At 41.3% G+C, this 257,140-nt stretch overlaps 3 protein-coding genes and 1 pseudogene across 11 annotated transcripts; 2 read left to right on the top strand and 2 right to left on the bottom strand.

Moving 5' to 3' along the window:
- Positions 1–22,648: 22,648 nt before the first annotated feature.
- Nr6a1 (nuclear receptor subfamily 6 group A member 1) lies at positions 22,649–211,300 on the top strand. 7 transcript variants are annotated; one of them, XM_051185376.1, is made up of 11 exons: positions 22,649–22,964; positions 69,548–69,589; positions 76,496–76,540; positions 179,617–179,859; positions 186,795–186,850; positions 196,759–196,913; positions 198,809–199,036; positions 200,439–200,693; positions 206,700–206,821; positions 206,963–207,059; positions 208,511–208,652. In XM_051185376.1, the coding sequence occupies exons 1-10, from the start codon at positions 22,859–22,861 to the stop codon at positions 207,031–207,033; spliced, it is 1,323 nt and encodes a 440-aa protein (XP_051041333.1). In that variant the 5' UTR covers positions 22,649–22,858; the 3' UTR covers positions 207,034–207,059; positions 208,511–208,652. The 7 variants fall into 7 exon arrangements, with proteins under 7 accessions (XP_051041333.1, XP_051041335.1, XP_051041331.1 ...); XM_051185374.1 differs by lacking the exon at positions 206,963–207,059 and adding an exon at positions 210,355–211,300 and having other exon boundaries at positions 22,651–22,964; positions 179,629–179,859; positions 208,511–208,663; XM_051185373.1 differs by lacking the exon at positions 206,963–207,059 and adding an exon at positions 210,355–211,300 and having other exon boundaries at positions 22,651–22,964; positions 198,812–199,036; positions 208,511–208,663.
- Positions 32,712–33,336, bottom strand: LOC127222870 (mitochondrial import receptor subunit TOM20 homolog; annotated as a pseudogene).
- LOC127222865 (40S ribosomal protein S2-like) lies at positions 147,676–148,583 on the bottom strand. The gene has a single exon (XM_051185387.1). The coding sequence runs from the start codon at positions 148,561–148,563 to the stop codon at positions 147,700–147,702; it is 864 nt and encodes a 287-aa protein (XP_051041344.1). The 5' UTR covers positions 148,564–148,583; the 3' UTR covers positions 147,676–147,699.
- An 11,845-nt stretch (positions 211,301–223,145) lies between the features above and the next one.
- On the top strand, positions 223,146–242,370 carry Nr5a1 (nuclear receptor subfamily 5 group A member 1). Of its 3 annotated transcripts, none has more exons than XM_051185379.1 (7): positions 223,146–223,343; positions 226,641–226,757; positions 226,863–227,004; positions 229,094–229,722; positions 234,184–234,303; positions 235,906–236,053; positions 241,834–242,370. In XM_051185379.1, exons 2-7 carry the CDS (start codon positions 226,656–226,658, stop codon positions 242,079–242,081), a joined length of 1,389 nt encoding a protein of 462 aa, XP_051041336.1. In that variant the 5' UTR covers positions 223,146–223,343; positions 226,641–226,655; the 3' UTR covers positions 242,082–242,370. The 3 variants fall into 3 exon arrangements, with proteins under 3 accessions (XP_051041336.1, XP_051041337.1, XP_051041338.1); XM_051185380.1 differs by lacking the exon at positions 223,146–223,343 and adding an exon at positions 225,291–225,344; XM_051185381.1 differs by lacking the exon at positions 223,146–223,343 and adding an exon at positions 225,675–225,708.
- Positions 242,371–257,140: the final 14,770 nt, after the last annotated feature.

Raw genomic sequence — 257,140 nt, 5'->3', positions numbered from 1 at the left:
TACGTGCACCCATCTTTTCTTCATGTTCTGCTTCTGACATGCTTTCTTGAAAATCTGATAATGGTCTAGTGCCTGCTTTTAGTTGCCTATCATGTGCTTCCCCAAGACAAAACAAATACAGTAAAAACAAGCAGGCAACCAAACGCACAATAATCAACCCTTCAATGGCAGGATCAAGCCCAAACAGTAGCATGTCTATCAGAACTTACCTTATTTTGTTACCTTTGTGCCACAGTTCTGAATCCTCTCCAGTCTCCTGAAGGGTCCCCCGTGTGCCGTTGACGTCAGGTTCCTGGGTTTTGGCACCACTTGTCGATGCTCAACAACAGGATTCTTCTGCAGCTATGTTTATTGCACGACTCATTACAGCAAGTTGAGGGAAGACCCTGAGGAGGAAAAAGGGCTCTGCTTATATAGAGGAGCTGTGTCGGTTACTGACAGTTGCAGAGGAGCTGTGTCCATTACTGACAGGTGCAGCGGAGCTGTGTCTATTACTGACAGGTGCAGCCCGCAACGCTCTTAATGGTCACCCCATGACGTGGATCGCACATCCGTGCCTTGCTGGCTTATGGACAGGAAACCGGTGCCATCTTCGGGAATGGCACCGGTGGCTCTCTACAAATATGCAAAAGTCCAATCCAATGTGAAATATTTAAAACTAGTAGTTGCTTTTTAAGAGTAGATTCAATAATCTCCCCATTTTTTTTCTTTATCTGCGTTTCTCTTTTTTTTTTTCAAAATAAAAACCTTGAATCTAATCCCCTTTGTCCAAATTTCTTCCTGACTGTGACCAACAACACTTTGTAACCAATCCTCCTAAACAATGACAAATATCCATAATCCAATGAGTGACCGAAAAACAGTCCACCCACCTCTTGGGAATGTTGATGTCATGTTCTTAAAGTTACTTCCTGCTGTCTGGGGGCAATGGCATCTTTGAAAATAAAATTTTGGGTTAATTGTCTGGTCCTGAAAGAGGTAGCTGTATTATTTTTGTCCAGTCTCTGCATAATGGGAAAGTGTAGGCTCAAGTCCTGGCTAGAGTAATCTGTGGGGCTGGATCATCTCAGCTAGCCACCTCAAATTTGTTCTGAGCAGTCTGTAGTCCAAAGTTGATCAGCTTAATAGTGTTGTCATAGTACTGGTGAAATAAACATTGTGGGGCCCCTAAGAGTGACTTCAAATGTCACTCTTAGGCATGGTCATAGTTCACTGTAGAAAACTGATAGACTCAAACCCAAAATCATGTATGGAAGATAGATGAATCTTTTTTTCTAGAATTGTTTAGTTAATATCATGACAAAAATTATGGGATTAGTAGCAATACAATAGTCCTAAATATTTGTTTTTCTTCTGTTCCAGTTTCAGCAAGGAATGGGGACTCAAGGGCCTCTTTTTCTAGGTGACTTCTACAGAACTGTTTTCCTATGCCCTGGGTAGAGGTGGCCTTTAACATGTTCTAACCCCATTTCTTCAATGGTACAATGACAGAATGGAGGACTTTCAGTAACCAGCCTTCTCAAAGAGATCATATGAAACAACATGACCTCAAGCCAATGGTTTACTTTGCCTCCCCACCCCATACCCCATGACCAGATGTGGCCACTTGTTTCTGGGACATCACCAGCTCTGTGTCCTCATATACCAGCCCAATGAGATGTGAGGCAGGTGGCTTGCATAGATACACCTGGCTTACATGTTGGGCTTCAGATGCTTAATGTACAGCTAGTCCCAGCCCAGTCCACAAAAACTTACTCTACATCTATGGCTGCTCAGCTATCACTGATAAGAAACCATAAGGACACAGATGAGCTTGTGGCATCCTGGGCCTCTGCCAAGCCCCAAAGTCCTAAGGAAAGGGACTTAGATTTCCATTTCCTCTTTAGATCCTCAGATACCGGTTTGAGCCCCTGGTTTCTTCCAGGGCCTGAGTGGGTGACATATAGAGGTGCAGGAGAAATAGATCAGGGAACATTGTTCATTTTTTTTGTTTTTTGTTTTTTTGTTTTGTTTTGTTTTTTTGAGACAGGGTTTCTCTGTGTAGCCCTGGCTATTCTGGAACTCATTCTATAAGACAGGCTGGTCTTGAACTCAGAGATCCACCTGCCTCTGCCTCCCGAGTGTTGGTACTAAGGTGTGCTCAAAGGCTACTGAAGGTAGCCAGGAGAAGGGTATTGGTGGGAAAATTAGACAGGCAAAAGAAAGGTCAGTCTTGCTTTACAGGAGGCCTGGGGGTGTGTGGGTGAGGTTACTCTGGCTGGTGCTTTCAGGGGTGCAGGGTGGCAGGAGGTGAGGCTATGAACATGGCAGAGCCCAGTCTTGGAGGGTCCTAGGGTTGGCTGAGGATCTTGGCTTTCTGCTTGAATCTGAAATGTTTCCCAAAATTTTTGAGCTAAAGGCTCAGCTGTGTATTGCTGGGCCACAGAGATGGGATCACAAAGACTCTGAGCTCATCTGTAGCTTACTTAATTCACTGATGGATTCATAATTGGATGGCATGGGGCTGGAGAGATGACTCAGAGGTTAAGAGCATTTGCTGCTCTTCCAGAGGTCCTGAGTTCAATTCCCAGTAACCACATGGTGGCTCACAACCATTTATAATGAGATCTGATGCCCTCTTCTGGCCTGAGGGCATACATGCAGACAGAACACTGTATACATGATAAATCAATCTTTAAAAAAATAATTGGATGACATTTTTGGGAGGTGATGCAACCCTAGAGGGGGCTTAGTTGGGGGAAGTAGGTCACTGAGGGTGTGCCCCTGAAGAGTGGGTCTTATTCTCAGCCCATTCTTCTGCCTTCCTTTGCCTCCCAACTCCTTTCATTTTTCACTGTAAATTGCACCCATAGTTTCAGAAGAAACACAGGAAGTCCACACAGCCTGGGCCTCACCCTCTCCAGTGTGCAAGTTTTGTTTTGTTTTGTTGAGACAGTTTCTCTGTGTAGTCTTGGCTGCCCTGGAACTCACTTTGTAGACTAGGCTTGGCTTCAAACTCACAAGAGATCCACCTGCCTCTGCATAGCCAACTAAGTTAGCCTTGGGCTGACAGCTATGAACACAGATCCCGGCTGCTTGTCCCACCAAGGACACAGGTGGGCTGAGAGGTGGAGTGCCAGCCCCACACTCAGACAGGGCAGGAACATGAAGAGCTGTAGGCTATCTTTTTCTGTGTGGGTGCACTGGTCTACTTTTTTCTATTGGTAGCAATATCCTACAGATGAGGAAACAACCCCTATAAAATGTCAGGTTGGAGAGGATAAGCCTAGGCAGTATGGATTTCCTCTGCTTGCTTCCTTCCTTGCTTCCTTGCTTCCTTGCTTCCTTGCTTCCTTGCTTCCTTGCTTCCTTGCTTCCTTCCTTCCTTGCTTCCTTCCTTCCTTCCTTCCTTCCTTCCTTCCTTTATGCAGCTGTGCAGGATCCATGGAACAGTGGGTAGAGAGGAAAGTTAAAAAAGAGGCTGTGGTTCCGTTCTCTGTCCTGGTCCTGTGGGTGGAGTGCAATCTGGGTGCTGCAGGCTAATGTTCCCCTGCTTTCAAACGGACAGTCAGCCTCACCAGAACCCCACCAGAGAGGTACTCAAGATCTCTCTCAGCTCTGCCAAAACTCCATGACACTGTATTACTTCCCAATCAGGGTCAAAAGCCCAGCAGGTGTGTGTGTGTGTTCTGTGTGGCCAAAGCACAGTGGGGTCTCTTGGAGCCTCCCCATCTATTGAATCTAATCTTGCCTATCCAGCAGCTGTCTCCACATTATACTGCTATATTCCTTCCTCCTTAGATGAGGTGCTATGTCCCAACATGGTGGCCAAGGCTCTCACACTACTAGGAGCTGGAAAAAGGCCCCTGATCCCAGATCTAGTTGCTGATAATGCAGCAGGGTCCTCCCTCCAGTAGGGTAAAGCATGGTGAAAAGCAATAATTTTGGCACTTTTATCTCCTTCCTCCATGGTTTTGTCCCTTTGGAACTTCAGCTTCCTCTTCCATAAAATGGGGTGGCTATCAATCCCTTCTTGTGGTTACATGTTACCCTTCCTTTGAACACCACACCAAGACTTCTATCCTAGCAACTGCGCTAGGACCTACAGGTCTGCACAGGAGGAGGTCATGGGATCTGGTGCTACCTCCTGGGTCTGTTCCTTGGCATCAAGGCTGAAAGTTGCTGTCAAATATGAAAGTCCCTGTCTCAGCCCTATCTTTCCCTGAAGCTGTGCACAGCACACATCCCTGCAAAAGCTCCCAAATGTGTCAGTGGTGGTGGTTAGTGCTTAGAAGGTCTCTAGGTATTTGCACGGAAAGCTCATAGATGGCTAGAGGGCAGGTAGCTTGAGTTGTTTTTGGAGAGAGTCAGGTAAAGAGAAAGGCTGGTGTAAGAGAGTGTTCTTGTAATGCTTGGGCAGGCTCATATGAGGTTGCTTGAAGTTGGTGCTGCTTTCTTCTTCATGGCTATCCCACCTCACCTGAGGCAGTTTCCCTGCAAAGCCGTTAATTGAAGTCCACTGTCATCTGGATACCTCTTTCTGGAGGCCCCAAATTCAATTCAGTAAGCTCTGCACAGCATCTTCTCCTACCCTAAGTCTACCTTCTCTCTTACCCAGGCAAGGTCTCTGTACCTCCTTTGCACCCTGGACAGTGTATTAGTAATTGTTTCCTGAGGTGTTACCCTAAATATTTCCCACCTTGCTACCAATTCCCTGACCATAGCCCAGTGTCAGTATGAATTTCTCTCTGCTGAATTAATCTTTCAAAATCACTGTCTTCGATTATCTGTTACTCTTTGGCTCCACAGATATTAGCTCCATGCTTCCTCTATAAGTTCTGGGCTGGGAAGGGGACCATGCCTCAGAATTACCTGGGGTTACACTTGAAAGTGCAGACAACTCAGTGTCCCAGAGTGATTATTATTGTTTCTTTGAGAGACAGAGTTTCTCTGTATAGCCTTGGCTGTCCTGGAACTATCTGTATAGACCAGGCTGGTCTCGAACTCATAGATATCTGCTTCCCAAATGTTGTGATAAAAGGTGTGCTCCACTACCACTCAGCCCCAGCGTGATTCTTTAGGATGTTCAAATCTGTTCCCTGGGGAGGGACCACTAACCCTTGGCAGCATTGATAGGAGCATTGATAGGACAGTTGTATGTGATGCTGAATATAAAATGCTGGGCATAAACCTTGGTTCTGGTATTCTGTGCTCTCAAAGGAGAGTTTAGGCAGGTCCATTTTTTATGAAGAGATGATGAGATGTGGCTTGGCCTGACACTGTACTAGAAAGAGGACTCTATTACCCTGTCATCCTGCTTTTTCAGCTCAGGGGACTGCTTCCAATTACTCCCACATGCAGAAACTCCGGGTGTAAATGTGAAACAACACTTAAGCCACTGGGACTGGCCTGCCTGGGACTGGCCTGCCTGGGACATCTAATATGGCCCAGGAAACCATGGACTGCTGGGCTGATTGTGGTCTGGTCTCTTGCTCTGGCTCCCACAGGCATCAGTCTTCTTTGCTCAGGCCCCTTTCCACCCCTGCATGTGAGCAGAGTAAGGTCCCAGCAGTTATTTCTCAGATGGAGTGTCAGTGCCCATAAAGATGGCTGCACTCCATCTTGGCTTAAGGGCAGAGTTTAAAACTGTCCTCAGCAAGTCATAAGACCTAAAGGTCAAAGGTGTGACTACAGTAGGGTGTTTGGCTGTCTTATTCTAAATAACAACAGACCTGCATCTGAAGTGTGGCTACTCCTGACCCTCAAGGCTAGAAAACAAGAAGTTGGAGCTAAGGTGTGGTTACTGAACCCTTAGAATAAGTGAAGAAAAGTCTGTATACATGGTACCATGTTCCCCTTTTGGGATATAAGAGTGGTGAAAAATAAACTCCCTGGCATTTCAGTATTGACTAATCTGCTCCTGACTTTTATTTTGTGTCTCTGTCTTTTCTTTATCATCTATACCTAGTCTTTCCCTTACCACCCCCTCCCCCCTCTCAGGTACAAACCTAGGGCTGCTTGGCTGGTTCCGATTGCAACCCCACAAAGAAAGCTTCCAACAATGGAGAGACCAGTAAATTATCACTTCTCAGGAGTGTCTTCTGTGATGCCTGGATGTCATAGGGCATGACCTTCCTGTCCACCCCAACCTCAATGTTGGGTACCCATGCAAAAATAGCAAGGCAATTGAGTTTTCTCTTACTTCAGTCCAGATAAAGTACTTCCTTACATGGAAAACTCCAAATCCTGTTTAGGAAAGCCTCAATATAAACATCAATTTAAAATGCAATGGGCAGGAGCCTGCCTGTAGAGGGGCAAATGTAAAGCTCTAGAATCCTCAATTCACTTCAAGTTCTAAGGCGGTCTGTAGCACCTGCGATACAATCTGTTCCACAAATCGGGCGAAGGCCTAGAGATTGAAATAAAGACAAGACAGCGGGTCATTCGTTCAATGGCAAAGTTGGAACACCAAATGCCGAATGCTGTTTATTGAAAGGGAAGAACGGGCTTAAATACCGACTTATAGCACAGTGGAAAATTACAGGAATTGTTTGGCTTAGCTTCTCCCTGTGTTGTCACGAGATGTGTGTCACAAATGTGTTGTCACCGGAAGAGTACCAACAAAAGCCTTGGGGCAAGGAGTTCCCGCCAACAGTTTCAGGCTAGCTCAAGGTGCCTTGGGGTCCTACAGGTCCCCCTTTCTTTTAATATAAACTAACACCTGTCTTAGGTGACAGAGGACGTCAGCATAATTCCTTACCCGTCATTGGAGAGATCACCCAGGCCCGTAACCTTCCTGGCTTAGGTTGGATATTTGCCCCCTCTGTTGTACCCGTCACTGGTGAATAGTTTGTCAGCCATACGTGGGCAGAGGCATTTTCTCTTGAGCCAAAGACAGTATCTGTCTTGTTAGAAAGTTGGCCTGGACCTGTTTAATGCTGTGGCAAAGTAGCACCAAGTGCAAGGGCTACAAACCCCAATGTTCTGCTCACAAGTTGAAATCCTTGTAAAAGGCCTTCTGCATTGGCAAGTGGCACTCAGGTCTCATAGATGTTAATGATCTGCATGGCTAAAGCATGTGTATAACTTAAAAACTCATCATTCCAGGATTTCTGGAGAAAAATGATGCATTAACACAGATATGTGTAAAAGATAGATAACAAGAAGCCATATGAGCTTCTCACAAAAATTCAAGTGTTCCTATAGGAGGTTAGTTTGTAAATTTAGTTTAAAAATGCCAATTTGTACTAGATAATTAAGTGTGCTTTGGGTAGCTAAGGCTTAAGCCAAATTACCTGCTAGTTGATCCACTGTGCTTGCAGTATTTACAGATTGGGAGAGGGCTATGGTAGAAACTGTTGCTTCAGTGGTGAAGGCGGCACTGGCAGCCGTGATCCTGGAATCTTCTTTCCTCTCTGCTGCACACCTGGGGTACATGACCCACGACAGCTGTTACAGCCAGCAGACCTGCTGAGAACAATTGAAACTTTCCCCAAAATTAGTAGCATTGGCTACAACAAAAAGAATGGAACAGTGCCTAAGATGAAGGTGAAATTCTTGTCCTTTAGAACAAAGTGTAAATTTATATAGCCGCTTGATCAAAACTATAATTAGTGGTCAGGAAAAAAGGCCACATATGGCTACTCAGATGCACAGGCATCAGGATGGGTAGATTCTGGAAGACCCATCGGACCTTCTTTCTGGCTGTTAAAATCACCATCCCTCCGCATATGGCGAATCAGCCGCTCAGGAACCCAAACAGGGTTATCTGCGTCTTGTGGAAAGACACAAACTGACCCTCGGGCCCATTCTAGAACTGGGTTGGGGCCGCACCATTTTCCAGTAGTGACATTCTTCCGCATAACTGAGCCATAGTCAGATGACCGAGGGCGCCAATGCCTGTCAGCCGCAGATAGAGCAGCACCATCAATAGTTAAAAAATTTAAAATGTATAGGACAAGCGAAAGGTGATTATGAGGAGGCCCTGTAAACTCCCCCTTTTTTGTTTTATGAAGATAGGCTTTAATTGTGCAATGTGCATGTTCCACCATGGCCTGACCCTGAGGATTATAAGGGATACCCATCTTATGTTAGATAAAAAAATTTTTTGCAAAAAGAATTAAAACCCTGACTAGTATAAGCAGGGCCATTATCAGTTTTTAATTGTCTGGGCATTCCCATGTAAGCAAAGGCTTGTAAACAATGGCTCTTAACATCCTTAAGCCTTTCTCCAGTATGAGCAGAGGCAAATATGAGATGAGAATGGGTATCCACAGATACATGAACAAATTGTAGTCGACCAAAGGAAGTAACATGAGTAACATCCATCTGCCAGATATCATTAGGTGTGACACCATGGGGGTTAACTCCAAGGTGTGGAACAGGTAAGAACTTTGCACATAGGGGACAATTCTTAACTATATCAATAGCTTGGTCTCTAGTAATTTTAAAATGGAATTTGAGTGACCCTGCAATTAAGGTGGAAGGTTGTATGAGCTTTGCATGCTGCTTCATACTCAGACTCTCTCATCATCATGATGGCACTATCTGTTTTAGTATTAAAATCAGCAATGGCATTTCCTTCACTTAAAGGGCCGGGCAAATCAGAATGCGCTCAGAGATGTCCTACAAAAATTGGATGAGAGGACCTCCATAGTAGGCTTTGTATGGCTAGTAAATGTTCTTGTACACGAGACACTGGAGCTATATAAGCAGCAGTTTCCAAGGGAGCCAATATATGATACACATATTTACTATCCGTGTATAAGTTAAATGGCTCATCAGAAAAATGTTGAAGGGCTAATTGTACTGCAGCTAGTTCTGCAAATTGTGCAGACTTCACTTTAACTATAGAGCGTTTGATAATGGGAAAAGAAACAACTACTGCACAACCATTTGAAGAGCCATCTGTAAATACATTACGGGCCCCCTTCAGAGGATTTTGGGAAATAACCTTGGGAAAACACACAGGGTGATTTTTTTAAAAAAATGAGCTAACTTACTGGAAGGAAAATGACTATCAAAGCGGCAGGGTGTGGAACACAAGAAATGTGCCCACTCCTCATCAAACTGTTGAAGCCATTGTATCTGTTGTTGAGTATAGGGAGTAACAATTACATCCGGCATCTTGCCAAAAACTGGAATACTCATTTTGTATGCCTTTTGAATAATAGAAAGCATTGCCTGAGGATAAGCTCTAACTGTCTTTCTTGGGGATGCATGTTCATGCACCCATAATATAGGACCAGTTTGCCAAAATACCGCAGTAGGGGAATATGCTGAAGCAAAGACTAATAACATCAAGTTCTGAGAATAGTCAATATAATTTAAATGTGCAGATTGGAGACATTTTTGCACAAGCTGTATACATTCTCGCGCATCAGGCGTTAAGGTGCGAGGAGAAGTGGGATCAGAATCTCCTTGTAAAATATCAAATAATGGTCTAAGCTGCCCAGTGGTTAGGGCCAAACTAGATCGAACCCAATTTATGTCTCCCAATAATTTTTGAAAATCATTAAGGGTGGTCAGATTATCCAGCCTTAAAGTAATCTTTTGAGAATGGATACCAGAAAATAACAATTGATGACCCAGGTATTGATAGGGAAATTCTTGTTACACCTTTTCTGGGGCTAATCTTAAGCCCGCTAGTTGAAGATTATGTTGCAATTCCCCAAAAGCCTCATTCACTTCCTTAAAATCCGGGCCGGCTAAAAGAATATCATCCATATAATGTATAATATACAGGAATTGAAATTTCTCTCTAATGGGGGCAATGGCCAATGACACATAAATTTAACAAATGGGACTATTGGCCATTCCTTGAGGCAACACCACCCATTGATATCTCTTATAGGGCTCTTTAAAGTTAACAGAAGGAATGCTAAATGCAAATCGCTCACTATCCTGAGGATGCAAAGGAATGCTAAAAAATCAATCTTTTAGGTCTATAACTAATAAATGATAGCCTTGAGGAATACCCACAGGGGAAGGCAAGCCAGGTTGTGTTACTCCCATAATTTGCATACAATCATTAACAGCTTGGAGATCTTGTAGGAGTCTCCATTTTCCAGATTTTTTCTTTATAACAAAGATTGGGGTATTCCATGGGGAAGTAGAAGGAACAATATGTCCTGCCTCTAATTGTTCCTTTACAAGTTGATGTGCAGCCTGTAACTTCTCAATAGATAAGGGCCATTGCTCCACCCATACTGGGTTATCAGTTTTCCAGATAATAGGAATGGGAACAGGCTGCATAGCAATAGCCCCTAGGGAAAATTTCCCAGCCCAGAGCGATCTCCGGCTCTTTTGATAATTAAATCTTTGGATGCAACAGACTGAGGGTCACCTTGTAGGAATTTACCCAGTCTTTTTCCTTGTACATAACCTTGGTCAGCCAGCATATTTTTAACAGGCTCAGTAGTAAGGACTGCTCCCATGGCCTGAAGCACATCTCTCCCCCAAAGATTAACAGGTATATGACTTAACGCAAAAGGCTGAAAAATTCCTGTATGTCCTTCATCATCTGACCATTTAAGAAACTGAGTACTACATTCTGGAGCCACAACAGTTCCCACTCCTTGTAAATGAGTGGAGGCTGGCTGAAGAGGCCATGCTTGTGGCCAATGTTTTTTGCTATTACTGAGGAGTCCGCTCCCATGTCCCCAAGTCCAGAAAATCGTCTACCTTGTATGGTAAGAACATGGGGCGCTGTTCAAGAGTTGATACCCAAAAGGCACCCATGGAGCCTGTGGACCCAAAACCAGCAGATCCCCTGATGTCCTTTAAATAGGGATTGTTGGTTTTGAACATAGGGAGAAGAACCAATTGCGCTATCCGAGTACCCTGTGGTATCATTAATACCCCCATTTCTGCCCTAACCATGATTTTTATTTCTCCTTGAAAGTCTGAATCTACTACTCCTGGAATAACTCTAATTCCTTTCAACAAGGTACTACTGCATCCTATCAATAGCCCTATTGCTCCTGGGGGAAGAGGCCCAAAGACTCCAGTTCTCAAGGCTTGAGTGCCAATTGTGGTGTTAATATTGCTCGGGTGGCAGAACAGAGGTCCAATCCTGCGCTTCCTGGGGTACCTCTGATAAGGTCCTGGACATAAAGGGGTTTCTCTGAGGGATCATCTGTATTGGATGGGTTACAGGCGTATCCATTGCCCCGTACACCTGGGCTTGAGGGGCCCGAGGCTGGCCCCGCTTCCAGTTTCCCTGAGCCGGTAAAGGATTACCAAGGGCATCTGTCTTTGACCTACATTCCTTGCTCCAATGATGACCCTTACTGCAACGTGGGCAAAGCCCTGGCCTAGGGCTCAATTGCGTTGCCACACCCTGGGGGCAGTTCCTTTTGAAATGTCCTAGCTGTCCACATCCAAAGCAACTCTTTGGTCTGGCTCCTCCATTGTTCTCCCCTCTTTTCACAACTGAAGCTATAACCTGGCCCATAATGTGATGACCATCTATGTCCCGACATATGCATATATAGTCATTAAGACTTTTGGACTTATGGGACATAAAGCCTCTTTACAATACTTATTTGCATTTTTGAATGCCAATTGTTTAACTTTGGGCATGGCATTTTCTACATCACCAAAAATGCGGCCTGCCAGCTGTAGGAGGCAGTCTGCAAATTCTGAATAGGGCTCAGACGGTCCCTGCAATACCTTAGATATTTGATCTCCTGCAGCCTCATTAGGCAGGGCTTTCCAAGCTCTAGTAGCAGCAACAGCAATTTGTGCATAGACCTCTAGGTCAAAAAGAATTTGAGCTGCAATGGTAGCATATTGACTTCTACTTGTAGCACTCGTGAGCATATCTAAATTCCTAGCAGGAAATCCGGCAACAGCATTACTTTGCAAGTTTCCTTGCAAAATTCTTGAAATTCACCTCTCCAGAGCAAATAGTCACCCCAACTCAGCCCGGCTCTACAGAGCTGCATACAATCACTAGGGGTACAATTTAACGCTGTGAAAGACTCAAAAATTGTCTGAGTAAAAGGAGCATGGGCCCATAAGCAGTGACAGCCTCTTTAAGCTGTTTTATATCCTTAAAATTTAATGGGCTGTGCTCCCTAACCCTGTTATCTGAGGATCCACTGTCTCCATCACTGGAAACACCTGTCTTTCCTTTTCTAAGGCTTCTACCTTGTTCTAAATCTTGTACTTCCTTAAAAGTCCTATTCATCTATGCCATTTCTTTTACTTTATGGCAATGAATTCTTTAGCTGTCTTTTTTTTAATCCTGGTGCCCTGCCTTTTCAATAGGGCCACTAATTGCCCACTGAGCTTTTCCTTACAGTTACTGGCACCCATCCTTCAATACACCCTCATTCACTTACTTTTGCCGGCCGGCCTTCGAGGGCGATCTCTTAGATGATCCTTTCTTTCCCGTTCTCGGCAGGACCTCCACTTGTAGCGCCCACGCTACAATCTGTTCCACGAATCGGGCGAAGGCCTAGAGATTGAAATAAAGGCAAGACAGTGGGTCATTCGTTCAATGGCAAAGTTGGAACACCAAATGCCGAATGCCATTTATTGAAAGGGAAGAACGGGCTTAAATACCGACTTATAGCACAGTGGAAAATTACAAGAATTGTTTGGCTTAGCTCCTCCCTGTGTTGTCACGAGGTGCATGTCACAAGATGTGTTGTCACGAGATGTGTGTCACAAATGTGTTGTCACCGGAAGAGTACCAACAAAAGCCTTGGGGCAAGGAGTTCCTGCCAACAGCTTCAGGCTAGCTCAAGGTGCCTTGGGGTCCTACAGTGGTCCTCTAACCTCCCCATCTTACTGTAACAAAAAGACCAGGTTTGGAGGGGAAAAAGTTGGGTTATTATTGTGGAGAGAGGGTGATAATTAAAACAGCTCTGCAGAGCCATCAGGAGTCTGGCTGAGCAGGAATACAGAGTAAATTCACCCATCACTTGATTTTTATTTTTCCCAGCTGGCTGAAATGGAGCAGGAATGGGAAATGTCTAGGGGAGGGTTGTTCTGGGTCCCCAGCTGCTTTATCCTCCCTATTCTACCAGCTCCAGCTTGCCCTGGACCAAGTAAATATTCCCCCTTCCCAACCTAGCAAGTGTTTGGCTGACTCACTATATAAACAGGGTGTTGTGTTTTCTTTGTCTTGGCTTTATTTTTGGATGTAAGCCCTCCACCTCTGTAGCCCTTTGCAAAGATAAGAGATGCTCAAGTCCAAAAGCCCTTCCCAGCCACAGAGGACAACCAGTCAGGGTGTTGATCAGGTCACCTGGGTCTGTGTTCACTAAGCCAGAGGGGACTGAAGCCCAGACACAGGCAGTCATATTTTCAAGTTTGCATAGGAAAAGAATAGTTTATCCTTCTGTATATATGTTTCTCTTATGTATATATGTTTCCTGACCATTAATTATAGTTTGGATCAAGTGGCTATAAATTTACACTTTGATCCAAAGGACACGAATTTCACCTTCATCTCAGGCACTGTATTCTGGTTCCATTCTTTTTGTTGTAACCAATGCTACTAATTTTGGAGAAAGTTTCAATTGTTCTCAGCAGGTCTGCCAACTGCAACAGCTGTCATGGGCCACGTACCCCAGGTGTGCAGCAGGTGTGGTCAGTTTATCCAGCCTTAAAGCAATCTTTTGAGGATGGATACCAGAATATAACAATTGATGACCCAGGTATTGATAGGGAAATTCTTGTTACACCTTTTCTGGGGGCTATTCTTAAGCCCCAGAAAAGTTGAAGAAAATTTGAAGATTATGTTGCAATTCCCCAAAAGCCTCATTCACTTCCTTAGGATCTGGGCCGGCTAAAAGAATATCATCCATATAATGTATAATATACAGGAATTGAAATTTCTCTCTAATGGGGGCAATGGCCAATGATACATAAATTTAACAAATGGGACTATTGGCCATTCCTTGAGGCAACACCACCCATTGATATCTCTTATAGGGCTCTTTAAAAGTAATGGAAGGAATGCTAAATGCAAATCGCTCACTATCCTGAGGATGCAAGGGAATGATAAAAAAAAAAAAATCTTTTTGGTCTATAACTAATAAATGATAGCCTTGAGGAATACCTACAGGGGGAAGGTAAGCCAGGTTGTGTGGCTCTCATAATTTGCATACAATCATTAACAGCTCGGAGATCTTGTAGGAGTCTTCATTTTCCAGATTTTTTCTTTATAACAAAGATTGGAGTATTCCATGGGGAAGTGGAAGGAACAATATGTCCTGCCTCTAATTGTTCCTTTACAAATTGATGTGCAGCCTATAATTTCTCAATAGATAAGGGCCATTGCTCCACCCATACTGGGTTTTCCAGATAATAGGAATGGGAACAGGCTGCATACCAATAGCCCCTAGAGAAAATTTCCCAGAGAGATTTCTGGCTCTTTTGATAATTAAATTTTTAGATACAACAGACTGAGGGTCACCTTGTAGGAATTTACCCAGTCCTTTTCCTTGTACATAACTTTGGTCAGCCAACATATTTTTAACAGGCTCAGTAGTAAGGACTGCTCCCATGGCCTGAAGCACATCTCTCCCCCAAAGATTAACAGGGATATGACTTAACACAAAAGGCTGAAAAAGACCTGTATGTCCATCATCTGACCATTTCAGAAACTGAGTACTACATTCTGGAGCCATAGCAGTTCCTTTTGAAATGTCCTGGTTGTCTACACCAAAGCAAGTCTTTGGCCTGGCTCCTCCATTGTTCTCCCCTCTTTAAATAATTGAAGCTATAACCTGGACCATAATGTGATGACCATCTATGTCCCGACACATTCATATATAGTCATTACGACTTTTGGCCTTATGGGGACATAAAGCCTCTTTACAATACTTATTTGCATTTTTGAATGTCAATTGTTTAACTTTGGGCATGGCATTTTCTACATCATCAAAAATGCGGCCTGCCAGCTGTAGGAGGCAGTCTGCAAATTCTGAATAGGGCTCAGACGGTCCCTGCAATTCCTTAGATAGTTGATCTCCTGCAGCCTTTCCAAGCTCTAGTAGCAGCAGCAGCAATTTGTATATAGACCGCTGGGTCAAAAAGAATTTGAGCTGCAATGGTAGCCTATTGTCCTCCACTTGTAGCGCTTGTGAGCATATCTAAATTCCTAGCAGGAAATCCGGCAACAGCATTACTTTGCAAGTTTCCTTGCAAAATTCTTGAAATTCACCTCTCCAGAGCAAATAGTCACCCCAACTCAGCCCGGCTCTACAGAGCTGCATACAATCACTAGGGGTACAATTTAACGCTGTGAAAGACTCAAAAATTGTCTGAGTAAAAGGAGCATGGGCCCATAAGCAGTGACAGCCTCTTTAAGCTGTTTTATATCCTTAAAATTTAATGGGCTGTGCTCCCTAACCCTGTTATCTGAGGATCCACTGTCTCCATCACTGGAAACACCTGTCTTTCCTTTTCTAAGGCTTCTACCTTGTTCTAAATCTTGTACTTCCTCAAAAGTCCTATTCATCTACGCCATTTCTTTTACTTTATGGCAATGAATTCTTTAGCTGTCTTGTTTTAATCCTGGTGCCCTGCCTTTTCAATAGGGCCACTAATTGCCCACTGAGCTTTTCCTTATAGTTACTGGCACCCATTCTTCAATACACCCTCATTTACTTACTTTTGCCGGCCGGCCTTCGAGGGCGATCTCTTAGGTGATCCTTTCTTTCCTGATTTTGGTGGGACCTCCACTTGTAGCGCCCGCGCTACAATCTGTTCCACGAATCGGGCGAAGGCTTAGAGATTGAAATAAAGGCAAGACAGCAGGTCATTCGTTCAATGGCAATGTCAGAATGCCAAATGCCGAATGCCGTTTATTGAGGGGAAAGAACGGGCTTAAATATTGACAGTGGAAAATTACAGGAATTTTAGGCTTAGCTCCTCCCTACGAGGTGTGTGTTATCAATATAGGAAGAGTACCAACAACAGCCTTGGGGCAAGGCGCCTCGGGGGTCCATGCAGGGCCCTACAGACTATCTGGGGAGAGGAAAGAGAGAGAAGCCAAGAGTGAGACATCATGTATCTGTTGAAGGAGCAAGAGGCCTGAGCATTCTCCCATTAAGATAAGACCATGTGGAAACACTTAGATTAATAAAAAATGGGTTAATAGTTAAGAGAGCTAGCCAATAAGAAGCATGAGTCATCGGCCAAAACGTTTATAATTAATATAGCTTCAATGTGTTTATTTGGGACCAAATGGCTGTGGTACTAGGTGGGAAAGAAATTTCAACTATACTTTTACCTTTTGCCTGCTTACAGGCAGGCTCAGATTCTACTAGGAAAAAAAAGTAGTGACATCAAGAGAAGTCACTTAAGCCCTTATCCTCTGTGAGCAGTTTCCCTTTAGCCTAGTGATCTCCAACCAAAAATAATAATTTCATTGCTACTTGATAACTATTATGAATTATAAACATATAAAACGGTCTTTCAACTTCACAGTGATCAAGGCCTGCAGGATGAAAAATACTGCTCTAGGCCCATCTTCATCAGGTCATTTCTAGATTATCCTTATGGGGTTCTTGGTCTGTCTCAGAAGATTGCTTCCTCTATGTTCTGGATCTGATATCTGGTTTTGGGATTCTTGAGGTAGCATAGTGTCATTTATTGGGCACCTATTAGGTGTGGTCCTAAACATTCTACATAATTGCATTGTTTTTAGAAACCATCAACAGTAGGATATGGCTACAACAACCCCTCACTATGCCTAATAGGTGAAGAAATGGCAAATGTCTTTAATCCCAGCACTTGGGAGACAAGTACAGTAGGATCTCTGAAAGTTTGAGGTCAGCCTGATCTACATATTGAGCTCCAGGACAGCCAGAATTTTTTTGTTTCCAAGACAGGGTTGCTCTGTGTAACATCCCTAGCTGTCCTGGAACTCACTTTGCAGATCAGGATGGCCTCGAAATTAATGAAGATCTGCCTGCCACTGCGTCTTGGGTGTAAAAGTGTGCACCTCTACCCCTTGGCAAGCAAGAATCACACAGTGAGACCCTGCTTCAACAAAAGAAGAGAAGGTAGGAAAGAAGAAAGGAAGGAAGGGAGAGAGGGAGGGAGGGAGGGAAGGAAGGGAGGAAGGTAAAGTGGCTAAGAAAGGCAAAAGCACCAGACAGGTGAATACAGTGTGTGAATTCAGGTCTCAGAAGTCAAGGCAAGTGTCCAGCCCAGAAAGTCACTAGGGAAAGAACTCTGGGTTCCCCAGCCTCTCCAGTAAGTCTTGGTGTAAGGCCACTAGCCCCTGGATAACAACTGCCCCCGTGTCTACACCCATGTGGTCAGCCAGTTGCTCACTCTTATTGACCACTTTTCCCTGCCCACCCCAAAGCACCTGCTTGATCCTGGGTTTGAGGACTAATCTCTGAGCATAACAAGGTACACAGTGCCTCTTCCTCAGGCTGCAGGACCCAACACCCTATTATTACCAGCGCTCCTTTCCGCACATGTTCCTTTCTTAAGGGTTTTGATTCCAGCAGAGTCCAGACTAAGTCCCAAGTCTGATCTGTCTTTCCTAGTCCCCCTAGTCCCCATCTCCCTCCTTGACGTGCACCCTCAGCCATAGCGCCCCCTCTCGCCTGCTGCACCAGATTCCAGCAGCACCCGCATGTACCGAACTCTCGGGCTGCACAGGACCGGCCTGAAGCAAGAGCAGCAGCAGCAGCTTCAATTGGGGCCACCAAAGCAGGAGGGCTGCCGCTGCCAAGGTTTGATGAACACAGACGTCTCAGTGAGTACGCCGAGGAGCATCGGCAACACCGCGAGAGCGAGGCTGCAGCCGGGCTCTGCTGTTGGGTAGGACCCTCTGCAGGGTGAACCTGCAGCGAGAGAGAGCGAGAGAGAGCGAGAGAGAGCGAGAGAGAGCGAGAGAGCGAGAGAGCGAGAGAGCGAGAGAGAGAGAGAGAGAGAGAGAGAGAGAGAGAGAGAGAGAGAGAGAGAGAGAGAGAGAGAGAGAGAGAGAGAGAGATACAGTACAGCCAGGTAGTAAGAGAAGGCTCAAGAGAAGGCTCTAAAGGGACCAAAGTCCCGTTTTGTGAAATGAAGAACCTAAGAACCTTGGACGTGTCCCTTTCTTTGCCTTTTTGAGTCCCAGTTTCCTCACCGATACAAGGGAGAAAATAGCCAGGTGGTGGCAGCACATGGCTTTAATCCCAACACTCTGGAGGTAAAGTCAGGAGGATCTTTGAGTTTCAGGACATCCAGGGGCACACAGAGAAACCATGTCTCAAAAACAAGACAAAACGAAAAAACCCGAAGAAAATAAAAATAGTCAAATAGTCTTTTTGGAATGGTTACAAAGTTCGAGTGAGTGGGACTTCCAGCTCACCCCTTGCTCTGACAAAGCCATCTCTCCCGGTTCTAGTCTATTCAAGGCTCAGCCCCTGCTCTTTTATATCTTCCATTTTCTCTCTGTGTTGTGCCAATAACTACTACTTTTTAGCAGCCCTCTCCTTTCCATGCTCAGCTGAGCGTCTGATTCCTTAATTTCCAGGCAACGATTGCTTGTTGCAGGGGTCGAAGGTCAGGATGTCTTCTTCCTCTATTGTTTCTTATTGGGGGGCGAGGATGGGGGAACGACAGAGTCTCTCACCGAACCTGGAGCGCTTTCTTTTGGCTACACTGGTTGGCCAGGAACCGTCTTTCTCCCTCTCCTCTTTCTGCCTGTTATACACACACCACCTTTTATGCAGATGCTGGGCGATCCTGATTCAGGTTCTTATGTTTCAGAGCAAGGACTGCTGAGTCAGTCATTCATTTCCTCAGCCTAAGTTCTGGGTCACACTCTTTTAAACTGCCTCCCACCTCAGGTTCCCCTTTTTAGTTCAACAGGGGGTCCTTCCCAGACTTTCTTGCCTGCCCTTCCAACTCCCTGCACACTCCAAAGACTGGACTCCCTTTCTCTTCTACACTCTGTAGGTGACCCCTCTTCTGATCACTTGTACATTTACTGGCTTACTGAGCCTCCATTGCACAAGCAAGGAACACTGACTTGTGCCCTAAATGCTGCCAAAAGCATTTGCTCCTCACTTCTGCTCTCAAGCACTTCCCCCAGCACTTGTTTGCAGCTCCCTGCTGGAGGGAAATAGGTTGCCAGTGCACTCCTGCTTTGCCTCCCCATGCTCTCAGTGGCTCTCAGCCTGTGTTCCCCCAGCTAACAGCCTCAGCATCACTAGGGAACTTGTTAGCAAAACAAATGCTCAGGCTTTAGCCCAGTTACTGCAGAAGACATTCACCAGGATGTGGGGGTTCAGCAACTTAGTTCTCAGGAGTCCTCAGGGGCTCTAGAGTTAGAGAACCTCTGAGCCTGACCTCTAATTACTACTGTATGACTCTCAGCTGACTTGTTAAACTGTCACATGTTAAACTCTGGTAGAGCAGCCAGTGCTCTTAACCTCTGAGCCATCTCTCTAGCTAACCCACCCCCCCTTGCACTTTTTTTAATTGTGAGTTTTGCAACATTCCTCCTATGTTTTCAAAATATAGACAAAGTATACTTATTTTTCCAGACAGGGTTTCTCTGTGTAACCCTGGCTGTCCTGGAACTCACAGAGATTTGCCTGCCTCTGCCTCCCAAGTGCTGGCATGTGTCACCACTACCGGGGCGATAATGTATACTTAAAACAAATCTAACAGGGCAGGAATTTTCTTTCCTATGGTTCTCATGGATACAGGCAGGCTGGTTGTCTCTTTAAGACATCCTGCTAGAGAAAGGATGAGACAGACCACCAGATGAACTCTGTCCCCTTCTGGACAACTTCTGGCATCCTCCTACAGTCATCTCTGTTACCATGAATCATGGAGTAAGGACTCCATGATGAGGCCCACATTTTGCTTGTTTGTAGCTGTAGTCCTGCCTGCCTCTGGTCTCCTCAGGATGGGTCTCCTACAGATTCACTCTCGTCCCTAGAGATATTCCTTTCCATTTCTGTCTTCCCTGTAAATGCTCAGTCCTTTAAATCTGTTTTTGGAACCTGTCTCCTCACCTGCACACTCAGCAAAGGGCACTCACTTTTCAGGGTTGTGGGGAAAATGTCAAAACACAACACAACAAAAGACCCGGTCCAGTGTGGGTGCTGGGCTCTTAGTGGATGCCTATTTAGTGAGTATCTACTGCATGTTGCTCAGTAGCAGAGGAAATAATGGCAAGAGAGTAAACGAATTGGTTGGCAAGGATATCTGGGAAGGAGGAAGCATGGAGCCGAAAAGGAGCTGAGCATGTGTTTAAACTCATCTTTGGTTTGACTTAGCCTTCATCTACCAGTCAATCCTGCAGGGCCACTTGGCATTCCAGGGAAGAAGAACATTCCAGGGAAGGATCCTGTGATAGAATGAAATTCTGGCTCTGGGAAGATCATGGGATCCTGTCACATTTTAAAAAGCAGAGCTGAAGAATTCCTTTCCTACAACAAGAAGGACTCTCCTGTTGCAGGGGCTTGCTAACAGAGTACAGCTCCTTGACCTTGAGGAGCTCAGAAACAGTGGCATGGAAGTAACCACTTCAAGACCATTTCTTTCTTTTTTCCCCCTCTCTCTCTGAGAGGGAGTTTCTCTGTGTAGCTTTGGAGCCTGTCCTGGAACTCACTCTGTAGATCAGGCTGCCTCTGCCTCCCCAGTGCTGGGATTAAAGTCTTGTGCCACCCCTGCAAGACCGGTGGCATCAAGACCATTTCTTACATGCCACCTAGATAGATAAGGCATGTGGGAACACGCCGGGCCCTAGCAAGCCCTTGACCAAAGGTATTAAGGAAGGTGCTACTGAAGAATTGGAACAGGATCTAAAAAGGTGAGTTTACAGTGGTCAGGCCAAGGGCATTGCAGCTTTCTTTTTCTTCTTTTGGGGTGGAGTGGGGTAAGGGTTTCTTTGTGTAGCTTTGGCTGTCCTGGAACTAGCTCTGTAGACCAGGCTGGTCTCAAAACTCACAGAGATCAGCCTGCCTCTGCCTTTTCAGTGCTGAGATTAAAGGCCACTGTTGCCCAGGAGGCATTTCAGTTTTCTGATCCCACGGAGTTCATAATGGTAATCACCATTTCATTTGCATGTGAGAGCAACAATATCTGAGATACCTCGTTGAATAGGTGTGGGAGTACCTTGTTGGATAGGGGTGGGAGGTTTGGATTACACACAATTAGTATAAATTTCTCATATATATATATATGAGATATATATTTATCATAGATTAAGGATGACATACAGGTTCACTAATTTGGTAATGGACAGCTATTGGAAAATGCAGGAAGGCTTGGCAAAGTTTCCTGAATAGTAGATGAGGGGAGAGGGCTGGAGAGCAATGTGGGAAGGAATCAGAACAGGCTAGATTGCATATGCCAGGATAAAGACTTTTAAACAATAAGTAAGGAATGACACACAGGAACCAAAGGACTGCCGAGGCAGGTGGGGCAGAATGAGGTGGGGCAGAATGAGGCACAGGACAAACAAGCAAAGCACTAGGGTTCTTTGTCTTCTAGTGGGATACATAGCACTTATGCCCTGAGCAGTAACCTACTACAATAGTGTTTTCCTAAAGAGGGGAGGACACTGAAAAAACAGCCACCACAGCTGGTCTTTAGTTTCGTGGCCGCACGCCACCCTGTGGCCGCCAGAGGTGCGCCCTGGTGGAGGCAGGGGTTCTCCCTGATTTTGTTTGGTAGAAACAGAGGCGGTGTGTGAGGTGTGTGTGTGTGTGTGTGTGTGTGTGTGTGTTGGCATCTTACCATTGGACGCGGTTCTTGTTACAACTCCCATTTTTTAGACTGAGCAAGGATGGGAAGAACAGGCAGGAAAAGGGGAGACTTTGTGTGTGTGTGTGTGTGTGTGTGTGTGTGTGTGTGTGTGTGTGTGTGAAAAATCCTGCATTTTGTTTGGTAGAAACAGAGGCGATGTGTGTGTGTGTGTGTGTGTGTGTGTGTGTTGGCATCTTACCATTGGACGCGGTTCTTGTTACAACTCCCATTTTTCAGACTGAGCAAGGATAGAAAGAACAGGCGGGAAAAGGGCAGACTTTTAAAACAGCTCTTTAGGACACCCGTAGTCAAGAGTTTCAAAATTTCTTTGATGGAATCAATGGCCCTGATCTTAGTTTGCCCATCTGTTCTATGGGCAGGGTACGGAAAATGAAAGAGAAGGAAGAGAAACTTTATTCCTTTCCGCTCACCCGGAGGTAAAAGGCTTTAAACACTTCTCCGGAAAGCAGAGTTGTATAGATTCCATTTGCATACGAACTCAGTCACCTCGGGGTAAACTCGGGTCCTTTAATCTCTGGTCCAATTTGTCGCGCGGCCCCAGAGGAAAACCCTCACGAGCAACACGCACCCCGCCCCTTGGGGCCTTCCCAACAGGGCTGGGCTTGGTTGCACGTGCTCTCCGGGCTCCTGGTGGATCCGCCTCCTTGGAAAGACTCATTATTGGCGCGGGAAGTCGGAATTACAGGGAACTCTGGATACGGAAAAGTTACAACAGAGAGGATCATGACGTAACCATTATTCTCTATATATACATTATATATATAATATACATATCAGAGGTTCTAATAGAGTTCGGAATAATGATATGTTTTTGTTTTCTTTCTCACACCCCTTCAATTGGTAGCGTCCCGTGTGGCCAGCCTCGCCCTGGAGGACTACAATTCCTAGCACGCCCCGCGGGTACTTACGTGGCACCAGCGCGTGACGTCGGAGGAGGGAGCTGGCCAGTGCTGAGGGGGCGCGGCGCGGAGGGGCGCGGAGCCGGGAGGCTCGCGGGCCCAAAGCGCGCGGCGGCCGGGAGCCCGCCGGCCCCTGACAGCCCCGTCGCCCCGGTGGACGACGACGAGGACGACTACGAGGGCGCGAGTCATGGAGGAGCAGCGAAGCCTGCGGGGGCCCTGAGCGCCGCCGCATGGAGCTGGAGCGGGACGAACGACCGCTTAGCGGAGGGGGAGGCGGCGGGGGCTCGGCGGGGTTCCTGGAGCCGCCCGCCGCGCTCCCTCCGCCGCCGCGCAACGGTGGGTGAAGGGCCTTCGGAGCCCCAGCGGTACCGACGCCTGCGATCCCCCTTTCCCTCAGCCTACTCTGGTTCCGGGACTCCGGGCCGCCCCTCAGTGTGGACTCCACCCCGAGCTGGCACTCTACGCAAAGTCCCCTCAGCGCGGACCCTACCCCCCACCCCCTCCACGCCAGTCCTTGCTCCTCCCCTAGGGGGCCCTGGTGTTTGGAGCACCACGTTCCTTTACCTGGGGTCTAGCAGATGCCACACCTTGGCACCCTGCACCTATCCTGGGGCGTTTTCCTCAGGAAAACTCCGCGAGCCTCCGCCTCTACGCAGACCCTCCTCGGACCTCGGTGCCCACTCCTGTCCCCTGGCTTCCTTTTTGTACAGGCCCCCTCTCCTAGGCTACGACTTTATGCTGGCTCGTCTCCAGCGGATTGCCGGGGCTCGAGGTACACCTGCCTTTTCTCGGCGTTTCGCAGACGCTTTCCTTCAGGGTGCAGAGAATTCCTCACCTGGCCCCTTGTCCCTACCCTGTCCTCAGGTTCCTCCGGGTTGGCTCCCCCCCCCACCCCCCAGTGTTTTATTTGTTTCTGTTTGATATTTTCCCCTTCGGTGTTTGTGGCGGAATGTTTTTATTGGTAACGTGTAAGGAGCTTTTGTGAGGTCGTAAAAGGTGAACTTTTGAACTTGGAAAGCGTCCTGGAGCAATTAGCGAAGGCGATAGCCCCTGGAGGCCTGCATTACAAAGGGTGCTCCTTACGGCAGGCAAACGCTCCCGCGGCAAACCCGATTTATTTATTTATTTGCCCTGCCTTGCACCTCTCACATCTCATTTCCGAGTAAAGGGCAGGCTCTCAGAGATCCGTGCCTCCTCCCCTCTCTGCGCCATAAACGTGCAATTCTCTGGAAGATCTAGGACCGAACAGTGTCTAACAAGTAACAGATTTCAGATTGCATGCAAACACCGGGGACAGTTAGGAGGCCCTAAAAATTAATTGCTTTAGTACGAAGTTTTTCAAATCAGGACTGACCTGGCAGGTGTGGGGAAAGTAACTCGAAAGTAGGTCACCGAGGCATTTGGTTGTGGAATGAATGAATGGAGAGCCACAGGAAAGAAATATTGAGTTGAATTTGTTTCTTCATAAGTTTACTAATTCATGAAATATTGTTAATTCAGTAGATTGTTAGTTTCTTTTTTTAATCAGCTAAGAGGAAAACTGTTTAGAAGAAAGCCTGGTTAATTTGATATGATGATGTTTTCAAAGCTCTTAAGTTTTAAAGATGTGTATGATGTGTGGGATATCCCGATATCCGGTGGGGGACTGATTCTGAATGTTTGGGATCAATAAAATCCCACGTCACAAAGGGGAAGGAATAAATATAGTTAGGGTAGAAAGGGACAGTGCCTAGAAGAACAAAGATGATTTCTTTTATGTTTTTGACGTTTTTAAAAGTTAACTTATGCAAAGATTTGGTTTGGTATTAACCTGTGATTGTTTCATATATATATATATATATATATATATATATATATATATTTATATTTAACCTAAAATTTGCCTTGCCGGTTTTTAAGCTCAGTCTCCAGATCTGTCAGATATCCCTGTTAGTGTATTTTCGAAATGCCTTCCTGTTTGCAAATAGTTCCTGTTCCCACCTGTCCTTACTATTAGATGACAGATTTTATTGCAACCACCACTTTCAGTTCACTTGAGAATATTATTGTAAGGGAAGCCATAGAACAAAGCAGTTTTTTAATTAATTATTCATTGGAACATTAAAAGAACTGAGTGGCAATTTTTATCTCAATCAGATTACTTGTTAATACTCATCTTTTCCTTAACTGATCAGAACCACTTAAAAGAAACTTAAACAGTATGTTAAGCTAAAAGTGTCTTTAATATTTTGTTGAAAATATGATGGAACATTTCGCAGCTTAATTGGTTCAAAGGGAAATAGGAAATTTTTGTAGTGTAGCTTGCTTTTCAGTACAAAAATTAGTATTGTGTTTGTAGTGTTTTACAGCTTATGTTAGCGAGTACTCAAATGCTCAGGAGAATTTTCAAAATATAAAATAAAGTTTGCCTTTGGAATAGTGGACTTTATTTTTCTTCCTTACTATTTTTCTCCAAAGATAAATGAGATTGATTTCTGAGGAGAAAAGCACTCCTTTAACTTTTCATCCTGGTGACATTTCCATTTTTCCTGAAGTTGTTATCTAGAGAGGAGGTCTTTAGTTTGTGTTAAGAAATCCATTGATGCTGAATTTACAGTTCTCGAGATGTTTTTATGATTCCATTAGAACAGTAGTTAGCCTTTTGATGCACCCTCACCCTTCCCGGAATCCCTTGTGCTGACTCTGCTATATTCAGCTGTTGGCTTGTGGTTTTCATAACAAACAAACTCATTTAGTTGTAATAGTGATTGCTCCCTTTTGGGATTTCAAAGGGAGATGAATGCTTTGAGGGAACATTTGTTCATTTTATTTTCAAGAGAGTGAGGGAATAGATTTTTTAAATATTTAAAGCAAAGAGACTATAAGCCATTATAAGGAATTAAGAGCATAATTTCACATTATTACCCTTCAGAGGAAATGAGCTCACTAAGTACTTGTGGATGCTCCTCCATATGACTTTAGCCAACAAAATGCTTAACAGTGCTTCTCTGTGTAGCCTGGCTGTCCTGGAACTCTTAATTTGTAGATCAGGGTAACCTTGAATTCATAGAGATCTACCTCCCCAGGGTTGGGACAGAAAAGGTGTGCCACCAAACCTGGCTTAAAATGCTTACTTCTTAAATTACCAAGTACTTTACATCACATATTTAACTTTTTACTTCTGTGATTTGAAAACTTAATTCTGAATCAACCGAGAATGTTCTAGTTTTCTTAAGGAGAAATCTGAGATGTTAAGTAACCAAATTTCTCATCTCTGATGTACTGTTCACTGAATGCTCAGCACTCTTTATTCTTAGAGTTTAAGTATAACATGTCTAATATGAAATTTATTCTACCTTTTGTAGCAGAAGTTATATGCTTGCACAAGTACATGAAAAGGTGTTATAAGGGAAGCTAATGAAAAGAAATGCAGATTTTCAAAACTGGACTCATACATATTAATATTTCTTGATTTCTCATTTCCCTTTTCTCCCTGGCATTGTGTGGTCAAGGTAGAAATTCTAGGTTAAAACACATAACTTTAGGACAGTGGTAAAATATCTCTTAAACAGAAGAAGAAAATGATTTATTTTGTGTGTGAAAACCATATTATAGTTGTCGTATTTACGAAAAGAGATCAGAATCAGAGAAGGCTCTGTCTATAGATAAACAGGCTTCCATTTCAAGGAAGCAGTTTTAAACAGTAAATAGCTTTCTAATGTGCCCATGTGGGTAGTGGAATAACATAACCAATTCTTTGTAATACCCTGAACACTTTTCCAAACAGATAAATTGTGAAGGAAAGTGCTTTCAAACTTTTGTATTCTTGAGGTCAACTTACAAATTAAAAACAAAAAAAAATTTTCTTACTAAATGTTTTCCTGGTTTAGGTAATCCCTTGAACATTTGTGGACATCTCTGTTTGATAAATGAGAATCAGAGATCCTGAGATTATTAAATTTGTAAGGTGGCTTAGTACTGACTGAGCCAGAGAATTCTGTTTTGGATATTGAGGTTTTTGTAGCTGAATTTTTGGATTCATCTTTATCTTAGTTGTATATTTTAGAAATATCTCTGGATGTAACTTTGCTGTACAATATTCCTAAAAATCAACCCCAGTCTTTCTGTTTTCCAGTGTTTACAGCATAGTTCATTGTGTTAGACTGTAAGTTACGGGAAATTAAGAAAAAACTTTACCCAAACCTGTAACTTTGTGAGATAGCCATTGTTTAGAAACAAGTAGGCATAATTTGTTTAAATGAAATATTTTATTCTGGTCTTATGGCCTGTTAAACAGCATTCTTTCAAGAGTCATTTCTGAAGAGAACAGATTAGTTTTCCTGTGAGTTACAATTTAAATTATTTTAATCAGCCTTTTTTTTTTTTTTTAAGAGTACTCAGCAACTCTAATTAACAGTGATTTAGCTTCAGGAAGGACAAGGATTGCCTCAACTGGCTGCTGGGGATCTGAATTGCGCTTTTCCCCACCCCCAGCTGCACAGAATCCTTTGATCCCCATGCTAGCATGGTTGTCATTTGAAAAAGCAAATTGAGAGAAAATAAGTTGGGAATATAGAATACTTTGAGCTTCGTTTGCATTCTTGAACTTTTGTTCTTAAATTACGGGAATAATTGGATTTTAAACTTTTATCATGTTGGAAAACAAGCTGGAAAAACTCCCTGATTTCCTTAAAAATACAGGTTTTAAGATGTTCAAAAGTTAGCCTTTGTGCAATGGAAACATTTTTATTCAAGGTAGGTAGTTTGTGGTTTTTCTGTATCATTATATAGTTCCAGATTAAGAAATTATGAATTTTTAAATTTCATATAAGTAAATGCTATGATTTTGTTGTATTACAAATTAACTTTGAAAAGTTTCTTCGAAAGTGATATCTTTGCATACTAAAAAAATGGTATCTTTGTATTCTAATTGCAAACTCTGAATCCTTAAATTTGTTTACAGCAGAGAAGCTGTTCATCATCTGTTCAAACCATAGATGGCAGTAGAGGTGTATTATTACTGTTTTCTAAACTGATTTTTGCTTTTTAATTGGTGTCAATTCTATGGACACTGTTAGTAAGTCAGCTGGCAGGTGTAGTGTTTCCAAAACCAGTTCCCTGGACAGCACCATGTAATGTACTCCAGAAAACCAATCCCAGCATTTGATTTAGAGATACACTCTACTGGAATAGTGACTTACTTCTCACTTTCAAAACAAGCTTGCTTTTTTTTTTTTTTTTTTTAAAGTTTGTGATGGTAATCAAAAGAGTTGTTAGAATAATAAGCTGTAGTACATTGGATCTGTGCTTGCAATGTGTTAGTGACAAACGTGTGTAACAGATGCTTGAACTACTATTTTCATTGGAAACAATTCATTAAATTTGAGGGAGAGACACACAATTAAGTTCCTCATGTGTAATCCCTTAACTCTTAATTTTGGACTGCTTTCATTTGATAAAACCATGGAATTTTAGATCTCTTTAAAGAGCATTTCAGAGGTTTTTCCATGTGTTCTCTTTGAGCTAACTTTTGAAAATCTTAAAACTTATATTTTTAAGGAAATCTGGTAGTTTTTCTCTTAGACATAATAATAAATCCAGCTTGTTTCCAACATGATAAAAGATTGAAATCCAATTGCTCCTATAATTTAAAAACAAAAATTTTAAAATGCAAATGAAGCTCAAAGTAGGTTCAACAGTTCCTTGTTGTAGTGATAAGATTTCCATGTTCTTTATTTTTCTTCAAAAGACGAATTAGATAAAGAGATAGTTGAACTTCCCTTGATATTTTGCCTGTTTCCTTGATTTATGAAAGATCATTAATATGTATTATAAAATAAAGGAAAGATTGGTTCAATGTGGAGAACTAGTTTCACCAGTTTTCATTTAAAAGCCTCTAATTGATGTGTTCATTTCAGTCTCGAAGCATATCACCCTGGAAGAATTAAAAGATTCAGTTTGACTATTTTTGATAATAATATATATTCTACTGGATCAGATATAGTTGTCTTCTACAGTTTGAGAGAAGAAAAGTCTTGAACACTACTGTGTAACTTTAAATGTATACTAATACTAAATAATGTTAAAAATTCTTGGTCATTCTTGATCATTTATTACTAAATTGTTTTAGACTTAATCTCTTCCAGCATACTGAGTCTTTAAATTTAGTTTGCATCCAAACCAGTGGTTTTCAAAATGAAGTTCACAAACTTCTGGGGGTTCCTGAAGTCCTTTCAGGATATTTTCCAGGTGGAAACTTGCCCATCTATACCTATCTAATGTTTTTCAAGGGTTTCTCTGTGTAGTCCTGGCTGCCCTGGAATTTGCTCTGTAGACCAGGCTGGCCTCCAACTCAGAGATCTGCTTGCCTGTGCCTCCTGAGTGCTGGGATTAAAGGCTTGTTCCTGGTTTAATGGAATTTTTAAAATCTTGGACCTGCTACTATGAACTTTACAGCTTCTCAATACTAAAAATTTTCTGATGAGATACATGATGATATGAAAAATATGCTTTTTGGTATCATAAAATGAAGTATGCTTATCATTTAGAAGATCTATGTAACTAAGTGACATATTATTTTCCAAAACATTTATAGGTGTGCTATTTGAAAATAACTGCCTGGCTGGGCGTAGTTCTTGTCATGATAACACTCAGGAGGTTGAAGCAAGAGGATTATGACTTACAAGTCTCATTGTTAGACTTTATCACAAGAAAATGAGTCCTTTGTGGATTAAAAGATCTATTCAAAATGCAATTTAATGTACCTGAGTGCACATATTTTACTGAAATGTTTTTAATTTTTGCAGTGCGAGGAATTAGAACCAGGGCCATTTTGTACTTGGCTAGGCAAGCACTCTACAGACCAGACCAGTGATAAGGTTTTAGATTCTACCTTGAACTAAATGAAACCACCACTTCCTGAATTTTGGTATGACATCAAAGAAAAATGCTTTTTTTTTTTTTAAAAGCAAGTATTGTTTTTCAAGTTAAAATTGTGAAGCCAGATATTCTGCCTACACATTAGTCTACCTAAATGTGTGTCACAACATACTGAGTGGTGAAGTAGGAGAATTTAGCTAAGCCAAATATCAAAAAGTTTTGTAAAATGCTACCATTCTTTCAATTTTATATTTTGTTGGAAATGTACTTGTTAATATATAACATGTAATGAGTTACTAATTACTTTTAAGTGAGTAATAGTTTAAAAATTTCAAGTTATTTTCTAGAATGGTATCAATAGATAAATTCATATAATACCAGCTCTCTGGGGTCTCCAGAGTGTAAAAAGGGTTTTTAGAGCATACAGACTAAAATATGGGAGACCCCTGATAAAAGTGAACATACAAAAAGAAAATGGTGACATAAGAAAATGGTGACTTTACCACTATTACTAGTACTTGACTATTTGTGTGTGTGGTCTTTTTTTTCCTCCTTTCTCCTTCCCCATCATCTCCCCTCCCATTTTTTTCTGAGATAGTCTTGCCTAGGGTTTGAAGGCCTAGGGTGCCTTCAAACACTGTCTCCTTTCCTTAGGTTCCCAGGTACTAAAGTACTGACAAGCACCCACTAAGCATCACCCTCCTCACACCTGACTTAGATTCTTCTTTTTCTGTAATTATTACTTTTACTGGGAATGAGTACATAGCATTTTGTTTTCTCTGTTTGAAGCTAAATGAAATGTGTCAATTTGCTCTCATTGAGCCCTGATAAGCCTTTTGTTGCTGCCATATGAAGCCTATTGTGTGGCTGCTGTATTGGGCAGCAGCTTTCTAACAGCTTGATTTTTCTGCAAGAAGTTGTGGAACCAAATCTAGTAACAAATCAAAGCATGATAAAGTGGTACAAATTACATTAAAAAAAAAAAAAAAAGAATAGCATCACTGCTTAGGAGCCCACAGACCAAGCTTGATTTATATAACTCTTACTGAACTTTTCTTCCAATGTTATATGGTCAACTTGACTATGAAAACTAACAATCCTATGGGGCTAGTAAGATGGTTCAGCAGTTAAGAGCAATTGCTGCTCTTCCAGAGGATCAGAGTTTATTTAGTTCCTGGTACAAATTGGAGCTTCTCACAGTTGTCATTAATTCCAGCTCCAGGGGGTTCAAATTTTTTCTGACCATGGACATCTGCACCCCCACACATACATACACATGAACATAATTACGAGTAAAATTAACAATTTATCAAAGAGCTTGTCTTATTTACTTTCCTTAGGCAAATCTGTCTTTAGGGGCCCTTTTTAAAGTTGTGATTTGGCTATCCCATTTTGTAGATTGGTTTGTTTTCAACCTGGTTTTTACTAAGATAGTAATGAAGTGTGGATAGGAGAAGCACATCCTCCTGGTACCTAGGAATACACTTTCTTAGTGTGAATATCATTTTAGTATAAGTCAGTTACTGTGTTGTTAAAAGTTAGGGATTTAGCTGGGCTGTGGCGGTGCATGCCTTTAATCCCAGCACTCAGGCAGACAGGTTCCTGTAAATTCGAAGCCAGCCTGGTCTACGTAGCTAGTTCAGGACAGCTAGTGCTACACAGAGAAACCCTGTCTTGAAAAAAAGAGTTAGGAATTTACTCTTTACCCTTGGGTAGCTGCTAGCTAGAACTCATTCTGTAGAGCTTTGTTGGCTGAAGAAATGTCACACAATGATGTGAATAACAATTGGGAATTACTACATCAAAACCTAGTTTGAGTGTATAAGAATAGGTTATTTACGTATTAGGGGTTCATTCCTAAGAGCTCCATAATTATCTTGGGGTTTGAGAGTTCACATCTGTTACAAATGTGTTTCATTAGATTTACAGTTTAGTAATAAGAAAATTATATGCTTATCTTTTAATCTTTGTGTCTGCATTTCATGTTTCTGACAGTCTTTGAACAAATTTTGTAGCTGAGTTAAATGATTTTAGCCCAGTTGTTGAAGCCTATTCTTTTCCTCCGTGTTGATATGTATCCTTAAATCTGACTTGTCCTTTCAGTCCTTCCACCAAGAAGCCTTTTCAACAGGATAATAAACCACCTGGGGGAACCCCCTACTGACATCCATTTAGAGGGCTTTGTTTTTTGGAAATGCTGAGTTGTGCCAGCCAGGGAGGAAGGTTTTTGGTTAACTGGTGTTGAGAGGCAAAGATTGTAGCAGTGGCTCTCAACCTTCCTAATGCTGCTGTAATACTTTTAAACAATCTTTACGTTGTGGTGACCCCCCAATCTTAAAATTACTTTCGTTGTTACTTCATTATGAATCAGAATGTAGATTCTGTGTTTCCTGATGGACTTCTGTAAAAAGGTCCTTCAAGCCCCAGAGGGGTTGTGACCCAGAGGTCACATCCTATAGATGAGAGTCACAAAGATTACTCTGATTTGCAAGCAACTGTTTTTTCTTCTTTGCATGATAGATTTCATAAGTGTTTTGACTAGAAGATAATATTGCCACTGAAGGAACAATCCTGCTGAGTCAGAGGGGGGAGCACTTAGGAAAGAAGGAATTTTTGAGCTGTTGATGTTCCTGTACAACATACTTGAAATAGCTGTTCATGAATGTTGAATGAATGAAAGACCTAGTTGGAAATTTCAGTCTTTTGCTGTTATCAGTCCTTTGCTGATAGTTAGAAACAGTCTAAACAATAGAAGAGAGGGAAATTGAGAAATTTTGGGTTAGCAGTGTTTTTATTCTTTTTTTGTTTTGTTTTTGTTTCTGCAAGATCTTAATGCTCAGTTTTCACAAACAAGTTTATCCGATTTTATGATGTACAGTAAAATGTACTAGTGTTTAAAAATGGGCACTATTAGCTATTCTTCATACTCTCTTCAATCTTTTAAAGTTCATCACTGGGAGTTTTTACCTAAGTGGTAACTGCTATATTTACATCTGAATTGCATGTCTTAAGAATACATGAAATGCATGATATTTTGGTTAACTCAGTGTATTGATAAAGTGAAAAGTTCTGTCAAAATACTTTTTACTATAAAAAATAGAACAGACAATGGGTCTACTCAAAATACACATCCACTTTGGTAGACTTTAGTGTAGGACAGTTCATGACAAGCATATTTGCCCTTATTCCCCCAGAGCTGATAAGCTTCTAAGCTAATGGTCGAATCATTTTTAAGTGAGATTTTATCATGTCGATATCTGACTCATTCCCCATCATCTTCAGCCAAGCTCTGAGCACTCACAGTTCTCTGACTAATGGTTGGAAGTTTGGTCAGATGCATCTGGAGCACTGGAACACTGGTGGTAGAAGAGTGCCGCAACACTTGCAGCTGTCCACACAGCAAATGCATTTGTCAGGTGGTCTACATCCTTCTCATATTCACCTTGTGCTAATAACTCTTCACCAAACTGTATCTCTTCAAGGAAGAATGTGTGAACAGCTTCAGCATTTTTTTTTTTTTTTTTTTAACCCTATAGCCTTGGAGCCTGTCCTGGAACTAGCTGTGTAGACCAGGATAGCCTCGAACTCACAAGAGATCCCAAGAGATCTTGTCTGCCTCTGCCTCTTGAGTGCTGGGATTAAAGGCATGGGCTAGCTTCAGCATCCTTTTAAGTCAGGTAACTGGGAAAGCCTAGGTCTTTCCTTAGCAAGCTTCTGTTTCTGTCTTCTTTATAGAAGCCTGTTCTTGAAGTTGGGGTCACTCCGCCTTTTGCGGTCAAAGTAGATGCAGTACCCAATGAAGAGGGCACTGCGCACACGCCATGGTGATGGCACTGTTTCTGCCCACCATCTTCACTCGGCTGGGGCGTGTTCTGGAGGCCTGCCAAGCAATGTTAGCTCCCACAGATTGGAGCACACTGGCTGCTCGCACACAGCCCAGACCTAAAAGGCGAGCACCAGCCTGATCAGCAGTGCTTTAACAAGTGTATTAAAGCTAAATCCAAAGTTCTATGAGCCCTCCTGAAACTAGAACAAAATTTCTTATAATTTAAAAAAGACTAGATATCCCAGATAAAGGCGAAAATGGCCAATAAGCTTCTGACTGTCCTCTTAACTGAATTTGAGGATGCAAATTCAACTATCTTTCTCATTTCTGGTATACAAAAGCTGGTTATAATGAAAAGGGAGATCCAGTGCAAGGAGATTGTTCTGGACCTTTGCAAATGGAAATATAAAAGCTAGTTGCTTAAGCAACTTGTAGAATACAGAGGGTGATTTCCTAGTAAAGAGAAATATTGTTCAAAAAATGATAGGCATTGTGGATCATAGATTACAAAAGCAATGTATTTTGAGCAGGAAAATGACTCTAGAGAAGACCAACCATATCCAAGGTGGTGTGAGAGAGGGTTCTGATTCTCGATTTGTCTCAGGTATGTATGTATGTATGTTTCTATGGGCACACCTATAAAATGAGACTCAATTCACTAATCCAGGAATGACTTTCCAGCTTTTTGGTGGCAATGAATTGGATAGAATAGGAAGCTGAGATTTAGGAAGAGCTGCCAAAATCAAGTCCTCAGAGTCTCAGAGGATAGGATTTCAGATACTGTTTAATCATTCTTAGATTTACATTGTTTATGTTTTTGTGTCATGTGATTTATGTGTAAATTCATTTGTAAGTCAATTTTCTGTTTACAATTAAAGTGCTAATGTTAGGATAATTTGCAGTGAGTGTAAATTTGAGAAATTCAAGTTTTTTTTTCTTTCCATTTTAAATCTGTTTCTGCCATGCTTCTCTTTTGTGAATTTCATTTACTAAGCCAAGTCCATAGTTAATTTCAGAGTTTTCCCTCATAAGTTTTAAAGGGATTTTTACTGTGAAACTCATTAAGAGTGTGCCACCTTCTGAAGATCAAATGCCTTGCATTTGAGAACAACGATTCAATTAAGGAAAATTGCAAAACAAAAGGGAAACCTTAAATGCTGCAGAAGTGTGAAAGGGGAGCCCAGCAGGAAAGGTCGGCTGTGTCATGGGGGAGGGGCAGGCTGGGGAGTGCGGCCCAGAGCTGCATTAGAAGTACTCATCATTTTACTGTCACTAGAAAGCCAATCAGCCTTTAGAGAAGAGAGGTTAATAAAAGTACAATTGTTTTACCCCAAATATCCCAAATATTTATCTTGCTGATAAATTAAATCTCAAAGATAGTTGGGTTGGGTGTTATTCAGGATTCAGTTGATTCCATTGTGATGAAGTTCATTTAGCATTTGAAGGTAAAATGTTCTCTCTGCTGTAAGCCTTTTCGAAAATATTTCATTTTGCTTTTCACACAACATTTCCATTAATTAAAAACTTGGAATTTGTGGGTTATCTGTAAAGTATTGTAAATTTATTCTCAGACTTCTGGATGGAGAAAACCTAGTTTTGTAAAATGTCTATGAGGCATGTTCTGGAAATGCTTCCATATAAACACAAGTAGGAGGGCTCTGGTAGCTTGTATTTCGGCTTTAAATAGTGATTTCTGAACTTGTGTCTTAAATTACCGATGACTCTTTGTGTTTTAGGCATGGACTCCTTGACAGCTGTTTTTAAGATTGAAAATACATAGCCACTGTTGAAACTGCAGAGGGAATTGCCAATAATCCTACTTCCAAGCAACTTTTTCTTCAACTTCTAGGGTTTTTGTTTTGTTTTGCCTCTTGTGATCAAATGGTAAAACTGTTCTGCTTTTTATTTTATATTGTCTTAGTGTTATAAATTTCATTCAGCATGAGTTTTATTTGAAAGCTTTTTTTTTTTCTGGCGGTATGATATTTAGATAGTTAATAGCTTTTTACTCTTAAAACAATATCACCTATAATATGTGTGCTTTGTTTTATCTTGTCTTTTGATTGCAGGCAATTCTTAAATTAGGAAGATTGACCTCATTGTTCTTTCACCAGTAATTGACTTAATTTATTCTGCGTACTAATTCTTTAAAAAGAAATACTCATACCAAAGATAGTGTTGAGACATTGGTAGGCTATTTGCTTTGTTCTTATTTTTAATTTTTTGACAGATGAAGTAATTTCTAATGTCTCTATCTCATAATTTTGTTTTTTCTTTTGAGAGAGAGAGAGGTATGCATACATGTTTGTATGTGTGTGGTGCAGGTGTGTGCCTGGAGGTCAGAGGTTGATTCCTAAATAAATCTCCACTTTATTTACTGAGGCAGGGTCGTCTTTCATTCAGAGATTTAGTCTAACTAGGCAGCTGGGATTACAGAAGGGCTGGCCTTGGGTATTGTGTTCTGTATTTTGGTTCTCACATATGCATGGCAAATGCTCTCTCTACTGAGCCATCTCCCCTGCCCTACTTTATTTTTTTTTAATCTTCCAGATTCTGGCATTGGTTTTCTCTTTTGTTTCCAACTCCCACCCCAGTGTTTCCATCATGGGTAGAGTAGTGCTTTTAGATCCTTCTGCTGTTGTGGTCTTTCTTCTCAGGATCATTGTTGAATGGAAGACAAAAAATACTTTTCTAGTTGTTTTTCACTCTTTTTAAAGGTTGGTGTGTGTTTGAATACAGTTATATCAGCTTTCACAGTGTCCTCAGCATGTCTTGAGACCTACAGTTGAGTAGGACTGGAAAATTAGGCACATGAAGGGAGAAATTAAATTAGTTTCTTTAGAAATAAGCATATTTCTTTTGTAGGTTGCTGAATAACTTGCTGATCCTGCCTGGAGTTTTATGGTGAGAGGGCCTAAATTATTTCCAAATAATTTGAAAGGTACTCAACCTTTTTTTGTTTTGGGTCAGGGTAGCTGGCTTCAAATCCAAATGCTGGGATTTAAGGGGTGTACTACCACTCCTAATGCACTCAGAAATTTTTATAGGGATGGTTTCAGAATCCTAGCTATCTATATATTTTTAATCAGAGGTAAATTGAAGTCAAGGAGTCTTGTCACTTCTAAAGTTTTTATTGGTTGAAAGTGAGCACCAATGCTTGAAGAACATTGCTTGGCTTCTTTTTGCTTGTTACTGGTTAGCAGAACTTAAAGTTTGTCAGTAGTTTAAAAAAAATTTTTTTTTATAATAGTGGGTGTTTGCTCTTCAAAATCTCTTTTAGTAATTAAAAGCCTTGGAACAACCCTGAATCTAACTGAACTATAAAAGCTGTCCAGTTAATTTTATAGGTTTTGTTGATTTTAAAAGAGATTAAGTAGAATCTCTTCTGTTTGTTACAACATTAATTGTAGCCCAGGATGGACACTGAAATAATTACTAAGACATACTCAACGTGCAAGAGAGAAGCTTACAATAGGCTACAGAAATGTCATTTATTTGTTGAACATTTAAAATGTGAACTTGAAAGGACTTAAGGTATGGTGACATTTTACAGTGTCACTTTGTGTTACTCAGATTTGCTGAAAAGATCTATCTTTGCCATCTTAATATCAAAGACTTTTTTTTTTTTTTAACTCAGTGGGGAATTAGAAGAAATATTTCAACATATTTTAGAAGTAACAAGTATCATAGGAAAGAGCAGGAACTTCATGACTATATTTAGGCAGTGTAAAACATTAATTTTTACAGAGCTTTAGGAGCTGAGATGTGCAAGCTCAGTGACTGAGCATGTGATTAATGTTTATGAAGCCAGCATCAACATCCATACCCTCCCATACTTCCTAAGGTCTATGAATAAATAACTTTTTCTTGATAGGCATGGTAGCACATTCCTGTAATCCCACTACCAAGAAGGCAAGAGTTCTATCTAGTCATGCTTGGGTTACATAGTGACACCTTGTCTCAAAAGACAGAACAGAACAAAATGAATGTATCTGCTTGACTAAAGTATTGAGCTACAATCATGATAGAAAAAAGTATGAAGTTTTCTAAGAAAAGTCAGGTTGTATTTGTCACTAGGGGAGATAAGACATATCTCCAGCATAATATGTGTGACAAACTTCTAAGGTGTCTGGTAGTAGAGCAAATGATTTAATCACTCATGTCTTGTACACATACACACACACTCTCTCTTAAAAGATTTTAGGGTTATTTTAGTTTTTACTTTTGTTGTTGTTTTGAGACAGGATCTTGCTATAAAGCCCAGAGTGGCTTCTGACTTTTTGTTGTTTTCTTATTTTTGTTTGTTTTGTTTTGTTTTTTGAGACAGGGTTTCTCTGTATGTAGTTTTGGAGCCTGTCCTGGAATTCACATTGTAAACCAGGCTGGCCTATGAGTGAAACTTGTTAATACAGTTGTTACGATAAAGCTCTAGGGGGACCTTGATGGATTCCATGGCAGGCCAGGGTGACCAAGGCAGAGGAACAAACATGCCTGACAGACAGAGCTTAAGAGAGAAGTTTTATTAGGATGGGGAGGAAGAGGGAAGGAAAGAGAAAAGAGGTAAAGAGACAGGGAGGACAGAAGGAGAGAAGAGGGAGACAGGAAAAGTTCTGTCTGTCCCAGGGGAACCTCAGGGAAGAGAGTTGGAAAAGAGAGTGGGAAGAGGAAGTCTGTCTTTTAAAGGTATCCTTTGCACCTGTGTGCAGACTAGTTCCCATGGAACCCTGGGCTGACCAGGGTACTACCTAAGTGCATTCTGCCAGGTAACAGGGGCAGGCCAGTTATAATGCCTGGATCCTCACAACAGGAAATCTATAAATTACTATACTGGAGATCTGGCCCTTTGATGAATTAGCTTGGAATTACCTTGTGGATGGGTTTGAGAGAAATGAAGCCATATATGGGAAGTGCCTATTACCCTACAGTGGTAGGACTATAGTAAGTACTCAGTGTTCTTTTTGTCTCTTCCCCTTCTCTTTTCTGTCCTGTTACTGTCCCATCCCCCCCTCTACCTTTCCCTTCCTCCTCCTTTGTGCTCTTCCTTTCCTACTCTTTTTTCAGGTTTTCTTGAAGCACTTCTTCTCAAGGTTCAACTCCCCACAAGGGTTTTCTCACTGTGATCAAGACTGGTTTGTGGATCATCCAGATTAGCAGTTCTGAACCTGTGGGTATCAACCCCTTTGTGTGTGGGGGGGTCTCATGACCCTTTCACAGGGGACACATGAGACCATCAGAAAACACAGATATTTACATTAGATTCATAATAGTAACAAAATTACAGTTATGAAATACCAACAAAAATAATTTTATAGTTGGAGGTCACCACAACATGAGGAGCTGTATAAAGGGTTACAGCTTTAAGAAGGTTGAGAACCACTGAGCTATACTCCTTTATTGAATTTTCCCAAATGAAATGATTAGTGTGTGTGTGTGTGTGTGTGTTGGGTGCCAGGGCATGTGTGTGGAAGTTGGAGGACAGATTATGGAGTCCATCTCTCCTTCCACTATGTGGTTCCTGAGAGTCTGAGCTCAGATGCCCTTGTCCATTGAAGAAATCTCCAGCTCTAAAGCATCTTCTAGTCTGGACTTTTGCTGTAGAAGTGCCTTTCCTTCCTACCCTCACCTTTGGGACCAGATATCTCTATGATTTAAGATATATACTACTTTATCTGCAGTAGCTTGTGTGTAACTAGAATTATGAGTCTTAGGAGATCAGGCTATAGTTTTAGCAGCAAAGTAAGGTCTCTAGAGGTTCCTAATGAAACCTCAATTAAAACATGCTCCTCCTTTTAATACACAGTAAGCCTGGCTTCCCCAGCCCCACTTAAAACTTTTCACTGGAGTTTCTGTAAGTGCTTTCTGACCATATCATTAATAAAGGGAAGGAATAGATAGGTGTTGTATACTGAGGACCCAGGCGTTGAACTATATTAACTCATGTAATCCTTTCTACATTTTCCTTTGAAAGATGATACAAACCCATATTATAGATGAGTGAACTGAGACTTAGAATTGAAAATAACATTTCTCATAAAACTATTTCAGTATATCAGCTCCTTCCCAGTTCTGGGGGATTGATTGAATCCTGCATGCTAAGCATGTACTCTAAGCCTTATTTTTTCAAACTTCAGTCTTTCTTGTATCAGTATCATATTTTTTATAATTGTATAATATATTCTTTTAATATATGACAAGGGTTTCTCTGTCATTTTTCTTCAAGACAGGGAGCCTGTCCTGGAACTCATGTTCTGATCTGGAACTCACAGATCCACCTGCCCCTGCCTCCTGAATGCAGTTTGCCACCACTATTTGGCTTAAATATTGAATAGTAATCATACCACACCTTTTTTTTCTTAACATTTATCTACTTGTTTTCTCTTTTTTATTATTTTATTTTTATGTGTTTTGCTTGTGTGTATTCCTGTGTAAAGGTGTCAGGTACCCTGGAACTGTAGTTACAGACAGTTGTGAGCTGCAATGTGGGTGCTGGGAATTGAACCCAGGTTCTCCTGAAGAGCAGTTAGTGCTCTTAATCACTGAGCCATCTCTCCAGCCAAAATATAGAACCTTAAAATTAAATGTAATAAAAATAAAATTGTGTTAAATTCTAGTTATATGGGGGGGGGTTGCTTTACCAAAATTTCTGATTAAACCTTTACTCTAAAGAGTGATTAGTAAGCATTAGAGAGGCAGCACAAACAAGACCAAACTGAATTTCTGTTTTTGATGATGTTATCAGAAAGATTGAAAGAGAGCTGGGTGTTGGTAGCACATGCCTTTAATTCCAACACTCAGGAGGCAGAGGCAGGTGGATCTTTGTGAGTTTGAGACCAGCCTGGTCCACAAGAGCTAGTTCCAGGACAAGCTCCAAAGCTACAGAGAAACCCTGTCTTGAAAAACAAAAAACAAAACAAAAAATTTTAAAAGGCTAGAGAGATGCCTCATTTTTTTTTTTTTTCCCCTGAGGCAGGGTTTCCCTGTGGCTTTGGAGGCTTGCCTCTGCCTTACGAGTGCTGGGACTAAAGGTGTGCACCACCAATGCCCAGCTCATCTTATTTAATGTGTATGGGTCTTATGTGTCTGGTACCTGTAAAGGCCACAAGGCATTGGATATGGAAGGTTGTTAGATGCCATATATGGATTCTGGAATTCGAAGGTGATTGCTTGTATTTTTTATTTTAACTGGTATTTTAGTACACATTGTTGCTTTAAATTCAGCATAGTGGCTGTGCCTTAATCTAATGCTATTTCAGCCAGCAATTGCAGCTCCACAGTTACCTGCCTGCTTCTTTGGCAGCAGCCTGGCCACTCAAGCTGAAGACTGTGGGAATTCTGTTCCTGCAGGCACAAGCTGTGTTGCTACTACTAAAGGTAGTTTTAACTAAATCTCTATCTTTCTATTCATAAATAAGACTCAAGATTCAAAGGTTGGGGTGAAAACCTGCTAGCTTAGAGAAGCTGGGTTGCAACTAGCTAACCCCCTTTTTGACACACCCAAAGAGAGCATCCTGCCACTCTGCTTCAAGAAAAGACATCATGCCAGGGCTGAGAGATGGCTCAGAGGTGAAGAGAACTGATTGCTCTTCCAGAGGTCCTGAGTTCAATTCCCAGCAACCACATGGTGGCTCAAAACCATCTGTAATGAGATCTGGAGCCCTCTCCTGGCATGCAGGCATACATGCAGACAGAACACTTTATAGATAATAAAATAAGAATAATAAAAAAATGCCACTTAAATCCCTCCCTGCTAATTTTGGTGGGTCTCTTTCTTCCAGATGCCCTCTGTAGCTTTCTGTCAACTAGTTGCTAACTCAGCCTCCTGATCCAAGGTCAATTTTATTTAATTAATGCAAATGCAAACTTGGAGAGTTCACAGTTCTATTGAAATATTCCCCAACAACAAATTCTCTGATAAATGGAATATCCCAAATATACAATTCATTTTTCCAGAGCTAGTGTAAGATAAGAATTGCGAGGATATCTTAGTATTGCGGTTTAATAAGGACCAGGATAAACAATTAGGCCGAACAGATGTTTATTCAGGGAGAAATAACTCACAACATAGACAGATGAACACAAGTAGGTTCCTGGTCCCAAGGATGCCTCTGGAAGTGCTCCTGTCCCCGTGCTGCAAGCAAGAGAGCATTCCCAGGCTCCTCTTCAGACCTAGTTCCACAGGTCACTTCTGCCCCTGGCTCAGTGCCACAGAAGGAGACAAAGTGAATATCCCACTACATCTTAGTTTAAATAAGCAAGTTTAACCTAAGAGCTGGAAGTCTTATAACATCAACTGTATATACTATCTAGAGAATTTTTGTCACATTACAAATCACATACAAAACCGTTAGTTTCTCTTTTCTCAAGAAGTATACATTGAGTTGTTCCTTATTAACAAGAAAGGTTTTAAAGTAGGTAGTGGTGGAGCACACCCCTAATCCCAGTACTCCGGAGGCAGAGGCAGGGGGAATCATGGCCAGCATAGTCTACAAAGAGAGTTCCAGGACAGCCAGGGCTACACAGAAAAACCCTGTCTTAAAAAACAAACAAAAAACAAAACTATTTTAGTTATGCTTTCTCTATTTTTAATGATGGGCAGATATACTCTGAAAATTATTGTTTTTAAGTTTGACTTTATTTTTCTTGGTCTTTTTGGATACTTTATGTAACTTGAAAGTTTATAGGTTCTGGTGTTGGAAGATGTGAAATTTAGGACAGTTGCTTGCCAGTTGGGGAGGCAAAGAAATTAAAGAGTCCTTGCTTAAATAGCTGGCTTTGGGTATGTGACACACAGAGGCAGATCTCTTTGAGTGCAATGGAAGAAATTAGATACCTCATGCCTTTTAGGAAATACAGCAGGATAGCATTAGTTGTAGCACCAGCACTATCTGTTCCACGAATTGGGCGAAGGCCTAGAGATTGAAATAAAGACAAGTCAGCCGGTCATTCGTTCAGTGGCAATGTCGGAACGCCAAATGCTGAATGCCATTTATTGAGGGGATAGAACAGGTTTAAATACTGACTTATAGCACAGTGGAAAATTACAGGAATTTTAGGCTTAGCTCCTCCCCACGAGGTGTGTGTTGTCATGAGGTATGTTTTATCAAAACAGGAAGAGTACCAACAACAGCCTTGGGGCAAGGAGTTTCAGCCAACAGCTTCAGACTTGCTCAAGGTGCCTGGGTGGGTGGGTGTGTGTGTGTGTGTGTGTGTGTGTGTGTGTGTGTGTGTGTCTGTGTGTCTGTGTGTCCGTGTCCGTCCGTCCGTCCGTCCGTCCGTCCATACAGGGGCCTACACTAAGTACCCGTGGAAACAAGATGAGGAATGAATGATAGAAACTAAAATCATGAGAGATACAATGTGGTAGGTTTTGTAAGTAATTAATATGTCTATATAGTTTTAATTTTGAGGTTGTTTTGTATTTTAGTCTGTCTTGTTGATATTACAGTATTTTATTTATTTAGGTTCCTCAAGGCAGGGTTTCTCTGTGTAGCCCTGACTGTCCTGGAACTCCCTCTGTAAACCAGTCTGGCCTCAAACTCAGAGATCCACCTGCCCCTGCCTCCTGTGTGCTGGGATTAAAGGATTGTGCCATCACCACTAGTCTTAATTTTACAGTATTTGCTATACTTCACTTTGATTTACTCAGGACTGTGAGTCATGTTCAGAGGATTGCTAAGGTCAGATCAGAGCAGTTGTCTTCCAAATAATCTTTTACCCAGGAATCCTGTTGCTTCTGGTATTTCACTTGATTTTGAGGCACAGGGAAGTAAAGATACAATTCTCATAATGTGTTTCTTTGTACTACTGCTATACACAGTGCACCTTCCAAGTGCACTGAGCTTAGAAGAGACATGGAAAGGTATCATGCATGTAGATTTCTGAGAGTATCTGACAATTATTTCATTAGTTGGATTGAGATCTGAGGTTGATGCAGAAGTTATTTCTCCTGTCAAGGAGCTGTAGCCCAGTGCGTGCGGGAATTAAAGGCTTGTGCCACCAGTCTTGGCAAATGCTTATCTCTTAAACTCAGGTTCCTCGCATGTTAGTATTAACTTAAGTAGGTTTCTGTTGGCTGTGATAAAGACTGTAACCAAAAGCAGCTTAGGGAGAAAGGCATTTATTTCATGGTAGACTTCCAGGTAATAAACAGAAGGTAGGGAAGTCAGACAGGAACTCAAGGAGAATTGGAACTGAAGAAGCAATGGAAGAATACTGCTTCTTAGCTCTCTCCTCTTGATCTGCTTTCTTACGGTGCCCAGGACTACCTTCTTAAAAGCTAGCACCACCCACAGGCCATTCTGGTGGAATATTTTCCTTAGTTGAAGTTTCATCTTCCTAAATGAGTGTACCTGGTGTCACGATGACAAAACTAACTAGCAAAGTGATCTGTACGTCTGTATACAAGACTGCAACTTTAAAATTAATTTTCCTCTGTGTGTGTGTGTATACGTGTGTACACCTGTGTACAGGAGCACATGTATGGGGATCCTAGAACAACTTTGTGGAATTGGTTCTCCGGTTCTACCTTTGTGTGGGTTCCAAAGGTTGAACTCAGATTTGCATAGTTGGGCAGCAGGCACCATTCATTACTTTGTAAGCCATCTTGCTGGCTTTAAGATTATAACTTGGAAAAAAAAAAAAAAAAGTTGGGGGCTAGAGAATTGGCTCAGCGGTTAAGAGCACTGGCTGCTCTTCCAGAGGACCCAGGTTCAACTCCCAGCACCCACATGGCAGCTTACTGTCTGTAACTCAAATTTCAGGGGACTTGATACCTTCATACCAATGCACATAAAATTAAGTTAAATTATTTTTTAAAAAATGTTATGTGCAGGAGTGTTTTGTCTACATATATGTCTTTGAACCATATCCATGTCCTGCCTCAGGAGACCAAAAGAGGGATCCCCTGAAACCAGAGTTCCAGAAGGTTATGGATGTTGGGAATGGAACCCAAGTCCTCTCTATAAGAGCAGCCAGTACTGGTAACTACTGGGCCATGTATCCAGCCACAAGACTGCAATTTTGTATTTTTTTTTTTTTTGTTTTTTTTTGTTTTTGTTTTTGTTTTTAGATGGGCTCTGCAACTTTTGGTATACTTGTAGATTCCAGAAGTGAAAGGAATGCCAAGAAAGTAAATCTCTTTTACTGAAGATGAAATGGAGGTACAGATAGTATAATTTTTGGTGCCAGAATGTGTCTAGTGTTTAGATGTCTTGTGTCACTGGTATGTCACTTTATTGATATTTCATATAGTATTGCTTTAACATTAAAAAGTTGGTATTTTTAAATCTGTGTGAATTATGGGGAGTTTGGAAATAGTTTACATATTGCCTTCTCAAACTTGAGGGCATTAACAAAACAAATAAGGTTGTATGAGAACATATTTTTTTGGGGGGGGTTGTGGGGTTTTGAGACAGGGTTTTTCAGTGACTTGGCTGTTCTTTTTTTTGTTTTTTTTATTTTTATTTTTATATATTTATTATTTTTCGTATTTTATGTATTGATCCCAGTCCCCTCTCCCTCCCATGGCCTCCAACCCTCTTCCCCTCCCCCTCCCCCACTCCACAGGGAGTGTGATGCCTTCCAGGAGGGATTATCTAAATTTGTCAAGTCATTTGGAGTAGGGACTAGGCCCTCCCTCCTGCCTCTAGGCTATAGGGAAGGTGCTCCCAAACTTCTTTTATGCACCAGGGACACATCCTGGTTCTGCTGTCAGAGGTCCCTTAGACTGCCCAGGCCTTCTAACTGGGACCCATGCTCAGGGGGGTCTGAGTCCATCCAATGCTGGTTTCCCAGCTATCAGTCTGGGGGTCCATGAGCTACCTCTTGTTCAGGTCAGCTGTCTCTGTGGGTTTCTGCAGCCTGGTCTTGTCCTCCCTCTCTGCATCTGGATTCCAGTTTGGCTCAGTGTTTAGCTGTGGGTGTCTGCTTCAGTTTCCATCAGCTACTAGATAAGGGCTCTATGATAGCATATAAGTTAGTTATCAATCTCATTATCAAGAAAGGACATTTAAGGTAGCCTTTCCACTGTTGCTCAGAGCTCAGATTGTTAGTTGGGTTCATCCTTGTAGGTCTCTGGAGATTTCTCTAGAGTCACTTTTCTCTTCAAACCTATAGTGGACCTATATGCTCACTCTATTTTGGTATCTCTGTCTCTCATTTTTCTTTTGCTCTGTTCATCTATTCGTCCCCTGACTCAATCTTGCTAGTCTCATATGTTTTCCTCTCCTCCCCTTCTCTTTCTCCTAACTCCCTCTCTATTCACTGCCCCCCTCACCCACTCCCAATATGCTCAGGCAATTTTGTTCCTTTCCCCTTCTGTGAGGGACCTTGTATGAATCTCTTACAATCCTCCTTGTATCTTAGTTTCTGTGTTGGTATGAATTTATATGCTGTTGCTCCTTTGCTCTATGTCTAAAATCCATATGTGAGTGAGTACATCCATGTTCCTCTTTTTGTGACTGAGTTAGCTCACTCAGGATGTTTTCTTCAAGTTCCATCCATTTGACTGTGTTCAAGTTTCCATTGTTTTTTTTTCCCACTGATTAGTATTGGGCTGTTCTAAACTCACTGTCTAAACCAGGCTGGCCTTAACTTACAGAGATTTGCCTGCCTCAGGCAATGTCTTAGAGTTCCTATTATTGTGATGAAATACTATGACAAAAAAACAATTTGGGGAGGAAAGGGTTTATGTGGGTTACACTTACATATCACTGTTCATCAACAAAGGAAGTTTTAGGATGGGGATTCAAACAAGGCTGGAATCTCGTGCAGGATCTGATGCAGAGGCCATGTAGTGGTGCTTACTAGCTTGTACTTCATAACTTGCTCAGCCTGTTTTCTTAATAGAATCCAGGACCCTGCCCACAGGTTCATCTCCCCCACCCACAATCCTCCCCTCTCAATCACTAATTAAGAAAATACCCTACAGGCCTGCCTTTAGCCTCATTTTATCAAGCCATTCTCTCAGTTTAGCTTCCTACCTCTCCATTGATTCTGGCCAGCACAGACAGAGACAACAATTTTATTATTATATGTTTTTTGAGACAGGTTTCTCTGTGTAGTCCTGACTGTCCTAGAACTTACTCCATCTAGAACAACTGCCTCTGCCTCCAAGTTCTGGGATTAAAGGCACTTGCCACTACCCTGCCGAGGAAGAACTATTTTAATGGTCTAGGAGTAGGTACAGGTTTCAGATTTGACTGAAAATGCATTTTGAATGACTAGATGTGTTAGAATGGGAATTTGGGAGAGTAGCAAAATGGCTTTAGGATTTTATGACTTTTGTTAGTTTTCTTTTTTCAGACAGAGTCTCTTATTAAGTTGCCCTGGCCATTCTGAAACTTGCTACATAGCCCATGCTGGTCTCAGACTCACAGAGATCCACTTAACTGTACCACCTGATAGCTGGGATTAAAGGCATATACCATCATACCTGTTTTGGGATTTTATTATTTAAAAAATATATACATATTTAATTTTATGTCAATGTATGTATGCCTGAGTATATGTCTGTGTACTGGCTGTGTGCAGGAGCCCATAGAAGTTAGAAGATTAATCAGATAATCCTGGAACTGGAGTTACAAATAGTGAGCTAGCATGTGGGTGCTGGGAACTTAACCTAGGTCCTTTGCAAGAGCAGTAAGTAATCCTCACTGTTGAGCCTTAGGATTTTATGGCTTAAAACATTTTTTTATGTGTACAAGTGTTTGTCCATTATGTTTGTGAACTGCCAGTGGAGGCTAGAGAGGGCGTTGGAACTTCTGGAACTGGAGTTGCCCTGAACATTTTTGGTTTGGAAGATGGAAATAGGTGGTATCTGGAACCTGGGTGGGGGGAATATAGGAGAAGCACGTTTCAAAAAGAAAATTGGCTTGGTTTGATAGCTTGTACAATCTTCTTTACCTCCCTTACTAATTTGATACTTTTACCATCAAAATGTGATTTTTCATGTATATTGGATAGCTAGCTATGAGTTCATTGTTCCTGAGAATAGTTTTGTGTTTTGTAATTTTTGTTTGAAATGGGGTCTCAGGTAGTCTTCACTTACATTGCACTTGCTATGTAGCTGAGGCTGGCTTTGAATTCCTGATCTTGCCCCCTCCTTCTGTGGAAGTGTGTATCACCACATCCAGGCTCAACCAACACTTACACATATGTAACATTCACAAAATTCTCTATAAACTAGAATGTAAGCATTCCCTTATGGTTGAATTTTTAGGGGCTTTCAATTTTGTCTTTATTATTTCTGCTCTTGGGGTTGGATTTCTAGGATCATCAGGCTTCTATATTATAGTTTTATATTAATTTTTTTTGAGATAAAGTTTCATATAGCTCAGGCTGGCACTGAACCTACTAGTATAACACAAACTGGCCTCAAACTTGATTTAGAAATTTGGCTTCTCCCCCCACCCCCTTATTTATTTTTTGTGGAGACAAGGTTTCTCTGTAGCTCTGACTGTCCTGGAATTTGCTCTGTAGACCAGGCTGGCTTTGAACTCAGAGATCTGCCTGCCTCTGCCTGGGATTAAGTACTGGGATTAAAGGCATGGGCCACCATTGCCCAATTGAAATTGGGCTACTCTGAACTAGAAGTTCTCAGTCTCTCAAATGCTGGAATTAAAGATGTGTGCCTCCATGCCTGGCAAAATGAGATACTTAGTGGGAATAAGAAGAGATCCATTTTGCTGTTTTAGGGTCAATTCTTTAGTTGCAGCTCTCTTCAGTAAATTTTTTCTCCTAAAGATCTGGCTTTTGCTGTTCCATCAAGCCATCTGTTGAGGTTGATGTGAAACACTTTTTGAAGTAACCTCTAGAGCTCTCTGAGCATGGTCAGATTCTGTGGTCTGTAAGACAATTTCCCCACCAGTTAGTCTTTCATTAATTGAAGGTGAAAATACCTCTCTTCCTTGTCCCAGTTCCTCCTGGAACCAAATTTACTACCACTCTTTCAGAAGGAACAGCTTGTAAATGGTCTCAATTGTGGACTAATAGTTATTTCCTTTTTTTAAAAGTTGTTTTATGTGTATGAGTGTTTTGCCTGAATATATGTATGTGGACTAGGTTGTGTGACTGATGCCCACATAGGTCAGATAAGAGAGATGAATCCTCTGGAACTGGAGGTAAAGATGGTTGTGAACCACAGTGTGGTATGCTGGGAACTGATGTTAGCTCTTTTACTAGAGCAACACATGCTCTTAACAGCTGAGCCATCTTTCCCCTCTGTAAGAATGTCATAATTTGTTCTTTGAAATTATGCTACATTTCCATTTACTGGCAGAGGTTGTATGTGTGTTTAGAAATGTATTTTTTTAGGGGTTGGAGAGATGGCTCACTGATTAAGAGCACTGGCTGCTCTTCTGAGAACCCAGGTTCAGTTTCCAGTACCCACAAGCAGCTCACAACTGTCTGTAACTAGAATTCCAGGGGATCCAATACCCTCACACAGACATAAGTGCAGACAAAACACTAATGCACATAGAATAAAATTAAATAAAATCAGCAGTGCATGATGGCACACACCTTTAATCCCAACATTTGGGAAGCAGAGGCAGGCTAATCTCTGAGTTCAAGCCCAGCCTGCTCTACAAAGTGAGTTCCAGAATTGCTGGGGCTACACAGAGACCCTGTTTGGGGGTAGGGTTTCTCTGTGGTGTTGGAGGCTGTCTAGGAATTAACTCTTGTATACCAGGCTGGTCTGGAACTCACAGAGATCCACCTGCCTCTGCCTCCCAAGTGCTGGGACTAAAGGCATGTGCCACCAACGCCCCGCTGAAAACAAGATCTTAACAAACTTATTTTTAATTCTGTGCATATGTGGTTCTATGTATGTGAGTGCAGATGGCCATGGATGGTGTTAAATCACCTGGAGTTGAAGTTATAGGCAGCTGTGAGATGTCTGCTTTGGGTGCTGGGAACTGAGTTGGAATCTTTTTTCATATTGTTCTCAGACTACCTCAGTTTCACAAGCTCTAAGAGTATAGGAGTAGAGAGAGAGGTTACTGGGCCGTGGTCCCCTGATATAGCCTTGAGGTTGGAGGGGCATGGCACAACTGAGCTTGTGACAGTTGTATTGAGTGCAATCAGACTTTTTATACTTTTATCAGAAACAGAATATAATGGCAATTGCCAGGATACAGTTGTAGTTGTCAGGATACAGTGAAGTTTGTAAGCCAATTGTTGTCAAGTTTCCATGCTTGACTACTAAGAGAAGACACTGAAATACAAGGCTGCCTGATACTTCAATGCCTGAGGGGGGAGTGCATCAGACTCTCAGGAACTAGAAGGGAGCCTGAGAAACTGTTATGCATGCCTCTCAAGGCAGCTAGGCCAAGCCAATGCCATGGTTTCCTGTACTCTTCCTCCTTCTGTCTTCCTCTCCCCATTTTTTACTTTTATTACTCTTTGTCCACTATCCAGCTCCCAAATAAATCACACATGGAGTTTTATTACTTACAAATGCCTGATCTTAGCTTGGCTATTTCTTTCCAGCTTTTCTTAACTTGAGTTATTCAGACTACCTTTTGTCTCTGGGCTTTTTCCTTTTCTTTTGTGTATCTTTTGACTCTGACTCTGTGGCTGGCTGTGTAGCTGAGTTGTTGTGTCCTCCCCTCCTTGTTTTTTGCTCCCCCAGATTCATCCTATTTACTCTCTCTGCCTGCGAGCCCCACTAACATTTTTTTAGCTCTTAAACCACCAGGTGTTTTAGACAGGCAAAGTAACACAGCTTCACAGAGTTAAACAAATGCAGCATAAACAAAAGTCACACATCTTTACATTGTTAATAAATATTCCAGAGCATAAATAAATGTAACACACTTTAAAATAATATTCCACAATACTTCCAGTGCTGTTGATCATTAAACTTAGTGCCTCTGGAACTTCACCATTGAATTGTATATCTCTAGCCTTATGAATTGTTTTGTTTGACTTTTGTGGCTCATTTCATGTAATGCTGTGCACTAATCTATTTAAATGTGTGAGACAGAGATAGCAGTAGCTACTTGGGAAGAATTCTTACAAAGCATCAAACCAATTCCCCAGCATAACTAAAATGCAATCAATGGCATCTGGCAAATTATTTCATACCTTTTTTATGTATGCATTTTGAAGATTTCTTGACCTCCAAGCTGAATAGAGATTTATCAGTCCTCGTTCCTCCAAAGAACTAGAATTGCTAAATAAAAAATGTCATAAGCTCATCAAGACATTCCTTTCTTGGAGAAATACTTGTACTGTTTTTCCATAGAAACACTAATGTACTCTGACTCATCAGACCATTTGTGTCCTAGACTATTTCCTTTCAGGATCTGTAGCCGTAGCTTTAAAGATGTGTATTGCTTTTTTCTTTTTTAATATTTTAATTGAAATTCTGTAATCTTGATTGGGCTTTTTCACCTTTAATTTGCTTTCAAGACTATAATTACAAGCTGAGCCTTTAATCCCAGCACTCGGGAGGCAGAGCGGATCTCTGTGAGTTCAAGGCCAGCCTGGTCTACAGAGGTAGTTCCAGGACAGCCTCCCAAAGCTACACAGAGAAACCTTGTCTTAAGAAAAAACAAAAAAAGACTGTAATTACAAAGCTAGAAGCCTGAAAAATGATATGAAAGGTGATGTAGGTTGATTAGATGGACGATGTTATTAATGTTTCTGTAGAAATTCAGGCACTCCTCAAACTGCATTTACAACCAACAGATAAGTATGTAAAATAATAAGTTATATAATTAAAAACCCAAGTTTGACCCCTACACTCCTATGTGTTCAACTTCTTAGATGTCACATTAAAGAAAACGAAATGACGTTAAGAAATGGGCATTTTTGTTGTTGCAATTTTAAAATGTGACCTTGACATTTGTTAATGTAGGGAAGGCTTATTACTTGAAGCTCTACCAGCTGCCTTTTATGTGGACATGAAGTGCTATATCCTTGCATTCAAAAGTGTTACTTGTTATTTTCCTGTGTAAAACAAAAGCTATTGGCTGAAGTGACACCTCACTTGCTGAACAGAAAAGCAAGAGGGAGATGTAAATTTCACACACAGCCAATCCAAAGGAAAGTGGTCCTTAAATCTGCTACACATTACAGTATGGTGGGCTTTGGTCAAACTACCTTTCTTCCCAGCCTCTGGCCAAGTCATTCATCATACCAGAAGGAGCCTAGAAGATGGGTAGAACTCTTGGCAGGCCCTCAAAATGGGACTGTTTCTTTGAATTTCAGGGGCTGTGCATTAATTTGTAGGTTGCCCCAAGAAAGCTCTTTTTTTTTTTTTTTTTTTTTTTTTTTTTTGGTTTGTGTTTGTTTTGTTTTTTTAAGACAGGGTTTGTCTGTGTAGCTTTGGAGCCTTGCCTGAACTCACTCTGTAGACCAGGCTGGTCTTCCTCTACCTCCCAAGTACTGGGAGTAAAGTTGTGTCTCACCTAGCTGAAAGCTCTTGTTTTTTTTTTTTTTTTTTTTTTTTGTTTTTTTGTTTTTTTGTTTTTTTTTTTTTTTTTAAAAAAACTCCATATAGTTTGAATTTTCTGGTTGATATCTTAGAACTCACTATATTGAGATATATTTTGGCTGTCATTGACTGACTTCTTAGGTAAGTACTTGTATTTGTAGGGAGTTTGGTTTTTCCGCCCGCCGCCACTCTTGTCCCGCAGCCGCACCTGCCCCAATTAACACACTGAGACTCTGTATTAGATATAATTTTGTTGGCCCGGTATTAGTTTCTTATCGGCTAGCTCTGTCTTAAGTATTAACCCATTTCTGCTGATCTATGTATTTCTCTTACCAGGGGCCGGCTGGCATACTGCTTTCTCCAGACTCTCCATCTTGACTCTTTCTTTCTACTTCTTATTTCCTCCTTGTCTCCTAGTCCCTCCTATCTTCCTTTCCTATTGGCCAACAGTGCTTTATTTATTCATTAACCAGCATGAGAAACATTTACAGAATGACATCTCCCATCAATAGTTAAATAAAAATCTTTATGATATAACCCTGCATTCTCCTGTTTATTGCTTTCATATGCCATGTCCTCTGAGTTTTGTTCCTCAGATAGTCTTGTTTGGTCAGTGTCATCTTCCCCCCTGTGTCCCTATGTTTCTGATTGCCTTTTCTCTTTTCATACTAGCTATTAAGTATTTTCACTGTCATGAGTGCTCCATATCATGGTATCTTTACAGCAATCCACAGATGAAGATACAGGATTAAAGTGGTGAAGTCACTTTCTAAACAAACACAACTTATAAGTAATGGTGCCAGAATTAAAATCTGTTCTGCATGATGACTTATGGGTAGAAAGTTCTTTCTGTGTAAGCCTGAGTTTGGTTCTTGGAATGAATGTAAAGGTGGAATGAGAAAACTGGCTCTACAGAGTTCTCTGACCTCGATATGTACATGTACACACACACATACTAACAAAATAATAAAGTTTAAAAGTTTTAAAAATAAATGGGGATGGTGAGGCCTGGTGGTGATGGCACACACTTTTATCATAGCACTCAGGAGGCAGAGGCAGGTGGATCTTTGTGTAGCCTGGTCTAAAAGAGCTAGTTCCAGGACAGGCTCCAAAGCCACAGAGAAACCCTGTCTCGAAAAACAAAACAAACAGAAAAATAGGGATGGTGTGATGGTTCTGTGGGTGAAGTCACTTTCTACCAACCCTATGACCTGAATTCTGACAGGCATATATGCACATTACATACATGAACCTGTGTGAGCATACATGAAATAAAAAATATTCTCACTAATGTGTACTGTTCCAGTTGTATGTTATCTCTTGTTTTCAAAACTTTTTTTCTTTTCTTTTTTTTTTTTTTAAGACAGAATTTCTCTGTGTAGTTCTGGCTGCCCTGGAACTCTCTTTGTAGATCAGGCTGGCCTCAAATTCAGAGATCCACATGTCTCTGCCTCCCACATGCTGGGATTAGGCATCAGCAATCACCACTAGGCAGAATGTTTTACTTTTTAAAGTAGCTTTGAACCTCTGTGTGACTTTGCATGTACATGTGTGCACATTCATGTAGAGGCCAGAGGTCACTCTTGGGTGTCATCCCTCAGGATGGTGTCCACATTGTTTTGTGAGATAGGGTCTCTCATTGGCCTGGAATGCACTGATTAGAATAAGCTGCCTGGCCCCATAAATTACAGTGGATCCACTTGTCTTCTTCAGTCCTGAGATTACAATAATGTGCTACTGTGCGTGGCGGCAGCAGCAGTTGCTGTTGTTGCTGCTGCTATTTCTATTCCTGCTGTTCTCCCATCACCCCTTTTAAAACAGCCTCTCAGCCCATTCTGACCTGGAACTCTGTGTATCTCAGGTTAGCATAGAACTTTATTTTGTCCACAGGCTCTTCAATACAGAGGTTGCAGCTATGCACCACAACTAGCAACTAGATTTTTAATTTTACCCTTAATGAATTTAAATAGCTACATGAAATTGGTATGGTGTCACATGTCTCCAATCCTAGAACTCTTAATTCTAGTATTTGGGAGAAAGACAAGCGATTTTCAAGTTTGAGATCAACCTTGGACTGTTCAGTGAGACCTCAACTCAAAAAATGTATTTCATTGGGTGTGATGATGCACAGCTTTTCTTCCCAGGACTTGGGAGGCAGATTTCTGTGAGTTCAAGGCTAGGCTGGTACCAGGACAGCCAGGATACATAGTGAGACCTTGTCTTGTAAAACCAAACCAAACTCCCGCCCCCTTTCAATTCATCAGTTACTAGTCACATCCCAAGTACTCAGTAATTACATGTGTGTGTGTGACTACTGTATTGGCTACTGTAGTTACATACATAGCATATCTTTTTTTTTTTTTTTTTTTTTTTTTTTTTTTTTGTAAAAAAAGTGAGTATTTGGCTGCACTAGGGTTTTTAAAGCTGAAAATAAGGAAACTTCTATTTTCTCCTAGAAGTTATTATTCTGACAGTTGCTTCATTGTAGGGCAGTGTTATTTGCTTCTTTAATTTTTTGGAGAAGTTCTTTAGACATTTACTTAGCAACCCTATCTGTAACATGACTGTGCTAAGATTTTAAGGATAGTTAATTTGATTGAATAAAGAATACAGTTTCATTGAGGGGAAATGAATAAACTCATAATTAGGTGAGGCAAGGCAGACAATAAAGCATACCTGAGCTGGTTGGTCCAGAAAGTATTAGCAAGTGACTCCTGTATTTCAGTGAGAGTCTTTATTATTATTTTTTCTCTATACAATAGCCTAGTCTGTCCTTGAACTTGCTTTGTAGATCAGGCTGGCCTTGAAACTCAGCTCCTCTTGTCTGCCTTCCAAGTGCTACAATTAAAGACATGTGCTACTACAGCCTGATCTACAAAGAGAGTTTAAAAAACAAAAACAAAAAAACTTTATTAACTTTATTTTATGTGCTTTGGTATAAGGATACCAGATCCCCTGGAACTGGAGTTATAGACAGGTGTGAGCTTCCATGTGGGTGTTGGGAATAGAACCCAGGTCCTCTGGAAGAGCAGCCAGTGCTCTTTTAACCCTGGAGCTATCTCTCCAGCCCTTATCAGTCTATGGGTATGTCTACATGTAAGTTTTAAAACTAGCTGGGCATTGGTAGCACAGGCCTTTAATCCCAGCACTTGGGAGGCAGAGGCAGCAGGATCTCTGTGAGATCGAGGCCAGCATGGTCTACAGAGTAAGTTCAGGGCAGGCTCCAAACCCTGTGTCGAAAAACAAAACAAACAAACAAAGGATTTAGAAGAAAAACTAAGGAGTTTGAGAAAAGTTTTAAAACTAAGGATTTTGAGAAGCTCTGAAAAATATCTTCTGAACCTCAGATTCTAGTGAGTCTCATGATGTGGTGTGTATAGTAAGTACAGGAGCCTTGGGGGCCATGAAGATGGAGGGTCACAGAGCAAACTAGAGCAATATCAAGACACTTTTTTGAGATTTATTTTATGTATATATGTGAGGGCCTGAATGTACATGTAGGCAACATGTACATGCCTGGTGCCTGAGGAGGCCAGAAGAGGTTTTGGTGTTTGATCCACTGGGACTGTAGTTATGGGTAGTTGTAAATTGACGTGTGTGCTGGGAACTAAATCCAGGTTCTTTTTTAAAAGAAAAAAACATTTTATTTTTTTTTTTTTGCATCAATGTGAGGGTGTCAGATCCCCAGGAACTGAAGTTATAGACAATGGTGAGCTGTTATGTGGGTGATGGGAGTTGAACCTGGGTCCTCTGGAAGAACAGCCAGTGCTCTTAATCACTGAGCCATCTCTGCAGCCCCAAGGTCCTCTGCAAGAGCAATAAGTATTTTTTACCACTGAGCCATATCTCTGCTCAGACAGTTCTTTTGACCCTAGACTATGACACACACACACTCTCTTCCTCTTTACATCTTTATTCTCTAGCCAGGTGCACATGCCTTAAATCCAAGCACTTGGGAGACAGAGGCAGGTAGATCTCTCTGAGTTTGAGACCAGCGTGGTTGACAAAAGTGAATTCCAGGACAGCCGGGACTGTTACACAGAGAAACCCTGTCTTGAAAACAAACACAAACCAAACCAAATAAATAAATAAACAATAGTCCTTTATTTTTATTTTATGGGCATGGTTTTTTTTGCCTGCATGTAACTCTGCATCATGTGTGCAAAGTATCTGTAGAGGCCAGAAGGAGGCATTAGATCTCCTGGAACTGGATTTACAGAGTCAGTGAGCTGCCATGTAGGTACTGAGAGTAGAACCCAGAAAGGCAGCCAGTCAGTGCTTTTAACCACTGAATAGTCTTTCTAGCTCCTGACCTTAAGCTTTCTTACTCTTACCTCTGTTTCACCTTGAACCTCAAATTTAACATATGAAAGTTGAGTTATGGTACTATATGTGAGATGTTAGACATTTAAGATTTCAGATTTGCAGGTAATTTTTGATTTTTATTTTATTTAATTTTTAAATGTTTTTTGAGACAGGGTTTCTTTGTGTAGCCCTGGCTGTCCTGGAACTAGCTCTATAGATCAGGCTGCCTTGAACTCAGAGATCTGCCTACCCCTGCCTCCTGAGTGCTGGGATTAAAGGTGTGTGCCACCACTACCTGGCTTGTTTTGTTGTTTTTTAATTAAACCTTTTAGAGGTCCCTGAAAAGCTAATAGATAAAATTAATTTTATCTGCTTTCTGTTTAGTATGTATGTATATTGGCAGAACCTGAGTTCTGATTTAGGTACTACAAATAAAGTTGGACTTAGATGTAGAAGGTAGCATGTACTCAAGAAGGGAGGTTAAAGAATATATTGTTGGACTGTTATGCCCAACTCATGAATACCCCAGAGACCACCAGGAGTCCCAAGTTCATATGCTAAAGCAAAGAACTCTTATTGCAAGCTCGACCCTGGGCTCTCCATCCACTCCAACACTGAAGCTGCATCAGGGTAGTGTTGAGTTCAGTTATGGTAGGGTTTTTATGGAGTATAGGGTGGGGGTGTATAAGGGAATTCTGGACCCTGTAGAGGGAAAAAAGGAGTGCCATCCAGTCTCCATGGTTAATTTAGTTAAGGTCTTTGCTTTTTTTTCTACCCAACATGTTTTTGTTTTACTTTTGTTGGACTGTCCCAGAATGATTGACATGTAAGCAACAGGTTTCCCCACAAAGGGAATTTGCCTTTGGTTTAGCATTTTCAGCCTGTTAAGGGGACAGGGGCGATATATTCTTTTCTGTAACTGCTTCCAGCTGAAATTGGGGTGTCAGTTGTCTGGGCCCAGGCAGGCTGAAAGGCTAGTTAAAGGTTGAGCAATGGGGCATTTATCAGCATCTGATTAGTTGTTCCAGGTTAAGGGACAGGGAGCAATCACATCAGCTGGACTGGTTCACATTAGTTTTCAGTAAGTCCAGATCTCCTCAGTTTTTAGTCCATAGATGCTCCTTGAGATGTCTGTTAAATCTGCTGAGACAAATGTAAATGTAAGGACCAAAGTTAAAATTAGGAGCTTAAAAGAGGACCTTATATTTGGAACCTTTATTTATCTGGAGTCTGACCTGTGACAGGTAGATTTAAGCCTTATGTTCTTTTTGATTCCTTGAGGCTTACATGATTTATTTATTTATTTAATTTTACCTAAGTGTTAGACCCTAATTCTGGGTTCCTGACAGGCCGATGGGAGATCCCCTTGACACAAATACCCAAACCAGGAGATGCAACAAGCAAGAGGTGTTTATTGAATGAGTGCACTCTGGTGTCAGCAATCTCGGGGAAAACTGCCCACCCCCCAAAGGGTTCAAGCTCTCTTTTGAAAGACCGCAATCAGCATACATGCATGGGGCACAAGGTGATTGATTACAAAGTATGATCTCATGTTTGAGAGATCACCCAGGTATGACCTGTTTTTATTCAAAGGATAAACCATAGAATGACTTGGAAAGTCCCCAGGGCCCAGACAGGGCTGTTTATCTGGGACCATTTGTTCCAGGGTTGGGGGCCCATTTCCTTGTTGTGGGCCAAGACCTGTGAGAAACTTCTTTCATATTCTGTCTTTCTCTTGGCTGTACATTTAGAGCCTTCAGTTATTTCACAAAGGTTTGATGATTCAGTTTAACAAGATCAGCCTAGCATATAACCATTAGCCCCATCACCATAGTAACCTTTCTTGTTCTTATAATTCCTGTTTTTTTCCTCCAATGTCAACATCCATTCTTTATGATTCTTACATTCTGCTTACATTCTGCTTACAAAAATTATTCTTCTGCCCCTTTCCTACATCCTTACTCTGCAAACTAAAATCTTTCATAAGGAGAAATAAGTTTTAGATTTATTAGCATTTTCATTGTACTGAAATCCATATTTGTAAAGAAAGCAGTCAACAGCTATATGTCAGTACAATCCAATGTAAAATATTTAAAACTAGTAGTTGCTTTTTAAGAGTATTCTACCTTCTCATCTCATCATATCTATATCCTCCTTTTATTCTTTTCAGAGTAGATTCAGTAATCTAACCTTTTATCCCTCCATATCTGGATTCTTCTTTTTTCCACCCCAAAACAAAAACCTTGAATATAATCCCCTTTGTTCAGCTTTCTTCCTGATCAGAAGCAACAACATTTTGTAACCAATTCCCCTAAACAATGACAAATATCCATAACCTAATGAGAGACTAGAAACTACCCACCTCACCTCTAGGGAATGTGGGTGTCATGTTCTTAAAGTTACTTCCTGCTGTTTGTTGGCAACGACATCTTTAGGGGATTCTAAAAAGAAAATTCTGGTTAATTGTCAAGCTTTATTTTTTGCCCATTATTTCTGCATTATGGGCAAGTACAGACTTCTTTGAAAATACTGGCTGTAGTAGTCTGCAAGGCTGCATTGTCTCAGCTGTTTTGGATGTTGGATCACCTGGGCCACTGCTTCAGGGGGTCTTGCTTGATCTAACTGTATTAGTCTAGAAGGAATTCACAGCTTTTCATTTTCTGTGGAAACAAATCTCTCTTTCCAAAGTAACACGTCTTTATACTTAAATTTTAAAGTCAGGACATTTTCAAAATATATAAGTTGGATTAATCCAGCAGCTTTTATAATCAAATGTCTGTTAGCAGCTGTTACTCCTTCCTGGGCAATCAAACAATTCAAAGACAACACAATAACATACAGTATCCAGACTCTCTGTATTTTCCATCTTTATGTGGCTTTTTTTTTTTTTTTTTCTGTATTTTACTTTCATTTTTGAGACAGGGTTTCTCTGTGTAACTTTGGCTACCCTTGAACTTGTTCTGTATACCAGGCTGTCCTAGAAATCACAGAGATCTGCTTGCTTTTGCCTTCTGAGTACTGGGATTAAAGGCCTGTGCCACCACAACCTTTTTACTTTTCTTTTAACCACTTTATCCTTTTTCTTTTCTCTCCAAAGCCTACATATATTTTTAAACATATTGTAAACCTTTTAGAGGTTTTTCTTCATCTGAATCTGTCTTTACTCTATATCTCTTTTTCTGGCCATGAGTCTTTTATCTACTAAACAGCCTTGCTAAAAGAGCTGTGTGGTTTTTACTACTTACGCTCAGTCAGGAAGTGCCTCCCTTAAAGGAGCTGCGAGCCTCTACTTGTCTCTAGCAAGTAGAGCCCATCCCAGAAAATGCTGCTACCAAGAAGCCTTATCAGGTTTTACATGAAAATCCATGCAACCCATGTTGATGGTGCCATTTTGTTGAGTTTTCTTGTCCCACCAGGTCCTGCTGCTTCAGCCCTAAATAGAACACAGACACTATATTATTAAACTGTTGGTCAAAGGCTAGGGCTTCTTGTTGGCTAGCTGTCTTAATAAATGATTTCTATAAATCTTTGCATTTTCACATGAGCTTGGCTTACCAGGAAAGGGTCCGGACCTCTTACTCCTTACTACTTGTTGTCTCCTTCTGGCAGGCTTTCCTGTGTACCTTTCCCTGAATTATCGTCTCCTAGTCCTGCCTATCTTTCTGCCTCATTGGCCAAACAGTGTTTTATTCATAAACCAATGGTAGAAACTTAACAGAAGGACATCCCCATCAAGTCCAGAGTGTCAGACACAAAGAAACAGTCCAAAAGCAAACAAAAAATGCAAATTCCTCTTGGCTACCAGGAAAAACTGAGACTGAGACAACAGTGTTGCTGATCTGCCGGACACTAATCTCTGTCTATTCAGAGAAACCCAACTGAAATCAAGACTACGGCTTGTTGCCAATCAGCAGGCATGATCTGCTTTGTCTATTCAGGGATCCAATCCTATCCAGAAAGTTCTTGGGCCATCTCCCAGTTCCCCAACCAGTGGTCCTCTAGTGTATGCACCCAGACCTTTGCAGGCAACTCAAAAATGGATGCAGTCAATGTACAATGCAAGACAGACAAAGTGAAACCAAATGAGACAAGACACAGACTGGTCAGAGGCTCCACAGCTGGTGGATTCTGGATGAGCCCCCAAATGTTCTGTAGCATCTAGTACTGTTTGTCTCAATTCTGATTGGTCTCTCACAGGGTGCAGTTTGTGGTTTTTCTTGTTTATTGTAAGGGTGAGGTCTAGTCCCAGTGTTTTTAGCCTGCATCCTTTTATGGGTATACTAATGTTAAGTTCAGCCTCTTCAGGACACAGAATCAAAATGTATTTACTCAGTAATTTATGAATACTGGTTATACTATTGGTTCGAATGTAGTAGAGGTTATAAAGTTGAAATGGACTGGGCAGTAGTGCCACAGTCAGGGGCACGTGGATCTGAGTTTGAAGTCATCAGAACAACCAGGGTTGTTACATAGAGAAACTCTGTGGTGGGGTGGGGATGGGAGAGTGTGGCAGAGGAAGGGACACTGAAGGGACCAAGACCCTCAGCCCCCTGCTTTGGCAGCTATAACAGGCTGCAGAAAAGACCCAACAAGGTGTAGGCCTCTGACACAGCAACATGTCCTAAGTTCCTGACCTTGCCAGACCTTCTAGTTTCTAGGAAACCAGATACCCTTCATGTTGCAAGGAACCAATCAGGAGTTAGCTGGCGGACTCTGGGTGTGTCTTATTGTAACAGTGGTCTGCAGAGCATAGCAGCCACCTTGGGAGGACCTATAGGCCATAACAACAAGTTGACCAATCAACATACGACTGGCTGGTCTACCAAGTCTGGAAGTGCACCAATCCTGAGACTATTATCTCAGGATCCTTTCTCCTCCTGTTGTGTTGATCAGACAGAGGAACTGAGTTAATACAGATAACTCATTAATTGATTAAAGACTCTTTGCTTTTGCATCAGATAGGGTCTTTTGGGGTTTAGAATTTAGGCACAATAGACAGGACAAAAAAGATTTGGATGAAGTTGAAATGGGAAGCATGCTTGAGGTAAGAACGATTGATTACAATTGTAGAGTTGGCCTTGTGAATGAACTCTCACCTTCACGGGATGCTGAAGCTTCAGGATGGCCTAAGATGTAGGCTTTTGTTGTTTCAAGACAGGATTTCTGTGTGTATCCTTGAGTGTCCTGGAACTTGCTCTGTAGACTAGTCTGGCCTTAAATTCTTAAATTAAACTACCTGCCTCTGCTTCCGGAGTGCTAGGATTAAAGTTCTAAACTGCAGCTTTAAACAGGATTCAGGATTCTTTTGATAAGCCTTTTTGTAGTTAGATTAAAACATTCCCACAGTGACGTTTCCTTGCTTTTCTAAGATTCATTGAAATGCATTAGCTCTTACCCATAAGCCTTTTCTGTTCACACTTGGAAATTTAAGCTAATTTTGTGGTAAATATGCAACTTTGTAGTCAAAATAACAAAAGATCAGTGACTATAATCTGTCAACAAATGTCTGTTTGGAGAAGAACTTGTTATTTGAAAGTTTCTCTCAAGCATGGTGGTACACACCTTAAATTTCAGCACTGGGAAGGCAGATCTCTTGAGTTCAAGTCCAGCCTAGTCTATGGAGTAAGTTCTAGTACAGCCAGTGCTAGAGACCCTGTCTTGAAAAACCTTAAAACACAAAATGCTGCCCTGGCAGTTATAGTGCATGCCTTTAATCCCAGCACTCGGGAGGCAGAGGCAGGCGGATCTCTGAGATCAAGACCAGTCTGCTTTAAAAGAGCTAGTTCCAGGACAGCCTTTAAAACCACAGAGAAACTCTGTCTCCAAAACCAAAGCAACCCCCCTACACACACACACAAAACAACCCAAAATGCCAGGTGGTGTTGATGCATGCTTTTAATCCCAGCATTTGAGAGACAAGAGGCAAGTGGATCTCTGTATTTTAGAACAGCCTGTTCTACAGAGTGAGTTCCAGGAAGCCAGGACTGTTACACATAGAAACCCTTTCTTCAACCCCCTCCCCCCCAAAAAAGAAAAACACAATATTTACTTAAAAAAGGAGATCTATATAACATGAGAATTTCTGGCCCAGCAGGTCCCGCTGCCCTTCTTAGCCCCAAAGCAACACATGGACATATTAGTTGTAAAGCTGTTGGCCGTGACTAGGGTTTCTTATTGGCTAGCTCTGTTTTAATTATTAACCTATTTCTATTAATCCACGTATTTCCACATGGTCTTAGCTTACCTGGGTATGCCAGATAACAACTACTTTGCCTGCTACGTAATGACTGCTCAGCATCTCTGCAGAGAAGAGAGCAATTTTTTATTTGTCTCTGCTTATATCATGATTCTGCCCAGCTATGTCACTTCCTATCTGGCCAATCAGCCAATCAGTGTTTTATTCATTAACCAGTAAGAGAAAAATATACACAGAAGAACATTCCCCATCAGACCTAAAGTTAGGGCCATTAGTGATCACATTTTGCAAGATGATTTACCAAACAGCCAGTTGGCCATGCTGGCTATTTGTATTGACATTTCAGAAACTGCTTTTTGCTAGTTAATAAGATAGGGAAATGTAGGCTTTAAACCTAATTTAGCTCCATGCTCTTTCAGTATGCATTTATTTTCAACTGTGCTAGGGGAATATAAACTTTGCTGTATAGTTTTAGGTGCTTCTTTATATACTTAACTTGATAGTTTAGGACATAGTTAGTTCTTGTCAATCTTTAAAAGCAAATTACCGTCACCAGCCAAAGCCTTGGGTTTATAAGGAAAGGTAGGTGTGTGTGTGTGTGTGTGTGTGTGTGTGTGTGTGTGTGTGTATAAAAACTAATCATTCTGTCTTAGTATCAGTGCTGGGATTAAATCATGTGTCACAATGCCCATCAAGAGATGTTTTAAAACAAGTTTAAATAACCAACAAAGTTAGAAAACTAATCCTCTATTATTGCTATTATATTGTTCTGGGATCGAATCCAAGGTTTCCTATGCTTGGAAACCTACAGAGCTAAACTCCAGTGCATTTATGGGGCTAGAAGTGTGCTTTCTACTGAATAACTGGTATATATTTTTTTTCTTGGGAGTTGAATGTAATTGAAATCTGATTAAATGTATATTATGGTTATGTTTAATATTGGTGTGGTATTTCTTTTCCTCTGGTGACAAGCATTGATGGTAGGTAAACAGATTTATCACTGAGGGACAGCTTGTTATAGTTATCTTTTCTAGCTAGAACTGGATGTTGACAATGTGAGTATAGTCTGCTAGGAGATGTAGCCAAACCTGTCTATGATACTGATGTTATTAGGAGGCATGTAGCTTGTAAGTGTGATTGTTTTCCATATTTCCTCAGGCCTCCTTCACTAGTGAAAATATCTAAAATCAGAGACATTTAGCCAGAAAGCGATAAAGAATGTAGACAGTTGCATAATTAGGGTTCTTGGGTTCTTTGCAGCGTTCTTTCTTTCTTTCTTTCTTTCTTTCTTTCTTTCTTTCTTTTTTTTTTTTTTTTTTTTTTGAGAAAGGGTTTCTCTGTGTAGCCTTGACTGTCCTGGAACTTACTCTGTAGACCAAGCTGGCCTCAAACTCACAGAGATCCTCCTGTCTCTGTCTCCTGAGTGCTGGTATTAAAGGTGAGGGGGACCACCATTGGGGTCTTTGCAACCCTTTAATAAATTCTTTATAGTCTTTTCCTTAGACAGTATAACCATAATTATCACATTAAATAGTTGTTTATTTTTATTTTATGTGCATTGGTGTTTTGCCTGCATGTATGTTTATGTGAATGTCAGATCTTGGAGTTACAGACATTGTGAGCTGCCAATGTGGGTGCTGGGAGTTGAACCCGGATCCTCAAGAAAGCACTCAATGCTCTCAACCTCTGAGCCGTCTCACTAGCCTCACATTAAATAGTTTAAATCTAAGTGGATGTGGATGTAGCTAAATTGGTATAATGCTTGTCAACCTTGTCACAAATCCTGGCCTTAATCCCCAATAGGACATAAACTAGGCAAGGTCTCAAATACCTGTAATTTCAGTATTGGGGAGTTGGAGGCAGGATGACCAGGTTACAAAAATTCTTGGCTACTTAGCATTTTTGAGGCCACCTTGTCTCAGACCCTGTCTCCAAACCAAACCAAGTAACACACAGCAAAGCAACTAATTAAAAGTTATATCAGTGATATCCCATTCCATGTTTAATAGTTACCCTTCTAGAAATGTTCTCTGCCCCAACATTCTCCGTATTGAATTGGATCCTCTCCAGTTCACATTGTTTCTCTTTTGAGATACTGTATAAAGTCTTTCTATGCACTATTTAATTTAATCCTTTTCACAGCCATATAAGATGCTGTCTTATTTTCTGTTGTAAAGAGACACTGTGGCCAAGACATCCTATTAAAGTAAACATTTATTGTGACTCATGGTTCCATAGGGTTAGAATCCATGATCATCATGTCTGGGAGCACAGCAGTAGCAGGCAGGCAGGTATGGCACTGGGATAGTAATTAAGAACTTACTTACATTCTGGATCCAGGTTGGAGACAGATACCTCACTGGGAATGGCTGGGCTTTTTCAACTTCAAACCCACCCCTAGAGATACATCTCCTTCAACAAGGCCACACACACCTCCTAAAGCTTCCCAAACAGTTCAACTGAGAACCAAGTATTCAAATATATAAATCTATGGAGACGATTCTAGTTCAAACCACTATCTTATAGGAAGGTTAGAGTTAATATTGTATCCTACAGGTACAGAGATGTCTCCAAGGAAAAGCAAGTTGTTGGGGAGCTGGAGAGATGGCTCAGAGTTTCCTGAGTTCAATTCCCAGCAGCCACAAGGTGGCTCACAACAATCTATGGCCCTCTTCTGGTGTGTAGGTGTACATGCAGATAGAGCACTCATATACATAAATAAGTCTTGAAAAATTAAAAAAAATAATAAAGCAAGTTGTAAACGAAAGGAGGGCATGGTTGATAGACAAGCAAAGGGAACAGATTTCTCTTTAAACCAGTGCTCCTCAATCTATGGTTCATTACCCTTTTACAAACCTATATCTTCAAAAATACTTAGTATAAGATTCTTAACTGTTGGCTGGTCATGATGGTATATGCCTTTAATTCTAGAACACTCTGTGAGTTCGTGGCTAGCCTAGTATACAGAGTGAGTTCTAGTACACCTAGGGTTATACAGAGAAACCCTGTCTCAAAAAAGCAAAAAGAGTAGCAAAATTACAATTATGAAGTAGCAATGAACACAACTTTAGACATGGGGGTCATTCTTTCTCTGTCCCATCAGCCATCTCTAAAGTAATGACATGGAGACTTCTTATTAATTATGAAAGCTCAGTATTAGCTTAGGCTTGTTTCTGTCTAGCTCTTATAACTGAAATTTCTATTAAGCGAATGTGCTGCCAGGTGGCTTGTGGCTTTTACCTCTATTCCTGCATGCTCTATTTCCTTTTCTTCTGCTTGGGGACTCCCTCTTCTTCACAGAGCTCTCTGTTGGGAAGTTCTGCCTAGCTATTGGCTGTTTAGTTTTTTATTAAACCAATCACAATGACATACCTTTACACAGTGTAATCAAATATCTCACAACAGGTCACCACAACATGAGGAACTATATTAGAGGGTCACAGGTTGAGAACCATTGCTTTAAATTTTTTTTCTTAGTATTTACAATTTTTGGGTCATTCTGTCGTTATGGAGTTCAGAATGTTGGTTACTTTTAGAGGATGTATTAAGTTTTATCTTTTCTTACTACCTCTGATACAATTTTTTTACCTAATGAAAATCTGAAGCTGCAACTCAGGATTGCTTGTCTAGTCATACAACTAAATTGACTTTCATTATACCTGTCTGTCTTCCTGTACTTTCATCCTATTTTCAGGGCATTGCATAGTCTTCTAGTATGTTCAGTAGTCAACCTGTATATAGAAATGGTTCTTTCAGGGCTGGAGGGATAGCTCAGCTGTTAAAGGCTAGACTCACAACCGAAAATGGAAATGGTTCTTTCTAGTTGGGTGGTGGCGGCACACACTGTTAATCCAGCATTGAGGCAGGTAGTCTCTGAGTTCAAGGCTAGCCTGGTCTATAGCGTGAGTTCTAGGGCAGCCAGGGCTATGCAGAGAAACCCTGTCAAGCAAAAAAAGGAAGGAAGGAAAGAAAGGAAAGAAGGAAGGAAGGAAGGTGGAAAAGGAAGAAAGAAAGAATAGGAAGGAAGGAAAAGAAAGGAAAGAAGGAAGGAAGAAAGGAAAGAAGAAAAGGTTATTTCTTTATTGCCTAGTGCTGTGGTCTGAATGTTTGTGTTCCTCCAATGTTATGTTGAGATCCTACCCCCAAGGGGAGATACATATCTTTCTGTGGCTTCAGAATTATGTTTGATATTCATTCTTCTCCTGAAGATCTTCTACACTATACAAGCTATACTTAGATCTTCTTGATTCTATGGTCCTCTCCTCCCCCCCCCCGCCCCCCTATCCTGGGAACCACAGTCTCTTGCATTTGTTTAGATCATCCTGCATTTGAGTACCTTTCATAGAAGTTCAGAGATAGGAACATTTTCACTGGATGAAACAGTTCCTACATTTGTAGGGTTTGTTGCCTGTTATGAGTAGGTTTTTCCCTGCTGGCCTGGGTCCACTGCCTTGCCAGCCCCAAATAATAGAGAGACACTGTATTAGGTATTACTAGTTTCTTATCTGTTGTCTCTGTCTTAAATATTCACCTATTTCTGTTAATCTAAGTATTTCCTTGTGGTCTCAGAGGGCCAGAGAGAGGGCCCCAGCATTCTTCTCTTCTCAGGTCTCCATCTTGAATCTCTTCCCTACTCTTCCTCTCTCCTCCTAGTCTCCTCGTCCAGCCTATCTTCCTTTTCTATTGGCCAACAGTGCTTTATTCATTAACCAATAAGAGAAACATATTTACAGAACGACATCTCCCATCATCTCCTCTTTTCTGTCTAAATGAAAAGAAGGGTCTTAACTTTAACATAGCAAAATATGTAACAAAACAGTTATCAAATAAGAACCATAGTTAACAATATTTGGTCCATTAACATTTAGCAAGATTTAAAGAAAATATTTTATCTATCATATCTTTGTGAGTGTAAAGTCCTATATGTAACTTTAATCCTAACTAGGAAAAACTATAACCATAACTGTCTTCAGCTTTATCAAAGACCACAGAAGAATAATATATAAACTCTAGAAAAGGCGGAGACAACTCACTACCTGGTCAGTCACCTGAAGTGCCTCTGTAATGTTCCATCTTCAGCCTATTGGCCATAGTGTGTCTGGCAGACTCCTCAGCAAAGTAGGAAACTATCCACCAGTATTGGCAGTTTTGTCACTCATTTTGTTTCTGTGTCCTGCAGAATGTCTGGCAGACTCTTCGATGAAGCAGGAACCCTGTAGCAATGTCCATCTTGTATCAGCAGTCACTGTCCTGTGGGTCCTGCATGCATTTATATAGCATAAAGTCAAACAGTCCAGACAAGAGCAGAATCTTGCCCAAATTGCTAGTCTTGCCATATTGAAAGCAAATTCCATAACATATTTCTTCAATGTCCATCTTCCTTTCTGATGAAGTTGGTGTTGCCAGGAGCAGTTGTGCCACACTGTTAAGAAAAACCCTAAACCATTTTAAATGCCATATTCTGTAGGTCTTTAAAAGGTTTGAAGAATGCCTATCCATCTCAAATACATCTTGAAAACCTAACTAATAGGTAACTATCTCACTGTGCTCACTGCCTTGGTCTACGCTGCCATCCAGCAGCATGCTGCCAGCCTGGAGATGTGGTCACTGCCATTGTCAGCTCTCGTACACACCATTCAGTTGTTAGCAGAGCTCTTTAAAAGCCTTGATGTTTTTTCCACTTATGCTGAGTCAGGAAACCTCCCTTAAAGGAGCTGCGCAAATCTCTGCTTGTCTCTAGCAAAACAGAGTCCAACCTAGAAAAATACTGCTACCAAGAAGCCTTGCTTGTCTCTGTTCTTTTGTTTCTAAAACCCTTTCCTAAGCTTTTGTTAAGTTTTAAGTGGAAGTTCTTTAGTCCACATTGGGCGCCATTATATTTTGAGTAGTTTTTCCTCCAGCCCCCCTGGGCCCCAAAGCCTCGCCAGCCCCAAATAATACACAGAGACACTGTATTTGATATTAAGCTGTTGGCCTATTTATTACTAGTTTCTTATCTGCTGGCTTTGTCTTAAATATTAATCCATTTCTATTAATCTAAGTATTTCCTTGTGGTCTCATCTTACCAGAGAGAGGGCCCTAGCATTCTTTTCTCTCAGGTCTCGGTTAGGGTTAGCTTACACATACTTAATAATGGAAAATTTGGTTTCATGTGTGTGTGTAGGTAAAGTTTTCTGAAGGTCTTGTTTTGTTTGGAGACTGGGTTCCTCGTATTTCAGGCTGACCTTGTACTTGCTGTGAACATTTGGTCCTCCTGTGTACCTATTGAGTGTTGAGATTGTAGGCCTATACCACTGTGTCCAGTTTATATAATGCCAGGGATCAAATGGAGAACATAATTTATGCTGAGCAAGTACTCTTAAAACTGAGCTATATCTCCAGCTCTCTAATTGTTGTTCTTTTGATGCAACTTATGCCTAAGAAACACAAACACGAGACTCATTGCCCACGTGGAGTTTTTTGAGAGAAGGGAGAGAAAGAGGGGATAGCTGGTGGCCAACTGAAAGCAGGAGAGAGAGAGAGAGAGGAAGAGTAAGGGGGGGCAGAGAGAGAGCAAGAGGGGGCAAGAGAGAAACCAGAGAGAGGAACCAGAGAGAGACCAGAGAGAGCGGCGCTCTTGGCGCACTTGCTTTAAAAGGTGGTCTTGTGCATGAGTAACTGAGTCCTCTGGCAGCCAGGTAAAGCTTGAGCCAGGTAAAGCTGATGTAGCGATGACACGGCCATGAGCGTCCCGCCCATCGTCGGGGCGGGGGTCAGCTGGCTGCTAGTTCCTAACACTAATCTTTGTTAATCTTAAGTAAATTCACCTTATATGATATTTGTTGTAAATTCCTGTTTGATTGTTTGCTGTCTTTTGGGACATAATTGATACCATTAAAAAAAAGTATTAAATGAATGTTAATTTTCCTCTGAGTTTATATTCCAGTGGACATTGGCATTCTTATTTATACTTATTGTGCTGTTGTTTATTGAGCCCCTACTATGTGCTAAGGAATGTACTAAATTCTTACTACTGTTACAACTCTGGTATATACACTTATTTCCATTTCAATGTTAAGGTGATGAAATGGAAACCCTGAGAGGGTAATTGTTAGAAATAGGATTTAAACCCAAACTAATTTTTGAGTCTAATTTGGGATGTGGGAAGATTACTGGAAATTGAACTCAGTAGTCCAAGAACTGAGTCATATATCCTCCCACATTATATGATATTTGATTTTTAATATGTAGAATCAGCTTGAACTAATTAAAAAATGAAAAGTAATAATCTTCTTCTCCCCCTGTTTTCTTTTTAGGTTTCTGTCAGGATGAATTGGGAAAACTTGATCCAGGCACTAGTAAGTTCTAAATGTTATCTAGTGTTTGTTGGTGAGAAAAGGGTGTGACTTCACTTATAAGTATTTAAGATATCTTTGTTTTGTTTTGTTTGTTTGTTTTGAGACACAGTTTCTCTGTGTAGCTTTGGAGCCTGTCCTCGAACTTGCTCCAAGTTCAAGGCTGGCCTTGAATTTACAGAGATATGCTTGCCTCTGCCTCTGGGATTAAAGGTGTGGGCCACCACTGCCCAGTTTAATTTTAATGTATCTTTGATATTTTTATTTGAATGGCCCTCAGATTGTATCTCTTTAACAATTATAAGAATGATATTCTGTCTTTAACATTTTCTTTTTCATTTGCTAGTACTGTTTGATGGCCACATTTATCCATTTAATAGTTGTTTGCTGAAAATTTTGTTAAAAACAGACCCCCTTGTTCAGTTCTCCAGTGAAGCCAGCAGCAAACATTGTTGGATTTTTGTACATATGCAACTATATACTCAAAATTGAGTTTAGCAGGTAACATCCAATTCTGTATTCTTCTTTATGTATTTACTGAAAGTAGCTCAAGCCATTTGTTGAGAAAAGCCTTGATATTCTCTTAAAGATTGTTATTCAGTTATTCTATGTTCTGGATTAAGTAATTCAACTTCCTTTAAATATTTGTATGGGCTCCCTTACTGAATGTGGTGGTTTACTATTCCATGATAGTAAACATGAATTTATATGTCACTATAGGATGGAAGTCACAAAAAATGACTTTTCTTTTAACATGCCAGGCTTTGGTGGCACACCCCTTTAATCTCTTGGGAGGCAGAGGCAGGCAGATTTGTGTGTGGCCAGGCTGGTCTATGAAGTGAGTCCCACGACAACCAGGACTGTTTCAAGAAACACTGTCTGGAAAAAAGAGTAGGAAGCATCTGAACCATCTGGACAGACCCCTGATTATTATTTTTGATACTGCAATTTCTGGGAATTCTGACTGGAAGGTATATTTCCCTTGTTAGTATTTTCACACATTAGATTGAGACATTAATAGAGCTTTCTCTTTATTGTGTCTTTGGAATTTAGAGATCCCTGATGTCTTCCACTACAAATTCCTGATCCTATTTTATTGTGACAGGCCCCCACCTTTGCAGCTGATTTCTAGTTGTGCTAGGTAGTAGCAGATTTGGGATAACAGGTGGAATGTGTTGGAACTAGTTAGGGTAAGACTTCCTTTATCTACCAGGTATTCTTTTAGTTACCTTTTTTGCGGATGGACAGCCATGCTTCAGATATGAGCTGCTGTTCACATTCTGACTTTTTCCTACAATTCTGGGCTTCCTAGAGCCCAATGTTATAGCCCAGGTTCAGGCTAAGTTCATTTCTACAAGAAGTGCCCTGTACTGTGCCCTTAGCATAAGCCTGGGTACAAGGGCAGTCAGAGGTCAAGAAAAGTTCAAAACATTGTTAACATTTCTGTGCTGTTTTCAAATAACCCCAATCTACCTTGCTCAGGGAGTTTTCCCTCAGCTACTGTGTTTACCATGTAGTTGTAAAACTCAAAAGAACAATGGCTGACTTGATACAAGGGAAATTAGAGAATAGAAGTCATTGTTGCCTAAAATAGGAGAAATAAGTGATTTATGTTTGGGGGTCAATTAAGCTATAAAACAGTAAGGGGACCTGTGATTTCAAGACAGCACTTTCCTGTAGACAAGAGGTTCCCAATAAAGGCTGTCAGCTTTCAAGGCTAAATTATTAATTCCTTTCATGCCTTTCTGGGATTGTAAACACTCCATAAGACAGGGAAACAATTGGTACTGTTCAGTTATGGGGCAGATAGAGGGTCAAAGGGTAAATGGTTGGATTAGCAACAGCTGTTCTTCCTCTGGAGTTCAACTTTGTCTCTTGTCTATTTTTGCAACGATATTCCTGAATTTTTGGCCTATATGAAGTCTATTTCTCTTATGATCCTAAAATAGACATAGAGAAAACATCAACAAAAATTGAAAATACTTTCATTCAGTTTCCAAAGTTGAAGATTTTTTTGGTATATACTTACTTTTTTGTATGATGTCCAAAGGATACTAGCCAAAGGAAAGAGGCCGCTTACAGGCAGCTGGATTAGAATCTTTTTAGCATTTTTTTTCTTTCCAAATGGTTGAAGTTGCTGGTATAGTTGAATTAAGAGAAAGACAATGACTTTGTTTCAGCTGGTAGTAGAAATTATTGTTTTTCTTTAAAATATTAAAACGAAAACACAAGAATCTCTTATCTTACCACTAAGAAGTAAATATCATTCAAGAATAATTATTCTAGGTTTGTGTTCAATCTCTTATGTTATTAATAATCATAACATCTATGTATTTTTGTATCTCATTTTCTTTTATACATGCAGAGAATTGTCTACAAGTCTTGGGACATTTGTTTTAATGAACATTTTAACAGCAGGATGGCAACTTCCTTGTGTAGTGGAAAAGAAAATCTTTGGTGTGGTCTATTTAGCCATTCTCTTATTCCTGAGGATACTTTATCCTACATTATACACAATGCCACAGTGGACATGTTCATAGTTCATAAGTCTAATTTCAAATGAATGCTTTAGTTTTTTATATAAGCAAAATCTTCTCAATTTAAAAAAAAATGGTATGATCAGGGGCTGAAGAGATGGCTAGTTTTTTTTTTTTTTTTTTAAATATAATCTCTGTGTATTAGTTTTCTCATGTGAATATTTGAATAGTAAAAGTATGATTTTTATTTTTATTAGGCCTGTTATGAGGATTAGTTGCAGTAATATATGTAATGGGTTTAGAATAATGCTTAACAAATGGTAAACACTAATAAGTGTATGCTACTTTAGGCTATTAGTGTATTGTTGAAATTCTCTGTATATATTTAATGGGATGTTACAACTGTATATTTTATTCAGTAGATTAACCTTCACCTCACTTTTTTTTTGTTTTTTAAGACAGGACTTCTCTGTGTAGCCCTGACTATCCTGGAACTTTCACTACAGACCAGGCTAACCTTTAACCCAGAGAGGCACCTGCCTCTGCCTCTCAAGTCCTGGTGTACACCACCACACCTGACAATATGTCATAACTTTTGATATTAGAAAGTATAGTACAGTTATATCAGTGGTTAATGCTCTTTTACGGGACCCAGGTTCAATTCCATGCATTCACCAGGCAGGTCTGTAACTCCAGTTAATGGGGATCTGATGCCTTCTTCTCGTCTCTGCATATAGTGTGTGCATATGGTGCGCAGATATACATGCAGACAAAACACCCACAAACAGAGCAGAGAATCAGTTTAAAGTTGAATAGTAGATATCAAGGAAGAAAAGATAGCTGGGTGATAGTGGCTCATATCTGTAATCCCAGCTATCGGGAAGCAGAGGTAGGCAGATCTTCGTGAGTTCGTGGCCAGAGCTGTTACACAGATAAACCCTGTCTTGAAAAACAAAACAACAACAACAACAAAATCTGGAAACATTAATTTTTATCTCATTCTGTGTGTAGACATACGTGGAGGTCAGGGGACAACATTGGGCTTCCTCTTTCACCTTGAGACACAAGGTCTCTTCTTCTTGAGACTTTTGGAGAATTCTTGTCTCCACTTCCCATCTCTGTAGGATCAGTGGGATTATAAGTGCCGGTCTGGGGATCTGAGCTAAGATTCTTATGTTTGGGTGGCAAGAAGTTTATTGATTTAGACATTGTCCCATTCTGAGAAATATAATTTATTGGGTGTTTCTTATGTGCCAGACACTGCATATATTCAGCAGTTGTATGTGGAGTGTGTCATAGAAGATGATTTGATGAGTTTGATTTTTGTAGGATCTGACCTATTTAACACAGTGTGGGAAGCTGTCTTTTGGGGGCTGCAGTCAGAGGCAGCCGACCAGCCCAGAGTTAATACCTGAGAGGGGCACAAAAGAAAGGCTAGCTAAAGAGGTTAAAAATCCAAGACAGAGAAAGACACAGGATAGTTGTCAGGAGGGCCAATTCAATCCATACTAAATGCCCCTAGTTTATTCTTTCACAATCTTAAGTATTCAACCAACAGTGGGGGCAAAAAAAAAAAAAAAAGGCAGGAGACTTCTATTACCATGTATAAGGGGCAAAGAGACTTACTTCCCTTAATCTTCCAGGACAGTTTTGAACTCTCTGACATTTAGTCAAAATGAAATGGACTCCTTTTCATGGGTCCTGACAACACAGTACTTTTTTTCCTTTTCTTGTATATGTCAAGCCTTAGCCACAGTATAAATGCCATAGTCCTGTTAAAGGTTTCTGGTTTAGAGGAAAAGTAGACATAAATTTATATGATTTTTTTTTTTACCACATAGTGATAGCTGACATATAAAATGCTTTACATTGATTTTTTTTTTTTTTTGGAAGCATGTATAAAGACTATACATTCCATGAGAACTGTAAGGTCTGTTTGAAAACATGAAATGACTTACCTCAATGTATGTCATAGAGTATGGCTGGAGAGCCCTTATTTTACTGATCTGCCTGTAGTCTTAATTTTGATAGTCTCAGATGTTAATGGCGAAGCTGAGGAAGAAGCTCAGTGACACAGAGCATTTAACTAGTATATGCGAGGTCCTTGTTTCAGTTTCTGTGACCATCTCCATCATCATGATCATCATCATTATTACAGACATGGCCTCTGTGATTCTGACTGGCTCAGAGCTGGCATTCTGTAGACTAGGCTGGCCTTGAACTCAGTGATATGCTTCTACCTTCCAAGTACTGGGATTAAATAAAGGCTTGTGCCCCTACACTTTGTCTGTTTGTTGTTTTTGTTTGTTTTGTTTTGTTTTTCAGACAGCGTTTCTCTGTGCATTCTTGATGGTTCTGGAACTCACTCTATAGACCAGGCTGCCTTCAAATTCACAGAGATCGATCTGCCTCTGCCTCCCTACCTCCCTAGTGCTGGGATTAAAGATGTGTGCCACAACACCTGGCCTGGCTATGCTTTTTTTTTTTAACTATTTTATTTTTTAGTTTTACATCTCCCAGTTCTCCTTCCCCTCACCCAACTCCCTTTTCCCTCCTCAGAGATGGTATGGCCTCATAATGGGTTATGTGTGAAAGAATAAGGCCATTTTAAGTGTCATTTCAGTATCTTTTACATTATGGGATGATTTTGCACACAGACTGGAAGAATTCACTGTGGAATTAGGTTTCAAAGAGATTTCTTTGGTAGCTCAGGTTCAGGACTATTGTATGGTTTATGAGACAGGTTCTTTCCTGAGCAAATTATACATTTACAAGTCTCCCCATTTTCCCGTACTGTCTCCTCCATTAGGTGGTTCATGACATTAGCATTTCCCCTGTGCCTCTAAAGCTCCAGCTCAATATGCTGCATCATTTCTGGAAAGTGCTTTCTGATAAGGATTCTTTTGAACAAGGTTGGGGTGGGATTTGATTGAGAGCATAGATTGGACTCCCATTCCCTTGACCTGCCCCTGTTTCAGAGTTTATACTGACTTGTAGGCATTCTCTGTGGAGTCAAGAGTTTAGCACTTGTTTACAATTGGTGAAAATAGTTGAAGTCAAAGGCAGTTGCTCAGTTCTTGGATAATTGTAGATGTCTGTCATTCGTGGGCACAGGGAGTACTAAAACTTTTAAGTCTGGGGATTGTAATGGATGACTAAGAAGGAATGTTAAAAAAATCTGAGGTTAGATTAGAGCAGTTATTTTTTTCTGTGGGAGCAGTATTGTGACAGTTTGAGCTCTCTCTCTCTCTCTCTCTCTGTGTGTGTGTGTGTGTGTGTGTGTGTGTGTGTGTGTGTGTGTGTGTGTGTGTTGATGTGAAAGGGGTTGTGGGAGATCTGTCAAAGCAAGTCTGTGATGGTCAGAGGACAACTCTGTGGAGTCAATTCTTTCCTTCTGGCTTGAGATGGGTCCCAGGGGTCATTCTCTAACATCAAGCGTATGTGTCACATGCTTTTACTCACTGAGCCATCTCTCTGATCCTCATATTAAAAACAAAACAAAAACAACAAAAAAACAAAAACTGAAAAAGGTTGTTTGAATTCAGTACCTTGGTATCAGAGTGCATGAGAATTTTCTCCTCTTGCTTTGGTCTTTCACTTTTTTTTGTTTGGTTTTTCACTTTAAAGATCATTCTGGCCTCTAACTCAAAGTGATCTGCTCATCTTCCTCCTCGGTTTAAAGGAGTGCAGTTCCACACTCACCTCACAATTTTAGCTTTTTAAAGTAAGAGTCTTGCATGATTAAGACAAGTGAAATATGATTGAAAGAAAATTTGTCTGCCTTTTCATCTGACATGTTTTCAAAACTATGTTGACAATGCAAGCCTATCATAGCTCCAGCTTCCCACTTAGAGTACAGGTTTCATATTCAGATTATATGCCTTCATGTTTATCCCTCTTTTCCCCCAGTTTTCATGTATTTATTTTGTTTTATTTTATTTTTGAGAAAGGAATGGTCTGGATACCTGTGTTGTCAAGGATGGCTTTAACTCAAGAGTTTATGTCTTAGCTTCTTAAGTACTAGAATTACATGTGTCAGTCACTGTGCCAAACCAGAATTTTCTTATCTTAAAATTGCTCTGTGGAAGGGACACAAGTGAGATGGTTCAGCTAGGTAAAGTAGCTTCCTGCCCAGCCTGGCCATCTGAGTATAGTACCTGTAATCCCCATGGTGGAGGAAGAGAACCAACTGTAATAACCCATGCTAAGTGTCATTGTAACCAAATAAGTAATATAGTATATGTGAATTACTCACCATCTACCCACTAGTCATTTTTGCATCTTTTTCTGTGGTTGAAGTATGGGAATAAAATTTCTAACTTTGTTAGTATTTATTGTGCATTTACTGAATTAAGTCATTAAAGTATTATCTTGTTTACTTTTCCTAGCAGGTCTATGAAGTTATTCTCAACTCTAGTTTTCTGTTTTGCAGATGGGGAGACTGACAGTTTAACACTTGGCCAAGGTCACACACCTGGTAAGTGGTGGAGCTGCTCTTTGTGACCCCAAAGTCCTTGTTTTTTGTATCTTTTTAAAATTGAAGTATGAGGGCTGGAGAGATGGTTCAGTGATTAAGAGCACTGGCTGCTCTTCCAAAGGCCCCAGCAACCACATGGTAGCTCTCTTCTATCATGCAAGTGTACATGCAGGCAGAACCCTGTGTATATAATAAATATTAAATATAATAAATATAATAAATACAAGAAAATGCTCCTGTCTGAAAATGTGAATCAAAGAAGTTTTAACAGGAATGTTAACCATTGTTCCTCTTCAAAATTCCCTCTGCTTTTTCCCTTTTGATCTACTATTCTATCCCTAAAACCTAGTAACTTCTTATTTCTTGTTCTAAAATCTCATATGCATAGCTTCACACAATATATGTTCTTTTGTGCATGAATTTCAGCCCAGTATTTTATAGTAATCCATGATGCAAGTGTTCATTTCTTTTTATTACTGAGTAGTAGTCTGCTGACAGTATCACAGGTAATTAATTCATCTGTGGACACTTGGGCTGTTTCTAGTTTATTGTAAATAAAGCATCTGTAAGACTTCTTTCGCAAAAATTTGTACATACATGTATATTGATTCTTTAAAGTATACTAGGAATTGGTGGCTTATATGGTATATACACATTAAAACTTTGTAAAAGTTGGCAGTTTTCCAAAGTGTTTTTACATTTTATAGTTGTAGTAGCATATGAATTCCTGTTTCATATGTTTGCAAATAATTGATATTGTCAGAGTTTTAATTTTTGTAACTCTAGTGAGCATTGTAATGGCATGTTTTTAACTGGCATTTCCCCAATGGCCAGTTATGTTGGTAATTATATTATACACTTACTGGCTATTCATATATCTTCTTTTTAAATGGTTCAAGTCTTGACTATTAAAAACATTAAGTTCTTTGTCTACTTTTTGCATTGTTGGTATTTTTATATTCTGGATATGTCATATCATAAATGTGGTATGAATGTTTTCTCCTGGTCTGTGGTTTTCCTTTTCATTTTCTAAGACCTATTATGATGATTACAACTTGTAATTTTTATGAAGTGTAAGTTTTGAAATCTTTTGTTACTCTTATATCTTCACTAAGAAATCTTAGTCTAACCAAATTCTATCTTCAGGTCCACAATTTTGGCATATTTTACAAAGTAGGCATGCAACTCTTTTTCATATGAAAATTTGTTTGTTCAAGTTTTGTCAAAGTCTTTTTCTCAGTAAATAGTTTGAAGGTTTTCAAATATTTAAAAAATATGTGAACCTGTTGGTTCTTGTATTCTCTTTCATTAACCCTTCCTAATGTCACCAAAGGCTCGATGTCTGAACTTTGTGCCTTTGAAACTGGGGGATGTTCATAAGCCACCTCCATCCTTCCTGTCCAAATTTATTTTAGCTTAGTGTTTTGTTTTTTCCTTTCAAAAACAATTCCTAAGAAAATTACTGATTTTTTTTTAAATTTTATTTCCTAATTCCATCAGAATAATTGTCTTTCTTCTTTTCAGTGCTGGGTAAACTCAGGCTCTGGCATCTGGGAGGCAGAGTGCTCTATCACTGCATTCTGTCCCTGGCTCATATTGTCATTTTTATAATGGCAGCAGGGCTTCTAGCCCTTGCATTTAGTTTGTCTTTCCACTTAAAGCAGTGTCATCACTTTTTTCTCATTGATGTTTTAAATGGATTAATGTTAACATCCATTTTTTCTTTAAAATTATTTCTATTTTGCCTTTTAATGCTATTATGACTCATACTGGTTTTAAAGTTTATTTGCCAGATTGTTTGTTGCTAGTGTAAAGAAATGCAATTGATTTGGTGTATTGAGTTTGTATTGAATTTGTTTACTAGTTCTGCTAGTTACTTAAAAAATAAATCTGTTGGGACTTTTGTGCACACAACTATGAATAAAGACAGCTATATATTTTCTTTTTTGATGTTTATGGTGTTTGTTTATTTTTCTTACTGTACTGGCTAAGAGTTCCAGTAGGTAGAAGAGATGGCAATGCTATTTTTGTGTTGTTTTTAACCTTAAGGTGGAAATAATTCAATATTCATGGTCAAATATAATATATACTGTACAGACTTTTTTTCTTACAGTTTCCATTTTAAATATGTTTTTTGACTATGTGCATGCACACATGTCTAAATGATACCAGGTTTTTCTGCATAGCTCCTGGTGTCCTATAGTACACCATGTAGCTCAGCTGATCCTCAAGCTCTTAAATTGTGCTGCCTCTGCCTCTTTAGTTCTGGAATTACTGGCGCCTACTACCATGTTTGGCTCTCCTTTGTGTGTGTGTGTGTGTGTGTGTGTGTGTGTGTGTGTAAGCATATGCTCACTTGTGCATGCAATGTATGTGTTAAACTGTCTGGCTGTGGGGGTCAGTAGCCAGCCTCTGGTATCAGTCTTCATTGTCTACCTTCTTTGAGACAGGTTTCTGTCATTCTTCTACTACCTATGTCAGACTACGTAGCCTGCAAGCTCCTAGAAAGTCTTCTTTTTTGTCTTCCCATCTCTCAGTAGTGGTGTCAGGATTACAGATGCTTGAACTATATATAGATCTGGCTTTCACGTGGGTTCTTATTATTTGAATTCATGTTCTCAAACTATTTGGCGATTGCTTTTTCCCACTAAACCATCTCTCTAGGGCATGGCTCTCTTTTTGTTTTTTGACTTTGTAACAGAAAATAGGTGTCATTTACTTTCAGTACTTTCAAGTATGCAATTTGGTAGTATAGATTACAATCACCTCAGTGTGTAATATCAGCATCCGTATACAACACTCATCTTATTTAGAACTGAAATTCAGACTATATTAACAGTACCTTTCCATATATTCTAGGATCTGTCAGTGTACAGATGGAACAGAATGGATACATACATACATACATACATACATACATACATACATATGAATGAGGACATATGGGGTATTCTATTGGTCTATATGCCATAATCTCAGTTCCAGAGTTTGGATTACTATAGTTTTGTAATAAGTTCTTTTTGTGTCTATGAATTTTACCCTTATAGATAACCCTATTAGTGGAATCATAGTATTTGTACTTTTGTGATTGACATTTCACATAGCATAATGTTCCTCAGATTTATCTGTAGCAGACTTTCTTTTAGGCCACCAGCCAGCTCCCAAGTCATGACACAGAGAATTATTAGTTATGAATGCTTGGCCTTATCTTAGCTCTTATTTTAATCTGTTTCTCTTTATTTTCATTTTGCCTCAGGGCTTTTTACCTTTTTTTTTCTATATGTCTTACTTTATTGCTTCTCGTGTCTGGTTGGCTGGTGGTTTCTGGTCCCAGGCTTGTCCCTCTCTTTCTCCGTCATTCTCTCCCCCCACCCCCCATTTCTCCTCCTACTTATTCTCTCTGCGCATCAGCCACACCTATCCATCTTCTGCCTAGCTATTGGCTGTTGAGCTCTTTATTAGACCAATTAGGTGCCTTAGGCAGGCAAAGCAAAACAAATGCAACCCATCTTTACAAAAATTAAACAAATGTACCATAAACAAATGTAATACATGTTTACATTGTTAACAAAGGCAGCATAAATAAATGGGACATACCTTTGCACAGTTAAAGTAATATTCAGCAGCATAAATAAATGGAACATCTTTACATAGTTAAAATAATATTCCACATCATTTATCCATATTGTTTTATGATGTATTAGACTTCACATATCCTAAAGGATATGTGGCAGGATAATGTTATTTTGTATGTATATGCCACATTTATTTATTTATTTATCAATTAGTAGATGTTTGGTTATGTTCAACTTTGAGCTATTATGAATAATCTTGTTATGAACACTAGTGTACAAAATAAATTTCTGAGTTCCAATTTTAAATTCTTTTGGGTTGATAACCAGAAGTGAAATTACTAAAATATGTGATAATTATGTTTTTTATTTTCGAATAACCCCTTATTGTTTTCTTTTTAAAATTTTATGTAATTTTTTTTGTAGTTATATTTCCCTCTTCTCTTTCTCCAAGTCCTCCCATGTATTACCTCCAATTTCTTTCAAATTTATGGACTCTTCTTCTTTAATTGTTGTTATGTTATGTATATATGTATGTATATATGCTATATTGTTTTCAATACTGGAATCATCATTTTACTAATGGCATAAGAATTCCAACCTGGGTGGTGGTGGTGCATGCCTTTAATCTCAGCACTCAGGAGGCAGAGATAGGCAGATTTCTGAGTTCAAGGCCAGCCTGGTCTGCAAGAGTGAGTTCTAGGACAGCCAGGGCTGTCACACAGATAAATTCTGTCTCGAAAAAAAACAAAAAACAAAACTGACACAAAAAGAATTCCAGTTTTTCTATATACTTACTACCCCCTGTACTTTAGATTTTTTTCATTTGTATTTCCCAATTTTTTAGTGATATTAACATCCTTTTATGTGCTTATTGGCCATTTGTATCTCTTCCTTGGGGAAATATTCAAGTTTTGCAACTACTTTAAAATTAGCTTCTTAGTGTGTAAATGGAGTTCTTAATTGGTCTAGGTAATAAAAATCCGGAGTCAGATATAAAGGGAAATGCTGAGAAATCAGAGGAAAGAAGCAAGCATGTATGACACACCTTACTTTCTTAGCATATCAGCAGACTAGAGTTTCTCCCTGGTAATGCTGTTTCCTCCCAAGTAGCTCATTTCCTGTCTGTCTGTACAGACCTCCAGACTTCTGTGATTAGCTAATGGCACCTGGGTTGTTTGGGATATATAGTAGTATGATATAAACTCCAAAGCATTTGCACAGTTCTACTCTATGGTCTTTCAGGTTCCTATATACATAACCTCTTTTTTGGGGCGGGGGGGTGGTGGTGGTGGTGGTGCCTCTGCTTGTTGCTTACAGGTTTTTCTTTTCTTGAGACAGTGTTTTCTCGTATAGTCTTGGCTCTCCTGGAATCCTCTATGTAGATCAGGCTGGCCTTGAACTCACAGAGATCTACCTACATTTGCCTCCTAAGTGCTAGAATTTACTGTTGTGTCTTTGCTTTATGTCAAACTTTTCTCTCATCAATCTCTCATGACACCATAATTCTTTGATTTTGCATGTTTGCAAAACTACCACCATGAGGTTAACAAACTAGTGACAGATCTTGGCTGTTGTCCATATAATGGTAAAGTAGCTAAACCCTTGGGCCACAGTTAGAGCAGCCCGTGAGTACCCAGATGATTGAATTGTGTTAGTATTCAGTCATCTGTAGTGGCCTGTTCTTGGAATTCTGACAGGATACACCCTTAGCTGCAGCCACTAAGAGCACTACCTGTGTGTGTATGTATGTATATTCACTGTGTTTCCTTTTAAAAGGGCCCTGCCAACCTCCCATCCTTCTCTCTCTTTCTTTCCCTCTCTGCTTCTCTTGTCTTCTCTCTCTTTGCCCCTCTTTCCTCTCTCCTTCTGCTCCTGTCCCCAGAGGCTGGTCTCCTCACTCTTTCCCCCTTTTTATGATCCCCTTTCCTAATAAAAAACCTCTCTGCTTGAACCCTTGAGCCTTGGGTAGACTGGCAATTCCTGTAATTCCCTTAAAGCATCTTTGGTATACTGTTAAATACGTTTTTTGGGGAGGGAGGAATTTGATCTCTGTAGTAACTGTGCTTTCATTGCTTACAGCCATACTGGAAAGTTTTTTTTTTTTTTTTTTTTTTTTTTTTTTGGTCTTTGACTCTTTTTTGCCCAAAATCATCACTGTTAACCTGACTAAACACAATCAGCCATAACCATGCCATAGCCTAAATTAATAGTCTATTATCTTTACACTTGGAGTTGCACAAAGTCTCAGAATGCAGACAACATGTAAACAAGGACTTTGCCAGAATGTAACATGAGTGACCTAATATGATTCCTAATAGAGTCCTTAGTTCTGTCAGAAACCATAAGAGCAGCCTTTTTAATTTCCATTTTAGTCCATCTGAAACCTCAGGAGTGTAGACTTTACTGTCTGCATCTCTACCAATATTCTTATCTTCTGAACTCCTGCCAGAATCACTGACTTCTTCAAATTCTTGCATGTTCCCCTAGCAAACCAGTTCCAAAGGCATAGAAGCCATGTGGTAGCAATGACCCCATTTCTTTATATTAACTTTTTGTCACTCTGACAAAGACTAAGCAAGGAGGAAGGATTTAGTTAGTTTATTATTTCACCATAGCTATGAAACAAAGAGTCAATACCTCACTTATGAGGATTTTCTCCATTTTTCCTCTTTTGCTCCATCTGAGCATTTAGCCTATTTGGTGTTGGTGCCCACATTTAGGATAGGATAGTTCTTGCTCTCTCCATACCACTTAACCCTCCATAGAAAGCACATTCCTAATGGTGTGCTTTACCATATAAACACTATCACAGACATTCCTAAAGGTGAACATTACTGATTTCCTAAAAGCCTTTCAGTCTACTCAGATGGATATTCAAGACAGCCCCCCCCCATTTTCTCCTAAAAGTTTTATCATTTTTTTCTTTATTACATATTTGACATTAAATTTTGCATATGTTTAACTTATTTTGTATATTGATATTGTTTTTTCCCAGTTCTGCGTTGAAAAGATTTCTTTCCATATTGAATTTGGAAAAAGTTGTCAAAAACTTCTTTGGCCTTACCTAGCATGTACAAAACTCTGGGTTTGATCTCCAACACTACCCAAAAGAAAAAAAAAAAAAAAAAAAAAAACCACACACACAAATACAGTCTGTTGTTAAGTATAGCATACTTTTAAATTTTTTGCATTACTGAGGTTTGAACTCACAGATTCAAATATATTAGATAAGTACTTTTCTATTGAGTTAAAACCCTAGCCCCTCCTGCCCCCCCCTTCATAGATACTTTGTTTTTTATGGCTGTAGGTCTGTAAGGTTTGTTTGTTTGTTTGGTTGGTTGGTTGGTTGGTTGGTTGGTTGGTTGGTTGGTTTTGTTTTGGTTTTGGTTTTTTGTATTTTTTGAAACAAGGTGTTTTTAGCCTTAGCTGGCCAGAAATTGCTATGTGGACCAGGATGGCCTTTAGCTTGTAAGCGATCCCAATTGACTCTTTTTCATGAGATTGAAGGTGTGCTGCACCAGCATGTTCAGGCCCATTTTAAATTTTTTGAAACAAATTGCTCATGGTATAGTTTGCTAGGATTGGAAGCACCTAGCCAACACACCTAGCCTTTTTTTGTTTTGTTTTGTTTTGGTTTGGGTTGGTTTTTTTGAGACAGGGTTTCTCTGTGTAGCTGAAGCTGTCCTAGAACTCACTCTGAGAACAGGCTGGCCTAGAACTCAGAGATTTGCCTTCTCTGCCTCCTGAGTGTAGGGATTAAAGGTGTGTGCCTCCACCATTCAGCTGGTAGGATTTTTATTATGAACAATGTCCAAGTATTTTAACACAACTTGTGCATCTTGATGTATGTTTTGTTGACATGGTTTTACTGATTGAAGTTTGAAACTTGAATTAGCCATAACCTTGGGAGGAAAAAATCCTCATGTAGTCATAAGGTATTATAATTTTCATATCTTGCTGAATTAAGCTTGGCAAATTCATTTTGTTAGGTTAATTAATCTTTGGGAGCTAAAGCTTATTGTAACCTTAGTACCATACTTCCTGCAAAGAAAATTTTTATTTTTCTGTAACCCAAACATCATTTTGAGTATGTAGCTTCTGTTATTTGTATAAATGTTTGTATTTTGTGTGGTTACAAATTATCCCATTTTAAAAAATAGGGACAGGAGTTCTCTGATTCTGAAGACTCCATCTAGTGGTTTGTTCTGAACGGAAGTGGTGAGCCACTGTGGTGATGCTCTTGTGTATTCCTACTTAGTCCACTAGGTGGCAACAGGGCCTAAGTGAAGAATGTAGAGGGAGACCCCTGAGAAAAATAGAAGACTGAACAGTGTTTTCTGAAAAGCAATGCAGCTAGATTTCAAAATTTGAGAGGTATAACTTTAGTTTGTAAGAACATATATGAGAACTAATTAAAAGTACACATTTTTGTGTTGGAGAGATGGCTTAAAAGTTAAGAGCACCCAAGAGGACCCAAGTTCAATTTCTAGCACCCACATGGCAGCTCATACCTGTCTGTAATTCCAGGTCCAGGGCTTCTGGCACCCTCACACAAACATACATGTAGGAAAAACACCAAAGCACATACCAAAAAAAAAAAAGTACACATTCTTTTTGTTATTGTTTCTCTTTTCTAGTATTCCTGGCTTATTTTTAGTGATCTCAGTTGTAGTGCCAGAATTATAGATGTAACATTGTGTGTTTATTTGCCTAGAACTTATTTGAGTCCTAGTATGGTGACAAGGTCTGAGGTTATTTTCATATTCTTGCCCTACATGAAACTGATTCTTGGGCTGGTCTAGACACACAAAAAGGTGCTAGTGACTTCTGCCAATTAGTGCTTTGGGGAGGTAGAAACTAAAAATGACTCACAGTTTTTAAAGCTGTTGTAATTGAAATTAACTCCACAATCCCATAGCAGTTTTATCATTCTTTATTCATGTGCAGTTTTTCTCCCCTGTTCCCCAGTGTAATCTTTTTTTTTTTTTTAAATTGAGTTGTATTTTAGCCATGTTGACCGGCTGTGGTTAGCAAATATTTTTTCATCAAAGAAACTATTAACTGTCACAAAACTAGTCTGACAAGTGAAGAGGGGTGTATACATGAAAACCACTGAGCTAGGGATAAGATCAATAGCTTTTGTCTGGGATTGCTAACAGCCTTTCTGTAGTGGGCACTGAGTTTGAAGTCCTGTTTGTTAAAAATACAATGATCTTAGGTGTAGAGTGGTAGAATGTCATGGAATTTAAAAAGAAAACAGAACAATCTTGCTAACAGCTCTGCTAGCCTGGGGTAATCATTGTGTTGTGATAGTGAAGGATCTTTATTGTGAAGATCTTGGGGTGAGGTTGCTATAGGGTAATTTACCAGCTTTTCAGGTATCCTGAGTTGAGGAGGTGATGAAGCTGTTGTGAAGGGTGGCAGAGTACTTGCAAAACAACATTGTACCAAGTTTGGTGTCCAGCATGGTGGGGTGATAGGGCTGTGTCAGAACAACAGAAAAACAGTATGAGATAATGCCAGGAATTTGTTAAAAAGCCCAGAAGTAAAATAGAAATCTGGAATAGACTGGTTCCACCTGTCCCAAGCACAGATTCAGCAACAGAGTGAATGCTCTTTAACCCATTGTTTTGGCAATGTTTGACAGTGTTTGAATGAATGGATAGTAAGCTATACAGATAGAAGGATGCTGAGTGAGCTCTAGAAATCAGACTCTAAAACATAAATAAGGGAGAACCCTGAGATTTGAGGAACTTGTCATTGAGGCAGACAGAGACTTCATAGATTTAGTTCAGGAAATGTGGAAACAAGCTCACCATCATCACCAACTTAAATCATCATCATCATAATCATCTTGGGTAGGGTCTTGTGTAGCCTAAGATAGCCTCAAACTCACAGCCCAGGATAGCCTCAAACTCACATTCCTCTGCCTCATCCCCATGATTCATTATTTTAAACATTCAGTATCCACCAGGCAGTAGTGGTGCCACACACCCTTAATCCCAGCACTTGGAGGCTGAGGCAGGTGGATCGCTGTGACATCAAGGCCAGACTGTTCTACAAATCAAGTTTCAGGACAGTCAGGACTATTTATTACACAGAGAAACCCTATCTCTAAAATAAACAAAACAGAAAATATATTCGGTATCCAATAACAACAGCTATAAAATATACAAAGGGTCAAGTCTGACCTGTATTCAAGAGGGAAGAATCACTTAAACTGTCTCAGGTGACTCAAATATTGGATCTGACACATAGACTCCAGCTATTCTAGATATTTCTTTTTTGGTTTTGAGACAGAGTCTATGCAGCATAGGTTGGCCTTGAAATTGAGATCTTTTTGCCTGACTTTTTAAGTTCTGTTGCAGGACACACTTCAGCCATTCAAAGTTGTTCAAATTCTCCTTTCATTGGGGCTTACACATGCAGCTTATAGATATTTCGAAGAAAGAAAACCGTGCTTAAAGAATTAGGAGGAAATATGAAGGCATTGACTTAATAAAAATAATGTTCATAACCATATACTAAGAATAAACTGGAGATGGGCAGTACATTTGGAAGTTTGGAAGTGATAGGAGGAAAAAGAAATGGTGAACTGTGAGATAGATCACCATATGTCTGTCTTAATATGCAGAAAGTCAGAAAGGAAGGAGTGAGGAAAAAAAGGTAGACAATAAACATTCTATAGCTTAATATAAGCTATAAATAATTTATACATCCAGGATACCTGATAAAACCCTCATTGTTTTAGTGCTAAGTTTATAAAACAGGATAAAGAGAAAAATCTGAAAAATATCAAGAAAAAGAAAGATAAAGATAAGATTTATGGTTGAGTTCTAATTTAGCATAGTGGGTGCCTAAAGTCAGTGGGATAAAAATGTCCAATGTGTGGGAAAAAATTTCTGCCCAAGATTTATATATATTGAAAAACTATTTAAGTTCATAGACATTTCACCTACAATTTTTTTTCTAGAATATCTTATTTAAACACTATAGGAAGGTGTTTAGAGTAAAAGGAAGCTGACATCTGTTGATACCATAAATCTGTTATTTTCAAATACTTTAATAGAAGATACATTTTGTAACTACAGTGGAATTAAATTAGATAGCCTCAACAGAAAGAAATCTGTGGTAGCCCTAGATATGTGAAGATGAATAACACAGATGAAGAAATTTCAAAAGATAAACTTAAAAATATTTTTAAATACAAATGGAAAGTCAACATGCCAAAATTTTATGATCTACAACCAAAACTATTCTTGGACGTTTAAACCTTGCATTACTTTTCTGATTTTTTAATTTTTTTATAACAGAGAACAGGAACAAAAAAAGAAAGAAATGAATGAAAAATTCACCTAGTCTGAATAAATGATACAAACCCATACCTTGTCTGATCAAGAAAACCAAGAGGGTGCAAATTATAAAAACAAGCGATAAGAGAATGGTCGTTATTATAAAATTTAAAAGTGACTATCCAAGGAACTTCATTCCAAACACATTAGGCAACTGAGTTGAGACAGAAAAGTTCCTACAAAAATAAAATTATGAAAACTGAGGAGAAAAAAATACACATATATCTGTGACAAGGAACATTAATTAAAGTACAACTTCATACAAATTGAAAATGATAGGGATAGGTGGCTGTTCTGATTGTCAGCTGTTTTTGGAAATGACAATTCTCCTATTCACATTTATTTAGAAACAGAAAAGGGAATGTTTTTTTTAACTAATTATGTGAACACAACTATGTCCCTATACCATAGTGAAACAGATACAAGAAACTCCCAACCATTTTTCCTTTATTTAACTTTGGCAGAAGAATATTTTAAAAACACTAGCAAATTACTTTCAACAATATAATAGTTGTATGAATACCTAATACATAAACAGTGAATGCTTGGAATTTATTTTAGGAATGTAAAATTTAATAATAACAACTATTATTATCATCATTTTTATTATTCCCCCCACCCCACTCCCCGAGACAGTATCTCTGTTTTGCCCCGGCTGTCCTGTAATTGACTTTGTACAACAGACTGGCCTTGAACACACAGACCTCTGCCTGCCTCTTCACTACCACATGGTGGCAAACTTAATATGGGATTTAATTTACCAAGTAGCAGCAGTAAATGCACCCCCCTTTGTTTTTTGTTTTTTTCTAGACAGGGTTTTTCTGTGTAACAGTCTTGGCTGGCCTTGAACTCACTGAGATCTAACTGCCTCTGCCTCCCAATGTTCCTCTTTTTAAAATTTCTTCACGGGGCCTAGAGAGATGGATAAGAGCACTGGCTCCTCTTCCAGAAGACTGGGGTTCAATTCCCAGCACCCACATGGCAGCTCACAACAACCTGTAAGTCTAGTTTCAGGCTGACACCTTCACAGTTACATGCATGCAGGCAAAACATGAAAGCACGTGAAATAAAAATAAATTATAAAATAATAAATAAATTATCTTTACATGTATCTATGGAGGGAGGTGGAGGGAAGAGTATGTATCATGGCACCTGTCTGAAGATCTGAGGACAACCTGCCACACTCAGATCTCTCCTCCTACCTTGTGGATTTTGGGAATTGAACTTGGTAAAAAAAAAAAAAAAAAAAAAAAAAAAAAAAGTGCTCTTACATCAGGCCATCACAGTGATCCACAATATTTTTTAAAAATCAGGGCAGGAAAAAAAATGTTGGCCTTTTGAGCCATTTAGGTCTGTTGGAATGACTTAACCAGTACCTTTTCTTGTGGGGGGGGGGGTTGTTTTTATTTTACTTTGTTTTTGAGACAGAGTTTCACTATGTAACCTTGCCGGGCCTGGAACTCACAGTGTAGATAGGGTTGACTTCAAACTCTCAAAATGGTAATATGTAAATAAATGGGTGTGATTGAGATTGTGTTCTAAAATAATACTTGATGCACAGAAATAGACAATCTACCCATAGGTCAAAAGTTTATATTAAAAAAAAAAAAAAACTTCACAAAAACTTTTAGTTGTTTGAGGGCTGGTTAGAGTCTCACCAGTTCTTTCAGTTTTGATCTAGCCAGTGCAGTAAAAGTGAAAGGGATCCAAATTGAGTAGAAAAGGTTAAAACTTTTTATTCATAGATGATGTTACCTTATATATAATCACAAAACTGATTGAACTGAATTGGCAGTGTTATAAGATCACTATCCAAAATTGTGTTTTTATATATTAACATTAATAATAAAATGAATACTAAGATAGTTTGTTTCATAGTTGCAACAAAAGAATAAATCTAAGAAATACAAGATTTATATACTAGAAAATGTAAGTATTGCCAAGAGGAAATTTACAAGATGGAAACTTTCCATGTTTATATATTAAAAGTTTAAATTGTTTTTTTTTTAAGATTTTATTTATTTATTATGTATATAGTTATCTGCATGTATGCTTGCAAACCAGAAGAGGGCACCAGATCTCGTTATAGATGGTTGAGAGCCACAATGTGGTTGCTGGGAATTGAACTCAGGAAGAACATCAGAGCTTTTAACCTCTTAGCCATCTCTCCAGACCCCAAGAGTAAATATTGTTAAGATAATTCTTTGCATGTTGTTTTATTCATTCAATGAAGTATTTATGAAAAAAAACCTCAGCTAATTTTCTTAAAGCAGTTGTCACCTAGCTCCCAACATTGATAGTAGTGCATGGTACCTAAGGTGACTAATGCAGTTTTGAAAATTAAGAAATCTTGAGGACTTAATTGTGCAGTTTACATGTTACTGTAGATACAAGACAGTATGATGCTGATCATGAGTGACATTGGAACCAGACTGTCTAGCAATAGATTCTGATTTATATGCTGATTTATATGCCAGCTGAGTCTTGGCTTACACAATATGGTGGGGAGAGTGTTGTTTCTATCATGCATGATACTGGACTGGACTTTGGGTTGTTTGTAACCGCCCCCCCCCCGAAAAAAAATGATGGCACAGGCCTTTAGTTCCAGGACTTGGTAGGCAGAGACAGACAGAGCTCTGTGAGCTTAAGGCCAACCTGTTCTACAGTGGGAGTTCCAAGACAGACAGGGCTACACAAAGAAACCCTGCCTTGGAAAAAAACAAAAACAAAACCAAACCAAAAAGCCAACTAGCCTACAGGCAGACAACAACACACATCATCAAAATCAGACTCTACATTGTCCCCCAAAGAAACTCACAGGGTTAGTATACGCACTAAAACCACAAATCTTATTGAATGACTTTGTGACCCTGGGCTAGTGGCACAAGTCAAATATGAAGAAAAATGTTAACATATAAAGCTCATTAAGAAAATAGAGCCAGGCAATGGTACCGCGTGCCTTTAATCACAGCAGTTGGGAGGCAGAAGTAGGTGGATCTCTGTGGTTTGAGGCCAGCCTGATCTGCAAGAGCAAGCTCCAGAACAGCTAGGGTTATACAGACAAACACTGACTGTCAGGAAAACAAGCAAACAAACAAAAAATAAAAAGAAAGAAAATGGAAAGATGTAGATATAGACTGAGGGAAAATATTTCCAAGTGAAGTATCTTTTAAAGGAATTGTATCCAAAATACATAAAAAAAATTTTAGAAATGTGTTTGCCTTTTTTCGGGGGGGGGGGTTGTTTGAGACAGGATTTCTCTGTGATTTTGGAGGCTGTCCTGACCAGCATTTTATTATGTCAATCACTGCAGTACATCTTCACAGTGTACAAATATCTCACAATATCCCCCGTTTTGTTAAATAAAAAAGGAAAGTTTCTTTTTAACACAATAAAACTATATACAATAAGAACAATTATCAGGTTAGAAGTACAGTGTCCAGTCTATTTATATTTGGCAAATTCAGAGAAAATATTACATTATCTATCCTATTTTGGTGAGTCAAAAGTTTTGTACCTAATTTTTTTTCTATTCTAATTTATTTACCAACCCAATCGTATCTTTTTAGACTTCAAAACATTTTCTTAAATAAAGAACTTAAGCTTTTATGTTTCCCAACCTTACATCATTTACAACTCTTGTGGGTTACTTTTTTTTAATTTGGTAACAAGGAAAACTGTAATTATAACTATCTAGGCTTTAACCCCATCAAAGGACCCCAGAAGGATATAATATTACCTGAGTAAACAAGAAGTATAGTGTAAGAAGTATAGTCCAAAACTATAGAAATGACAGAAACATCAGTCTGCCTGGACAGTCACCCAAGGTTCCTGTGTAACACTGGGGTATCAGCTTCAGCCTAGAGGCCTAAAATATCTGACATCCTTTTCTATGAAGCAGGAATTTTGAAGGGCTGTCCTGCCTTGTCTTGGCAAAGTTTGGCATTCACTTTTTTTGTGTGTGTGTCCTGCATATTCATTTTGGACAGTGTGCTGTCAGCCGTCAAGGCAAGAGCAGTTTCATGAATGGCTAGCTTTGCCACAGTGAAAGCAAACTCCATATAGAGGTTCTTTGATTTGCACCATCCTTTTTAAAAAATAAATTGATACTGCTGGGAGCATATGTCACTGTCATGAAAAGCCTTATGCTATTAAACATTTTTAATGGCATGTTCTTAGGTCATTGAAGTGTTTGAAGACCATTTATCTATCTATCAATAATAACTCCTGTATGACCTTGAAAATATAAAATATATCTAACATGACTACACGTTTATTTGTTACAGAAGACTAACTACTAGCTTGTATTTTTTCTTTTCTTTTCTTTTCTTTCTTTTTTTTTTTTTTTTTTTTTTTTTTTGGTTTGTTTCAAGACAGGGTTTCTCTGTGGGATAGTCTGTCTGTCTGCCTTTGAACTTGCTTTGTAGACCAGGTTGGTCTTGAATTCACTGAAATCCACCTGCCTCTGCCTCCCAAGTGCTGAGAATAAAGGTGTATATCACTACCACCCAGCTTAACCTACATTTCTTAATTATCCTAAATGGTTTATAATAATAGCTTTTAAGGACTAGACTTTACATTTTTTAAATGAGCTGCATAGGTACAATGGTACAATACCTTAAAAAGAGTAGAAGCACATATACAGTATAAGAAAAATAAACTGAAATTTGTATCAATATATAAAAATTCATACCAATTCAAAATAGTTGAGGTTACTGGTTATTCAAAAGTAGACTCAACAATCTACCCTTTTATCTTATCATTTCTATACTTATCCCTGTTTCCCCCTTCAGAAAGAGATCTCTCAGTCTAATTTCCTTTTAGTTTTTTTCCCTGATCATGATCAACAACTTGTGACCAACCCTCTTAAATGATAAACATTCATAATCCATTGAATGACCGAAACTACCCACCCTCCTCTTGGGAACGTGTGCATCTTTAGGGGACCCTGTGAAAATTGGGATAATGACCAATTCCTGGGAGAGCTAGTATTATTTTTAGTTTTTGTTTACTCTCTGTGTGATGGTGGATAGTCTGTGAGGCTGGACCATCACAGCTAGCAGCTTTGAAGTTGTTCTGCAGCTGGATCACCTGGGCTATTTGTTTTTATTAGCATTTTGTCCTTTTTTTCCCCCCTAAAAACACATAAACTTTTAAAGATAACATGTATCTATATTAACATAAGTGTGGAATGTTTGGTGTGTACAAGTTAGCTAAAGATGATTTTTTGTTTGTTTGTTTAAGTAGGTAAAAGGCACCTGTCAACTTTATGTATGTTTGGACAGTATAACCATGCCACATAAATTTCTAGCATGTAATAACAGAAGTTTTGTTTGCCTGATCTGGCTTTTTTTTTTTTTTTTTTTTTTTTTTTTTTTGGGCACATGTCTGCAGCCTCCTTTGACTGTGTGAGCCAAATCTTAAATTGCTAGGCTACCTCTGGGTGGTTCTGTACCCCTTTGGCTCCTTGAGAGTCTAGTCTCATGTAGATGGGTATCCCTCCAGAGCTGCATTTACCCTCCCCCAACTCTGGGAATTTGTTGTGTATGCCTGAAATAGGAGTTTGTGCACAGTGCCTGCTGTTCAAGTGTTGGGTTACACAACAGGGCCTCTTTAAAGTGCCACTCCTCTGTATGTTGAGTTTATCTGAGACCACTTTCTCAGGCCCTATGTGGATATTCAAATCTTCATGTTGGATGCCATTTATAGATGAATTTTTCTTTGGGCCACCTGCTCACCAAAAATAACGAAGTGGTGACTTACTATGAAAGACTGACCTTAACTTAGGCTGACTAGTTCTTATAATGTAAATTAGCTCGTATTTTTAATCTGTGTTCTTTTATGTGGCTTGGTTACCTTTACTTTTTAACTCCTTTTTGTGCTTCCTATCTGTTTGGCTGGCAGCTCTGCCATCTTTTGCTCAGCGTTCTCTCTCTGCCTGGAAGTTCCAGCTGGCTCTCTTACCTAACTATTGGTCATTCAGCTTTTGGTTACACCAGCCACAGCACTATATTTTCTCAGTGTTCAAATATCCCACAACAGTGGAGATCGAGAGGACAACTTGCACAAGTTGGATTTCTCAGTCATTTGGGTTCTGAGAGTGGAACATAGTGTCAGGCTTAGTGGCAAGCACTGTATCCTGTATCACAAGTATTAGGTGGCACAATCTGAATTTCAACCTTCTTCATTCATTAGGGTGTTCATGTTTTGTGAAGATATAAACACAAGTGTACCTACTTCTATGAAACTCCAGGTAACTGATGTATTTTGGAGTGAGCTACTCCACAACAACACCAGGGATTTTTGTGCCTTAGAGAGTGGTACAAGACATATCAGGCAATAGGTGGAAAGTGAGCAGCATGAAATGTGTCCGCAGGGAATGGGTAGCCAATATTACACCAGTACGTTTGCTTTGCTTTAGGCAAGCCTCCAATGTTTGAGAAATCACCCAATGGGCTTATTGAAATACACACTGTTGAGACCTCATCTCTGATCTATGGTAAATACTGAACAATGTACATTTTTAGCAGTAGCACCAGATGATTATGCTTTACAGTCAGGTTTTGGAAACACTATCTTTGGACCTCATGCTTTCCTTGCTTTCTTATTTAATTCTTCTGTTGTCTTTTTGATTATTGTTTTAGTACAATAGTCTCTCTTTTCCATCCTGCCCATGAGAAGGAAGTTTGGAAAACTAAATTGACAAGACTGTTTTGCTCTTAGATCTAAGTTGTATGACAGTTAATTTAGGAATAAGAATTATGTATTTATTTCATTAGGAGGAAAGATTTCATGGCTTGTCTTCATTATGGGATTTGGAAAGTTGGTACTATATTTTAGTTTTTGTTACCATAAAATAGATGTTTTCCATTTCTCTTAGTTTTTCTTATTTTAAGAATGTATTTTGCAAAGGTAAGAATTAGATGGGCCTCATAGTTTTGGTCAAGAGAGATTTTTTTAAAAAAAGTTTTTGAACCATAAAAACTAGAGTAACAGGCATTCAAAGAATGAGAAAGAATTGATGGGGATGGGAAGATGGCTTACTAGGTCAGTGCTTGCCATGCAAACATAAAGATTTGAGTTTAATTCCCAGCACTCTTGTAAGAAGCTGGTCATGGCAATACAGACCCATAATCTCATTACTAAGAAAGTGGATATAAGAGAATTCCTGGAACTTTATTGCCTTCTGGTTTTCAGAATAGGTCTGCCCCAGGTTTTGCAATGGAGTAGAGAGTGATTGAGTAATACTCTTGATACCTACTTCTGCTTTACACACACACCAACATATGTACATGCACACACAAATATAAATACAGGAGCTACAGTTATTGGTAGAGTGCTTGTCTATCATACACAAAGCTTCTGGTTCAGTTTCTAACATCATATACACCAAGCTTGGTGGTGCGCACCTAATCCTAGCACTTGGGAGGGTAAGGCAGGAGAATCAGAAGTTCTAGGCTACTTTCAGATACCTAATGTGGGATACATAAGACCTGTCTCAAAGGAAAAAAATTAACAAATAAAATGAATTTAAATGTCTGTTAAAATTATATAACTGAATGAAAAGGAAATTTGATGAACAATTTGTTACCATTGTACTTTGCCCAAGTTACAGTTATATCTCAGTTTTTGTACATGTCTTCAAGGTATAAAATTTTACTTTATAGTCTTTACTGTCTAATACAATCAATGGATGTTTTTATGTGGTTTTCACAGAGGGAATGCATTTGAGATGATGATAGATTTAAATTTTTATTTCATGTACTTGAACTTTTAAATAATAGTATGTGTTTCTTTTTAGTTTGAAAATTATGAAAGCATTGTTTTTAAATATTATGATGTTAAGGCATATTCTTCATTTTGCCTGTGATAATATAATTTCCTTAAACTTGGTATATTTGAGAAGAAAACAAAAAATACTAGGAATTGTAGAGCTTCCGTTATATTAGAAACAAAGAAACTAAAACTTTAGCTAGAATATTGGAGTCCTACCTGGAGCAGTGATTATCTGCGAATACTCTTGCTTCCTTGTGCTTTTTGGTCCGCAGTTTGCATTCATTGATCAGTGAGTTGATTGACATTGAAACCCACCGACAGCAATGAATGTTGAGTGCAGCCATCAGTGTTTCCTTTTTGTGAAATTGCCTTGGTCTTCCCCATCTCCTGGGTTTTCTTCCCCCAATGATCCTTTGAAGTCTGTTATGTGTTAGTAACCATATGGTTGAGGACTCACAATTATAGATAACCTTGACTGTAGAGCAAGAACTTCTTCAAGTCAGGAAAGTTATGAAGAGTATGGTGTTATCTGAAAGCTTCACAGGTAGCTCTGATCACATGGGTTGGAGCTGGGGTATTGATACATGTCTGTAAAGCAGAGCTCTGAGATATTTAAAATCTTTTGTTTTGATCTGAAAAGTGTAAGTAACCTTTTTTTTCAAAGTAAAGTAGCATAAGTTATGTTTGTAGTTAAGTAATAGTTTATGTGATAAGCATCTGCTATAAGCTAGAAATAGTTCAAGTTACTTTCATATGTCCTTTCATTAAATCAAAATTCTATGGGGTATAGGTTCTCTTATTTCCCTTTGAGAAAACAAACTTGGATACTTAGGGTCACACAGCTAGAAATGACTCAAAATTCATTCTGTATCTTTTTGCTTGAAATTAGGAAATCTTTAAATAAACACATGAAAATGGGAATCAGTAGTAAGTAGCTGGTGCTTTCATGGAGGCTGTCAAATTCTAACCATAGTAACTGTAATTGCAGGTACAATATGGTAAGTTGTATAGACATTGAACAGTTTTGTGCTATTTTTGCTGACTAAATCCTCTTCTTGCCCCTAAAGCAAGATCTTGAAAGTATGTGGTACAAATGTGAATAAAATGTTTTACCAGGTTTCATTTTTATACTAAATAGATATTCTTAATACACCCTATTTCTTACTAGAATGGCACATTTTTAGAAGACATTTTAATGCATTTGGTCCTGTGTCACATTCTTCATAAATTGTTAAAAATAAAGCATTTACTTATTAAAATATTATAAGCAACGAACAATGTAAATACATTGAAGCTTTAAAAAAGTTGCTGGTTCCTTTTAAAGAACAGGTTATAGAACTGTTTCATGTGACAGTACAGCCTATTCTTCTGTTTCAGGAAATTTGTTGTCTGTAAGGATCCCAAGGTACAGTCAACGGTTGGTGGTTTTTTTCTTTTTTAATCCCAAACTCACCGACAGCGTTGAATGTTCCATGGAGTCCTCTTAAGGCTGCTTTGGTTGCCCATCTTTGGTCTGCTCTCATGTTCTAAGGTCCAGTGAGCAATGACACCACTGCTGCTAGTTCTCATTGTTTCCAAGGTTTCAAATTGAGAGTACTTAAAAGACTGTGATATTAGTTTGCATGCAGCATAGTGGTAATGAGCTGCAGGGTTGTGAGATTGTCATTTATACTGCTGACTCTCTCAAATGGACATCTGTGCAAATGGTTTTCATTGGATTATCATTCTGAAACCATCAGTTTATCAATTTTATAGTAATATTTTAGTTACTAAGGTACAAGAAGCAGAAAGACAATAACATATATTGGGGACTGTTGTTTTGTTGGGGTTTGTCTATTTAGCTCCACCTCTTGTTTCCCAGAGAAAACCCTGACTTACCAGAGTGACATAGCCAGGACTTGAACAGCAGATTTGTGGTTCAGTGCTCACTGTTTTACTGCTTCCTCCTGCCCACCACAGGACTTGTTCATAACTTGAGTAGAACCTTCACAGTAGAGCTAAATCAACAAGTAAATCCTTCTTGTCTTCTGTAACAGCAAAAAAATAGGCCTAAAGTCATATGTTCCAAAAGAAAAATGAAAACAAAACTCCCTAGCTAAGAGGATCCCAGCACCCACCTCACAAACACCTGTAGCTTCCAATTACTGTTGCAGGGAATCTGTCATTTCAAGCCATCATGGGCACATGCAGGCACATGCATATATCCACACATATATACACATAATAAAAAACTTAAAATGAGCCAGGTGGTGGTGGCACACACCTTTAATCCCAACACTCTGGAGGCAGAGGCAGGTGGATATCTGTGAGTTCAAAGCCAGCCTAGTAGTCTACAGAGTGAGTTCCAGGACAGCCAGAGCTGTCACACAGAGAAACCCTGTCTAGAAAAACAAAACCAAACAAAAAACTTAAAACGAATGCAAAGTAATTAAAATGCCAGATATATATCTGGCTTCATTTTGGATTTTTTTTTTTTATTACTTATAACTGATTTTCTTTTTCTGTTCTTCCCTTCCTTTCTTTCTTTTTTATTCCTCACAGAGTCTCACTAGGTAGCCCTGGCTGAGATCTGGCTGCCTCTGTTTCGTGAGTGCTATGCCACCGTCGCCCTGTAAAATTAACTTTTTAAAGTAGCCAAATGGCACTTCTTGAGAGAATTAAAAAAAAAAAAAAAAAGTGAGAATTTGGTTTAAATGAAAACTGTTGGCATTCTATATCATTTTATTTAATCTTCCATCAAAACTTAGCACTTGGAGGCCTTGCTGAGTTTCTGTTGTTGTGATATGTAAGTGTGATGAAATGAAAGGAATCAAATCTCTTTAAAAACTCTATGTTGGATTTGTTTTTGCATAGTCTCTGCCTGTGTCTGATGAGAGTTGCCAAGCTTTATATTATTTTGAACAGATAATCAGAAATAGTGATTTATGTTTCACCAATTACAAAAAATGAAACCCATTATTCAGTGTATAGCATCTTAAGGGAGAATGTAAGATAGGTTTCTTGAATATGTATATATTTCCAAGACAGTCTTTGTGTAGCCCTGGCTATCCTCAAGTTCACTTCATAGTCCAGGATGCCTCTTAACTCAAGAGATCTATTACCTGTCTCTGTTTCTACCTGTGCTAGGATTAAAGTTGTGGCTGCCACACTCAGCTACTTTTCATCTTTTAAAGGTCTTTACTTTCCTTATTCCTTCAATTTGCTTTAAGCCTTTAATTTTAGATTCTTTGCATTTTATTTTTCTTTTCTTTTTGTTAATTTTTTAGTGTGTGTGTATGTGTGTGTGTGTGTGTGTGTGTACATGCATGTGCACCACCACATGTGTGCAGGTGCCCTTGGAGATTAAAAAAAAAAAAAAAAAGTATTGCATTGCATTCCAAGAGTTTCAAGTGGTTGTAAGCCAACTGACTCAGTTGCTAGAGACCAAACTTTCACCCTCTGGAGGTGCAACAAGCACTAGTAATCACTGAGTCACCTGCACCGCCTCACATTGCACCTTTTAAGTGAATTTGCCCAAAGAATTTAAAAAGTTAAGAGTCACCTTGTATGACAGTTACATAGCTGAACATTTATTGGTGTCAATGTTTAAACTGGTTTTGAGTTTGTCAGAAGTTACCATATCATTATAATTTCACTCACCCTCCTTTCTTTTCCTAGAGATACCTGGAATACTCAAACATCCTTTTGTCCCCGCCCCCCCCCAAGATGTAAATATGACTAGAGACTTTCTGGGCCACCTGAAATTGGGAGAAACAAGAAGTATAAACTTAGCAAAACAGTATGACTGGGTGATACGAAGTAGAAAGTTGCTGTCTCAGGTGGGAGTCTCTCTAATTACTTCCCATTTTTTGTGCTGGGAGCATTTCCAGAAACATTTGGGGTCATTTACATGAGGATAAATTTTTGTTTTATTTTGTTGGTTTTTTGAGATAGGGATTCTCTGTGCATCTTTGGAGGCTGTACTGGAACTCGCTCTGTAGACCAGGCTGGCCTTGAACTCACAAGATTCTTCTGCCACTGCCACTCCTGAGGCTGGGTTTAAAAGTGTGGGTCACCACTACCCTGCTGATTTACATATTAATATCAACTGTAACCACCCTTTACATGTTATTAAATACCATTGATTATTTTGCCTAGGATTTCTTTTAGTCCACATATTAACATATAAACGTGTCTGTCTTCAGTCAGAATAGCCTTCATTCATGTATGAATGTATGTATGTGAGTATGTATATATGGTGTGTGTGTGTGTGTGTGTGTGTGTGAGAGAGAGAGAGAGAGAGAGAGAGAGAGAGAGAGAGAGAGAGAGAGAGAGAGAGAGTATTTGAGTTTGAGACAGTTTCTCATTGCAGCTCTGACTAGCCTGGAACTTGCTGTGTTGATCAGGCTGCCTTCAAACTCACCAATGCTGGGATTAAAGGAGTGTGCCACCACACCTGGCATGTACTCATGTTGTAAAGACACATTTTAAGCACTCACGTTAGGTGGCTCACTGGTGCTCCAGGGTACTCTGACACCTGCACACCCTCCCAACACATAATTAAAAGTTCATAAACTCAATAGTTTGGAACATTTTGTTATTTGACACAACCTGCTAGGACCAGTGGACTGTCAACTTGGATTATGTATGTTCTTCTGAAGCATTTGACTAAATGATGGTGGTATTGGTTAAAACCAGTCTGTCTATGGTATGAAATGAGAAGTAGCTGTTAAGTGATCAAAGCCTTTTGGCAGTCCTCATGGCTCTGAAATTTGTCAGCTACTGCTACACTTACTGCTCTTCTTTAATCAAAGGTAGATCATTGCAGAACCTCTGGCTACTCTTGGGAGGAATTTATTATAATTGCCAGTGAGAAGGCAAGACTGATTTTAATCAAGTTCAGGAATCTCCAACTCTACTCAGCTTGGGCTCTTGGCCAGGTGTTCATCTTCAGGAGACTTTGGTGTCAGTTGCTGCCTTGTGACCTAAAGATATTTAAGAAAAGCATTATAGAAACCTTTACTGTGTTGGCAGAAAAAGTGGCACCAGGAATAAGGCCTGACACATGTCATCAGCCTGAAAAAAAGTGGAGTTTGGACACTGATGATGTTTTTGTCAAGGATTAGTTTGATAAAGCTGGGAAGACCCAGGTTGGTGCTTAATTTGCATAGAAGAGGAATTATAGTTTATAGAAAACTGCCAAGAATTTCCTTTGCCCTAATTGTATATCAATGATGTGGCCTTTATCCTGGACTCTAGTCAGTACTTTTTAGTGGCTGGTGGTATATGTACTTTGTATAAGGGAGCAAGGCAGTATGGTTATATCAAGCACATCTCCCTTTTTTATTGTTTTCTTGCTAGTATGTATAAAACTAAATTTGTATAAACTATACTTTAGGCTAATGATCTGATATGTATATATGTATGTATGTATACATAGTGATTGTAGCCTTGTGACTTGGCACAAATTTTTTATATGCAAATGGAGATTTATAATTTTTTTAATTTTTAATTTTCCTGAGAACTAAATGAGATCAGTAATAAAACAATTTCTGGCATTCAATATTCAAATTTCAGTTACAGTTAATACTACAATTATTTGGCTAAATTTACAGTGTACTGTTAAGACCTTCTAAATAAAGAATTGTCTTAGTAAAGGATTACTGTGTAGAAGAAAAGCAGTTGAAATCAGGAAACCCAGTCTTAACTATGTCACATGTTAATCAGTTTCTATACTCTTCAAGTTGTATCAATCAGAAACAAATCAGAGTTTGAAGGTCAATTGCTGCTGGAAGCATTGTCTGCAGAGCAATTGTCCTTAAGCTTGCAATGAAAATGAAATTTGATAAATTTTAAAATACTTTAATTTGCTTAGACAATTTGTTTTTCAAGACAGGGTTTCTCTTTGTAGCTTTTGTATAGACAAATTTTAAAGGTTTGACAATCTATCTCAATAACAGATCATTTTGGAAGTACAGTGATGTACTAGCTTCAGGCACTGTATGCATACATGCAGGCAAAACACGGATACAAAATAATTTTTATGTAAAAATTTTTTGAGCCCTCTTTTTTGGGGGTGGGAGGGGTTTCAAGACAGGGTCTCTCTGTGGCTTTGGAGACTGTCCTGGAACTAGCTCTTATAGACCAGGCTGGTTGGTCTCAAACTTACAGAGATCCACCTGTGTCTGTCTCCCAAGTGCTGGGACTTAAGGCATACACCCCACTGCCCAGCTGGAACCCTCTTTTAATCATCATGATTTTTGTATACAAAAGCATCACAAAGACATGTATATATAAATAAACATGCATATAAGTATTTAATATGCAATTGATTATATTCTTTAACTTTTCTTTTGCAACGTGAATACTTACTATAAATTTTGTCTGTTTGGGAAATTGCAGTGTGCATATATCAGATGTCTTCTAATTTATAAATTTGAAAAATTAAGTTCTGAGATTTTTCATGTTGGAGCTGGACATGTTTCAGAAGTTAAGAGCAATCACTGTACTTGCAGAGGACCAGAATTCATTTCCTAGTACTCAGGTGAGGTGGTTTATAGCAACCTATAACTCCAGCTCCAGGTTTTCTATGCTGGTTGGGTTTTGTGTGTGTGTGTGTGTGTGTGTGTGTGTGTGTGTGTGTGTGTGTGTGTGAACCTTACACAATCTAGAGCTAGAGTTGTCTGGAAAGAAGACTTTTTCTTGTGAAAAATGCCTCTGTCAGAGTACATATGGTTAGACCTGTGAGGCATTTTCTTGATTACTTTCTTGATGTTGGATGGTTCTCTATGAGAAAGCCATCTGAACTGTCTTACACATGAGGAGCAAGCCAGTAAGCAGTGTTCCTCCATCGTCTCTGGTTTAGTTCCTGCCTTTAGGTTCCTCTCTCAAGTTCCTGCATTGGCTTCCTTACCCAGGATACATTAAGCCAAATAAATCTTCCCCTCACCCTAAAATTACTTTTGGTCATGATCTTCATTACAACAATAGGAACTTAACTAGAACATGATTTGACTCTTGCTTTTGTCCTCAATGGGCACCACACACACACACTTACTTTATGAACTAAATATTTTTAAAACATTGTAATGTTGATTAAGTAGTACACTTACTTTATGAACTAAATATTTTTAAAACATTGTAATGTTGATTAAGTAGTACCCCTGGTACCTTAAAGATGATTCTATGACAAGATGAGGATTTAGGGCAGTACTGACAAGTTGATACTGCTCATTCCATCCATCCATCCATCCATCCATCCATCCATCCATCCATCCATCCATCCTTTTGATGTTAGAGATTAAGCCAGGGCCTTGTTTATCTCAGTTATGTTCTGTTACTGAGCTATTGTTTTATTTATTTTATGTTTTAAAAAGATTGATTATGTATATAGTATTCTGCCTGCATGCCAGAAGAAGGCACCAGATAGATGGTTGTGAGCCACCATGTGGTTTCTGGGAATTGAACTCAGGACCTCTGGAAGAGCAGCTAGTGCTGCTGAGCCATCTCACCAGTCCCTACTTAGTTGTTTTTAGAACAAGCTAGTTTGTCATATATGGGATATAATCAGTTTGTTGCTTAAGTTGTCAGTCAAAGCACTTATGAACTGTCAGTCATAAAGATAGTAATTTTTAGGTGAAGATTCATGTTTTCAAAATAAGCAATGATTGAGCTGTGGTAGATTGCTAGGAAGTCCTGAGTTTGATTCTCAGCACTGCAAAACCAAAGGAAAATAAACTATTCTGAAGCAACTGGTTATATAACTGCTAGATTATTTTTCTATAGATTCTGTAAAATTAAAGATGGACAGCTAAGCGAGTCTAGCCATGAATGTGTCATAGCATCTTAAGTGAAAGCCTTAGGTGGAGTAGAAAAGAAAGAATTGAGTTCTTTCTAAACCACATGCATATTAGCTTTCAGCACATCATTTTTACTTCCTGCAACTTCTTAGGATTGAGTACTTCCCATTTGGGGCTTTCTTAAAACTGTATCAGAACTTTATTTTGGAGTCTTCTTCTGTTTTGTTTTTGGTTTTGTTTTGAGACAGGATTTCTCTGTATAGCCCTGGCTTTCCTGGATCTTGCTTTCTTTTGAAACCCATGTGATGGTACAAACTTGTAAATTCAGTGCCACCAGGGAGGAGAAGATATAACAATTGCTGGGACTTACTCCCCAGCTAGTTTGACTGGTAAGTAAGTTCTACACCATGAAAGAGAAAAAGAAAAAGAAAAAAGTGAATGGGGCACAAAGGATGTATGTCACTTGCAGGTGCATTCACATCTTTACACACACCAAAAACAGTAACTGTAGGGGGTTTTTATAGATGAGACAGGCAGAAAAAGAAACATGCTTAGGGCTTAAGTATTCAGTTGAACTATTATTTTGATGATTAGCATAGAATGAGGGAACCTTCATTTCTCTGCTACTGAAGTGCTAAGATTGCAGTCATGTGCTCCATGTGTGGCTTGATTTTTCTATTAGTAAATATACTCTGATTGTAGTCTATCTTATTGAAGAAACAGGTTTTTTTTTTTTCTTTCTTCCTTTCTTACTTTACATATTGATCCCAGTTTCCTTTCCTTCCCTCTCAAGAAACAGTTTTAATATAGATCCCTTAGGGTTTATTTAATACAGAGTGATTTCTAGTTTTCCCATTGATTTTCTTTCTACCCATGTCCTTAGTCATTTTGTTGTTCCACTAGGAGTGGGGAAGCTTTGTGCTTTCTAAATATGTTTTTTTCTTGTATAGACTTACTCCTTATAATGAGGTCAGGTTAACCAAAATATATATGATTAAAGTTGATATTGACAATCAAAACAATGAAAGGAACCCATTAGGTAGAACATCCAAGGTCATTGGGAGACAGGTTTTAGAGAGGAAGGTCATGAAAGAACTGTAGGCTGCTGAAAATATACATTTGTACATGACTGTCAGTAGTGGCTATGTGTGAGTTTACAGGTATGAGAATCTGTCACCCCAAAACTTAAAGGTTTTTCATCTTGTTGTATGTAAATTCTTCTTCAAAATGTAAAATAGTAATCATAACAGAAAAATACAATTATTGGATGTGCAAGGTAGTTTTTGGTTACCATATTCATGAAATTTGAAGTACTTTGGAATAATATTTAAACACTGGCACACAAAAACCATCAACTTGTGTTTTAGATTAAGGACTTTTCCAGGTTTCCCCCCCCCCCTTGGATATTAACAAGGAAAATAGAGGATAAAGTCTCATGGCATGAGATGTATGGAGGTTCAGTGACAACTTATGGGAGGGTCTTTGTCCATCATATGGTCTCCAGAGCTTGAATTCAGACTGTTAGGCGTGATTGCAAGCACCTTTACATGCTTACTTAGCTAACTTGCAGTCCTTTATCAATTTCTCTCACTCTCTCTTTCTGTTTTGTTTGTTTTCTGAGACAGGGTTTCTCTGTTTTCTCTGTGTAGCCCTACCTGTCCTGGAACTCATTTTGTAGACCATGCTGGCCTGGAACTCAGAAATCCACCTTCCTCTGCCTCCCAAGGCGTGTACCACCACCAACTAGCTACACTCCTTTCAATAGCAGTTATTGAAATGTTGAAAGGTAACAGACTCAGTCTTGTTTCACCACCACTGCAGTCACACACTCTCACACACAAAATCCTGACATTCAACACATGGTTTCATACTTGGCAGGCCTCAGTCCCCAGTCTTGATCTTTCTAATTTAAATGTGAGTTCTTTTCATTCTTGCATGAGTGAAGTTGGATCATTTAGCATTTGAAGCTGTGATTAATACCCACTTCATGGGGTACTTAACATGTATTTGATAGTATGAAAATTATTTTGTGGGATGAGGCTACTATTCATTTTCATTTGAGGACACTGAGATCTTAGATCAAGTAATGTGTTCATAGGATAGTGACTAAAATAGGAAAGGCTCTCTCAACATCTCTAAAGGATACCTCAGCATTCAGTACCAATAGAAATATTGAGGCAATTGCCACTCTTTGTAATTGACTATTTTCACAAATTATCATTATTTCAAGAGACAGTCATCTTATTTTCTTCGAAGTAGAATCTTGTTTATTTCAGGGTAGCTTCTAACTTCCTTTGTAATTGAGAATGACCTTGAACTTGTGGTCCTCCTGACCTTATCTCCTGAGCGCTGGAATTACAGGTCTTTACCACCATACCTAATTTATATATGGTATTGGGGCAAGTACTCCACCAACTGAGCTAAACCTCTGGCCTAATTTTGTGTTGTTGTTGTTGTTTTTTCAAGAGGAAACTTTTCATGTCATGTGGTGACTTTTTAAATATATTTAACATTTGAAGGGGTTCAGAAGCCCCTGTCTTTCTCAGAGCCGCATATTCCCATCCTGTGTCTGTCACAGACCTGGCTCCTTGCTAGGCATTCACATACTTCTTCCATAACTCTTTAAAAAGTTCCTTAAGGTCATTTCAACTCCATAGAGCTAGTCCTAGCTCTTAATGTTTTTGAGATTGAATCTCCCTGTATTAACTGTCTAGTCTGTAGTTTATAATCCTGATTGCTTCTGAGTTCTGAGGTCCCACACAAGTTACTATTTTAGTAGTTTGGAAATACTGCTCTGGCCTTTAAAATGAACCTGGAATGAAATATTTCCCGTAGCATGTAAAAAATAATATTTGTAGGGCTTTTGTTCGTTTTTAAGGAAATAATTTATTTCTCTAAACCACATCAGAACCCAAACTAACTTGATGTGAGGCCCTTATCAGAGTAGTGGTGTAAGAACTTTGTAGAGTACTTAATAGAGCCACCAAAGCTCACAGTGTTGAATCTCAATGCTGGCTGTCTTCAAGAGTCCACAACTTAGTATTTTTCCATATTACCACACTACCACATTTTTATTTCACCAGAATAAGGAAAACAAAAGGTCATAAATATAGTGGTACTGGTGTGCCTTTGATGTGCTCCCATACATTTCCTCTGATTTGTTTCGAAGTTTTTAATGTTCTGGGTAAATCCTTCAGACTAGTTTGCACCCTGTTTAATTTTACTTTTCATATGAATGAGTGTATTCTTGGCACAAGTATATTCAGGCTGTTCTATTGTGGTATCCCATCCATTTGCTCAGCCTTAAGATTCTTCCCTAGAGTAGTATTTGAGTGTCCAATCACATTTACATACTGGCAGGAACATAATTTTTCTTGGAGTCTCTTTTAGAAAGATTGAAGCCAGGTAAGCAAAGCAAAATCAAATGTTTTGGATTGAGTTCCATTGTTGATATTCAGAATTTTTCACAGTTAAACTTTTGAAGTACACCAAACTTAGTCTCTTGTTAATCATATTTTTGTGACCAAAAGATTCTGGAGTTTACCCCTTTTACTGTGCAGAAAACATTACATACTGGAGCTCCTGGAGAGCACCATACCATTTAAGAGAAATAGTAATGGGCATGCCAAGGAGAGTAGTGCTGCTTGTGGGAAATCTTGAATGGGAACAGGCAGCTGCAGCTTAACTATGCTTGACTACATTTTAAACAGACCTTTTATTTCAGTGTAAGCTAGCCATTTTGGGGTCACTGTACACAGCAAATTGTACACAGCACTTACTACCTACCATCTGTGAGGACTACACAATACATAGGTACTGGAAATGAATTATGACTCTTTTTCACCCAAGAAGCTATAATCTCTGGGAAGTATTACTTTTGAATCAGATAAATTACAATCCACTAATTGCATTTGCTCATACAGTTTAGTATTTGTTTACTTTGTAAATAACCTGACAGTCCACAAAATTGATCTCTTTACTTGAGAACATGCTTGGGGTTTCTTGTCAATTCCAAAATATGCTGATTTGCTTGTGGTTTTGCCAAGAATTGACAATTTGTGGAGTGTCAGAACTATAAAACCTAGTATAGACAGCTTCCAGAATTGGTCATTCTGGTCTAAATCATGTGTCCTTTATCTAAGAAAGATATGAGCATGTACATGTATGTACCTTTAGCTGTTTGGTTTGTCAGGCTGTTATGAAAGTAAGAAACAATGATTACTTTCTGACTGTGGAATTCAGGCTTTCTTGAATTTGTACACATTTAGGGCAGAGCTAGAAAGCATATACCATACATACAGCATGACACACTTGCATCATTGAGTTAAAAAATAGACAATGTTAATACTAGGTGGTAGAAATCAGAATAATGGCTACATTTATGAGGGTGGGGAGAGAAAATGCCTGGCAAATCACAAGTTGTTAGCAGTATTCTGAGTTGTGACATTCTGTATCTAGACTTGGTGTTGATTGTCCAGGTGTGTTCACTTTGTAAAGCAGTGTAGTTTATCTTCTTTAACTGTATTTGACATGAGTAAAATATATTTAAAATTTTTTTAAAGGTAGACAACAACTTGATTAAGAAGTTGACATAAAGCAGAGGAATTGCTGGGAGTTGATGGTACACGCATTTAATCCCAGCACTTAGGAGGCAGAGGCAGGCTCTGTGATTTCGAGGCCAGCCTGGTCCTACAGATCAAGTTCCAGGACAACCTCCAAAGCAATACAGAGAAACCCTGTCTTAAAAAACAAAACAAAACAAAACAACCCCCCCCAAAAAAACAAACAAACAAAAACAAAACAACAACAACAACAAAAAAAGGCATAGGAGTCATGGACAGTTAAATGTAACACCTACTGAAAGTGGTCACTGAAATATTACAAGAGAGCAGTATTTTTGTAAGAGATTTATCAGTTTCACGTTTATACTCCCTGCTTGGCTTTTTGTTTTTTATCTATTGTTCGTTTTTTCTTCTGGTGGTGTTCTAGGAACTCGCCTTGTGAATACTAATCACTTTACCACAAAACTACAACAACCAAGGTTACACTTTTTCTGTATTTCTCACATTTTGAGTTATTTCTCAGTATTTTAAGTATTCTGTTTATTTAACACAAAGAATGACTGGTTGAGGATATGTTAAGTAGCATGACAAGTAATAAATAGTATATTTGGAACCATGTTAAAGTTTGTAGTACCCTGTAAATAGGATCTCATTTAGCCATATTCATTTTATAACTGGGGTGTGGGGCACTGGCATTTTACAAAGGTTAGTTAGAAGAAAATGTCTCTCTCCTTCCCTCCTTATTTTCCTTGATCACACCACAAACAAACTTTCCTTCATATCTTTTTTTCTCTTTTTAAACTGTTAAAAATAATCAAATCCATCTGGCATATGCCTGTGATCCTCCCTACTTAAGAGGCTGAGGCAGTGACCTTGTTGCCCTTGGGTTTGAAACTAGTGAGGCAGTATTATAGCAATTTTCCCATCAAGAACAAAACAAAACAAGATTAACTTCAACATAACATCCAATTTAACACTTTTGCTTCTGTGGCTGCTATCGTCATCACCATCATCTTGTTTTTTGAATCAAGGATTCTCTGTGTAGCCCTGGTTGTCCTGGAACTTGCTTTGTTGACCAGGCAAAGTCAGGTGGAGCTCTGTGAGTTCATGGCCAATTTGGTCTACAGAGTTGTAGGACAGCTAGGGCTACACAGGTAAACCCTATCTCAAACAACAATAACAAAAAGTTCATATTTTAATTTAAAATTATGAATACATGTATATAACTTTGTAGGTTTATGTATGTGTGAATGCATGTGCCTATGGAGTCCAGAAGAGGACATTAGATCCCCTGAAGATGCTTACCACCAATTGTGAGCCAGCCACTGACATGGATGTTGAGAACTGAACCATCTCTGCAGCCCCCGAAGTCACTCTTTCAATACAAGCCTAGTGAATTACTCCATTGGGGCTGGAATATCTTTTATAGCTTGAACCAGATAGGCCTTTTCCTACTGTTTTCTGTGCTGCACATCACATCAGTACTTTTGTTTATATTGTAAGTGTCTGAGATGCTCTCCGTTATTCCTTTCTATTAAGTCTATATATCTTTCAAACTCCAGGTGTCCTGTCTTCAAAGTTGTCTTTCTAGTATAAGAAATACTAAGTGCTTCTAGTTTGTGCTTTTCTTAGCAGTGTCTTATAATCAAGTTTGTTCCCTTATGTTATACTGGGAGCTCTTTATGGGGATTTTGAAGGCATTATTGTTCTTGGCATGCCACAGGCAAATCATTCAGTGACTTAAAAATACTTTTAAGGTAGAGTCTATAAACGTATATATATATAGCCTAGGCTGACCCCTGAACTTGTGTTTTTCCCTTAGTCTCTTAAGTATTGATTACAAGCTGTACCTCCATTTCCTTAGCCTCAGTGACTGTGTTTTTGAAAAAACTATACTATGTTGAAAGTTCAGTATAAAAGTGACTGAATGAATATGAGAAGACTAGTGAAAGAATAATTTGCCTCTGGCCACAAGCTTTGGTCAGTACAGCCCTTGTTCCTACATTCATTTTACATTAGTAAACTTGGAGTTTTTTCTAAACCTAATAAAGATGAAGGTGGGAGAAGGGTGGAAAGATGGCTGTGTATAGTTAAATATTACAAACTTCTCTCACGGAGGACCCAGGTTCAGTTCCCAACACGTACATGGCAGCTCCCAACTGTCTGTAACTCCAGATTCAGGGGATCTGACATGCTCTTCTGGCCTCTACCCATACAAGGCCTGCATGTCATAACACGACACGAAAGCTAAACACTTTTTTTTGGGGGGGGGGAGGAGGACAGAGTAAGTATAAGAGGACAAATGTAATTGAACATTGTATTGGTCATAGGATCGATAGACACTGTGTCATTGAAGACTCCTGTGGCTGTGTAGGTAACAATATTTTCTGTTTTTGATGCATGAAATAATTGATATTTCTCTATCTTTAGTTAAAATATAGTAATAAATTTTTGATTTAGTTTAAATGAGCTCTTTTTTCTTTATAATTTGTTGTTTGCCTCAAATTAAGGATGTTATTTTTTAAACTCCTGGAATAAACAAAATTAGATATAAATTTTTAGGTTCTATTTTAAGGAAGAATAAAGTTCTTTAAAATTATGTTAATGTTGCTGGACACGGTGGCCCACACCTTTGATCCCAACACTCAGAAGGCAGAGGCAGGTTCAAGGCCAGCCTGGTTTACAGAGCAAGTTCTAGGACAGCCGAAGCTACAGAGAGAAATCCTGTCTCAAAAAAACCAAAATAATAATGAATAAATAAATAAAATGTTAATGATTTTCCTTCTGTTTACAAATGCCTTCTATAGTCAGAAAGATACTATTTTTAAGATATTATGAATTTTTTTCGCTTATCTTTTAAAAAATATTTATGTGTATGAGGCCTTCAAGTCATCCCATTCCAGATGGTTGTGAGCCACCATGTGGATCCTGGTAATTGAACTCAGGACCTTTGGAAGAGCAGCTAGTGCTCTTAACCTTTGAGCCATCTCTTCAGCTCTGATAGTATACATTTTAAGCAATATTAAAATGTTATTGGCATTAATAGGATGTAATTTTTTGCTATTTTAGAAAGTGCCAAATATAGTTCTTCAAATTAGACTGTAGTGCTTATACTTTGATATATTTTACAAGATGTTTTTCCCCTGAGCTTGAAGCCTAATAAAAAATAAATGATATCTATTTTTCAAAGTTCAGTGAGTAATTTAAACTGTATACTTGCTGACATCTAGAAATCTGTTTTCATCCTTATGTAGAAATGTCTTGTATAGTCCCATATCCGTGGTTTTGGAAGACAGTTCTATTTAGTGTTAAGGATAGAGAAGAAATTACCTGGTCTTTGATGGAAAAAAAAAAAAAGGAAATTGTTGCGGGATATTTGTACATTGTGTGAAGATTTATTTGCTGTGAGGAGGTAGAGATGGGATTTCAGGGGAAAGATAGGAAGAAGCGGAGAATCTAGACACCAGAAGAAGCCTGGAAATATCAAGAGGAAATAGGAGGTGCAAGATGGAAGAGAATGTAGATTAATATAAGTGGATTAATTTATTAGAGCTAATTAGGAACAAGCCTCCCCTCATAGTAAAAGCCATTTATGAAGGGTCTGCTGTATGTCCCACAGTGTGCGGTACTTTTCTAACATGTTCCTTAATACCACAGGTGCGAGCAGCCTGTCTTACTGATGAAGATATTGAGTTCTAAAGGAAATGATTAAATGCTGTCTTAAGAATCCAGATTCAAACTCAGATGTCTGGCTCAGGGCACTGTTCATTTCACTGTCCAATTTGTTTTTCTTTGGTTTAGAGGAACATTTTTGGCCATTTCCTATTGTGAGATATTTGTACACTGTGTGAAAATGATTGTTATGATTGATGTAATAACAATGTGAACAGTGAATAGCTAGGCAGGCAGTGTAGGCAGGAATTTTGGGCAAAGAGAAAACTCTGGAAGAAAAAGGCAAACTTGCTAGCCAGATGCAAAGGAAGCAGCACTGAGAGATGAGTAATGAGCCACATGATTGAACATAGATTAAAATAAATAGGTTAACTAAAGTCATAAGAACTAGTGAGACAAGCCTAAGCTTGGCCAAGCTTTCATAATTAATAAGTCTGTCTATCATTATTTGTGAGCTGGTGTCTCAGAGAAAAATCCTACTACAGATATCAGTTGTCCTTCAGCCAATGCAGCACTTGACTAGGAACGGGTCTTCACATTGAGCAAGCCAACCTTTGACTGGAGCCTGTGGTCACCAGTGGCCCCTGTCATGTAAGTGCATGGATTCCAGTATCTGCAGCAAGGCTGGATCCTTTCCTGACAAGAAGTCAGTCTTATAGGACTGGGTGTGTGGGAAAAATACAAAGAAATGAAATAGAAAGCTAATTTTACTGTTTTCAAAGGAGGTCTTTTTTTTTTTTTTTTTTTTTTTTTAAACATTTTCATTTTTCTTGATTATAGGTACTTGGTTAAATGTTATGCATTTTTGTTTTGTTTTTCAAATTTATGTTCATTGATTGGTGTTTCACCTGCATGCGTGTCTGTGTGAGGGTGTCAGGCCTTAGAGTTAAAAGCAGTTGTGAGCTACCCTGTAAGTGCTGAGAATTGAACCAAGGGCTTCTGGAAGAACAGTCAGTGCTCTTAACTTGCTAAAAGTCCATGTGAATGAAATGTATTTAACTGGATTGTGTTGGATTACTTTCTTTCTCGAGAAAATTTTGATTTTTAAAAGCTATCTATAATCATCATCAGTACAGTCCCTTTTCTGCTGCTGGCAAGGATATAATACTTCAATGGTTAAGTGTGGGAAAGGTGAATACTTTGTTCAGCAATTCTTTATATGGCTTTGATTGACAGAAATTTCTTTTCAATGCCTGCAGTAGGGCTATTTTAGTTCTTAACCATGGACTGTAGTTTATTTAGGACATATATTTATTATAATAACCAGGAAAAATCCATAGAAATATGTTCCAAAAGAGTTTCTAGAGAATAGTATCTGAGCCAGGCGTTGGTGGTGCATGCCTTTAATCCCAGCACTTCAGAGTCAGAGCCAGGCAGAACTCTGTGAGTTCAAAGCCATCCTGGTCTATAGAGCTAGTTCCAGGACAGGCTCCAAAGCAATACAAAGAAACCCTGTCTCAAAAAAACCAAACCAAACCAAACCAAAACAAAAAACCAACAACAGCAAAAAGAAAATAGTATCTATTAATTTAAGGAAAAATATCCTTTGTCCTGGTATTCTGGAACCCAAGGCTGGCAGTATTATACATTCATGTCAAGTTTGGGCTATATTAAAAACTCCAGGCCAGCCTTAATTCATAATGAGGGAAAAAGTATTCTCCATTTTTTACATCTAATAATAAATTTATTTCAACAATAAATTATGCATTACATTATTATAATCTGATATCTAATGGTAACTTACAACTGTCTTTCACTCAGTTTTAAGGGCTCTGCAGGTACTGCACACTTGTGGCACACATACATAACATACAGGCAAAAACCCTTATATACATTAAAAAGTATACACATGTATATTTAAAACCTGGCATCCTACCTCATTTTTTCAAGCAAGTTTCTCATATTAATTCAGTTACCTCATCTAGTCTAAGATTTAAAGTTCCTTGTGCAAAGTTTACTTCTTACATTCATGTGTTTAATTTTAAACAGAATACTGGATGCTATGAATCAGGGTGAAACATTTGTATTTCCATTCTCAGTATCCAGGAAAGTTATCAGATATTGATGTGGACTTAAAGCCTTTATAAGTTAGAATAGAGTTCAGATTTCTAGATTGTTTTTTATGTGCCGAAACCAATGTTAGGTGTTTTATATTTGTGATTCTTGAGCCTTAAAACATTATTTGTTTTATTGCTGTAGATTCTGTGATAAAGGAGGAAGGGACTTATTCAATAGTCCATACTATTTAGATGATAGAGCTAGGATTCTGATGTATGTCTACTAACCCCTAAAACATATTTTTTTGCACTGAGGAGGTGTGGTATTGGTTGGATGAGAGAAGCATCACCATCTAAGAATCTCATCAGATTTATTTGGTGATAGATTTGTGGTTAAAATTTGTGGTCATGATAGAATTCATTTGGTATGCTGTTTTGTTTTTGTTATTATTTATCACCAAAGCCTTGAAAGGAGGTAGTGGTCATTGTATCTAATCTTCACCATAAACCAGGTTCATATCATTGAAGTCCATAAGGTGTTAGGTGTTTTTGCTAGCTCATTATTCTTGTGTTATAATCTACATGGTTTCCATATTCTTTGAATAAGCCCCAGTTGAATATTTCTACATCTTTTTTGTTTGTTTGTTTTGTTTTGTTTTGTTTTTCAAGACAGGGTTTCCCTGTACTGTTTTGGAGCCTGTCCTGGAACTAGCTCTGTAAACCAAGCTGGCCTGGAACTCAGAGATTTCTCTTGCCTCTGACTTCTGAGTGCTGGTATTAAAGGCATGTGCCACCAATACCCAAAGTTCAATATTTCTTAAAGGTGTTCTATCTAAGGTTTCTCTGTGTGCTTTAGTGAAGTCACAAGAGACACAAGTTTCCTAATTGTATTTCTAAAATAGCTTTTGCCAGTATAGTGAGATGGGTCATTGGGTACCAAGTCTGACCTGAGTTCAGTCCCCAAACCTTTGTGATGGATGGGAGAACTTACTCTTACAAGTTATTTTCTGATGTATGTATGTATGTATGTATGTATGTATGTGCATATATATATATATGTGCATATATATATATGCATACCTATCTATGTTCACGCTCCCTCAAAATAATAAGTAAATATAATGCAATAAATTTTACTTTATTATTGAACAATTACCAGGTTCCCATTGGATACTGTTGACATTCCTTGACAAATTAGTTAAATTGGCTACATGTGTACAGAGGTTGACAAATGGTACCTTCCTCATTTGCTTTCCACCTCATTTTTATAGTAAGGTATGGAACTTATCATATTGAACTTGAGACTTACTGATTTGCCTAAGCTGGGTTGGCCAACAAGCCCAGGAGGTCTTCCTGTCACAGCTTCCCCATTACTGGTATTTGTGGTGATAGATAGTGAACTGAAGTCCTCATGCATACTAAGCATTTTATGATTGAGCCTGTTCTTCAGCCTTCTGGCCTTTGTTTAATTCCTAATATCCATAAATTCAAAGCTCTGGACACATAGAGACTATGATGATTATTTGAGTAAAATATGACTTGTAGTTTTCCTGACTTACCCAAGTATAAGTCACTTCCTCCTCTGCCATACAGTCTGCATTAATAAAACAAGATTATACTTGTTCATTTATTTATTTACTTTTGGTTTTTCAAAATAGGGTTTCTTCTGTGTAGCCCTAGCTTTTCTAGAACTCTCCTGTAAGATCAGGCTGACCTTGATCTCAGAGATCTGCCTACCTTTGCCTCCTGAGTGTTGGGGCTAAAGGTATGATCCACCATCACCCAGCTAAAACAAGAATATTAATGTCACCCTGAGAGTCTGTTGTAAGTCTCAAGAATCATAGATTATATCCCCAGCACTTAGAAAAATTGCCCATTTTCTTGGTTGACATGAGTAGCATTAATATTTGGGGATAATTGCTTTTAATGGCCCACCTTATGTTCTGAAAATCTGTTCAGAAGGAATTTAAAGGGAAAAATGTAGTAAGTAATCTGCTGCCCCTTTTTGTGTCTGCCATCTTGTTAGATACTTTATTATGAATTCTTTCATATTTTCTTGTTCTGCAGGTGAGCTTGAGAAAGGTGAATTAATTTGCCTTGTAGCATTTAGTTATGAAAGTCACCCAGGTCTGACTGACCCAACAGCCTTTGTTACTTTGTGTTTCATCCCTAGCAATGGTAATATAAGAGACACTATATAATTATTTATCTTACAGCAACTATTCTCTTTATATTTTTCTAATTGTAGTTTTTACTGTAAACCAAGTAAAGAAAATGGTTCTGAATCTCCTGCCTCACCACTGGTTTCAAATTCTTTTTAGGTAGCTGTTAAATATCATATCACTAACTATTTTGTAATACATTATATTGCATTTTTAGCTATTGATTGTGTACATGTGTTCACATGTATGTGTAGTTGAAGACAATGTGTATGGTATAAGCATGGCTTAGATCAACTTTGTCCAATGACTTTGGTGGTGATGATGATCCAACCAGTAGTTACATCAGCCAGTTGAGGGCTAAAAATAAGCACTTAGTAGGGATGAAGAATTTAATATTTCCTTTTATGTAAGTCAAAATATCCATGTGTGACTAATGGCTATTGTATTGGACAGTGCACAGTTAGAAGTAGTAACTAATATTTGGTGTTTGATCAGTGGTGATCGAATTTGAGAAAGCCCAGTCATTGGCAACACTATGACACGTGTCCAACTCAAAACGGTATTATCATGGGACATAACCGAGCAGAACAGTTTCCAAAGCACTTTTTGATCAATTAAGAGCTCAGGTATGATACTGTTTGTGGCTTGGTTTTTGTCATAGTATCTTAAAACTCAAAAGGTTTCTGTGTATGGCTAGTTTTAAACTAGTGTTCTAAGAAAACCTTGGTTGAAATTAAATACTAAATCTTATATCTTGGGTAAAAATTAGTTTCTATACAGTTTTAGTACATTAAATTTTGAATGGTTTTATGGAATAAATTTAAAAGTTTTATTATGCCAGGCGATGGTGGCACACACATTTAATCCCAGCACTCAGGAGGCAGAGGCAGGTGGATCTTTGTGAGTTTGAGGCCAGCCTGGTCTACAGAGCTAGTTCTGTGACAGCAAGGGCTGTTATGCATAGACACCCTGTCTCAAAAACCCAAACCAAAACAAAAAAGGTTCATTATGTTCTACTTGTGCTAATAGGCTTCATTTGTAAGCTGTTCCTCTCCTTTCTACTGGAGTAGACCATGCAGACCTCAGGTTTGGGCACTTCACTTACTGTGCTGAGTTTCTTGTAGTGAGAAAAGAGACCATACGGGTCTCATGACTTCATGCACTCTTATAATATAGCTTTTATGACATTGTGGAGGTGGTTAAATGCTAGAAGTACCCCCTTAAACATGGCATCTCTGTGTTGCATTTTTTTTTTCTTTCTTTCTTTCCTTTTTTTTTTTTTTTTTTTTTTTTTTTTTTTTAAGACTCAGGCCTGTCAGGAGTGTGTGGAGCCTATAACTTCCTGTTCTCTGAATGCTGCATCTTTCTGCAGCTCTGAGCTTTGTGTCCCACAGCCTGCGACTCTGTGCTAACAAATCACTATTGTTCGGTGGGGCGAATGTGGCTGGAACTAAAGACTTGCTGTCTGGTTTCTATTCAAATCCAGGTAGTGAGATATATGAATGGACTTTTCAAATTGTCATGTGAATAACGTCTGCTCTGCATGAAGGCTCAGAGCCATGCTAGGAAAGATTTACTCCTAGACTGAACTCTAACATCCTTTGTGGTAGGAGCTAGAAACATTAAAAAGAATCATCTTACGCATGTTTAATTTCCCATTTCATAAGTAGGGTTAGGTGTTTAATTATTTAGCTGTTTTTTAGTATTTCTGAAGTTTGAGGAAAATGACAAGGTGGTTTTTTCACCTAGAATAATGTTATTTTTCTATGAAAAGTTTCCTACTTAACACTTATTACAGTATAAAGTTACTAGATTGCATGCAAACAAAAGTAAGAGACAGCATACTTTCCAATCCACATTGGGGAATCATCCCTATCTCCTGTTTTTAAGTACACTCCTCTTAATACTTTGATTTTTTTTTTTTTCTCACAGCCCACAGCTATACAAAGAAAATCCAGCTTTACATGTAAAATACAAACCAAAGAAAAATAAGTGGCCTTCAAATTAGGAACCCACCCAATTATACCAGAATTTTTTTTTAAGTTGTAGGTTTAAAATGATACTATAATTCATGGTTCTCATTTATCTATGAACAGTTATTTTACATATCTTCTGTATACCTAAAAAAGAAGTCTTGATAGGATTGAAAGACCATGCTTTTACATTTCTTCTATATCAAAGGTACTGTGAAACAGAGAGCCTTTTATGTTCTTTTTGTCTCAAACTCAGACAGCTTTGTAAGCAGTAGTATGTAGATTACAGAGTTAGACAAAAGCAGGCAGGCCTGAGAAGAGTTGGATTTTTTTTTTTTTTTTTTGGGGGGGGGGGGGTGGGGGCACTGGATCTTGGGGCACTTCCCGTCACTCAACCCATTCCAGATCATTAAAAAATTTCCACACTCTCTTGGTTCTCTCTTGCCCACTCTAGTTTCTGATTCTGTGTACTGCTGGTGTGTCTTGTACTCATCTCTTTCAGTGACTCTGGGAAGATTGCTTTAGGGAAGACACATTCCTTTAGATTATACAAAACATAGCTTGGAAAATGGCTGGCAGTTTCAGAATCTAGTCATGATCGCATGCATCACACATCCCTATCCCTTTTCCCCCTCCCACCTCTGCAGCTGGCTGACCTGTCTCACCCACTGCTGGCCTATGGAACAGCCAGGACTGTCTGGTTTTGGCTCATGCTTTTGTCCATGTCTGGTGTAGTTCCTCTCGGTCTTTGCCTGCCTCTACGCCCAACGCCCTGGTAGCACAAGTGTTTGGCCATACAAAACTACAGATAGAAAAGGTGGTAAAAACTTAAAACTTTGCTAGATGCTCTAACAGTTTATTCTTTTGTTAATCTCTTCCTTATTTAAATATTTTTTAAGGAAAACAAATACAAATTAATTATCTAACGATAAAGAATGCAAAGCAACCTTTGTGTTTCTTATAATAACTGACTTAATAACTCTGCAGCTGCGTTATAGGGAGTGTATAAAAGCTTCTGTTCTGAGAACAAAGGAGCACGTGCAGAAGTGAGACTAAAAAAATCCAGTGACAGTATTTCACCACACAAATTACTTAAAAGGTTTTAGTCAAGCCTCTCAACAGATGCAATTTTAAAATGGTTTTTAGCTGAAAAAAAAAAAAAAAATTTGAAAGTGCTTACCCAGTAAAAGAACCGAAGTAGTCCTGAACTGTTACGTAAGACTTTTTACAGTTGGATCTTTGCCAAAAGGGATTGGGGGTGATGGGAGAAAGCAGCAACAACAATCAAAAAAGTTGAAGCTGCTGTGGCTAGAGGACAACTTCTGTGCTTCCAGATAGGATTCTTGCTGTAGAAATGGAACTTCAGCCAGCACAGCATCCTGTCCCGACAGGAAAATGAGTTTGTCAGTTAAAAAAACAAAACAAAAAAAAAAAACAAACAAACAAAAAAAAAAAACTGGAGCCCAAACTAGACAAAACTAGACCGCGCCAGATTTCCTTGCAGCTCTGTCTGCTTAACTCGCATTGAACTATATATGACCCAGATGATGGACAGAAGCACATTCAGTCATGTGCACACTGGAAGAAAGCGGATTTGCTGGTCCCCGGCAGGGCAGGGGTTTGTCTTCTGATTGGGCTGTGCCCTCATCAGTGAAATGTGAAGCCCTCACCATTCAGAGGCCATAATTCAGGACTGGCAGTTTGAGTGTCTGGCTGTTTCTCGTCACTGAGGGAGACTTTGTAGGTGTTGCTTTTGTTTGATGGCATGACCCACACAGCTGTTGCTTACACCTATATCCTATATACGTGTGTTTGGGAAACCAGTCTTTCTAAAATACAGCAATACAGATGACTGCCAGAGTCCTGAACCATTCTGTTGTTGATGAATTGTGCTATAACTAAACTAATTATTTGATTTGGGAATTTATTGTGATTCTAACCAGCTTCCTATCCTAACTTTGCAGTTTGATAAGGTAATTATAAAAGTGTTTTTTAAAGCTGAGAGTGGTGTGGTATCTGAGTCTGTATTAAGTCCATCTTTGAAAGACAGAGGTAGGAAGGATTGTGAGTTCCATACCAAATTCGTCTACATAATAACACCCTGTCCAGGAAGGGAAGGAGGGAAACAGGTAGGTAGGGATGTTTTGTAAATGTAAACTGTACTCAGTGAAAATTGGATGAACAGCAGAGAAATGAATTTTTAGATTTTTGAGTGTTTGAACACACGAGGGAAAAGCTTTATATCTCTTAGTGCTCTTTTTTTTTTTTTTTTTTTTTTTTTTTTGAGGTTGTCACTCTTTAGTCATGTAGGGGATTTTGGAGATGGGTTATAAAAGCATGGATTCCATGGAGCTGTGGCATAGCCTTTAATGTTGCTATCCATTGTAGGCTGCTCTCTTTAGGCTGTCTGAACTTAGTCCTTGGTGCTTATCACCTTTTTTCCTGGGCCATTGGAAAAACAGGTTGTCATAAAGGACTGTCAACTTTAATATTGTTGGTTAGTAAAAGTTGTGTTGGGCATGGTGGTGGAACATGCCTTTAATCTCAGCACTCAGGAGGCAGAGTCAGGTGGATCTCAGTGAGTTCAAGGCCAGCCTGATCTACAAAGTGAGTTCCAGGACATCCAGAACTGTTGTTACCCAGAGAAATCCTGTCTTAAAAAACTGAGAGAGAGGGGGGGGGGAGACTTTGTTTAATTAAATTGACATTTGTTTTTAAAGATTGAAGCAATAAAATTGCATATGGTAGCTCAGAGGTTAAGAATACTGGTTACTCTTCCAGAGTTCAATTCCCTTCCCAGCACATGTGTATGGTGGCTTAGAACCATCTGTAACTCCAGGGGATCTAATGTCCTCTTCTGGCCTTCTCAGACACATAAGTAGTACACATACATAGTTGCAAGCAAAACAACCATACACTTTTTTTAAATTGCATTATGAGACCTTAGTTCTGAGATAAGGAATCTACTCATCATTTTTATTTTCCTAAGGGAATCCTATCTCCAAGAATTTATTAAATCAGTATTAGGTATATAAATAATTTTTTCATTCTGTCTATTGTGGTGTTTTGTGGGGGGGGAGTATGTGGGTGTGTATTTGAGGCCCTGAGTTTACCTGGGTCGGGGTGGGGTTGGGAGTATGTGTATATATAAGCAAGTGACACTGCTCTAGTTGTTTAAAAAAAAACAAACAAACAGTAAAAGCCTTGGAAAGCTGATATTTAACTAGAAAGACAGAAAAATAAGTCACCAAAGTACTAAAAGTACTATGAAGTAAAACAAGAAACCATTCACTAAGAAAGTAAAATGGGTCAGTGTAATGACTAGGGGATGGAATGTGTGACTAAGAGTTGATCTTTCAATTTGGAGGTGTCAGGAAACACCTCTCAACAGAAGTGAGATATACAAATGGCTTGCAAAATGATGAATGGACACAATAACATATACAAGGGGAACAGGAGATGCCAGAAATTGAATTGTTATGTCTAAGGAGCAGAGATGGTAATGTGACTATTGTTTAAATGAACAGGGAGAAGGTAATGTTGGAGAGGTGAGAAAGGGGCTTTATATAGGGTCTTGTCAGAAATAATAAGCAAAAATTTTCTTCTAAATAGCATGCTAAATGATTTAAATGGAAGGGCAACTTGTTCAAGTCAGGGAAGACCCTTTATGTAGTTCTTGTCTTATTTGGTTCTAATTTTAAACCCTTTTAAAACCATCTTTACTTGGGTCCTTTCTAAGCTCTGAACCTTGCCCAAGCTTTCACTTCAGGAGCAGCTCATGAGTGTCTTAACAGGATGGGAATTCTTTTAGAACAGTACTGAGGTGAGGCATATCTTCATTTCATAATCGTTTCCACATAAGAGAAGATTTGTCCAAGCCAGACATTGGTGGTACACGCCTTTAGTCCCAGAACTTGGAAGGCAAAGGCAGTGGATCCCTGTGCATTTGAGGCCAACCTGGTCTACAGAGCTAGTTCCAGGTCAGGCTCCAAAGCTATACACAGAATAGAGAAACCATGTTTTGAACCCCTCCCCCCCCCAAAAAAAAAAAGAGAGAGAGAGAGAAAACTTGTCCCAATCAGAGCTTCTGCCATTTCCACACATCACTATTGTGTAGAGCAGTTTGGTAGACTGCTTGTCTGTTAATTTATAATACACTTTAGATTTTGATTTAGATCCAATCATTATATGTTAATAAGAAGCATATGGCTATGACAAATAACATTGATAGCCTACCATTTAATGTGGTTAATTACAAACTACTTTGGAGGGAAGTTAAAACTTGATTCATGAAGAATTTCCCCTCTGTTGTTTTGTTTTGTTTCTTTGATACAGGATTTTTCTATATTGTAGCCCTGACTGTCCTGGAACTCATTCTATAGACCAGGATGTCCTCATAGTGATCTGATTGCCTCTGCCTCCCAGTACTGGGGTCAAAGGTATGTGTCACTGTGCCTAGCTGATTTAGTTTTATGTAAAGGAGAATTGGAGCATAAAGCTGTAGCAAGTAAAAGGACAGGGAATTGTGTAGTATTGTTGATTGTGAGCTGAATACTCTGGGCGGTACCCTTTCCCTGATCGTTTAACAGTGCTAGGGGTTGAACCCAGGTTCTTAAACATATTAGACTTTTCCTTCATTTGCTGGGCACATTTAACCTGCAGTTTTCATAGTTATTTTGTAAAATGAAGGGTGTTCTTATTTTGCAGAAAGAAAAGTTTAGGACTTAGAATGAGTCATGAGCAGTCACATAGTAGTACTGAGGTTGAACAGAAACCTTATACCTTCTCCTTAGGGAACTAGAGTCTAAATTGCTGAGACAGTGTGGGAGAGGTCATTCTTAGGCCCTGGGAGCAGGATGCTATGTTATATGAGAAATCTGAAAATTTAGTAGGGTGGACGAAAATGGACCTGCTTTTCTGTGGACTATTACTTAACCTGTCTAGATTCTGGTATTTTTTAATTAAAAACAAAACAAAAACAAACAAACAGGATTTGGGACCAGAGATGCTTGCCTAGCATGCCCTGGGTTGAATGCCCAGCCCTTTGTAAATTGTGCCTGTAACCCAGCACTTGAGGTGGAAACAGGAGGATCAGAGGTTCAGCCATTCTGGACCCCTATAGCCAGTTTAAGGCCAAATATGTTAATAAGTTCAGTTTTTTTTGTTGTTTGTTTTGTTTTTTGTTTTTGTTTTCTTTTGCTATTACTTGGACATAGCCTTCTCCTTTGCACTTTACTCCAAAGTTTCTGGACAGCTTTCTTTCTTGAGGGAGGTAGATATAGTTAGGTGCCAGTGTCTATTAGAGAAGGATCAAATTACGTGGAAAGAATTGAATTGGAGGGCAGGACTATAAGCCAGGAAAATGATTATTTTCTCAGAAGAGATTAGCACAATATTAATCATTTGATTGTACAACTAAAGTTTCAGGATTTATGGGTAATTTACTTTAAGATTACTTATTTTCATTTTTAATTTGTTTAATATATTTTAATTTGTTTAATATTTGGAACTAGCCTGAATGTTCTCCATATATGTACCCCATATGTGCTAGTGCCAGAGGAGTTCAGAAAAGGGTATCATCACCTGAAACTGTTATAAATGGTTATAAACCATCTTGTGGACACGGGAACTGAACTGGAGCTCTCTAAAATAGCAACAAGTGCTCTTAACAGCCGAGCTACCCCTTCAGCCTTTTATTTTTAATTATGTATATGTGCTTATCTATAAGAATGTGCTGGTGAGGGTAGGTATCTGCAGAGGCCAGAGACATCATCAAATCTCGCTACAACTGAGGTTTGCAGGCATTTGGGAGGTGCTCATCATGGGTACTTGGGGACCAAAGTGCAAACATTTTTTTGGAGGGGGTTGGGGGAGGGTTTCAAGGCAGGGTTTCTCTGTAGCATTGGACCAGGATGGCCTCGAACTCAACAGAGATCCACCTGCCTCTGCCTCCCAAGAGCTGTGCACTTTTAGCCATTGAATTATTTCTCCAGTCCCAAATAATTTAATTAGAGGCTTGCTAAAAGTTTCAGAGGTGAGTCTGTGGTCATCATGTTGGGGGGCATGGTGGCGTGCAGGCAGGCTTGATGCTGGAACAATAGCTGAGAGCAGAGAAACACTGGACTTTTTGTTTGGTTGGGTTTTTTGTTTCAGTAGAATTTACTTGTATATTTTCCTCTTTCTATACTATTGAAGGCATAGGATAGCTGTGTATTAGCTTTCTACAATACTGTGTTTAAATTCTATCCAGTAAACTAAATGCAGTACAACTTGTATACAACTGAAGAGGTGAGAAGCAACTTGGCAGGTCTTGGTGCTGAACAGTTCCAGAATAAATAGGTAGTGCACAACTTCATTAAAAGGTAGTTTGCAAATATTCAAGTTACACCAAGATTCCTTCTACCTTGCTTAAATCAATACAACAGGCCATTGCTAATTCTGCAGCACGGCATTTGGTAAATGGTAATCAAAAGCCTGTGAAGGTGCTGCCACACAACAGTGTCAATCAGCTCTGCTCGTGGCCGAGGTGCCAGTTTTGAAATCACAATAGGTACAGTTTGACATGAGAAACACATGTTAACAAGTGGCCCAGATACAGAGCTGGACAGAATTAGGCCAGTAAGTCTATAATTACTCAACTGAACCAACATAAGTACATTCAAAATAAAGCCGGAGATCAGAATTAGTTTTAGACTCAAATTTGCAGACTTTCTTGATAAAATAGAAGTATGATCTTCTGCAATTGGAAATGAAGCTCTCAGCTGGTGGAGAGCTAGAGCCTTCTCAGTCCCTCCTGCACAGATAAGGAAATAAGTGACAAAGTCTCTTGCACTGAAGTTATGTATTTTAACAGCTTTACATGTAATATTCATATATAAAAAACTTTAAGTGCTTTTCTCCAATTTAAAAATCTAAAGAATTCAAAAATAAGGCATTCAATATTTGAAAAAAGTATAGATTTACAAAATGTGTATATTCCTGACAGGACTTTTGAAACCTTAAAGCCTGCTCCCAGTAGTACAACTCCTATACAAGGCCACATTTGATCCTTCTCAAAACAGTTTTCTTCCCTGGTGACTAAATTTTCAAGTATATGAGCCTATGGGGGCCATTCTTATTCAAACCACCATGACACCATGACAACAGCAATTCTTACAAAGGAAAACATTTAATTGGGGCGAGCTTGCGGTTCAGAGGTTTAGTTCATTATCATCATAATGGGCAGTATGGTGGTGTGAAGGCAGGCATAGTTCTGGAGGGTAGCTGAGAATTCTACATCTGGATCAGCAGGCAGCAGGAAGAGACTGCCACACTGGGCGTGGCTTGAACATCTGAGACTTCAAAGCCGGTCCCCCCCCCCCCCAGTCCTCCAACAGCACCACACCTACTCTAACAAAACCACACCTCCGAATAGTGCCACTCCCTGTGGCCCTTCCCCCCCTTTTTATTTAAATTTGAAACAAGGTTGCTTTACATGTCTATCCCAGTTCCCTCACCCTCCTACCCTCCCCTACCACCCCCACCAAACCCCAGCCCATCCCCAGTCTGCTCCACAGGGAGAGTGAGGCCTTCAAAGTCTGTCATATCATTTGGGGCAATTTGAAGGCTCTCCCCCATGTGTCTAGGCAGAGAAAGTATCCCTCTTTGTGGGATGGGCTTCCAAAGTCCATTCTTAACACTAGGGATAGTGATCCATTACAAGAGGTCCTATGGGGCCCATTTTTATTAAAACTAACACAGTGACTTTCCCCTTTATTTCCTTGCCTCTCTTACCTGTATCCTCTTTCTCCAAGAGTTTCCCTTACATAGTGTGTTTACACGTGTGTGTGCACAAAGGTTATATGAAAAAAAGGGTTGTTAGGATTGAGTAAGTATCTAGCTTACATGCTAGATACTTAGCACAAGGCATGGCATACTCAGAGTGCTTGGCAAATGTCAGCATTCTGTTGTTTCTTTTCTCTATAGCTCTGCTTCTTTAATACATACTTTTCTTGTCTAATAGTATGAGCTCTAGAACCTTCGCCCTGCCACAAATTTTATAAATATGAGCAAATATTTAGTATTGTGTAGTTTCATTTTAAGTGTGCCTTTAGTTTACTTACCATTGACCACTCTTCTAGCACTTCCTTCTTCTCAACTTTGGGACACTTGTGCATTCACAGCTGCTTCTTAGGGAATTAACCTCTTGTTTTTGGTTTGGTTTGGTCTGATTTTTTTTTTTTTTTTTTTTTTTTTTTTTTTCTTCTTTTTCAGGACAGGGTTTCTCTGTGTAGCCCTGGTTGTCTTGGAACTCACTCTGTAGACCAGGTTGGTCTCAAACTCAATCCACCTGCCTCTGTCTCCAAAGTGCTCAGATTTAAAGTATGAACCCAGCTTAGGGGGGGGGAGGGTAACCTCTTAAAGACAAGGCTTATAAAATATTCATTCTTGTGTTTTGGATGTGTTTAATGGTGGCATGTTTCACAAAGTGCTTTTATGCAGCTCACCTTGTTTGTCCTCACAAGATCCCATGAGGTGGGCAGAATGATATCTGATAATCTTTTTGACCAGGAAAGGTAGGTTTAGAAGCCAACCATGCCCTAGGTTAAGGCCTTCTGTCATTATTCACTTCATTTTAGTTTTCATTACTATCCAGGAAAGTGGTCCTTATTATCCCATTTGAAAATAAAAGAGCATCAGCCTCAAAAAGGTTAGGTGAGAGGACGAAATTCAACCAGATGATGAGCTTTAAAGCCTGGGCCTAAGGCACAAAATAACTGCTTATTCACCATTGGATTTTATAGCCATATACTAGGTTTGGTGGTATTCTGTTGAACCAATAATTTTGCTTTTTGCTTTGAGGAATCTTGCTCCCCCATGTCCTGAAGAAACTATTGCTATCAAGTGCTGTCCAGATAGGGGAGAGAAAATTGTTATACAAGTCCATAAGAAAACAGATTTCTCAGTATCTGTGTTTTTGAGACTGTCAAGAAGAATAAACAGGTGTGCTACTTAGTCTGTTGCAGTGCTTTTAAAGGTTCTGTGAGCATTTTCGCAAATGTAAGTTTGCAGTTGACTAGACTGTGATTTCCCCCCCCCTTAGGGAAGTCATTCACATTAATGTTTTTTATTAGATTAGTATTTAAAAAACAATGGTTGCATCTAGTATGCTTCTCAAATTTGTGGGCAAAAGAAATAAACTTTAATTACAGAAAATACTGTTTGTGGATGTCAGGCTGCTATGCAGGATAGTAATTAGGAATGGAGACCCAAATGCTGCTTGAGGTCTTCCAGTCTGGAATATATTTGTTTGAAGGATACTTCCTAGGGTGTAACATGGACTCTGAGGTGTAAAGGCTTGTGTATAGTAACTAACTTGGTAGGTACAGGAGTAGGGTTTCAAGTGGAAGGTTTCTGGTCCACTGTGTTCTCTTGGGGACCCTGTCTCTGGACCGCAGGGGAATCTGAAATGCTTTCTGGAGGTTCAGACTATGATTCTTAAACAGCTTGTGATGTGTTTGAAGGCGTTCCGGATTGTTGGGATCAGGGGAGCAAGAGTACTTAGAGGTTAGGTAGTTTTTGAAACAGACAGATCTGATTTGAGGAAGATACTGTATTAGTCAAGATTCTCTAGAACCATTTACAGAATGAATCTCTAAATACATAGGAAGAGGATTCATTAGATTAGATTTATTAGAATGACTTACAGGCTGCAGTTCAGTTAATCCATAAGTAGCTGCTTATGAACTGAAGATCCAAGATTTCAGTAGTTGCTTATTTCACAAGGCGGAATGTCTTAGCTGGTCTTCAGTAGACTCTTAGGGTTTCTATTGCAGTGAAGAGATTCCATGACCATGGTAACTCTTATAAAAGAAAGCATTTAATTGGGGCTGGCTTATAGTAGGGGGTTAATTCATTGTTGACATGGTGGGACACAGGCAGATACTGTGCTGGAGAGGGTAGCTGTATTAACAGATGCAGGTAGAGAGTTTGACACTTGGCCTGGCTTGAGCATCTGAAACTTCAAAGCCCACCTTTAGTGACATACTTCTTCCAAGAAGGCTATGCTTCATAATAATGCCACTCTCTATGGGCCTATGGATGGGGGCATTTTCATTTAAACCACTACAACTCTGGAATTCCAAAGAAGTAGGCTTTATGCCAGTAAAGGAGTAGACTTGCTAATAAGGCAAAGAGCAAAAGCCTCCTCCTTCCATGTCCTTATTTAAGCTTCCAGTAGATGTGGCCCCGATTAAATCCAATCAAAGGCATGTTTTTTTCTACCTCAAAGGTACAGAGCTAAAGTGGATATACCCACTTCAACCCAATCCAAAAAAAAAAAAAAAAAAAAAAAAAGAAAGAAAGAAAGAAAGAAAGAAAGAAAAAGAAAGAAAAGAAAAAAGGAATCCCTCTTATTTCTGGATTCCAGTTAATTCCAGATGTAGTCAAGTTGACAGTGAAGAATAGTCATCAGAGGTAGGCAGTGGTGGTGCATGCCTTTAATTGCACCCAACTCTGTGAGTTCAAGACCAGCTGGTCTACAAGAGCTAGTTCCAGGACAGGCTCCAAAAGCACAGAGAAACCCTGTCTGGTAAAAACAAAAACAAACAAAAAAGAATAGTCACCAGAAACTGGGTGTGATGGCATATACCTTTAAGTGAGTTTAAGGGCAGCCTGGTCTACATACAAAGTGAGTTCCAGGACAAACAAGGCTATTACACAAAGAAACCCTGCCTTGACACACCCCTCCTCCCCAAAAAAGAAGCCATCACAAGATACTATTTTTATTAAGTCTCTTTCTTTTCTTTCCTTCCTTCCTTCTGTTTGGTTTTTGGCTTTTCAAGACAGGGTTTCTCTGTGTATCTCTGGGTGTCCTGGAGTTAATTTGCTCTGTAGATCATGCTGGCCTCAAACTCTGAGATCTGCCTGCCTCTGACTGCAAAGTTCTGGGATTAAAGGCATGCACCACCACTACCCAGCAAGGTAGGGGTGTGTGTGTGTGTGTGTGTGTGTGTGTGTGTGTGTGTGTGTAAGAGAAAAAAATCCATATGGCGGAGTTTTGAACATAAAATACCTTGCTTCATAACAGACAAATGATAGGTGCAAAAGTTATATATTATTCACACCTACAATAAGAATTCCAACTGTTTATCCAGGTACATAAGACTTTCCAATCCCACCCACCTTCCTTCCTTCCTCCCTTCTTTGAATAAACAAGTTTATTCATAAGTTTAGTCAACATACATAAAAACTTCAATAGGATACTTTTAAAAACCCTTGAAGGCCATCTTTATAAAAGGGATTTTGCCAGGACAGTAACCAGGTATAACCGAACCCATCTTCATTGGCAGGTCCAATGTACTCTCACCCCCTTGTTTAAACTCCACAAGGAGAAAACAAACCTTGTGCTGTTTTTTTCCTTGAATATTAAAAAAAAAAAAAAAAGAAAGAAAGAAAAAGAAACAAAACTGAACTCAATCTAGGTATAAGACCAAACACAATGAAAAGCTGCATTAACTAGATCAGTAACAGGTGATGTTGGTGTGAATAACTTGTTATTTTACTGTAGAGCTCTTATAAATAAAATCTTCTTTAGTGTATATGTCATCAGCTAGAGGATTAGTTAACATATGTAGAATGAGGACTTATGTAAGGTTTAATACACATAGCATTTTTTCTACATTGTTAACAAATGCAGTCCATTCAGGAAATACCAACTGAACTAAATTACACACACACCTTAATGACAAGACTCCCCACCACTTTCCTCAACATTTCTTAAACCTCTTCTGCCCTAACCATCATGTATGTAATTATGGGCACTTAATGACTAACATTCTTAGGAGTCATTCTTTACTGCTTCCTTGTTTTTGTATATGCTCCTGCCTAAAGTGTACTTTTCATTCCCTCCTGCTCTGCCTGTGGGCAGCCTCTTTTGGTTGTGAAAGTTTCATCATTCCCCTGCTGTGGTCCCTGTTGCTGCCTCGTTCATATGTTTACATGTTCCTCTAGTACACTACACTGTAGCTTAGTCTATTACCTAGACTTCATGTCTGTAAGTTCTAGGGAACAGTGGTCTTATATTTCTTTTTAGTTCTGAAGCAGCAGAGTACTTTGCTATGTCTCGGGAGCATCTTTTTCAAGTCTTGCTCTAGATGTGGAGAATGTAATAGCATATATCTTTGTGTTAAACCTCCATGAGGTACAGTTAAACAATTGCATTCTGAGAAAAACAGTAGGCAAATAGATCAGTGGTACAAAATGAGAATGACAGAGACAAATTCTCTTAGTAGTTAATTGGTCTTTGACAAAAGAACAATGGTAATACAATGAAGAGGAAATAATCTCTCTTTTAAGATTTATTTATTATGTATACAGAAAGTAGCCTTTTCCTTTTTCCTTTTTTTTTTTTTTTTTTTTAAGATTTATTTATTATGTGCACAGTATTCTGCCTGCATGTATGCCTGTATGCCAGCGATCTCATTATAGATGATTGTGAGCCACCATGTGGTTGCTGGGAATTGAACTCAGGACCTCTGGAAGAGCAACCAGTCCTCTTAACCTCTGAACCATCTCTCCACCCTGGAAATAGTCTTTTCAATAGATGATGCTAGAACAACTATGTGTCCATATGCAAAAGATGAATCTAGACAGACTATACTTTTCACTATATTAACTCAAAGTCAATTGCAGACCTAAATGTTCTATGAAAAGCTGTAAAATGTGTAAATGAGTATAATGTGTAAGAAAACCCTAGATGGCCCAGGGTTTAGTGAAATACTTATTTAGTGACCATAACAATGAAGGCAAGAGACATGAAAGAAAAAAATTGATGGGCTTCATCAAAATAAAAGTTTTCCTCTGCAAAACATATTGTTAAGATAACAAAGAAACAGCTGGGCATCAGTGGAGCTCGCCTTTAGTCCCAGCACTCGGGAGGCAGAGGCAGGTGTGAGTTCGAGGCCAGCCAGGTCTACAGAGCGAGTTCTAGGGCAGCCTCCAAAGCTACACAGAGAAACCCTGTCTTGGGAAGAAAAAAAAAAGATAACAAAGAAACAGTCAGGTGGTTGTGATTCACGCTTAATACCAGCACTTGAGAGGCAGAGGCAGGTAGATCTCTGAGTTTGAGGCCCGCCTCGTCTACAGAGTGAGTTCCTGGGGTCTGAAGCTACACAGAGAAACCCTGTCTTGAAGAACAAAAAAAAAAAAAAAAAAAGCAAACGAAACAAGACAAAAACTGGGAGTAAATGTTTTAAAATAAACATTTCTGATTTTTTTTTTTGTGGGGAGGGGTAGTTTCCAGACAGACTCTGGAGGCTGTCCTGGAACTAGCTCTTATAGACCAGGCTGGTCTCAACTCGCAGAGTTCCGCGTGCCTCTGCTTTTGGAGTGCTGAGATTAAAGGCATGTGCCACCACTGCCCAGCCAAGAATAGAGAACTCTGAGGGAAATTAAAAAAAAAAAAAAAAAAATCAGCAATACAGACACAGTCTAACTGTAAAAGTGTTCCCCAAGAAAGTTAATTTAGGTGGCAGAAAGCATTTGAAAAAATGCTCAGGAAAATGCATACTAAAGAATAGTGGAGCGCCATGGCACACTTAGCATCTGTAAGTGGTCAAAGTTTAGCACTGGCTTTTCAAAATGCAGGGCCATGTGATGATTACAGAAAATAAATATCTAAAGGAAAATAAATTTTAAGTATTGAAACAAGTATTAAAGATTTTCCTATGTATGTTCCATTAAAGAACCAAAATTGGCTTAATTCAGTCTGCTGCAACATTTTCTGTGAAACAAATTTTCCCAAAATACATGTGTCTATTTTTTTCTATTTTGATTTGAAATGAAAAGTGTTTTTAGTTACAAAGAAGACTCATACTAACTGTACAGATATAATTCAAAACATCATCTTCTTAATTCAGTTCATTTCCAAGCCCATAGTAGGTACAAAAAAGATAATAGGTCAAAAAGCTGGACCCAGATTGCAAACATCAGCTTCTTTAATAGTCCATTCTAAAGTGTCTATAATAAAATAGATACTGGGCCCCCAATAGGAAAACAAACAAGAAATCTACTGAGGTATTGGCAGTTGCTTAGACTTGAACATCGCCACATGTGCAGTTTCTTTAATCTTCCTATAGCTATCAAAGTAGATTTAGCAGTTGGAGCAGCCTCTGTCTCCCTCTCCCTGCCCCCCCCCCAGGTCTAGGGCAATTGGCTTTATAGAATTTGACTTGCTGGGGCAAAGATCTTCCTTCCATTTTAGAATGATCCAGAGGCTTAGAACTGAATAGCATTGAGGACTTAGTATGGCCCCATTATAGCCAGAAACAGTACTAGGCACCTGGTAATATTTAGTCTAGAGTCTAAAAATTATAGTCATTCTTTGACTAAATTTTCTGTGACACTTTTGAGTCTGTGTTCTAGCCCACAGAAGACTACAGCTGTGTCCCAGTTCTCTTCTCCCTCCCCTTTCTTCATGATTTTCATATCCCTTGACTTTTAAGGCATTGCTATTCTTGGTCTGTAGTTTTATGATTGACATTACAACAGCACAGTAGAAAAGACAGCTCTGTATCAGCCATGTAAACAGGCAGGATTCACTACAGCAAGGAATTGAGAACTGTGGCACAGGTTGAATTGGTGGTTGCAGGTGAGCTTAATCAACCTGAACAGACTACACATGCATCAATCTAGAAAACAGTAATCATGATGACAGTCAATATTTTCTAAAGTCTATTTACTATCTACTTCAATTCTATATACCCGAGGTTAGGTAATGTCCTTATTCTGAAAGAGTTTGCAGTGCAATAGGGAAACAGAGATATAAACTAATAGCAATGCTGCAGATAACTTGCTGATGTTGAGAAGTAGAATATTGTGAGCATCAAGAATAAATGTGACTAGAATTTAGCTAGTGGAAATATTCTAGGCTATATTTTAGGAAAGAAGTGGTATACTTAACTCTTCAGTGTATAGATGGTTTAGTACATAGGTGATATTTTGCTTGAGTGTTTCCACTCCTGCCACGCCAGGTTGTTTTTATTGTTACTTGTATTTCCTGACTTGCCTCAGGTATCAAATTTGTAATTAAATAATTGTTAAACTTGCTTAACTTTCAGGGTTTCTGTGTGCAGGGTTTCTGTCCTAAAACTCTCTGTAGACCAGGCTGGCCTCCAATTTACAGAGATCCACATGTCTTTGCCTCCCAAGCGCTGGGATTAAAGGTGCCTGCCATCGCCCCCTGGCTCTTGGTTTAGTTTTTGTTTCAGCAGTTTGGATGTCTGTAAGGGCAGAGATATGTTGGTCTTGATTGCCACTAACTCCACAGTGTGAATTGTGTATGAAGTGTAACTATTTGTTAAGTTAATGATTACATCATCATCATTGAGTAGATTGTCTCAATGTACAGAGGGTCTGAGGTTTAAGAAAGAATAAGTGTCTAATATTGAGGGAAAAGCATCTCATACAAGATGGAGTGTTCTCAAAGTGGCATTACTAGGTGACCAAGCCTTATTAGATAATAGGGCCTTGTAGACTAGACAGCTTTGAAACTATTGTCTCTTACATCTGAATTGTGTAATTTTCTGTCTAATAATGCCGCCATTTCTGGGTAGGGCAAAAAAGGAAATTGATACCAAAAATGGACTTTTAACCCTATTGCCTCACCCAACAACTTCCTCTTCACACACCTATATAATTATTTTTCTTTGAAACTGCTAACTTTGAGAAGCATTGAAGTAAGTTAGACCCTTCCTCACCTATCAATATTAAGTGCAGTGGATATAAGGCTGAACCCTTTTATATTCTCTCCATTGTCTCTCTCTAGCTCATCACTTTGTCCTTAGCAATTGCACTAAAGGTGCAAATTGCTTGGTGGTGGATATTCAGTATATGAATGGAGACTCATTCATTTGTGGCCTACATACACACAAGCTGTATTTCCTGGACCTGTGTCCAGTTGTTTTAGACAAATATTCCTTACACTTTATTCTCAATAGAACACTTGCTTACTAGCCCCATATATCTAAATCAGTGTAAGAGACATTGAAATGTCTTCCTGTCTGTTTTTTGACATTCACTGTGTAGCCTTGGCTGGCCTTGAACTCACTTTGTAGACCATGCTGGCCTTGAACTCAGAGACCTACCTACTTTTTGCCTCTCAAGTGTTGGGATTAAAGGTATGTGGCACCTGGCAAGTTAAATGACTTAAGAGATCACATGCATATTCTGTCTCTGCCTTTCTTTTCCTCCGTCCCTCACTTCTTCCTACCCTCCCTCCCTCCCCCCCACTTTGAAATACTAAGGTTTCATTGGAGCAGAAATTCTATATTCCATGTGCCAATTAGGAATAGTATGTTGTAAATTTAGGGAGGGTTTTAAAGCAATTTCACAGGCTTCAGTATCCATACTCTTGTATGAACTCACAAAGTAATCAGTAGCCAAGTGTTGTGGCACATACTTTTAATTCCAGCACTGGGAAGGCAGAAGAAGATGGCCCAGTGAGTTTGAGGCCAGCCCCGGGGTGGGGGGTTGGGGAGGTGGTACAAAATTAGATCTTGTGTTGGGTGGGGATGGTGGGGAGTAATGAGTAACTGCTAGAGTTGGGTTGGTTGGAATGGGCGGGATAGGTGCCATAGAATTACAGTGGTCTTTGGCAGAAGATTCAAGACCTCATTCTGTATACAATATGTACATCTGACAGTTGACCCATCTTTCTAATTTTTAGACATAATCTGCAGGATTAGGGTGGTTTCATTTCTTTTAAAGCTATACTGCGTAAATGCAAACTGGTAAAATTTTTTTTCTTAAAAATTTTTCTTTGTAATGATTTAGAGATTATTTAATTAATATGTAGAGTAAAAAAATGTCATTTCGACTTAATGATTGAGATCTCTTTATCCAACTATATCATCTTTATAGATAGCTTTCAATGTTGACCATATTATCCAGTTGGATACAAATAAATGCTAAAATTTAGAATTTAGAAATAGAAGTAAATTTTTTTAATTTATTTTATATAACAAAGTCCATTTAAATGAAAACAAACATTTATAGACACTATTTGGGAATTTGGGCGTTGTTCTTTCCAAACTACTTCCTGCTGGTAAGGGGCACTGTCATGGGGGATTCAAAGAAGATTCAGAAATCCTGGCTGTAGTCTGTAAGGCTGCTTTGTCCAGCTGTTTTGAATGTAGGATCACCTCCTACTCTTGTTTCAGGCGGTCTGGCTTGATCAAACCACATTAGTCTGGAAGGAATCCACGTCTTTTCTTTTTCTGTGGAAACAAAAATAGAAATCCTTTTCCCAGTAACTTGTTCTTCAACTTAAATTTTGGAGTCAAAGCATTTTTTTTAATTTAATTTATTATTTTACATGTCGATCCCAGTTCCCTCTCCCTCCCTCCCTCCCTCCCTTCCTCCCTCCTCCTCTCCCTTTTACCCTCTCTGCCCTCTCACATGCACTCTAACCACCCTCCCCTCCCATTCCCCCCATCCCAATTCCATATGTAGGGGAATGCCATCCAGTTGGGGTCATGTAGATCTGACAGGTCATGTGAAGTAGGGACTAGGGCTTCTCTCCTGTCTGTGGTTAAGGCAGTTATCCCTCCATGGGGGATGTGTTCGCAAAGTCCTTTTGTGCACCAGGGATACATCCTGGCTCCAGTGTCTGAGGTCCCTTAGACTGTTCAGTCCTTCTGGCTGAGACCCATATTCAGGGGGGCCTGAGTCAGTTCCATGCTGGCTTCCCAGCTATCAGTCTAGTGGCCCTTAGCTCCTCCTTGTTCAGGTAAGCTGTCTGTATGTGTTTCTGCTGCCTGGTCTTGTCCTCTCCATCTGCATCTGGGTTCTAGTTTGACTCAGTGTTTATGTATGGGTGTTTGATCCTGTTTCCAACAGGCATTAGTTGAGGGCTCCATGGATAAGTTAGTTGTTGATCTCACTCTCCGGGAAGGGCATTTATGATAGCCTTTCCACGGAAGCTCAGCTTGTTAGTTGGGAGCAGTCTTGTAGTTCTCTAGACCTTTCTTTGTGTTCAATTTTATCTTCAAACCAATATTGGCTCCCTCTTTTATGTTCTCTGTCTCTGTCTCTCTCTCTCTCTCTCAGTCTCTCTCTCTTTCCTGTCTTCTATTCCTAACCAGGCTCAATCTTCCTGGTCGCACATGTTTTCCTTTCCTCCCCCTCGTTTTCTCCTACTTCTCTCTCCATTCGCTGCCCCCCCCCCACTTCCCCTGAGCTCTGGGGGACTTGTCCCTTCCCAGTTCTGTGAGGGACTTTATATGAATCTCTTAGAATACACCTTGTATCCTAGTTCCTCTGGTGGTGTGAATTATAGGCTGGTGATCCTTTGATCTAGGTCTAAAATCCATATATGAGTGAGTACATACTGTGTTCCTCTTTTTGTGACTGGGTTACCTCATTCAGGATGGTTTCTTCAAGTGCCATCCACTTGCCTGCGAATTTCAAGATACCATTATTTTTTTCTGCAGAGCAGTATTCCGTTGTGTAGATGTGCCACATCTTCATTAACAACTCTTCAATTGAGGGGCATCTAGGTTGCTTCCAGGTTCTTGCTATTACAAATAGTGCTGCTATGAACATAGTTGAACAAATGTCTTTGTTGCATGGATGTGAATCCTTTGGGTATATGCCTAAGAGGGGGATTGCCTGGTCCTGTGGTAAACTAATTCCCATTTTCCTGAGGAACCGCCATACTGATCTCCAAAATGGCTGTATGAGTTTGCACTCCCACCAGCAGTGGAGGAGTGTTCCCCTTTCTCCACAACCACTCCAACATAAATCATCATTGGTGTTTCTAATTTTAGCCATTCTGGCAGGGATAAGATGATATCTCAAAGTTGTTTTGATTTGCATTTCACTGATAGCTAAGGATGTGGAACATTTTCTTAAGTGTCTTTCAGCCTTTTTGATTTCCTCTATTGAGAATTCTTTCTTCAGTTCTGTACCCCATTTTTTAATAGGGTTATTTGGTGTTTTGTTGACTAGTTTCTTGAGTTCTTTGTATATTTTGGAGATCAGCCCTTTGTTGGATATAGGATTGGTGAAAATCTTTTCCTGGTCTGTGGGATGCCGTTTGGTCTTGTCCAGTGTGTCCTTTGCCTTACAGAAGCTTCTAAGTTTGAAGAGGTCCCATTTATTAATTGTTTCTCTCAGTGTCTGTGCCCCTGGAGTTGTTTAGGAAGCGGTCTCCTATACCAATTTGTTCAAGGGTATCTCCTATTTCTCTTCTAAGAGGTTCAATGTGGCTGGATTGATGTTGAGGTCTTTGCTCCATTTGGACTTGAGTTTTGTGCATGGCGACAGACATGGGTCTATCTGCAGTCTTCTACACACCCTCATCCAATTGTGCCAGCACCGTTTGTTGAAGATGCTGTCCTCGCCCCATTGTATGATTTTAGCTGTTTTGTCGAAAATCAGGTGTTCATAGGTGCGTGGGTTAATATCAGGGTCTACCTGTCTATTTTTATGCCAATACCAGGCTGTTTTCAGAACTATAGCTCTGTAGCAGAGCTTAAAGTCAGGAATGGTGATGCCTCCTGAAGTTCTTCTATTGAATAGGGTTGTTTTGGCTATCCTGGGTCTTTTGTTTTTCCATATAAAGTTGATTATTATCCTTTCAAGGTCAGTGAAGAATTGTGGTGGGATTTTAATGGGGATTGCATTGAATCTGTAGATTGCTTTTGGCAAGATTGCCATTTTTACTATGTTTATCTTACCTATCCAAGAGCATGGGAGATCTTTCCATTTTCTGGTATCTTCTTTAATTTTTGTTATATAGGTCTTTTACTTGTTTGGTAAGCGTTACACCAAGATACTTTATGTTGCTTGTGGCTATTGTAAAGGGTGATGTTTCTCTGATTTCTTTCTCTGTCTCTTTGTCATCTGAAAAAAAGTAGGGCTACTGATTTTTTTTGAGTTGTAGCCTGCTCGTTTGCTGAAGGTGTTTATCAGCTGTAGGAGTTCCCTAGTAGAGTTTATTGGGTCGCTTATGTAAACTTCATATGGGCACTTAGTGCAGTGACCTTCCCTCGTAGCACTGCTTTCAAGGTATCCCATAAGTTTGGGTATGTTGTATCCTCATTCTCGTTAATTTCTTTCTTTATTTCTTCTTTGACCCAGGAGTAGTGCAATTGCACATTGTTCAGTTTCCATGAGTTTGCAGGTTTTCTGCTATTTGTGTTGTTGTTGAATTCCAATTTTAAAGGATGGTGGTCCGATAAAATACAGGGGACTATTCCTATTCTCTTGTATCTGTTGAGGTTTGTTATGTCACCTGGTATGTGGTCGATTTTAGAGAAGGTTCCATGTGGAGCAGAGAAGAAGGTATATTCTTTTGTCTTTGGATGGAATATTCTATAGATGTCTGTTAACCCCAGTTGAGACATAACTTCTGTTAATTCTTTTGAAATGACCGTCTTCATCTCTTTTGATTAATTTTGGTTTGAAGTCTAACTTGTTAGATATTAGGATAGCTATGCCTGCTTGCTTCATAGTTCCATTTGATTGGAAAATCTTTTCCCAATCCTTTACCCTGAGGTAATGTATATCTTTGAAGCTTAGATGTGTTTCTTGTATGCAGCAGAAGGATGGATTCTGTCTTCGTATCCATTCTGTTAACCTGCGTCTTTTTATAGGTGAGTTAAGACCATTAATGTTGAGGGTGAGTAAGGACCATTGATTGTTGATGCTTGTTTGATTTAGGTTTGTTGTTGGCAGTGGATTGTGAATATATTAGTTCTGCTTTACCCTTGGTTTCTGTTGTAGTTGGATTATCTGTTGCCTACATTTTTGTGGGCATAGTTACCTTCCTTGGATTGGAGTTTTCCTTCCAATACTTTCTGTAGGGCTGGATTTGTAGATACGTATTGGTAAAATCTGGTTTTGTCATTAAATATCTTGTTCTCTCCATCTATAGTGATTGAGAGTTTTGCTGTATATAGTAGCCTAGGCTGGCATCCGTGTTCTCTTAATACTTGTAGAACATCTATCCAGGACCTTCTGGCCTTGAGGGTTTCCATGGAGAAGTCAGGTGTAATTTTGATAGGTTTGCCTTTATATGTTACCTGTCCTTTTTCCTTCACTGCTCTTAATATTCTTTCTTTATTCTGTATGCTAGGTGTTTTGATTATTGTATGTCGAGGGGTCTTTTTTCTTTGGTCCAGCCTATTTGGGGTTCTGTATGCCTCTTGTACTTTCATGGGCATGTCCTTCTTCAGATTTGGAAAGTTTTCCTCGATGATTTTGTTGAATATGTTTTCGGCACCTTTGAGCTGGGCTTCCTCACCTTCCTCTATGCCTATTATTCTTAGGTTTGGCTTTTTCATGGTGTCCCACATTTCCTGGATGTTTTCTGTTAAGGATTTGTTGGATTTATGATTTTCTTTGGTCGATGAATCTATTTCTTCTAGTTTATCTTCTGCGCCTGAGATTCTCTCTTCCATCTCTTGAATTCTGTTGGTTATGCTTGTGTCTGTAGTTGCCGATTTTTTTGCCCAGCTTTTCTATTTCCAGCATTCCTTCAGTTTGTGTTGCCTTTATTTTCTCTTGTTCAGTTTTCAAGTCTTGAATTGTTTCCTTCACCTGCTTAATTGTTTTTTCTTGGCTTTCTGTACTTTCCTTAAGGAATTTGTTCATTTCTTCCACTTTTTTGTTTGTTTGTTTCCTCCATTTCTTTAAGGGATTTTCTCACATCTTCTTTGAGGGCCTCTATTATTTTTATGATGGTAATTATTAAGTCGTACCCTTCTCCTTCCTCTGCTTTGTTGTTGTATTCCATTCTAGTTGGTATAGATTCCCTAAATTCTGGTGGTGTCATGCTTGTCTTTCTGTTGTTAGGTGTTCTCTTGTATTGCCTTCTTCCCATAGCTTCTTCCAGTAGGTGTTGGTGGGGTCTCCCCCTCTCTCTATGGTACTTCCCCATGGGCTTATGTGGGTCTGAGATTCAATATCTGTAGCTCTGTGTGGTCCAAGCTCTCTAGGAGGTTTCTCTGCAGACAGGGACCCAGGGATGGGGTCAAGGATGAGGATCCAGTAGAAAATGCCAGCAGGTACTCACAGTGGTCCCGCAGAGATAGGCGGATCTCTGGGAGGGGCCCGGGACTCCAGCAGAGGACTGGAGGTGGGGTCAGAGACCAAGCAGTGGAAATTATGGGTGGTCCCGCGTGGATAGTCAGGTCTCCTTTGTTCAGGGTTGCTCCGAGAAGTCTCCCAAGTAGGGTGGACTGTTGGCTCCCCCCTCTGTCCCAGTGCTCAACCAGAGTGGCAGGACTTTGGGTAGGGTAGGGCACAGGGTAAGGGGGGTAGGCTGGCGGTGGGGATGGGTGGGGGTGTATCAGAGCTCCAAGGGTGCTCTCGATGGGGACCGGAGACAGGAGCAGCAGGATCGGGGCCAACCCCTAGAAATAAATTTTTAACAACTATGTCATTAATCTTTATTTTCCTCTTTGGGTAAGGAAGGTACAACAGACATATTCCTTAGAATACTTTAAAGCCGACTCAACAATATGCACTGAGCATCCAGTATTGTTCATGTGTTCTTTCCCAGCAACTGAGCTTGCCTTGGTAGTAGTCTATGTACTTTATGCCTCATAAGGACCAGGAAAGACAAGGGGTGGTACCCTCAATTTCATAGAGGAAAACTGAGATGTTGAGCAAGCATCTGTAGGAGCAACAATACAGAGATACTGTCTCACCTCACAGTACGCTTGTTTTCCCCTACTCTTCAGTCCCTCTGCAGGCTTTCAGATGTGGGTGATTGAAGGCATTGGAAGAACAATTAGTGATTGTAACGTAGTCTTAAATTTTAATTCAAGGTGTTGTACTATAAAAAGAATTCACATTTAACAGTTTTCATAGCCATTTTGATGTAGAACCATCATTTTCAAGTTCTGTTGTTTTGATAAAGTGTCTTAAAAAAAATGGAAGACATGGTTTTCTTCTTTAACCATGGAAGGAATTAGCATTTAAAATGTTTATTTGGGAAAGGTTCTTGCTTGTTGTTTCCAAAGCATTTACTGTGTTGAAGTGGGGAAGTCTTTACCACTGGAGATTAATTTCTACCTGGTGCCAGTGACATATTTTGGAAAACCCTTACAAATGATTTAAAACTTGCAGGATTTTGTTCTTCAAATTGAAATTACTAGAAGCCACAATTATATTATTTATCCACCTTGTACAAAGAACATTGTCTTAAGGTGGCAAGAAGAAAACATTGTGTGTTCCCAGGAAGTGGAGGCTATTAGAAGTGAAGGCATAGTGTGTAAGACCTGGGAATTTTTTGAATTGGCCTTGAGAAAGATAATACTCTTTAAAAAACAAACAAACTTGTTTTGGTAGTTCAGTGCCTTAATCCTAGCACTCAGGAAGCAGAGGCATGCTATCTCTGTGTGTTCAAGGATGGCTTGCACCACAGAGGGAGTTCCAGACCAGCCAGAGCTATATAGACCATGTCTATAAATATATTTTTAAAAACATTCATATACATTAATCCATAGGTGTGTACCCATGGTGAGTCCAGTTAAGGTGAGAGTGAAAGTCGGGCTTACTGGCACATGCCTTTAATGCCAGCACTCAAGGTGGCAGAGGCAAGAGAATCTCTGAGTTCAAGGCCAGCCTTGCCTACATCTGAAGCTGAGAAGGCCTGTGGAGGCAACAAGTCCAAGTAGGCTTTTGTAATTTTTAGTGAAATAACTGCTAAAAAATCAGTCATCTTTACTTTACCCTCCCTATTCCCCAATTTTGTATATACAACTATGGTTTGAGTTCTTTTTCATTTCACTAGTTTTCCTATATAAATTGAAATGGAGAGTAATATATTTTAGAATACATTCAAATTAAAGTTTTTTTTTTTTTTAAATAATAGTTGCTTTGCCCAGTTGTGGTGGTACACACCTTTAATCCCAGCACTCAGGAGGAAGAGATTGGTGGTAGATCTTTGAGTTCTAGGTCTGCCTGTTCTACAGAGTTCCAGGATAGCTAGCGCTACACAGAGAAACCCTGTCTGTGGGGGAGGGCAGAATTACAGTTTTCATAGACGAAAGAAGTACTTCCTGGACTCCTCATTCTTTGCTGAATATTTTATGAGCTTTTCAGAATAATATTTCTAGATAGTGTTATGGCTCATAGGTTGAGCATTTTCCTAGCATCTTCTGGATTGCACCCCTAGATGAAACAAACAAAAACCAAACATTTATTTTTGTTTCTGAGAATCTGTGTATATTTGTTGTGATTTTACTTTTTTTTTTTTTGGCCAAACTTTGTAATAGTGAAGGATCTTCTCTGTTGCATTTTGTGTGTGTGTGTGTGTGTGTGTGTGTGTGTGTGTGTGTGTGTATGTATGTATACATATATATTCTTAAAGAGTTTTCAATAACAGTGAACTTTAGGGAGAAAAGCACTTATCCATCAAGTACTATACAGCAAGTACTATACAGTTGTAATAAACCAAAATCACCTACTTAATTCTTCTCAGAAATGGTGATGTTAGGGATAGTTAACCACTGCCACCACTGCCTGCCCTCTGTGACTAACATGGTTGATGGGATTAAAGGTGTGTGTGGTTAGCTTTGGACTCTGATCTTCAGGCAAGCTTTATTTGTTAGAGCGTAAACAAAATATCACTACATTACTTGATTGGTGATCCAACATGAACACTGTTGGATTTATTTTAGGCCCGGTGGTGATGTTGCACATCTTTAATTCCAGCACTCAGGAGGCAGGGGTAGGCAGATCTCCGTAAGGAAGAGAGCCTGGTCTACAGAGTGAGTTCCAGGACAGGCAGGACTACACAGAGAAAATCCTGTCTTGAAAAACAAAAACATGTTTTTAAATATTAATTTATGTGTATGAGTGTTTTGCCTACTGTGTGTGTGTGTGTGTGTGTGTGTGTGTGTGTGTGTATTCATTCATTCTTGATGCCCTTGCAAATCAGAAAAGGGTGTTAGATCCCCCTAGGAATTGAGTTACAAATGTTGAGCTGCTGTATGGGTGATAAGAATTGAACCCAGGTCTTCTACAAGAGAAACTAGTGCTTTTAAAGGCGGAGCCAGTCCTCTAGCCCATGTTTGAGACATTTTAACCATAGCTGTTTATATTTTCTTGGACCGGTGTTTCTATCTTCTTTGGACTACTGGTTTCAATATGAAGCTGAGTGCAATAAGTCAGAACTTGAACATCTCTGGAGATGTTTTAGTGTTTTGGGGAGATGATTTAGTAGGTTTTTTATTTGCTAGTTTAGATTGCCATTAGTTAACATGAAAGCTGGGCCTGTCATATACATATGTAACCTGAACAGCAGAGAAGGAAGGAACATAGGGGCATACTGGCCAGCCAGTCTAAGTGAAATAGCAAGCTTGAAAGTCTGTTTTTATTGTTGCTATTTTGTTTTTGTTTGTTTGTTTGTTTGTTTTTGAGACAGAGTAGCCTTGGCTCTCCTGATACTCTCTATGTAGACTGCCTGCCTCTGCCTTCTGAGTGCTGGAATAATAGCCATGCACCACTATGCTGGCTAGACTCTGTTCTTAAAATACTACTGAGGAAGACATCCCAACTTTCACATGTACCTATATAAGGCTCTTTTTGTCTCCTTGTGTACACACACACACACACACACACACACACACACACACACACACCCTCTGGTAGATCAAGTGGTTTGCCCTTTTCATTCTTTATGCAGCAGAAAATGGAGAAATAGATTCATGTGTGAATGGACTCTCCAGGAATTTTTGTTGTTAGTAAAATCAATGTGATATAGATATGTCTTATGTATTATGGCTAATATAGCTGGTCTTGAAGAAACTAGGGTCTTTATTATCCCTTTTGTATTCTCAAATTTGTGTTCTGCATCCTGAAACCTTTCTTTTGTGGGAAATGCTGCCCTCTGCTGTTGGGCTGAAGAACGCCCACAACAATTTGGATGAGTTTGATCACTGTGGGACTGAGTCATAAATATTTTTTCTATACTATTTATTCAGCTGCATTTCCCAACCCCAAGACTTCTTCCTTTGAAAATAATTCAGCAGGCATTAGAAAAGCTACATTTTTCAGAAACTTTCATTGCATAGTACTTATGTCTATAAGAGCAAAAGATAATACCAAGATGTTAAACATTACTTAATTATGTTTCTACTCGGGGCAGAGGCCATAGCTGTTATATGTGGCCAGGCAAAACATATAGCAGTATTCAAACACCATAATATATCCCCCAAGCAGAGGATATCAGCTGGAACATTGAAAGATCAATCTCATGTAGCATTGGGCTAACCTCTTATTTGCAAACTGAGCTGTTAAAAGCGGAGTTGACTTCCTCGGATATTAATATTGTTGGTAAACAACTGGAGAAAGGGACTACCCAGATGACTGAGCCTAACCTTAAAATCTAGAATGAGTGTTTTTAAGGAGGGACAAGGTGTAGTAGTCTAGTTTTTTAACCTCCTCAGCCATCTCCCCTATTTAATGATTTAGTAAGAAATTTTATAGAATAATTGACTTTTTTCCACTAAAGGGGCTAAAAATAAAATTCTTTTGTTCATCATTATTTTTTGTATTTGGGGAATAAGCTGATTTCCGTATCACAAGCTTACTCACTTCTATTGTTCTTTCCATAACTGTCTTTCTTAACTCTACCTGCCTGCTATCTCTTATCAATAGCATTTGCATAGCATATCCACTTATATAATGTTTATGCATACCCTAGTTTGTTCCTCACTACATTACTGAGCTTTTGGCAGTCTGTGTTCTGTTCTACATTTTGCAGGTGAAGAATTAATTCTTTTGTTTTTATAGCCCTGAAAGAAACCTATGACTCCTCACTTGAATACTTCTATAAGAGAAATGGAAGTAGAAATTGAAGTAGCTTTCCATCTTTTGAGCAAAATCAAGCAAAACAAATAAAACCTTACTATGTTTTTGAAGGTTTTTTTTTTTGTTTTGTTTTGTTTTTTCTCTGCTTTGTAGCGGAATGAAGAGTTGGAAGGGTGGTATAATATGAATTATTAAATTATTGAAAGTGTATCATGTTGCTGCTGGCTTAATATTCCTGCCTAGTTCCAGTGTGTGGAACATTATTGATACCTGATTGATGTTCCAGTGCTTCACTTGCAGCTCTACATCGAGTTCCCATTCTCGAGTCCCCAACTCTACCCACCTTTTCTAGTTGCCTGTCTATGGTTCGTCAAGTCAGATCATTATGTTGAGTATTGATTTTTCAGATCATTGTGTCTCTTTCTGTGAAGCACATATGTAAAAAGTTCCCAGCCCACTTTATTTTTGTTTTTTCTAGGTGAATTTTCTAATTTTTTTTCTATCTCTTTTTAAGACAAGGTTTCTCTGTGTAACTAAGATTATTCTGTGTTTTTCCTGGCATCTTAGAACTTGCTATATAGGCTAGGCAGACTTCTGCCCCCCAAGTGCTGAGATTTTCTTCTCTTTTCTTTCCTCCAGTGGGGATACAATAATGATGGAATTATATTTCAAATGTTTTCTTTTCATGGCTCATTCATCTGAAAAATCTTGATGCTACACTAGCAGGCATCCAAGCTTCCCAACTTTGTATTAACTTACTCTTGACAGAGATATTCGGTGGAATCTAAGTATCTTTTATTTGTGTGAAACTGAGTAAACATCATTGAAGGGGAAATATTAAACTTAATTCAGAATTGCCTCATTAGGACCAAAAGAGCATGTAAGATTGTAAATAAGCATTTTCCAGGAAAGGACACACAAGGATCACCTTAATACGTTAGATTTTCTCTACAAAGACATGGCAAATTGTTGAGGTCCACTATGGAGAGAATTGTAGAATCCTTAAAAGCATCCAATAGAAAATTTCAGTGTAATGGTAATTGAATAAAATTAGGATAATTTTTATATGGTCATTTTGTATAAGCTATCATACAAAGGGAATTTCTACTTACTGTTGGATTTTTGCCTTTGTCAAGAAGAGCCTAAGGCAAAGTTTATTAAGATGTTTGTCCTCTCAACCTGTTGGACTTGTCTCATCTGGCTCCTGCTAACTTTATCTTTCATTCCACAAACCAGTCATTACCACCTGCCTTAGAGTCTGTCATTTGGATTGAATATATCAAGTGATCAGTCTGATAAGCCAGTACTCCTAGGAGAATACCTACAGGATAGGTGTTGGGAAATAGGAAATAAATCTCTAGTCCAGAGAGTCTTTCCATCTGGGCTGGTTGAAACAAAAATTCTTAGACCAACTGTCTAGCTCTGTGGTAAAGCACTTGCCTGGCATATGCAAAGCCCCTAGTTCCATCCCTAGTATTGGAGGGAAAATCTATCTGAAAGATTGTTTTCTCCATTCTTCTTGATGCTTCATTCCTCAGGTTGGGTGGTTTTTCTCTTATATGCACAGAATAATCCACAGCTAAAGAACCCTATACAGATCTCAGTTGTGCATTCTTTGTGTAGTCCTCTCCCTCTAGTCCAATGCCCTATGAATTTCTGTTTGCAGTTTTATTTACTTCTTTGATTTCTGGCTTCATATCAGTAACTCTTAAGGTGCTTTCTGGATGCTTCTTTACCTTTCTAGCCTAGGAAACCTCTAAACTAGTGGTTCTCAACCTTCCTGGTGTTGTAGTGGTTTAAGACATTTTCTCATGCTGTGATGGCCCCAACCATAAAGTTATTTTCATTGCTATTTCATAACAGTAATCTTGCTACATTTATGAATTATAACATAAATAGTTTTGGAGATAGAGATTTGCCAAGGCAGTCCAGACCCACAGGTTGAAAACCACTGAACAGTTAAGTAGGACATTTATAGAGCTCACCATGTTTGATTTGCTTTCCGGGAATTGTCCTTCATTTATTAGTCTTCTATAACACTAATTTGGCCAGAGGTATTGAAGTACACATTTGTAGTATATCTCCTGAGATGGGGTGGCATGGTGTTGGAGGTGGTAGCAGGGTCTCACATCTTCATGCAGCCTACAAACTCAAAATATAGCTGCCAATGATCTTAAACTTCATATTCTCCTATTTTCATCTCCCAAGTATTAGAATTATAGGCATGGACCTCCTATCCAGTTTTATGTGGTGCTAGGGATCAAACATAGAGCCTTACATGTGCTAGGCAGATGCTCTGTTGACATAAATACATTCCAAGCCCCATACTTCTGTATATTTATAGATCTATATTTTATTTTTTTTATTACATTTTATTTTGTAGGGATAGTATGTATTACACAGCATACATGTGAAGGTTGGAGAACCACCCTCAACAGCCAATTTCTTCTCCCATTATGTGGATTCCCAGGGATCAGATTCAGGTCATTAGGCTTGATGGCAAGTGCTTTTTACATGCCTTCACCCGCTCTACACTTTAAAATACGTTGCCTTTTTCATGAAAGTCATCAAACTGGTCTTCATTTTTGAAATATTAGCAATATATTATTGGCTACTTTATATACAGTATCTTGAAAACCCACTTTTTAAATATTTATCTATTTAGTATGCATGTGGCATGTGTAGTATATGTATGTACATGCACCAGAGGGTCAGATGCATGCAGGCCTATGTATCTGGAGGCCAGAGGAAGACTAGGATATATTTCTTTAGCTCTCAGCTTTGTTTCCTTTCTTAGTCTTTCACTAACCCTGGAGCTTGTAATTTTGGGTAGGTAGGCTGGCCAGCAAGTTCCTAAAATCTGTTCCCACTTTCCAATGTTGGGTTACAGGCACATGTACTCATGCCTAAGTTTTTCTTGGATGCTGGTGATTTAAACTTAGTCCTCACCCTTGCACAGCAAGTGTTTTTTACCTGCTGCCATCTACCTAACCCCTACTTCATTCTTTGTATCAACTAAATGTATTACATATGTTAATAATTATTCCCTATTGGTTGCAATTTTTAAAATATTGTTTTTATTCTTCTTCAAAACAGGGTTTCTTTGTGTAGCCCTGATACAGTTTCCTTGGCTATAATGCCATTCAAATGGTGTAATAATGCTTGGATTTGTTGCTAAGAAGCATTATAGGACATTATATGGACAAGTTCAAGGAAAGTATTTCTGGAAGTTGTTGGTCTTTCCTCAGATTTTTTCACTGCTTGCCACACTGGTTTTTTGTCTTAAACAGCAAAACCCAGAGTGAGTAGAAGGGTCTGCATAGATCATGCCTTTGATTCCAAATGAAGATTTGCTTCCAGAAATCAGGAAGGTCTCTGAGACCAAGGGACACAGGAGGAGAGGTGGTGTTCAAGTCTTCAGTGGAGGCCCAACCATTTTTACTTATATCTACTTTTTTTTTTTTTTAAACAGACTTAATTCACTTTATTTTTATTGTATAAAACCCCTTATGTGGTGGCAACAGCTGGAGCCTGGGTCCTCTGAACAGAGACTCTGATATGGGCTTTCACAAGATGGTCAGTGAATTCCTGATAAGGAGACTTGGTGAACACAGTCTCTTTCCAGAGGTCAGGGGTCAGGTAGCTGTAGGTCTTAGAGATGGCATCAAAGGTGGCCTTGGCAAAGTTGCCCAGGGTGGCAGTGCAGCCCCTGGCTGATGTGTAGCAGTCATCAATACCGGCCATCATCAGTAGCTTCTTGGGCACAGGAGCAGAGACAATGCCAGTGCCTCTGGGGGCAGGGATGAGACGCACCAACACAGAGCCACAGCGGCCTGTCACTTTGCATGGAACAGTGTGGGGCTTGCCAATCTTGTTCCCCCAGTAGCCTCTCCTCACAGGGACAATGGAAAGCTTGGCTAAGATGATGGCCCCTCGGATAGCTGTGGCTGCCTCCTTGGAGCACTTAACACCAAGACCAACATGACCGTTGTAGTCCCCAATAGCGACAAAAGCCTTGAACCTGATCCGCTGGCCAGCCCTTGTCTGTTTCTGTACTGGCATGATCTTTAGAACCTCATCCTTAAGAGATGCCCCCAAGAAAAAGTCAATAATCTCGGATTCCTTAATGGGCAGAGAGAAAAGGTAGATCTCCTCCAGGGACTTGATCTTCATGTCCTTAACCAGGCAGCCCAGCTTGGTGACAGGGACCCACTCCTTGTCTTCGGCTTTACCTCCACGAGCCCCACGGCCTCGACCACAACCGCGGCCCCTGAGACCGCTGCCGAAGCCTCCGCGGAAGCCGCCGCGGCCTCCTAATCCTGGGCCCCCGGGTCCTCCGGGCCCTCCCGCTGCACTGGCATCATCCGCCATTTGGTGTTTTCCCGAAGTAGAAGAAGCCTTATATCTACTTTTAATTCCTCATTTAACTTATTTGAAAACTTTATCACAAAGCGAAAGCACTCTGGAACATAGTAGGCTTAGCACTACTGATTTATAGTTCAGCTCAATTTCCCTCTGAGATGCCCCTCCAGGCTTTCTTTTTATATGTTTAGATACCAAAACACAGTGATCTGCTCCCACCCTAACTGAGACTGGCACCTTGTCTCTGAGCACACATTGTGTTTTGTCCCTGATCTAAGACAAGTGATTGATTGTCTTAGAGGAAAGGATCTTGACCCACCAACCCCTTGTTTGTCACAAAATAGGGATTGCTTTATATGTTGAACTCTCTGTAACTAATTCTGTAACAAGGAAAGGATGATGATGTCTCTTCCTTCCCCCTAGTAGATATCTGAACAAGTGGTTTCAATGGGTTTTGAAACAAAGATTCTTATGGGAAAAGTGAATTATGGTGCAGAAGAGCAAAGTGTTTCTAGACTTGTGAGTCTGTAAAAGGATTTTAATAAGGGGATAATATTTTATGTATATTATCAATCTGAATGGCTGGATTTTAGTTGACTTGTAAAGAAAGTGAATTTAAAAAGGAAGACGGATACATTAGGAAGAACACATTCCTAGATGACATCTCATGATAGCACTCTTAACTCTTTTTTTTCTTTGAGACAGGGTGTAGCCTTAGCTGTCCTGGAACTCACTTTGTAGACCAGGTTGGCCTTGAACTCACAGAGATTCACCTGACTCTGCCTCCCAAGTTCTGGGACTAAAGGTGCGTGGCACTACTCCCAGCAATAGCACTCTGATTTAAATGTTCAAAGAGGAAAGTTATTTGCAGTCTTTTTGAAACATTCAGACAGACATTAAGTAATCTCTTCATTCAACCTTGCTGGCTACAAAATAGTAAGCTTTTCACCTTTTTATCATGCAGGATGAATGTGCATTCAGAGGCATATTTTGGAAATTTGCTAGCATACTGTTGAAAGCAGTGAGTTTATGAGAAGGAAGAAGTTGTGAAGGTTTTGCCAGTATATCTTAGTGATATAGATGAATGTGTGTTTCTGAATCTTGTAGTTGTATTAGTTTAGTATCATCTTCATAGATTGAGCTTTTCAGAAGGTGACTGTATGAGGATGGTGAGTTGTTGTAATTCTCTATTCTTGTCATATAAGCAATTGTTATTAATACCACTATTTCATATTAATATTCTAACTCCAATATTTCTTGTTCATTTATTGTCCTTTATTCCAGAGTATATTAGTTACTTTGCTGTTGCTGTGATTAGATATCACAGACAAGTTGTGGCAGAAAGGATTTGTTTAATCTTTTAGCTTATAGTCCATCATTCAGTGAATCAGGACAGGAACCTGGAGGTAGGAGCTGATGCAGAGGCTATGGAGGAACAGTGTATAATGACTTGCTTCTTGTGACTTGTTCAGCCTGCTTTCTTATTGTACCCAGGACCACCAGCAGTGGCATTCAGTGGGCTGGGTCCTTCCAATTAATCACCAATCAAGAAAATATACAGCAGGCTTGCCAACAGGCTAGTTTAGTGGGGGCATTTTCTCAATTGAGAGTGCTTCTTCCAAAATGACTGTAGCTTATGTCATATTAACATAGAACTAGCCAGCACACATAGTGTAATTCATCTAGAAAAAGCGGGGGGGGGGGGGAGCTTTCTTTTCCTTACTTAGTAATTTTCAACTTGATGATGTCTCATGCCATTGATGATAAAGTAAATTTTTTTTGTGTTTTTCAAGATAAGGTTTTTCTGTACCTTTGGAGCCTGTCCTGGAACTTGCTCTATAGACCAGGATGGCCTCAAATTCACAGAGATCTACCTGCCTCTGCCTCCTGAGTGCTAGAATTAAAGGCATGAAGGCTATGAAGTAATTTTTTAGCATCTCTTCTCTTCCCTTACTCCCCCTCCCTTTCAGGTCTCATGTAGCCTAGGCTAGATAGTACATTTGAGCTACCATGCCCAATTTATATGGTACTAGACATCAAACCTAGAGGCTTCATGTATGTTAGGTAACCACTATAGCAACCATCCCTGGCATCATTAATTCATAGATTTTTCTTTTCTTTTTGGTGATTCTGACAGGTGAACTCAATTTCACCTTCTTGGCAAATATTCTGCCACTAAGCTATACTCCTAACCTTTACTTGGAGATTTAAATGTTTGTGTTTCAGTTGATTGTATAAAGATGCTTGAATTGTTCCACATCCACTATTAGAGGCGGATTCTATAACTTTTGAGGGGTAGGCAGAGAGGTAGGTATTCAGCAGGGAGAAAAAAATGAAGGAAGGAGCCAGAGGTTTTTGGCTAAGGTGCTAGCTAGGTTGGTGTCATTAGTTGACCAGAGAGCCCAGACAAAGCAAATTTGAAGTGCTTAAGATAGATTCATGTAGGTGAGGGTACCCTGGAAACAGATATTATCAGGACATGAGGCTCCAAGGAACAGTAGATGGCTCCAGGAAAGGGCTCAATTGCTTTGTACAGTTGACTCAGATTAGAATTAAATTTGCTATATCTTGTTTGGTAAAACTTTATCTATTTGCTAGCTAGAGCCAAGCTCTACCCCAAAGAAGACTGGCAAGACTTAGCTCTTTCTCAGGAGCTTCAAGTAGAGGTGGTTGATGGCAGGAGCTATCTGGTCAGATTGTAACTAACTGGTCCTCTTGGTCTTCAACTTTATTACATTCATTCCCTCAGCCTTAGTTTTGGACTGGGAGAACTGGTTTTGGCTTTGCAGAAATGGCCTAGGGGCAGATTTCTTGGAAACCAGTTATGTTCTTGAAGGGATTTTTTTTTTTTTTCCTTCTTCCTTGTTGGATGGATTCAGCCCAACTCCTGTTTCCTTTTTTTCAGCAAAATATTTATTAACTACCTACATTTTAGTCATGTGCTAATGATACAATAGTCACCAAAAATACAGGGCATATTTTCAAATACCTTGGAATCTAATGGATGGGTGTGTGTGTGTGTGTGTGTGTGTGTGTGTGTGTGTGTGTGTGTGTAAACATCACAACATATACATAGTAAATAGAAGATAATGGTAGGAAATCTTTTACCCTCAGCACTAGATTTTCATTGGAAGATCTAGTATCACGTAGGTGTAAAAGTAGAAAATGCTTATATATCCAGGACCCAATACATGGGTTTGAACAGCAAGTGACTTTACCTGCTGAGCCATTTTGCTGCAACATGGTCAGGTTTTTAAAAATTAATATTACTTTTATTTTTGAAAGTATAATATAATTAGGTGTACCTCTTCCAGAGGTCTCATTTAGTATGGAGGTAGTATCTAATTAAATATTTATATTTAGATTTTCTTGATTTTATTTATTTATTTTGTGTGTATTAATGTATGTTTTAGGACCAGGCGTGGTGGCACACACCTTTAATCCTAGCATTCAGGAGTCAGAGGCAGGCATTTCTCTTGAATTTGAGGCCAGCCTAATCTACAGAGTGAGTTCCAGAACACCCAGGGAGAGACCCTATCTTGAAAAACCAAAAAATAAAAGTATGTTTAATTGGTGTGTTTAAATTGCATAAGGCTGTTTGTAAATCATTCCCTGTAGTATATACTTCTGTAGACTAGCATATTATTCTTCTGCATGCAGAATTAAGCCCTGACTTCATAGTTTCGGTATTTCAAAATCTTTTGAGATCTTTCCCATTTTACCTCTTCCTTCAGGTGCTGAAATACCTTTCCTACTTACTTAAGGAACTCCAGAGTTCAGTTCAAGTATAGTGTGTCCCTTCCTCCCCAGTCCAACAATAATCTAAGAAATGTCTCTTTTTAAAATACATGTTTTCTTCTGTGTAAGTATCAGAGGTCTACACTCAGAAATCTGTTTCCTCCCTCCACCATGTGGGTTCCCAGGTTGTCAGGCTTGGCAGCAAGTGCCTTTACCTACTGAGCCATTTCATTTGTGTTTCCTAATAATTTTCTTACCCAATTCTGTCATAGTGTTCATAACACTATATTATTATTTATGTGTTTATTGTGTTCTTATTACCAATGGGTTAGTATTGACTGATAGGATAGTGAGGCACTTTTAGAGCAAGGATCATACAGTATGTCTCTATGCCACCATAGGATTAGCATAATGTCTTCCTCGTAGTAGAAAATATGTATTTATAGGAATGGATGAAAATCTCCAGTATCTGGAATGCTTCATTAGTCATAATACCTAAGCCACCACCCCCCCCCCACACACACACACACACAATGTTTAAATCAATAAAGCTCCTTAGTAGAAGGCACAAGGACATCATTCTGTTTGTGTGTATTTTCTGCAGTTGGGTGCTTCCCTTTCAGTATTTAGCAATGCGTTCTTCATTTGACTGTTGTTTCATTGTTCATCTTCAGCTGAGCTATAAACCATTTGTCATAGTAGATGGTCTCTTCAAAGGCCTAACACATGAGAATCAGAGTCTTGAGCTTGTATTTTGTATTTTCTCTTTTAATCTTTGCAAGGTTAAAAAGACGTTTAAAACATTTCTGTATGTTTGAGCTTCTGAAATCATCTCTATAAAAGTGGTCCCATGGCTTTCACTTTATATTGGACTTTCATCAAACATTCTTTAGAGCAAGGCTCAATGACTTGCATGACCTTGAGGCCACCGGAACTACTTAGAGCCTTTTAATTACATGGAAGCACTGAACTTACAATAGTCTTGATAACTGCTTCAACTTTAGAATTTAGGAAGTCATTAAGCATGGCATTTGATATTAATAGAAAGGTTTTGCTTCTGTTTTTAAAGCTGTATGATAAGGTGAAAGGAGTGGGAAATCAGGATATTTTGTTTTCTTCTCAATTGATTTGATAATCTGTCTTATCCTTTCTTTGGGTTTTGATTTCTCTATAAATGGAAGGTGTAACCAAGTGTCTTACAGGCTATAGCTAAGGTTTCACCCTATATTTAGACTCAGATGCAATGATGGTGTAAGAGTTTATTCATCTTCCTTGTCTATATTACAAAGCAAGTAAAAAAATATTCCTAACTCATTTTCTTTTTTTCCGTTTCCTTCTCACAAATTCCAGGATTAAAACAGAATCTTGAGTGATTTGTGTTCTGCAGTAGCTTTTCAGCAGTCCCCAGAGCTTTATCTGATATCAGAGCTTATCTTTGGCATCTCATAGGTGGTGAGGTACGTGTTCACCTTTCTCTTGGTGCCTACCAGAAAATCCTCTAAAGTGTTCTAGTAAAAGTAAAAAACAGAATCTGGATCCCGCCCCCCTTCTTTGTTTATATATGTTGATTAGTTGGCTAGGTAGAGAAGGAGTTTAGTAGCAGTGGCAAAATGTTTATTTTTAGGTGAATTGTATTTGTTTCTTTATTTCTAAATAATTGATGACTTTTCTTAGTCATTCTTTGTAAGATCATCCTGGTGTGCACTGTTGTTTAAGAAAACCCTTAGATGCCACTAAAAATTCTCAAATCTAAGCTGAAGAAAATGAGAACTTTCTTAAAATGAAAGACATCACAACGTTTATCCTTAGGAATTCATTTCTACTCCACCTTCTTATTGGAGCTTGCTGTCTCCTGGGTTTTTTGTTTTTTGTTTTCCTCTTTGTATGGTACTAAGGCTCAAAGCCAGAACCTGCAATATGGTAACTTGCCCCTTTTATTTATGTCTTTTGATACCTGCTTAGGCAGTTCAGTGTTTGGCCAGGTGTCATTTCCACAGGACCCAAATTTGCCAGCCTTTGCAGCTCCTTGGCAAGGAATAAGAGGTGGAAGTGTATTTGCAGACCTTTCTCACTTGTGTGAGTGTTCAGAAATCAGGGAGGCTTTAGAATGGTGGTTGCTTAAGATCTTCAGCACCTTAAGAATGAAAGGAGAGGCCTACTTTAAAAGATTCAGTGTTTTTTTTTTTTTTTTGTTTTTGTTGTTGTTTTGTTTTGAGGGCAAGAATTGTAACCTTTAGTTTCCAAAAGGATTTTGAAGTCCTGCTTTCCTTTCTCTACATTCTTTCAAGTATGTATTTTTTGATATTCAACCCATCAAAAGTTGAAGGGGGCCCTGCGAATAGCTCCTAGCCTAAGTTCAGTTTTCTCAGAAGAATTTGTTGTTTATTATACTGACAAAAAGTAGAGAATTTCAACATCAACTCTTAAAAAATTTTTTTGAGCAAAACCCATATGTTTTGCTTTGCCTTTTCTTTGGGTCAAAGTTTTTAGCCCTAAATCTAATAATCTAGAAAAAGAGAAAGATAGTGTAGCATAGAGCTCAGGGGAACCCTTTTAAATTTAATTCTTCAAAAATAGAGTTTTTGGAGTGAGCCTGCCTGCCTACCTGCTTTCCTTCCTTCCTTTCTTCCTTCCTCCTTCCTCCTCCCTCCCACCCTCTCTCCCTCCCTCCCTCCATCCCCCTCCCTTCCTTTCTTCCTTCTTAAATTTTTAAGATCTGTTTCAGACTGGAGGAGTGTTTCGCCTTAAATGTGTCTGTATTAGTTCTCAGAAAGGCATGTGAGGCAGTATTGTTAGCTGAGGAAAATCAGTCTATCAGTTCCACTCAGATAACCTTTGGTAATAAACGAACTCCATGCACACTGTGACCTTAGAGCCTGAACTTTGTAATCACATGACCGGCTTGTAAACTGACCTGTGAGGATGACTGTCCTAGCTCGGCTTAGAGAAAGAAATTGACCAAGTGTGGGTTTGCTCTGTAATCTCAGTTTCTTCATGGCTGCGGTAGAACTTCTCAGCAGACGCCGAGAAGCATGAAATGGAGACATGGGAAGGTAAGGAAACTGATTATTTAAGTCCAGGAACCAGGTCTGCAGTTTAGAAAAAATTCCAGGAACGTTTAGATCAGATTCACAAACAGCTGGGGGTTTTTTGTTGTTGTTTTTTGGTTTGGTTTTTGTTGTTGTTGGGTTTTTTTTTTGTTGTTGTTGTTGTTTTGGGTTTTTGTTTTTGTTTTGTTTATCTTGGCAGAATTCAGCCCACAGGTTTATTTACAGGAGAACTGGCTGCAAATATAAAATACAGAAAAGAAACTTTGGGAAACTACAGCGAATTGATTGTTGTAGGTGCTGTTAGGAGAAAGCAGGGAAGGGTGATAGATTTGAATTTTTTTATTGATTTGAAAAAAATAAACTTAGCATTTCAGTACATAGTAAATTTTACCTTTAAACATGGTGGTTTTTACCTCTTGACAGAATGTTTGTAGTTTTAATTCTTTAATCCAATTTACAATCTGCCAAAGCCTTATTTACTACTGTTAATTGTAGATAGAGTTGGGGTCATGAGGCCGTTGATAAGGTAGCCTCATCCTCTTGGGGACTTAAAGCTTTATGGTTTCGGGTACAAGACTAAGCCATTACTATTTTCTTTTTTAAGTGTGTTTTAAGTGAGTAGGTTTTTCTTCTTGTGTGTGTGTAGGTAAATAATATTGACTAGTTATTGTTACAACTTGTTTATATTGAATTGATTTCTATTTGTCCAGGAAAGAAAAATACATCTATCAAACAGCGAGTTTTAACATTGGTGATTTGCTATGTTGATAATGTAGTCTTACCAGTAGTTATTACTGAGCTGAAAGAGTTCTCAAGTCTTTGAATTAATTGATAAATTTCTAGGAAAGGCAGTAACCCCATATAATCATCCCGGGAATGCTTCCCAGCCCCTTTCACCATGGCTAACATCTGTCATAGGCAGCTTTGCAGTTTTGTAAATTCTGGGAATGCAGGAACCAAGGAAGTGAGTTGCTCTCCTTCCTTAGATGTCGGTGCCATTACCATGTTGGTGGTTATTGTAACTTAGAAACAAAAGAGAGGAGAAATGATCAGTTATGTATAAGACTTGTAGTTTTATCATAAACAGCTTCTTTCCTTAATATACATAGTAATTCTTATTAAGTTACTCTTGAATGTATTAGATATATTTTATAGAAAAAAATTTCTTAAGAACCAAGATTTTTCTTGGGATTCATTGGGTAGTTTAGGGATAGGCAGAGGCACATAGCAGTGGGTGCATTTGTTTGTAAGGGACAGTTGTAGAGAATTTAGGGTTTGGGGGAATTTTTTTCCTCCCTCAATTTGAATCTCTTAGTGATATAGTCCCACTCACTCCTGATGCCTGGATGATTCTCCTAAAGTGTATACTTTATTAACTTCTAAAGGTTCAATTCAACTATTCTTAGCCATTCAGTAGCAGAAAATAACTTTGGGTACTAAAATGAGAACACGTACAAAACAAGAAAATGTTACAGTTTCATCCAAATCTTTCATACTAAACTCCAGAAAGCAAAATTAATTATCCCAGATGAATAAAGTCTCTGGAAGCTTAAAAGGAAAAATTAACTGCTTACAAAAGTCAGTGAAATGCTACTGTAAAAAAAAAAAAAAAAAAAAGGCATTGCCTGATTCTGATTTTAGATATTGGGCCCATGTCCATTTAAATTAACCTTTGTCACAGCTGGGCTGCAAATGTTTTGTTTTAGTTCACAGAGGGTTAACTCTATTCAAGCCTTCATTGTGGCTGTCCTGATCTGTGGAGTCATACAATCTGGTCTTTCAGCCTGCCAGTCACTAGGCAGGAAGTCTTATTTCTTAAGCTATCTTTCAGAATGGGGGGTTGGGATTTGGAGAAAGGTGGGGGAGGGGTCTTGGAGCATCTGTAAGGATCAATAACAGAGGAAGAGAGCAGCAAGAGAAGCTATTGTGCACACTTCAAGATATATGCAACCCTTGTGAACAGCTCCTCTGTCAGGACAGAAACCTAAAATCAAAACAATGCTACAAAATGAAATTTCCTGTGAAAACTGGAATTCTCCTTAAAATGGAAAATGTTTTAGTAGCTTTAGTGCCTTCCAACATCTGGGAATATTTTCATTCTCCAACTTGTAGAGCTAAGCTCCTGTTAGAAATCAATTGATTTTTAAATGCCTTTTGTCCTCATGCTGACACTATGTGGCACTGGAAAGGATGAGCATTTTAGTAGTGGTATATAGACACAGAGAATTTTTAGTTAATATTTTGTTCTTTTTTTTTTTTCTCCTTGTTTTCTTTTTTATTCTAACATTTGCTTCATTTACTGATTTTCCATCAATGAGAAAATGGGGGTGGGGAATAACAAACTTTGGTTAAGATTTGTGTAACACGTGTGAAATCCCTGCCCCAACAGCTGGTAGTTGCTCTTGAAACTTGAATTGAACTAAACAGATGCTCTTAGTATGTTATTTTGAGATTATTTAAGCCCAGGGTTGTAGTCTAAGATATGTACAAAAATCACAGAATTCATCTTAAACACACTGACATTGTAAAATTGTTAGACGTTAATGTCCATTAAACAAATGTTAAACAGAAATGCCTGAGTTGGGGAAAGTCAGCAGCTCTGCCAATTAAATTGTGGTTTTCACAGTTTAAAGGGTTTGCTATTCCTTGCTTCAGTGAAGATTTTCATCCTTCAAGCTTCTTTGCCTAATTACAACTGTAATGTCCCTCTTTTGCTGCATCTTCTTCCAGAGGACCAAGGCTACTTTTATTATGCAAACTGCTTATGGCAGTTGAAAACCTAATGTAGTAGTTGCTGTCTCTTTTCCACTAACCCCTCAAGAATTAAGAAAAATTAATTAAAAAACAGCCTCTAATTCTTCCCCCAATTTGAAATCTTATAGGAATAAATGAATAAAACAGCTGAGGATCCATAATATGACTTGCAGACAAATGAAATAAGGGGGGCTGCATTTTAAATTAGCAAGTTCAATTTATTTAGGCTTCTTGAATTAATAAGACCTGATTTATTTTGAACAGGTTGAGCTAAGACTTAGCTTAGACATTTCATGGATCTTCTGGATATCTTTTTAACACATTTTTTGTCCATATTCCTTTGTTGGAGAAAAATGTATGAAAAGAAAATCTGATGGTTCCTTCCTTTCTGATACATTGTAATTCTGCACTAATATTTAAAGAATATTGTTAACAAAATTTGGAAGTTTAGTTACTATATACATTGTATTAAAATGGGGTATGAAACCTACCATGACTGCTTTGAACAAAGTGGTCTTTAATGTGTACTAGTGGGAGGGCCTAGTGAAGGGAAAGCCTGAAGACTTTTACTTCAGGGTTCAAGATGAGGTTGGGATTTGGGCTAACACATGAACTTCACTGCAGTCATGTTTGATTTAACACCCTTAATACAATGAGGTGGGAGGAAAAAAGACTAAAGAGGGACAAATATGAAAACCGAACAGTCACACACACACACACACACCATCACAATTTTTTTTTCCCCAGATCATTCTTTGTGCTACCTTGCTACTGAGGTTCCTTTTTAATGTAAAGAATTAATGTTTTTACAAGATTCTTTTTTTTTCTACAAGCCTCAGTAGTTTGTTCAAGCAATTGAAGTACATCCACATCTAAAATATTTTTTTAGTAAAGGGTGAATACAGCATAATTATGGAAATGCACCCATCTATATGTCAGGGTTAAGATTTTGAGGGTATTTCCAATTCCCAGCTGTTTTATATAAAAGGTCATTGCTGACTCTCAGGGTCTCATACTGTGATCCATGGACCTTGCATTTATTAGGTTGAGAAGCAGGGTCAGGCCTTATCAGACTGATGGGTCTGGAAGGCTTTTCAGTAGGGCCAGCTGGAATTCCTGTAGAATTTTTGAGCCTTCAGAATAACCTCAAACTGCTGCTATTTCTGTTACCTGAGTGGATCCGTTGGTCTCTGTGGTAAAGGCTAGCCCCTGCTGCCTAGATAGCTCATACTTGACTACTTGGCTTGCTACTGACTTTCTGGTATTCAGGAGTGAATTTCATCAGCCTGATTATGTTACTTGGCTAACTCACTTTGACTTCAGCAGTGGTAGTAACAATTATCCTCATTAAGCTGCAATGAACACTAAATAAGACAGCATCTGTGAGAGTGGCTGTGACATGGTTAACATGGCTTGAAATGGGAATGATTTTCAAAGAGTATCAAATTTAGGAAGATTAGGAAAAAGAGTTCTTGGGTAAGCTCATGCTGTTTATACCTCAAGGGAAAAGATCCCCAGGGAATGTTTCAGTTCAGTAGGTGATAATAAGCACTTTGGAAATTCATCCTTGAAAATGCTGTACAACCAGTGAGACAGGCTGCAGAGCACTCTGTCCTGTGCTAGTGAAGACTGAGAGGAAGCCTGCAAATTCCCTAAGTTTTTTCTCTTCTAGAATTTTTTGCAGTTGTGTTGAATGGAAGAGGAAAAAAAGAGTTGACCTTTAAGACAATAGAGAGGTCAAATCATAATCCAGAATAAAGGACAGTAAAATAGTGAAGAGTTGTAAATACTAAATTAATATATACATGAGTAAGTAAACTGTCACTGGCAGACAATGAATAATCAAGAATCACTTAGCTGCACCATGAGGAAGACGGCCAAACTATAAAATATGGTCCTGTTTCTGTTTCATTTTCCTTCCTTCCTTCCTTCCTTCCTTCCTTCCTTCCTTCCTTCCTTCCCTCCCTCTCCCACCCCCCCCCCCCCATTTTTTTTTTTTTTTTTTTTTTTTTTCTTTTTTGAAACAGTTTCTCTGTATAACTGTTCCGGTTATCCTGCTCTATAGACCAGGCTGGCCTCTATCTACCTGCTTCTTCCTCCCAAGTGCTAGGACTAAAGGTGTGTGCCACCATTTCCCCCCCACCCACCCACTTTTGTTTTTTAAAATTTTGTAATACATTGGGTCACAGAGATGGCCAGCCGAATTAAGAGTATTTGCTGCTCTTGCAGAGAATCCCAGTTTGGCTCCCGTAGCTCCAGCTCCAGGGGATTTGATACCTCCTACACTCACACAGAATTCGCATAACTAAAAAAAATTAAAAATACTTTAAAAAGTCTATAATACATGTGCCTGTAACAAGATGTTTAGTTACATATGTGGATAAAAGTTTGGAAGCAAATTCACTAAATATACTGGTGCAGTGCAGGGAGAAAAAAGGGCAGAAGACTGATAAGAAGACATTTTCATTATTATCTCTTGCAGCTTCTGTCACAATTACAGTTCCCTCATCATGCCAAGCATCTTCTCTCTGGACATGCTCTGTTTTAGGACAATATATGAAATGTTTTCAGAAGCCAGTGTGTCTTGATGGTGAGCAGCAGAGTATGGGGAGGAGCATCTATGTGCCCTATTTTGAAGATTCTTTTTTGGAGGGTGGCCTCAATCTTCCTATCTTAGCCTTTGAGTAGCTGGAACTACTATTATATTTATAATGGATTCAGTAAGTTTATAAATTCTAGGATAAAAAAGCCAGATTGTTGTGGCACATACCTTTAATGCCTGCACTCAAGAAGAAATGGGCAGATCTCTGTGTGTATGTGGCCAGCCTAGTCTACAGAGCTAATTCCAGGACAGCCAGGTCAGTTACACAGAAAAATATTGTCACTGAAAACAAACAAACAAACAAACAAAAAACCAACAAAATAAAAAAAAATCCATCCCCTTCCCCTAATAATAAAATAAATAAATAAATTATAGCCATAATGTGTTTTTGGAAGTATATATATAATACAACTGCATAAAAGATAATGTATTAATAAAAGATGGTGAATAGTAGCTCAGCCTTTTTGTCATTTTCCATGGTTTACCAGTAAGCTGGATCTTTGCATCTAATACAGACTGTGTTTGTTTACTTACTTGAGTCATCTCAATTCCCACCTATAGGCTTTTTTCTTCCAGCTTTGGGCTATTAATAGAAGCCCATATAACATACTTATCTAGTGAAAAGTTGGTGAGGAATAACATAAGCCTAAGATCTCAAATTTACTTCCATATCATGAAGCATAAAATAAAACATCTGGATTAAAATCTTAGTTTTGCATTTACTGGCTGTTACATTGCTTAGGCTATGTGACCTAAGCCTTAGTTTTTTTTGTTTTTTTTTTTTTTTTTTTTTTTTTTTTTTTGTCTGTGTCTTCTGTCATCAAAGAAGACTAAATAGGAAAGTGTGGGAAGGTGTTCCATAAAGTGGAAAGTGTCTTTAGAGGAGAGCTGCCATTTAGCTGAGAGGAGGCCTGGGGAATTCTTGTATCATGGTGCCTGCTGTATTTGTTTACCACTCCAGTTATAGAACAGCAACCTGACTGTTGTTTCCTCATTCTATGTCTTTATACTTTGGAGAGCCCTCTCTGGGTTAGAGAACCAAAAGCGATGCGTGTGTAGATACCATATATGTTCCTGGAGAGCTTGTGAAGGCCAGAATAATACTGGAGTTGGGATTTCAGGCATTGTGAGCTGCACCTATGGGTCCTATAGAAAAACAGTAAGTGGTTTTAATCATTTCTGCAGCCCCTCTCAAAGGGTTGGGGTTTTTTGTTTGTTTGTTTGTTTTTGTTTTGTTTTTTGTTTTCTTGATACCTCTTTCTGTAATTATAAAGTCTAAAGCAAAAGTAGCATTAGCTTTATATCATAGTTCTTCCCTTTCAGCTGTATGACTTCATCTCTCAGAGCACACATATCATCATCTGCATAGATAGAACCACAACAGGCTAGCATCATCCCAGCATGCAGAAGACTGAGACAAGAGGGTAATGGGTTTGAGGCCAGTATTTGTTTGTTGTTTTGTTTCTTTTTTTGAGACATGATCCCTCTGGTGTCCCTGGCTATTCTGGAACTCATGCTGTAGACCCTACTGTCATTGAACTCAAAGACCTGCCTGCCTCTGTCTCCTGAGTGCCGGGATTAAAGACATGCCCCACCACTCTTAAAACACTTACCACAACCCCAATAAAAAAGATTGAACATCTACTTAATGGGGTTGATATGAAAATAAAATTATTGGTAAAGGACTTGTAGAATGCTAGTAAATATGTGAATCAACAAATCTGGTTGTATTTTATTCAGTTGTGATTATTATTTCTCTACCAGAGACTATAGCTCTTTTTAGAGATATCCAAATTAAATTTGAGTCTAATATACAGCACTCTATAAGTGAGGTAAAAAGATACATGTTGCTGTTATATCAAAAACAATTACCAAAGAAAATTGTCTTTGGTTTTATTTCATAAACGCTCCTAGGAACATTCATCAACACAATTTATAACAATCAAAATCCTGTGTTCCCAAGCTGGGTGGTGGTGGCACATGCCTGTAGTCCCAGCACTCGGGAGGCAGAGGCAGGAGGATATCTGAGTTCGAGACCAGCGTGGTCTAGAAGAGCTAGTTCCAGAACAGTCTCTAAAACCACAGAGAAACCCTGTCTTGAAAACAAACAAACAAATCCTGTGCTCCCATCATTAGAGACTGGATTATGAGTTCATTTGGCTACTGAAGTTTCTTATTAGGAAGAGTACTGCTGCTCAGAATGGTGGTGCATGACTTTAATCCCAGCACTTGGCAGGCAGAGGCAGTTGGATCTCAGTGATTTCCCTGGCAGTCTGGTAATGGTGAGTTCCAGGCCAGCCAGGGCTACATAATAAGACCCTGTCCCTAATAAATAAGTAAATAAACAATTAAACATAGAAAGGATACCAGTATACTTACAACACTTGGACTGCTATTCTGAATTAATGTATTTGTATGCTAACCTTCCTCTCTGGTGAATAGATGGCTTTTTGCAGAAATTGGAAAAATGTGGAGTCATCATGGATGTTAAGGCCGCATCGTAAAATTTAGGCATTAGAACTGATATAGATGGGCCCTCACTGTTCCTATATAGCTACATTCATATAATGTGTATATGTATACACATCATATATAGATATATACATGTTAGGAAAACTAACATCACCTAACTCAATCACTCCTGGATCTATCCATGTAGTCTTACACTGTGAAAGATAGTAAGTAGACAAAAGAAACTGGCCAGCACTTGAGTCTCCCCTCTGCCTGAGTGTGGTTTTGTTTGAACTCAGGACCTTGAATATGCTAGTTAAGTGTTCTACTATGGTGCAGTATCCTCAGTCCTATTTCTATTTTTTTATTTTGACACATGCCATAATAAGTCGTACAAACTTGTCTTGTGATTTTACTCTGTAGCCTGTGATGGTTTTAAAATTATTTCTTCTAGCCATTTAAGTAGTTGGTCTTGAATTGTCTCCTTTTTGAGGTCCTTTTCCCTTGACTCCCACTCTCACCCCTACACAAGGGTATTGTAGGGTATTGTAGCCCAGGTTGGCCTCAAACTTCCCTACAGGAAGAGTTGTTGTGAAGTGATGATCCTCTTACCTCTACCTCCTGATTGCTTGGAACCACTATATCAGGTTTATGTGGGGCTGGGGATTGAACCTAAGGTTTCATTCATGCTAAGCAAGCATTCTGCCAACTGAACTATCCCCCCAAAGAAACCTTTTTCTTTGGACCTACCATTTCTCAGTTTCTTTTTGAGACTTATAAATCTTGGCAAGTTCCCAGGAGTTAGTCCTTTAACCTCTTCTGAGCTAGTGTTTTCTCTTTTGTTGACTTTAGTCTTTTATCTATATGGAGGTTACTACACAAAATGTATCTTTAACCAGGAATCCTCCCTCGAGCTTCAGGCTTCTGGGTTTCAACTCTCTTAACATTTTGTTTAGCTTTCTCAAGGGCACCTCAAACTTATCAAAAGTCAAACAGAAGTCTAGACTTTGACATTAGTTATGTCAACATATTTCCTAAGTAATCTCCTCCATCTTGGTAAACATTAAAAATTCTTTAGTTTAAAACTAAAATCTTGGAGTTATTCCTTAATTTCTTTTCATTACATTCCATCATCTAGCTTTATCAGTTCTCCCACCAAAATAGATCTCAAATCTACCTGGTATCCTAACCATTTAGCTTGAGATAGCCCTATCTGCCACTTAGTTAACCACATTTCACCCAATGACTGCCTCCTTCTCATAGATTTCCTGTACCCTGATCTTCAGTCCTACCATATAATCAGAGGGATCTTTATACACTTTTTGCTTAAAACATTCTAATCACTACTTCCAGAACATACAATGAAATTGAGTGTAGATTATGTATACATAGCCCTGTATGATTAAACTCCACCTAATTCTCTGAACCTCACTTAATTCTAAACTTCCCCCACTCACTGTGCAACACACTGGAAATAACCCTTTCTCTTCACCCACATTCTGAAGCAGGTTAGTCTATGAAGAGGATTACAGGAGACTATATCATAATACAACAATTCAGTTGCTTAACATTTTAAAGTCCCACAAAGGACTATAGAATTGGGGAGTAGGTCTATTCATAAAGATCCTCTTGACTATTAAGAGCTGAATCTGGGTGGTGGTGCATGCCATTTGATGGAATACTGCTCAGCTATGAAAAAAATAAGCTAGGTTTAGGGATGGAGGACAGTGGCAAAGCACTTGTCTGACATGCATGAGTCCCTGAATTTGATTCAGCTCATAGCAAAATAAAAGTAAAAAAGATAAACTGTTCGGTCATATGTTTAAAAAAGTTTCCATAGTGTTCCATCGGTATGACATGTCCATAAGGTAATATTAGAGTAATAGAGAGCAGATTGGGAGATGGCAGGGACTGAGAGCTGAGTGGCACTATGGCTGGAAAGGAAGAACAGCATGGTGAGGGGTGGGGCTAAGGAAACTATTCTGTGTCTTGACTGTGGTGGTGATGATGAATACAAATTTGTATTCTTAGATCAGTATGCCCCTCTCCTTCTGTGTCTCTTCAAAACTCATTTTTTACTGAATAGTAATCATACAATGAAATTTAAAGCAAGAGAACCTTAAAGTCTCTATTCAAACACAATGTATTGTATTACCTTAGTCACTAGGTCATCAACTCTCACAATATAGACAGAAGTAAAAATACAACAATTTTAGTAAAGCAAGCATAGCTTGTCCAAAAAATGAAAAAGAAAAAAAAGAAAAGAAAAAATAAAAAGAAAGGGAACTAACTCACTTTTAACTGCCAATAAAGTCTAGATAATTATAAAGCTTATATTTGCTCTTTCACACAACGGGGGAAGGCACAACAATAGATCTACCTCATTTCTATGTGAAACTTTCTTCCAGGAGAGATGGTCCATAAGCACAGAGTATAACTTCTTAGAGCCACTTAACATGGACCTCTCCCACCAGAGTACCTGACAGTTTGTCAAAGTAGTAAGTGAGGCTATCACCTACCCTCCCTAAATCCCAGCCATATTTCCTGAAGTGGTAAACATCTGATGGGAGCTGGGGATAAGAATGTTCTAGCACTGTGTTAACTAGATGAGATGACCTGTATAGTTTTAATGCTATGAAGGCAGGAGGATCAGTTCAAGGTCATCCTTAACTTTATTGGGAGTTAAAGCCAGGTAGTGATGTCGCATGCCTTTAATCCCAGCACTCTGGAGACAGAGACAGGTGGATCTCTGAGTTCAAGGGCAGCTTGGACAAGAGTGAGTTCTGGACACGCTCCAAAGCTACACAGAGAAACCCTGTCTCAAAAAAAAAAAACTTATATTGGGACATGAGACCCTGTCACAAGCTAATCTTTGCCTTACTCCATACTCTATAAAGTACATTTACATTGCTATCTTAGTCACTGATCTGTTGCTATGAAGAGACACAATGACCAAGGCAACTTGTAAAAGAGAAAGCATTTTAGTTGGGTGCTTGCTACAGTTTCAGATCTGTTGTTACTGCAGGGTACATGGTATTGGAGCAGTAGCTGAGAGTTGCATCCTAATCCCCAGGTTGGGGGAGAGTGGGAAACTGGGACTAGCATGGGCTTTTGGAACTTCATAGCACACCCCAGTGACACACTTCCTACAACAAGGTCACACCTACTCCAACATGGCCACACCTCCTAATCCTCATAATCTTTTTAAATAGTTCTACTCACTGGTGACTAAGTATTCAAATATATGAGCCTGTGAAGGCCATTCTTATTCAAACCACAACAGTTGTCATATGTTTTGCTCATGATTCTCTTGCATAGGAGGCTTCCTGCATCACTAGCCTGATAAATACCTACAGTCTCTCCTGCTGTTTTATACTGCTTGCAGCTTAGTCCATATAGGCCAGCATAACATCTTTATCCTGTATTGTTGCTAACATTATACATCTAATATATATATATATATATATATATATATATATATATATATATTTGGACAGGGTTTCTCTGTGTAACAGCCTTGACTGTCCTGGAATTTACCAGGCTAGCCTTGCACTCAGAGATCCACCTTCCTCTGCCTCCTAACTGGGATTAAAGGCATGTGCTACCATCACCTGGCTTTGCTACACTTTTTAATCTTTGAAACTATTTGCTTCTTCTAGGATGTATCACAGGACATTGGGTGGGAGGAGATTCTTTTTTTTTTCCCCCTCTACACCTAAAACATATCCCCAATCCAAGCATAAAGTGAAAACCAGCAAATATCAGTTGAGTTAATGAACAACATAGTTTTTCTTTTTTTAAATTAAAACAATCACTGTTTGGACTGGAGGAGGTCAGTGGGTAGAGGTGTCTGCTGCTGTGTAACCTGAGTTCAGTCTCCCAGATCCACATTGTGAAAGGAGAGCTAACCCCAAAAAGTTGTCTTCTGACTTTCATACAGGCATGCCACAATACATAAAACAGATAAATAAAATAAAACTTTTTAAGAAGCACACAATTTATAAGAACTCCCAGTAACAAATCGATAGGCCAGCCCAGAGCCCTTGGATCTGTGCCCAAGGACTGAACAAAACTTGGTAATCAACCAGAACTTGGTAATCAACTCCCTAGGTCCCTGCTGGGTTCTGAGAACCACTTTATGTGAAGGCACATATTCTAGGAATGTGCAGAGTGTAGTTGCCACACTACCTCACCAAGAGGTGTTGTCAGATTTAGAGTTACTGTGAGCAAGCATAGGTAACATACAGCTTGAGGGAGGGAGGATTTGTTCTATTCATGATTTCAGCTTTAGTACATCCTGGCAGAAAGGCTGTGGTACAGTTCACATGGCATCCAGGAAAGAAGATGCCTGTTCATGTGAAGCTCTCTCCATTTTTCTTTTATTCCATCTGAATTTCCCAGCTTGTGGGATAAGATAGTATTGCTCCTATTTAATCTAGATGTGCCTTACATTTTGTTAATCTTCTCGGGGTGGGGGTGGGGTGTTGTAATAGACACACCTGGAGTTGTGCTGTACTCAATCTCCTGGCATTTCTGTTTCATCACATTGACATTCACAATCATTACTGTCACTTCCTCCAGAATTCTGACCAGATTTGACATAAATAGATCTTGAACATAGCTGTGCACTTTTGAACATTCTCATCCTGTTTATCAAAAAGACTTTTATAACTTTTTCCATATCACAAAATAAGCCCAGAATAAATCTTGGAGTCTTTTTTTTGTTTGTTTGTTTGTTTATCATCAAGGTTACAAACTGCTGTCACACATTGTGTCTTCTGATTTGACTACTGTCTCTGTGAGAACCAAAGGTTCTTTCTTGAGTCCCTTAGCCCATACTTGTGAAAATAACAATTCCACCTCAAGACTCCCATCTTATTTAAAAACCTTTTACATGTTCATTTATTTGTGTGGGTGTCATGTGCCACAGCACTCATGTAGAGGTCAGAGTTGGCTCTGTTCTTCTACCATGTGGGTCAGACCTTGGCAGCAAGATGAGACTATCTAAAAATGTGTGTCTGTGTTCATTCAGAGCTATGTTGGTATATATGCTAGCATTCACTCCTTAGATTGGAGTAGTGACCTTCTGAGGGCTCTTTAAGCACCAAGGAGCTAAAATTCTTCCCATGAAATTACAGCTTCCACAGTGCCCATCAGATGGAGAGGGTTTCCTTTTTATTTTGTTCATTTTACTGCTTGCAGATTCATTTACCTGTTGATCAGGGGGTTTCAGAATTTTTTTTTTTCCTACAAAGAATTGATGCTGTGAGTCTTTTTCTTATATATTATCCCTGTGAGGCTATCACATGTTAGCACCTATTTGTAGCTGTGAACATTTCAGAATTACAAATGAAGTACAAAGACCATTAGTTTTCATATCATGTATTTGGCCTTCCTCAATGCTTCCAACAATACTATCAGTATCCTCCAGGCCCTGCTTTTGTGCTTTCTCATGCACTTTCACTGGGCAAACAGCTGACTATAGTGTTTCATAATGTCTATGTGTAGGATTTAGGGAGCAACTCATGTCCCCTAAAAGACTGGCACCCATGTCGTGTCCATAGTACTCTTTCTATTGATTCCTAGTCCAGTTTGTCTGTACCTTGCTTTTAGGAAGTACTGATCACTTGTGTAATTTTGTATATGAGACTGTGCTACCTCACATTACAGTACAGCTTTGACCATTACTGAATTATTTCTTGTTCTAACTTGAAATCTTTCACACTGTACTCAGCAGATCTAGTCACATTTCCAACTTTTGGCCTTCTCTGTACTACTCCTTATTTCATACAGTTCTTTGTTTCTGTGATCCCCTCCATATTGTGTTATGTTTTCCTTTCCTTTCTGTTTTTTTTTTTTTTTTGAAAGTTTGTCATAGTAAAATCTTTTTTTCTTTTTCTTCCCCCCCCCCCCGCTTTGGTTTTTCAAGAAAAGGTTTCTGTGTGTAACAACCCTGGCTGTCTTAGAACTCATTCTGTGGACCAAGCTGGTCTTGAACTCGTAGTGAATTGCCTGCCTCTGCCTCTGCCTCCCAAGTTCTTGGATTAAAGGTGTGTACCAGTGAAATCTATTTTAATGGTAAGAAAAATTGTGATCCAATTTAACTCAAGTCTAAGTGGAAGTTACTGGAAGAATATAAGTACCTTTGAAGCCATATGGTAGAACACCTCTGCCTCACTTCATCCCCTGTCCATGATCATTACTACTATCACATAGGCAAGCATGGTTTTATAGAACAGAGCCATATGACTGACTGCTCAGTCTCATTAGAAGCTAGTGAACCCTGTCTGCAGTATATCAAGCTTTCTCAGACTGTCAGCCTCCAATTCATGACATGGAGTCTTATTAATTCTGAATGTTCGGCCATATCTTACGCTTGTCCCACTATGTCTTATAATTTAATTTAACTAGTTTCTCTTCATCCATGTTTTGCCTTGGGGCTTTTTACCTTTCTTTCATTATGTATGTCTTAGTTTCCTGTTTCTTCCATGGCTGACCAATTGGCTCCTGGCTGGCTGGCTCCTCTTTTCTCTCTGCCCACCAGCCCTGCCTATTCCTCCTTTCCCTAGCTATTGATTATTTAACTTTTTATTAGACCTTAAGCAGGAAAGGTGAAAGAGCAACACATCTTGACATAGCTAAACAAATGTAGCATAAACAAAAGCGAGACAATTATTCTACAATACAACAAAATGCAACACATCTTTATATAGTTAAACAAATTTGTTCTGCAACATGAACAAATGCAGCACATCTTTACATAGTTAAATAAATATTCTATTCCACAAAAATTTCCTCCTTTTGTCTAAATAAAAAGGAAATATTTTAACTTTAACATAGTAAGACTATATACAATAAGAACAATTATCAAGTAAGAATTATATTTAAAAATATCCAATCCATTTGTCTCTGGCAAATTCAGAGAAAATACTCAGCCTATATTGGTGAGTCCAAACTTTTGTGCCTCCTATCATAAGTAAGGAAAACTGCAACTATACCTATCTTGTTTTCAACTCCATCAAAGACCCCAGCAGGATATAATATTACCTGAGCAAGCAAGATGTGCAGTGCAAGCCACTTCCAAAACTTAAGAAATAACGGAGACATTTGACTGCTTGGACAATCATCCAAGGTTTCTCTGCAACATTCAGGCACCCATCTTCAGCCTACAGGCCTAGAATATCTGACAGACTTTTCTGTGAAGCAGGAATTTTGAAAGACTGTCCCACTTTGTCTTGACAAAGTTTGGCAGTCACTTTTTGTGTCCTAACTGTCCAGTTTGGATGATATATTTCTTAATTCCAGTTTAAAGTTAAACAGTCTAAAGTACCTAGGCTAATTTAATTCAGTAGCTCCTTTTACAATCCACTCTCAGTAACTATCGTTCATTCATCAGCATTCAGAATTAGAAGTCAACACAGCATCATACAGGATCCAGACTCCTTGTGTATTTCCCATCTTTGCCTGGCTTTTTTTCCTTTATACTACTTTACTCTCTCTTTAAAGAATTTATTATTCTTAAATGATTTATTTTTCCCTATGACTGTTATACCAACTTTCTTTTCTTACATGCCTACACACATTTTTAAACACAATGTAACCTGTGATGATGAGGATGAGGATGATGATGATGATTTGGTCTGGACATTCTTTACTGTGCACCTGTGAGCCAACTCTTAAACTCACTGGCAGCTAGCACTGCCCCTCTTGAGTCTATGAGAGCCAAGCTTTATGCCTCACCTCTCAGGCCTGGCTGGGAGCTGCATTTAATTTAGAGCTGTGTTTAACTGCCCATACTGTGAAAGGAGTTTTTACTTAGCTCACTGTGTCCCACAATCATGCCTCTCTACCATGTGAACACAGGGTTACTAGGGAAGCCATGATTTTGTTGTTTTGTTTTGTTTTTCAGCTTTCTCAGGCCCTGGGTAGAAATATGTGCCTCATGTTGGGTACCACTGCAATTCAAAATTTCATAACCAGAGAATTTCACTGGTTCAGCTTGGATAAATATCTTTTTATAGTCTAAGCAGCACACTGTCTCTGGTCCAGTCTACTTGTCTTCAATGTAAAACAAGTGCCTCACAGATAAGCAATGCCTGTTCTCACAGGAAGTAAGCTTGAAGTAAGCTATATAGACAGCTCAGAAGGCATGTGCTACAGAAGCTACCATTGGTCCAATTCACCATGCTTAGTCTTCCTGCCAGAAGGACTCCCTATCCTGATTTGAATCACTGTTTAGTGCTCTTAGCCCACCTCCTCATCCCCATCTACCCCAAACAGCAAAACTCCTTAAACTCACCTATAACCAGGAAACTTTTGTTGTGTTGTACACTCTTGCTGAAATTCTTTGTAGTATGCTTCTTTCTAAGATTCTGCTTTGTCCTTGTGGTATCTAGGTAACCATCCTTCCTCTCCATTTCATATCATCAGTTCTCTTTGTCCACTAAAGTGTTGACACAGTGGATACAGTTAAGATGTTTAGAATCAAGAAATACTAATTGAGTAGTGAATTAATGTTTCCTATATATTTCTAACTTCAAAAATATTTGTTTACTGAACAAAATATCAGTATATATCCTTTTTAAGAGAAAATGTATTCATCAGATTCAGCCAACGTTTTTTTAAATGTAAGTGAAAAAGGATTTCTTAAAGTCCTCAATGACAGTCCAAACATCATATTTGCTACCTAAATTTAGAATAAATATGAAAACAGTTTCTTCAGCTGGCCTCCAATTCAAGACCCTAGCACGGATAGCTCAGGAGAGAATCAGCAACTGTAATCTAGTTTTTTCATTTTTTTTTTAATCTATCAATCATTCAGCCCATACAAGTTTTTCAGCTGTTTATTGTGCTGCCTGCCTGTAACCCCAGGACTCAAGTTTACAAATTTGGGGCCAGCTTGGGCTATGTATCCAAACCCTATCTCAAAAACTTTTTAAATAAACACATTTATGGAATGAAGGGATAATTCAGCACATTTATATAGCACATAATGATCAGATCTAGGGTGATTAGCATTCCATGTATTTAAACATGTACCATTTCCTGAGTTACAAACCACCAGTCTCCCTTAGTTCTTCATTGAATGCATAAGAACTTGTGAGCTGCTGAGTCCTAGACACTGGCATTTATTCTTCCTGTCACCCCACACCCATTTTATGAATTGCTTGCTTGTTTTCACTCTGGTGATGTGAGTTCTTGGAAAGGTCCTCTGAAGAACTCCATATGTGGCCTCTAGAAATGGATTTTTATAGTTGTATGTGGAGAAGGAGTGGCATACAAATGGAAGGGAAGCCCTACTTCTAAATAAAAATTTGAGAGTTTGAATTCTGTCATAACCACCTTGAAGTTTTCATTTTAGATGATGGAAATCTAGGGAACTGGAGTCAGTCTAAAAGTGTACAGCTGACCTGAAAGCTGGAACCAGTAATCTAGGAAAACAGACCCCTTTGTTTTAACAACTCTTTAGCCAGGCACATTCACATTGCTCTGGTTGATAGTGTAATTTTGGTCAGGTGAGCAGCTGTACTGCCTGTTTCCTAAATCTGGCCTTTATCACAGCTTGAATAACAGGTTTTGATAAAAATCAGTTTCCAAATTGTAATTTGTGTAACCTGAGCCCTTGGAATGGGTAAAATGTCCTTTTTGGGGAAGAGGACATTGTCTAGTAACAGCAGGGCTTAGTGAAAGAATGAAAATAAGAGGTTTTTGTAACAGGTTTTAGCCTGCACTTAACCAAATTATAGTAGAGCATATTGTTAACCTGGGTGCTTATTTATTGGTTGATAGAGCAATATCTAGTTAGTTCTTTTTTCATATTTTTTATTACTTCTGAAGTTTGCTTCTTTGTAAATAAGTAGCACCATGCAGCTGTCTTGATGTGCTTATCACATCCCCCAATCTTCCCTTTGCTTACCTCACAAGAGACAGCTGGTATCACAGGAAGTCTGTCTTCAGAAAAGTGGTGAGGTTGAAACACACGTACATCATGACTTGCTATATGACCTTGAGTGAGTCACATTAGTTTCCTGATCAGTGCAAGTTGGTTTTGTTTCTGTTTTTGTTTTTTTTTTTTTTTAACATAAAATAGCATACATAAGAAATCTTTACAATTAACTGATTTTATTTTTAAAACAGATTTCTGTTTTTTAAGTGTGCCTGCCTGAATTACACATACCCATGAATGGTACTGGGTTCTTGATGAATCTTCTCTTGAAAGCCTTTGTTTCTATGTTTGTCTTCTTTAAATATGACCAAATCTTTCCTAGTTTAAACATACAGTAAAAACAAATCTGTTTGAATATGCTAGATATCAAATTGTTTCTCTAGCACCCTGTGTGTGTATACACATGTGGGGCTTTGCACATGTGTGTAAGCAAGTAAATGTGTGTCTTTGTGTGCGTGTGGGCACATGGTAAAGGGGTGGGAGGTGGGGACAGCATCTTTCCTGTTTGAGAGCCCAGGTTTCCTTGATTTGGCTGGCTGAGTGTGCCAGTAAGCTCCCCAGGTCACCAGCCTTCCCTCTGCTTGCAGACCTGGGGATTCACAGACTATGGTGTTAGGAATCTAAGCTCAGGGTATCATGCCATATGGCAGGCACTTTATTGACTGAACCATCTCGAAGCACCTCTGGAAATAAAGCCCACAACCTATTCTGCTGAGTTATATTCCTGGCCCGTTTGTTTGTTTGTTTGTTTGTTTGTTTGTTTGTTTGTTTGGTCTTTTGAGATAAGATCCTACTTTGTGGCCCAGACCAGTTTGGAATTTGAAACCTTCCAGCCTCTAACTTCCTGAGTGCAGGCATTCAGACATGGACCTTCATTCATGGCCCAGTCACCAGTTTTTAACTCAGTGTGATTCTTGTTCTAATCCCTGAAAAGTGTTCTCTTTTTGATCTTAGAGCCTTTTCTTTTTCTTATACTCTTCCATCATTTGCATTTAACAACATTGTTATCTTTGTGAATCTCATTTATCTGCATTTTTTAGTAATCGTGGACATATAAATACCTTTATCTTCTGTGGGAACTCCTTACCTTCTCTGTGTATCTGTGTTTTCCTGTTGCCATATCTCCTCAGGTCTACTGCCCTGGTGGCAGTTCAGATCCATTGCCCTTGCCTTAGCTCCTTAAATGTTGTTGACTCCCAAATCCTTCATTCTGACCCTAACTTTGTTTCTTAAACCAAAGCCATTGTGTTTTTACTTTAACTGCTACTTTGTTACTAATGAAGCCATGTTTCTCATGGCCACCTTGGTTTAGAGTTCACAGTGAACATTTTCTGGCCTTCTTTCCCCCCATTAGTCATTAGCCCTTTCTGGGTCTCTTAGCTTTCTTTTCTTTGCCATGAAGCCATTCTTTAATATCTTGTTACCTGTGCGTTTGTGCTACCTGCTTTTCCCTCTCTTTTGTATTTGCTACATCACTGTGGAGTTAATACTCTTAAGACATTGCTTTGACCTGTGGTCTCTCAGCAGAAATCTGTATTGCATTTCATTCTAAACTAGCTTTTCTAAGCCTTGTGTTCTGATATTAGTATGTGGTATTAATATTTGATGCAGTTTCTTCAAATATACCCTCCTTTTGCTATTTTTTTATGTTATTTACCTTTCTGGAGTATTTCATGTTTTGCTTTTGACTCTTATTGTAACATATGAACACTGAGAGAAAAGTATATGAAATACTTGACAAAGCAAGCACCACTCAGGTCAAGAAATAGAACATTTCCAGAATCTAAAGGTGTTCTAACACTCCTACTTTTCATACTATATAATTCTCTTTTTTACCAGTTTCTTTAAAACTTAATAAAATGAAAATCTATAGTATGTATTTCTTTCTACTTTGAACAAAAATCATCATTTTTATATTATTATTATTATTATTATTAGGGTTTTTTGTTTTGTTTTGTTTTTTACCTGTATTTATGTAAGTCTGTGTACCATGTACATGCCTGGTGCTCCAGGAGACCAATAAAGGGTTTTGGATCTCTGGAAGTAAAGATACAAATGTTGTGAGCTGCCATGCAGATGCTAGCAATTAACCTGGGTTCTATGGAAGACAGTGCTCTTACCCACTGCATCATTTCTCCAGCCCCTTGGCCAAACATTTTTATACAAGTCACCTATGTTGTTGCATAAGTGTTTTATAGTGAGTGAGGCTCAGAAAACTCAGCCATTTTCCCATAGTTACAAAGCTAGGAAGAAGCATGTTGCGTGTACTAGTGAGTGAGGCTCAGAAAAGTCAGCCATTTTCCCATAGTTACAAAGCTAGGAAGAAGCATGTTGCGTGTACGTGTGCATGTTGTATTTTGTTTTTGATACAAGCACTCTTAGGTAGTCCAGACTGAGACACTTTATTCCCTACCAAGTCCTAGAATTATAGGTATGTACCACTATACCCAGCTCCAGGTTGTTTTTTGTTTGGTTTGGTTTGGTTTGTGGTTTTTCAAGATAGGGTTTCTTTGTGTGACAGTCCTGGCTATCTTGGAACCATGCTGGCCTCATACAGAGATCCCCCTGTCTCAGCTACCTGAGTGCTAGGACTAAAGGTGTGCAACACCACAGTCCAGCTAGCACCAGTATTTTTGTTTGTTTGTTTTGAAAAGAGTCTTTCTACATAGCCCTGGCTGGCCTGGAATCTCTACATAGACCAGGTGGGCCTTGAAAGCACAAAAATCCTCCTGTCTTCATTTGCTGAGTACTGGTATTAAGGCTTGTGTTAAACTGGTATTAAGACCTGGCTCCAGCTTCAGTCGTAAACAGTAGGTCAGTATATTTTGAACTGTTTAGTACTTGATACATTGCTCATTGGGATGTAGTAGTCTCCTACTTATGTGTACATAAACAGTATGCATTCAGACAAATGTGCATGCTTTAAGTGAAACAAATTTAATGATATTTTACCCTTACTACAGGTGAAACATTCTATTTTCTTTTGTACATGTATATATATATGGTATGTGTGTATATACTTGTTTGTAGTATGTATATATGTGTGTGCATATAAATGCATATGTGAAAGCCAGGAGTCAATGTTGGAGTCCATCTATAGTGGTGGCAAATGCCTTTAATCCCAGCACTTGAAAGGGAGAGATAGGCAGATCTCTGTGAGTTCGAGGCCAGCCTGATCTACAGAGCTAGTTCTAGGATAGCCAGGGCTACAAAGAAAAACCCTGTCTTGAAAGAAAGGGGGGGGGGGCTCAATGTTAGGTGTCTTATTTCCACCTGATAGTTTCTATTTTTCTTTTCAGAAGTTACAATGCTATGTGTTGTAATTTGTAATTTTGAAAACTCTTAACTAAGTCATACTATTACACACTTTATTAAAAAGAATACAAGCTAGACCAGTTGGTGTAGGATATTATCTCAACTACTTGGGAGGCTGAAGCCTAGTGGATTACATATCCAAGGCTTGCGTATTTAATTTAGCAAATCTGTATGTAACAAACTAACAAACAAGGGAGGGCCTAGATTCAAATTCCAGAACTTAAAAACAAAAATATACCTTTTCATGGTGGACTTGGCACCAGATGTTACTGTTAATTCTCTGAAATTTGTCTTCATAGTAACTTAGGTTAAATGCGATGTTATTGAAAGGTCCTGCCACTTTTATGAAACAAAAGTTTTGTACAATTCCAATCAGATTAATGAACCACTTGCTTTGTTTTTGTTGTTGTTGTTTGGTTTTTTGAGACAAGGTTTCTCTGTGGCTTTGGAAGCTGTCCTGGAACTAGCTCTTGTAGACCAGGCTAGTCTTGAACTCAGAGATCCACCTGCCTCTGCCTCCCGAGTGCTGGGATTAAAGGTGTGCACCTCTACCACCCAGCTGAACCACTTGCCTTTTTGTTCCTCCTAAGTGATGTGAAGATGAATACATACATCTGTTTAAACAGATGTGTGTCAGGCATGCTCTAAAACAATGTGGCTGGGCTTAGTCAGCTAACATTATCATTTTCAGTGTTTCTTTTGAATTTGACATTTCTGCATCTGAGTATTAATTTGTCTATGGAAACTTTGAGCTCTAGATCTGTTCTTAACTGTCTTTAGTAGAAGTTTGAAAAAAGCAATAGTCAACATTACAGTATTTGTTCACAGTAATTTTGAAGTACAGAAAAGTTCTTAAGATTGCTCCTAAAACTACATGTATAAAGGCTACATGTAGGGTCCCCCCTCGCCCAGAAATGTGTGGTTTTGTTATTTTACTTAAATTTCTAAGCTTTCTTTTCACCACCACTCCGCCATTCTTTCCCCTCTCTTGCATACTGCATGTAACTATGAGGCTAATGTTTTACTTACTGCTGATTAACAATATTTTGCAAATACCAAAACATGGTGACACATGCTTATAATCGCAACACTAAGTGTGGAGACAGAAGGATCAAGAGTTCAAAACCAGTGTCACCTACATGGCATCCTGCATCAAAAACAAAATAATTTGCAGAATAAGATTATGGTGAGGTCATGACTCTGCCATATTAGGGTAACATAACCTTATTGTATCTCTGGACAGTTTCCCTATTGCTCATTATGCTGGTTTGGTGGATCAAGTGAATTATTTTGGTACTTTAGAAAAGAGCTTGACTCTTCTCAGTAAACCCAAGTTGAAGAGGCCTATCAGTGGTTCTTCTGGTTACACCCTCTTCTGTACCTTCACTTGTTTTACTGGTAGCTACTTACACTCCAGAATTTGCCTTTCCTTTCACACAGCAAGTGCCAGAGCCTAGTTTTGAACTCAGAGGTCTAAAGTCTTGACCTCATTTGTCCTGCCTCTGTTCTAGAACATTGTAAGCCAAGGTTGTCCCCTTCTCTTGTCTCTGCCTATGTGGTGGCCCTCAAACTAGTTGTTTCTCCACCATGCCATGCATATCTAGCTGCTCACCAAATCCTAATAATTCTCTACCAGGCTTGAAGTTCAATAGTTTAGAATTTATGAACTGTCTTTCTATTCTTGCTCCCTTCTCTTACTGTTGGGGTAAGGAATAACAGGTGACAATTCTAGTAATCTTTTTTTAAATGCTTGATCCCACTCCCTATTTTATTTCATCTATTTTTTTAATAGCAGTTTAAATTCAGTGATAGCTAATGAGGCTTTTCATTTTTCTTTTTTTTTTTTTTCTTTTTTTATTTTTATTTCATGTGCACTCGTTTGCTTGCATGTAAGTAAGTCTGTGTGAGGGTGTCAGATCACCTGAAAATGGAACTGTAGGCAGTTATCTGTGGGTTTGGGAGTTGAACTCAGGTCCTCTGGAAGAGCAGCCACTGTTCTTAACTGCTGAGCCATCTCTCCAGCCCTGCAGCTCTTCACTTTTAATGTTCTTGGTGAGTGTACTGGTTTTTATATTTAGGAAAAATAATTTATTTGAGTCATGGTTTCTCTGTCTGACCTGGACTGTCCTGTCTGGCTGTCCCAGAACTCACTCTGTCAACCAGGCTGGCTTCAAATTCACAGAGATTGGCCTGCTTCTGCCTCCCAAGTATGTGTGCCTGCAGGCCAGAGGAGGGCACCAGATCTCATTATAGATGGTTTGTGAGCCACCATGTGGTTGCAGGGAATTGAACTCAGGACCTTTGGAAGAGCAGACAGTGCTCTTAACCGCTGAGCTATCTCTCCAGCCCTGAAAGGTTTTCATATTGTTTCATGTTTCCTTTTGACATGGCCTCATGATTATTTTGAATAGCATAAGAAAGCTCATCCATCTTGTGTGTTTTCTACCCTATACTTGGGATCAGCAAATTAACTCAAAGTATTATAGGTCCTGCTTACAGGGGTTTAAAGTCTGAGACCTACAAACATAAGTCTCTCTGATAAATTAGTATTTTCTTTTCCCAGACAGGTTACCCTCTGATGTTTTTATAGGTAATAGACTCATTTAGGGTTTCAGATGCCTGTTAACATTAAGACCTCAACTCTTTCTCAACTACACATGCTATGAGCTTTTGTCTTGACTTTAAAGTACTTTGCCCAACTCTTCATAGTGTGTTTTAGGAATAATACAGAGGGAGAATGCTGCATTAATAGATTAAGGGCACAAACCAGGTAGTGATGGTGGCAAATGCCTTTAATCTCAGCACTTGGGAGTCAGAGACAGGCAGATCTCTGTGAGTTTGAGGCCAGCCTGGTCTATAGAGTCATTTCCATGACGGCCAAGACTACACAGAGAAACCTCATTAAAAAAAGAAAAAGAAGGAAGGGAGGGAGGGAGGGAGGGAGGGAAGGAGGGAGGAGGAGGAGGAGGAGGAGGAGGAGGAGGAGGAGGAAGAAGAAGAAGAAGAAGAAGAAGAAGAAGAAGAAGAAGAAGAAGAAGAAGAAGAAGGTGTTAACATAGTTAGATGAGGTTGGTGATAGCACTTAAATGACTTACCAGTTAGCCTGGAGTTGGTAGTTTTGATTTACTCAAAGCAGGGCTAGAGGTTTTAGTAACTATGAGCTTAACATTGTTGTTTCCACAGCGTGCTAACTTGTACATGTTTAGTTTCTGTTCCAGATGATCGAGCTGAACAACGAACCTGTCTTATCTGTGGAGATCGTGCTACGGGCTTGCATTATGGGATCATCTCCTGTGAGGGCTGCAAAGGTTTTTTCAAGAGGAGTATTTGCAACAAACGTGTGTATCGGTGCAGTCGTGACAAGAATTGTGTCATGTCCCGGAAACAGAGGAACAGGTGCCAGTACTGCCGCCTGCTCAAGTGTCTCCAGATGGGCATGAATAGGAAGGGTAAGTTGGTGCTTAGGGCCCCTCTGCTACATACACTTAACCCATCCTCATCTGCACCTGTTATACTTTTTAGTTATTCTTTCTGTATGCACTATATACTCTGCAAACTTTTTGAAGGAATAATGGCAGGAATTCAATTGAAAAGGCATGAAGTAGGTAGGACTTGATGTCATTTTGTGTACTAGAAACATAGTAAAAACAAACACTGGGTATATTTAGAAGTTTGTCTAGGTAGATAAAGTTTGGCATTTATAGTTCTCTGGGAGCTATTAACCTAAGGTGATATGAATAAACTGACTATAAGAAGCTTTAAAGGCTTGGGTAAAGGAAGCCAACTAGAAAGTTTTTAGAAATGACCAGAAGGGGCCTAAAAAGAGCAGGTACTACTCTTATGCACATATGAACCAGTACAGTTTAGGAAAGACATGAGATCCCATGGAACTGGATTACAGACATTTGTGAACCACCATGTGGGTTCTAGGAACCGAACCCAGAATTGAACCTAGATTATCTGCAAAACCAGCTAGTGCTTATAACCACTGAGCCATCTCTCTAGCCTCTAATGATTTCTTTTAAGGAGTTAGAAATAATAATGAAATTTAAAAGTAATAGATAAGAAGAGATCTTTTGAGATTTTTGAAAGTAAGAGAGGCCTAATAAGATAGCCCAACAGCTAACGGTGCGTCGTACCAGCCTGGTGACCTGAGTTCAGTCATTGCAACCCATATTCTGGAAGGAGCAAATCAACTCCTAACAGTTTTCCTCTGATCTCCACAGGTGTGCTGTGGCATGTATACCCCCACACACAGAAACACTCACACACATAATAATTTTTTTTTAAAAAAGGTAGGAGGATTATTGAAGGACATTTAGATAATTTACACTTTATTCACAGAACTATTATTATTGAACACATAGGTGTGCTATAAACTCTTCTCTACTTAGTGTGCATCTTCTGTTGGATACCCACTAGTCCTTTTGACTCTCATAACCAGCTTTTGTATGCATCTTAGGGATGAGAATGGGACTAATTAATAATTTTGAAGTTATAATGTCTTGTTAAGCAAAGCTGTACCTAATCACAGAGGCAATATACTCTTCCACAAATCTCCTCTGTGGCAAAGCTATTTGCATATTAGAATACTGTGTGTTTGCTGCATGCTAAACGAATGCCATTTGAAGCATTGCCAAGTTTGTTCCCTGCCAATCTTTGTAGCTTATCTGACCAGAGCAGGGGCTCAGGGCCAGATGTTATGCCATTCCACACATGCGCGCTTGTTCATCTGCCACTGTCTTTCTACCCTTACCCTGATTTGGCTTTATACTCTACTTTTCTCATCTTCCTTCATTGCGCAGGGCCTGTGAGTGCTAAATAACTCAACCCTTACTCTTAGGTGATACCAGTGATACCATCTTGACCACATACACAGATTGACTATTCTGGTTATTCTTTTGGCATGTGGGAATTCTGAACTTCCAGCTAAACTCGTCTGTTTTGGGGAAGAAGAACCATACTTTATAACCATTCTGAAAGCTCTGTGGTATACAGCTCAGAGACAGACATGTGGGACAGAGAATTACCTTGTTTTGCTTCTACAAAACTGGCTTAGTAGCCTAGTGAAATTTTCTGGATATAAAAAGCTAATCAAGCCAGGTATTTAGGTGTGGAGGAAGGGGGTGGGGGTCAACAGGTAATGAATTAATTTACCTGGTATTAAAGTGAATCACATAACCACACTGAGATGGTAGGGATGAAGGGAGCTGACCTTGGAAAACAATGTTTTGACTGCATGTTGTAAGGGTAAAGACAAAAACAAATGTATACAAACAAAGCACTCTGATTTTTAAAATTGTTTCTCTCAAGGATATATGTTAGGAATTCTGAGTCTATTTTAATTGAATATAGTGGTTGAATAAGAAAATAAATACACTATATTTGAAAGAGAAGTTATTGATCAAGAAAGGCTAAAATGAATATCAGAATCCGGGATATCAATACAAAATGGGGTTGGTGTCTGATGGATGGACAATAGATAACATGTGCGGTGTATGTGACTTAGTACACATACAAGTATTCTAAACTCTAACATGAGTCTAGACGTACCCAGCACACAGATTTTGGTGTAAGTATCAATAAAAAGAAAAGGTCTCTATGGAGAAATAAATTCAGAGCTGGAACAGAAAAATATAAGCATGGAGACTTTTGAGGATTTATTTATTTGTTTGTTTGTTTGTTCATTTATTTAATATTCCAACCCCAGTTCCTCTTACCTCATCTCCTCCTACTCCCCTCACTCCCATCTGCTCCATGAAGAGGGTAAGGCCTCCCTTAGGGAGTCTACTAAGTCAGTCTGTCCCATCATCTCGTTGAGACAGGACCATGGCACCTCTCCACCCCCACAGCCCCATGACTAGGCTGGGCAAGGTATCTCTGCATGTAGAATAGGCTCCACTAAGTCAGTTTGTGCATTAGTGTTAGATCTTGGACCCACTGCCTCACATATTGTCCCAGCCGTACCACTGTCACCTATGTTAAGGGAGTCTAGTTTGGTCTTAGGCAGGGTCTCCATTTGTCAGACCTGAGTCAGTGATCTCTCACTAGCTTGGGTCAGCTGATTCTGTGGGTTTCCCCATCATGGTCTCGACTCCTTTGTTCATATTATCGATCCTCCCTCACTTCCATTGTGCTCCAGGAGCTTGGCCCATTGGCTAGTTGTGGATTTCTGCATCTGTTTGCATCTGTTTCTGGAAGAGGCTTCAAGCTTCTCTGGGATTATGGACTTTATGTCTGCTATCGACTTATGAGTGAGTACATACTATATTTGTCTTTCTGGTTTTGGGTTACCTCACTTATGATGAATATATTTTCTTTTTTTTCCCATTTTATATTTTTAAGTTCTTTGTGAAAAATTGGGTGTTCATAGGTGTGTGAGTTGTTATTGGGGTCTCTGATTAGATTCCATTGGTCCACCTCTCTGTTTTTATGCCAATACCAAGCTGTTTTCATTACTATAGCTCTATAGTAGAGCTTTGAAGTAAGGGATGGGGATGCCCCGAGATGATCCTTTATTGTACAGGATTGTTTTGGCTATCCTGGGTTTTCTGTTATTCCATATGAAGTTGAGTATTGCTCTTTCAAGGTCTGTGAAGAATTGTGCTGGGATTTTGATGGGGATTGCACTGAATCTGTAGATTACTTTTGGTAGAATTGCCATTTTTACTATGTTGATCCTATCTATCCAAGAGCATGGGAGATCTTTCCATTTTCTGATATCTTCTCTAACCTCTTTCTTTAAAGACTTGAAGTTCTTGTCATACAGGTCTTTCACTTGTTTGGCTAGAGTTACCCCAAGATAGTTTATGTTATTTGTGTCTATTGTGAAGGGTGATGTTTCTCTGATTTCCTTCTCAGCCCATTTGCCATCTGTACATAGGAGGGCTACTGGTTTTTTGTTTTTTTTGTTTTTTTTGTTTTTTTTTTTTTTTGAGTTAATCTTGTATCCTGCTACATTACTGGAGGTGTTTATCAGCTGTAGGAGTTCCCTGGTAGAGTTTTGTTTGTTTGTGTTTTTTTTTACGTCAATTATGTAAACTACCATATCATCAGAAAATAGGGAGAGTTTGACTTCTTCCTTTCCAATTTGTCTTACTGCTTTTGTTGTTTTATTGTTCTAGCTAGAACTTCAAGTACTATGTTGAATAGATAAGGAGCGAGTGGACAGCCTTGTCTTGTTCCTGATTTCAGTGGGATTGCTTTGAGTTTCTCTCCATTTAGTTTGATGTTGGCTGTTGGGTCACTGTATATTTGCCTTTATTATGTTTAGGTATGTTCCTTGTACCCCTATTCTCTCCAAGACCTTTATCACGAAGGGGTGTTGAATTTCGTCTAAGGCTTTTTCAGCATCTAATGAGGCGATCATGTGTTTTGTTTTGTTTTTTTCTTTCAGTTTGTTTATATGGTGGATTACATCGATGGATTTTTGTATGTTGAACTACCCCTGCATTTCTGGGATGAATCCTACTTGGTCATGGTGGATGATTTTTCTGATGTGTCCTTGAATTTGGTTTGCCAGTATTTTATTGCATCTATGTTCATGAGGGAAATTGGTCTGTAATTCCCTTTCTTAGTTGTGTCCTTGTGTGGTTTGAGTATCAGGGTAATTGTAGCCTCATAAAAAGAGTTTGGCAATGTTCCCTCTGTTTCTATTGTGTGGAATAATTTGAGGAGTATTGGTATTAGATCTTTGAACATCTGATAGAATTCTGCACTGAATCCATCTGGACCTGGGCTTGTTTTGGTTAGAAGACTATTGATAACTGTTTGTATTTCCTTAGGGGTATTTAAGTTGTTTATCTGTTCCTGATTTAATTTTGGTATGTGGTACTTATCTAGAAAATTGCCCATCTTCTTAAGGTTTTCTAATTTTGTGCAGTACAGGTTTTTGAAGTATGACCTGATGATTCTCTGGATTTCCTCAGTGTCTGTTGTTATGCCCCCCCCCCCATTTCCTTTCTGATTTTGTTAATTTGGATATTCTCTCTCTGCCTTTTGTTTAGTTTGGATAAAGGTTTGTCTATTTTGTTGAATTTCTCAAAGAACCAACTCTTTGTCTCATTGATTCTTTGCATTGTTTTCTTTGTTTCTAATAAATTGATTTCAGCCCTCAATTTGACTATCTCAATCAGAGTACGAGCCTGGAGCTAGGAGCTGTTGTAGAGGCCATGGAGGAGTGTTGCTTACTTGCTTGATCAGCCTACTTTATTATAGAACCTAGGACCACTAACCCAGGGGTAGTACCATATGCATGGCTGGGCCTTTCCCCTCAGGCACTGATCAAGAAAATGCTCTACAAGCTTGCCTACAGCCTGATCTTATGACAGCATCTTCTTAATTGAGATTCTTTCCTTTGGGATGACTTTAGATTATCTAGCACAGTTGACCCCTTGTCAAGTTGACACACAAATACACCCATCCTTTCTCATTCATCCCAAGTTCTCACATTAAAAACATAAATAGCAGCCAGGCAATGGTGGTGCATGCGTTTAGTCCCAGTACTTAGGAGGCAGAGGCAGGTGGATCTCTGTGAGTTCGAGACCAACCTGGTCTGTAAGAACGAGTTCCAGGATAGTCTCCAAAGCCACAGAAAAACCCTGTCTTGGGGAAAAAAAAAAAAAAAACATAAATAGTGCCACAACATCCAGTGGGACTCCTTTTTAAGGAGGGAGGCAGAGGCAGGAGGATCTCTATTTGTGGCCAGTCTGCAAAATGCATTCCAGGACAGCCAGAGCTAAACAAAGAAACCCTGTCTTGAAAAACAAAAATACATAAGTAATTTTAAAAGTCCCACAGTCTTTACAGATTCAAATACATTAACACTTCAGTCTCTTTAAAAACTATCTAGCCTAGTATTACCAGTAAACATACCAGCATGATTTACCCTGTTAAGATAATGTTGTGAAAATCTTAGGTACACACAGAGACAGACCAAACAGATCCTAGAGAGAGAGAGAGACAGAATGAGCATGGATTTCATCATTAGAATATTCATGAGGAAACTTAGGAGCCCATATTGATGTATATTTTTCTTTTTCTTTAAATTTTTTTTCCTCTGTGTTTTATTTTTCCAGACAGGGTTTCTTTGTGTAGCCTTGGCTATCTCAGAACTAGTTCTATAGACTAGGCTGGCCTAGAATTCAGAGATCAACCAGCCTGCTCCTGCCTCTAGAATGTTGGGATTGAAAACATATACCACCACCTACAGCTGGAAAATCATTTTTCAAAATAACTAACATGTAGGAAATAATAGTGGAAAATATCAAGGTCATGAATACAAAAACTGAAGAGTTGTTAGAAATTGGAGAAAACGATAGAAACATGATTTCTAAATGCCCTCTTGAGTTCTGGTTTGGCAGCTCACAGCTTTGTAAACTCTGTTCCCAGGGTATCTGGCACCCTCTACTGGCCTCTGGGCACCAGATACACATAGACAGATGTACATGCAGGCAAAACACCCATATGCATAACTTAAACAATAACAATCCCCCCCAAGTGTCTTTGGGGGCTTGGTGGTTGAGAGCATTTGCTGCTCCTGCAGAGGGCCTGGATGGCTCCCAGTACCCATAGGGTGAATCAAAACTATCTTAACTCTGGTTCCTGGGATCTGACACCCTCTCTGACCTTGGGTACCAGTCATCCATGAGTGCACACATGTAAGCAAGATACTCATACATATTAAATAAGAAAACACTAAGTAAGTTCCTTCATCTTCTACTTCCTGCTTTTTTAGGAGGAATGAATGAGGTGAGCATTCCAGTTAATAAAAACTAAATGTCAAAAGCCATGTTCTCCAGAGTTTGGCATCCACCTGGATAGTATAGAGTGCTATTCTGATGCCTAATTAAACTTAGGCAGAAAATAAGATATACTTTATTTTAAAATGCAAGTGTTCATTCCCCCACTAAAATGTCCCTTAGCTTGAGGTACACCTTCCTGATGGGATATTTGTAACTCGAACTTGTTGGCCATGTCACATTTTTGTTGAACATCTTGAATGTGTACAGTATGTGCAGTATATATCCAGTGCCTTGGGAACCCAAAAGTATAGTATCTGATGTTTTGTGCAACTTGCAGTGATAAATTGCACTATGAATCCAGAAAGGCTTGTTGTTTAGTCTTGGCTTCACTTTTACTATATTATACTTTTAGCCAGGTAAGCTTGTGTTGTGGTGTGTGTGTATGTGTGTGTGTGTGTGTGTTTTGAGACAGGGTCTCACTATGTGACCCTGACTGGAACTCACCATGTAGTAGACCAGGATGGCCTCAAATACACATAGATCAGCCTGTATCTGCCTTCCTAGTGCTCAGACAGATAAGTTTCCTTTTCATTTATAAATGACCGTGAGTGTAGTTCTGACTCTCTTATATTTCTTTGTAGCTATCAGAGAAGATGGCATGCCTGGAGGCCGGAATAAGAGCATTGGGCCAGTGCAGGTAAGTTCTCATTCCCACTCTCTTAGTGTGTTCTGGAAGCCTGGTGCTCCAAATGCTCCTGTAGCTGTTCACCTTGAGCCCCTATTCTGCCATTTTGGCTTTTACTCCTGTTTAGAGTCTGAATGTTTAAATTTTAAAGCTCTTGTGATCCCTCAATCCTTTGTAAGAATTTCACAGGTAATGAATTCAGTTCTAGTTCTAAACCACCTAGAGAATTATTTTTTCCCTTTTGATCAGTCACTTAAAGTTGTATGTGTTTTAGCCTGGCAAAAATCAACAGTTCATATTCTTCTTTTCTTTCTTATTCTTCTTCTTTTTTTTTTTTTTTGTTTTTGTTTGTTTGTTTGTTTGTTTTGTTTTTGTTTTTTTTGTTTTGTTTTTGTTTTTTGTTTTTTGAGACATAGTTTATCTATGTAACATCTCTGGCTGTCCCAGAACTTGCTTTGTATACTAGGGTGGCCTTTAACTCACAGACTGACTGCTTCTGTCTCTCTGGTGCTGGGATTAAAGTGTGTGCCACCACCACCTGATTGTTGTTCATGTTCTTATTATTAAAGTAGGAATAATAGTATTTCCACTCCATCCCATAGATAATAAATAGACATCATAGTATACTGAGAGCTATCAGAGGATGTCCAGGGATACTTCTGTTCTTTTTCAGAGTTTGGAGACACTCTGGAAAAGTTTCCTTAAGGTGCTTTTGAACTGATCCTTGAAGGGGAAGGAAGAAATAGCTGTGTTGAGAAGCTAAGCATCATTTATCAAAGCTAGACAGAATAGACTGGAATGTCCCAAAGGCAGATCCTTAAAAACAGTCACAAAGAGGTGGTTCAGTGGGACTGGGTCACTAGGCGCATGTGACAGCATGGTAAGGAATAGGGTAGACAGTCTTTGAGTTCTCTAAAGAGTGGCCTCATGGGTCTTTGCCTGTGACTTCTGAGTAGAGCCTTTAGGGGCCAACCTATACCTCCTGTTCTTACTAGCAAGCAGAAGCAACTCCTGATTCTAGAGAATTGAATCTATTTCATGACCCACCAATCAAATTAATCCTCAAGTACATGAGGAACCAGAATCAGTTTCACGAATTTTTGCTGTGTACCAACAAGCAATCACTAAACAATTGTAAATAGGGAGACTATCCTATACAGATATTACATTTTAGAAAAAAAATTCTAATGGAAATGGTTTAAAGTGGGTTTGCGGAAGCCTGTTGGAAGACATTTAGGTAATAGTTTGAAGTAGGGCAATGATAGCACAGATCTGAAAGCAGAAAGAGAGCCAAGAGAGAGGTCACCAGAAAATTAAAAGGATTTCTCCAGTTAAGCATAAACAAATGAAAGACAAGAACTCAGAGATGTACTGATATATGAGCGATTTCCTGCTTTGTGGGTACGTAACATGTACTAAGTATGTTTGTTTGGGTATAAAACTCCTAATTTTACTGTTTTGATTTGTTTAATCAAATATTTTTATTCCTGTTATTTGTCTCTTAAAAAATAATTCATTTTAGTTTGGACTAAAAACAACATGTGTGGTGGTGGTGTGTGTGTGTGTAGTGGGTGCTGTCATCCATGTAGGCACTGTGGAGAACAGAGGATGGTATTGAGATGTCTTTATTTGGTTTTCTGCCTTAGTTTTTGAGACAAGGTCTTTCACTAAACCTCAAGCTTGCCATTGCTACTAGACTGGCTAGCCAGAGCCCCAAGCATGCACCTGTCTCTTCCCACCCCTAGCACTAAGATTACAGGTGTATATCACTACACTGGCTTTTGTGTGGGTATTGCTAAACTGAGTTCAGCTCCCCTCACTTTATTCACTGAGCTCTCTCAATTTTTAAGCATCTTTAACTATGTGCCCAGTAGATAGCTAGAATTTTTCATCTTGCATGACTGCAAACGCTACCTGTTGAATTCTCTGCTCTTCCAGATGATCACTCCTCCCCTCTAATTTTGCAGGCTGCTTTGAAGAGTTGGTGGTTTGTTGACTGTACAAGAGCTTAGACAGCCTGCTTTTTAGTTTTGCTCATGTTGCCTGGGTTTTTGGTGTCTTATCCATGAAATCATTGCCAAGACCAACCTTAAAAGGCTTCTTGGGCTGGAGATATGGCTCAGCAGTTAAGAGCACTGGCTGCTTTTTCAGAGGTCCTGAGTTCAGTTCTCAGCAACCACATGATAGCTCATAACCATCTATAGTGGGGTCTGATATTCTCTTCTGGCATAAAGGCATACATGCAAGGTATTTATATACATAAGATATGCAAATATTTTTTAAAGGATTTTCTTCTGTTTTCCTCTAGGATTTTACAGTTTTGGGGCTTACATTTAATAAATTTTGAGTTGATCTTTGTGTGTAGTATAAGACAAGAGGAGTTCCTTTTCCCTATATACATGATACTGGCATTAGCCTGGCACTGTTTGTTAGTTGAAGAAATTATTCTTTCCCCACTGTGTAGTCTTGGACCTTTGTTGAAGGTCATTTGACCATAGATTTGAGTGTAGTTGTAGGATTTCTATTTTTTATTCTATTGAGGTATATGTCTATACCACAGGGTTTTAATTGCTACAGCTCTGTACTATGCTTTAAAACCAGGCACTCTACTTACAGCTCCAGCTTCATTATTCTATCTTAAGATTGTCCTGGCTGTTTGGAGTCTTTTTGGTTTTATACAAATTATAGCATGGTTCTTAAACTTCAAGTCTTCTGGTCCACAAATATGTTTCTGTATAATTTTTGTTGTTGTTGTTTTATTGTTTTTTGGTTGTATTTGTTTGTTTTTATTTTGTAAGACAGGGTTTCTCTGTATAGCTCTGGCTATCTCTGTAGACCAGGCTGGCCTCTAACTCACAGAGATCCACCTGCCTCTGCCTCCTGAGTAATGGGTTTGAAGGTGTATGCCCCCACTTGTGGCCAAGTGTTTAATTTCCTTCAGCAATGTTTAATGTTTTTCACTGTGTAAGTCTTTCACCCTCTTAACTTTACTACATTTTTATTCTATTCTAAATGGAATTGTTTTCTTAAATTTTCCTGGTCAGCCAAGAGGTGGTGGTGCTCAGTTTTAATCCCAGTACTTAGGAGGCAGAGGCAGGCCAGATCTGAGTTCCAGGACAGGCTGGGCTATACAGAGAAACCCTGTCTCAAACAAACAAAACGAAAATCTCTTCAGATTGTTTCTTGATAGCCTATAACAAGAGAATTGGCTTATGTTGATTGTTTCTTTTGCATCTATTGAATTCATAGGTTAGGTGTCGTAATTTAAAAAATGAAGTGGCATATGAAAGAAAGATGCCATGCAACAGAGCTCACATATTCTCACTTTCAGCACCATCACTCAGTTGGCAATGATTTCAGGGTCACAAGGACCCTTAAGAGAAAGGCTGGAGTAATTATTTTTTAGGTATTATGACTTAAATTTCAAAAACAATTACTCCATTTCATTGTATACATCAAACAATTTCAGACCAACTCCTTTGTTTATATACTAGATAAATCCTTCTTGCCTGGCCCCATATTCTTATTAGCATTTTTTTTTAATTAAGAAAGAAAATAAAACTTTATTATGCCAAGAGGTGGTATCCCAAGCTTTTAATCCCAGCAGTCAGGAGGCAGAGGGGGACAGTCTCAGAGTTTGAGGCCAGTGCAGTCTACAGTAGAACGAGTTCTAGGACAGCCAAAGCTGTTACACAGACAACCACTGAAGCACAAGTTCTACCTATACCTATAGAGGAAGAGATGCGTAAACTATACACTCAACAATATATACAGCAATATGGCACTACTAGAAACTAGTGGTGCTACAACAGCAAGATCTGAACATCCCAACACACATGAAGTAGAAAACGATTTAAAAAAATAACTTCATGAGGATGATTGAGGCCCTTAAAGAGGAAGTGAAAATTTCTCTTAAAGAAATGGAGGAAAAGACAAACTAAATATTGGAAGATATCAACAAGTCCATTACAGAAAACCAAGGAAAAGCAATCAAATAAGTGAAGGAAACGATTCAAGACATGAAATCTGAAATAGGGGCAATGAAGAAACCACAAACTGAGGGAATTCTGGAAATGAAAATCTGGGTACATGACCAGGAACCACAAATGTAGGCATAAACAACAGAATACAAGAGATAAAAGAGAGAATTTCAGGCACTGAAGACAACTTGGAGGAAACAGAGTCATTAGTCAAAGAAAAATTTAAATCCAATAAATCCTTAACACAAAAGATGCAGGAAATCTGGGACACCATGAAAAGACCAAACCTAAGAATAATAGAGATACAAGAAGGAGAGAAAAGTCCAACTCATAGGCACAGCAAATATATTCAACAAAATCATAGACGGAAACTTCCCCAACCTAAAGAAGGACATGTCTATGAAAGTACAAGAAGCTTACAGAACACCAAATAGACTGGACAAAAAGAAAAAAAAAAAAAGTCCCCTCGACACATAATAATCAAAACAATAGATATGTAGAGTAAATAAAGAATATTAAGAGCTACAAAGGAGAAAGGCCAGGTATCATATAAAGGCAGACCTATCAGAATAACACCTTGAAACAATGAAAACCAGAAGGTCCTGGTCAGAGGTTATGCAGACAGGGACCACCAATGGCAGCCCAGACTACTTTACCCAGCAAAGCTTTCATTAACCATAGATGAAGAAAACAAGATATTCCATAATAAAAACCAAATTTAAACAATACCTATCCACAAACCCAGCCCTACAGGAAGTACTAGAAGGAAAATGCCAACCCAAGGAAATCACCTATATCCACAACAACACAGGAAATAGAAGAGCTTACAGCAGCAAACCCCAAAGAAGGGAACTGAACACACAATGCCATCACCAACAACAAAGTTAACAGGAACTAGCAATCACTAGTCATTAATATCCATTAATATAAATGATCTCAATTCACCTATAAAAAGACAACAAGCTAACAGATTGGAGAGGAAAACAGACTCCATCCTTCTGCTGCATACAAGAAACACACCTCAAACTCAAAGACTGACATTACCTCAGAGTAAAAGGTTGGGAAAAACTTTTCCAGTCAAATGGACCTAAGAAACAAGCCGGTGTAGCTATCCTAATATCTAACAATATAGACTTCAAACTAAAAATCGATCAAAAAAAGATGAAGGGCATTTCATATTCATCACAGGAAAAAATCCATCAAGAGTAGATCTCAATTCTGAGCATCTATGCCCCAAACACAAGGGCTCCTGCATTTGTAAAAGAAACATCAACACAGCTTAAATCACAAGCCAAGCCCCACACACTAACAGTGGGAAACTTCAACACCCCGTTCTCACCACTGGACAGATCTGTCAGACAGAAGCTTAACAGAGAAGTAAGGGAATTAACAGAGCTTATGACTCAAATGGACTTAACAGGCATCTATAGAACATTCCACCCAAACACAAAAGAATATACTTTCTTTTTAGCACCTCATGGAACCTTCTTAAAAATCAATCACATTCTTGGTAACAAATCAAACCTTAACAGATACAAAAAAACAAAAAAACAAAAAAAACAAAAAAAAAAAAAAGGAGTAAACCCTGTATCCTGTCAGATCACCACAGCTTGAAATTAGAATTCAGCAGCAACATTAATTTTAGGAAGCCTACAAACACATGGAAATTGAGCAGTGATCAACTAAAGCCACCACTGGGTCAAGGAAGAAATAAAGGAAGAAATAAAAGGCTTCCTAAAATTTAATGAAAATGACCTCACAACATACCCAAACATATGGGACAAAATAAAAGCACTGCTGAGAGGAAAGTTCATAGCACTGAATGCCTACATAAAGAAGCTGGGGGTGGGGGTGAGGAATTGCATACTAGTGAATTAACAGAACAACTGAGAGAAAGCCCTAGAACAAAAAGAAGCAAACTCACCCAGAAGGGATAGATGGCAAGAAATAGATAGTCAAATTGAGGGCTGAAATCAATTTATTAGAAACAAAGAAAACAATGCAAAGAATCAATGAGACAAAGAGTTGGTTCTTTGAGAAATTCAACAAAATAGACAAACCTTTATCCAAACTAAACAAAAGGCAGAGAGAGAATATCCAAATTAACAAAATCAGAAAGGAAATGGGGGGGGCATAACAACAGACACTGAGGAAATCCAGAGAATCATCAGGTCATACTTCAAAAACCTGTACTGCACAAAATTAGAAAACCTTAAGAAGATGGGCAATTTTCTAGATAAGTACCACATACCAAAATTAAATCAGGAACAGATAAACAACTTAAATACCCCTAAGGAAATACAAACAGTTATCAATAGTCTTCTAACCAAAACAAGCCCAGGTCCAGATGGATTCAGTGCAGAATTCTATCAGATGTTCAAAGATCTAATACCAATACTCCTCAAATTATTCCACACAATAGAAACAGAGGGAACATTGCCAAACTCTTTTTATGAGGCTACAATTACCCTGATACTCAAACCACACAAGGACACAACTAAGAAAGGGAATTACAGACCAATTTCCCTCATGAACATAGATGCAATAAAATACTGGCAAACCAAATTCAAGGACACATCAGAAAAATCATCCACCATGACCAAGTAGGATTCATCCCAGAAATGCAGGGGTAGTTCAACATACAAAAATCCATCGATGTAATCCACCATATAAACAAACTGAAAGAAAAAAACAAAACAAAACACATGATCGCCTCATTAGATGCTGAAAAAGCCTTAGACGAAATTCAACACCCCTTCGTGATAAAGGTCTTGGAGAGAATAGGGGTACAAGGAACATACCTAAACATAATAAAGGCAAATATACAGTGACCCAACAGCCAACATCAAACTAAATGGAGAGAAACTCAAAGCAATCCCACTGAAATCAGGAACAAGACAAGGCTGTCCACTCGCTCCTTATCTATTCAACATAGTACTTGAAGTTCTAGCTAGAACAATAAAACAACAAAAGCAGTAAGACAAATTGGAAAGGAAGAAGTCAAACTCTCCCTATTTTCTGATGATATGGTAGTTTACATAATTGACGTAAAAAAAAACACAAACAAACAAAACTCTACCAGGGAACTCCTACAGCTGATAAACACCTCCAGTAATGTAGCAGGATACAAGATTAACTCAAAAAAAAAAAAAAACAAAAAAAACAAAAAACCAGTAGCCCTCCTATGTACAGATGGCAAATGGGCTGAGAAGGAAATCAGAGAAACATCACCCTTCACAATAGACACAAATAACATAAACTATCTTGGGGTAACTCTAGCCAAACAAGTGAAAGACCTGTATGACAAGAACTTCAAGTCTTTAAAGAAAGAGGTTAGAGAAGATATCAGAAAATGGAAAGATCTCCCATGCTCTTGGATAGATAGGATCAACATAGTAAAAATGGCAATCCTACCAAAAGTAATCTACAGATTCAGTGCAATCCCCATCAAAATCCCAGCACAATTCTTCACAGACCTTGAAAAAGCAATACTCAACTTCATATGGAATAACAGAAAACCCAGGATAGCCAAAACAATCCTGTACAATAAAGGATCATCTCGGGGCATCCCCATCCCTTACTTCAAAGCTCTACTATAGAGCTATAGTAATGAAAACAGCTTGGTATTGGCATAAAAACAGAGAGGTGGACCAATGGAATCTAATCAGAGACCCCAATAACAACTCACACACCTATGAACACCCAATTTTTCACAAAGAACTTAAAAATATAAAATGGGAAAAAAAAGAAAATATATTCATCATAAGTGAGGTAACCCAAAACCAGAAAGACAAATATAGTATGTACTCACTCATAAGTCGATAGCAGACATAAAGTCCATAATCCCAGAGAAGCTTGAAGCCTCTTCCAGAAACAGATGCAAACAGATGCAGAAATCCACAACTAGCCAATGGGCCAAGCTCCTGGAGCACAATGGAAGTGAGGGAGGATCGATAATATGAACAAAGGAGTCGAGACCATGATGGGGAAACCCACAGAATCAGCTGACCCAAGCTAGTGAGAGATCACTGACTCAGGTCTGACAAATGGAGACCCTGCCTAAGACCAAACTAGACTCCCTTAACATAGGTGACAGTGGTACGGCTGGGACAATATGTGAGGCAGTGGGTCCAAGATCTAACACTAATGCACAAACTGACTTAGTGGAGCCTATTCTACATGCAGAGATACCTTGCCCAGCCTAGTCATGGGGCTGTGGGGGTGGAGAGGTGCCATGGTCCTGTCTCAACGAGATGATGGGACAGACTGACTTAGTAGACTCCCTAAGGGAGGCCTTACCCTCTTCATGGAGCAGATGGGAGTGAGGGGAGTAGGAGGAGATGGTAGGGGGAACTGGTTGGAACATAAAAAATAAATTAATAAAAAAAAAACTTACTTTGGTCATGATGTCTGTTCACAGTGTTAGAAGAAACACCTTTATTGTTACTGGAAGGAGGGGAAATTGCAGTCAGGATATCATATATAAGTATTTTCCAAAGTTTATTATTGTTTTGTTTATTTTTGTGTATGTGTGCCCTTGCATGCTCACATGTGTGATGTGTGTGCCTCCATGGTTCATTGTTGGAGATGTCTGTTCTCTCCTTGTTTATTTACATGGGTTTCAGGGCTTGAACTTTGGTCTTCAAGCTGGCATGGCAAGCATGTTTCCCTGCTAAGCCAACTCACTGTTCCTGTAGTGTTGCATTATGAAAGCCTCTGTTTATGACCATGACAATTCAGGGTTTTCTTAGAGGCCACTAGAGCAAATACATATGCAGGCTTGCGGTTTCCATAGAAACTACATATAAAAATTTCCCTGGCCCTGCCTCCTTAGCACTTATCCTGTCAGTTCTGTGTTGACTGTGACCCGTTAGCCCTCAGTCCTTGGTTAGAAACTGTATAAAAGATTATTTGTTCTCTATAGAGTACTGGACTAAGTACTAGCATATTTCTGTTTCTTCTTCATATCCCTGACCACATCTAGGTACACACAGTATGACTTATGACCTGTGGTTTCTTCAAGTTTTATTTAACAGACTAGGTGATATCTTTTCTTTTTAAAAGAAAAATCTATGTGAAAGTACATGTTAGTACTAAAAAATGAACACAATTTACTCAATATCCATTTATTACATACCTCTTTTTTAGGTCCTGTCATGGTCTTAGCTGTTACAGAGTCTGTTTTAGTGAAATGTTACTATGAATGTTCTGTAATAATGACAACCCATTTTGGTGGGACAGACCTACAGTCTCAGCTACTTAGAAGACTGAAACAAAAGGGCTGTTTCAGACTAGCCTGGGCAGTGTAATACCCAAAGATCATGCTATTGTAACAACTTTCAGTGTTTCTGTAATTGTTACTCTTGCTATATTCCTAGGAAGAGTATCTGATTTGGTTAATCCTCAGAGGAATCCAATGAGATAGGGCTTTTGTTCTGTCTACCAAACAGATGGAGGTACTTCACTTAAGATAATTCAGTAACTTTGCAAAGTTTGTGCTAGAAGTGGTATACTCTGGATTTGAAAAAAGGTGGTCTGCTTCTCGAATTTTTACCATTAACCATGATGCCGCCCTTCCTTTCTCAGAATCCACATAATTATGAATAGTAAATAATGACAGATAATTTTGTGAAGGAGATAACTTACATTCATTATTGGATAGATGAAGTAGGAGATTGCCATTGAAGAATGAGTTTTAGTTAGGAAAGTGAAGACTCAAAGACAAGAGTTGAGGAATAGACTTTGTGCCTTGAAGGTTGGATAAACGGGCAAGGGGAAAGTCATGGTTCTTGAAGGCAAGTGTCCAAAGATTGTGTCCAAATATACTAAGCATATACAAAGAAGTCCAAAGAGTATGAGAGAACTGAAGTATAAACTCTGAGGCCTACCGAGAGAACAGGAGGTATGTACAATACCTCTAACGTGTCCATTTCTTCAAAGATATCAGAAGAAGAGATTGAAAGAATCATGTCTGGACAAGAGTTTGAAGAAGAAGCCAATCACTGGAGCAACCATGGTGACAGCGACTATAGTTCACCTGGGAACAGGGTATCAGAGAGCAACCAGCCCTCACCAGTTTCCACACTGTCATCCAGGTGAGTTAAAGGCAAACCCAGTATCCTCACCTAAGGACCATCCAGTGAGTAGCCCTCCAAAGAACCTTTGGTAGTGTGCTCCTCTACCAGGCTGTCTCAGCCTTTGTGCCCTTGGTCTCTCAGTATCTTGGAGACCAGGATGGTGCAGGCCAGCTTTCCAAGCCCAGTCCTTTGCTGACTGATGAGTGCCACTTCTGTGCATGTTCACATAGGCTTCATTTAGCACAATAACATTTCAATACACTGACTGCAGAATTGAATTAACAGTTTTTCTGACTCACCAGAGTTAGTGTTATGGGGAATTCAAGATTAAAGCCTTTTGGGGCAATCATGTTTTCTTAAGTAGTTGTAAGTATAGCTTTCAGCTACATTGGAAGGGTTTCTTACCCCAGAAATCTTTGATATAGGACATGAATTAAGTATTTTCTTGAAATTTCACATTTAGTAGGGGGCTGGAAAGATGCCTCAGCAGTTAAGAACACTGGCTGCACTTCCACAGGTCCTGAGTTTATTTCCCAGCACCCATATGGTTGCTCACAACCACCTGTAATAGGATCTGATGACCTCTTCTGATGTGCAGGCAAACATGCAGACAGAGCACTCGTATACTTAAATAAATTTTTTTGTTGTTTGTTTTTCAAGACAGGGTTTCTCTGTGACTTTGGAGGATGTCCTGGAACTAGCTCTTGTAGAGCAGGCTGGCCTTGAATTCACAGAGATCCACCTGCCTCTGCTGGGACTAAAGATGTATACCACCACCTCCTGGCAATAAAGCTTAAAAAATAAATAAATAATAATAATAATAATGTCACAGAGTAAGGCTTGTGGACATAGCTCAGTTGGTAAAGTGCTTGCTCTATAATCATGAACCTTCGGTTCAATCCCCAGCACCCACATAAAAGCCATGTGCAGGAGATATATCTAGAAAGAAAGAAAGAAAAAAAAAAAAAAAAAAGATGGGCTGGTGAGATGATTCATTAGGTAAAGGCACCTGCTGTGAAGTCTGACTACCTGGAACAACCCAGGATCAACAAAGTGGAAGAAGATAACTCCCAATAGTTGTCCTCTCACTCCCACACACTCATTGTGAAATTCACTCATACTCTCTTACAAACAAATATAAATGCAAATACATAGGTTTTGTTAGGTTTTTTTTTTTTTCAGTTAATTGAGAAAATAGTTAGCTTTTTCCAAAAAAAAAAAAAAAAAAAAAAAAAAGAGGAAATTGGGTGGAATCTGCCTTCCTCTTCAGATTCAATTAGAGTTTTTTATTCCTTCAGTTTTTCCCTTGTTCTTTCTTTTTAGTACTTAGGGACTTAAGGACCTTCAGTTATATTCCATGCTAGGTACTAGATTTGGTTTTTGAATTAATTAAGTCCACCTAGCCTGTCCTGTGCCTTTGTTTTTGTAACAGTAAAGCCACAATATAAACACACATTTTTGTCACAATAGATTACTGGTATACATTAAAACTTGAGGCAGGAGGTTCACAACTTCAAGACCTGCCAGGGTGACAGAGTGAATTCAAGGTTAGCCTTGGCAACTAGCCCTGGAGGCAGGATCTCCAGATATTTTAGAAGATAGAAGAGCACTAGCATATAGCACAGTGACAAAGTACCTGCCTAATGTGAGTGAGGTGTTAGTTGTAACATCATCCAATCCTTATTTATATCCCCTATTCTACTGGTCACTCAGTTTGCCAGTGTCAAGCTCCATGTTTCTATACCCACAGAGTCCTTGTCTCAAGGATACAATGAAATCATTAATTTTGACCCATGGCTTGATTAGCCACAGACCTAGTGACCAGAGACTTCCTCAGCCATCTCCTGACTTCTTCCTTTGAGCAGGTCCTTAACCTGCCATTACTTTTCCTGATGTGAAGTTTTTCTCTCCAGTAGGTCTGTGGAACTAAATGGATTCATGACATTCAGGGATCAGTACATGGGGATGTCAGCACCTCCACATTATCAGTACATACCACACCTTTTTAGCTATTCTGGACACTCACCACTTCTGCCCCCACAAGCTCGAAGCCTGGACCCTCAGTCCTACAGTCTGATTCATCAGCTAATGTCAGCAGAAGACCTGGAGCCATTGGGCACACCCATGTTGATTGAAGATGGGTGAGTGAATACTGTCCTGCTTGGCCCCCTTACAGTCTCAAAATGTCCCTACCAACCAGTTGTATACTCAACTTCGTGATTGAAGGTATTGGTCACTCATGTTTCCTTAAGCATCTTTTCTCAGACAGTTCAGGTTACTTTTCAGTCACTATGAAATTGGAATTGAAGGGCCTTTATTTCTTTGTGGGTCTAGGTAAACCAAGCCCTGAAATGGTTGCCTTTGGGCCAGAAATAAGCTGTACATAAGACCTAAGGTTTTTAAATCATTCAAGCCCTAATTGGTTGTTTATTGTTTTTGTCTTTTTTGTTTTTTCAAGACAGAGTTTCTCTGTGTAACAGCTCTGTTTGTTCTGGAATTTAATTTGTAGATCAAGCTGGCTCAAACTTGTTGAGATCTGCCTGCCTCTGCCTCCTGAGTGCTGGGATTAAAGCCGTACAGTATTATGCCTGGGTAGTCCTAATTGATTGTGACCTGTCTATACCCCTAGCCAACATGCCCATGAGTAACTCTTGGCATGTGACTGGCAGATTTTAGTGCAGGCCTGAATGTCTGTAATAGATACCACAGTCTGCATTTGGCTCTATTTGAGTGTTACATAGTTCAGTATCTGGGCCACCCATTCTTACACCCATTACTTCTTAGAGAACATGAGTTGCTAGAGTCTTTAATCTTAGGCCTCATAGAGGATACCCTGAGGTCCTCAGCTAGGCTCCAGTTTTAGAAGAGCAGACTTAAATACATACAAAAAGGATCCCACAATGCTTTTATGGAGGATATGAGGAAGAGGGTAACAAGGGGAGTAGAGATCTTGAGAGGGTTAAAGCTAGAGTCTCAGAGGCTTGAGCTGAGAAATAGATGAACAACTCTGGTTCCTGAGCTGTCACCACCAGGGGGCACAGTGAGCACAGAAAAGGCTTCTGAATGCCTGTTTTCTTCAGCAGTCTGGCTCTTAGGCATGTTTAGCTTTGGGTTTTGTTTTTGTTTTCTTTCATGTGTGATTGTTGTTCCTTATACTGGGTATGCTCTAGACCCACTCTATTAGAGTTTTCACTATCAAAACTAGAGCAGGAATGAGTAAGAATTTCTTCTGAGGCATGAAACATCAGACTACACCAATATTAAGAGTGATACTCCTTCATAATTATAGAAATTTCTAAACCTCCATTCCCCTCAGCAGCCTGTTCTCAACAAATCATCTCACTGCCCACTACTCTCACCTCAGCTTTTAGCTTGCCCCAGCTCTACCCTTTATAAGAAGTTGAATGAAACTGGAAATCCATGGTCAAGGACAAAGGGCCTACTGCTAAGAACATACTGTGCCCTCAAGTAATATCCTCTTCCTTTACTCCTACCTTCACTCTTTTGCTGACTGAAGTGACTCTGTCCTATCCCTACCTCCAGATATGCTGTGACACAAGCAGAGCTATTTGCTCTGCTTTGCCGCCTGGCCGACGAGTTACTCTTTAGGCAGATTGCCTGGATCAAGAAGCTGCCTTTCTTCTGTGAGCTCTCAATCAAGGATTACACGTGCCTCTTGAGCTCTACATGGCAGGAGTTGATCCTGCTCTCGTCCCTCACTGTTTATAGCAAGCAAATCTTTGGGGAGCTGGCTGATGTCACTGCCAAGTACTCACCCTCTGATGAAGAGCTACACAGGTGAGAGCTGCTAACTGGGGAGGGCATTGTGAGCAATCAAGCCTTTGTCCTCCCTGTGAGGCAAAACTACCTAGTCTCCAAAGGGGAAGCACTAAATCCCACAGACTGTCACTTAATAGCTTTGTGTTATCGGCCAAACCACAGTGTTTGAGTGGATAGAGTAGGTACCTCTCCAACAAGGCGCAGGGATGATGAGTAAGTGTCACACAGTCAGATTGGCAGAGTGCTAAGCTGTTGCTATAATGTTATGTCTACATTATATATAATATACCTGGGAAAAACAAAAATCTAAACTCTACCTACCACCAAGGGAAGGGACTCTGGACTTGGAAGTCACCTTGCTATTGTTTATAGGCAGCTTTACATTACTGATTCTTTCTTACAAAGTACAGTAGCATAGGAACCATTGAGTTTGTTTATTGATGAGAAAGTTGAAGTTCAGAGAGCCTGGCCCTTAACGGCTTTGGATTTTATTCTAGAGTCTAGTCTTGAGCTTGTCCCATAGCTTCCCATCCCCACCCCTGTGCTCCACCTTGTGGTACCTGAGGTGGGGTGAGATGTTAAGAGCATAGGACTGAGCCAAGTAGGTCTCCTGATTATTCTTTGCCATAGGTTTCCTTCTGGCTAATTAGCATCCTCTAATCTCCTCTAGAACAGCCTTTTTTTCTCTCTGATGCTTCCATAACCTACCCATATACTGTTTCAGTCACTCTCTTTGAAGACCTAGGGAAAATGGGACCCTTAATTTCTGACTCCCAAATGAAGACAATTATCTGTTTCAATAACTTTACTGGTTTATTAATATGAAATGTCTTATATAGCTTAATTCACATTTAAATAGATATTTCAATAAACCACTTTTTTTGGACAATTTAAATAATAGAAGTCATACAATTTAAAGTTACCCATAACAAAGATAAATGAGGTATGGAGGAGATAGTTCTAACTCCAAAATTATCTTCACAGGATTGAGGTGTATCAGTCCCACCATCCTGTGCATTACATAAAAACAAGGCCAACATTTAAGCAGGAGCAAAACTTCAAGACCTTCAGGAGCTTGTGCACAGCTAAGTGGGAGTCTGGGAATTGGCTCACTCCTTTGCTTTTCTATCATTTTGTTGTTTAGTGGATTCAGGGTGCAACTACCTATAAAAAGAGCCGTCTAATTTTATAAATGACCTAAGCCCTTGACTATAGTCTCTAATTCATTGTTTCCATCAAATTTCTGTCTCCTGCTTATAATTTTGGATTGAAGGGCTGTTTAGATGGAAGTAAGCTTGCTGTAATATTGTTGGTATGTAGACTTGGCCTCAGGGAGCCTAGCCTCCCTGTTTTTCTAGGAACTACAAGCTGTTCCTGGGGTGGATTACATGTAGCAGCAGCGGAATAAGCCTCTATGTTCCAGTCCCTACAGTATGGAAGATTTTTCCGGGCCCTCTGTGGGCACTTGAGTATTTTAGGAATTGTTGGGGGCAAGGATTCTAGGAATACAAACCATGCAGCTAAGGTTTCTGTCTTTCATTCTTTTTTCCTTCCCTTCCTCCCTTTCTGGTTCCAAAGATTTAAACCCAAGGCCTTACACATGCTATGTAAGTACTCTACCATTAAGATAACATCTCTAGGGTGGTAGTGGCTCGCACCTTTAATCCCAGCATTCAAGAAGCAGAGGGAAGTGGATCACTATGAGTTTGAGGACAACCAGGGCTACACAATGAAACCCTGTCTCAACAAACAAACAAACAACAACAAAAAAGATAACATCTCTAACCAGTTTTAACTTATTTTGAGATAAGCTCTCACCAAGTTTCCCAGAAAAGCCTCAAACTTAGAATCCTCTGCTTTAGTCTTCTGAGCAGCTTCAGTAATAGCTGTGTACTACTAAACCCAGTTTAGACATGGTTTCTGACTTTGAGAGTCCCAATTCTCATTTTTATAGTAACAGACACAATCTACAATGTAAGGTGATTGAAGGAGACTGAGGATGTAAGGACTATTCAAACCAGACTAAGAAATGAGGGCTGTACTTGCATACTTGGCTTACCACAAGAACAGACATTTGAGCTACATTTTGAAGTGAGAATTTTCTTAGTACAGTATAAAGAGCAAGATGAAGGCAGGAGAAGTCAGCCTGGTCTACAGAGCAAATTTTAGAGCTACACAGAGAGACCCTAGAAGAGCTAAGTGTGGTGGTGCACACCTTTAGTCACAGAACTGGGCAGAGGTGGTGGAATCTCTTGAGTTCTAGGCTAGCCTTGTCTATATAGCAAGTTCCTGTAGAGCCTGGCATAAACAGTGAGACCCTGCCTAAAAAAAAAAAAAAAGAGAGAAAGAAAACAAAGAGAAAAGAGACATCACAGGAATTACTTGGGTGAGTAACATTTGAGAAAGTGTTCTGTGGCTGTTTGGTCTAGTCAAGACTAGAGCATGATTGAGCAGGAGGCTCTCTGTGTCTGTGGGAAGAAAAAGAAGGCCTAGATGACAGAAGAGAGGGCAACACCAAGCTAGCAGTGTCAAGGACATGGAGTCAGCAGAGCTACTGAGTAAGGAAAGTTATGGGTAATTGCTGGACAGGTAGGCACAGGTTATTTTAGTTAGGATAAAGCATCAAGGAAGAACATATGGGAGATAAGATACTTTGCATATGGCTTGGGTGCCTGTGAAATCTAAGTCACATATAGGTCATAAGATCTGGAAGCTATGCCTCTGGAGTTAGGTTAATCACTGCCAAGCATCCCCTCTCCGCTAGAAGCCTAGGGTATAGCTTCTAATTGGCCATAGCTCTTCCTTACTTTGCTGTACTACTCCCACTCCCCCAGGCAGCCTTTGCTTCTTCACAGCTTCTGAGTATGAGTGTCCGCTGTCAGAAAAAGGCTTCCTGGATGATGCACGACCAGCTCCTTGTCTCTTCTCAATACTGAATCAAGTTTATGGTGCCTACTCCTAGTTAAAATGTTATCAGACACAGAGGTGGACAAACATGATTTAAAGCAGATTGTAGCACCAGCTGGGGCCTACTCCCAGCCCTTTGACTCCCTGGAAAAGATGCTTTGAGTTAGGTGGACTTTAATGGGCACTTTTGACTAGTTCTCAGGCTCAGGAAACAGCCTTCTTGCTCCCTATTACAGGAGAATGACTGATAGTAACACTGTGAATATATAACGGTCAACAGGATGTGCTGCACCAATTTTTATCATTGTTTTATTTACGTTACTGCCATCCTATGAGACTTACATATAAGGACCTTGAGTTTCAGAGAGATGAAAATGCAGGGCTACAAATATAGAAAAAGATGGACCTAAGATTCCTACACAGGTCTGTTGTGCTGCAAAGCCAGAGCTCTCTACCATTACCCATTCTTAGAAAAAAGAATAACTTTCTAGAATATATCCTGGAGCTATAATCTGACTTACGTGTGAATGTGATGGTGACAGTTCCATAAAGACTATACCTGATGGCTGAGGGTACATTTAGATGTATGAGAAAGAGAGCTGTTCCTCTCTGCTCCTTCCTTACTAGCCTATAACTTAAATGGTGTCAGCTTCAATTGCTGACTGAATGGTCCAATGGTTTGGGGGATCCTGGCAGGAATGTTTTCTTTGTCCTAGCCGTGCTTGTGTGATAGGAACCTAAGAGAAGAATGGGTATGTTTGTCCAACTTTATGGCTTTGAATGCTGATAATTTGTAGACAGGGAATACAGGGGCATCAGAACTGTGGAGTGGACAAATGTGGAGGAGGATCGACTGGAGGAGAAAGCAGGCCTGTAGAACAGAGAACAGCTTTGTTTGTCAAAGGGTGGGATGTGGGTGTGGAGGAAAGCTTTGCAGCCAAGATGTAGAGACTGAATGGGAACCACTGCCAAGGGGCTATGATGGCTGCTTCTTATAAGATATTTGGAGAAGGGGTATGCTGTCCCCAAGAAAAAGGGCAGTGCTTGGGCATATATACAGGCCCAAGCACTTGAGAGCTCCTTTGTGTCCCCCCAGGTCAAGATAGCCAGGAATGGATGATAGCCACACACCTGCAGGTCCTGCCATGCTATAGTGAGCTCTGGGGCAAGGAGTTGCTGATTAAGGGACAGAGCAGTATTTGTGCTTGCTGCATTGCTTGACCACCAGACAGATGTACTCACTATCTTCCCCGCCTTCTTCATTATGCCCCACCTCAGCTTATCCCCACCCTACTCCTCCATGGGAATTGAAGACATTATCTCTCTCAGTGGTTTAAGTAGCCAACAAGTACTTTTGTGAGAAGTGGTCTTAACCTCCAAGACTCATCATGCAAGTGACACAGAAGTACCTAGCACCTCCTAGGGTCAGACCCCAGGGTGAACTGCTGTGGGAACCCAAAGCTCTTAAAGTCTCACATGATAGCAGGTGGCAGCCTCTCCCAGGTAGCATTTAAGAACTTAACAGGGTTAGGGTAAGTAGTACAGCCCTGGGAAAGCCTCTTTGGTGGGAATGCAAAAGCCCTGCCTCTTTCTTACTGTGTAATTTTGAGAGAGTCACTTCTTTCTTCCTCCATCCTAATACAGAGAAAGGTATATAGTTCATCTCACAAGTTGTCAGGAGAGTAAGAATACCTGTGAAAGAGCCTTTTATGTCAGGAGCACAGTCAGTGGCCACACTGAGCCTTGCCACCCATACAAACAAAGGAGATTTTGATTATTTTTTTTTTAATTAGGAGGATAAGGCTACATACATAAAATACTAAAAGTTCCCAGCACTCAACTTGGGTAGAATGGTTGGTAAGGGTGTTAAACAAACTCAATATGAATTTGTCTATTAGTCAGACTGGGAAAGTATTAATAGAGTCATTAAAGCCATTGGGCTAGAAAAATGAGGAACTTGAATTAGCCATTACAGTTCACAGCAGCTCACACAGCAAACTGAGGCTCTCCCTTGCTTTGGTGGCATGGTTGGGGTTCTTTACCTAAAACATGCTCTGTCCCCAGGCTTCTCATTTTCTACCTCATTAGTATACAAAATTGATTTTATTTTTAGTAAATAGTAAAATTACATGCTGAAGAGTTAAAGTATATTTACTGGGACTGGAGAGTGGCTTACTAGTGGTAAATACTTGCTATGCAAGTATGAGGACCCCCAAGTTCATGTGCCCATGTAAAAATCTGGGAATGACCATAATTGTAGCACTGAAGGGGAACAGAGACAGGCAGATTCCCCTGAATACCTATTTTATTACCTATATACCTAAGGTTATGTAAGAATTCATCAGGTGAAAAGAAGTTACCTATAAATAGTTCAAGAAGTCTGAAGTTCAAGAAGCAGACCACCTTAGACACTGGAAAAACCTCAGGAAGCTAGTCCAGGCACCAGGTTCTCATCCCACCACTATCTAGCTGTGTGTTGGTGGGCCAGTCCACCAACTTGGGTTTCTCATTTTGTGTTGATAGTGATTGCTTCTCTTAGCTCATAGGGTTGAGAATGAACAGCACAAAGGCTCTTGTGGTGTAAAGACTAAGCAAGTATTTTCTTCTCCCTTGGACTGAAGTCAGGAATCCGAGTAAAATTATTGCCTATAATCTTAGCCTTTCGAGAAACAGTGACCCTAAACAAATATAACTGGAAGCATTTTCCACACAATGGCTGAGGTTCTCATGATAGCAGTTGTCATTGATGCTGCATACTGCATCTCTACCAAAGCTGTATCTTAATATTGTCACATTTTTTTCTTGGTTTCTATCCCAGATCTCCTTTCGCTCTTAGCATAAGCAGGCAAACATTTTGCAGAGGGGGATCTCAAAGCTTTCAGGGATCAATTAACCTTCCTAGATTTTCACAGCTGGTGTAGTACAGTTGGATTTGAACCTAGTTTTACTTGACTTTGTCTGACTTAGAAACAGCAACTTGCATAATCTAAACTGGCTGCCAAACAGAGCATGGATTTCCTTGTGAAGTTTCTTTCCCATCATAGATAATTGCTGTCTGCTCTTCCTGGCCTTTGTTGCTATCAGTACCCCAGGTAAAAACCTGTATCTGTTCTCCAGATTTAGTGATGAAGGAATGGAGGTAATTGAACGGCTCATCTACCTATATCACAAGTTCCATCAACTAAAGGTCAGCAATGAGGAGTATGCATGCATGAAAGCAATTAACTTCCTGAATCAAGGTGAGTAGGTGGTGAGATGAGGGCAGCAGTTTATTTTATGATTTTTTTTTTTTTTTTTTTTTTTTTTTGTCAGTAAGCATTTGCCCTTCTGTGTCATACACACACAACTCCCATTTCCCCCACCCTACCTCCCATCTCCAGGACTGTCACAGAAGCTGTTACACCATGTGACCATCAGTCTTGGAAGGCCTATACAGGGGAGGAATGACTAGGAGTCATCACCCTGCTCCTCTACAGTGTAAGGAGTGCTTTGGATTTTTCTCTTGAAATCTAAATGCCACAATCTCTATAACTCACAGAGGAAGGAAGAGGATTCGCTTTGTTTAGTCAGTTTTAATGCATTTAAACAGAGACACCAAGGACAGAACATGCGTCATTTAAAATATGTACCAAGCTTACCAGTAACTGAAGAAGAGCAGGGTGACTGATGAAACTGTTGGAGATAAGGCCATGGTTGATAGGCTGGCAGTGACTGATGCTCCTTGACTCCTATTTGAAGAGTCCATTTGGTTTATAGGCATATCACCAACAAGGGGCACATGGTAGTTGCTGGTAATTGGTCCATAAAGAAAAATTGGTTGTTTTGTTTTTATCAAAAGTAGCATTTGAATGCCCCATTCTCAGGTTGGGCCTGAGTGATTTTGTTCCCTGTAGCTTTGAAAGTGCTGTCTCACTATGCTCAATTTTCCAGTCCAGAGACTCTTGATCAGGCTTTCTTTTTTGCCACTACTCCTCACTCTATCCTCCAATACTGTAGTAGACCTCCTACTCCTGTCTGTATAACATCGTGAATTTATCAGGCGACCTACATGCCTTCTCTAGCCAAGCCCTGTACCATATATGAAAGACATTGGCAGGGTTGTGGGGGAAGAGGTTAAAAAAAATTCCCCAGGTCCTTGAAGAGTGTACACTCTGATAGCATTTAACACATGAATTATACTGCATGTGGGGAAGATGAGTAGCAACTTCTTAGAAGAGGAGAGATGTGTGCTGGACCTCAATAGTTGGGTATGATGTATATACAATATCTATATTTATCTCCTGCACTTTTTTTTTAAAGGATTAATTTATTATGTATACGATGTTCTGTATCCCTGCAGGCCAGAAGAGGGCACCAGGTCTCATTATAGATGGTTGTGAGCCACCATGTGGTTGCTGGGAATTGAACTCGACCTCTGGAAGAACAGCCAGTGCTCTTAATCTCTGAGCTATTTCTCCAGCCCCTCATCTCCTGTACTTTAGGTAGAGTCATACATAACATACAATCAAGATAGAATAGCAAGAACACAGAGACACTGGAGATGGTACATGTCATCAGGTTCCTGAATTTGTAGATATCACCAATGTTTCTGATCACCTCCACTTCAAAAACACTATGAAGTATTGTTAGCTACTTGTTCCACATTCACTGGTGCCTGTTTTGTGCCTCCATGGGTATGTATTAAGACTTGATAGTGATGTTAAGATGCCCAGCTTAGCACTTAGGGCTCAGGCAAAGGACTGTCATTTGCCTTTATCTCTTCTTTTCTATCTTCTTTTACCTTGTCCAGATCTTAGTTTCTCCACATCAGAAGGAGAAAAGATCTCTGTTATGACCACGTTTAATAACTTCTCAATTAAAAATCAAAAACTGCTGTTTACCATCCTGTTTCCTATATGATTCTTTTTTTTTTTTTTTTTTTTTAACAGATACTAGGGGTCTGACCAGTGCCTCACAGCTGGAACAGTTAAATAAGCGGTATTGGTACATTTGTCAGGATTTCACTGAATATAAATACACACATCAGCCAAACCGCTTTCCTGACCTTATGATGTGCTTGCCAGAGATCCGATACATTGCAGGTAATATTCTGGGCCCAGGCTTCCAACCCTTCCTTTCTTCTCCAAGCTTGTGAAGGGGTTGAGATGAGCAAGGTTCACAGGATGCTCATTCTAGGCCCGCCACCAGCTTCAGGTGGTGTTTGTGTTTCCTTTTAGAAGGAAGTTTGTGTTTCCTTTTAGAAAAGAGGTACTAGTATTCTGTGGATAAGGAAAGCAAGCTCAGAATCTCCACTTCATGCCCTGAACTGTATACTTTAAGATAATGAATCGGTTTTTAAAAACTTTGTTTCCTAGAATTGCACATACTCTTTCCAGTGCTATATAAAGTGGTACTTTAAGCTCCTGTGTTTACAAAGGAATTTTGTCTGTGTCTTGAGCCTTCTGCTAAGCTCCTGACAGTTAGTAGGTCTGTTTCAGTACATAACCTTTGTTGTTGTTACTTTAGATAGTGAGGATCCCAGTTTCCAATGTCTTAACACCAACAGGGGTGATGTTTAGACTATTTTGGAGTTTTTGTTTTGTTTTGTTTTGATTTGATTTTTTTTGCTTTTTTTTCCTGTAAAATTCAGTAATACAATTTTTGAAGAAAAAAGTGTAATCAGACTTTATTTTCTAAATAACAACATGTAGACTTATTAGTTATAAAAGCTCAGTCTCAGCTTAGGTTTGTCCCACTAGCTCTTATAACTTAAGTTAACCCATTTATATTAATCTGTGTTTTGCTTCATGGCCTTTTACCTTTCTTTCATTCTGTATATCTGACTCGTTCCATGCCTTACTGGCATCTCCCCTGCACCTCGATTATCTCCCCCTACTTCCTTTCTCTGCATATCTATATCTCCTGCCTAGCTATTGGCCATTCAGCTCCTTACTAAACCAATCACAACAATGTATCTTCATACAGTGTACAGATATCCTACAAACAAACATGTCAGTCTGACTGAGTTTTTTTTTTTTTTTTTTTTTTTCTCTCTCTCTCTCTATTTCTTGAGCTACAGAGCAATGTTAGAAAAGCTGTTTCCAGTTACCTGGAAAGCTTTGTTTTGTTTTTTGCATCTCCAGACATTCCAACTTCATTGGTATGGGGAAAAGCCCAGGCATCAATATTTTTTAATGCCCTCCAGGTGATTCTAAGGAACTGTCTAAGTACTAAGGAACTACAGCCTTAGATGTTTTTCTTATGTTATCTGTTTGCTTAATGCTCTGAGCATTCAGCAGTGGGAGGGGAAAAAAAAAAAAAAAACAACCTGTCCAACTCTTTTTAGCTCCAGAACTTCTCTAGTACATTCATTAATCAGTTATTCTGTTTTGAAGGGCAGAATTTTATAGAATGCTAAAGAGTTGGTAGTAAGCAAGTTTTCTATAGTATTTTAGTCACAAAGAGCTCAGTAGGATTCCCTCTCCATTTGTCAGGTCCTCAGTTGTAAAATGGGGTAATAAGCAATCACAAAAATATTATGAGTCTGGAAAAAAAAACAAAACAAAAAAATATTATGAGTCTGACTGAGACAATGTTTGAATTGGCTGGTAAGTGTAGTAGATGGAAAAGTGTGCCTATACACCTGACGTTATTTAACTCTTGTCACCTTTGTAGCACTCCTGATACTTGTCTTGCACTTGTCCTACACCAAGGAGACCGAACATCCTAAAAGACAAGACAGGCTTTCCTTCCTTAGTAGCTGCTACTAATATTCTTTCTTCCTTTTATCTAGGAAAGATGGTGAATGTGCCCCTGGAGCAGCTGCCTCTCCTCTTTAAAGTGGTGCTGCATTCCTGCAAGACAAGTGCAGTGAAAGAGTGACCTGTCCACTGCGCTGCCTCAGGTGCTGGTAGTGCCTTGGGTGAGCAGGATAGGCTCCAGAGAAAAGAGCCAGAGAGACCAAGATGGAAACTGGGGGCAGCTCCCTCAATCACAAGAAGAATTTGTTTGTCTGTTTTTAACCTCATTTTTCTATATATTTATTTCACGACAGAGTTGAATGTATGGCCTTCAACATGATGCACATGCTTTTGTGTGAATGCAGCAGATGCATTTCCTTGCAGTTTACAGAATGTGAAAATGTTTAATGTTACCGTGTTGTCATTGTTTAGAGATAGTTCTTTTGTATTTTGAGGGAGAGGGTAGGATGGACTAGATGACTATTTACATAATATTGACAAAGACAACTACCTCAGTGGAAACAGGGATATGACTATCTCTACCTTTTCTACAATTTCTCAGCAGATGTACACTTGTCTTATAGAGAACAAACTGCCTTGTTATAGCCACAGACTTACTAAGTAAAAGAATATGCCAAATAATCAAAATGATATAGGGAGAGATGTACAAAGAGGCAGGTAGTTTGAGAGGCAATTTTTATTTTAATCTTCAATGTTTGAAGATTAACAATCACCTCATCCCACAAGCCCAAAGGCCAGAAATTTGTGTTCCTCCCCTCTGCTGCACCCCTTCCACCCCACACATTTGAATGCTGCTGTCAGTTTTTCATCCCAGCAGAGTCCTAGTATGTAGGACTTGCCTCCCAACTTCCTTGGTGCTCACAGCTGCCCATTTTCCTGGACAACCTTCTTCAGATTCCATCCCTCTTTCCTATGAATTTGACTCCCTGTCCTCTAGAAATGTGACATGAAAATGCACTTTTCTGAATTCTGATACCATTTCTGATTTGTTTTCCTTTCATTTGTTTCCCTCAAAGGATAGAGGGACAAAGACCAGGCTGCTGACAGAATAGACTCCTTTGGAAGCCCGTGTTTCACCCCACCTTATCCTCAGAACCAAATCCAAAACTTGTTTTGTTTTTGTATTTTGTTGTTGGTTTGGTTTGGTTTTGGTTTTGGTTTTGGTTTATTTTTTTTTTTGAAACAGGGTTTCTCTGTGTAGCCCTGGCTGTCCTAGAACTCACTCTGTAGCCCAGGCTGTCCTCAAACTCAGAGATCTTCCTGTTTCTGCCTCCCAAGTACTGGGATTAAAGGTGTGTGCCACCACTACCTGTTTAATATTTTTAAATAGTAGAAAAAACCAGAGACTTGGCTCCTAAATTTTGTTGTAAACTCTCCTATTATTTCTAAAATGAGATCATTTTACTAAGATTCTTAAACAGAAAGCCAAGACCCAGAGAAGTCCAGGTCTTCCTTCAACTATCATCAGTGGTCTGATCTGCCAAGGCCTAGAGGGATGGAGCCAGAAGTACCTGGAAGGGGTACTTGTGTCTAAGGGCTTCCTACTGCCTCTGCAGACCCAGTCAGGAGCCATTGTGGTTTACTGCCTGCCCCACATAATTCTAGGAAGAGTTCTTGCCCTCCAGACTTTGACCAGGACTACATCAAGTTTGTAGAGTTGTTTTAGCTGCTTTTACTTCCTTTGGCCACACCATGCCTAACTACAGCCAGTACCCCAGATGGATGCTTCACCGGCTACATTCCTTGACTGGCATACCACACCCACAGTATCTTCTTGAGCCTATTTGGTCAGGAACTGTTCCCCCCCCCCCCATGAAGCCTAGTTCACTTACTCAGGAAGCTATCACTTCCTGTACATCCTAGGTAGTCTTCACTAGAGCTTTTCTCTCTAGTAAAATGTTACAGGTACCAGCAAAGTGACACCTAATGTCCCTTGATGTCCAAAGTTCAGAGCTTTATTTCTCAGTCTTATTCCCCACCCTCTCTGAGAAAGAAACAAAAAAAGAGATGTGTTCCTCAGTAAAGCTCCGAACAGAATATTTTTTGTTGGTGGGAAGATATGTATGTGTTGATGTGTCTGTTTGTTTCTAAGTTCACAATATCTTGATTGCCTGAATTTTTGTATTTAAAGAACCAGACCACATTCTTTGGCTCTAAGTCAGAGTCTCGGCTGCTTTCCTCTAAGAGACAACCTCTTAGAGACAGTGCCTGTGTGCAGCAGCTTTCTTTGCTTAGACCTCCATTTGTCAAATTGTTTTTGAAATTGCTTTTCAAATTAGCATTTTATCTGGTATGTTGACTGTCAAAGCTCTGATGAGGCAAGAACATGTCTCTCCAATAATGTAGTATTAAACAGAGCAAATTGTTAATCTGTTGAGTGAGGGAAAGGTTCTGCAAGTTGCCATTGTACAAATCCATTTTTACAAATGTTTGCAGCAGATTCCACAGAACAAAGAGCCCATTCATTGCCAAGAGCCCTGCAGAATCTCTGAGCCAAGTGGCTGTGTGTTCTGAGCTGGAGCCTGACCTGTGAACCGCCTTTAATGTCTTCTGCACCCAGTCTTTTTCTGACATGGGCTTCTTTTAAACAGGGTAAAGTGAATGTACTGCATTGCAAACTCAGGTATTATGAGGAGAAGGTAGGAGTGTAGCTGGCAGTGTGGAGACATTAGGTCAGCCACTAGATGTATTTGTGATTTTTGTTTGAAGGACACAGAGAAAAGTTGAAGGGGGAGGTTTGGTGTGCTTGTTTTTGCCTTTTTTCCCCATAATGTTTGGTTAACAGGCTGCCTTTTTTGCTAGTGGAAGAAGGAAAAATTTGTGCATTCTCTCATTCTTCTCTCTTTTTTCCTCTCTGGTACTAGCCACTAAAAGTACTCATTTTGAGTGAGGTTTTTTTTTCTACCATGAAAAATGTAGTCCTAAAAGCCATGTGGAAAAGAAGAATCCATCTTCTTGCACTATGCCAAAAACATAGAGGCTTCCCCTTCCTTTTCCTTTTTTCTTGTGTGTTTGCTTGACCCAAGACAAAAGTTTGGAGTCTTGGAGCTTTGTAATTCCCGTTCTCTGGTTCCCTTTGGAGACCTTCAGTGTCCTTTGCAGGGTTTAGTGGTCTCACCCTTAGTTTGGAGAAATTTCCTACAACTCATCTCAAAGCACTCCACCTGGCTTAGATCACCCTGTCCCCAGGGCCAACCTACAGCTGAAGTGGCCAGGAATGAACCACCCTATCCTGATGGGCTGATGATAGAACCAGGAGGGGTAGGAGAATATAAAGAGAGGTTGCCCACTCCACATTTAACAGCCTGTCTCTGACCAACTGCCCAACTTGTTCAGGGAAGTACGTGTTGCCATGGTCTGAGTCAGCTGTCTAGCCTCCTGCCCTGTACCTCTCTTGTTTGTTCTTGACTTCCTGAATAATGGGACAGATAGACCACAGGCAGTCTTTAAGTTGTGTCCAAGGTTAGCCAAAGTAAAGGGTCCTACCTTCCCATAGAGCAGAAAGTGAGCAGACATTCTGTGTCTCTGTCTTTGGAACACTATTCTTTGTGGTCTTTGCTTATTACTTTTTCTTTTCTTTTTTTTTTTAATTGCAGTTTTAAAGAAATTCAGCCATTCAGACAAGCCCTTCTATTAAACTTTGATTTTTTTTTTCTTTATTGCTTTTTAAAATTTTAGAAAGAAAGAAAAACCCACTAACTGAATCCCCCCACCTTGGTCCATGGGAATATCCACATGCCTCTCTGCCACTGGTCCCCCTCCCTTTTCCTCATGCCCAGGGTGTCCATGAAGTAGTGTTTTATCTGTGTCTTAGGATGAAAAATGGCAATCATCCCACCAGGTGCTGGAAACTGGTCAGCCTTGAAGCGGGCCGCTTCTGGGGCCACAGCTCAGGGATGTGTATTTAATTACAGGATCCCCAGAAAGCCTGCTCTTGGCTGCTGTAAGTAACATTTTTTCTGGACTTGAAAGTCAAACCCTGACCACTTCCTCAGAGGAAGCAACCCCAGTCTACTGAGCTAGAAGCAAGCTGCCTCTTGGGCTAGGTCTGGGCTTCCTCAAGACTTCTGACCATCCTACACATGAGCCTCAATGGTGCTCATAGGAAGTCTGGCCCTTCTACCCAGGACAAGCCCTCTTCTCAGCTTGTAGTCCTAAGTAGACCCCAGCTTGCTTGGCTATCAGTTGTAGGCTTAAATGGAAGCTTTGGGAAAGGCCAGGGCCTGCTCCAAACCCAAGAAAAATGTGCTACTGGTGGAGGCTAGTCTTCCAAATCCTGAAGCTAGCCCTGCTAGCCAAATGCTTCTCTTGCTCTTTGGTGACCTTTTTCTTCGCTGAAATATAATAGATGATAATGTTTTTAACTCTAATTTCCATGAAAAAACAAAAACAAAAAAACTACCTCTTGAGTCTTAAGTGACATCCTAAAGGATTCCCCTCTGAGGAGTCTGTGGGAAAAGAATAGCTCCTGTGTGTTTACATGTTTCTGTCGGGAACGAAACCCTGGACTGTTAGTATTTTTGTCTGTGTTGACATCCCAGGCCTGTGATAGGGGCTTGTGGTTGTATTGTACTGTCTGGGCAGTGTCTGGGGAGTTCTTTCCACCTGCCCAGCTACGAACAAGCCACCCCTGGAAGAGGCCTTCTTATGCTCCATAGCTTAGATTTCAGGAGCTTTGATGGCAAGTGCTCATGAGCCTGTCTTAGGCTACCTCCCAGTCCTCCCACGGTCTGAAGCAGGAATCGGATGAATAGGATGTCTCTGAGCCCTTGTTCCCAAAGGGCCGGCCAAGGGCTGTCTGCCAGCCTGGCTCCATCAACCCTGCATGACCAAATGTTAGTTGCCGGGCTCTGCAGGCTACTCAGGCCCTTTGCTACCTCCCACACTTGCTTGCTGGCAAGGGGTGGGCCCTGTTCTGTGAATTGACTACCTGTGGAAATGTGACCAATTAGTGTGAAATGCATGTTTAGCAAGCATTAGGTACTGTATTTGAACCAATAAATGTGAATCCTCTGCACATACCATCTGTCTGTGTAGCTTATCTATGGCTTGGGGGAGGGATGGCCAGGGCATGGCCATGTGTCCTGAGGAGGTCCTGCTTATAACTAGCACCATCTATTTCTGTTGCTGAGAGCCTGGCAGAAAAAGTTCTGCTCCAGAATCTCAGTGCCTGCTGTCTGCTGGGCACTGTGTTGCTTTTCCATAAACCTAGACCACAGTGAGCTTCAAGGATTATTGCCTCATTTTGTGTATGAAAAAAACTAAGGCTGAGAATGGTAGGAAGACTTACACAATTAGGGGACAGCCTGGTGGGAGATGCACAGACCTTTGAAGTACTGTGAGGAGAGTGCTGTGATTTGGGATGGGGACAGGTAGTAAGAAACTTGAAAAGAAAATAGGGACTTCCATGATGAGACTGGTTCTGAAGGTCCCCCAAGGAGAGAGCTATGCACTACTGCAGCTTGTTCCAAGATCCCATGAAACAAAAGAACTTAGCAAGAAGTTGAGTTTGGGGAAGCCATTGGGCCCTGGAGCACCACTGGAAGGAGTTGGGAGTTGGGGAGAAGTCCATCTGTGGAGTGTCAGCTGTATCAGTGACAGCAGTGTGCTGGATAATGGTGGCTTGCCTTGCCTAGTTGGTGACTCCAGAAAACCCATAAGGCTTTCTTTGTTAACATATGTAGGATATGAACAAATAGTGACAAAAAGTCAAGGGACATAGCCAGAGGCAACACAGAGAGTGTCTTGAACCCAGATCTACCAGTCCCAAAGCCCATCTTGTGATTCTGTTCATACACTCAGGCAGGGTGATGCTGTAAAGACAGAAGGAGGCTCCTCAATGACAAGATAAAGGCCAGAGGAGTCTCCTCGGTCTATTAAATTGTTTTGCATGAAACAGGGACACCCAGCTGCCTTCTATGCTCCATGCCCAGCACAAGGTACCAAAGAGCCCTTGAGGCTTGAGTGATTTGAAACAAAGGGACCACAGAAGAAGGAGGTAATAGGATGTCTTCAAGAGGGAGCAGATAGAAATAGGTGCAGGGAGAAGGGAGTACACTGGCTGCCTAGTGACAGGTGCACCCTATAGTCACCTGCATCATGCCCTGTCATCCCTTATTCTCTGAAGCAAACAGGCTCAGGGAAGTTTTGCCTAAGATGACACATGAACAAGCAGCAAAATTAGCTTTTGAATCCACATCTATCTGATACCAAAGTTACAACAGCTTCCTCCCTACTCCTTCAGCAGTTTTGAGCACAAATGGAGTTTGTAACAGCTTAGGAACGAAACAGCCTTTGGTTGAACCTTTCTCTACTCAAAAACAAACCAAACAATGAAAGATTAATGCTGTAAACTATATACAGACCAATCAGGCTAAAAAGCAGTGACATCCCCAGGGTCCCTGGGGTACCACAGGCAGTCTTATGATTTTTGTGAATATAGCCACTCAAGAAGGCTCTGTCAAAAAGAAAAGAAGAAAAAATAATAATAAAGGAAGAAAGAAAGAAAAGAAAAAGAAAACAATCTGTGGCCAGAAACTGAAAAAAATCCACACTCTATTTTCCTCCCAGATTTCCAAGCTTCCTTTGCATAGCCAAGGCTGTGGGAAGCCTTAACTTTTAGCCCCACCAGTTTGTACCAGAAATACCTGACTATCAGATTATTTATTTTTTTCCATGAAAGTTCTGTTGGGTCAGTATTCCGTGGGATAAAATGTAGGACAGTGCTCTCCAAATATCTAAGTGGCCTCTTAAGTAATGGTGAGCTATGAGCCTCCTGTGTAAAGGGTGACAGTCTAGGAAGAAGGAAGAATGAACAGTGTGACACCTATGAGATCACTTACTCCCCAGAGTAACCCAGTAAGGTATGTGCTGTGGTAATCCCATTTTACAAATAAGACAGCTGAAGAACCCCAGAGAGGGTAGTTTGTATAGGTGACCTACCTAGGCAGTGCTCAGGAGTGAATAAAAATGAGTGCTGAGTGCCTATTGGAAGTGTGTCCACTGAGCTTATCAAACTGGAGATGAGGATGTCTCTTTGTAACCAGCAGTAGGAGCTGGATGCTTCAGGTTCTATCAGTGAAGCCAGAAACATCTAGAAATGATGGCATGGTAGGGTGGTCTGGCTGCAAGAAGTCCTTTTCAGGGTTTACTTCCCTTGGCAACTGTGAGTTGAGACAGAAGAGCATCAACAAGGGGTCTCGGCTCATCCCCTACATAAGCCCTGTGGTCCCCACTTTGCCCTGTCCATCAATAAAGGATGGTACCTGTAGCTCAGGAGTTTAGGAATAACAGTGGCTAACTCTAAAGGCTTAACTAAAGTTCATCCATACAAGGAGGCTGTATGCTGATGCTGCAGCCCCCTTCAGCAGTAGAGGTGAAGCCTCCTCTCTGCTCCACCTGGCCTTGGCCTGGCTGCCCACCAGGAATTTGGGTGCAGTAACAATCTGCCTGTCAGCTCCTGTGACAAAAGTGCCCAACTGTCAGACCCAGGGCTCCTGGAGACTTTGTTCCCTTGGCAACAAGTCTCACCATGGAGACCACAGCCCCATCCTTGCCCTCCTTGCAAGCTCCCTCTCCACAAGCCTTCCCTGCTCTGCACCCAGTCCTAAGAGCATGTAGGTATAGTGGAGTGCAGTAAGGAAGCACACAGCCACCGGGAGCTGCCCAATTCTGAACATCCACTTTATGCCCAGAAAGACTCCGTGGTGGCCATGTCACTATCTCATTTTGGCTGAAAGCCAGGCAGACACCAGACAGAGGTCTCAAAGCTGAACAGTACAGGAGCTAAAACTTGCATCTCAGGCTTCTGGTTTGGGATCCCTTTGTGTTTTTCTCCCTTTGGCCAGGATAGCCTTAGGCCACAGTCCAGCTAGGGCTAGGTAGCTGGGTAGATACATCCTATTAGCAACACAAATCATGGCTGCAGCCCTTTGAGGTCCAGACTAGATCCAACATCAATGGAGGAGTTGAACTATTTTAAGCCAGGACTGGAGGGCCCCATGTGGGCACAGGGAGGGTGGCCTCAGACTCTTGGCTAGCTTCCTGGAAGTCACCATGGCCTCCCTCCTCTCCCCCAACAGCTTTCTGATGCAGTCACTTCCCTACAAACAGGAAGGAGGTCCTCAGGCCAAGACCTCCAGCCCCAGTTTCCTACCCTTCCCCCACCCTAACCTTCTCTACTACGTGGGGGAGCCCATCAGATCCTGGTTCGTGTCCCTACTGGGGATGGCTTCCTAGGTGGCCAAAAGAGGGCCTAAATATATCCTTCTCCAGTCACCCCATGGCTTCAGGACAGGCTTCCCCTTTCCCTGCCCCTTTGGTCTCCTTTGGTCTTGACTTTTCATGTACTTTCCCATTGAGGATAATCACTGAGTCAGAAGAGCAGAGGTGTCCCCAAATTTGGTCTCATTCAAGCAAGGACCCTGGAGAAAAAGCAAAGAAACATACTAGAACACTGAAAGTAGCAGAAAGAAACAAATTGGGACAATCCAAGAGAAAGATACAGGAATAAACAGATCCATCAAGACAGAGACAAGTAGAGAAGCCAAGAGATACCAAAAACAACTGCAGGGGGTTAGGTCCAAGAGAGCAGGAGTACAGATGAGTGGCAGCTCTGACTACCCCCCAAGCTTAGGCCTACTCTAGGAGCTGTGGGGGGCCCACTGGCTGGAGAGCTGGAGAGGAATGTGGGGAGCAAGGCTGGGTCACTTCTTGAGGGCCAAGCGTGTGCTCTCTGAGATAAGCTGCCCCAGGAAGGGGCTACAGCTGTGCTGCACGCTCCCAGAGCATGGCAAAGAGGCCCAGGCCCAAGGCTGGAGGTTCAGCACCACCAGACACCCAGTGCCAGCACCTGCTCATGCCTGATGCCTGGAGGGACTCCACCAGGCTTCATTCATTCATGAAGGACCCTGCCTTCCTTGGAGGGCATGCAGCTTCTAAGTGCATATGTTGGGAACAGCACCAGCTACCAAGAGGCACTTCAGTTCTGGCTGCAATCTTGGCTCAAATTTGGGGGATGGAAAGGAGGGGTGGGGACTAAGCATTATGCTGAGCTGGAGCTGGCAGGTTGGAGCACAGAGAGGTACTGAGGTGGACAGTTCTGAAATGAACCCCAAGTTGTCCCCATGTGATGGGGGGTAGCAGGAGTTGTGTGTATGTGTCCACATTCTACCTCAAATATGTGTGTGGCAGGGAGGTGTGCAAGTCTCCAGACACTACCACTACAATTCCCTGGCTCTCCATCTTGAGAATTAGGCCCCTGGAAGTACCTGGTTTTTCTCATTCTCACCAGGTGGTCCAGCCTGGTGAGCCACAAGAGGAGAAAAAGCCAGCAGGTCTAGAGAAGGTCCCCAGCCCCCACCCCTCCTCATGATGCAGCTGAGGCTCCTGCTGGCCATGGCCTTGACCCAGCACTATGGACTTCTCTGACATTGGCATCGGATCTGAACATCTGGCAGAAGGCTGATAAGGGGTGCAGCGGAAACAGCCTCTGCTTCTGCCAGCGGGCCCGCCCCCTACACTGCCCAGAATGGGGTCTCCACAGCTAGTTCTTCTGCCCCCATCCCCCTGGGCCCCTTGGCCTTTAGTCCATTCTCTGCATAGATCTCTCTCCCTTCCCTTCCTTTCTTCCTCCCTCTCCTCACACATTTCTTGCTCTAACCCTCTTCAAGTCCTCTCATTCCTTCCTTCCACCATCTGAGGATCTTCCTTGCCATCAGTAGGTCTCTCATCACACACACACCCAGCTTCTTTTCTAGCTGTTTCTCCCCACTGTCCCCCAATCACAGCTACCCCCCCCCAGTGTTTGGGTCTCTGCTTCTTTTGTCCTTTCTTCTACATTTGGGAAACAAGCCTAGCACTTTGGGAAAGTCCCTACTCAGGAGTGAACCTCTAAGCTTTGTTTGCATTGGGGAGGCAGCTCTGAATCAGGGCTGTGGTTCTGCTTCCTTGCAATATAGGTCTCCTGGCCTGAACCCCTAGCATTGAAGCTGTGCTCACACAGGAACACAGGCTACCCAGGGCACAGCCAGTGGAGTGTAGGCTATGCCTCATATTTCTGTTTTCCCACTGCTAAGCTGTCTTTGCTTGAGTAACTTTGGAGGTATGCCTCCTGGCTGAGCCATGAATGTTGCTCACTGGTTGTGAGATAAAGATACTCTCTACTTCACTCCCAGAATGGTAGCAAGGGTTTGAGACTAAGCCTAGGTATATAATGGTTCGTTCACAAGGACATAGTGCCATTCCTATGCTCACAAACCCAGCTCCTTCCCGCTCTGTCTAGTGGTGAGTTAGAGTCAATGGGCCAGACTAGGGGGCAGCCCTGAGAAAGTGGGTATATCATATCCAAGGTTGACTAGGGATGAGAAACACCCAGCTTAAGAGTGAGTAACAGCTAATATCTAGAGAGGAGACAACACATGCATGAGGAGGCCTTCTGCAAGAACAAGGCTTTGACAGTGTTGAAGACTCAGAGACAAATCAAGCCTTCTTCCATTGAGGGTTCCCCCAAGCTGAGATGAGTCATCCTACACAGAAGGGCAAACAACAAGCAACTTTGACAGCAATGTTGTAATGTCAGACCCAACAAGGAAAGAGCCTCTAAAGATAGAGTAGCCAGGCCTTCAGCAGGTCTTGTGTGTGTGTGTGTGTGTGTGTGTGTGTGTGTGTGTGTGTGTGTGTGTTGCTGACACTTATTGGGCACACATGGCTGATTAAGTGGACACTAGGTAAGTTACATGTTTATACATGAGGCTCAAGAGAGGAGATATAAACAGGTCACACAGCCAGAGAGGGGCTGACCTGGAATGGAACCCAGAGTCTTTGCCAGCAATCCTCAGCTCTCAAGGACTTGCCAGGGCACCACAGCTAAGCTGGCTGGTGATTTTCAAGGCACCATGTGCTGAAAGACACCATTTACCCTGTTTAAGAAGACAGACTCTCCTGAGCATGGCGATGCATGCCTTTAATCCCAGCACTCAAAGCAGGTGGACCTTTGAGTGTTCTAGGCCAGTCTGGTCTACTTGGAGGGTTCCAGCCAGCCAGAGCTACACAATAAGACCTTGTCTCAAAAATAATAAATATACAAAAATAAAAATAAACTTTTAAAAAGAGGGCAGGCCTGGCACTTCTGAAGCTCTGGGTTTGAATCAAAGCATCTCTCTCTCTCTCTCTCTCTCTCTCTCTCTCTCTCTCACACACACACACACACACACACCTACTTCTTGAAGTTTTTCATCAAAAGGGGCGCAAAAACAAGGATTTTGTTGTAACACATTGATGAACTGATATTTTCTAGCCCATTTCTTTACTAAACTCAGAGAATGAGCAGTATGGATTCACAATGAGAACATTTGCAGGAAAGTCAGAAAAGCAGTGTCAGGCTTGGCAGCTTACACCTGTAATTACAGCACGCAGGGCTGATGCAGGAAAGAGAATGGCCTGAGCTACAGAGAGAGCCTATCTCAAACAAAAATTAAGTAAATCAAAAAAAGTTTAAATGAAACAAAAATAATAAAATGAAATAATAAAAATAAAACAAAATGAGTCTGATAAGCTCTAGCTCTATACAAGAAAAATATAACTTTCTAGGTTAAAAAGTCATGACTGAGGCCATGAGTGTTTGAGGGAAGTTATATGAAATGGTATAGACATAATTAAAATGCACTTATTCAGATGCTCTTATGGGCAGGAAAATCACTACTGTAGCAGGGTACAGGGACACACACTTATAATCCCAGCATTCACAAGGGAGTTCTGGAAAGTTTGAGACCAGCCTGGGCTACATAATGAGACAAATCAAACCAAAACAACAGAAAACTAAATGGTAACTTGAAAAAAAGACACTCTAGATTTTAAATCTAATTGGCTCAGTTATCTAGAAAGCCCCTGTTGTTCAGAGCTACATAAATGAGAAATTTTGGGTGGCTTGCCTGTTTCTTTAAGTGAAGTGGGAGTTCTCTCTCCCCACTTGGTGGTCCTGTGCCCTAACCACTCCTCAGAACGAATGGCTGCAAATCCTCTTGGGATCTTCACTATGGCATCCCGTAGTGTTTAGAACAGCACATGACTCACAAAGCACACAATCTATAGGAGATGAAGAAGGGATGCATAGAGAGGTATGTGATAGACAACATGCAGGGCTCAGCAAGTCCTGTGTGGACTTGAAAAAAGTGGACAGGGACACCTCAGGCAAAGATTAACAAAAACAAAACAAAAACCTCATTCTCTACCCAGAGATTCCAGGTTCCACCCTAGCCCAGCAGTCTTGGCACAGCCTCAGTTTCCCCAGCTATCAATGGAACATATCTGCAACTCCCAATACATAGCGATATTCAGAGAAGCCTTAATCAAAAGCCACACAAGCCCCACCTAACAGGATCTACCGTGGCCATTCCTCCACATCAGCCATTCTGACTCCACACTCAGATCTGGGACAAGCTGGACTATGCAGTCCAGGCCAAGACCCAGGGAGGAAGCCATTCAAGGGGAGAGACTCACAGCTTGGTGAGGGAGCAGCCCGTAAATCAGGTCCCACTCCCACCCAGACGCTAACAAGCGGCTGCCTACCCGCCTACGTGGGGTTCCTGCCTCAGGCTCCCACAGCGGCCTGGACAACCAGCTGGCTAAGGCCTCCTCAGTGCCTTGGCCTCTGCCCCTGCCCAGGGCCCCCAGAAAGATAGGATTTTGTTTTTTTTTTTTTTTTTTTTTTTAGAAGAGTGAAGAAAGATATAGAGCTAAATGAAGAGAAACACCAACAAAGGAAGAGAGAGAGAGAGGCCTGCAGAGTCACGTGGGGGCAGAGACCAATTGGGCCTCTGGTGCCCCCCCATACAGTGGGGGGAGGAGGAGAGGACTATCGGACAGGGCCAGTCTGCTGTCCGCCGCTACCCGCCTGCTGCTGGGTGAAGAAGTTCCTGAGAGTCCGCTAGCCACTGCCCTACCTGGGCCCTGAAAGCTTCCCCACCAGGACTCTGGTGCCCAGTGTCCATCCTCATCCGGCTGAGAGTTCTCCTTCCGCTCAGTAAGTGAGGGCCGGGGCCCAGGCCTCTAATGGCCAGCCTCCCTTCTCAGCACCTCACTCGGGCCTGAACTGGCTACTGCCTGTTCTGCAGGATGACCAGTGCCCACCACTCTAGACAGGGAAAAGACCAGGGGTCTCTTCGGATCCATTTCCTCATTACAATACCTACCCCCTCTTTCCTAAGCCTTGTTAGGAAAAGCTAGGCCTATGGGTCTGAGGGTGGTCAGTGGTATCTTAGAGGTGTGTTCTTGTGGGTGTTGTGTTCTATGACTGTCCTGAGGGTCTCTTGGCTTATCTTCTTTCTGGTCTTTGAATCTTGCTGCCTAAGTATCTGGACTGCTTCTATGGAGGTATGTCTGTGTTTCTACTGTCAGTCTGGGCCAGTGTCTTTGCTTTTCTGGGTCACTGTAAGGGTATATGGGAGGTGGGGGGTGTGCTTAGTGGAGCCATGGCTTCCAACCTGGAGTAGTGGAGCCCTAGGGGAAAGGGCTGAGATAGAAACAGAAAGGTAGACTGCTTGTTGCCCATCCCCCATCGGGCCAGGGTTTTAGCACAGAGGAATGCCCACACTGTTCAAAAAGCCCCTAGAGATGCCTATTCAGGAGCCTGGTCCCCATTCCTTCACTCCTCCACTGCCTACTGGCCTCTTTGCCTGGGTACATTTTGGGGCCTTTGTTTTGTTTGTATTTATGTATTTGGGTGTGGTCTGCCACTGAACCCCATTCCCTCCCCAGTTTCACTTTCTGGGGGTTTCTGTCTGAAATGAATTTGTTCATAGGCCCATATAGCCCTTATCCTCACAGGTTGTATGTTCTCCAATATGGGGATAAGGCCTGACAGCCTCTGATTCCTTCCAAGATTCATTCACACAGTTTCCCCCAAGAACCCTAGTCTATAGGACCAGGTCTTTTCCCAGGAGGGAAGTGACTTGCCTGAGCTAGGACAGGACAACCAAGTTGGTCAGAGTCTGACTTTGGGTTGCTGCACGGGGTCTATTGAAGCATCCTAGCCCAGCGTCCACAGAGGCCCGAGCCATGGAGTGGGATCCACACAAATTTTGGACTGGTGGGTCTGTGCTTCCCCACTACTTCTTTCTGGCTTTCATGTCCAGCCGCATGTACTGCCTTCCACCCCTGGTGGCCAAGCGGCCTGGATGGAGCAGAGCTCTCTCAGTTTCAGTTACTTAACTTGAAGAGCGGTGTGGTCTGGTGGATCTTGCCAGCCCAGAGTAACTGCTCTGCCATCTCACCCTCAGACCAAAGCTGCCAGGATCTCCTCCTCCCACTACATCCTAGCTAGAAGAGAGCTCACAGGGGTGCAGGGGTGCAGTTCCTCGGTTCTGCTTTCCGGTCTCTGCTTACCAGACTTCAGGACGTCACAGAGTGGAATGACCACGCTTTCATTTCCAGACTAGCATCCTGAGGGACACTCGCGAAAATGGGGTTCGCCCCTAACTCTCGCTGGCCACTCCACTCCACCGCTCTCTGGGAGCACCTGACTTAGGATTAAGAAACAGGGCTGGTGCGGGTGCTTGTAGCCCAAATAGGCAAATGTGGCAGTGTTAACTCAAAAGCTTAGTTTCTACCTTGGTCTCGTGCCTTACCCACGTTCCCCCACGCTCGCTCTTAGCCACTTACACACTGCAAAACGTCCAGAGTGTCCAGAGTTCCCACACTGGTCCTGGCTATTCTAAACTGGACTGGCAAACCGGAGCTCGCCTTCTCCCTGCGCAGGCAGTGGCCCGAAGCTTCCCTGCACACAACACCTGACCGAATTCCAGGGTGATCAGAGTCCCCAATTCTCTTGGAGCTCTCGGGCTTCGGAGGACCCAGCTGGGCCTGAAGAGCTGGGAGGTGAGGGTGAAGGCCAAGCGGGCTGTGGGGAGGACGCGGCCCGCGCCTCCGCCCCCGGATACCGTACACGCGCATATAGAGCGGCCGCCCCGGCCCCGCGCGGCGGGTTCGCGCAGCGCGCAGTGCGGTGGAGGGGCCCGGGTCCCAGGTGCGCTTCGAGTGGCCCCACGGGCGGCGGGCGCGGGGAGGCGGGGGCAGAGCGGGACTGTCTCCCCGCCCCCCGGCCCAAGTGGCCGTCATCGCGGGCGGGAGGCGCTGTGCCCGGGTGCGGCTTCATCGCGGGCGGCGGCACGGCCGAAAGGTGCGGGGCGCTGCTCGCGGGACTGGCCTGGGTGGGCGCCGCCGTCGTACCGTTCTCCCGTCCCGGGCCGCGGCTTTCGGGATCTGGACTCTCCGCCTGAGGTCTCCCGCAGCCTCTATAGCCCGCACCGTCTCCGCCCGAGGTCTCCGCCCTGCGCCCGCGCCCGCGCCCCCTCCACACCTGCTCCCGGCCCGACGTCCCGGGCTCGCCGGTGGGTGCCGTCGCTGCGCGGCTTTGTCTGCGGACCCAGTGGCGGGGCGACACGGCTCTCTGCCTCCCAGGGTCGGCCCCTATCCCTCCACCGGGCCACGCCTCGGAGCTCTCTACCCGCACCGCCGCCCACCGAGAGTCTGTCTCCCAGTCCCTGACCCTCTCGCTGGGCACCTCCGTCTCTCCAGGTTTTCCTCCTTGTCTCTGTCACTCTTGCGGCCTCGGTCTCCCCAAGGATGTCTCTCGTTGTTCGGTGTCTCTCCCTATGTCTCTGACTCTGTGTCTCACAGGTTTTCTCGTTGGGCCTGTCACTCCAAACCTCTGATCCTCTCTCTTTCGTTACCCAGCATTGGTCTATCATCTATTTACTATCTACCGTCTTCATATCATGTTCAGTCACCGATCCTTATCTGTTCATCATCGATCTCTCCTATCATTTATCCATCATCTATCTACATAATCTATCAGTATCTACCTACCTAGCCAACCATCTATGAATCTCTCTGCGATGTCTCTAGCTCGGCAATTCCTCTCTCCGTCGCCCAGGATCCATTAAGCAGCACCGGCTGGGGTCTCTCTAGACCTCTCTGCCTCAGGTCTCTATCAGGTCCCCAGATTACTCCAGCTGCACTACCCGCTTCTCCCTGATTGCCTGGCGTCGGTCTTCCCTGCTCCCGAGCCTATCTGAATTTCTCAGAATCGGGGTTTTGTTCTCAGACAAACGAATCAGGATGGAAACCCATCGAACCCGAGGGTCCCGGGTCGGCGCGGCAGAGGCGGCATGGAAGCAGCACTGGAGCGCTGCGCTGGGACGCGGCCGGGCCAGCAAACCCTGGCACCCGGCAGATGCTGTGGGCTGCCTCGGGAGCACAGGCCACGGCAGCCCCAGGCCAGTCGCCGTCGGCCCGCGCTGACCCGCTCCTCCTTCCACAGGCGGACGCTGCGGGCATGGACTATTCGTATGACGAGGACCTGGACGAGCTGTGTCCGGTGTGTGGTGACAAGGTGTCGGGCTACCACTACGGGCTGCTCACGTGCGAGAGCTGCAAGGTGAGCGCAGGCGGGAGCAGGGAAGAGCTAGGCTGTGTGTGGTTAGGAGTGCTAGGGTCGGCCCGAGGGTCGGGACCTGGCATTCACTCCCTTCCTCTAACACAGGGCTTCTTCAAGCGTACAGTCCAGAACAACAAGCATTACACGTGCACTGAGAGTCAGAGCTGCAAAATCGACAAGACGCAGCGTAAGCGCTGTCCCTTCTGCCGCTTCCAGAAGTGTCTGACGGTGGGCATGCGCCTGGAAGGTGCGCGTCCTGAACACCTGGGACCCCTGACTGCTGATTCCCCAGGGAGCTGCGGGTGGGCCTGGGAGAGGGACTGAGGGGAAAGGTGCAGTTTTTGGATCCAGGTGATTGGCCCCTGGGCGTGATATTGGGGCCCTAGCTCTGCAGAGAACAGAGGCAATTGGAGAGGCAAGTGCCAGAAGGTGCCTTGCAGGCAGGGCCTGCCTGTGTTCGGTACCAAAAGTGAGACGTCCTGCAAGGTGGGTGATGCCTGCAATCCCAGGACTCAGGAGACTAAGGCAAGTTGATTGCTACTTATAGGCTGCATACTGAGATTCAGCACTTCTTTCCGCGAGGGGGTGAGCCTTTCTCCCGGACAGAGCAGAGTCCCAATAGATCTACTTTGTGAGGAGTTCCCAGCCATCCCTATAGATCCCCACACCAAAGCTCTCAATAACTTGACCATGCTCAAATTCTAGCTTCTTCACTCGTAGGCTGGGGACATTAAGCAAATAAACTTTTTAACTCCTATGAGCTACAGATGCCCCCATCTGAATAATGAGATAAAAAAGTAATGTTTGCCCTGTATTGGTGGGAGGGCTGGGGGCTTATAAAAAGCCGGAGTTGCCTGCTGTGAGAGCAAATGCTCAGCAGAGTAGCTGTAATTGTCATTATTATCACACTTTCTGCTGCTATCTGTCCATCACTGTCCACCCTGTGCATTTATCTGTCTATCTGCCCAAGTATCTAATTTTTGCAGGAATTGAGATTCCTTCCCATGCATTCTTAACTCTGAGAAGGTTGGAGTAAGAAGAACAGTGCCCTATCATCGCCTCTCTCCTACCCCTGTTCTGGTCCAGAGAGGACAGCATTAGCCCATCAAGCGAGACTCAGACTCAGTGGACAGTCATAGTGTCTATCCCACTGGCCCCAGTCTGGCTGAATGCCCAGCCAGCAGCTGTCAGCTAAAGTTTTTGCAGAGAAGGCCCCAAAGGCTGGGAGAGCTGTCAACCCATCCTGCTACCTAGAGGACTTAGGTTGAAGGAGGTACCCTGTCCTGTTCCTGGAGCCCTCATGCCTAACTCCAGGTCCACAGATGGCAAGAGAGCTAGCCACTGTGGGTGGCAGAAGCCTCTGGATCAGCCTGAGGAAGCAAAGAAGGTTGGCCACCTCCCAGCAGGAAAATCTGCGCTGGGCAGGCTCCCAAGCTCTTAGTTCTGTGAAATACCACCCCTCTCTCCAGCTCTCTCCCTTTCCTCAGAGCTTGGGTGGGGTCCTGTCTGAACAGGGGTTGGAGCCACACTCAAGCTGCAGAGATGCACCTGTTAAGTCTGGCTGGTGACACATTCTTGGCCAGAAGAAAAACATCTGGTCAGCAAAATAGGTTCCTTCCTCCAGCATTAAACCAGGCTCCACAGTAGAAGGCAGTGGGGGAAGCCCCAGTCATCTTGTAACAGGAGCTTAGTGGAATCAAGAAGCTGGCATGGCACCCCCTCCTCCCCTCAGCCCCCCACCACTGTAAGTCAAACTAGGGCCCTTTTTTTCCTCACTATTTCCCTGTCAGGCCCTAGACTGGGCACCTGAGCCTGAACCCTAGGTGTTTTCAGTCTGAGGTATGCTATGGGGCAGGACAGGAGATTCTGCCTGGGACAATCCTTGGACTTCCTGGAGGTGGCAATATTGCGACTGGGCTATGCAATGAGAAAGAAAATGTGAGATAAAGAAAAGAATTCCAGGTAGAGGGAATAAATAATTAAGGGCAAGTTGGGTGAGGAAGTGTGTTAAGTGGAGAAACAAAGGGGTAAGTAGGGAGGAAGGGAAGAAGATGGGGTCACTAGAAGGTGGAAAAAAAGCCCAGAATGCCAATCTAAGGCTATAGCTGTTACCTGTGAACTGAGCAGGCCATTGTGTGGAGGTGGAAGAATGGTGTGTGTGTGTGTGTGTGTGTGTGTGTGTGTGTGTGAGAGAGAGAGAGAGAGAGAGAGAGAGAGAGGCAGAGGCAGAGAGATGGAGAGAGGCAGGGACAGAGAGACAGAAACATATATTTTTGGAAAAGATCTGTGAGAGGTAACTAGGAAGGTGGACCCTGACTGACTGCTCCTGCCCACAGCTGTACGAGCTGATCGAATGAGGGGTGGTCGGAACAAATTTGGACCCATGTACAAGAGAGACCGGGCCTTGAAGCAGCAGAAGAAAGCACAGATTCGGGCCAATGGCTTCAAGCTGGAGACTGGCCCACCGATGGGGGTGCCCCCGCCACCCCCTCCCCCACCGGACTACATGCTGCCCCCTAGCCTGCATGCACCTGAGCCCAAGGCCCTGGTCTCTGGCCCACCCTCTGGGCCTCTGGGTGACTTTGGAGCCCCAGCTCTGCCCATGGCTATGCCTGGTACCCATGGGCCTCTGGCTGGCTACCTCTATCCTGCTTTCTCTAACCGCACCATCAAGTCTGAGTACCCAGAGCCCTATGCCAGCCCCCCTCAGCAACCAGGGCCACCCTACGGCTATCCAGAGCCCTTCTCAGGAGGGCCCAATATACCAGAGCTCATACTGCAGCTGCTTCAGCTAGAGCCAGAGGAGGACCAAGTGCGTGCCCGAATAGTGGGCTGCCTGCAGGATCCAGCCAAAAGCCGCTCTGACCAGCCAGCGCCCTTCAACCTCCTCTGCAGGATGGCAGACCAGACTTTTATCTCCATTGTGGACTGGGCTCGAAGGTGCATGGTGTTCAAGGAGCTAGAGGTAGGAACCCCCACAGCCCAGGGATCCCAACTCTAGATACTCCTTCGGTCTGTCCAGTATCGCCCTTTGAAGGAGCATTCCTGACCAATGGCTTCAGACAGTGTCTGGGGGAGGTAATACTAGAGGCAGGAATGGTACTTCTGAGAGATTGCAGCTTCCTGATCCCCACTGCCCCCTGCCCATCCCTCTGCTGTCTCTCCAGTCTGTCTCTCAGTCTCTGTCTCTCTTGTGTCTGCTCCCTGGTCTGTGCTCCCTCAGTATCTCCATGTTCCTCCAGACCTTGCTTCTCTCCCAGTCAGCATTTCAGGCAGTTCCCTCTTTCTTTGAGACCCTGAGTTCCCTCAAAACACTTGTCTTGTCCCTCAGATTCCCAACCTATGTCAGAAGTAGATCCAACCGTCTTATCCTTTCATTCATTCAGAAAGACCACCAATCCCACCATCCTCAACTGTCATAGATGGGTCTCAGAGTCTATGACTTTGGGTGTTGCGGGCCTGATTCCTACCTAGCTAAAGTGAAGGAGCTCACTGCCCCTGTGATAAAGTGTGTGTGTGTGTGTGTGTGTGTGTGTGTGTGTGTGTGTGTGTGTGCATGCATGCTCAAATGCAGAAAAACTAGATAGAAATTCCTATCTTTGAACTAGCCGCATGCAACTGCCTTCCCCTATCTTTTTCTTCTCTTCTTTTTAACCAGAGTTAATGCATATGAAGCTAAAGAAAGTAGGAACACAGCAGGAGGACTTGAGGCTAGTCACAGGAAGAACTTTCAAGTCATTTTATCTATCAATGTGAAAGCCCTAAGGCCTGAGAGCTGACTTTCTAGTGCCCTACCTTCTGTGTACCACCCCCAAGACTCCAGGATCCTGACCAAGACTCTTTGCTGCCTGGCATGAGTACAACCCAAGCCTGACCCTCTTAGGTCAAGCCCCCCTGGTTGTTCTTAGGCTAGCTGTAAACAGCAGGGCCACTGTCTTCCCTGCTGGAGCCACTGCAACCTTGAGCGGCTGTAAGTGCTGACGCCATTCTGCCCTGGCTTCCTCTGGGCATGTGGCCAGATGGGCGGGGGGCACTGCCTGACTGCCTGGCTGCCTGGCATGGAGAGGAATAAGGTGCAGCATGAGCATTCTGAGCCCTATAGGGGCAGCCCAAGGTTTATTTAACCTAGAGGCCTCTGGGAGTCAGGAATTGATGACCATGGCTCTCATTCCCACTGTGGAGAGCCTGCCATGGCCAAGGACATGTCATGTCTCTGTCTTGGGTGACTTCTGTCACTGGCCCATCTAAACTAACTGATGTAGGAGATGGATATAGGTCAGATAGTGGGCTCCCCCACCTGCCCTGTTGCACATGGTTGAGTGCTCTGGAAAATGAATCCCCCCCCCCCACACACACACACTTGCACAAGACACTGCAGACATCCCCTACTTGGAGAGTAGGAGGAGCTGAGCATTCCCAGCTTTCCAGGACCCTGGATCCAGGGGCAGGGCACTTCCTCTGACTGCCTTCCTGGTGGTGGTGGGGTGTTGGGTCATGCAGGATGGGAAGGGCTTTTGTCCCAGCATTGCTGAGTGTTTTTTCCTGCTTTTGGCTTCTCTGTGGCCCAAACCTTCCTGCTTCCCCTTCCCAGAACCTGTAAAAGGAGCCCAGGAATTCTAGCCACAGTCAGCACTGTTTTTGAGGGGCCTTGTAGAGAAAGAGGCCTAAACCCAGCCCTTGCAGCCCTTCTTGAGCCATGGTTCCCCAGGTCAGGGTTCTGTGTCATAGAACCTGACTATGTGGGTCAGAAAAGCTGAGGCTGCCCAGTGAGCTGGTTCTCACCATGCCACATTAGCCCACTGTCTATCTCTGAGAAGGGCACATCTTAGGTGATGGAAGAGGGGCTCTATGGCTCTGAGACTGGGGCTGCTTCTGAGATGGACACTGGAGAAATTAGAATTAACTGGACCTAGGAAGCTGCAGGGAGGGCTAGAGGACATATGTGGACTGTCAATGAACAAATCCCCAGGTTATGGAGAAACAGGACCCAGTGGGAAAGCGCTGCTACATCTCAGGTGATGGGGGCACCCAGCTGTGGGACTTAGCCTGTTTTCTCATTTGTAAGGTGGGAAGGGTTTAATTAATATTTTCCTAGAGGCTTGTAAAGGCTGGGTGAGTTAGAACAGGTGAAGAATTTGGCATGTGGCTCAGTACATAGGAAGTCCCTTCAATGTTCGCCCCTCCCTTCTGATCTGCCCCCTTTGTAGCATGAAGAAGACTCCATACTTGCAGGCCTTCCCAGAAAAACACAGGGAAGGGCACACAAGGCCCACACATCCCTGATCTCTGTAAAATGGGACCCACTTTGGTCCTGGTGGCATACCTATGTCTTACCTGCAGGATGGTAGACTCGTCTTCACCAGGTGATCTGCATGGTCACCGTGAAGGGCAGGCTGTAGGGGAGTGATAGGAACCCATCTTGACATCTGTCCTCCCTCAGTGTTCCACTCTGCTCCTTCCCCAGAGGGCCCCATTGGCAGCGGATAATTGCTCAGCTAGATGGTTTATTGAGACACAGTAAGTCTGTCAGTCTTGGGCTGATAAACAATTGCTCAGCCAGGACTGTGCCATGGCCAACCATGGTGTGTCAGACCCTGAAGAATTACTGAGCTTGTTGGCCTTGGTTGCCAGACCGATCAGACTCTAAGGGCTCCAGTGAGGCCCACTGAGGGCAAGGTCAGCGCAGCGCCATCAATACTCTTCCTGGGGGCAGACTGCAGTGTCAAGGCTCCAAGATTTGTGCTAGCCCATGTGGGGGACCAATAGACCCTGAGTGGGGCTGGCCAGGGACCCCAAGCCAGGACTGCAAATGACCTTGTTCCCAAAGTGGCAAGAGGAAGGTGGAAATCCGTGAGTGTGTGTGTGTGAGTGTGTGTGTATGAGTGTGTGAGTGTGTGTGTGAATGATATGTGTGTGTATGAGTTGTGAGTGTGTGTGTGCATGTGTATGTGTGAATGACTGTGTGTGAGTGTGTATGAGTGTATGTGTGTGAATGAGTGTGTGTGTATGAGTGTGTGTGCATGTGTATGTGTGTGAATGAGTTGTGTGTGTATGAATGAGTGTGTGTGTGTGTGTGTGTGTGTGTGTGTGTGTGTGTGTGTGCGTGTGCGCATGCGTCCATGTGTCCTTTTCTCCACCCACAGGAAGGGGTGGGCATGGCAGGAAAATTTGCTTGGTCAAGGAGAAGATGAAGCCCAGCATGTTCTTCAGAACCTTTGGGGACAATCTAGATTTTTTTCTATGCAGAAGAGGGCGGCATACCCTTTTTTATCACAGACCAGGAAGAAATCAGGGCTGAGGGAAGTACACAGCCAGGTGAAGGACTGGAACTTGGGTTTGGAGTGCTCAGCCTAGCTCCATATCGCAGCCCAGGGTTGATCAGTCTCCTTATGCTGGGCCACCCAGCCCCAGGTCTGAAGTCTGGGTAGAGTATGCTCCAGGACTGGGCACCCAGGTCACTCTGACCCTCTGCCTTTTGCCAAGGCTCAGCCTGCTTATCTCCTAATGCTTCTCTTTATCATTTCTCCTGCCTCACTTCTTCTTTCCATCTGGGCACAAGGGTATCTGCTCCTATGACTATGACTGAGATGGGGGTGAAGCATGCCCAGCCCAGCCTGGCCTCCTTCTGAGCCACCTTTATGGGCCTGTATTTATTTTGCTGCCTGCCACTGTGACTGCCCTGTAGACTTCTTCTACCAAGGCATCTAACAGTTCTCAGAGGCTCCTAGAATTTTTCAAGATCTCCCATCTGGTGTCACCTATATGGTCCTATCTGATGATCTGTAACATAAGTATCTGTCACCTGGGCAGGGATGAAGTTTCCAGAACTAGTACTTCTGGAGTTTTGCCTTTCCATGGAAAAGGTGATGGAAAGGAAGGCCTCTCTGGTGCCACAATCTCTCCTGGAGATGTGAGAAGAAGTGGGGAGCAGCCTGCAATTAGAGGCTGGGTTTCTGTTCTGATAGTGATGGGGCTCAGCACAATGGCCTGGGCTTTTGACCCAGAGAGGAAATGGATAGCAGAACCAGGTCTTCCCTTCTACTCTCCTGTCCTGTGTGTGTCTGCAGCTTCCCCAGGTCTCCTTCTAGGGTAACTGTGGCCACAGGTCCTTCAGGCCAGTAGGTGAGGGCTGGTCTTCACAGTACTAGACATTAGTCTCTGAGATTTATGGGATGTGTGACTGGCCACCTCCAGGCACCTGAATCACTGAACAATTGACAAAATGGAGATTCCAAAAGCTCTGGGACATGTGTAAAGTCATAAATGTGGTGAAAGACAGAGTTGGAGCCTGAAAGAGGCCATCACTGGGCCCCAGTGAAGTAAACCGGTGGGCAGATAGGCCCATCTGTGACTTTGAGTAGAGAATTGGGGAGAGGAGTCTGGAGGGCAGTCCCCAGCTGGACTTCTGTGTGGCTCTTTCCTACAGGTAGCTGACCAGATGACGCTGCTGCAGAATTGCTGGAGTGAACTGTTGGTGTTGGATCACATCTACCGCCAGGTCCAGTACGGCAAGGAGGACAGCATCCTGCTGGTCACTGGGCAGGAGGTGATTAAGCTGTTCCAATTCCTAGTCCTGCATGATCCCAGACCTCTCCAGGCTGCCTCTGGGCACTCTGAATTCCAAATTCAGGGACATACACCAGCCAGACTTCTGTGTCCTGGGACCTTTTGAGGAGCCAGAGTGTGGAATAGCCTTGTTATCTCCTACAAGGAGATTGATTGGGTCTTCCCAAAATAAGGCAGAGTTGGTCAGCTGGTGCTGAGGTGATAGGTAGCAGTCAGCACTGTCACATGTGTGAGAGCAGTAGGGTCAAGGACTATGAGAAGAGGTTCAGAGTACTGCCAAGGGCCTGTGGGGTAGGAAGCATGAAAGATGAGGATACAGCCATTGCTAGGGGCTGGTGATCAGGCAAGACTCTGTAGGGTCTCCATCCTCATAAATAATGAATGAATGAGTAAATAAACAAATGGAAAATTAAAAGAGTAGGCAAAAGGCTCAAAGTCAGAATTTGGCCCCCTTTGAGCAGAAAATATAACGTGACAGGGGTGGGAAGCCATGGAGAAAGTCTGGGAATTCCTGAACCCCCCCACAGGAGGGACATTATGATTGCCGGTGGATGTGGGTGAAGGATCCCAAAAGTGCTGGATCTGGAGACACCTTTAAAGAGGATGGCCCACAAATGGTGAGAGGAGGTACAGGGAAAGGTGTAGAAGAAAGGAAACTCCTGGAAACAGGTGTGTGACACCCCCAGGAGAGGGACACAGGCTCAATAGAGGGCACAGTGGGTATTGTGATGAAATGTAGACTCAGGCCCTACTTCCTACCCCTGGCCCTCAGGTCCTTTGTCCTCACCCTAGCTTCTCACCTCCCATGGCTCAGGCTGCTGAAAGCAGGAGTTTGGATACTGGTCCCAAGGGATGACTCTGGGATATGAGTGAGGACACATGAGCTACAGGAACATCCTGAATGTACCTATGCACCTATGTTTGCTTGTGTGACTCTGCACGTACAGGGATGTGTGGGTGTCCATAGCTTCCTGTCACTGTGTAACCATGAATACATATAAAGGTGTGTCTGCATTGTTGTGAATGACTGTTGAAGGGCAGGAGTGGGTGTAGGTATATATGAGTACCATAGCTTCAGCCAACAGGTAACAGCTTTATGAATATATCTGCATGATTATGTGGAGAGAGAGAGAGAGAGAGAGAGAGAGAGAGAGAGAGAGAGAGAGAGAGAGAGAGAGCTAAGTGGTGATGAACCTATACCTTTTTGGTGATCATACACCTTGTCCGCTGTGCTCAGGCAAAACCACCCTTCTGTTCCTTCCCCAGGGAAAGACATTTGTCACAATTAACAGTACAAGAACAGTTCACACTATTGGGCTGGCAGCAGCCCTTTGTAAATGAAATATTCTTCAGCTTTCTGGTGTTCCCACTGCCTGGTACCTGCCCCACTGCCACTAAAGAAGAGGCCAGTCTTGGGTGCTCAGCTTGAGCCAATAGGCAGAACAAAGCTGGCAAAAAGGCTATCAGCATGGTGGGCCTGAGGCTCAGTGTTTGACCCAGGTCCCTAATCTGAGCCCTGTGCCCTTTCACCCCAGCCCCAGTCCCTCTGCCCACCTCCCTGACCTGCCCTCTGCTGGTTCAGGTGGAGCTGAGCACAGTGGCAGTGCAGGCTGGATCCCTGCTTCACAGCCTGGTGCTGCGGGCACAGGAGTTAGTGCTACAGCTGCATGCGCTGCAGTTGGACCGCCAGGAGTTCGTCTGTCTTAAGTTCCTCATCCTCTTCAGCCTTGGTAAGTGGCCTCTGGAGGTTCTGCAGCAGAGGGTGCAAAGACACTGGGGGCCTACTGTGGTCAGAAAGCCCAAGGGAGAAGGATCCTCCTTTAGTGAGTGGTACAAGGGTACATGGTCAGGTCAGGGCCTAGCTGCTCCCTGGGATAGGGTCTTAGTTTCTCAGGGTGAAGTCCCAAGGGCTGAGATGTCTAGCATTTGTCTTTCTTGGAGTGAGGACCCTCTGCTCTGTGTACCTGCCACACTTAAGTGTCTGCTGCACTTAGGACTCTCTTCCCTGGCTCTCTCCTGAGGTCCCTACTCTCCTGAGGTCCCTACTTTCCCTAACTCTGTGAACTACTGGGCCCCAGGTTCTGACTCTAAATCCCTTCATTCATTCTACAAACATCCAGCCTGGTGCCAGGGGCTAGGAGCAACATAGCAACATAGCAAATGGAAAAGACCTGTTAGGGAAACAAGTGTCTTCTAAAGGGTGGAATCATAGCAGCAAGATCCAACGAGTATGAGGGGTGCCTCAGAGAACCTGAGCCCTGGGGCAGAAAGCCTTGGACAGTGTTAGTAGATGGATGAGCTAGGTGGAAGGTTCTTCAGCCAGGAGGCAGCCATGGAATCAAGGCTGGACAGAATGGAGACATGTCTTTCTGGCAGCCTACAATGATGTCTCCTGGGGAGTAGGATGTGTTTGGAAGCAGAGGGGAGCTTGTAAGGAAGCACAGTGCTCAAGCAGATTTGGGCTACTTAACATGACCATGTGGCTAGGGACCAGGGGCCGGGACTCTCAGCCTGGGTATGGTTCTACAGAGTATTAGGAAATAACTATCATGAATTTGCCACTTTGGAGTATAGCAGAGCCTTAGGGGCCAGGCTTTGGAGGGTCTAGGAGATGGGGGGGAGGTTGCTGGGCAGAAAGGAGTTGTCAGCACCAGTCAGAGCTTCATCCATGCATTGTGCTCCCTTAAGAGGGACCTGCAGCCCCCTTTCCCATACAACCAAAGGTACAAACTAGGTCCAGTGTGACTTTGGCCTCCCTTGAGGTAAGTTCAGGCTCTTCTTTCCAGCCAAGTAAGCTTAATGGTGCCCTGTTTGGGAGGGTTCAGACCTCTCCCATAATCTAACTTTATAGTAACAGTGGGGAGGGTGGGAAGGGACTGTGTATGTGCATGGTTGTCTGGATTCTAATTCTAGTCTCTGGCTTTGTGCAACTGAACAAGTAACTCACTCCCTTAGCCTCTGTTTCCCCAAGTGTGAAATGACAGCTGTAAGTGTCCTTGACATACTGCAAGGATATATTGAGACAATTCTACCACAGTCTTGGCCCTTGGAAGTGAGTGCTGATGACTTTTTTTAATCATCCTTATCAAGTCCATAAACAAATGAGCCAAAGTCAAAGTGAATGAACAAACCAGGCTAGAGGCTCGGTTTTTAATACATGCTTTGTGTCTGTCTCAGGGCTTTATTGTCTCTGGGCACAGGGACTCAAGTCTGGCCAGGGTGGCATAGTTCTCAATTTAGTGGGTCTGAAATTGGGTGGGGTTAAGGGTGTCAGAGGCACAGGAGACAGTGATTCTAGGACCTCAACTTACTGGAGCTTAGAATGAGGGAACAGTGGCACACTGGGTTACAGAGTCCTTGGAAAAAGACTTCATGTTGGAGCAGTCCTGTATGATTAGAGTTAGGGTAACTCTACTTGGTCTGGATGCAGGATGAGATGGATGTATCTGAGCTGGACCTTGCAGTGTGAATAGGAGTATCCTGGTGAAACAAATGAAAGAACAGCCTGTTGGAAGTTATGGGAAGAGGGAGGAGTAGAAAATGGGTTATAAGGTGGATAGGGGCTGAACTGTGCATGGCCATGGTTATTGGGTACCTTGACCCTTCCTCTGGGATGGCTCCCACTCTAGAAGTAATACAACCACCTCACATCTGCATATCACTATATAAGGCTCTTCCAGCAGTAGCCTGGGTCAGATTGTGGGTGGATAGCCCAGAGCTTCCCAGTGGGCAACACCTATATCTGGGTGATGGTGTGTAACCCTCTGAATCTTAAACACAGGATTCCTCATCAGAGCTGAACTTTCAGGAAGACTGGGACTCAAAGCAGGGTTGTCCACAGACTTCCAGTCAGCCTGATTGTGGCACCTTCAGCATCACTGCTCTGGGTTTGGCAGCCTCAACTCCAGGCAGTGACTGTCAACCACTCACCCACCCCTGTCCCCCTCTACACGCCTCCTTCTCGCCTATCTCTGCAGAAGGGTGCCATTTGGCGTCTAAATAGCATCTCAGGCAGCTCAGAGGCAGGTAAGAAGGCTTAATTAAAATTAGTGCCTCTTTTCTGGCAATCACAGTGTTTATGAAGATGGGCCTGGCCAGCATTGTTCCACCGAGGACTTAATCGAAGCTTAATGGATTGACCTAACATTCGATTTCCTGATTCCTATTGAGGCGCACGGCAGCATTCCCTTAAGCGTTTGCAATTTACCCACTGCTCCAAGCCAACAAAAGGCAGACTGAATAGCAGTGCCACTCGAGGGGCCATTGTGCGCGGGGGCGCCTGCCTGAGTCACTGCTATTGGGACAACATTCTTTATGCCTCACTGGAATGAAAGGATTATTCAAATATTCAATTAAACCGTGAAAAGGGGGACTTTTCTGAGATCCTGGGGGCCCCCAGCTCATGAAGCTAGCGGCTGCTCTCAGGGTGGAGTGCCATCTCCCACCCATCTCTGCCTCCAGGGATGTGGACTGCAGGCTCAAGCCCCAGGCTGGAGCTCAGTGAGCATCTCTGTCCTGACCTGCCCCATCTTATAGAAGATAAGAAACTGAGGTTCAGAAAGGACCTCTGGGTGTAGAGCTGGGGTGTGAGCTCCTGACACTGGAAGGGAGAATCTCCAGGTTATGGGTCTGCTTGTGGGTCTGTGTGATGTGACTATACAACAAGCTTGAGACTGGGGAGAGGGGGAGTGGTTTCTAGGTAGGGGAGAATTTAGGTATAAAGTCAGACCTAGGACCCAGGATGGTACTTTTAGACAAACCCTATGGTTTAGAGAGAACCTGGTTCAGTGCCCCAGAGGAAGCCTTTCCCAGCCCCTCCCTGCCTTGAAGCTCCTGGAATCAGACAGGCTTGGGTCTGAATCCTGTCCTGTTGTATGTGGGTGGTCTAGACACATTCTGATGTACTCCCTGTGGTATAGGTGTTTGAGGGGATGAACAGGGCTGGTCGTAGGTATCTGGGTGCCTGCAACACCGATCCCAGCTCTGGACTGTAGCCACTATGTAGCCATAGGGTTGCTCTCCGTCAACCCTATGGCTGCCTTCATTCATGGCCTGATGGAGGTCTTAATTTGTGGGAGCTGAGAGACCAGAGGCCTTGGAGAGGGACTGTCCCTGAAAGCTGTCCTTGTCTTGCACCCTCCCCCTTCTATTCCACTGTCATCCTGAGTCCCTGATGCTTGTTGCTGAGAACAGTAAATCCTGGTAAAGCCCTGGTGTCCCCAACCCTTCCTACCCCACAATCTGAGTAACATTCTGGTCCATCCTCCTCCATCTTGGCTCTTCCCTCTAGACGCCTTTACTGGATAGTCTTGAGATAGATCCCATCTTTCTCCTATTATGAATATCAGACTAACCCAGGGACAGTATGGTGAAGATAGTGGATGGAACAGAGCTGGGATTGGAATGGGAAAAAGGTTGGGGCAAGGACAGATGGGATCAGTAGGCATCTCTTGCTTCCAGACCAGCTTGGTGGATTGACTTCCTATGGTCACCTTTAACTGTACTGAAGCTGGCCAGGCTGGGGAGCCAGGTTGCTATGCACAGTTGGGTAGATTTCAATGTACATGGGCACTGAAGCAGGAAAAGACTGGGCTTGGATCTAGGTATATCTCTCCAAAAAGAGCATTTTCCTAAAGTGTACAAAAATGTCTCATGAGCTAGTGGCTATCCCTGGGAGGGGAGGAAGAAAGTGACCCTGGTTTACTTATTGGAAGGTGAAGGGAGTCAGGGTGGAGGCCAGCAGCTGCCAAATCCTGCCATACGACTCAGACCCAGCTCCAGTTTCCCTAAATCCATCTTTGAAAAACACAGGCCCCAGGGGGTGTGCTGGGGGTGGCGAGGATCAGGGTTGCCAGGCACCTCAGCTTTCCTGGCGCAGTGGGTGTTAAGAGGGATTAGAGAGCCAAGAGCGAATGCTGGCCCAACTCCCCACAGTAGAAAGACTGGGGTGCACCAAGGGAGCAAAGCAGATGAGTGAGCCATCTTCTGACCCCTTGGAAGCCACAGCTCAAGGAGGCCAGGATAGGCTCTGAGGGTTGGGGCTGATGTTAAACTTCTAGGTGGGGCATGACTAATAGATGCTGGGAGCTGACTGACAAAGGAAGGGCCCAAATATCCCATTTCCAGCCCCCTTCTCTGAAGAAGGTGACCTTTATGCAGAATAGACAGGCACTCTTCCACAGGCTGTTCCTAACCAACTCCAAAGACCTCTTTTGTGTCTAGCCCAGGACTAAGGCCCAAGGATGCACTAATCACACTTCAGCCCCCTGCCACATTTGATCCACACTGAGCCACCTGCTCCTCTTCCTGTCACAGTGAGCTGGCCCTTCAATCTAACTACAGCTTCATGCCCACCATTGTTTTCACATAGCATGTCTATGTGGGGACAGCTAGGGAGCTAACTTGCCTGCATACCTGCCTGCCCACCTGCTTGCCTGCCTTCCTCCCATTCTTTTCATTTTTTGGTAGCATAGAGGAGAGAACCAGGGCCTGTATGTGGCAGGCTACTTTAAGCCACACTTAAATTTATGTGAATGGCTTACCTTGCAAACTTCCAGTTCTTTTGTTGCCTCTCACTTCCCATTGTACCCCACTTTTCAACATGGCTTTATGTGCTCTAGGTTTGTTCATTCTACAACTCCCCAGATGTAAATGGCACACAGCCACCCATGCCCTCTTCCTCACCATGAACAGGGCTGCAAAGAAGCTGACCCCAGAGACCCAGGAGTAAATTTATGGAGCCTCTTTCCAGGGCATGTCCAGAGTACTCATGGGGTTGACACCCCAAGACATGTCCTTTTGACAGCGATGTTGATTGTGATGCCTGAGGCAGGAGGTAGGGAAATAGCCACAGGAAGGCTTTGACCTGTTTTCCCATCTTTGGAGGGATCAGTGCATCATTTTACAGAGAAGAAAATGGAGAGGTATAAACACCACACCTAGCAATGCACCTGCTGCTGTTGTTGATGGTCTTGGTGATTGTCAAGTATCCATGGTGACAGCAGCAGCAATGACTGGGCTAGTGATGTATGGTTTAGTGGTTGGTGATGGTGGTAATCATACTGGTGATAAGACAGGGATTTTCTAGGTGTACTGACACATGCCTTTAATCCACTGGGGAGGCAGGGAAAAGTTGGTGGATTTCTGTGAGTTCAAGGCCAGCCTGGCCTACATGGTGAGTTCCAGGTCAGCAAAGGAGATGTAGTGTGACACTGTCTCAAAAAGAAAGAGAAGAAGAAGAAGAAAGAAAGAAAGGAAGAAAGAAAGCAAGAAAAAAAAAAGAAAGAAAGCACAGGGACAAGCTTGGAGAGATAAACCTAAATGATGTCAGTGGTGGTGTGGTGGCCCAAGGGTAGAGATGGGGAGGTTGCCATTGAGAGGCTCATTGCAGTCTCTGCACCTGTAGGTTTGGTATACCCTGGGAATGTGGACTTGGTAATACTGCTGACAGTGTCAGCCCAACTTTAGTTAGGCACAGTGACTGGAGGGTGATGGACTGCTCCCGTTGCAGATGTGAAATTCCTGAATAACCACAGCCTGGTGAAGGATGCCCAGGAGAAAGCCAACGCTGCCCTGCTGGATTACACCTTGTGTCACTACCCGCATTGCGGGGACAAATTCCAGCAGTTGCTATTGTGCCTGGTGGAGGTGAGGGCACTGAGCATGCAGGCCAAGGAGTACCTGTACCACAAGCATTTGGGCAATGAGATGCCCCGCAACAACCTTCTCATTGAGATGCTGCAGGCCAAGCAGACTTGAGCCTGGGCACCTAGCAGCAGGCAGTAGGTGGGGATGCCACTGCCTCCAAATGACTGATTGCATTAGGTGATCCAGGAGTCCTGTCCCTAGGCCACTGCCCCTGAGTTCTGGAGCTGTGTGTTTGGGATGGCAGGCAAAGATGGACAGGGACTGCCTGGGGCAGGCTGCCTTCACCAGCTTCTTTCCTGGTATCTGAGGTACAGGTCCTGGGAGGAGGCTTGGGATTCCCTGGTGATCCTGGATGTCCCTTGGGTCAGAGGTCATCCTTTCCCTCTCTCCTGTAATTGGAGGCATCAATGAGGGCAGAAGAGGATCTCCAGACTCCCCTGAAGAAGGGAAGTTCAGAGTTGTAAACTGAGTTTGCTAAATTGGGTAGGGTCTTCTCTAGAGGATGCCAGGAGACTGGGTCAGGCAAAAAGACCCCTCTCCACTGTCTAATTCTGAAAAAAATACTTTGTGGTAATCATCTTCCCAGCCACCCAGGGAGGAAGAGTCTGGTGTAGTCAACATTCACATCCTGGGCCTGTTCACTACCGGTGGCTGGGCTGATACTTATTTGCAAGGTTGTAGTCACCAGGATTCTTTAGTGTTTGCTTTTTCTTTCCCCTAGATAGTCTTTGGAAGGTGTGTGTGAGAAAGAAACAGCAGGAGATAGGTTGAGGACTAAGCTGGGATGTGGGGATTAGCACTGAAGTTTTCTCCTGATATCTCATTCCAAGATGGCACTGGGCCATCTTTATGTACCCCACCTCACCCCAGAGAAGAGTTGTTACTTGCCCTCTGCCCATTCCACTACAGTCCGTGAAGGTGGGGATATGGGGACCTGAGAGGACTCAGGAGTCTTTAAGTGGGGACAGTGCTGAGGAGTTTCTCTTTCGTGGCTCCATCCTTTTGTGTCCCTTGCCACAACTCTTGAAGCTGACCTCAGTTTCCTGACCTCTGCTTTGCATCCTGAAAGTCTCTTTACAGGGCCAGGCACTGAGGGGGAGAGACCTAAGCCATCCTCTGTTTCAGACTGGGCATCCATTGTCCTTCCTGCTTTCATGTCAGATTTACAGCTTATGCTAGGCCTGCCCAGCTGGACACGGCTGCCTCCTGCCTTCAACAACCCTGCCTCACACCCCACCTCTGCCCCTGAAATGTGTGCCCCTGCCAAGGCCAAGACCAACTGCCTCCAAAACAAGAAGTGCCCTTACAAGCCCCTGCAGCCCTGAAATAAATTTTGCAATTAGTTTCCAGTAGCATTTGTGAGTTTGCATTCTGAAGCAAGGTGTATAGTCCCTGGGGTAGGTTCTGGGGGTTTATGATGGTCTGCCATCAAAACTGTATTCAGCTCAAACTTCTGGGAGGGGACTGTCAAAATGGCCCAGAAGGTAAAGGTGCTTGGAAGATTAAATGACTCTAGAATCCACATGGACAAGAAGAGAATTGACTCCCATAAGTTGTCCTCTGGCCTGAGTGCATGTATGTTTCTCTCTCTCTCTCTCTCTCTCTCTCTCTCTCTCTCTCTCTCTCTCTCTCTCTCTCTCTGTCTCTCTCTGTCTCTTACACACACACACACACACACACACACACACACACACAGAGAGAGAGAGAGAGAGAGAGAGAGAGAGAGAGAGAGAGAGAGAGAGAGTTAAGACTTGCATGAAATAAACCCAGCCAACAGTCCAGCATAGATGGGGGATGAACTCATGAACCCTCCACTTCTGTCTAAGGAGCTACTGGCTGTAAAGGAGAGTCAGATTTCTTCAGGGATGTGAGCCCTGGAAGTCTGCCCATACTCCAGTGATCTAGTGGAGGGCCTACATCCATGCACACACAAGCATTGTTAAATGGACTCAGTGGGTTATAAAAATTAAGGAAGACAAAGTTGGGAAGGGAATGTGGAGGGAGTCCTGGGGGGAGGTCAGTGGAAGGTACTATAAGCATTGAAAATATTTTTTTAATGAGGTGGAAGATAGGTTGGGGAGCCCAGAGTGTAGAGAAAGCAGACACTACTGGGGTTTGCACCTAGGACCCCAAAATACACAAAATTTGGAAAATTTTCTGTGATCTCAACTCATTTCCCTCTGCCATGCCAGTTCTGCCCCCATATGAAAAACTTATTTGTTCCATGAACACCTCGAGAATGCCCTCTCTCAGCTCCCTGTCTGTGCAGTAAGTCCAGCAGTGGTATAAACCAGGAGGGGAGCTCTTCTCCAACAGTGTGATTCCAACCTGGGTCTCCCTTTCTTCTCTGCCCTGTCCCCACCCTTGCTAACGAGTCCTCACCCTCCCATCCCACTAGGTGGCAGCATTGAGCTTGGCCACCTAAATCTGTTCCAGCACCTCAGGTTCTGTTGGATCCCCTCTTCAAAGCCGTTATCTGTGAGTTTCCCCACATTCACACAGCTTAGGAGGGGCCAGACATCCTTCCACTTTTCAACCCACTGTAAGCACAATTGGTTCACCCAAGGTCCATAAAACTAGAAAAAGTTACCTCCTCCAGAGTGAGGTGGCAGAAAATATGTTCATTTCCTGCTTTGTGCCAGTCCCATGGCAAAGTCTAGGCTTGAAGAAAATTGCCTTACCAAGAATCACTGAACTCCCACCCACAGCCTTCAATGCCTTGAACACAGCTTCCTCTGTGTCTATAGCTCTGCACATTTCTGGTCATTACTAACATTCCCTGGCATGCAGGGTGGGTGTCATGCCCAAAACATGACTGTATCACAGGTCTTTTGAGAGAGCCTGATGTTCCCATTCTGCAAATGACAAGACAGGACTTCAAGATCTTCCACATCCTAGGTCCCCAGAAAGAAATGGCTAAACACCTGGACTTTTGTGTTTGAGCCAATGTTTCTTAGAAGTTGTGCCCCAGGAAGCCACCAAAGCCCCTGGTATTGTTTGTGCCTCCCTGGCTCTCGGGAGGGTTTCTCACTCATTATGCCCTCTCACTTGAGCCATGCATACCCCAACCCAGCTCTGAAGCCTCAGGGAAGCAGACTAACGGTGTTGGCAACCTGATGTTGAGCCCAACATATCTCTGCTTTTCCTGGCCCTGAAACCATTCCTACTCTTAAAGAGATGTGCACCTGGCTGATGGCTTCAATGTGGTGGGTGCCCTGGCCTGCTTCCTTATTGACTTCCAGACAGGCTCTTCCAGACAGGCAAGGCAGCCACTCATCCACCTCCAGGGGAATCCCAACTACCATGAGTAGGAATGCCTGGCACTCCCAAGGAACACTAAGTGTTTGAGGCCCACACCCACAGCCCAGGCACTTAGACTACCAGCAGGGAGGCCCCAGGCCTGTGTCTGCAGTTCAGGATGAAGTAAAGTGAGGAAATACAGCCCTAGGTCAGGGACAATGCAGATGCTGAACAGGCCAACTTCTGGGCAGAGGAGATGACTCAGGGGCTAAAAGTACTTGCCACAAACCCTGACAATTTGGGCTGTTTGCCCAGAGCCTGCAGAATGGAGAACTGACTCAAGTAAGCTGTCCTCTGACCTCCACACACACACCCAGGCACATTCATATACTAAATAATTGTTTTGTAAAGTGCTGACTAGAACTGCCAAACTTGGTAACAAGGCAGAATCCCAAAGTTAAACTGGCAACTTCTCTGGCTTCTCTTCCTCACAGATAGCCCTGCACCTCTACCCCTCCCACTCCAGGAGGACCCCCAGGTGGCATAGGCAGAAAACACCAGGTAATAAGCACTTGGTTTATCACCAGACACTGCAGAGGGCATCTGGCAAATGGAAGGAACCAAGACAGACAGAAGGACTGGATGGGCTGGACTGAAGCAGCTTCTCTCACTTGGGGCTGCCAACTGTGTACTTCGTTCAGTCTAGGGTTCCAAGAATGAGCTGAGGTCCTCTGGCTATTGAGCTCATGAAAGCCCTACCCATGACCGTTAGACCACTGTGGGGAAAGTGACCCTTGGGCAGGGCTGGCCAAGATTAGGCAGGGTCTGAGAACAGAGGCTTGCTGAAGACCCTGCTACCCTGGCCTCCCCATCATGTTTCCCTGAGACTCAGTTTCTCCATCGTTAGAACACCCGCATGCTCTCAGTGTCCCAGAGCTTTCGGATAGGATGCACAGCCAGCCACCCCCCATCTCGCCTGCCCTCCCCCTTTTCCAGGCTGCCTGAGTGCATGTCTGGGAGGAGCCGGGAAGAGAAGTGGGTATCATCGAACTAGGGTTGGGGTCCTGAGGGTGGGGCCGAGGTGGAAGCAGTTCCGTTGCTACGTGCAGCCCTAGCAACGCACCCATTCAGCAGAGACAAAGGCTCTGTCATTTGAGCACAGAGGCGCTGCAGTGGCTCTTGTTCTCGCACACGGCTCTGTCTGTGGGTGGGGGCGGGCCAGAGGGGGGCTGGGCCCATTGGGTGCCAGGTGGCTGCATGCTCTGATCCTGCCTAGCCTAGCCGTGTGCCCTGCTTAGCCCTGCGCTCCAGCCCCCTTTAGCAGACCAGAAGCTGACGGTCCAAGGCAGCCTCAAACCTAGGTCTGTGATCACACCCCTATGACTAGCCCCATCTGTGTAGATGAACCTGCTGCACCACTGGCTACCTACTTATGGCTCCCTTGGACGCTTTGGCCTCCTCCCTTGGCTACTAGACCAGAGTCAGAGGGGGCCTGGGGTTGGGCACTAAATTAGCCTCAGCAAGAGTTCTGAAAGCAGGCTTGTCTTCAGTCTTGAGTATAGTATTTGAGGCTAGGCTAAGACTGTGGGAACGAGGTTGACTAGGACTGGTTGTCTCCATATCCTCTAGGGTGAGCCCCACTCTAAGACCTGGGTAGACCCTGAGGCCTGATCCAGTTGCCCACAGGTCACCTGTCATGTCTTATTGGTCACTGGGTTGGAAAAAGCACTTGCCCTGGGGTTTGGAATGGTTTTTAAGGAGCCCTTCATTAAGGACCCAGGTACACAGGGTGGAGGCCAGGTACACAGGGTGGAGGCTGGAGGCAGAGCTAGGGTTCAGAGACTGGGAGACAGGCAGGCTGCTTGGTCATTGCCTCTCTGCCTAGCACCAGCTCTAGGAAGGGGTCCACTCACTCAATCCCTCTCTCCAGGGAGGTCCTGTATGGTTGTTTCACTTTCAACTTGGAGCAGTACTGCCCAGGGGCAGGAATGGGGTCTACCCAGGAAGAGCAGTACCTGAAGTCCTGAATATTGTCTGTTCCACAGCTGGAGAAAGAACAAGGTAGATGGATCGGCCCTTTCTCCCATTTGCTTTGCTCTGGGTGCTCCCTTGCCACTCCCCAAAGAGGCCTTGGCGTTGAAGTCTGCCAGCCTGCAGGCTCTAGCTTTCCAGTGCTGAGGACAAGATCCCTAGGGACAGTCTCCATCTACACTGTCCTAACATTTGCTGTGTTCCTAACCCAGCCCACCACACTAGCTGGTCCCTTGTTCCAGTCTCACTGTCTCCTGTGTTCTGTAATGGAAGAGAGGTTGTGGAGATGTTGAGTTGATGAATTGTGCACAGGCTAGGACAAGAAATGTGTTTCCCCTCACTGGGCCCCCATTATCAGACACCCTAAAAATCCAATCAGAACTTTACTCTCAGATTAGTGGTTAGGAAACTGAGGCCCAAGTACTTAAACCCAGCTTTTGTGTCAGGGGCCCAGGCCCACTTCCCTGCTAGGAACCCTGGGGATAGGAGTCCTGGGTAAGCCCCACCTCTGGTTGGACACCAGAGTTTCTGGTGGTAGTATTGGGAGTGACAAGCCATTTCCAAGCTGCTTCTCAAGGCCTAATATTAGAGTTTCTGAGGCCTTAGTTTCTTTGTCTTTCAAGTGGGCCTATAGAATCTGCCACTGTTCTCCTAATCATGATTGATTGATGGAGAAATCAAGGCACCAGACAGTACCAGGCAAGAAGTAGATCTCAGAAGATCCCAGGCTGTGGGATTCTCTCAGGCCATGGCCCAGGGACCTGAAGCCTGTGGGTCAGTAGATCCAGGGAGGATCTGAAAGGAGAGGTGCTGGGCTTAGCCCCACCTATCTGGCTCCAGGGTCCCTTCCCTTTCCCTGGCCAGGAATACCTGCTCTGCCCTGAGCACCCCAGCTGCCTTCTTCTCTGCCATCCTCCATAATGCATGCTGTAGCTACAGGGTGGCACAGGTCAGATCTGGGACCCTTGCTGGAGCCTTGCAGATGGGTCCTTGCATCTATGGTGACCAAGGCTAGAGGGACCCCAGTTCACCCTTCCTTGATTTCTTTCCCACAGCCCACTCACTGTACTTACCTCTCTATTGTAAATAGTATAGACAAGGAGGATGTATGGGCCCTAAGGATAGACCCAAGGCCATTAAGGAACCCCATCCACTCTGTGGCCTGCCCTCCCTCTTTGCCTCAATCAAGAGCCCCGGACCACAGTAGAGAGACTGAGGGACAGCGAGAGACAGGAAGAAATCAAAGCCTGCCTTGCCCTCCCTCTAACCCTTTGGTTTGCAGCCCATTTACTCCCATTACAGCACCCACAGGAGTGGAGAAGATATCTTCCTGAAGACCCAAAGCCCAGTGTTTTACTCTGTGCCTCTGCAGAGAGGCCTGGTCTCTTGCTTCCTTCAGGGCCTGAGTGTGAAGGGTTCGGCATTCAGGGCAAGGGCAGAAGTTGCCACCCACAAACTACTACCATGTTTGGGTCTCATGTGCCCCATTTGCTGAACAGAGAGTCCCAAGATAATGTGGTCCAATGGGTGAGACTTGGAGCCCAGAACTTACTCAGGGACCATGTGACAACATGTTTAAGCCTGAGGCCAAGACCAGAGAACACTGAATTCCTAGGTCTCCCAGCCCTCACACAACTAAGTTGACACCACCACCTTTTAACCCCTAAGACAGATCTGTCCCTTCTGCATTGCCTTCCCCACACATTTCCTTTTCATAGTCTTCCCCAGCAAACAAAAGCATCTTTCTGAACTACCTAACCCTACCTGATGCCTAATACCGTCTACAGCTCCCATTGCCTACTGTAAAATTGGAGTTCTCTCTAGCAGCTTTAGAGTCCAGAACTGTCTGGTCCCCATGTCCTCTTCTGCCCCCTTTCTCACCAGCCCTCCTCATATTGCCTATTCCTCTGGGTCCCACAACAACCCCCTCTGCATAGAGCTTTCACACTTTAGTTGAGAATCAGTCTTTCCCCATAAGTGGTCCTTCTGTGCCCATACTGCTTTGGTTGTCTTTTGGTCTTTCAGCCTTGGTGGTACCACACTGTGGTTGCGTAGTGCAAGATGGGCATGTTAGTCCTATACACTACATTCTCTGGGGTGTGAACCAGCACTGGCCTGGGGTGGGGAGGATCTATGAAGTATGAATGAATGAATGAATGAATGAATGAATGAATGAATAAGTCCCCACTCACAGAGCTTTGGCATGCATGAGGTCTTATGTTCAGCCCTTTGTAAAGGTTATTTCAGTTGGACCACCAGAAGGTTCCTTGAGGTGTGGAGGACTTCAGTTCCCATTAGACAGGCCTACCAGTGTAGATGTGAGCTACAGCTAGTTACAGAAATGGGGCATTGCTCTCCTGCCACCAAACTAGACATCGTGGATCAGAAGGAAACAAAATCACCTCTGAAGAACAAATGAGGCTGGGCCTCATCATCATCCTGCCAAGTCTACGGCCAATACGGAAGAGTGGGGCTGCAGGTGCAGGGAAGGAAGAGAGACAGAAGCACAGGGGTGGGATGGAAAGGAGAGAAAAGCAAAGTCAGGTCTGCGGAACTCACAAGAGATCCAGGCCCCAAGGACACAGCCTGGGATGAGTCAGGGATTTGTCTTACAGCACCCTGCCCACAGGAACCCAGGGACGGAGGCAGAGGAGCCACAGACTGGGAGAGGAGAGGGTTGAGAGAATGGAGACAAACCTAGGGGCAATGCCAGGAAAAATATCAATAGAGGGGATGGGAGATGAAGAAAACATTGACAGCCTGAGAGACAGAAAGAACCAGAGAAAGTTCAGAAGAAAAAAAGAAGCAGAAGGGAAAGATAAAGGGAGGGAGAGGTTGAAGGGGAGTGGCATAGGGTGTTTGCTGGTTGTACCTCTGACCTGAGTCCCCTTCCTGGCAGGGCTGGAGAGCAATCCTGGTCATGAAGGGCAGTGACAGCAAGCTGGTGTAATCACCATGACAACAAACTTCTGTCACCTTTGTATCCTGTATTGAGCTAGAGGAAGCTTCCCAGAGTCACTCAGCCTTGTGGGGCTGAGCTGGAATAGAACCTCTGAGTGCTGGGCACCCAAGCTATGTTAGTAAAGGGGACACAGAACCAGTGCTCTGCATTTAGACCAACAGGCTCTTAGGGACCATGTTTGCTCTGTCATTGTTGGGGTCTGCCTTGGTGAGGCCCTCTTCTCGAGAGGCAAATCCCACCCTCTGGTATGCACGCTTGTGTGCTTGTGTACATGTGTTTCTGCAGGTGTGTAAGCACATGTATATATATGCATGTGGTGGTCACAGGTGATATTAGGTCTCAAGCTCAATTGCTATCCACTTTATCTTTTGAGACAAGGTCTCTTTGGACCCATTCAGCTAGTCTGACTGACTAGCAAGGTCCAAGGACCCTCTTATCTTTACCTACTCAGAGCTGGGGTCATAGGTACATACCACAGCATCCAGCTTTTTATGTGAGTGCTAGAGATCAGAATTCAGGTCCTAGTCTTCACGTGACAAGTACTCCACATACTAAGTAATCTCCCAAGGAACTCCTTTCTTTATTCCATCTTTTTTCCATGGTCACCTAGAAGAGAATGGCCAAGTCTCCCAGGTCCCCATGGGCCAGTACCTTTCCCATCCTTGCCTTGTCCCCTCACCACTGTTCAAGCCTTTATCTGGGTCATGGTCAGCCTCTGCTTTATGAATGTCACCTTCAATGGGACTTTTTTTTTTCCTGATGTATCCCTGGCACCTCACATGGTAAGTGACCTTGCTGTGACATGAATGGATGAGTAGTAGTCAGGGCTCCCTCCTGAGGACCTGTCTGCAGTCAAAGCCAACCACCAAAGAGACTAAGAATCCAGACACAGGCCAGGTGGTGGTCCACACCTTTAATCACAGCACTCAGGAAGTAGAGGCAGGTGGGTCTCTGTGAGTTCAAGGCCAGCCTGGTCTACAGAATAAATTCCAGGACAGTCAGGGTTACACAGAGAAACCCTGTCTGGGGTGGGGGCAGACTTAATCTCCCAAAAGTTGGAGATAGAAGTATGTACCTACACATTCAATTTAACTCAGTTTATTCCAAGTTCCGAATTTCATGGCTTTGGTATTTAGGGGTTTCCTTTTTGTTGTTGCTTATTTAGACACACCCATCTTATTTCCTCTTGCTTTGAGGCCTTGGGCAAGCAACTATACAAGGCCTCAGTTTCTCTATTGATGAGTTTGTTTGTGAGCTGGGCCAGAGCAATCTCACAGGCATCAAAAGCAGGACTTACAGTCTCAGATCTCATCCCTAAACCTATGTCATCACACATAGGATGGCCTGAGCCAACCTCACAGTGGCCTAGGAACACCCAAAGAGAGGGCCTACTGGTAATCCTTAGAGTGGCCCAGATACCAAGACCCTTGATCATCCCTTTGGTAAACCTCAGCTTCCTCTACTGTCCAGTGAACCAAAAGTACCCCATCATGTCCCACTTGTGGATGAAAGGACATCATTTGTCATACCACACTTATTCTCTCTTTTTGTAGCATGTCCCACTTTGTTGTTGTATGTGTTCTGTGATGGAGGCTCACTCCCACCCCTCACCCCCATTTAGTTCTGGCAAACCACACACTCTGAATCCCAGCGTGCCAGAGCCCCCCATTCTACATGGTCAGGGACTAGAAATACCTGGAAGGAATTGAGGACCAAAGCAGCATAGGCCCAGCCAGGTCAGGCTAAGAACAGATAGCAGGGTCATCCATGACCCTGTGGATAAAAGAGGCAGAACTGAGAGGCCAACATGCTCCCTAGGGTCTGATGGATAAAGCAGCACCCAGAAAGACAGCCTACAGCTGCAGACTGGAGGAACATTCTGCAAAGACCTTGGGTGGACCTTACTTCCTTCTTAGGAGGGGTGTTGGTACTAAGAGATGAGATTTCATACCAAGACTAATTTGCAAAAATGAGGGCAGCTGCCCACAGATGGGCAGGGATATGGGTCAGCCCTTCTCCAGGGGCCTGGGTTCTCTGTTTTCTCAGGGACTTGGTGGCTTGAATGGTTCTGCTGTGGTGTGGATGGCTCAAGTGAAGAATGGCACAGAGGAGGCAGGCTACAGGAAGAAGGTCACCCTATCATGCTCCAGCAGTCATTCTGGGGAGTGGGAAGGTCCTTGGCAGAGATGGAGACCTGAATTTTTACTCTGATCCTGAACTGGGGATAGCCTGACTTGAGGAATCCTGTCTTGTCTCAAGAAAACTTGTGTCACCTTCTGCAGACAGTGAGGCCTCAGGACAGTGGCTGGAATACACAGGCCTTGTACAGCATGGCATAGCCAAGTGTAAGTGCCACATAAGTAAGGTCACACATGTACATGTTTTACATGGGCTCACATTTGGCCACACATGCCAACGCAGACTCACCATGCTCACATTCAATTCATGTGGGGTGCCAGCTGGCCTTGCACCCCAATCTCATCCTGCCCCTTGGCTTGGCCTCACCACATCTGGAACCTGATCTTCTGCTGCAGACCAGGCTTCAGGTCAGCATGCGTGGATGGTGGTGGCTGCTGGACACAGTGACCATCATCAGGTGGACCAGGATACAGGTGTTGGCTTAAAGATTGGGTACCAGTGGGCAAGAGGAATCCCCTCTTCCCATCATGTCCTTCTCTTGTGACACCCACACTCCCTACCTCACAGTCAGCACAAACATTATTATGTGTTTCTCATAATGGTTAATGAATAAAGCACTGCTGGCCAATAGGAAAGCAATATAGGAGGGACTAGGAGACAAGGAGGAAAGAGGAAGTAGGAAGTCAAGATGGAGAGACTGGGGAGAGCACAATACCAGCCCATTCCCCAGTAAGATGAAAGCACGTGGAAATACGTAGATTAACATAAATGGGTTAATACTTAAGACTGAGCTAGCCAATAAGAAACTAGTACCTGGCCAACAGCATTATATCTAATACAGAGTCTCTATGTGTTATTTGGGGCTGGCATGGCGGCGGGACAAGACCAGCGGCAGACGTAAAAAACCTTACTCCTTAGGCCCCACAAAGGACCAGATGACATCTGTGTGTGCATTGAGCTGGCAGTGCCCAGAAGCCACATAGTCATGGGGAGTCATTGCTAGAGTGATGGCCACAATGACCACAGGAATGCCTAGGAAAGGAGAAAATGGCCTTAGACATACCACCACTCATTTCTTTCAAGGATATGACCTGCAATTGTCCCCTGGTATCCTTGGGTCAATCCAAGAAACAGGCAGTGTGTATGTGTGTGAGGTCTGGGACCTGATACTATTGGTTGCAACAGAAAGCATCAAGACTGGGCTAACGTCTTAGGGTTGGGAAGCCAGTGAACAGAAAGGGTGGCAATTGGCACAGTGTTAACTGGTTTCAGAGTAGGAGGAGCAGCACTGGAGGTGGGGAGCTGAGGCTGCTAAATGGAGGGGGCTTAAGAGAAATAGGTTGGGTAAAGCTGGAGTCTGCTATAACTGAGGAAACTGTGTTCACATCAGAGAGACAGACAGGTCTGGGATAACGATGAGTACTGGGTGTTCAGTGGTACTGGGTACTTTGTATTACGTAGTTCTGAGGAGCTGTTGCATGCTGAATGGCACTGATGGGCCTGGGGGAAGGGCCCAGGTGTGGGGCAGTGTTGGATAACAGTGGAGAAAAGAACAAGAGTGGGGATCAGGGGTCCCCCCCCCAGCCTACAGCATAGTATAGCCTCATCCTGGTACCTGGGTGCATGCTCACAGCTACCACCTTGCTCCATAGCAGTAGTTCCCCCATCAGTATCCAGGAAGGCAACCAGAAAAAGAAGATGCATGGCAGCTGTGACAGCCATGCAGGCCACATGGAGGAAGATGGAGGTCACCAGTGAGGTCAGCTCTGGGCAGAACCTACCTTAATCCTATAACCATAGTTGCCATTCTCATCCAAACAGGAGTCAGGGGGCTGACTCTGTCACTTGTATCATCTGGGTCTTTCTTCTCTGGGATTTTTCCACTCCAGGGCAAGGAAGCCCTCAGCAAGTAACAATGGGAAAAGACTCCAAAGATAGCTCATGCTTTCTGGCCCCAGAGCTTACATGCCACCTGATGGTTGCTTACCTTGTTAGCCTTTACCCAATCATTAGTCATGAGGAAGTCCTCAGCAGAGGCCAGGGTAAGAGTGAAATTCTTGGGAATTGTGGTCTGCTCACAAGTGGGGACCCTGTAGTAGGCAGAAGGGCTGACTAGTGAGGACAGCCCCATGAACCTCAAGTCCTTCTGGTCTGGTCTTGCTTGGGTGCCCCGGTGCTGGACTCATGCAGGCAGCCCAGCTCACCCTAAGAGAAGCTCCAAAAGCTCATGGGGATCACTATTGACTCTGAAAGGAGACAAGTAGAGTCCTGATGTGAGATACTTCCTCACCCAGCTACCAGGAAGAGCAGGAAGCTGGTAGCAAGAGCATACAGGACCACACCACAACCCACAAATGACACAGTCCTCAGCAGTGACTCCTCTTCAGGACCTCCCTGCAAGGAGGAACCCATCTCCATTGTGGTTTTCACGGGATTCATCCTTCCTGGGGAGTCTCCTTAGGTGGTCAAGGATTGTAACAGCACCAATCACCAAGGACCAGGCCTGCACACAGTAGGTGCCTAATAAGTGAACACTTGAGTGGATCTTTCTTGCTGGATCTCCCTAAAAGCTACCCTTCCAGGCAAGCTTCCACTGACTCAGCAGAGTCCTGAATAGGAAGTGACTGACACATCCATGGAGCAGGTGATTTCCATAAGGATGTCAGACAGCTGTTAGAAATGAGGCCACTAGTGGGTTATGATGTGATATTTATATAAAATAAGCACATAAGTTTTCCTGGGCTCTTCCAGACCCAGTATCTTCTTATGGCACCAGCCCTATCTAACTTGACCATGACACAGGAGCACTGGGTTCCTTTCTGGCCCCAGGGAGCCTTTCTTTCAACATCTACTCTGGAGTATGCTTCCCTGCTGACTAAGTCTTCTCTTCCTCTCACACTCATCTGGGATCATGACTTATCTACAGGCTCTTTGTGACCAGCAGGACATCCTCCTGGACCATAGGTTCTAGACCCCAGAGCTCCACACATCCCTACCTGACACCCCATCATATCACCATCTTGGTCCTCTACAAGCCCCATGTCCAGCCAGGTTTTGGTCCCTGACTCACCCTCCAGGGCAGGGTCTCAGAATGAGTTGGCCTGGCTTCCTTTCTTGCTCTGCAACATCCTCCCTCTGCAGATGTGGCTACTCTGTCTCTTCCCTGCTCACCTGAACTTCAAACGCCTGCAGCAGGATGGCAAAGCTGGTGCTATGGTTGCAGAAACAGGTAGTAGAGTCCAATTGCACAGTAAGCACCAAGCAGTAGATGGTGGCCCAGGAGTCCCTTGCTGAGGTGGGGTTGGAAGGCAGCAAAGGGACTCTTGAGAAGTGGCAGACATCAGGGAAAGGAGGGCAGGCAGAGATCTCTCCACAGAGCCTGAAGCCCATGGCTGCCTTGCCTCTAGCCAGAGATGTGTTCTTGGGCAGTACCTGATCCTCTGGGCCCCAGTTTCCCATCCACCAAATGTGCTTGATTTTCTCAGAGATGACATGACTAGAGGAGGTCAGAGGAAATGGTGGCCTCCATTCTTGCCTGTACTTGTTGCTAAACATTTATTGCTGATGCCATTCTCTTAGGTGGAGATTCCATCAATGTCTCAGGAAACCCTCTAGCAGCCACTGGATAGCAGAGTCTCCTTCTGGGTACCTCTCAGAGTCAACACTATCTCCTTAATAGGCCTTCTAGGGTAGAAGTTCAATGCTATGGAGGTAACACATACCCCAGCTTCTCCTGGAGCTGTATTAGGTCTGGAGTCACCCTGAAAAGCAGTTTTGGGGAGACCCCAAACAGCCTTGAGTCTGAACATCATTTTTCAAACTGCCTTATTCAGGGATTGGTGAGGTGGTTTGTCAGAGAAAGGTACCTGCTGCCAGGCAAACCTGGCAAACTGGGTTCAATCCCCAGGAACCACATGTTAGAGAGAACTGACTCTTGAAAGTTGTTCTCTGACCCCCACATGTGTGGCATGTGAATACCTATACACATACAAAGTCATAAATAATACATAAATATGACAAACTTACTTGACACTGAAGTTCCAGAAAGCACAAACAGGCTTCAGAATCTTCTTCAGAAAGGCCTAGGGGTAGGAAATGAGGGCAGGGCAGGTACATGAGTGTGTATGGAACTGGGGCAGGTGTGCTTATGAGTGTGTGTGTGTATACTCGTATGTGTGTGCTCTTTTCTACAAAGATACCACAAACATAAGTTGTACAAAAGACAGCCTTTTCAACCAGTGGTGCTAAGAAAGCTGGATATCCACTTGTTGAAGAATGAAACTAGATCCCTAACTCTCACTTTGCATAAAAAAAATCAATTCTGGGGCTGGTGAGATGTCTCAGCAGGTAAAGAGGCTTGGTACTAAGCCTGATGACCTGAGTTCAATTCCTGAGGCCTACATAGTAGAAGGAGAAAACTGACCTACACACACACACACACACACACACACACAGTGTAGCTCATGTGTGCACATGCATTTGCACAGACAAATAAATGTAAAAATCATAATATATTAACTTTAGTATAATGCATGAAACTTTGAATTGGGGTTGCTCATGATGGTACACTCCTTTAATCCTAGCACTCTAGGGGCAGAGGCAGGTAAATTTGATGCCTGCTTTGTTTACATAGCAAGTTCCAGATCAGCCAGGGCTACACACTGAGACATTGTCTCAAATAAAATAAAATAAGAATTGACAAATGGGGGACTGCAGAGATGGCTCAGGATTAAGAGCACTGGTTGATCTTCCAGAGGTCCTGAGTTCAATTCCCAGCAACCACATGGCAGCTCATGTT

Source organism: Phodopus roborovskii, unplaced genomic scaffold (assembly GCF_943737965.1).
Source record: "Phodopus roborovskii unplaced genomic scaffold, PHOROB, whole genome shotgun sequence".
Lineage (NCBI taxonomy): Eukaryota > Metazoa > Chordata > Mammalia > Rodentia > Cricetidae > Phodopus > Phodopus roborovskii.
This window is presented reverse-complemented; position numbering and strand designations above follow the sequence as displayed.

Coding starts and splice junctions, on each gene's coding strand:
- LOC127222865 (XM_051185387.1), bottom strand. CDS start 148,563: ATGGCGGATGATGCCAGTGCAGCGGGAGGGCCCGGAGGACCCGGGGGC.
- Nr5a1 (XM_051185379.1), top strand. CDS start 226,656: ATGGACTATTCGTATGACGAGGACCTGGACGAGCTGTGTCCGGTGTGT. Junction 227,005..229,093: donor GGTGGGCATGCGCCTGGAAG/GTGCGCGTCCTG, acceptor TCCTGCCCACAG/CTGTACGAGCTGATCGAATG. Junction 236,054..241,833: donor CCTCATCCTCTTCAGCCTTG/GTAAGTGGCCTC, acceptor CTCCCGTTGCAG/ATGTGAAATTCCTGAATAAC.
- Nr6a1 (XM_051185372.1), top strand. CDS start 22,859: ATGGAGCTGGAGCGGGACGAACGACCGCTTAGCGGAGGGGGAGGCGGC. Junction 179,860..186,794: donor GATGGGCATGAATAGGAAGG/GTAAGTTGGTGC, acceptor ATTTCTTTGTAG/CTATCAGAGAAGATGGCATG. Junction 206,822..208,510: donor AATTAACTTCCTGAATCAAG/GTGAGTAGGTGG, acceptor TTTTTTTAACAG/ATACTAGGGGTCTGACCAGT.